Source organism: Dryobates pubescens, chromosome 27 (genome assembly GCF_014839835.1).
Source record: "Dryobates pubescens isolate bDryPub1 chromosome 27, bDryPub1.pri, whole genome shotgun sequence".
NCBI classification, from domain to species: domain Eukaryota; kingdom Metazoa; phylum Chordata; class Aves; order Piciformes; family Picidae; genus Dryobates; species Dryobates pubescens.
In genome coordinates, this window is record NC_071638.1 from 4058132 (window position 1) to 4346489 (window position 288358).

A 288358-nucleotide genomic window follows, 5' to 3' on the forward strand; every position below is an offset into this window, starting at 1 on the left:
CCAGAATAGTCTTTGGGGAATTGCAGAGGGACAGAGTAAATAAAGCTAGACAAGTTTGGTCCAATGGTGAAAGGAAAAAGATTAAAAAAATGCTGGGGGTGCAGCTTTTTGAATTTTCACCATCCCCTTTCAGCATTCAGATCTGAAGCTTCCTGTGACAGCTTTCTCAGCCAGCCTACTTAACCCCAGGGCCATAAGTATCATAATATAGTATCATAGTATCAGTCAGGGTTGGAAGGGACCACAAGGATCATCTAGTTCCAATCCCCCTGCCATGGGCAGGGACACTTCACACTAGATCAGGCTGGCCAGAGCCTCATCCAGCCTGGGCTTAAACACCTGTACTCTGCATTGGTTAGGCCACACCTTGAGTACTGTGTCCAGTTCTGGGCCCCTCAGTTTAAGAAGGACATCGAGACACTTGAACGTGTCCAGAGAAGGGCAACAAGGCTGGGGAGAGGCCTTGAGCACAGCCCTGTGAGGAGAGGCTGAGGGAGCTGGGGTTGTTTAGGCTGAGGGAGCTGGGGTTGTTTAGGCTGAGGGAGCTGGGGTTGTTTAGCCTGGAGAAGAGAAGGATCAGGGGTGACCTCATTGCCCTCTACAACTACCTGAAAGGTGGTTATAGACAGGAAGGGGTTGGTCTCTTCTCCCAGGCAACCAGCAATAGAACAAGGGAACACAGTCTCAAGCTGTGCCAGGGGAGGTTTAGACTCGAAGTGAGGAGAAAGTTCTTCACTGAGCGAGTCGTTCGTCATTGGAATGTGCTGCCCAGGGAGGTAGTGGAGTCACCATCCCTGGAGGTGTTCAAGAGGAGATTGGACGTGGCACTTGGTGCCATGGTCCAGTTGTGGGGTCTGTTGGGACAGGTTGGACTTGATGATCCTTGGGGTCTCTTCCAACCTTGGTTATACTGTGATACTGTGATACCTCCAGGGATGGGGCCTCCACCACCTCCCTGGACAACCCATTTCAGGGCTTCACCACTCTCATGGTGAAGAACTTCTTCCTCACAGCCAGTCTGAATCTCCCCACCTCCTCACAGCTACCAGTGGACATGGCAGATTTTGATCCTCCAACATAAATTCAGTTTTACTGATACTGAAGTTGGATGATTCTTGATGTATAGGAAAGAACACTATCCAGACTCCTGATCTCCCTCCTATCACGTAGGAGGCTGGTCTTAAGAACATGAAATGGAAAAACCTCGTCCCTGCCAGTCAACCCTGCTGCTCAGGTAGCAGATATTATGAGGACAATATATGGACCCACTTCCCAGTGTATCTCAGCTGTCCAGCTTCACATGAGGATTATTTCAAGTTAGCAGCTGTCCAGCTTCATATGAGGATTGTTTCAAGTTAGCACAGTAACAGCCATCACATGGCACACAGAGAATGCCCAGGTCGTCAGGCCCAGTCAACACTGGCTTATGAAAGGCTAACCTTATGATTGACTAACCTCATCTTCTTCTATGACAAGGTGACCTACTTACTGGTTGAAGGAAGGGCTGTGAATGTTGTCTACCTTCATTTCACACAGAATTCTCCTGGAGCCACTGATTGCTTGTGGCACGGGTGAGTACACTTTTCACTGGGTGAAAAATGTCTGAACAGCTGGGCCCAAAGGGTGGTGGTAAAGAGAGTTAAATTGAGTTGGCAATTAGTCACAAGTGGTGTTCGCCAGGGTTCACTACTGGGGCCAGTTCTCTTTAACATCTTTGTCAATGATCTGGATGAGCTGATTGAGGTCACCTTCAGTAAGTCTGCAGATGACACTAAGCTGGGAGGGAGTATTGATTTGCTTGAGGCTAGTAAGTCTCTACAGGTGGATCTGGACAGGCTGGATTGATGGGCCAAGGTCAATGATATGAGGTTCAACAAGGCCCAGTGCCGGGTCCTGCACTTGGGTTATAACAACCCCATGCAATGCTCCAGGCTTGGGGAAGAGTGGATGGAAAGCTGCCTGGCAGAAAACACCTGAGAGTACTGGTCAAGAGCTAGCTAAACATGAGCCAGCAGCATGCCCAGGTGACCAAGAAGGCTAACAGCGTCCTGGCTTTTACTGGAAATACTGTGACCAGCAGGACCAGGGAAATGATCATGCCTCTGTATTTGGCACTGGTGAGACCACATGTCAAATACTGGGTTAAGTTTCAGGCCACTCATTACAAGGACTTTGAAGTGCTGGAGCAGATCCAAAGAGGGGCAACAAGACTGGTGAAGGGTCTCAAAAACAAGACTTAAGAAGAGTGCCTCCAGGAACTGCGTACCTATAGCCTAGAGGTACATGGGAAACCTTATTGCTCTCACTTAACTACCTGGAAGGAGGTTGTAGCAAGGTGTGGGTCAGTCTCTTCTCCCAAGTAATGATAGGACAAGAGGACCCAGGCTTGAGTTGTGCCAGAGGAGGTTTAGATTGGATATTAGGCAAAATTTCTTCACCAAAGAGGTAGTGAAGCAATGGAACAAGCTGCCTGGGGAAGTGAGTCACCATCCCTGGAGGTATTTAAAAGACATGCAGATGTGATGCTTAGGGATATGGTTTAGTGGTAAACTTGGCAGTGCTGGGCTAATGGTTGGATGCAATGATTTTAAAGGTCTTTTCCAGCCTAAATGATTCTATGACTCTATGATTTTAAGACAACTACAACATAAAGGCATCATTTATATTTAAAAACATATGACTACCAGACCTCATGACTTCTCCTAGTTTGTTCTTCAGGGAAGTGGGAAAAGACTTGAATATTTCATTTAGTTATTTGGCAAATTCTTTCAGGGTGAACATGGAGGAAGGTAGGAAAATGAACAATACAGGGAGTTACACTGAATCTTCCCAAATATATACCTATAAATCAAATTACAAATGCTTATGTCGATATGCACTGGCATGAATGAGGCCACAGCTGGGGTACCGTGTCCAGTTCTGGGCTCCCCAGTTTAAGAGGGACAGGGATCTACTTGAGAGACTCCCAACAGAGAGCTACCAGGATGATTAAGGGACTGGAACACTACCCTATGAGGAGAGGCTGAGAGCCCTGAGGTTGCTTAGTCTGGAGAAGACTGAGAGGGGATTTAATAAATGATTATCAATATCTGAAGGCTGGGGGTCAAGAGGGAGGGGACAGGCTCTGCTCAGTTGCACCCTGGGATAGGACAAGGGGCAACAGGTGTAAACTACAGCACAGGAGGTTCCACCTCAACATGAGGAGGAACTTCTTCACTGTGAAGTTCACAGAGTACTGGAACAGGCTCCCCAAAGGGGTTGTAGAGTCTCCCTCTCTGGAGACTTTCAAGCCCCATCTGGATGCATTCCTGTGTGACCTGTGCTTGATTCTATGGCCCTGCTCTGTCAGGGGGGTTGGACTTGATAATTTTTGAAGATCCCTTCCAACCCCTAACATCCTGTGAAAGCAGAGATTGAACTGTGGAGAACAACCACAGTACTTGTATTTTAAGTCTGTATCTAAAATACTTGCATTTTCAGGGGGTAGTTTAGAGCAAATAAATACATTCAGTTAAAGATGTCTTATACATTGGAGGATCATACCTACCACACATCTTCCTAGTTATAATGGCATATCTGGATATTTGTGGAGTTAGAGCAAGAGAGATCAGCACAAGACAAGCCTGCTCCCAGAAGATCTTGCAGAGGTCTCAATACTGAGACTCAGACTGAGGGAGTTGGGGCTGTTCAGTCAGGAGAAGTAAAGGCTCCAAGGAGACCTTCTTGTGGCTTTCTAATATCTGAAGGGGGCCTACAAGAAAGCTGGGGAAGGACTTTTTAGGGTGTCAGGGAGTGATAGGACTAGGGACAATGGAACAAAAATAGAGATGAGTAGATTCAGATTGGATGTTACCAAGAAGTTCTTCCCCATGAGGGTGGTGAGACACTGGAAGAGTTTGCCCAGGGAGGTGGTAGAATCTCCATCCCTGGAAGTTTTTAAGGCCAGGCTGGATGTGGCTCTGGGCAACCTGATGTAGTGTGAACTGTCCCTGGCCATGGCAGTGGGGTTTGGAACTAGATGATCCTCGAGGTCCCTTCCAACCCTAACAATCTATGATTCTAATACGCTTGTCTGAGGATAAGGAGGATGTTCTCTTCTTACTCATACAAGGCATCTCTTTTTGTGCCTTTCTGTGCCCTTGAAGGGCATACAGGTGATCCTGTGTCTTTCAAAGATCTCCAATAGCCAATAGCTGAGATTTGCTGGGCTGAGATTTGCTGAGGAGGAGAAGCAATTATTGAAATATCTAAATGAAGTTTGGTTGTTAGGTGCAAATAAATTCCTTTATCCCACAGCTGCAATTACTTTAAATGAAGAAATCTTGTGGGTTTGTCCCATAGAAGGAATTGCTATTATTTTTTTGTATGCTAAGCAAACTCATTTGAATTGTGTTTGTGACTAGCCTGGGAAATTTTACCCAAATGGCTAATTTTTATATTATTGTTTTATTTTAACAGATCAAGACCTCTTTTCAGTTTATGAAAGCCTTTTTCCCATAATTGATATTATTCCTTCATTTTCCTTTAAGTCCTTGGAGGATTATGAATGGCAATGTTAGAATAAAAGGAAGATTGCTTTAGATAATTTTATGTGCAGGGCTCTGTTCCAAAGGAACCAAACTCAGATGGGGATCTTTGAGAACTCTGGCAAAGGGATATGATATAAATAAGGTGGGGGTGAAGAAGACCAAACAGGGGGAAGAAAATGAAGAAAAATACACAACTCAAGCTCAGAAGCAGTTTCCAATATCTGACATTCTCTTCATTTGGTCACCACAATCTGTCTGGAGAATTTTGATGCTACAGCACAAGGGTGGTTCAAGATCATTTTCACTTAACACTGGTGTTTTGTTTTTGTTCCTGACTTCCGTGAGGTTTCTCAGTAATGGTGTTATCAGTAATGATGCTATATTAACACAGGATAGAACAGAATAAACCAGGTTGGAAGAGACCTTCAAAATCATCTTGTCCAACCTATCATCCAACACCACCTAATCAACTAAACCATGCAACCAAGCACCCTATCAAGTCTCCTCCTAAACACTTCCAATGATGGTGACTCCACCACCTCCCTGGGCAGCACATTCCAATGGGCAATCACTCTCTCTGTGTAGAATTTCTTCCTAACATCCAGCCAAAACCTCCCCTGGTGCAGCCTGAGACTGTGTCCTCTTGTTCTGGTGCTGGCTGCCTGGGAGAAGAGACCAACCCCTGCCTGGCTACAACCTCCCTTCAGGTAGTTGTAGAGAGCAATAAGGTCACCCCTGAACCTCCTCTTCTCCAGGCTAAGCAGCCCCAGCTCCCTCAGTCTCTCCTCATAGGGCATGTGTTACAAGCCCCTCACCAACTTTGTTGCCCTTCTCTGGACACACTCACAGTATCACAGTATCACAGTATAACTAAGGTTGGAAGAGATCCCAAGGATCATCAAGTCCAACCTGTCCCAACAGACCTCACGTCCAATCTCCCCTTGAACACCTCCAGGGACGGTGACTCCACCACCTCCCTGGGCAGCACATTCCAATGACGAACGACTCGCTCAGTGAAGAACTTTCTCCTCACCTCGATCATCATCCAGATCATCAATAAAGATGTTAAAGAGCATGGGGCCCAGTACTGATCCCTGGGGCACACCACTAGTGACTGGCTGCCAGCTGGCTGTGGCACCATTCACCACCACTCTCTGGGCTCAGCCCTCCAGCCAGTTCCTACCCCATCGCAGTGTGCTCCCATCCAAGCCATGGGCTGACAGCTTGGCCAGGAGTTTGCTGTGGGGGACAGTGTCAAAGGCCTTGCTGAGGTCCAGGTAGACTACATCCACAGGCCTCCCCACATCCATCAGGCAGTCACCTGATCATAGAAGGAGATCAGGTTGGTCAGGCAGGACCTGCCCTTCCTAAACCCATGCTGGCTGGGCCTGAGCCCTTGGCCATCCTGTAAGTGCTGTGTGACTGCACTCAAGATGACCTGTTCCATAATCTTGCCTGGCACTGAGGTCAGGCTGACAGGCCTGTAATTCCCTGGCTCATCCAACCGGCCCTTCTTGTGGATGGGCACCACGTTGGCCAGCTTCCAGTCCTCTGGGATGTCTCCAGTGAGCCAGGACTGATGAAAAATGATGGGGGGCGGCTTGGCCAGCTCATCTGCCAGCTCTCTCAGCACCCTGGGATGGATCCCATCTGGACCCATGGACTTGTGGGGATCCAAGTGTCTGAGGAGATCTCTAATTATCCCCTCCTGGAACAGAGGAAAACTATGCTGCTCCCTGGCTCCTTCTGCCAGCTCTGCAGGCCAGCTGTCTGGGAGACATTCTGTCCTGCTAGTAAAAATGGAAGCAAAGAAGGTGTTAAGTACCTCTGCCTTTTCCTCATCCTTTGATACAACGTTCCCCTCTGTGTCCACCAAGGAGTGGAGGTTGTCCTTGCTCCTCCTCTTGCTATTAATATATTTATAGAAGGACTTTTTGTTGTCCTTCACAGCAGAGGCCAGTCTAAGCTCCAAATGTGCTTTTGCCTCCCTAATTTTCTTCCTACATGATCTAGCAACATCCTTAAACATTCCATGGGTTGCCTCCCCTTTCTTCCAAAGAAGATACACCCTCTTTTTTTCCCCTTAGTTCTTTTAGATGTGACTGTAAGCAACCAAAGGCATAGAGATTACATCCCTAAGACTAGAATCATAGAATCATAGACTGGTTTGTGTTGGAAGGGACCTCCAAAGGCCATCTAGTCCAACCCCTGTGCAGTGAGCAGAGACATCCTCCACCCAGACCTGTTGAGCCTGACCTTGGATATTTCCAGGGATAGGGCCTCAGCTACCTCCCTGTGCAACCTGTTCCAGTGTTCCACAACCCTCATGGTAAAGAACTTCCTCCTAACGTCCAACCTAAATCTCCTCTTCTCTAATTTAAAACCATTGCCCCTTGTCCTCTCACTGCTGACCTTTGTAAACAGTCTCTCTCCAGCTTTCTTGTTGCCCCCCTTCAAGAACTGGAAGGCCACTATTAGGTTTCCCCAGAGCCTTCTGTTCTCTAATTCCACATTTGTTTTCAGTCTCACGAGAGGAAGATGAAACTCTGAAGGACAGTTCTTAGCACATGAAGTCATATTACTTCAGTAATAGATGCTGACAAGGGTACTTCAAAGGGTAGATCTTTGGGGATAGTCACTAGATTTCCACTTTTCCTAGGGAACCTTTGTCACGTCCTGATGTCTAGCCCATCCAACCCAGTTCAATTCTGAGTGACAAGAGTAGCATAAAAAGAGCAAGAATCTGCCTCAGAAGTTTGAACATCATTAAACTGAAAGATTGTTTGGTGACAACTGGTCAAGCCATAGCTGAGGTGGGAAAAATGCATGGAGAAGCACACTGATCTATACTGCAAATTCCACAGGAAATTAAAGCTTACACTTCCATAGGCTTAAGAGGCATTAGAAAGGCTACTTCTGAAGTGATCTACTAGAATTCTGTCTTTTATAACACATTATTCAGGGTTCTTATAGGAATCACCCTGGCTGTGGATACCCTGTAAGGCTCCCACCTTTGCCTTGGGTACTGATGACCTGGATGAGCTCTGTCACGTCAGAAGGTTATTCTCATGCTCACCTGCTTTGGTCAACCAAAGTACAAGTGACCTATCTTGGAAACCTATCAGAAGGCAGCGCACAAAATTCAGAGTGTCTCACGCTATTTGCTATGTCCTACTGGCAAAATTGTCTCCCTGTTTTATTGAGTCACTGTATTTCATTAACTTCCAAGTAGTTTTGCAGCACTTCTCTGTGTCTGGAAGAAGGAAGGCTGTTCTAAATAGCATCAGTCACAAGAGCTGCCGTTTTACCCTTAATAATTCATAGTCACTTTATGACTTCAGCTTAACATGCAAGAAGGACTGGATAAATCTCAGGATTCTGGGTGGGAGGTTGTTTTGGTTTATGTGCAGCTGTCAACAATTCACTTAGGAGCTTTCCCTTCTCTTTTTGTCAAATGGTGAGATTCATTTCAGCAACTGGAAAAACTTAGATTCGATGCCACCGTGTAGGTTTTTTTCCTGCTGGACAAAATGATGCCATTGCCTTGTATATTATTACAAAAAGACCACATCAAACTGTGCAAGGGTCTTGTAATGTCATGATTACAGTGTTAGACTCATACCAGTTGAAAAATATGACTAATTGAATATTAGAATATTCCTGCAATTGTATGTTTGGCTGTCCACACAGTCTGTTAGAATACGAAGGCAATTTGTACTACGGCAAGCTTGGAAGGTTTCCAGAGAAGGAAAGTGGAGACTGAAAGAGCAGCCCTTAGCATGCATTGGGCTATCACCTTATGCAGCTGTGGCAGTATTAGGGTGATGCCTAGGACATGTTTCACAAATCTTGATTAGAAAGTGATAGAATGTAAATAAATTGCCACTGGATGTAAAAGAGAAAATAATGGTAAGGTCTGAATAATCGTGTTGGTCTGATAACCAAAAAAAAGCTGTATAAACTACATTTTGCTCCTTTCCAGCTTCTTTACTCTAGCAGATACTAGCTGGTAGCTTTTGCTTGGCTGTTGCCAGCCTTGGCTGCATTCTTTGTTGTGGCTAAGAAGTAACAAGCTCTTCTCTGCTGGAGGGAGTCAAGAGGGGGAAGCTGTTGGTAGCCCCCTGGTTTTGTCCAGGGGAGTTCTTGTGTTGTTCATAAATTGTAAATACATGTAACTATGCTCTTTAACATTTTTATTGATGATCTGGATGAGGGCATTGAGTCCATCATCAGCAAATTTGCAGATGACACCAAACTAGGGGCAGGAGTTGATCTGCTGGAGGGTAGAGGGGTTTTGCAGAGGGACCTCGACAGGCTGGACAGATGGGCAGAATCCAACAGTATGAGATTTAACACATCCAAGTGCCGGGTTCTGCACATTGGCCACAGCAACCCCATGCAGAGCTACAGGCTAGGGTCAGAGTGGCTGGAGAGCGGCCAGGCAGAGAGGGACCTGGGGGGTGCTGGTGGATGGTAGGCTGAACATGAGCCTGCAGTGTGCCCAGGAGGCCAAGAGGGCCAATAGCATCCTGGCCTGTATTAGGAATAGTGTGGCCAGCAGGAGCAGGGAGGTCATTGTGCCCCTGTACTCTGCATTGGTTAGGCCACACCTTGAGTCCTGTGTCCAGTTCTGGGCCCCTCAGTTTAGGAAAGATGTTGAGTTGCTAGAATGAGTCCAGAGAAGGGCAACAAAGTTGGTGAGGGGTTTGGAACACAAGCCCTATGTGGAGAGACTGAGGGAGCTGGGGTTGCTTAGCCAGGCGAAGAGGAGGCTCAGGGCAGACCTTATTGCTGTCTGCAACTACCTGAAGGGAGGCTGTAGCCAGGTGGGGGCTGGTCTCTTCTCCCAGGCAATCAGCACCAGAACAAGAGGACACAGTCTCAAGCTGTGCCAGGGGAGGTTTAGGCTGGAGGTTAGGAAGAAATTCTACACAGAGAGAGTGATTGCCCATTGGAATGGACTGCCTGGAGAGGTGGTGGAGTCACCATCATTGGAAGTGTTTAGGAGGAGACTTGATGGGGTGCTTGGTTGCATGGTTTAGTTGATTAGATAGTGTTGGATGATAGGTTGGACTCGATGATCTCAAAGGTCTCTTCCAACCTGGTTTATTCTATTGCATATTTTGCACATATTCATTGCATTTCATATTTCTAGATTGTGGTTTTGCTTGTAAATACAGATTCATTTGCTTTCCAACTGAGCTTATCTGGCAATTTTATTTTTGGGGGTTAGTTTCAGCTCACCTCAGCAGCCATCTCATCCAGAGCCTGCCTGTGGGGAAAGCAATGGAAAAGAACTCCCTGCAGCAACACCCAAGCAGTGCAGGAAGGTACTGATGATCATCAAGGTGAGGGCTCCTGATGTTGTGTATCCTGTGGCAAGAAGAGGCCTGTTTTAGATGATGGGAGAAACCAAGGTGCCAGGCATGACATGGCTTAAGTGTCTTTTGCAAGAACTCGAAGCACCTTTTGAAAGGACTTGATTTCTATTGCCAGTTTGCAGTCTGTATAGATAGATTCTGGTTGCCTTGAGCACCCCTGCACTTTCAATTGAAAGCACAAATAATCAATCAATAACATCTTTTTAAAATGCTTGCTGGGCATGAATGGCAGAGGGCACAGGGATGCAGCCATAAGGGGTTGAAAAAGCATACCTTATTTTATTTTTTGGTGCTCTTGCCTGAAATAGCCTCATATTTTCAAGTCAGCTATGGCCAAGAAAAACACAAGTCAGACCAAAGCCCACAGGAAACCATAACAGCCCTAAGAAAGGCCAGCAAATGTAGGGTGTAGAAAAATCACTGTGAGTGATCTCATTGACTACTGGCAGTGGGAAACTGAGGACTTGTAGCTGCTCTTGAAGAGGGACTGGGGAAATGAAATGTTAAAATATTCTGGATTTTTATTTATTTGTCTTCTGTTTTCTAAGAATCCTGGGAAAAAAAAAATAACTTTGTTATGCTTGCCACCCATGGTTTTCTGACTTTTAAGGTCCCATTGATGCGAGTTAGACCTTTCAGTTGCTATAGATACAGGGGATGAAATCCACTCCTGGCCTTACTAAAGTTGCTGGGAATGCTGCCATTCAGGAGGGAACAGATTTCACCATAGATTTCCAGTGGCAAAATCCTAACTTCTGACAAAGGCAAAATAAGTCACAGCACTGCCTTTTCAAAGAGAAAGAGTTTGCAAAGGAAATGAACCTATGTTTAACCGTTTGTGGCTTAGAATGACTTCTGTTTCAGCACAGAGTGAAATAAGTGCGTGGAATGGACGTTTGCATGCTTGGTTACAAGAGGCTTCCTCTCAGACGTTGACGTGGGTCTTACACCAGAAAGCAAGAGTGAGGAAGCATAGAGGCAAATTGTGAATGCTTCAAGTGGATATTGAGCTGGACTTATTAGATCACAATCACCTTCTGATGATACAAAAGGGCTTTGTGTTCAAGCATTTTTTAAGACCGGCTATGATCTTTTGTTCATGCATCTGAATGCAGTGGCTTGTGGGCTGGGGTTATGTTGCTGTCCTCCACTGCCTTTCAGAAACTCGATTTCATTTGTGTGGTAGACTCCATTTTAACACAAAGCTTGTACCACAGATCATCTTTCCCGCTGTTTCTGAGCACAGATTGTGCTTCTGTAGTATCTGTTGCAATTATTTTAATTGAAACGTGATCATGAGAAAGCAGAAAAAGATATTGTGTATCGTTAGTCCCTGGTTTCCAGTGCTCAAAAGTCAAGGGAGCAAATGCCATGTGATGAGGCAGTTCTCAGCAGGCCACAATCCGTGGAATGCGAAGTGTAGATGTATTACCTTAGTGCTTTCCTGGTGGGAGTGGTGGGGTGGCTAGCTCCTAAGCTGTTTCTGTGCTTCAGTGTGTAGGCAATGGCTGTTTGGTAATTCATGGCACAGTCTCTATGGGACTTTGACACTTCTGTTTGGATTTAATATGATAGCACACAAGAAACTGCTTGCCTGCAGTTGCAGATGTTTCTGCAATAGCTAAAACTCAAGCAGAGGCAAAGTGAACCAAGATCATGTCAGCAGTAAACTGAGGACAAAGCCATAGCTCTGCATCTCAGTTTAATGCCCTGCCCACCAAACTTGGTGGATCAGCATAGAGCTCCTTTCCCAGATTCAGCATCTGGCTGATGTTGGAATAAGTTGGCTAAATTTCAGTCCAAACAAACTGAATGTGACATAGGTAGGTGCTGGTGTGGTTTATCCCATAGACATGGTGAAGGCAGTGCATTAAAGATCAGCTTTCTCACTATCATCATTCCCCAGAGTCACCAAGTACTTTGCAATGTTAAAATTAAATAGCCTCTCCAGGGCAACTGGAGACCACCCAGAAGTGATCCTAGATACAGCAGCATCCTCTCCAAGGAGACAGGCTGAAATTATTTGGAGTTCATTGCCTATAAGGCATATGCTGGGCTATGCACACAGGCAGTGCTCAGGGGAATTGCCTCAGAGCACTCTGTTTCTGGTGTGCTTTGTTTCCATTTGTGTAACAGAACCATTTAAAAAATAAGCAACAGTTTAAAAATAAGTGAGCAATCTTTGTGTCTAATGTTTGCCTAGGACAACTGGCATCCATGTCCCTCCTAAAAGACCTTGCCTTCATGAATCTGTTTATTCAAGTATCTGTATTTCAAAAGAGCCTTGTAATATATGCATGTCAAGTAGCACACAATTTCTTCTATCAAGGAAGTCTCTTCACTGTATAATTCTGTGCTGAAAGGACAATACCATGCTTTACAACAACGCTAGGTTTACCAGATCTCAACAGTACGAACATCTCCAGCATGGTGTTGCTTTGCCTTAGACTGCAGGCTCGGTGTAAGAATCAGGAAAGAACCTGGCCACTTGTAATTATTTGTTAGGGGAAGAAAACAAACAAACAAAAAAAAAGTATGCTGGCAAAACCAGAGAGCTTTAGAGACAGTTTTCTGTGTGACTTTAAAATGAGAGACAAATGACTTCCCACGCATTGATTCTGTATGTGCAGTCTTCAGGCTGGAGAGCTGCCAAATAGAAAGGGACCTAGGGGTGCTGATTGACAGCTGGCTGAACATGAGCCAGCAGTGTGCCCAGGGGGCCAAGAAGGCCAATGGCATCCTGGCCTGTATCAGGAACAGTGTGGCCAGCAGGATCAGGGAGGTCATTGTACCCCTGTACACTGCACTGGTTAGGCCACACCTTGAGTGCTGTGTCCAGTTCTGGGTCCCTCAGTTTAAGAAGGACACTGAGACTCTTGAACGTGTCCAGAGAAGGGCAACAAGGCTGGGGAGAGGCCTCGAGCACAGCCCTGTGAGGAGAGGCTGAGGGAGCTGGGGTTGTTTAGCCTGGGGAAGAGGAGGCTCAGGGGAGACCTTATTGCTGTCTACAACTACCTGAATGGAGGTTGTAGCCAGGTGGAGGTTAGTCTCCCATGCAACCAGCACCAGAATGAGAGGACACAGTCTCAAGCTGCAGCAGGGGAAGTTTAGGCTGGAGGTGAGGAGAAAGTTCTTCACCGAGAGAGTTGTTAGCCGTTGGAATGTGCTGCCCAGGGAGGTGGTGGAGTCACCGTCCCTGGAGGCGTTCAAGAGGGGATTGGACGTGGCACTTGGTGCCATGGTCTAGTCATGAGGTCTGTGGTGGCAGGTTGGACTCAATGATCTTTGAGGTCTCTTCCAACCTTAGTGATACTGTGATACTGTGTAACATGTACATACATGTAGATGCCTCCTAAATTCACCAACTCTTTGTGTCACCAGGCAAAGAGATCTTTGCTCCCCAAAACTCTGCTTCTGAGTCAACCTTGTATGCATGCGACTATGAAAATTTAGTTGGACTTATTCCATTATCTAAGTTGTTCCATTAGCTAAATTCCAGTGCCTAAATTTCTTTACTGAAAGAGTGGTCTGACATTGGAACAGGCTTCCAGGGAAGTCACCATCCCTGAAGGTGTTAAAAAAAATGGCACTTCAGGGCAGAGTGATGTTGGGTTGGATTTGATGGTTGGACTTGATGTTCTTAGAGGTCTTTTCCATCTTTAATAATTCTATGATTCTATGAACTGGTTCCATCTAAGTCCCTTTTTGAGCTGTGAGCATTAAATATCTTTCTGCTGAAGCAGTCCTGATGCTCATTTCCGCTGTGTAGGGAAGTTACCTGGCGTCCATGGTGCTAATATGAAATACAACACCACAAGTGATGCAACTTAATTATCTCAAGCCATGTTGAAAGGACTGGAATCTTTCTTAACCAGCCTTAGTGTAAGTTACATTGGAGTGAGCTTACTGTGGGGATCAGACACCAAGAGCTCATACCCATATGAAAGGAACAGAAGAATTACAATGCTCTGTGCAGCTTTGATTAACTGTCTCCAGAGCAAATACAAGCTCTGGAAACAAAAGCTTTCTCTCACACCAGGCCTCAGAACTGGCAACTTTAGCACATTCTCTCTGTTCACCTCCAGGATGGCTGGCAGGTTCAGCCAAAGGAGAGAGACTGTAAATTACAACCAAAAAAAGGGAATTAGAAGATGTTGTTTTAATCAGACTACTGAATTACTTCATTGCCAAGCTAGTGCATGGTGTGCACGGTAATCAGACTTCTGTAGACCTGGCGCTGTAGCTCTCACTGTAGGGTTGTGCTGGAGGAGGCTCAGAAAGAAAGCTTTCAGCACACCCTTACGGTTGAATGATCAGGTGAGTCCTGTATCCCTTCCCCTGTACTTCTGCTGTATCTACTTCAAGTCACTCTTTGTATAAACAATAAGGCTGAATTCGTTTAGCTGGGATATCAGGCCCCAGTTTTGCAAAACATGATCTCTTCATGTAGGCCTAAGTGCCAACAGAGAGCTCAGCATTGTTCCAGCAGACAGTCAGGAGGTATCCTCGTTAGCAGCTGCTGTTGAATGATTAACTTTCACCCAGGTCCCCTGCGTTATTTTAAACTCTGCCCTCATTCTTATAGAGAAATGAAAAATGATAGAAAATTCTTTTTGCTGTGCTGTGGTTCATGTTGTAAGAGCTAACATCTCACTATTAATTACTGGATTTAGTTTCCTGCTCTGACATAGCTCTCCTGTAGAGGCAAGCTGAATTTCCTTGCAGGATTTCAAGTGAGATGTTTACTGCCAGCATTAGCCCAAGAAAAGCTTTTGAAATGCTGCCTTATTTTGAACTAGTTTCCCTGCTGATTCTTCACACTCACTTTTCCTAGGTTCTAAACATCTCTCAGCAAAAAAGTAACCTTCCTTACATCAAGGTTCAAGAGTTGTCCTCAGAATCTGTTCCTGAGAGGTGGTATGTATGAATCATAGAATCACCCAGGTTGGAAGGGACCTCCAAACATCATCTAGTCCAACACCCTCTGCAGTAAGCAGGGATATCCTCCACTAGATCAGGTCACCAGAAGCCCTGTCGAGCCTCACTTTGAGTATCTCCAGGAATGGGGCCTCAACCACCCCCCTGCACAATCCGTTCCAATGTTCCACCACCCTCATTGTAAAGAATTTTCACATAATCAATCCAAACCTACTCTTCTTTATCCTTCTCTAATTCTTCTCTAATAAACCATTGCCCCTCATCCTGTCACTGCAGGCTTTCATGAACAGTTCTTCTCCAGCATTCAGGACCTAGCTAAGATGTTCCATTAGCTAAATTCCAATGGCTAAATTGTGCTCTTTTGAAAATGAGGACCACAATTATTCTGGGCTGTTTTACTTCCCCCTTCTTTTATCTCTCCCATGAATTTTTCAGGACAGTAGCCTCTGTTCTGCAAAGTCCCAAGTACTTCCAGATAAAGGAGCACCAGACAGGGAGTTTGAAAATCAGCATGGAATGTGTAACTTCTAAGGAGAGGAAGGAACAGATGCATGCTGAAGGACTTCAAGATATGCTGAAGCTCTTGCAAGCCAGATGGGTCCTACCTAATTGTAAGCAGAATTATGGATGGTTAAATGCAAGCAAGTCCTGAAAGATGCATCCTGCAAAACCACAGAGATCACAGTATCACAGTATTACAGTATAACTAAGGTTGGAAGAGACCCCAAGGATCATCAAGTCCAACCTGTCACCACAGACCTCACGACTAGACCATGGCACCAAGTGCCACGTCCAATCTCCTCTTGAACACCTCCAGGGACAGTGACTCCACCACCTCCCTGGGCAGCACATCCCAATGACGAATGACTCGCTCAGTGAAGAACTTTCTCCTCACCTCGAGTCTAAACCTCCCCTGGCACAGCTTGAAACTGTGTCCCCTTGTTCTGGTGCTCGTTGCCTGGGAGAAGAGCCCAACCCCCTCCTGTCTAGAATCATCTTTCAGGTAGTTGTAGAGGGCTATGAGGTCACCCCTGAGCCTTCTCTTCTCCAGGCTAAACAACCCCAGCTCCCTCAGCCTCTCCTCATAGGGCTGTGCTCAAGGCCTCTCCCCAGCCTTGTTGCCCTTCTCTGGACACATTCAAGTGTCTCAATGTCCTTCTTAAACTGAGGGGCCCAGAACTGGACACAGCACTCAAGGTGTGGCCTAACCAGTGCAGTGTACAGGGGCAGTATTACCTCCCTGATCCTGCTGGCCACACTGTTCCTGATACAGGCCAGGATGCCATTGGCCCTCTTGGCCACCTGGGCACACTGCTGGCTCATGTTTAGGTGGCTGTCAATTACTACCCCCAGGTCCCTCTCTGTTTGGGAGCTCTCCAGCCACTCTGACCCCAGAGAAATAACTCTGGGGAAATAACTACTTTTAACCTATTTATTCTGTTCTGTCTCATTTTGAGGGCTTTTTGGGTGGCAGGGGAGTGGATGAAAAGAACCTAGCATTGGAGCCTTGTAAGTATTTTTAGTCTGCTTGAGATAAGAGACTGGGCAGAGCCAGTTCAGTGTCATGCTTCTCTGGTTAGTGCCTCAGTAACTGACATCATTTTTATAATCTCTTTTATCACTAGAATTTTTGAATTCTGGCATTGTGCTGATACCACTGAAGTCATATTAGGGTAAGGTGTAACAAGCATAAACTTCAGTTTGCAATCATCTAGAGAGTCATCTAGAGAGGAAGTGCTAAAAGCCCCCACAAGTCAAGGACACGTTCATGTAATTTGAAAAGCTGTGTTGTCTACCATTGGACAGAGCACAAGGTAAACCTCTGCTCCTTGGTGTCAAGCTACAGGTCTAGATGAAATGGCTTCAGGCTGTGCCAGGGGAGGTTCAAGATGGAAATATTTCTTCACTGAAAGGGTTATCAAACATTGGAATGATCTGCGCATGGCAGTGGTGGAGTCACTGTCCCTGGAGGTGTTTAAGCAGTGACCTGGTGCTTAGGGACATGGTTTAGTGTTGACCCTTCAGTGCTGGGTCAAGGGTTGGACTGATCTTTGAGGTCTGTTCCAACTGGATGTCTTCTGTGACTCTGTAACTTCCCTTTGTGGAATGCCTGCCTATATAGAGAGTTTCCACTAAGCATGTTTAGCCCAAGCTTCCTCATTTTGAGAGCCTAGAGATATTCATTTCCCTAAGATTTTTTTCCAGGAGACTGCTGCCAAGAGAGGAGATGACCTGACCTGGGCATCTCCTGTGAAGGGAAAAGGGATTGCTGTGGAGTCACACTCAAAGAGCCTTTGTGATAAACTGTGCCCAGAACAAGAATATAGGTACATGGCTTCATTGAAGACATAAATGTTAAAAGGTAAAGCAGTTTTCTGTGATGGCTGTGGGGAGATTTGAATGTCCTTCCCTCATTCAGTGCTGCCCCATAGTGGTGTCTACAGAGCTCTTAATGACCTGTCTTAGTGCACTTCCCTGCAAAGAGCCTTTCCAGTCATACCTGGCAGCACATCAAGCCACTTTGTCTCCTCAACCATGCAAGGTCCCCTTTGTCATGGAGGGACAACACACATCTGCACACTTGCAGATGTGTGGTATGCCTGGGCAGCAAATTGGATCTTGGCAGCAGCACAGGACAGCTTCTCCAAACACAGCATGAATGTTTCCCCTGAATGGTCTTTCAGGGATGTCTAGAGAAAGTCTTGAAAATTAATAGTTTCTTTGGACTGTGCTTTACCCACTGACTGATGAAGGCTACGACTGATTGGCCTCCACGTTGGTTTGTCCTTCAGCACCTTGGAGCCAGGCCACCCCTCTGGCAGGTCAGGGGTCTGAGGCATTAGGAACTCTTGTTTTACCACTTCATTACCTACCTGAAGAGCAATCTATTGCTAGCATCATATTAGAATAAATAATACTAAGAAACAAAATAGAACCCTCACATAAAAAGGAAACCTGAACCAGAATCTGAGCCTGCTCCTTAAACTTGGGACTTTCTGTTGTTTGCATGAGAGAAACGAGGGACTTGGGTTTGCTCCCTCCCCCTTAACTTTTCTGCCATTTCCTGAACCTCTCTGGGTACATCCATTTTTCTTTCCCAGTTGCAGTTCTCTCATCTTAAGCCTGCTCTAAGTCATGAGGCAGGCGTGCATGTTGTTCATCACACCATGGGGACTTCCCTAGCTGTACATCTTGATGCAGTTTGAAATGGATGATTGCAGAGTTTGCAGATCTTCCCCCCCCCCCCCCCCCACCAGCTGTTTGTGAGGTTTTGATCCCTTTTCTTCTGTGAGTCTTGCTGCCATGGTTTTCCTTTCAGTGGTTTGGATGCTGAGGCCAGGATTAGCACCAGTGCCATATTGCTTGTTTTCAGCAGCACTGCTGCAACTTTTTTCCTGCCTCGGATCTAATCTTACAGTTTGGTTATCTGTGCTGTTTGAAGTCTGCCTCCAGCCATCATGGAAGACCTTTGGAGTCCTGTGGGTACTGGACTCCTACTCATATCAACTTCACTGCTGAATTCCTATGTGACCTCAGGGAAGTAATTTTGGATGCGGTTTTCAAAAGCACTGTTGAAAGCAAGTGAGACTTCTGCTCCTAAGGTACTTCAGCCTTTCATAGCTTTGTTCTGTGTCTTTGTCATCTGTTTGTCTTCCATCCTCTCCTCCTAATAGATTCTTCAGTCTGCCAGCCATTTTGCTTCTTGCTGCTATTTCTGAGTACGTGCCTTTGGCCTAAAACAGTGGGATCATGTTCTCAGTTAATAGTGATGGCATCTCGGGGTAGACAAAGACAGGACTGAACTGGAGCTCACTGCGAATGAATCTGAAAACTAGGCTGGAATAACCTGACCAGGGGATATTGACATTAAATGTTCTTTCCTGTTAATCAGTTACATATGGTGGCCTGAATAAATGGATGTATGTAGGGCTAGGTGCAGCCTCATTTAACATCCAGGAGTTGGAATCTGCAAGCTTGGGTCTCAAACGGTGAGCCTGGGGGAGCCAGGATCCTTTAGTGAGCCCAGGAGTCATGGAGGTATCCAACCCGCATAGGCAGAGCAGCAGCTGCTCATCAGGGCTTGCAGATGCCATACATCCAATGCCCTGATCCAGTCAGCAGCATTCCAAGAGCCAAAGCCATGCGCTGCCACGGCTGCTGCAAGAGAGGGAAGGAGAGAGTAAAAACCCATTACGCACCCTTAATAAATCAGTACCTAGCTGTGACATAAAGAAACGTGTGGAAGATACAGGTGGGACTGTGGGCTAGAGAAGATTTATTCCTTTTTTGTAATTTCATTTTAATTGAGGGAATAGAGAAGCACTGCTATGTAATATGACAAAATATGTTTGGGTTTTGGTTCTTTTTACAAAGGTAAGCCTTGGCAGAGAGTTTATTCTTCCAGCATTTCCATGTGCATGTTAGGATATTTGAATCCATGTTTTGAAAAGAGGAATTGAAAGCACAAAACCAAATACATGAGTTTACCTGTGACTACATATTAGGTCTATCAGAGCTCAATTTAAGAAGGATATTGAGACACTTGAAGGTGTCCAGAGAAGAGCAACGAGGCTGGGGAGAGGCCTTGAGCACAAGCCCTATGAGGAGAGGCTGAGGGAGCTGGGATTGTTTAGCCTGGAGAAGAGGAGGCTAAGGAGAGACCTCATTGCTCTCTACAACTACCTGAAGGGAGGTTGTAGCCAGGAGGGGGTTGGTCTCTTCTCCCAGGCAACCTGTGACAGAACAAGAAGACACATTGTCAAACTGCACCTAGGGAAATTTAGGCTTGAGGTGAGGTGAAAGTTCTTCACAGAGAGAGTTGTTATCCCTTGGAATGGGCTGCCCAGGGAGGTGGTGGAGTCACCGTCCCTGGAGGTGTTCAAGAGGGGACTGTACATGGCACTTGGTGCCATGGTCTAGTGGGCATGAAGTCTTGGGTGACAGGTTGGACTTGATGATCTTTGAGGTCTTTTCCAGTCTTTTTGATTCTATGATTCTATGAGCTGAGGTGCCCAGGAGATACCGCTGAGTATTGGGAGTTGTTGCTCTTCGTGCTGTTTCTTTGCAAGTGGGAATTTTGGGGTATTAAGTTTATGGTTCTGTTTGGTAAATGCAGCATAGCATTGTCCACTGGAAAATGCTACAAACTACAAAAAAGCTCCAAGTATTCTGTGCCACAAGCCTCCAATTTCTACCACTCATCTATTACAAAACCTAGACAACTTGATTTTCCATTTGCATTTTAAATAGACAAGAGCAGTCACCACAAATGTCCCTTCTGTGGATATACTGTCTCACACGTTTCTTAGAGGCTTTACTCTTTTAACCAAGGACATAAGTGGTTGAGTGACTATCAAACACGCTGCTATTCATGCTGCTATTTTCAGATTAGAAGCTCTCTGTGATGTATTTTACAGAAACTATTTCAGTGCTAGCCAAAACCTGAAAGATGAAGGTCTGACAAGAGAGAAATCTAACATTGTTTTAAAGGGGCAATGTGTTGTGAGTGCTTGACTTGGCTTTGGGAGCACTTCTGACAGATGGGCAGGTTTAGACTTATTAACATTATAAGCCAAGCAGATGGTTTAGTGCCTGTGTTGCCCATGCTAAGCGAACATAAAACTGTCCCAGAAAGGCTGGGTTGAGGCAAAAGGAAAAAATTGGGACATCTCTGTGCTGTGGCTTCTGGGTACCAGAGGCCTGGCACCTCTGGCTTCCATAGGTGCCATAGAGAGCATGGCACCTGAATCCAATAAGTAGGCATTGCCTGCTTATAATGCTAGCCAAAAGCACCGTTTTGTGATCCTCCCACCACATTCGTTCCCCAGGACTACCTTCGCTGCCATCAGGTTGCACCCAGCACAGCATAACCACATGAAACCTGTCTCACCGACTGCGAGGTTTCTGGTTGCAGAGCCAGCTTCAGAGTGAACTTGGCCCCTGCTGCAGAGTTAATTGGAAATATTTGTCCAGCAAGCTTGCCTGACAGAATTCATGTGCTGTTTGATTTCCTCATTCTTGGTGTTTAATCTGTCATATCATAACCTGTGGTTAGTACAGTTGGTTGGTAATGTCTAGAGGAGTGGAAACCTTGGCAAGTGAAGCCATCAGACGGTGCAGCCCTCAGCGAGGCATGTCCTGGGGATGTCTGCCCACTGGCAAGCCTCATGGGGGATGAGGGGGGCAAGGTTTCAGACAGAGATTTTGGAGAGGGAGGGTTGCTGGATGGCTGCTTGCTGACAGCAGGTACTGGTTGAATCACTGGCATTCAGGACAATGCCCTCCTTTGCCATAGAAGTGACAGAAGTAGGATATCTCTGCACAGGATCGTTGGCTGCTTACCCCAGGGTAATTGCCAAGCAATCCTAATTGCATTTGTTCTTTAAACCAAAGTGTTCTTAACCAAGTCACCTGAACTCTTTAAAGTAAAAATCTTTGGTTTGTTGCTGCTCTAAAAATAGGTAAATCCCTTCTGTCTTGCTCTTTTCAAACCAGTCAAGAAATACCTTGACTTTGTTTCACAACCCTTCTGCCAAGTTTTTGTTTTAAGCACCAATGACTAGAATATGAAAGGAATTAGAAAATTATTATGGGATTAAGACAGAATCTTGCTCCTACACAAAAGACACGTTGATTCCTTTCCTCAAAAGAGAGCAATGTGGGCTCTGCAATTAAATCTGGTGTGGCCAAATAAAAAGGGAGCTCGTGTGCAGTAATGTATGTGGTAAGCAGCAAAGTAATGCACGGGAAGAGCTTTGATTTAAGGAAAAACAAAACAAAACAAGCAAACAAAAAACCCCACCCACTACTCTCCCAAACCAATATTTAAAGAAAAAGCCAGAAATGCCTTTTACACTCTGAGTGAACTGAAAAAAATATATGAAAATTTAAAGTTAGCATTATTCACCTGTGTTTGCAATGAAATGGTTCTTTCTGCCTAAGGTAAACAGTAAAAGTGGGCGTGCTTCTGACTTACTGATTTTATCGTGTGCTATTTCACAGTCTCACAGTATCACCAAGGTTGGAAGAGACCTCGAGGATCATCAAGTCCAACCTGTCACCACAGACCTCATGATTAGACCATGGCACCAAGTGCCACGTCCAATCCCCTCTTGAACACCTCCAGGGATGGTGACTCCACCACCTTCCTGGGCAGCACATTGCAATGGCGAATGACTCCCTCTGTGAAGAACTTTCTCCTCACCTCCAGCCTAAACTTCCCCTGACACAGCTTGACAATGTGTCCTCTTGTTCTGGTGCTGGTTGCTAGAGAGAAGAGACCAACCCCTTCCTGGCTACAACCACCCTTCAGGGAGTTGTAGAGAACAAGAAGGTCTCCCCTGAGCCTCCTCTTCTCCAGGCTAAACAACCCCAGTTCCCTCAGCCTCTCCTCATGGGGCTTGTGCTCAAGGTCTCTCCCCAGCCTCATTGCCCTTCTCTGGGCACATTCAAGTGTCTCGATGTCCTTCTTAAACTGTTTCTGTCTCTCTCATTGGCAATGAGACGCTTTGCTGCAGGGGCAAGCACTTTTCTAATTCCATCATAATTTCCTATCTAGAGTAAAATTAGATGAGATTAAATATATATATATATAAAAATTAATAATTTTTTGATACTTCTTTGAGAGTTGTCCTCATCCAATTGTCAGCAAACAGAATGCCCCCTTCCATATCCTTGTCCTTGTAACCACAGATACGTCCACAGTTCTCATAACAATGCCATCCTTATGAGAAGGAAGAAGGTTTGGGGTTTTTTTTGTGGAAAATTACAACTCTCTGGATTCCTGTTTGTTACAAAATCTGACCAAAAAAAAAAAATTACTTTAAAACTCTGAGTGGATTTTCAGCTATTTGAAGCTCCCAGCTAACCGATGGTCAGTCTTAGACCATGAACCCTAACTTAGCGCTCGCAAGCCATGAGGTTAATGTCAATGGGAGTCTTGCATCAGGGAGGACTTCAGGATGTGGCCATGTGCATTACTGTGTTGCTTATTCCAGTTTCTGTTTTCTTCTCCCTTTGAAAGCTCTTTTTGAAGTTGCTTCTTAATCTCCTAAGTTGTTGACTTGAAAGTTCATACTGACCCTCTTAAGCATGAGTCACCCCAGCCCTCAGTCATCAGTATTGTCCAGAAATGTAATGTTTCCCTTCTCATCTCTTCATACCCCTTTAACCAAGAGCAGCTATGATTCATACTGTAAAAGGGCTTGATTTGCATTTGATATGAGTCAACAGCTTATTCAAGATCAAAACACAGCATCAAACAGACCTTCTAAAAAGGGAAGGAAGCTCTCCTTTTTTTTTTTTACTGTGGTTGAATCTAAAGTAGAGGCATAGACATGATACTTGAAAAATCAAAAGGTAGGTTACACTCTCTTGAAAAGCCCTCCACACAGATACACAAATGCTTGAAGAACTTAGTGCATGTTAAAATATACTGTGTCTCAAGCAAGTGAAAAACGTAGTTTGTTTCTTAAACATCTCTGCCAAGGAAACATTTCTGCTTTTATTTCATTACAGCAATCTTTGTGCTGGACTCATTACAGGTGAGCAAAACACGATGAAAACTCTCCCATAAGAAATCCTTGGAGGAATGCACTTAAAGTGTACAAATCTCATCTTTATTTTAGACATAAGTAATTATGTGCTTAGCTGCTATTGATGTCTGTAGGCTTTAATCACCCCTTTAAAGTTAAGTACATTTAGAAATTATTTTCCTCCATCGAGGTCTAAATGCACAAAATAAGGGCAGAGATTTAGGGAGGAGTAAAGACAGGCCAAATGGCTGTAATAAATCCACAGATCCCTGCTTGAAAATCTAGACATTTACTTCAGAGATATTGAACTACCACCCCTGATCAGTTTGGAATGATTAACAGAGCTGAGCAGGAGCAGACATTGCAGGATGGCTGCACTCTGTAGTCTTGGGGCAATTTTCCTTGAAGAAATTAATAGGCATGCTACTAATCATGTTTGTCTTCTATTCCCTCTTTTTCAAAGCTCACTTTGCTCAGAAGATGACCTGTTGTGAGGAGAAAGTTCTTCACTGAGAGAGTCATTAGCCATTGGAATGGGCTGCCCAGGGAGGTGGTGGAGTCACCGTCTCTGGAGGTGTTCAAGAGGGGATTGGACGTGGCACTTGGTGCCATGGTCTAGTCATGAGGTCTGTGGTGACAGGTTGGACTCGAAGATCTTTGAGGTCTCTTCCAACCTTGGTGATTCTGTGATTCTGTTACTTTAAAGTGTCTCAAAGGAATATGCTGGAAGAGATGGAAAGGGAAGTTTTTAATAACATAGCAAAGGAGTTAGAGTGTTGTCTCTTGTCCCTCTGTTTGTCTTTTAATATTCAGCTTCTCTTGCTTCCCTCTACCCAGCTGCCTCATCACAGTTGTCTGCCTGAACTGTAAGTTCTGTGAGGCTCCTCTAGCATCTTTGGCATTTTCAATGTAAGCCAATGACCACTCAAAGGAAATGTCAGGGAGAAAGGAATATGGATCCCTGGTCACAGAAGTCGCACTGATTACTTTCATGGCTCTAAACCAAGCAGACAAAATGAGGTGTTGAACCTCACCAAGGACTTTCGTTTCTCCATGTGGGATGGAAAAAAAATTTAAGGGATGATGCAGGAAATTCTACACAGGTCTTCACCAGGCTCTGATCTTGCTGGTGCTCTGTTGCTTGTAGTTCCCCATAACATTTTCTTCAGTCCCTTAAATTGATATTGGCTGACCCCCTCTCTCTTTTACAGTTTGCTCTGGTTTGGATCTTGGAGCCTCAGAATGTTTGTCTTTCCTCTTTCTTTTGTGTAGGTTTAAGTTAAGCACTATTTCTGTGGCTTCCCTTAGTAATCTCCTCAGAGAAATTAATAGAGTTGTTTTACAGGAAAGGGGTGACTTTTATAACTACAGCTGCTGTCAAATACCTGTGTGTGCTTTTTAGTGACTACAAAGACCTTAAGTCAAGCAATATCCCATCCCAGTGTGTCTTCTGATCAGATGTTTCAATATATTTATTAAAACTCGCAAAAATGCATTAAGAACATCATTGTTTCTCCCAGGCAGAACTAATGCTTAACTATGCAAACTAACTTTTATGCAAACAGAGATTCTAACATGTGAGATCACATGTTTCATGGTGATGTTCCTGTAAATTAAGAACCAAATTAATATTAAGGGCAGAAATATCAGTAGTTATTATTCCTGTAAATTAAGAACCAAATTAATATTAAGGGCAGAAATATCAGTAGTTATTGTCTCTGTATGTAAACCCTGTATACCCTACATGTGGCACATAGGTTTAACCCTGTTTAAAATTACAAGTAGAGTTTCTTTCTTTGTCTCTCCATCCCCACCACCACCCCCCATCTCCCCCAGTTTCTGAATATTTTGACATTTGATGTTGTGATGTTGGGGATTATTCCCCCCCCCCCCTATATCTGCTTTAATTTTGTAGCAAGAACCTTGCTTTTCCAACCAGTCTTCTGTGCTCCTGGAGTCCACACGCTTTTCTTGTACTTGCTTTTATATTTCCTGTCTTTAAATTTTACATGCTACCAATCTAGAACCTTTGAGTAAAGGTTGCAACATAAATTTTTCTTCCAGAGCTGTTAAAAGGAGTAGGTTTACATTTGGAAAGCCAGCCAGCCTTAATCACTGGTATGACCTTTCGCAAAGTCCCATTGCAATCTCTTGCAGTGACAGACCGCATCCTGTCCGAGACCCAGAACATTTTCTTGAACCTATTTACACCAACAACATCAGACTCTGGTCTTTGTACTACCTCTCTTTTCTTGAGAGTTCAGACAGAGTGTCTGCTGACACAAGGTCTTTTCCATCTATAAATCTTTTCTATCTATAAATCATCCAACTGCAACTGAAAGAGTAACCTTTTCAAGGAAAGTTGTATTTGTGAACCCCTTTTTGCCACCATCATCATAAGTCTGCTTCTGCAAATGAGGAACTGCTGGTTTTGTGCATGCATAAGCACTGGAGATTTTCATTTTCCATATTCACTGGCATTCATCTGAAGCTGGGTTTCCTACAGCATTAACTACAGTCCTGGCTGCACTGCAAAAATGTAGTTGCAAGGCTTCACAAGCAGGCCCAGTAGATGGTTTTGTATAATAATTACAGGACACAGTCTCAGGCTGTGCCAGGGGAGGTTCAGGCTAGATGTTAGGAAAAAGTTCTATACAGAAAGAGTGATTGCCCATTGGAATGGGCTGCCTGGGGAGGTGGTGGAGTCGCCATCATTGGAGGTTTTCAGGAGAAGACTTGATGGGGTGCTTGGTGCCATGGGTTAGTTGTTTAGGTGGTGTTGGATTGGTTGATGGGTTGGACGCGATGATCTTGAAGGTCTCTTCCAACCTGGTTTATTCTATGTATTCTATGAGTTAAACAGTTTGGAAAAGACCTTCAAGATCATCAAGTCCAGCCCATCACCCAACACCACCTAATCAACTAAACCATGGCACCAAGTGCCTCATCCAGTCTCTTTTTAAACACCTCCAGTGATAGTGACTCCACCACCTCCCTGGGCAGCACAGTCCAATGGCCAATCACTCTCTCTGTGAAGAACTTCTTCCTAACATCCAGCCTAAACCTCCCCTAGCACAGCTTGAGACTGTGTCCTCTTGTTCTGGTGCTCGTTGCCTGGGAGAAGAGACCAACCCCCACCTGGCTACAACCTCTCTATTACTCAGGAAATCAAAGGGTGTCTTCCTCATTAGCTGTTCTTAGGCTAAGTGTTATGACTACCATCTTTGTACACTATCCATTTTTTGCAGACACAAGTTTTTAGATCAATAGTTGTGGCAGCCAAATTGGACAGAATTTCTTTTTATAGCCAAATTTATCATCTCTGTGTATTTTCCTTCTCTGTAAGTAGAAAAATATGGATAATCATCTATAACCCCCACCAAGGTCTAACAGGGCCCCTAGATCAGTCCTGGTTATCCTACAGAAGTTAATTATTCACCCCAACAATTACACTGCTGTCTGTTTCGTTCCAAGCTTACACAGCTCCATGTCCATGATGCCATTACATTCTTCATACTGGCAGCAAAATACCATTGGTGAACTTCAGTATCTTCCCATGCTTGGATATCCTTTTGTGAAATGATGCAGGCACAAGTTATGGTAAAGTGCTGTGCTCAGGGGTTTTAAGTTAAAAATTCACAGGCATGGCCTCTCTTTCTAAAGAAATTTTCCACAACCCAGTTGAAGCACTTAGGAAGAGATGAGAGGAAGAGGGTAAAATACACTTTTGAGCAACATCTTTCCATGTGGAGTTCTGAAGGACCTGGAGCACATGGCCTGTGAAGAGCATCTGAGGGATCTGGAGTTCTGTCTGGAGAAGAGGAGGCTGAGGGGAGACCTCACTGCTATTTATAACTACCTGAAGGAAGGTTGGAGCAAGGAGGTGGAAGCCTCTTCTCCTTTGTGACAAGAGACAGGACTAGAGGAAATAGTTACAAGCTGTGCCAGGGCAGGTTCAGGCTGGATATTAGGAAATACTTCATGGGAAGAGTTCTCAAACACTGGAGTGGTCTGCCCAGGGCAGTGGTGGATTCACCATCCCTGGAAGTGTTCAAGCAGTGTGTAGACCTGGTGCTTAGGGACACGGTTTAGTGTTGGCCCTTCAGTGCTGGGTCAAGGGTTGGACTGGATGATCTTTGTGGTCTCTTCCAACCAGATTGATTCTGTGATGCTGTGATTTTGTGGTTCTGTGATTCTGTGTACACAGGCATTGGCTTGTCCCTTTAAGAGATAGGTTTAGGCAAAGAATTTCCACCTTCTCTTTTGGAGCTGGTAAAGGTGCCTCAGTACCCTCTGCTAGAGTCAGAGCAAAAAGTCTAATTTGTTCCTGACGTTTTCATCTAGGTACACTCCTAAGTATATGTTGGCACATGTATAACAGGGGAGTTGAGTTCTGTTAGCTTTATTTTGTATTCCATTGATAGCTTTCCTGTGCCATTAAAAACATCTGAGAATATATTCCTTACCTTTTAATGTCTTCTGTCCTCTTACTGTACTCACTTTCTTAACAACCTAATATCTGGCATTTTCACCCCTTAAGTAAGTACTCCCTTTCCTGAAAATGTTTTATAAGAAAACAATTATAAAGGTTATTTTTTCAAGATTCTTTGTTATGATTTCACATGGAGTTCATATCCCCACACAAGAGCTTGATTTCATTTTGAAGAGGACAGGCAGCAGCCTCTCATTGACACAGAGCAGCAATTTCAGCACCCTTGGACCCAGCCATTTGAGTTCTGTATGTCCAGATGGGTTGAGTGATTCAGAACTTCACCTTCCTCTGCTATGGGTACCGCTTCACACCCATTGGCTCTGCTGGGAGGCTCAGGGACCTGGTAGGTGTGGGTGCAAAGCCTGTGAGTGAAAACTGAGGCAAAAAGGTATTGTATAATATAGACTTTGCCACTAGCTCCCAAAGAGCAATGGTTCCTGTGCTGTTCTTAGCTTTTCTTCTGCTGTTGATGTACTTACAAAACCCTTTCTAATATTTCACATCTTTTGCTAGTGCCAGCTCCAGCTGACTTTTGGCTTTCCCAACTCCATCCCTGCCAGCTCAAGCAGTGCCTCTGTTCCTCCTGGGTGACTTGTCCCTGCTCCCACCTTCTGTGGACTTCCACTTGGTATCTGTATCAGATCAGTCTTCTACTTCAGTTTTGATTCTGTGGTCCACAGAACCAAATCAAAATCTGATTACCAATTTAAGCAGTCACACTGAAGAATGTCATAAATACCTCCTTAATCTTTCCATCTTTTTATTTCTCCTAGGAAATTTCTATCCCCATAGCTTATTTTTTCCTAACACTGATTCATTGTGAATACTGTAATTTAGGATGGCAACTAGTTTCCTCTTCTCAATAAATCCTGGTACTTCTGACCCAGTACTTGGAAAGTAATAGCTGCTTTTGCCTTCCCCCCTCTCATTGTCTTCATGAAAAGGAGGATTTTGTTTGAACCTCTTCCAGTTCTGTGCCAGATGTATTGGAGCATGTGACTGACATGAGCCCTACACTCACCCCTTTATCTTCTCCTCACGGTCTAGAGGCCACTCCCAAGTTGTTAGTAGCCCATAACGCTCAGGAGTGATCATTGCCTCAGTGAGAATTGATTATTGCCTCAGTGAGAATTTTGCATTGCATCTTACAAACTATAGCAAGCCTTTAACAGAATAAACTGTGAAAAGAGGGCATTAATGAGAAACTGAGGCAGAGAGACTTCTCCATGAAGTCAGCTAAATCTAAAGACAGGGTAAAATTTAAATCCTCCATGTCTTTTTGAGGGCTGGTTCTCTTGCACTGTGTGTCTTCTTTCGCTCTAACCTGCAAAAACATTGCCATCATCCCTACAGGAGCAATAATGCAGGCTGCTTTGGAATTATGTTCCAGTTATTCATGTACTTGATCTGGAAAGGAAAATACATGAGGCCAATACTTGTCAAACTCTTTCTGTGTAGCAGTTAAGAATAAACAGATGTACTACTGAGCTAATAACCAGAGTAAATTTGCATGTAAAGCAGATGCTGACACTTTTTGAAAGTGTTTCCAAGTTGTCATACCTTCCTGTTATGGGTTTAAGAAACTGGGATGTCTTCAACCGTAAAGTACAGACCTCCAGAGGCTAGATAGGTCCAGAGGTGGACCAGAACATGTAGTCTTTTGTTATTTCATTCCCAGAGTGCCTGCATCTCCCCTTTATAAGGGAACAGCACAAGCTGTTCTTCCCTCTTCTCCCTCTCTCTTGAGTGGCCTGGCTGGGGCCTGGAGCTGGCAAGCTGAGTTTTAGCTGCTTGGGTTTGGTATGGAAGGGTAGAGAGGCATGGGGGGGAGGGGCATTTGAGGCCTGTGGTTTTGTCCTGCTTTGGAGGGAGGTTGTGGAAAGCTTTGGCCTAAGGAGGTTTTTTGGAGAACAGTGGCCGAGGAGGACTATGGAATTGTGTATTTTATAAGCTTTGTACTGTTTTATGTAGTTATGAATAGTAATTCCATTTCATAGAATCATACAATCAATAAGGTAGGAAAAGACCTCAAAGATCATCAAGTCCAACCTGTCACCCAAGACCTCATGACTACTAAACCATGGCACCAAGTGCCATGTCCAATCCCCTCTTGAGCACCTCCAGGGGTGGTGACTCCACCACCTCCCTGGGCAGCCCATTTAAACTTCTAATCCTTTCCAATTCGGTGTGGAGCTTTTTTCTTTTCTCCTTTGGGAAGGGGTGAGGAACATCTGTCTTGCTCCTTAAACTGAAGACACTTCCACAGTATTTCAATGGAACTAAGCAAATGCAGAATTCTCCAGCTTTCTCTGTAAACCATCTTCCTCTCTGGATAGTCCACAGACATTTACTGAAGGTACTGGTACTTAAGAAGCCATTCCAGTATTCAAGCTTTTAGGAATTTACTGTTTCCCAACACGCTTTGAACTGCTCGAATGCTAGTTGAAGGAAAAAAGTGCATCAAATCCAGAACTGAGTAGCACTTAATTTTGCATTTCAACTGAGTTATTCACTGACCATCTCACGCAGTTTTGTAGTGGAGAAAGGGGGAGGCACTTAGAGATAAAAACTGAGTGCCTGTAAACTCATCCTTTATTTGTGTAGGATAATGCAAATGTCATACAGCTCCAGAGGAATGATGCAGAATAGTTTTTGTATATTTGTCTGTACCATATACCATAGGTTCTAGTGCCAGAGAGGTTTAAAGGAAAATAGATACATAGAGGAATGGGCTGAGGAAAAGAGATCAGCAAAACCTGAAAAGATTTCCAGATCAGAGCATGATTCAGGTTTTACAATATACCTCTCCTCTGGTGGCTACCTGATCTGGCTGGGACTTGTATTTTCACTTTGGAGAAGTTTACAGGAAAGTTTTGATGTATTAAAAGTACAAGGAAGTTAAATGAGAACCTTGGACAATGCCAGGTGAAATGGAACCTTAAGGTGTCCACAGCTGATTTTCCTGTGTTTTGGAGCAATGTAACTCTAAGCCAGTGAAAGCACACAAAGTTCCTGTAGGATTGTTATGGAGCATGCAACCATGAAATATGGATCAGAAAGATAAAAATGGACCCAGAAATCTGCAAGTAGTTAGGGCTATGCAAAAATGTTCAAAATGAAAACAGAAACTCTGTGAGATTGGTTTAGTTTGTGGATTTGTTTAGAAATTCAGAATAAAAACTTGTTTGCCTGAAGGTTTGCCCAAGTTCACTAACCTGACACCTGACTCTAAATTCAAGATAAACCTGAGTTCGTTTATAAACTAATATCAAAATCATGGTAAACTATGGGTTCACACTCTTACAACTGCTCATGCTGCTGGACCAGGTAGCAGTTGGTGGTTTTGGCTGTGTTTTGACAGTAGCAGATGGTGATTTTGGCTGTGTTTGACTGGCTCTGTAGAGCCCCAGGATCAAGGTGGAAAGCTCGGGGGTGCAAACCCTGCCCTGCTCCCCCTTGAGCAGTCTTTGGCAGGGCTGCAGGAGTCACAGAGGGGAGGCAGGTCAGCATCTGCAAGGGCAGGACCATCAGTGAAAGAATCCGTATTTCTGTCAGGAGTAGAAGCGCTTCTGTGCTCGATCACAGAAGTGTGTGTGTCTCTGCAAGGAGCTGATCTGGGGAGCATGCATCCTGGCAGAGGAGTCACTGCTGCGAGTTCAACACTTATTTATCCAGTTGTGAGTTGAGAGTGTTTCTACTTGCTTTAGTGTGTCTACTACTATTAACCTCTTTCTTCATCTCCCACCAGCTTTTATCAGTGATATATGTTTCAAGAGACAAGTAGCTATTTTTGGAATGGGGCTTATGTTACCATGGCCGCGTCTTCTGCATCTGTCTTTGGTGATTCAGGAGCAAATTCATCCGCTTGTCTTCTCTGAAGTGTAACACACCAGGTTTCTCCTATCATTTGCCTTACTGCACACATTTGTTGCATTTATTTCTTGTGCTGCATTTACTTTAAATCTTTATTCAACCACGTGTCTCTGTGCCCATTTAAAAGGAGCCACAAATATTTAGGAGTAAACTTTAGTGCTTACCAATTACTTTCGTGGGGCTTGGCGTTAGAGTGGATACTTTAATAGCTGTGGGTTTATCAACCTTGGCTAATATTTCCTAATTATTCATATCTAGAAGTGTTACCAGCCATCACAGAGCATTACCAGCATCATTTTAAACTCTCTTCACCTTCTTCAGTCTGGGTTTTATTTGAAAAGCAGACATGCAGTCCCCAGTGAGAATTAAAGTAGAAGCATTAGCTTGCAAAATATATGCCAATGACCTAATGATTCTGACATTTCCACAATACAAGCTTTACAAGAAGGCATGCAGACAGCAAAGTCTGTTTTTCTATCTCATATTTTTTTAATGGCTAAATGTTTGGAGGAAACAAAATGGATTTATTCTGCTCAATCCAGGGTATAATATCAGGACTTATCCGGTTCCGGGCCCCAGGGCTTCAGACAACTAACAAAACACATCTTACTTCTGCTCTGCTAGTTCTCTGTTATGCTTTTCACATGCAGGAAGAAAGAGTAAAAGCATAACCCAGTTGAATAAAGCAGCATGGCCTGCTATTCTTTGCTTATGAAGCATCACATGATAGACATCAAATTAAGAAGAACCCCCCACCTGTGGCTAAGTGTGTATGCAACTGTCAAGCGAGTTTAGATAATACAGAGAGAATTTTACCATCCCCTTCTCTGGCAGGCTGCAGGAGTACGTTAAAAATGTTAATGCCTTCCCAGAGCCTGCTTTGCTACTTTTGAATAATCCAAGTGATTTTGAAATGATTTACATAAAATCAAAGACACTGCTTCCTGATCTATTTGGGAATGCTACAGCATTTAGAATCTTTTGCGGTAATATAGGGGAAGGAAAATTAATCTGAGGTTCTCCTTGCAGAGTTTCAGTTGGTTTTATTGACATAAGGCTGCTTGCCATGATGTGGTTAAAACAAACAAACAAGAAAAATATTTTCTAATAAAAAATAATATGCTTTTTAAACAAGAGGTTAAAGGAAACATATCCTCTTCATTGACCTTTCAGACTGTGGTAAGCATAGAATGCATCAAATAGATTGTATGTGATATATTGCAGCTGAGATTTCAAAGAAGGTTTGTGTGTGTTAGAAGGGCAAACTCATCCAGATGTCTTTTGCTCCTTTTGGTACAGGAACTTCATGGTCCAACCATCTAATGCCTACAACATGCCACATGCAAGAACATTCCCTTAACCACAGGGAATCTTCTTCTGGTTCGTTTTCTTGAAGTACTTTCATGTCATTGCCCTGAGAAGTCACAAGTAAATGTGATGGTGATGTTGAAGTCTTAGAGGTGTCTGGCATTTGTTCAGATACTGGGCTGGCAATTTTCTGTTTTGTGTTTTTCCTTCCTCTCCATCTAAAGGCCTTATCTAGTTAGGTGTCGAGCTGGGTGCAGCTATTTCTCATACCTACCTACATTAGAGTCCTTGGGGCAAAAGTACTTACATTTCACAGGTAGCCTGCATGCAAGAAAACCCTGTAAATCTGAGCTGATTTCTTATGACACAGTGTTCAATAAAGAAGAGATGAAGGAATCAATTCAAATTCTTTAGAAGGATCTGTTCCACAGTTGTCACTGCTGACTTCTGTGAGAGAAATATTTCGAATACCTGGCTGTAGACCAAGGAAATGCAAGCTTCAACACTGGCTTGTCACTCTGTGTGAAAACCCAGTGCTTGCTAAGCACAGGAATCATTAGTTGCTTTGAGGGATTTAGCCTGGAATTAATGTGACTCCTTTCCTTCTAAAATTTCTTCCCAGCAGTTGCTGTTTCTCTCTGGACATGGAGAGGAACTGCATTGCCAGCTCCATCACTAGCCTCTGGCCTTTTTCTTGTCATTTTTAAGGTTGCCTTCTATTTGCTACAGAGGTGAAAGCTGTGGAAGCCTTCTGCCTTTGAAGAACTACTTCAGACGAAATGGTTCTGAAGTGCATTTAAGGGTGTTTACTTTAGGCACTTTATTTTTTCCCTTTATTTTTATTCCTGTTGGAATTGGCCAATGTTATTCATTAAACTAACAACTTCTCCCTTGCCTGTTCTTAAGTGTGACTTGTGACCTTGCAATCTGTGTATTTTGTCATCACAATGTGTTACCATGGAACTGATTTTGATGTCATGAATAAGGGCATTGTGAGTTTCCACGTTCCCAAGCATATTTGAGACACAGGTTTGGAAACAAAAATGACTTCACCGGTTAAATATTGTTAGATCCTATAGTGTGTCAAAGGTAAGAACACTTGTGCCCTATATTCCTTTACATGGAAGAATCTAAGGTTAGGAATTTCAAAGCAGGTATATACAAGAATGACACTCCAAATAACATTTCACAAGATTAAATATTTCATGAGAGTGTTGAACTCTAACCCCTTTATGTTACTGTAGACAAAAATCTTTCATATTGTTCATGGAGACTTCTCAGACTCTCCCACAAGGAGCCTATATAAAGAGGAAGAAACGAAGTAGGATAACAGCCCTGGGATGCTGCTGGGACTTAACTCCTTCAAGACAGTAGTGGCCAAAGAGAATTTTCTGCCTGAGATCACTTACAGGCAGACAGAGGGCAATGTAACATTGCTAGTTTGGAATCCGAAAGCAATATTTTTGGCTTTTATTTTTTTTCAGCAGAGAGCCTTACACAATGCACAAAAGGAGAATATGCTTCCGTTGTGCAGCAGAGCGCATGCATTGTCTGCCGTAGATTAAAAAGAAAGCAAGTTCCTTCAGTGATCTAACTACCAACATGAGGTTAAAAGAGTTCAATTGAATCTCTTGTCAGGCTGTTCCCCAGGGTGTTTAATTCACCACTGTTAAAGGGTCGATAAGATTCTGCAGCAATGAAAAATAAGAAGAAAAAGTTTGACAAGCCTCAAGCAAGGTTAAAATCCCAGGCTGCATAAAAAGTGCTAGTATAACAGTGACCTCAGATACATTGCTGTTTATTATTTGGTCTGCTGGGTGGTTTTTTTCCTTTCCAGATGAGATTTACCCATCTTTTGCATTTTACACTCTAGCTCAGTACCCTTTTGCTCCTGGCACCAGGCAAATATGTCCTCATTAAGTAAAATTTATGCTAATACCATTCTGATTAGCCAGCAGTCATTGATATTCGCTCTCATTAGCTAAATTGGTTTGCTGGAAGACATCCCACTGAGGATTTGTGTGTTGTGTTGGTTGGTTGGTTGTTTTTTTTCTGATTTAAGTGGAATATAAAATGTATGGATTTGCAGAGATGACAGATGATGATAATTATACCCTGTGTTTACTCGAGCAGTTGGGGTTTTTTTATCCTAAAGGCTCCCAAAGTACTTTGCAGAATTTACATCTGCAAGGAGAGAGAAGACTCTTTTTAAGCCCTTCTGAGAACGAGCCTCTGCCAGAAAGCTAGAAGGCCCTCTGATTTCACTGCTATTAGGACAGACTGCACAAAGGAATCTCCCATTCTGAATTCAGGTGCAGTTTTTAATGAGACAGAATGCAGGAAATCTAGATGGGAAATAAACTCAACCCATGCAGGACTTTGTATTTGGAGCAACCTTGCGACTGACTTACTATGACTGAGTTTTGCCTGCAGTAATATTGCAAAACTGGGCTCACTATGAACCTTTCATCAAAATTACAAGGGCTTTTTATTAGTTTTTTTTCCAGCTCATCTGTTCACATCTTGGTAGAGAGGACAGATAATTCCAGCTGAGAATTTTACGATGTCTTCTTCTGTTAAAACATGTATGATTAATCCAAGCCACGGTTTATTGCAGTCTGGTATGATGCTGTGATGAATGATCATCCATTTTCTGCTAACTCTTTTAAAGGGCTCTTGTTATGCAGGTCTGACCAAGTAGGAAGCTGTTACTGCCAAGGTGTGATAATCTTGTCATTAACACTATCAGGGCTAAGAATATGTTTGGGGTTTTTTTCATGTTCCAGCCTCCATTTCAAGTGCTAGATGGAGAGCAGTAGTCTTAATGCTTTATGTTTTTACTTAGATATAAAAATCAAAATCCCAGTAGATGTTTGTCTCTGCATACAGGCATACCTGTCCTTCAGAATCTCTGCCCTTGTATTCTTCTGATAAAGCTCTGTCTTTAGATTCTGATAAAGGTCTAGCCACCTTTCGGGACGGAGGTTATTGGAATCAATACGGCTGACCAATATGATCGGGTACTGATCCTTTATTGTTCCAGTGTTGCAGGCCTATGGTGCAGGCCTATGCTGAGAGCATGGCACAGCAAAGTAAGGCATAGAAGGAGAAGAGATAGGACAGGCAGAAGAAGAAATGCGTAGCAAGGAAACTGCTACAACTTATATAACCTTGGTGTGCCTTGTTGGCATGGACTCATGGTTCCCTATGAGTGACCACACATCACACTGTTATAGATTATTGGTCCAACTACTGATGACACGTGAGGTTTGTTAATGCAGGTGTATGTCCTGTTGTCCCACGATAACTTGCTATGTTTATAGCTACCAGTGCATTGCTTTAGTTACAGTGCTGCAAGACAGCACCGTTTTGGTACACTGCTAGCTGGCTCTGCACTTCTCCTGAGCATGGCCTACCACCATGTCAGGCTCTAGGCCTGCACTGCCAGGTTGCTCACACTGCTCGTTGCTGACATTCCCACAGCCACCTCGTAAGTATCACTGCATCACATACTCTGTGCTCTGCTCCATTCAATCCTTGACCTTACTAGAAGTAGCATTTAATAAAAAAAATAATAATAGTCTCTTCATGCTAATTTTTTAGCTTTTGAATCTGTTAGCAATACTACTTCATTTAGGCTGCCAAGCAGAAGCAGATGGCAGCAACCCCTGACCATCAGGCAACAGCAAGATGGGAAACACTGGCCCACGCTGACCTTCGACTGAGCTTGACATTCCTCAGTTTGCCTTTGAATCTCCATTGCTGAATAGTTCCAATCTCTGCTGTGCCATAATGGCAGGGTTTGCACATGTCCTCTTCTGTTTCAAATCATGTCTCTCGTATATTGATCTAATCTTCAGTAATCAAAACTAATTTCACATCCAAAAGATTCTTCGGAGAGGAGATCTGTGACCACAAATAGTAACGCGAAACCACCCAGATGCAGATAAATTGCCATTCTCCCTCGCTGGGCAAAGAAACTGTGTCCTAATGGTATGGCAATTACTTTGTCTCCATGGTGATGTGTATGTGTGAGAGGGCTATAAGTAATGTTTGATGTTTATAAACAGTTCAGCTTATGGTGAATGATGCGGACTGTTTGTATGCTGACATCCAGAATGCATCTCGAGTTATTTCACAGTGACAGAAGAGTGAACAGAAAGCTGCAGTCAGAGCACTGCAATGCCCCATGTGATTTATTATTATTATTATTATTATTATTATTATTATTATTATTATTATTATTATTACTTTCTTGTGGATTTCCATCCAAAGGAAAAACTGCATGAGCTAAATCTATTTCCTTGTCGTATTGTATATATTTAACAGCTAGGGACAAAAGAAAAGGAAAGAAAAGAAAAGGAAAGGAAAGAAAAGGATAGGAAAGAAAAGAAAAGAGAAGAAAAGAAAAGAAAAAAAAGAAAAGAAAAGAAAGGAAAAGAAAAGAAAAAGAAAAAGAAAAAAGAAAAAAGAAAATAAAAGAAAAGAAAAAAGAAAAGAAAAGAAAAGAGAAAAGAAAAGAAAAAAAGATAAAAGGAAAAAAAAAAAAGAGAGAAAAAGACAAAAAGAAGAAAAAAAAATCACAGAATTACCAGATTATATATATAATTATCATTGCTATACTGGGGCTTCATCCCACATGGTATAGAACATATAGAAACAATTGTTTCTTTTCACGCTCATTTTTAAAGCCTGAAAACTGATAAAAATATCCTTGTTTTATGTTGCAAAATTTCTTCTCCCCCTCTGTTACTGTGTATTAGCAAAATGTTTTCTATTTTTGTTGTTGTTGCTGCTCTGGCACTGAATTTTCATGGATACTGCAAAACCAGCAAAGAGCCATCAGTATCTGTTCAGGTAAAGTCATAAATTCACTTCAGTAGAAGTCATAAATTCACTTCAGTAGAAGCTTGTTTGCTAGTCACAAATAATCATCAGGTTTAAAAATGGGGCTATTGCTCCTGTTTAATGTGATTGTAGGAAGAGTTGTGGTGAAGGCAAAGCTGAAGAATACACATGGGGACATCCACTGGCAGGTAGAAAGGCATGGACAAGGGTGCAGCCGTAGATTGAAGGAGCACTGTTGATATCCACACATTAGAGGCACGAAGAGAATTCCTCCTCTTCCTTCCTCCCATGTCTGGGGAAGCACAGTTCACTTCTACAGCTCCTTGGCCACCGTCCAGCGTGAATTAAAACGCTGCACCCTACCTCGTCGTGCTTTAATTGCTGCCTACACACTTTGTGAGCGGTGTTTGTACTTGTATAGCCTGAGACCTTTGATAGGCTTAGCAGCCAGGCTGAAAGAGGGAAGCAAACACAAGCGAGCAAATTTATGTTAACAGAGGCTAAGTGTTCGTACTGCACAACACCTGTAGGCAGACACGTAGACAGTGGTGGAGATGCCATTTAACCAGCCAAGAGAGAGACCATTTACCCATTGTTTAGGAGTAAATGAAATACATTGCATTAAATTTGTTCCTTGGCAGCTGTCCCAGTCAAACTGCCATGCTGGTTATCCCTGGTGGACGCCCCCTGTATTTACATTAAAATAGTTTGGAAAATTTTGCCTTTATTCATGCCCTGAGTGTGCAAACATGAGCTCCCCAGCACGAGCTGTGAGCGACATGGCAAGGTGTGCTGAAAGCTGGGCGTATCTCTCCCCGCCTCCTTGGTCCTCACCAGGGCTGTTTGCTGGTAGCAGGACAGCCTCCCAAGGGCAGTAATCCCAGTCTGGTCCCCTGAGTGGATAGAATCACAGAATCACAGAATGTTAGGGGCTGGAAAGGACCTAGAGAGATCATCCAGTCCAACCGCCCTGCCAGAGCAGGGTCACCTAGACCAGGTCACATAGGAATGCATCCAGGCTAGTTTTGAATATTTCCAGAGAGGGAGACTCTACAACCCCTCTGGGCAGCCTGTTCCATTGTTCTGTCACCCTCACAGTGAAATAAATCTTCCTCCTGTTTCCATGAAACTTCCTACACCTCAACTTCCACCCACTGCCCCTTGTCCTGTCATTGGGCATCCTGGCTCCATCCTCTTGGCACTCACCCTTCACATATTTATCAACATGAATGAGGTCACCCCTTAGTCTCCTGTGAGCGCCAGCTCCCTCAGTCTGTCCTCGTAAGGAAGATGTTCCACTGAATCATTTTCATGGCTCTGCACTGGGCTCTCTCACACAGTTCCCTGTCCTTCTTGAACTGAGGGACTCAGAACAGGACACACTATTTCAGATGTGGCCTCACCAGGGCAGAGTAGAGAGGGTGGAGAACCTCTCTTAACATACTGACCACACCCCTTCTAACACACCCCAGGATCCCATTGGCCTTCTTGGCCACAAGAGCACATTGCTGGCTCATGGTCAACCTTCCATCCACCCACCAGGACCCCTAGGCGCTTTTTCCCTTCAGTGCTCTCCAGCAGGTCAGTCCCCAACCTACACTGGTACTTGGGGTTGCCCTTTCCCAGGTGTAAGACTCTACACTCTGCTTGCCCTTGTTGAACTTCATTAAATTTCTCCCTGCCCAACTCCAGCCTGTCCAACTCCCGCTTGGGTCCCCTGCGCCGCGGATTTCCTGATACGTGCCACCGCCAAAATGATATGAATGGAATTTTTGCTTTATCAGCTGGGAGGGGGTTGGTTGTTTGCCTCATCCACACTTGGAGTGACTCTGCAAGCTGTACTGAAGGTGTGTAACAACGTGTTCTCATGGCAGTACGTTTACTTGGCACTTATTTGTCACTGATCTCGAGAAGAAAGACACTTGACGCCAGCTTTTGGGAAAGGACCAAAACCCAGATACGACCTAAGGCTTTGCAAATAATAGAGGCTAAATTCAGCAGGGAGCTGTTAGGTCAGGGTGTCATTGACACTTGGGAAGAACCTTGTGTTTGGGCACCAACTACATCTTGCTCTCTTCCTCTCTTAAATCATTTCTCCATCTCTGTCCACCAAGTATTCTCCTGAGCTGGTGCCGTGATAAGCAGAAATGACCACACCAATGCTGGAGCATTAGTTTTCCAGCAGTTTGTCTGTAGCTCTCAAAATATTTCTGTTCTCTTCTCTCCAGAGACTACTGTACAGAGGAGGCAGAAGTCACCACCCAACCGTGTGGAGAAGTCAAACACTTTTCACTGCTGAAAATATCTCTAGCCATGAATTGCCTATGGTTTGAGTATATTTGTGTCTCACAAAATGGCTGTGGTGGTGCTAAAGACAGTCATGCTAGTCTGTGCATTGCCACACCTGGGGTATGCTCACTGGCTCCTGTGGTAGTTTTTGGCTGATACCTAGAAAATTTTCCACAGATTGAGTAGAAAGTGATAGAATGTAAATACATTGCCACTGGATGTAAAAGGGAAAATAATCATAGAACCCATAGAATAAATAAGGTTGGAAAAGACCTCAAAGATCATTTTAAGTCCAACCTGTCACCACAGACCTCATGACTACTAGACCATGGCACCAAGTGCCACGTCCAATCCCCTCTTGAACACCTTCAGGGACGGTGACTCCACCACCTCCCTGGGCAGCACATTCCAATGGCTAACAACTCTCTCTGTGAAGAACTTTTTCCTCACCTTTAGCCTAAACCTCCCCTGGTGCAGCTTGAGACTGTGTGCTCTTGTTCTGGTGCTGGTTGCCTGGGAGAAGAGACCAAGCCCCTCCTGGCTACAACCACCCTTCAGGTAATGATAAGGTCTAAATAATCCCATTGATCTGACAAATAACATAAAGATAGTTGTATAAACTAACTTTTCCTCTTTTCAGCTTCTTCACTCTAGCAGATACCAGCTGGTGCCTTTGCTTGGCTGTTGCTGAACTTGGCTGCGTTCTTGTAGTGGCTAAGTACTAACAAGCTCCTCTCTGCTCTTCTTTCTCTCTTTTCCCTTGTATAGGGATTGTGGGGAAGGGAGTCGAGATGGGCAAGCTCTTGGTAAGCCCCTGGTTTTGTCCAGGGGGGTTCTTGTGTTGTTCATAAATTGTAAATACAAGCAAATATTGTATATTTTGTCATTACACTTCATATTTCTAGACTGTAGTTTTGCTTCTAAATATAGTTTCCTTCACTTCCATCTGGGCTGGCCTGGCCATTTTATTTTTGGGGGGTTATTTCAACCGACCACCGCTCCCCAGGTTTGATGTGGTCTCCCTTGAGTGTCCTCTGCTACACCTGACCTCAGAATTGAGTTCTGCCACTGGTTTCTGAATAATGTAGAAGGAAAAACTCTGTAGTCATTTGTATTTTACAAATGAGATTTAAAATCTGGCCATCAAGTTCTTATTTAATCATCTGTGCTTATTTTTAAACTGTGAGAGAACACGACAGCTTGCCTTTGTTTATAATACTGCCTTCTAGTATTTTAATGTTGTTTTCTGTAGTTTGGTGTTTTGGGTTTTTCTTTATATTCTCACTACCTTTAAAAGAAATACTCTTATCACCTGTGGTACATATATATGTAGATATTTTATATATATATATATATATATATATATATATATATATACACACACATGTATATGGGCCCCTCAGTTTAAGAAAGATGTTGATTTGCTGGAACATATCCAGAGAAGGGCAAGATGAGGGGATTTGGAACACAAGCCCTGTGAAGAGAGGCTGAGGGAACTGAGGTTGAGTAGCCTGGAGAAGAGGAGGCTCAGGGGAGACCTTATTATTCTCTACAACTACCTGGATGGAGGTTGTAGACAGGCAGGGGTTGGTCTCTTCTCCCAGGCAACCAGCACCAGAACAAGAGGACACAGTCTCAAGCTGCACCAGGGGAGGTTTAGGCAGGAGGTTAGGAAGAAATTCTACACAGAGAGAGTGATTGCCCATTGGAATGTGCTGCCCAGGGAGGTGGTGGAGTCACCATCATTGGAGTTGTTTAGGAGGAGACTTGATAGGGTGCTTGGTTGCATGGTTTAGTTGATTAGGTGGTGTTGGATGATAGGTTGGACATGACGATCTTGAAGGTCTCTTCCAACCTGGTTTATTCTCTTCTCTTCTCTTCTCTTCTCTTCTCTTCTCTTCTCTTCTCTTCTCTTCTCTTCTCTTCTCTTCTCTTCTCTTCTCTTCTCTTCTCTTCTCTTCTCTTCTCTTCTCTTCTCTTCTCTTCTCTTCTCTTCTCTTCTCTTCTCTTCTCTTCTCTTCTCTTCTCTTCTCTTCTCTTCTCTTCTCTTCTTCTCTTCTCTTCTCTTCTCTTCTCTTCTCTTCTCTTCTCTTCTCTTCTCTTCTCTTCTCTTCTCTTCTCTTCTCTTCTCTTCTCTTCTCTTCTCTTCTCTTCTCTTCTCTATATATATCTAAGATGAAAATAACAATATATTCCCCTTTGGCTTGGTTTGAGAGTCTGAACTTGAAAGAGTAACATCCTGTCATATAGCCATGGTGGTGTTAGGTCAGTGGTTGGGCTCAGTGATCACAGAGGGTTTTTTCCCAGCCAAAACAATTCTGTGATTCTCTATGTAATATGTATCCGAGAAGGCTTAGAAAGAAGTTGTCTTCATTTTTAACAAAAAGCACGGCATTTTGTCAATTGTCTTCTCAGCTAGTAGGCTAAACATGAGCCAGCAGTTTGCCCAGGTGGCCAGGAAGGCATCCTAGGCTGTATCAGGAACAGTGTGGCCAACAGGAGCAGAGAGGTCATTGTGCCCCTGTACTCAGCACTGGTTAGGCCACACCTTGAGTCCTGTGTCCAATTCTGGGCCCCTCAGTTTAGGAAAGATGTTGAGTTGCTGGAATGTATCTAGAGAAGGGCAACAAAGCTGGGGAGGGGTTTGGAGCACAAGCCCTATGAGGAGAGGCTGAGGAAGCTGGGGTCGCTTAGCCTGGAGGAGGGTCAGGGCAGACCTTATTGCTCTCTACAACTTCTTAAAGAGAGGTTGTAGACAGGTGGAGGCTGGTCTCTTCTCCCAGGCAACCAGCACCAGAACAAGAGGACACAGTCTCAAGCTGCACCAGGGGTGGTTTAGTCTGGATGTTAGGAAGAAGTTCTTCACAGAGAGAGTGATTGCCCATTGGAATGGGCTGCCCAGGGCGGTGGTGGAGTCACCATGACTGGAAGTATTTGAAAAAGAGACTGGATGAGGCACTTGGTGCCATGGTTTAGTTGATTAGATAGTGTTGGATGATAGGTTGGATTTGATGATCTTGAAGATCTTTTCCAACCTGGTTAATTCTGTAAGGAAAAGAAGAAACTGTAATCTTTTGGAGCTGAAATTTGAAACCCCAGCACTGTGACATTGTTGGTCTTTTTGCCAGAGTAGAAGAGGAACGAAGATTATGGGCTTTATTTGAACAGAAATGTTCAAACAGATAACATGCTCCTTAAGCTAGGAGTAAAACACTTTTTCCATCGCATACACACACACAAAGAACCCTGCAAAATAGTCTCTGTCCAAGGGAGCATAAAAATTTATTGTTCTGGAACATCCTCGATTTAAGGGTCTAGTTTGGACCTGACAACTTGCTTGTGACAACTTTTTGTTTCCAGTTTCTTTCATCTTTTTGGGCTTTTTGCTTAAGTATATTAAAATATATCATTAAAATGAAATAGAACAGAGAGGAAGCCTCTAAAAAGTTCTCTCACTTGCTAGTGTCCCATTTTTATGATGAATTTTATATATTCATCCCAACTCTGCCTTATTTTGGTTTTGATTAACCTCTCTTCACCAAACACAATTTTTTGGGCAGTGTTCTCTCACAGGTTTGGAGGTTTTCCCTCCCAAAGTAGGTGTGTGAACCTGTAATAGGACAGATCAACTGTAGTGTTGCCAGCAGATCCAGGGAGGTGATTCTGTCACTTTGTTCTGCTATAATGAGATCTCACCTGGAGTACTGTGTGCAGATCTGGAGTCCTCAATATAGGAAGGACATGGACCTGATGGAGCAGGTCTGGAGGAGGGACACAAAAATCATCAGGGGGCTGGAGTGCCTCTGCTACAGGAACAGGTTGTGGGAGCTGAGGTTGTTCAGCCTGAAGAGGAGAAGGCTTTGGGAAGACCAAATAGCAGCCTTCCAGTACCTGAAGGCGGGCTACAAGAACAATGGAGAGAGACTGTTTACAAAGGCCTGCAGTGATAGGACAAGGGGCAATGGCATCAAACTAGAGAAGGGCAGATTTAGATTGGATGTTAGGAACAGGTTCTTTACTATGAGGGTGGTGGAACACTGGAACAGGTTGCCCAGGGAGGTGCTCTGAAGTGCTAGCAGAAAGGCTTTCCGGATGGTGGCCAACACCCTCTACAAGTACTTCTTGGATCTGTCTCAGCTTGAGTAGAGACATTTGCACAGGCATCAGATTGTGAGGGAGTGTAGCTTAACTAAAAAGCTGAAGTGGAGGAGGATCAAGCGAACCCATCTAGGGCAAAGAGGCATCTCTTGAATGCAAAGGATTTTAAATAGAAAGCTGAGGGTACTGTTTTTAATGGAAAGCAAACTGAAGTCCTGAGAAAAGCATCCATTTCTCTGGTTTAAAAGAAAGAAAAAAAAAAGGGTTTCTATTTGTTTGCTGGTGGGTAGTTAGGGATGGGGAGGGAATTTCAAGAATACCTTAAACCCAAAAATTGTTAGTGCTGCTGTTTTCACTCATTGTGTTTCATATATACAGGAGTCATTTGTGCAGAGTGAAAGACTACCAAAATGGTTCAAATACTTGTGGGGAGGGTATTTGACTTATTTCCACTTCAGGAAACCATCACTAAAGGGGTGTATGACCTCTTATAAGCTGCTTATAAACAGGCATTGAATGAGAATGAACACTGGCCCTCATTTCAAAAAGCAATCTGATTTGGAAAATATGTGCCAATCAAAAGTAAACATTTTCTAGACATACCACATCTGGGATCCTCAGTTCAAGAGGGACAGGGATCTACTTGAGACACTCCAACAAAGTGCTGCAGGGATAATTAAGGGACTGGAGCACTGCCTTATGAGGATCACAGGATCACAGGATGTTAGGGGTTGGAAGGGACCTCGGGAGATCATTGAGTCCTACCCCAAGAAAAAGGCTGAGAGACTTGGGGCTTTTTGGTCTGAAAAGGAGAAGACTGAGAGGAGATGTAATAAATGTATACAAATATCTGAGGGCTGGATGTCAAGAAGGAAGGGAGAGCCTCTTCTCATTTGTGCCCTGTGATAGGACAAGGGGCAATGGATGTAAACTATGGCACAGGAAGTGCCATCTCAACTTGAGGAACAACTTCTTTACTGTAAGGATCGTGGAGCACTGGAACAGGCTCCCCAGAGAGATTGTGGAGTCTACTTCTCTGGAGACTTTCAAGACCCATCTGGATGCATTCCTGTGCAACCTGTGCTAGATTCTATCGTCCTGCTCTGGCAGGGTGGTTGGACTCGAAGATCTCCAGAGGTCCCTTCCAACCCCTAACATCCTGTGATACTGTGATCATTTTAATACTAGCTTTGCAAATGCAGTCAGATCATAGAGCAGCACTAGCAGGGAATTCTTATAATAGAATCAATAAGGTTGGAAGAGACCTCAAAGATCAAGTCCAACCTGTCACCACAGACCTCATGACTACTAAACCATGGCACCAAGGGCCACATCCAATCCCCGCTTGAACAACTCCAGTGATGGTGACTCCACCATCTCCCTGGGCAGCACATGCCAATGCCTAACAACTCTCTCTCAGTGAAGAACTTTCTCCTCACCTCAAGCCTAAACTTCCCCTGGCACAGCTGGAGGCTGTGTCCTCTTGTTCTGGTGCTGGTTGCCTAGGAGAAGAGACCAACCCCCTCCTGGCTGCAACCTCCCTCCAGGTAGTTGTAGACAGCAATAAGGTCTCCTCTGAGCCTCCTCTTCTCCAGGCTACACAACCCCAGCTCCCTCAGCCTCTTCTCGTAGGGCCTGTGCTTGAGGCCTCTCCCCAGCCTTGTTGCCCTTCTCTGGACAAGTTGAAGAGTCTCAGTGTCCCTCTTAAACTGAGGGGCCCAGAATGGACACAGGACTCAAGGTGTGGCCTAAGCAGTGCAGAGTACAGGGGCACAATGACTTCCCTGCTCTTGCTGGCCACACTATTCTTGATGCAGGCCAGGATGGTTCATTGCTTCCTACTTCAGATCTTTGGGATTGAAATTTGGTATTTACAAATGCCTCTAGAATGAGGATACCTCTACATGACCCATTGGGAGCATTACTTACACTAATGAGTTTCTGGTTTATGAACGTGAAGTCTAGAGAAGCTGAGTATGAGTAAGGTCTTTGGGAACAAGGTAATCTGGTGCTCTGACCTGATGCCTGTGATGTTTTGCAATTAGCTGTTAAATTTATTTGATCATTTTATTGGATATCACAGGGGATTATTTCTGTTTCATGGAAAATTTTTTTCAGCACAGAGTATGTGGGATGTTGCAAAGAGTTTGGAGAGGAAGAGTGCTAGGGATAAAGGTCAGTGGGGGTGAAAAAAACTCCAGGATATTCCAACTTCTGTAAAAGGACCTTCAGCCAGAATAAAAGAATCTTGTTCAGAGGATTACAGCAAGAATCAAACGTGTTATTAATGCTTAGGAGTGCCTCTGTTTGACTAAGAAAACACCATTAAAACCAAGCATTTATGACTAAACACAGTTGAATAGAAAACATGCAGGGAAAACTCCTGGTAGTTCATTTGTCAAAAGCTGGCTGAACTGCAGCCCTGTAATAATTATGTACTGGATATCACAGGCAGAGAAGCTGGTGACCGCAAACTGACTTCCTCATTCCTTCTCCTTCCTCCAGGAGTGGTTTGGATTAGGTAGTCAGCTGAAACTTCCAAATCATATATTTTCATACCATGCTGCTGAGAACCAGCTCCAGGTATTTCTTGCTTAGATTCCCGCTAAACACTTTCTTTTTCTCTCCTCCCACCCACCCCCCACCTCCCCCCACCCTCTTTTTTTTGTCCATGAAATGAAAATTTCATGAACACATTGACTCAGTGAAATGTTTCTCAGGTCCCCCTGCTAAACACTTTCTTTTTCTCTCCTCACCAACCCCCCCCCCACACACGTTTTTTTGTCCATGACATGAAAATTTCATGACCTCATTGACTCAGTTAAATGCTTCTCAGGCCCCCCTGCATACATGCACGCACACACAAGTGCACAGAGAGGAAAGCAGATTATGTGCTGGAAAAACAACAACAAAACAACAACAAGAAAAAAGATGATTGGGCCTTGCTGAATGTAATCCAACAACTCTCTGGTTCCTTGTCCTGAACAACAGATATTCTGTATCACCTAATATTAACAAACAAAAGACTTTTTCCCACGCCATTATATATTTACATTAGCCTACTGTTCGAGCTTGGCATGTTGGCTTCCTGAGACTATTTGATCCCAAATGCAGCTCTGTGCCAGAATTGTTGGAACAAAATGCAGGGAGCTGGACAAACCTGTCCTGCTACATTGTTTCCAGCCTTTTAAAAACAGAAAGCATTTCTCTGACTCATTACTGTAAATGCACTAACAGAGCATACTGGTGATGATTTTCTGACTGAAAGTGCCTGCATCTGCTCAAAAGGTTAATGTGGGTGCAAAGTAAGTGCATATCATGACAGATTTGTTGATACCAGCCAGGGGCAAATATTAAGTAGCTTATCTTTTAAAGAGAGAGATAAGGAGGAAGGGTTGTGAGGTGCTTGCCAATAAATGTATATTCATCACAGTTGACACTCCACCGCGCTGCAGCAACCACAACGGGTAGGGCTGGTAACCAGAGCCCTGCACCAAAACCCAGGGTGTCCAACTTGTAGCCTTAACTTTTGACTTTTGCTGGGGGTCTTTGGCAAGTGATTTAGAACTACATTAAGTTCCCGAGTAGGTGAAGGAAGGGGTGGGAGCAAGGAGAAGAGGCTGTTCACACATCTCCACGTTCTCCAATTGAAAAACGAAACAAACCAAAACAAAACTTTTTAAGTTTTCTTTGAGATCTACACAGTAAAAGACCAACAAATTAAAGGAAGAAATGGCACCAAGTGTTGGTGATGCTGGGTGCTGATGGTGCTGATGACACAGCTGTAAGGAGATGTTGAAAACTTGTGTCGCTGTATTCCAGTAAGAAGCCACAGAATTCGCTCCCCCTGAAGAGTGAAAAATCGAGGTAGGATAGAACCACAGAAGCATTTCAGTTGGAAAAGACCCTTAAGATCATCAGGTCCAACCATTATCTAACTCTACCAAGTCTGGTGCTAGACCATGTCCCTTAGCACCGCATCTGTGTGTCATGTAGAGCAATTGCTCTGCATAGCTGCAGTGTGCATTTTTCACATATGCCCACACACATATTTCTTACATTTATTTGTATGTGTCTATGGAAATGCATCATGATGTGTGTGTATGTTAGGCTTTTCTTGTTTGTTTGTTTGTTTGTTTGTGGTATATGATGAGCATGATTTGGAGTCTCCTTCTCTGGAGACCATCAAAACCCACATGGACGTGTTCCTGTATGACCTACTCTAGGTGGTCCTGCACTGGCAGGGGGCCTGGAGCAGATGGTGTTTTGAGGTTCCTTCAAACCCCTAACATGCTGTGATTCTGTGAGTCTGTACAATGCAATTTGAGGAGTGCCTTTTTTTCTCTCTCTCTGTATGCTAATTCTTTTCAGTACTCTTCTGTATATACTTATTTCTCTTTAAAGGATATAATACTTAGCTTAGAAAGGTCTTGAGATGTGAACCATATTAGAATAGTAGAATGGTCTGGGTTGGAAAGGTTGGAGTGGTCTGGGTTGGGTCATCTAGTCCAACCTCCCCAGCAGTCAGCAGGGGCCTTCTCAACTAGATCAGGTTGCTCAAAGCCATCACCTTTAATATTTCCAGGGATGGGGCCTCAACTATCTCCCTGGGCAGCCTGTTCCAGTGTTCCACCACCCTCATAGCAAAAAACCTGTTCCTAACATCCAGTCTAAATCTGCTCTTTTCTAGTTTGAAGCCACTGCCCCTTGTCCTATTACCACAGGCATTTGTGAACAGACTCTCTCTACCCTTCTTGTAGGCCCTCGTCAGGTACTGGAAGGCTGCTATTAGGTCTCCCCAGAGCCTCCTCTTCTCCAGGCTGAACAAGGCCAGCTCCCTCAGCCTGTCCTCATTGCAGTGGTGCTTCAGCCCCCTGATGATTTTTGTGTCCCTCCTCTGGATCTGCTCCACCAGGTCCACATCCATCCTATATTGAGGGCTCCAGACCTGCACACAGTACTCCAGGTGAGGTCTCACCAGAGTAGAGCAAAGTGGCAGAATCACCTCTCTGGATTGGATGGCCACACATCTTTTGAGGCAGTCCAGGTTGCCATTGGCCTTCTGGGCTGCAAGCTCACACTGTCTGCTCATGTCCAGCTTCTCATATATCAGCAACCCCAAATCCTTTTCTTCAGGGCTGCTTTCTATCACCTCATCCCCCCAGCCTGTATTGATAGTGAGGAATGTTCTGACTCAGGCGTAGAACCCTGCACTTCCTCTTGTTGAACCACAGGAGGTTAACCTGGGACCACCTCTCCAGCTTGTCCAGATCCCTCTAGGTGACATCCTGTCCCTCTGGCTTATTGACAGGACCACTCAGCTTGGTGTCATCTGCAAACAAACTGATATTCTGTAGTGCTATTTCAGTCGTGCTATTGTGAAAATGTGTGGCTGTTATTTCGCTGCCTTTTTAACAAGCTTATCCTGTAGACTGAAACACAGCCTCAACAGCAGGATGCAATCCATGCAGGTAGTTGGAATGCAGCTACTGCAAGAGCCTTTTGGCATAACCTGGTGTGCTCAAGAGCAGCAGCCTGGATTCACTCCGCTAAAATATCCAGGAGAGCGCTGCCATGCACACCTGCTAGAATCCTTCACAACCAGTATCAGAATTGCTGTTAAATGTTCACCCCGTGGATTAAAGTTCTCTGCACAGTGTTAAGAGGAAGTCAAAATCATCAATAAGCTGCTTTGTAGGAAGCTGCTTCATCAAATCACAGGATAATAGTCTAGCCTTTCCAATTCTCTTTGAAATCATTTCTGTGGGGAAATAATTCATGCATAAAATCAGGAGTCAGAGATTGATTGGAAGGGATGAGAACAGGGTGGCAATAAAACGGAAATGCAAAGCCAGTTTCACACAACATATAAAATAACAAAGCTTACAGTTAGGAAAAAAAAAATAAAGAAAATATAATTAGTGCCCAAGAGCATCTGAGGCAAGCAGCAAATGGGAGTTAACTCCCAGGACACAATTTTTGGTGCTTAATTTCAGTGGATAAATTGCCTAGCATGTCTCCCTGAGTTTTTTCTTCAGTTAAGAAGGAGGAGAGGGTCCATCAGAGCTGAATTAACACCTCCCCCAGAGCAAGTTTGCTCTCCCTATTGTAGAAGAAATCCAGAGAGGTTGTCAGCTCACTTAGCCTCTCTTTTAGTCTTTTAAGTTGAGTGGTGTGAATAGTCTTCAAAATGCCTTTGGGTTTTCCTTTACCCAAAGACTGAGAATGCTCCTTTTCATTCTCGGCCACAGGAATTAAACAATAAGATCAAAATCTTGTAATCTCCTTGGGAATTCCTTTTAGTTGTATAGGATCTAAAATGCTGGGTTTCCCCTAAATAGCTGAGCAAATGAAGGCAGAGGCTAACCATACAGCTGTCTTTTGGTGCAAACTTTTCCAACGTCTGGAGCCTATGCCACTTGTGAAACAAGTACCTTAACCATTTTTAATACCCATGCACAAGTTTAAATGCCACTAAGCAAGTTCCTTATTGATTTTATGGTCTGTTTACAGGAAGCATAAGAGGACCTGCAACCAAGGTAAACTTTATTATTCCCATTTCTTTGGCCTTTCATATTATCAACTTATAAAAAGGACTATCCTATAAACCAGAACTGCAGCAGGGTCTCCATAGAGGTGTATTGCTTTCAGTAAAAGCAGCATGAGCAGAGATTTTGAATTTACAGCAGTGCTGGTCCCTCTGCCTTAGCACTCTGTGGAACACATTGCAAAAACCCACCACGTGTTATGTGAAAGCTGCTGTCTTTATTCTTCACCAAAGAAAACTTTTAAAGCACATATAACTGTACCGTAGAAACACGCAGGGCAAAAAAAAATCCCCTGGATCTTCGTTTGAAATGTGAAATGAGCATTTTAAATTTGCAACTGCATGTTCCCTGTCAAAAAAAGAATGACCTCCTACAGTTTCCTAGGAGCAGCTGAAACACCAAAAAGAAAATACTTAACAGCCTTGGGCCCTGCTTGCTCTCTGGTGAAACTGAATGTGCAGAGACTCATAGATTCATAGAATGGTTTGGGTTGGAAGGACCTTGAAGATCATCTAGTACAAACCCCTCTGCCATGGGCAGGGACACCTACCACTAGACCAAGGCTTCATCTAACCTGGCCTTCAACACCTCCAGGATGGGGCATCCACAACCTCCCTGAGCAATCTGTCTCACCACCTTACTATAAAGAATTTCTTTCTAATATCCAGTCTAAGCTTCAGTCCATTCCCACCCTTTCTAATATCCAGTCTAAGCTTCAATCCATTCCCTCCCTTTCTAATATCCAATCTAAAGTTCAATCCATTCCCTCCCTTTCTAATATCCAGTCTAAGCTTCAGTCCATTCCCACCCTTTCTAATATCCAGTCTAAGCTTCAATCCATTCCCTCCCTTTCTAATATCCAATCTAAAGTTCAATCCATTCCCTCCCTTTCTAATATCCAGTCTAAGCTTCAGTCCATTCCCACCCTTTCTAATATCCAGTCTAAGCTTCAATCCATTCCCTCCCTTTCTAATATCCAGTCTAAGCTTCAGTCCATTCCCACCCTTTCTAATATCCAGTCTAAGCTTCAATCTATTCCCTCCCTTTCACATCCAGTCTAAGCTTCAATCCATTCCCTCTCATCCCATCACTACAAGCCGTTGTAGGAAGTCCCTTCTCGTCTTTCTTTAGCCCCCTTTCAGGTACTGGAAGGCCAGTCTTATTTTCTCCAGGCTGAACAGCTCTTGTAGACTGTCCCCACAGTGGAGGTGTGCCAGCTCTCTGATCATCTTTGTGGCCCTCTGGACCTGCTCCAGCAGTTTGATGTCCTTCTTATGCTGGGGGCCCAGGAATCGACACAGTACTCCATCTGGGGTCTCAAAAGAGGGGGAGGATCTCCTCCCTCCTCCTGTTGGTCACACTTCTTCTGATGCAGCCCAGGATACATTTGGGCATCTGATGCAGACAAGGACTTCAGATTCAAGGGGGAAAACATTTGTGAGTGAAGTTCAGCCAACCACGCAGTTAGTTCTGCATGCAGGAGGTGTTTTTCCCAGTATCAGTATCACAACTTTCTATCACTTACAACTTCCCCTGCCTTTCCAAATTTTTTATATATATATATGTATATATATATTATTTTTCCCCCCTTAGACATAATTTTGATGTGCATGTTCCAAATTTTGTGGCCACCAGCAACAAAGTATGTTGGATCTTTACTGTTGTGTCTGTCGTGCCTTCACTGTGGGAACTGTCTTCTGCAAGAAAAGGGCTGAAGGGTTGGGAAGGAAGCGTGCAGTCATTCTGGCCAGTTATGAAAATTGCTGTGAATGCAAATTATCTCTAGCTTCATAGGAAGCATTTTCTGTTGGACACCAGTTGTGCTTTCAAGAGTGAAAGACACATCAAGTTATTTGCATGGGAAAGCTGGCGTGAGGGAAGGTCTTGGTTTGTTACATTCGCCATCACTTTGGGGGGTTTTTACTTTAAACTAAAAAAAAAAGTAATTAAAAAATTAAATCCATGAAATATGTTTGAACCTTTAAGTGACCTATTCACAGCATGCCTTAGATTTTTTAAAAGCTTGGCAAACCTTCTGATGAGTTTCATCTGCTTTCCCAGCAGATGTAGCATTACCGTTTGCTGTAGAAACTTTCTGCAGCTCTAGTAACAAGTTTCCAATGATGTAATTAGAAAGAAGGTGCAGTGTTTTCTTTGGCATCTGTGAGTAGAATGCTGTGCATATTTATGCTGCTATAAACCCTGGGCAACTCAGTTCATTTCAGTGAAGTTATTTTGGACTTGGTTCATATGAAATTTGGCTATACCATTATCTGCAGCTGGATATCTTCCCCAACAGGCAAATGCAACAAAGGTTGTACATTTTCTTTAGATTCATATAGGAAGAGACTACTCTCAGCATCAGGGAAGATGCTACTGTTCTGACCAAGGTAAATGCTGTAAAATCTTTAAGGTCCAGATTAAGGTAAGGTTTTCAGGTGTGGCCATACTTGCTTGGATAAGCTGGAGGATGAGCAAGTGCTGAAGTCAAGGCCTTCAAGCCTCTCCTCTACATCTCTTACATCTCTGTTCACTGACCTGTTACATGAGGCTTGTGTTCAAGAACCATTTTGGAGTCAAATGCCACATTTCCATTACCATTTATCTCACAGAATCACAAAACTGTCAGGGTTGGAAGAGACCTCGAAGACCATCCTGTTCCAATCCCCCCTGCCATGGGCAGGGACACCTCACACTACATCAGGTTGCCCAGAGACACATCCAGACTGGCCTTAAAAACCTCCAGGGATGGGGCTTCTACCACCTCCCTGGGCAACCTGTTCCAGTGTCTCACCACCCTCATAGTGAAGAATTTCTTCCTAACATCCAATCTGAATCTATCCACTTCTAGTTTTGTTCCATTCCCCCTAGTCCTATCACTACCCAACATCCTAGAACGTCCTCTCCAGCTTTCCTGTAGCCCCCTTCAGATACTGGAAGGCCACAATTAGGTCTCTTTGGAGCCTTTTCCTTTCCAGACTGAATAACCCCAACTCTCAGTCTGTCTCCACCTCCTTCTCATTTGAGCCAGGTGAAGCCTCTGGTGGTAGCGTGGTCGGTGCTTGCGGTGGTTCCTCTGTGCCACTGATGTAGATGGGTGACTTTGGACTGTGATACCAAACAAAAGCATGTTCGTTGCTGTTTCTCACAGAGCACAAAAAAGTGCTTTGGACTTGGAATCTGCCTAACATCTCTCAAGAGGCTCAAAAGGCCTTTGCATAAAGCCTTGTTACTGCTCTTCCTCTTTTGCTAAATGAAGAAGAAAGAAGAAAGGTAACTAGAAGGGGCGGGGAGGGTGGAGCAGGGAAGGGGAATTAAGTTTTAATGGAAACACATTTCACCTTTCATTTTTTCTGCTTGCCATAAGACATTAACGTAGTAAACAAATTGATCTTAGCTCTTAAAATCTTTAATAACATACAGCATTTTGAGTTTTGTCCTGTCCTGGTTAAACCACGCTGTCTTGCTGCTGGCATTCAAGCCTTTATGTCACAGTTCTTGAACACCGAACTACATTTAAACAAAACAAAACAAAACTAATAATAGTAATAATAATAAAGTTGTGTGTAACCCACTTCTGTTCACAGACACCTTCGTTACAAGGTTGCCACTGGAGGGGGAGGGATGGGGGATGTTTCAGTACATTAGTGAGAATGGTGTTTTCTGAGCAAAACTGTTTCATCTTGGGACCTCACAGTTCAAAGTCCATGCGTCCCCATGGTCAGCCCCTGCTTTGTGCCATACAGTGCCTTTCTGCACCCCTACACAAGCAAAGCTTTCAGAGGATGCTCTGAGACATTGTATTCTAGACAGCTAATCCATTCATGGCATCGTTACCATGGTGTTACAGTAGCTGACAGAGTTATTTGACAGAGGGGGATGTAAAAAAACAACACACACACACCACAAAAACCCCCAAAACAAAACAAAACAAAAAAAGAAGAGAGAAAGTGTCACTTTGGTCCACTTTTCAGAGTGGTTGGTGTTATAACATATAACCTTCTTTTTTTCTTTGTTTTTTTTAATGCAGTGTAGTTCACAATAATTTAAAATACTCTATAGACATTTAAACGATATACAATAATATAACTTAGTTGGATTCCTCAATTGTACTTTAACAAATACTATCCTAAGATATTTACACCATCTAGTACCATAAGACCGTGCATTACTGTGCTTGGGAGCTTTATTTGCTTCCTGTCAAGAATGCAGTGGAAGTACAGTATATCACTGTTATTCCACAACAATACCCATGAGTCAGAGGGACTTCAAACTATATGGGGGGGGGGGGTGACTAGCATTTTGGGGGGTGGGGGGAAGGGACCCTGTTGGCTTCTGTGGAGTTGCACTCATTCACACCAAGGCTGCCAATTTAAGAAACCGATGACAACAATGACAGAAAATGAGCTCTTCAATTCTGAATCGCTCCACAGGACACTCATCAAAAGGAGCTGTTTTTCAGAAGGTAAGTGCTTGGGGTCAGAAAGGCACATCCTCATGAGTGTTCAAATGTAAGCCCCCAAGCAATTAGTAACTTTTGTTAATACAGGCCCACAAATTAGGGAGGCAACCCTGGCTCGTTCACATCTCCAGCACAGGAGCTGGCGGAGTGGTAGCTCCACCGGTCCCTTGCCCCAAGAGCACCGTGTGGTGTGTGGCGAGTGCTCCCATGTCAGGTGGGGCAGGCTCACGTCTGTACAGCCCCCCTCAAGAAAAAAAAACCCATGAAACAAAACCAAAGCTAGAAATGCAGATATGCAAATGTTGGGAAATTTTTTAATCCAAGTTTCCAGAAAATCAGGTGGGGACCTTTGCTACAAGCAAACATTTGTCTGGTTAGGTGTGCTGTGTAATAAAGGGGGCTCTTGAGCTTCAAACCACTAGATTTTACAGCAGTAAAAGAGCTGAGGATTTTTGGTTTTGGTGTTGTGTTTTTTGCTTTTTGTTGTTTTTCTTAAATCTCTCATAGGGAAAAAAATGTGTGAATTAGAAAGGAGTGCTGGTTTAAAAAGACAGCTTCTTTCTAGACATTCATGTATTTACCAGGGCGGGTACATCATTGCCAACCTTAGAATAACGATGACACAGACTGACTTGATTTTTAGCTTTCTTACACTCGTGGAGCCACCACAGCTCCCAGGTTGCAGCACCCTAGAGCTCAGCTACTAGGTTTTTGTTAACTTCTCCATTCATACTGAGCATAGGTTATGTAAAACTATTGAGAATATCAACTTTCAACTCTTCGAGGCAAAATGCAACGCTCGGAAGGTCCTTCCAGTGAATTTGACTGCAAAGCAAAACCTTTGCTATTTGTCGAAGCATGTCTTTGTGTCCTAAAACGCCCTTGGAGGACCTGAGAGCACATGCTCCACACCTCAAGCCTGAGTCTAGAAAGAGTCATTCTTATTCAGGAGGCAAGCAGGAGAAGTCTTTTTTTGTTTTTTTTTTTGTCAAGCATTTGTAACCACAGTTTTGTGTGATGTTTTCGCTCAGTTCTGGCGATCGCTTAAGGCCTACAGCAACTGAACTCTAATAGTGGAGTGACAACAGATCAGTAGCATTGAAGAACTTAGGGAGAACCAAATACAAGAACAAAACAAAAAAAAAAATCATGAAAGTCAAAAGAGTTCCAATAAGTTTACATTTAGTACAGAATTAAGACATAGCTACCCGTTAGTGCTTAGAATTTTGTGATACTATTAAAACATAAATAATTCTTTCTTTTCTTTTTTAATGTTCATTCAAAGAGTTCCAGTGTCACTGGGAGCTGATGTGATTTTCTCAAAGTGAGTTGTTGGTTGTTTTGTTTGTTTGTTTTTCCCCAAACTGGTAGTGGAGTATTTCCATCATAGGTTTTTGTCTCCCTGCCAGTTGTTTTCTCTTCCTGCTTTCTTTAAAATTTAGGTTGTTGGTTTGTTGGGTTGGGTTTTTTTTGCAGCAAGGCTGCTGTGTCCCTAGTCAGTGAAGATTTCATTTTTCTTTGAAGAAATAAAATTTTGGAAAAACAAGGAAAAAATGGGGAAAAGGATTAAAAAAAAAAAAGAAAAAATGAGAAAAAAATTAAAATAAAAAAATGAAAAATGAAGGAAAGAAAAAATAAAAAGTAAAAAAATGGCAAAAAATGGGAAAAAAGGGGGGAAATGAAAAAAAATGGCAAAAATGTGTAAAAATTTTAAAAGAAAAAATGAGAAAAGAAAAAAGAAAGAGAAAAAAGAAAAATGAGGGAAAATAAAGAATGAAAAAAAATTTTTAAAAAAGAAAAATAAAAAAAAGGAAAAACTTTTTAAGATAACCAAATGAAAAAAAAAGGATTTGTGCAGGGCTCGGCAGTTTTATTGTTGTAAAATAGGTGAAAGTGTCTTTTCCTTTTAAATGTCACAGGAGCTGCATTGCAGTCAGCTTCTCTGGTATGTATAACTTAAAACATTTCCTAGGAGAACTCTACAACACCCAGGGTTGTATGTTTAAAAAATGAAAGAAAACCAAAAAAAAAAGGGGAAAAAAAAAAAAGAAACCGAGAGAAAGCTTCGTGTGGCGGTCAACATCTCCTTATTCCTGTTGCCCTTGTGTCCAAAGCAGGTGCAACAGCCATCCAGCAAAAAAAAAATGTGAATACATTGAATGCACCATCCTTAGAAGTGTAAGTAGTGGGGAGGGAGTGGTTGTTGTGGGTCTGGTTGTTTCTTTCTTTTCCCAAAGATTAGATGTGCAAAACGATGCTGTCGTCATCTGTGATACCCCATACTGCCTTCCCTGGCGGCGGCGGCGATCTCGGCTCCATTCGCTCGCAGGCGACGCCGTTATTTGCAGGTGAACACCTCTGTCCGCTCGCTGCAGGTGTTGCACTTCACAAAGCAGCACCAGTGGAATTTGCAATTGCACTGCCACACCTTGGTGTACTGGTGCGTGTTGTACCCTCTCCCGCAGCACATCATGTCGCACCCGTCCGCGTTGGGAGAGGTGCGGTTGCAGAGCCGTCCCTGGGTACCGACGCTCCCCGTGGAAGCGTCTTCCTCACAGTAGTTGGGTGACTTTTCGATGTACACTAAATCTGTCTCCATGGGTTTCTGGTAACTTTTGACCTGCTTGATCTTCAGGAAGGTTGGCTGTCTTAACCTGCTGGCTCGTACCACCTCCACCTGCACCGCAGCATTGTATTTCTCCTTCAAAATGTAGCCGATCTCTCGGAATTTAGGAAGCGTGGTCCAGCAGGTCTTAGTTGTACAGGAACCTGAAACTCCATGACACTTGCATTCCAATTTCATTCTCTCTTCAAGAACCTGTGTGCACACAGACATTTGCCCATTGTTAGTGTGGGAAAACAGTATTGAAAGCTTGCCTACATCTCAGCCTGTTTGCTTCGCTGCTGCTGGTTGAAATCTTTCAACTGCATGCTTGCAGACCTCCTCACCTCCCAGCAGAGTGCTTGTAACAGATTTTGTTTTGCTTGGGGCCTGCTTAGAAACTCAGTGTTTTGTCATTTCCTTAGAAAATGTTGCATTCATTTTCAAATATTGGAGAATATTTACTTAAATTTCAGAAGCCAGATTTGAGTGGCCCTGGGGAGAAGGACTTGGGAGTCCTGGTGGATAACAAGTTATCCATGGGTCAGCAATGTTCCCTTGTGGTCATGAAGGCCAATGGTATCCTGGGGTGCATTAGGAGGAGTGTGTCCAGCAGATCAAGGGAGGTTCTCCTCCCCCTCTACTCTGCCCTGGTGAGACCTCACCTGGAATATTGCATCCAGTTCTGGGGTCCCCCGTTCAAGAGGGACAGGGATCTGCTGAAGAGAGTCCAGCAGAGAGCTACCAGGATGATTAAGGCATTGGAGCACTGCCCTGTGAGGAGAGGCTGAGAGCCCTGGGGCTGCTTAGTCTGGAGAAGACTGAGAGGGGATTTAATAAATGTTTATCAATATCTGGGGGCTGGGCATCAAGAGGGAGGGGACAGGCTCTGCTCACTTGCACCCTGGGATAGGACAAGGGGCAATGGATATAAACTACAGCACAGGAGGTTCCACCTCAACATGAGGAGGAACTTCTTCACTGTGAGGGTGACAGAGCACTGGAACAGGCTGCCCAGAGAGGTTGTGGAGTCTCCTTCTGTGGAGACTTTCAAGTCCCAGCTGAATGTGTTCCTGTGTGACCTGTGCTAGATTCTATGGTCCTGCTCTGGCAAGGGAGTTGGACTCGATGGTATTCGGAGGTCCCTTCCAAATCCTGACATCCTGGGATCCTGTGAAGTCTTTAAGAGCCAAATTATTTTAAAATGACTTTAAAATATATATATTTTCAAACCACTTTCATTTTTGTGAACAAAAGGGAAAGTTAAATCAAATGTTTTAAGATTGAGAACGCTTAATCTTTGCTGCTTTAAGCAATGCTCAAAGAAAGTTTCAAAAGTACTGACCAGCCTTAATACCACAGAACGACATATTGCCGTGTGGCTGAACAGACCTGCATGTATTATCAGTGGCAGTACCAGCAAACCTATTAAGTATTCAACCCTCAGAGCAGACCATCCCCTTTAAAGCAGCACTCCTTGCAGTACCCATCCCAGCTATCAAATACCTCCCTAAGAAGCTGGGGAAGGGCCTGGAGAATAAATCTGATGAAGAGTGACTGAAGGAGCTGGGGCTGTTTAGTTTGAAAAATAGGAGGCTGAAGGGAAGACCTCTACAATTACCTGGAAGTACATTGTGGAGAGGCTGGTGCTGGTCTCTTCTCACAGGTAATTAGTGATAGAACAAGAGGGAATGGCCTCAAGCTATGACTGGGTAGGTTTAGACTGGACATTAGAAAATATTTTGTCACAGCAAGAGTGGTCAGGCATTGGAATGGACTGCGCAGAGAGGTGGCTGGGTCACCAACCCTGGATGTATGTAAAGGTCGTTTGGATGTGGTGCTTGGGGATATGGTTTAGGGCTGAACCTTGTAGAGTAGGATTATCAGTTGGACTTAGTGATCCAACCTGAATGTTTCTGTGATTCTGGGAACACGTTCAACCACAAATACAGTGTTTGCACCAGGGCAACATTAGAGGAACTGTGTAACATTAGAGGAAACAAAATGCACTGAAGGGTCCTGTTCAGCTGTGAGCCAAAGATAAATGGGAGTGCTCATTATGGCTGTTGCTAGAGGATGTTAACCTAGAGGAGGTTAGTCCAGTGTCAGATGGTCTCTAGAAAGGAAACACAGTAGGTGCTTGGGCTCACCCTCTGCTCCCGACCTCCGTTGCAGCTGAGCCACATCACAGCTGGCACTTGCCTCCTTCCCTGGTGTATGCCCAGGGGGAAGGCAAGCCCAGCTCCATGTGCATGGTGGAGGGGAAACCAGCCTCACGGAAGCGTCTCTGTTTTTCTGCCCTCGTGCTACCACTTAAGCCTGACCACAATTACACCCACAGTCATCATTAGCTTATGAAAATCAAGGCCTAAGAACAAAGCAAACTGATCTTTCCCTTTCTCAATGGGATGCTAACAAAGAAATATGAGCTACCAAGCTTGTCTTAAAGCATTACTGATGCTGCAGACCATCTCCTGTAGTGGTTTTGTTGCAGATCCCAGAACATGACTGAAATGGGCAAAGGATAAAAGGGCCGAAATCTGAGTACAATGGCATAATGAAGCAGAAGGGAAGTAAAAATGCTTACTGCTTAAGAAAGTGGTCTTAAAATAAAAGCTGCACAGATCTGCTTATCCCTGCAAATAGAGGGCACCCTTCTGAGCTGTTTGAATTTAACTTAAATTGTATGCTTTGGGTTTTATCCAAATTTCTGGGGTTTCAATATTAAAGAGAATATTTGGTTTTGATTCTTCCTTGGCAGTAGTGGCAAGTATGAGAGAGCTGAGCATCCTATTCAAAAACACCTTAGGCCTTCTGGAACTGCAGGGTTTTCCCAGGTTAAGGTCAAGTCAGCCGATCAGAGGCAGAAAATGTGATTTCCAGGAAAGTTCACTGGGTTAGGGAAGAAGATCCTTTAGCTGCAACTACTCTAACAGAGAAAATCAGCAAGGCTGTCATGAGCTGCTTTTCCAGTGGGCACCGTAAAGACCACTGACAAACTGTATCACCTTCCTGTCTTCCCTATGGAAAACAAACAAACAAACAAACAAACAAACCAAAACCAACCAAACAAACCAGGCAAAAACTTGATGCTTTCTGTTGCGTTCTGGCAGTATTTCCATGGCAGTGAGCAGAGAAATGCTTTATGAAATACTCTAGGGTCCTTCAGGGTTCTCCAGGGTCTCTTCTATTTCATGCTTGTGAGGAAGGAGGTGATTTTTTTCTTTTGTAAGACCTCTCAAAAAGATTCTAATCTTGTTCCACAAACCTGCTTTAAAATAATCTCTTGGTGTATGCAGATATGTATAAAAGTGCTTGTAAGTTTTACTGGATATTGCTGAAATATAGTTTGCTGTTTGTGCAGCTTTCTCAGCCACTGCTCAACATACAGTTGCAGCCAAAAGAACTGCAGCACGATCCACAACAAAAGCTGGATGCAGGCAATCTTCTCTACACCTTCACCAAAGAGCACTAAGATCTATGGACTTCCAGGAAAGCATTATCAGTGGGATGGTTCTGCCATACCTGATTCATGACCTTCTCGCTAAGTAGTAAGTCTTGGAGAACAGAATATAGTAGAATTAGCCAGGTTGGGAAAGACCTTTGAGATCATTGAGTCCAACCTCCCAGCACCATCTAATCAACTAAACCATGGCACCAAGCACCCCGTCCAGTCTCTTTCTAAACACCTCCAGTAATGGTGACTCCACCACCTCCCTGGGCAGCCTATTCCAGTGGCCAATCACTCTCTCTGTGTAGAACTTCTTCCTAACCTCCAGCCTGAACCTCCCCTGGTGCAGCTTGAGACTGTGTGCTCTTGTTCTGGTGCTGGTTGCCTGGGAGAAGAGACCCTTCAGGTCCTTCAGGTAGTTGTAGACAGCACACATTTTGTCATGTCCTATGTACTTCTGACATCTGGGTTTGAGTTGAAAAGGCCCAGTAGGTAACTCGCTCAGAGACTGGGAGGAGGTGAAGCTGGGAAACTGCTAATTTTTAATTATGGGCACTCCGGGCACTTCCAAGGAGCTTCTGTCTGTATCATTGATGTATTTCCCTGATACAGCAGAAAGTGTCATCATTCCTGAAGGGAAAAATATCACCCATCCTGGTGTCCTAGGTGTTATCTTTATATATTTATACATAGAAGTGTGTGTGTACTTCTGCCTGTCCGTGTGTATTTGATGGAGATGCTGCCATTTATCTTCGGCACTGCCCGGCACCCTCTGTAGTATGATCTCCAGCAGCTTCATCCTAAGTCTTGATGTCTCCTTTTGTTCTTGCCTTTCTGAAGATCCAGTTTCATGACTCATTTTCCTGTACAGAAATCTGATTTCACTGCTGTAATTTTTTTCTTCAAAGGTTCCCATTGTTTATGACGGTGGAAGAACTTGAGGCTCAGAAAAGCTGAAGGTTGAAAACCTGTGAATTCATGATCCTGAAGCTAATCTCACAGGTTTGGTTGGTGGCTTTTTTTGTTTTGTTTGTCATTTTTTATTAGTTTCAGAGGCTTTGATCATGAATCTGGAATGCTTGGGGTTACAACATTGAGCACAGGCCCAATCATCAGGTAGTTAAATTCCTGAACGCTATAATTTGTTCTTCCCCTGTCAGCTGTGAGTATAAAATTGTGCCCAAAAACTTGGAGCTCAGGGAATGTAAGACCCAAACTAAGCAGTTTCTAAGCAACTTTTGCTTTTGTTCTCCCCTCTTTCCACCCAAATGCTGCTGAGTGTTCCTCTTTGCTGACAAGCCAGCACATTTGGCTTTCCCAGAGTTATATCTGTCTGCATGATATCACAAACAGCTTCCTACTCACCAGCAAGGTGCAACTGGACCTGGCAAAGGTGTCAGGATTTGACCCCGTTCACCTGGTGCTGTGAATGAAGAGCAACTAATGGGTTTTTTCCTGAATGTCCCTCCAGCTCCATTTTCCTCAGCAAAATTCCCATCAAAGCTTTGACCCTGAGCCTCGAAGGTACTTATTTACTCAGATCTAATACTGTGCCAAGCTTAGGTGCCTGATTAAAGATTGAAAATCATTAGCTTGTAGGACCCACTCTCTCAGCAGTTTCATTTGTCATATGTCAGTACCTCGTATCTAATCTTGAATGGTTTACAGCAAGATCTACCTCCCAGAGCAAATTCCCATCCTTGGACTGTGCTGCCTCAGACTAAGTGTAGGAACATTCCTCAGGTCCCTTTTCCATGCACACAGGCCCACTCCCACCTCGCTGCCATCTTGCCAACTAAAATTTCCTAACTGCTGCTACTTTGTTCGATGAATTGTGAAATATGAAGTTAAAGCTTTCTCATCCCACATGTTTTAATACCTACATAAATAACACACTGAAAATGCAGTTTGAGGGTTGTCTACTGCCAGTTAAGTAGTAAAAAGACTTGTGAAGGCTGAAAGGGAACAAAACAGTAAGCATATGAAAAGAAATCCTTTTTGTTTTGTTTTGTTTTGACAAGTTCCATATCTAGACCCAACTGCATAACATCAGATACAGTTTCTGCACATATTAAAAAGGCTATCTGGATGAAATATGTAAAAACAACAGTAACATTTTGTGTGTGTTTGTTTTGGCTTGCCTCTTCTGGTTTGTGTTTTCCTTCGTGGAAATGCACATTTTTGGAGCAGATGTTGAATGTAACAAAATCCATATTACTTTTTGACTGCAGCATCAAGAAGACGCAGAAAACTTTAGGGGCTTTCCCCCATCAAATATGCAAGTGATCAGCTTTTGTTTTGGCTAATAACAGTACCAAAAGATATGAATCTTGGGTGCAGGATATCACCACCTCTTTGACACTCATGCTGCAGCAACCATGAGAGCCAGTGGCTTGCCAGCAGTCTGTGGACACTGGCTAACAGCTGCAGCATGGATTGGGGTCCACCACTGCTGACTGTGCTTACTCCCTCTCCTGTCACATCCCTCTTTTTCTTATTCCTTGGTTTAAAGGGGAAAAGGGATTGCAGCCACAGCATGAGATGTTTTTTTCCCCTGGCACTGCTCAGAACTCAGAAGGGCTGAGGATGCTCTGTGGTGTGAAGATGTATCAACTGACCTTTCGCCCTTCACCTGCCTCTCTAAGTAAGGCACCCTCTCGTGTAGTATCCCCACTGTTGTAAAAAACACTGAAGATCCACTGTGCTGGAAGGTGTCCAGAGAAGGGCCACGAGGATGATCAGAGGGCTGGAGCACCTCTCCTATGGAGACAGACTGAGAGAGTTGGGATTATTCAGTCTGGAGAGGAGATGGCTCCAAAGAGACCTAATTGTGGCCTTCCCATATCTGAAGGGTGCCTACAAGAAAGCTGGGGAGGGACTTCTTAGGGTGTCAGGTAATGATAGGACTAGGGGAAATGGAAAAAACCTAGAAATTGATAGATTCAGATTGGATGTCAGGAATAAGTTCTTCACCATGAGGGTGGTGAGAGACTGGCACAGGTTGCCCGGGAAGGTGGTTGAAGCCTTATCCCTGGAGGTTTTGAAGGCCAGGCTGGATGTGGCTGTGAGCAACCTGATGTAGTGTGAGGTGTCCCTGCCCATGGCAGGGGGTTGGAACTGGATGATCTTTGAACTCCCTTCTATCCCTGACAATTCAGTGATTCTATGCTCTCTTCACTTGAGTTCTCCCCTTGGCTAGGAGGAAAATAAGCCTGGGATTTGGGGACCTGCTGCCCATCACATTGAAGTCCTGCTATTATGAGGGTGGGCTGTATAGATCCTAAACCACCTGCGCCTCTTCCCTAGAAGAAGAGAAAGTAGCTGCTAAGTTTGAGCAACAAACACTTGCCATTGGTTAAAGCTTTCTCAGTTTCATTTCTTACAGTGGAATTTTGCAAGAAGCAAAAATCCTGAGAAGCACTTTTCAAACCATTCCCAAAACTGGTGTGATTTCAGTATTTCGCTCTGTTTGGTATCTCCTATAAAGCCTGAAGGTAAAATTTTAACAATCATGAAGGGTCACAAATATTTAATTTCTAGGGTGTGGTTTGGGTTGGTTTTGGTTATTTTTATCTGTCAGGCAGTATAGAGATATCAGGTTTGAGGGGGTAGAGTAATATTTTACTAGATAGATGGTATTTTTCTTGCATGGTACGCAAGGGCATGTGCATTTCTAGAATAAAACCATCGAGCAAGTCCTAAAATATTTGGCTACTGCTCCCTCCCCTGCGTCCCCCCTCGAATTTTAAAGCAAAATGTTAAAAAAGAAGGATAGTACCAGATGTAGCTTCTGGCAGTCAGTGTTAAGGGTGTGTTTCTGGAAGAAAGGAAAAAAAAGAAAGAGGCTAGTAAATCCAACCCAATTGGAAGCAGGAGACCTATCCTCCAGAGATTTTTGAGCCAAAACTTGCATATTCAGGACATATGGATAAGCATTAGTTATCCATCTAACCCACCCAAGCTGTAACACCAAACTTTTTGAAATTGGATTTATATCTGTCTGCAAACCAATTTAAGCGGGAAAGTGGAAAGTATGCCATAAAGCACAACTATTGAAAGCTTTTCTTTCATGAATGCTCTCACAAGGGCTGCGCAGTGAAATACTTTGTCTCTTCTGGAGAAAGAAACTTTCAGCAAATGATGGACTCACGGCTGTAAAACCTGGAAAGTCACATTCTTGAAATCACTGAGATGACTTAGGAAACAAAGTCACTTTTAAAGGACTATTTTAGGCTTACAAGAGCATAAAATTAGTTGGCTTTTCACTTTTGAAACTAGGATTCAGTGTCCACTGCAACTTCAGAGCATTTCAGCTACAGTCTGAACATTGGTTCTAATCTTTATGTTCTGTTAGGTGGCAGTGAGGGCAGTCTGCAACATATTAGGGCACACTGCACATCTTGCAGAAGTCAGCTTATTTAATTCAAATGTTTCGTGTGAGGTGAAGTGAATTAACACTTCCTTGGGCGTTTTAGGCCCAGAGAACTATCCATCATTATACACACACACAATATGTGTATCTATATGTATGTGTATCTCTACATATGATGAATGGTAAACAGCAAACCACCTCACCAGCTGCCCTACAGCCAAAGCACATCAGCAAAAAAAACCCTTCCTGCAACCACAGCCCTGTGGTGCCAGGAACTTTGAGAACAACCCACGGCTTAGGTGGAAAAGTTGTCCCAAATGATTGGATAACCTCACAGGATCACAGGATGTTAAGGGTTGGAAAGAACCTCTGGAGATCGAGTCCAACCCCAGCAGGATCACAGAACGGGTCACACAGGAACACATCCAGCTGGAACATGAAAGTCTCCAGAGAAGGAGACTCCACAACCTCTCTGGGCAGCCTGTTCCAGTGCTCTGTCACCCTCACAGTGAAGAAGTTCCTCCTCGTGTTGAGGTGGAACTTCCTGTGCTGTAGTTTATATCCATTGCCCCTTGTCCTATCCCAGGGTGCAAGTGAGCAGAGCCTGTCCCCTCCCTCTTGATGCCCAGCCCCCAGATATTGATAAACATTTATTAAATCCCCTCTCAGTCTTCTCCAGACTAAGCAGCCCCAGGGCTCTCAGCCTCTCCTCACAGGGCAGTGCTCCAATGCCTTAATCATCCTGGTAGCTCTCTGCCTCTCCTCACAGGGCAGTGCTCCAATCCCTTAATCATCCTGGTAGCTCTCTGCTGGACTCTCTTCAGCAGATCCCTGTCCCTCTTGAACTGGGGACCCCAGAACTGGATGCAATATTCCAGGTGAGGTCTCACCAGGGCAGAGTAGAGGGGGAGGAGAACCTCCCTTGATCTGCTGGACACACTCCTCTTAAAGCAGCCCATGTTGAGGTGGAACCTCCTGTGCTGTAGTTTGTATCCATTGCCCCTTGTCCCTCTTCTGAAGAGAGTGTGATTTTTTTTTTTCCATCCTCCCACTTTTATTGTTTCAAATGCAAAAGAATATGTTGTTGTCTTCCAGGTCTTCTGAACAGACAAGAAGAAAAGCTCACTGACATTACAAGGTAATGAATATTGGGATGGTAGCAGGCTGAGCTGCTGGCAGGCAGCGTGATGGGTGTGTTTCTGGAAGGGAAAGAATTAGGCCAAATTTCCTGCACATAACCACAGTCATTATCAACCATAAGAGCATAACTGGTTGGTAAACTGTTAGAAACTTTTTTTTCCCCTTCTTTTTTGCTCAAAGCTGTGATCTGCTACCAATTTGTCAGCTTGTTCTTTTAACATGCCCCCCCACCCCCACCCCACTTACCCCTGAAAAACAAACAAACACAACCCCCCACTTTTATAATTGAGATTCCCCATGAGGGGCCAGACATTGTTTTGAAGCTTTCAACAGCAAGCTAAGATTGATGGTGTGTGTTCCCAGATGTTACTCTTTCTAAGTTCATTTATCCCAGGGTAATGATACTTGTTTCTAAAAATACATGGTAGAAGGCTGTCTCATAAAACAGCATCAAAGCTCACTTGGGTTTGTTGGCATTTCATTTTTCATTACTCTATCAAAGTTTTTGCCCACAAGATCTCATTGCAATCATTCAGATTTGCAGCAAGCCATTCTTCCAGTAACATTTGTGTTAGACTAGTTTTCCTTTGGAGGCTTGTTTTCGTTTTACCACACTTGTGCTTTCTGTCCTGAATCATAGTGGCTGTGGTGAAGTTAGCTGCTTCACTCTTCTAGGCAACACAGCACTGTTTTAAATCTTGCATCAGTAGAATCTTGTGTAATCAGGAATCACAGGTTTTAGGGGCTGGAAGGGACCTCAAAAGATCACCTAGTCCAACACCCCTGCCAGAGCAGGAGCACCTAGAGTAGGTCACAGGAATGCATCCAGGTGGGTTTTGAATGTCTCCAGAGATGGAGACTCCTGAGCCTCTCTGAGCAGCCTGTTCCAGTGTTCTGTCATCCTCACAGTGAAAAAGTTTCTCCTTATGTTCATGTGGAACCTTCTGTGCTTCAGCTTGCACCTGCTGCCCCTTGTCCTATCTTTGGACATCACTGAGAAAAGCCTGGCTCCATCCTCCTGACACTCACCCTTCATGTATTTATAAACATTAATGAGGTCACCTCTCAGTCTCCTCTTCTCCAAACTAAAGAGACTCAGCTCCTTCATTCCATGATGTTAGAAACATCACAAGCTTGCCATCAAGAATAGTTTGTCCAGCAGGAGTAGGGAAGTCATTGTGCCCCTGTACTCAGCACTGGTTAGGCCACACCTTGAGTCCTGTGTCCAGTTCTGGGCCCCTCAATTTAAGAAGGACATTGAGACTCTTGAACTTGTCCAGAGAAGAGCAACAAGGCTGGGGAGAGGCCTTGAGCACAAGCCCTATGAGGAGAGACTAAGGGAACTGGGATTGTTTAGCCTGGAGAAGAGGAGGCTCAGGGGAGACCTTCTTGCTGTCTACAACTACCTGAAAGTAGTGACAGAATGAGAGGACGCAGTCTCAAGCGGTGCCTGGGGAGGTTTGGGCTGGATGTTAGGAAGAAATTCTTCACAGAAAGAGTGATTGGCCATTGGAATGTGCTGCCCAGGGAGGTGGCGGAGTCACTGTCCCTGGAAGTGTTTAAAAAGAGACTGGATGAGGCACTTAGTGCCATGGTTTAGTTGATTAGCTGGTGTTGGGTGATAGGTTGGACTTGATGATCTCAAAGGTCTTTTCTAACCTGGTTAATTCTGTGATTCTGTGAGCTGATCTATGCTTTATTTCTGTCTACAACTATCTGAAGGGTGGTTGTAGCCAGGAGGGAGTTGGTCTCTTCTCCCAGGCAATCCGCACCAGAACAAGAGGACACAGTCTCTAAGCTGCACCAGGCGAAGTTTAGGCTTGAGGTGAGGAGAAAGTTCTTCACAGAGAGAGTTGTTAGCCACTGGAATGTGCTGCCCAGGGAGGTGGTGGAGTCACCATCCCTGGAGGGGTTCAAGAGGGGATTGGACGTGGCACTCGGTGCCATTGTTTAGTAGTCATGAGGTGTTGGGTAGCAGGTTGGACTTGATGATATTTGAGGTCTCTTCCAACTTTATTGATTCCATGATTCTATGATTAGCTGAAATGATTCGTAGGGCCATTAGAGTTTGCAATGCAAGACCATCAGGGAATTCATTCTTTTGACAGTCATCAGAAATTCTCCAGAAAGCCCTAAATAACCTCCTTTCTTCCAAGGAGGTACTTGATCAGAGTGTTCTGCTGAGCATGTCACCCCAGACTCAAGATAAAGAGCCCCTAGACTATTTCCACCTTCATCTGTTTTGGCAAAGTTTGTGCAATTATTTATAAAGCATTTTGATTTTTTTTTTCCCCCTCAAAGAGAAATTCCTCAAGACCCTATTTTTAGCAACAGTGCAATAGCAGCAGGCCAGCTTTTGAGAACATCCCTGTGAGAGCAAAACATCATAGTCACTGCTATAGTTACAAATGCCTCTAACTTCCAGGCATGTCTGGGATAAGTGCTGGGAAAAATCGAGGATGGGAAACATTCACGCCCCAGCACACGAACAAGTCCATGTGATGGTGTAAGAGAGTATCCAAGTAATTGCTCTGGGGGGAAAATGGTGGTTAGAATCCTGGATAATGACCCTAGCAATGGATCTGGCCACCTGGTAGTGGTTTAGTGAGGTCATCAAGGACCTTCCAGTGACTTCAGAGCAAGGTGAAAATATCTGTAGGTGAAGTTGGGAGGTCTTTGGTCCTTTTTTCCCTCACATTTCTGTCTTAGGATGCTCAGGGATTTAAAGACAAAAATAACATGAAAATAGCAGATTTATTGGCTAAATATTGCTGTCCTTACCCAACTGTGATCTACTGTGAACTCAAAAAGCCAATTCACAGAATCACAGAGCCATTTCAGTCGCAAAGGAAAAAGACCATTGGCCTAACCCCACTATGACCATTAAACCATGTCCTGAAGCGAACTGTGAGCCTTGCCATTACAGATGTCATTGTGGGGGTTTTGAAACAGTGAAAGTGCTGTGAATTCTCTGTAGGAAGCTACAAGAGCATCTAGTTTCTTTACTGTCTTGGTGTTCCCACTCTAAGGTTGAAAAGATTATGTGCAAACTTCTGAAGCAACAAAGAAGCAAACAATTAATGATCTCAGCTGACTGTGGCCTCCTCCTTATCTTTTATTCCTATTCATAATAAGGGACAGACATCTTTACTTTAATCCTTAATAATAGCAGTCTTGAACCAGAAGTTTGGCTATACATTTTAAGACAAGCTGTATGCAGATTAACATGACAGTCCTGGCAGAGTCTTACTCAAGAGAGGTACAACTTTTCTGCAGTTGAATTTTGAGATCTGTGAAATGGACAAGGAGGAAGATGGAGGTTCAGTGTTGCTTCAGCAAGTGTCCAGACATAAATTCTGTTATTTCTGACCTGAGTATAAAAAGAATCAGAGAATGGTCCAGGCTGGAAGGGGCCTCCAAAGGTCATAGGATCATAGAATCATAGAAATGTTAGGGTTGGAAGGCACCTCAAGGATCATTCAGTTCCAACTCCACTGCCATGGGCAGAGACACCTCACACCACATCAGGTTGCTCACAGTCACATCCAGCCTGGCTTAAAAAACCTCCAGGGATGAGGCTTCTACCACCTCCCTGGGCAACCTCTTCCAGTGTCTCACCACCCTCATCATGAAGAATTTCTTCCTAACATCCAATCTGAATCTACCCATTTCTAGTTGTTTTTTTTCCACTCCCCCTAGTCCTATCATTGCCTGACACCCTAAAAAGTCCCTCCCCATCATCTAGGTCATCTAGTCCAACCTCCCCACCATCAGCAGGGACATCCCCAACTAGATCAGGCTGTCCAGAGCCCTGTCGAGCCTCACCTTGAATATCTCTAGGGATGGGGCCTCAACCACCTCCCTGGGCAACCTGTTCCAGTGTTCCACCACCCTCATAGTGAAGAACTTCTTCCTCTCTTACAATCTAAATCTGCCGTTGTCTGGTTTGATGCCATTGCCCCTTGTCCTGTCACTGCAGGCCTTTGTAAAGAGTCTCTCTTCATCCTTCCTGTGGGCTGCTATTAGGTCTCCTGGAGCCTCCACTTTTCCAGACTGAACACCCCCAGCTCCCTCAGTCTGTCCTTGTAGTAGAGCTGCTCCAACCCCCTGCTCCTTTACATGGCCCTCCTCTGGACCGGCTTTGCATCTTCATTTTGCAGGCACATGTGTCATCACACACAACAGCATTTCTAAACATGACCCCCAAACAATGTTTTATAGGACCACACTCCTTGGGATTTGAGGGGTTGCACTTAAAAGCAAAAGCAAAAAGCTGCACTGAATCCTTTCAGACATCCTTGGCTATTGAAAGTGATCAGCTGCATTAATTATTACAATGAATAAGGGCAATAAATAACTACTGAAAAAAATGCTGACAATGAAGGGGGAAAAAAAGTGACTGATTGTCTTTTTAAGTATATTTGGGGGTGAAAAAAAAAACAACCCCAAACCTTTATTTGTATTCACAAGCCTTTTGATTCCTGTCTTCTAAAAACAAACAAAACCCCAAACAACAACAAAAAAAAACACCCCAAAACCAAAAACCATTAAATGGGTCATACATATTGGCCACAACAACCCCATGCAGTGCTACAGGCTGGGGTCAGAGTGGTTGGAGAGCGGCCAGGCAGAAAGGGACCTGGGATTGCTGGTTGATAGCAGGCTGAACATGAGCCAGCAGTGTGCCCAGGTGGCCAAGAAGGCAAATGGCATCCTGGCCTGCATCAGGAACAGTGCGGCCAGCAGCAGCAGGGAGGTCATTCTGCCCCTGGTAGGCCACTGGTTAGGCCACACCTTGAGACCTGTGTCCAGTTCTGGGCCCCTCAGTTTAGGAAAGATGTTGAGTTGCTGGAATGTGTCCAGAGAAGGGCAACAAAGCTGGGGAGGGGTCTGGAGCACAGCCCTGTGAGGAGAGGCTGAGGGAGCTGGGGTTGCTTAGCCTGAAGAAGAGGAGGCTCAGGAGAAACCTTATTGCTGTCTACAACTACCTGAAGGGAGGCTGTAGTCAGGTGGGAGTTGGTCTCTTCTTCCGGGTGGGCAGCACCAGCACAAAAGGACACAGTCTCAAACTGCACCAGGGGAGGTTTAGGCTGGATGTTAGGAAGAAGTTCTTCATAGAAAGAGAGACTGGCCATTGGAATGTGCTGCCCAGGGAGATGGTGGAGTCACCATCACTGGAGGTGTTTAGGAGGAGACTGGATGGGGTGCTTGGTGCCATGGTTTAGTTGATTAGATGGTGCTGGGTGAGAGGTTGGACTCAATGATCTCAAAGGTCTTTTCCAACCTGGTTAATCCTATTCTATTCTATTCTATTCTATTCTATTCCATTCTATTCTATTCTATTCTATTCTATTCTATTCTATATTTTGGTTTTGCAAGGAGGTTTGAAAAAAAAATAATAAAAATCACAGTTTTTAGCAATGTTGAGCAAAGCCAATCTACATGAGCACTGCCACCAGAACTATCTGTAACATCACACACCTCTTTGGTTTGCTTATGTCCCCCTGCTTATGAAGTTCTGATGAAGATTAAAAATATCATTTGCTGAATAGGAATCAGCAACGTGGTCTAGTGGTTGCTGGGCTGTATTTAGAAGTGGGGGGGAGCTGGGATCTGTGTCTGGCTCAGAGACTGAGCTGCCATCTCTCCTCAGGTAGGGGACTTCACTGTTCTCCATCTGTGGATCTGCTTTTGCTGCTTTGTCTCTACTTCATATCTAGAGTGCCGTGTGTTCAAAACAGGACACACATCAGCACCTCTGTGGAGGTGGCACAGTGCCCACTACAGAGGGTTACCAGTTTAAGCAGGGATAATAATGCATCTAGCGGTAATAAAGGCTCCCTTGCAAATTCAACCTGGTGGTTTCCATCTTCTTTTGCAGCCAAACACAATGCACAACACCAAGGTGAAAAACTCAAGGAAGAAGTGATCAGACCTGCACCTGGTGTTCCAAGCTGTTGGTCTTTGAAGATCTCATACAGCAATAGCAGCAGCTTTTGGGAATAAAAGAGATTGTGCCTCTCCAGGGGATACTCTTCTGTCTGGCTTTTCAGTCAGCTGTCTCCTTCCCATCTGGAGACCTCAGTATCAACCATCATCCAAGTATTGATCCCATCTACACACTGCCCCTAACTGATGTCTTTCACCACACTGACTTTGTATAGTACTTTCATCCCAAAAGATATCTGCCCCCACACACCACCTTCAGTTTCATTGCACAGCCAACCACAACCCTCAGGAGATTTTGTTGCATGGACTGAGGTTAATAAGCAAAATAGAGGCAGTAAGAGAATTGTGCTGGTTCTGCCAGCAGTAATTCAACCATCCCTGCTCACTTCAGCAGCTAGAGCTTGAACTAGTAGAAGGACAGAAGGCACATAGTGATTTAGAGGAGAAAATTTCAATCTGACTTTGGGGGCTAGGTGTAGAGGAGTGATATATTGGAGCCTCCTACAACACTGTAGGGTAGAAGCAGCGTTATTTTTACCTGCAGGAAAACCCTTTGAAGACTAGAGTAAAATCTCTCCTGAGGTAGGTGTATTTTATGCAGATTTGTTATTCTTTTTGAAGGGCCAAGCTTTGAGAGCTCTCAGGATTGTTATTCAATGGACACAAATCAGCATAACTCCATGAAGTTTATTGTTTCCATTGCAAGCTACTCAGTCATGGCTGTAGATACAAAACTATTTCTTCTTCCCAAGTGACACTCCTGCAGCTGTTTGTAGCCCACCAGTGAGAAATGGACAGTTGTGCATTTGCTATGAAGTGTGTGTTTCATTAAAGCTGTGGTCAAAGAAGTGTTTTGGTTTTGGATGGAATAAATAGCTGCAAGTGCTGTGGGAGTTCAGCAATGCAGACACTCAGTCCTGTCCCGTTACAAGTCCCAACATCTCTTGCTAGATTTTTGCAAAGGAGATGAAAACCAAAGATTTGTCATTACACCAAACAGCTCCAGCAAAGTCCTCTCTGTTATCAGTGGGACTGGAAAGAAGGCTTAGGAAGCAGAAATGTAACAGTAGGACTGGAAAGAAGGCTTAGAAAGCAGAAATGTTAAGAGGAGCATCTGTAATACCGGGCCAGATCTGAATAAAAAGGAACAGCAACAAAACATGAACATTAGATGCCATCAGGTAACTCAATGTGGGGTGGCAGAAAAGAGAGGGGTAAGTTCTCAGGGAATGCTTCCTGCCACCAAGCCAGCCTCCCCCCTGTCCTCCAGCACATACATTTCCCCATCCCTCATCCTTTCTGGAATACCTTTCTTCCAGCCTCATTGTTGTGCAAGTTCATCAGCCTCCGTGCATTCTTTTTGATTTCTCGGGCATCAACAAACCTCCGGGAGAACTCAATGCCGTATCTGATATCCGCAGAGCAGCCTCCCCACTTCCAGCCCTCCTCCTGGTTGTAGTAGCCCTGTTTCTCTCGGTCACAGCCACAATTGCTGAGGTTGCCCTGGCTGCAGGCGGCCGTGACAGCGTGTGCAACCCCGGCAGCAGTAATGGCATAGGTGAACGCAGCTTCCCTGCTTCCTGTGGAGAGAAGCCAAAAGCTGATGTGTTGGACAGAAAGGCAGCACTTACTTACTAAAGAAAGTACACACAGTTATCTAGAGCAACAGTGTCAGGCAGCAAGGTGAGGAAGGCATTGCTACTAAGTGTGCATGTCTTGTTCTCGCAGAACTATGTTAGTATTTGGAATGCTTGGCTCAGCTGAGGCACATTTGCCCAGGTAAGCGCCAGCCATGTGAGAGTCCCACCTAATCCCCTTCATCAGAGGGCAGTTTCCTAATGAGTCTGAACAGAGGTAGGGTGAGCAACATGATTTGGCTTTCCACTCTGTAGTCAGGTTTGCAAGCTGAACTTCATCTCTTTCAGATGAGTAACTAACGAGCTGCTGACAGTAACACTCACTGGAAAGCAATAGTTGCCTCTAACCGTTGGCACTGCATGGAAAAAGAAAAACCCTTGTGAAAAATATCAGACCCTTTCAGACATGTGAGGGGGCTAAGACACAAATGAGGAAGATATTTAATCCACCTTTGTAAATGCCCCAGTAGTGTCCATTAGTGATGATGAGTGTTGAACATTGCAGGAAAGGCCTACAGAGACCGGAGCTGGGTAGGATTTGTTTTCTTCAAGGCAAAGTAGAGGCTAACCCCTTTTCTTTGCTGGCTTCTCTTGCATGTTAGTTTTGCTGTAACAAACTTTTTCCACTCCCACTCTGACTCAAACCTCTGCATTACTTTTGCTGTTGAGCATACAAGGGATATGGAAATGCTGTGGCAGCATCATTCCCTCCCCAAAACAAGCAGATACTGTCATGGAAGTGAAAGCTTGTTTCAGAAAAAGTCCTTCTAGAAAACTGTTCTTTTTCAGTTTTCTGTGATTCCAGCTGTTGACAATGTTCCTCATTCCAACTTCCATGTTATAGCTGTTGATACCAAGTGTATGAAGAGAGGCTGATCACAGAATCATGGAATAGTAGGGGCTGGAAAGGACCTCTGGGGATCATCTAGTCCAACACCCTTGCTAAAGCAAGCATGCTTAGATTAGCTTGTACAGGAACATGGGTTTTGCAAGTCTCCAGAGAAGGAGTCTCCACAGCCTCTCTGGATAGCCTGTTCCAGTGTTCTGTCACCCTCACAGTAAGAACTTTCTCCTTAGTTCAAGTGAAACCACCTGTGCTCTGTTTTGCACCCCTTGCCTATTGTTCAGTCCCTGGCCACCACTGGAAAAGAGCCCAGCCCCACCCTCACTAGACACTGTTGGGCTGTTTGGCTGACTTGCTCTTGTGATGCATGTAAGCAAGAAGATGCAGAAGCCACTGGCTTCATGGAGGGCTGGATCGTGGCCTGTGGCGTTTTGCTGCTCTTATTTATGTAACCCTTCCCTACAAGTTCCCTTCTCGGCGTTATCCTCCTTTTCTTCCGTGTGATAAACAGGCAACCTTTGGATACCACAGCCAAAGAATAACTGTAGATAATTTGCAGAAAGCTGCTGAAATGATTTAATGACCACACACAGAGCTTTGAAGTTATCAATGTATCTGAGAAAAAACCCCAAACAGACAAATAAAACCCCCAAAACCCCACAACAAATTTTCCAAAGGAGAGGGGAAAAAAGAAATCGTTAAACAGAACAAAACAAACAAAACCCTCAGATATCAGACACGAGAAAGATCCTACAAGAAACAACCATAACCTGTTTTTTGGCTCCATTTACTTGTTTCTCCAAAGCAATAAAAGAGAAACTTAAGGTAAGAGGGGAAAATAAAGGAGTACTGTGTTCTTCAGGTACCAAGGAGGTTAAACTGACTCGTGTTTAACTTGAGCACATTGTGCAACTGAAGGACTGATTTTGCTCCCAAGCACAAAAGTGTTTTGTTGGGGTGTACTATGTGTGTAGTCTGGTTCAGTGGTTCCCAAACTATGGTCCACAGAACACTGGTGGTCCAGGAGGCCACAGTGAAGGGTTCACAGCTAATCCACAGAGTCATATTAAACACTGTTTTTAATAGTGTTTTCAATTAAAAGTTAGATGATAATGATGCCTGGTGGGCCACAAGAAATTCTGAGGGTTGATTGCAATCCAAAAAAAGTTTGGGAACCTCTGTTCTAGCTCCTAATGCTCTCTAAAAACACCTAGCAACACTCAGTCCTCTTCCTCACTTGCCAGCTGAAGTCAAAGCCCAGCCCCATGTTTTAAAATGTATGCTGTTGACCTCCAGGATTTGTTTCTTTATTTCCTTTCAACAGCAATAGCAACAAAGGCTTTTCTTATTCTGTAACTTGAAATGCTGGAAATACAAGATACAACAGAAGCTACAGCTATAGATGCATTTTCCTTCCTCTTCAGGATGAGAGTAAATGAGATTTCAAATTGAGACTCAGGAGATGTTTTAGTTCAGACAGCTCTGAAACATGTGCAGAAATAGATATGAACAAGAAAAATACATTCCTGTCAGGGAATCACAGAAACATTCAGGTTGGAAAAGACCCTCAGGATCACCAAGTCCAACCAATAACCCTACTCTAAAAGGTTCGCCCCTAAACTGTATCCCCAAGCACCACATCCAAAACACCTTTAAATGCATCCAGGTTTGATGACTCAAGGACCTCCCTGGGCAGCACATTCCAATGCCTGACCACTGTTTCCATGAAAAAGTGTTTCCTAATGTCCAGTCTAAACCTACCCAGTCATAGCTTGAGGCCATTCCCCCTTGTTCTATCACTAATTACCTGTGAGAAGAGACCAGCACCAGCCTCTCCATAACATCCCTTCAGGTAGTTGTAGACAGCAATGAAGTCTCCCCTCAGCCTCCTATTTTTCAAACTGAACAGCCCCAGCTCCTTCAGTCGCTCTTCATAAGATTTATTCTCCAGGCCCTTCCCCACCTTGTTGCCCTCCTCTGCACTGTGAGCCACAGTTTTGTAGACTGAGATTAAGCTGAGAGAGGGTGATTACATTTTTTGTTTCAGCTCAGTGTGTTCCACATGTATGCAGAGCAGAAGGTGAGCCATTTCATCATGGCCAATATCTGTAACCCATCCCTGAGCTTTCGCACAACAATTCCCTTAATCAGTTTTGTAAAACTACCCCTGATTACCTTCGGGAACAGAGGAAAATATCTTTCCTTCACCCACTTGAGAGCTATAGCAGTGATGGAATTGTCTCATGTAATGGGATTATACTAAATGGAAACCATATTGACTCTCTGAAGAAATTACTCTTCTATTTCAAGGCAGCTCTAAAATAAGAAGGGCTCAGAAATGCCTTTAAAATCAGTTGCCCTGCTAAGCATTAAGTGGTTTTGCTATGAGTTGTTTGTTGGTTTGTTGTCTCTTTGGGGGTTTTTTAACTAGAGGATGCTTCAAAACTTCTCTTGAACTTGAGTGTAAGCATTACCTCAGCAGTTCTCTAAAGTCCTGGGATCAGTAGAGTCTATCAGAAAATGCTGATGGGGGAGGGAGGGGAACCTCTGCACTCAAATAATGTGTCTGCTGTACACAAAGCTTTCTATTAGCATGTCATGGCTTGGAATCAGTTCTAAGCAAGCCTTTCTTAGGCAGCTAAAATTAAGTAGTGATTGCTGTGATACCTGCAGAGAGAACAATAACCTCATTTTATAGAATTTTCTGAGATCTCAAAAATATTCTTGCTCTGCCATGGAAAAGAGCCAAGTCTTTCCAGATATGTTCATGAAATGGATAAAGACTATAAATAGCAGAAAGTTTTGGATCTGACCCAATTTTGAAGCTAGATTTTTCCTTTTTTTTATTTTTTCCCAGCAGTCACCTAGTTATTTAGCACTAGGTATGGTCACTATCTGTGTCCAAAAAAGAAAAGCTCTACTTTATAACATTTTTATGTTTTCTGTCATGCAGACCAGAATAATTCTGGCAAGACTCAATCTGGCTGCAAAACACCATTTTTTTTGTGTGTGTGTGTGACCCTTGGATTTGTCCATTTCCCTCTTAGAAATGGCTGCTTTGGTGTTAAAGACGACAGTTTTGATTGAATCACCAAAACAAAGAATGAATGTTTTCATGAGTAACCTGAATGTTAACTGCTCTATCTGATCTTATAAAGAGAGACTGAGGGAGCTGGGGCTCTCTAGCTTGGAGAAGAGGAGACTAAGGGGTGACCTCATCCATGTTTATAAATATGTAAAGGGTGAGTGCCAAGAGGATGGAGTCAGGCTCCTCTCAGTGACGCCCAGTGACAGGACAAGTGGCAGTGGATGGAAGCTGAGACATAGAAAGTTCCATGGAAACATGAGGAAAAGTTTTTTTCACTGTGAAGGTGACAGAACACTGGAACAGGCTGCCCAGGGGGGTTGTGGAGTCTCCCTCTCTGGAGATATTCCAGACCTGCCTGGATGCATTCCTGTGTGATCTGCTTTAAGTGGATAGGATAGGATAGGATAGGATAGGATAGGATAGGATAGGATAGGATAGGATAGGATAGGATAGGATAGAATAACCAGGTTAGAAAAGCCCTTTGAGATCATCAAGTCCAACCTCTCACCCAGCATCATCTATTCAACTAAACCATGGCACCAAGCACCCCATCAAGTCTTTTCCTAAACACCTCCAGTGATGGTGACTCCACAACCTCCCTGGGCAGCACATTCCAATGGCCAATCACTCTTTCTATGAAGAAAGACATCCTAACATCCAGCCTGAACCTCCCCTGGTGCAGCTTAAGACTGTGTCCTCTTGTTCTGGTGCAGGGGAGGTTTAGACTCAAGGTGAGGAGAAAGTTCTTCACTGAGTGAGTCGTTCGTCATTGGAATGTGCTGCCCAGGGAAGTGGTGGAGTCACCGTCCCTGGAGGTGTTCAAGAGGGGATTGGATGTGGCACTTGGTGCCATGGTCTAGTCATGAGGTCTGTGGAGACAGGTTGGACTCGATGATCCTCGAGGTCTCTTCCAGCCTTGGTGATACTGTGATACTGTGGTTGCCTGGGAGAAGAGACCAACCCCCACCTGGCTACAACCTCCCTTCAGGTAGTTGTAGACAGCAATAAGGTCTCCCCTGAGCCTCCTCTTCTCCAGGCTAAGCAACCCCAGCTCCCTCAGCTTCTCCTCACAGGGCTTGTGCTCCAAACCCCTCCCCAGCTTTGTTGCCCTTCTCTGGACATCTTCCAGCAACTCATCATCTTTCCTAAACTGAGAGGTCCAGAACTGGACACAGGGCTCAAGGTGTGGCCTAACCAGTGCTGAGTACAGGGACAGAATGACCTCCCTGCTACTGCTGGCCACACTGTTCCTGATGCAGGCCAGGATGCCATGGGCCTTCTTGGCCACCTGGGCACACTGCTGGCTCATGTTCAGCCTACTATCAACCAGTACCTCCAGGTCCTTTTCTGCCTGGCTGCAGATCGTGCTCTCACAGCGGGGTTGGACTGGATGATCTTCCAAGGTCCCTTCCAGCCCCTGACATTCTGTGATTCTGTGCTGTAATAACTACCTGATCTGATATCTGTCTCATCTAATAACTCCAGAAGGAGATTACTACCAGGACTAACTGGGAAAAAAAGAATAAATCCTTTTCTCTTTGGTACAGGTGCTGAAGGTCACTTCTTGCAATCTGCCAGGCCATGAGAGAAGTCTTGTCTGTGGTCTGCTGGTCTGAGTTACTGCCATTTGCTTGAGTTCATTGTATTTTAGAAGTGCTCAAATACCCAGCAAGGCAGGGAGTTGCTGCACAGGCAGACAGATATTGGCTCATTGCTGAGTGATTTCTGGCAGATAAGGTGAGAGGAGCCTATTTCTGTTGAAGTTGTGGAGCAGCCGAATACTTCACCCCTAATTTAGACATCATCCCTGAGTAAATTTTCAATTGCTATCTGAGCACTAAACTTAGCACAGTCTGATGTGGTAATTATGACAAGTTCCATAACTGCTGTAGTTTAGTACATGCTAGCATGCTCATATTCACCAGCAGATTTACAGCATGTAATCACAATCAGCTGAGAACCATATATGCCAAGTATCTATTTTGATCATTCAGCTGTAAATGCAAGGTTAAACCTTTAACTGTTTCATAGTTGTTAGCAAGGCATCTGTTTTCCGAGTAACTAGATGAAAATGTTTCTATTCCACGCACCATTCTGGAATGTCCTGTGCCAGCAGCTAGGTGAATAAGAGTGCCACTGAATATCAACCATCAGAACTGTGATTTAGATATTCAGCTGTAGAATATACACTGTTACATCATCCTCCTATCCATAGTCATCTATGTCCAGTTCTGGGCCCCTCAGTTTAGGAAGGATGTTGACTTGCTGGAACGAGTCCAGAGAAGAGCAACAAAGTTGGTGAGGGGTTTGGAGCACAGCCCTGTGAGGAGAGGCTGAGGGAGCTGGGGTTGCTTAGCCTGGAGAAGAGGAGACTCAGGGGTGACCTTATTACTCTCTACAACTACCTGAAGGGAGGTTGTAGACAGATGGATGTTGGTCTCTTCTCCCAGGCAGCCAGTACCAGAACAAGAGGACACAGTCTCAAGCTGTGCCAGGGGAGGTTCAGGCTAGATGTTAGGAAAAAGTTCTATACAGAGAGGGTGATTGCCCATTGGAATGGGCTGCCCAGGGAGGTGGTGGAGTCACTATCACTGCAGGTGTTTAGGAGGAGACTTGATAGGGTGCTTGGTGCTGTGGGTTAGTTGTTTAGGTGGTGTTGGATTGGTCGATGGGTTGGACGTGATGATCTTGAAGGTCTCTTCCAACCTGGTTTATTCTATGTATTCTACACCCTAAACACCCTCACCACCACCCAAGAACCTCTTTACGTTATCTTCTCTTCCTGGCCCCTCACCATACTATGATCTATCTCCATGCTGACAGAAACAAACCACACTCCATTTGATCTTACAGAGGGAGAATCAGAACCAGTGTCTGGCTTCAGCGTAGAATACATCTCAGGACCATTCGCCCTCCTTTTCCCAGCTAACATTGTATTAACAAACAGATTAACTGTTGGGGTTCAAGACTGGTTGGGGTTCAAGAGGGGATTGGACGTGGCACTTGGTGCCATGGGCTAGTCATGAGGTCTGTGGTGACAGGTTGGACTTGATGATCTTTGAGGTCTCTTCTAACCTTGGTGATACTGTGATTCTGTGATACTCTGATAACTGCCATCCTAGTCCTTAATCCTAGAATGTTTAGCCACTCAAAAGAACTATTCCCAGTCATCCTAGAGACTAAAATCCTCCTCCTGTCCTCAGGTTTCCTATGAGACCGTGCCTCACACCCATGCTTTTGCTATGACCAACTTACACACCTCCTATGAAAAAATGTCCTACCACTAACACCAGTGCTATGCCTGTGACATAAAATCATGCCCATTTCTTTTTCAGGCCTACCTCCTTATTTAAGGAAACATGCCTGAACCCAAAGGGCCACTATGATAAAGTGAACATAGAGGTGCACCAATCCTCTCATTCCCTACAAATCAAATACAAGGCCTTAGAAAAGTAGGAATCTAACCTACGCAGTAGAGATCAAAGCCTTCCCTACTTCCTTTACATTATTTCCTAGCAGGGTCAGATAACAAAGTCCATACCCCAGAAATGATGGTTCAACCCTTTCCTCTACCAATAAATCCCTATGCAAATCTAATCACATCCATAAGCCTTATCTTAGGAACAAACATCACAATCTCAAGCAACCACTAAGCAATATCCTAGGGCTAGGTAGTGATAGAGGAAAATTCTACACACTGCTGTTATACAAAGCACATGTACTTGCACCCTCTGTAGACACCAGACTGATTATATGACACAATACAATATAGGTCAGTGGTAAGAAGAAATGACCATGGTGGAAGTTTGAGGGGCTTTGCCAAGCCTATCCTTGTCAACAAGTCTTCTCTTGCAAGTGAAAACTGAAGACACATTGAGTCATCTTTTTACAAGCAAAAGACACAGATACCAACCTACATCTACAGCTACATCTGCATCTGCATCTATATCAGTCATCAGCAAGTTTGCAGATGACACCAAGTTGGGAACAGATGTTAGTCAGTTAGAGGGTAGAAAGGCTCTGCAGAGGGACCTTGACCGACTGGACAGATGGGCAGAGTCCAATGGGATGGCATTTAATAAGTCCAAGTGCCGGGTGCTGCACTTTGGCCACGGCAACCCCATGCAGAGCTACAGGCTGGGGTCAGAGTGGCTGGAGAGCTGCCAAACAGAGAGGGACCTGGGGGTGCTGATTGACACCCGCCTAAACATGAGCCAGCAGTGTGCCCAGGTGGCCAAGAAGGCCAATGGCATCCTGGCCTGCATTAGGAATAGTGTGGCCAGCAGGAGCAGGGAGGTCATTGTGCCCCTGTACTCTGCATTGGTTAGGCCACACCTTGAGTACTGTGTCCAGTTCTGGGCCCCTCAGTTTAGGAAGGACATCGAGACACTTGAACGTGTCCAGAGAAGGGCAACAAGGCTGGTGAGAGGCCTTGAGCACAAGCCCTATGAGGAGAGGCTGAGGGAGCTGGGATTGTTTAGCCTGGAGAAGAGAAGGATCAGAGGCGACCTCATTGCCCTCTACAACTACCTGAAAGGTGGTTGTAGACAGGAGGGGGTTGATCTCTTCTCCCAGGCAACCAGCACCAGAACAAGGGGACACAGTCACAAGTTGTGCCAGGGGAGGTTTAGACTCGAGGTGAGGAAAAAGTTCTTCACTGAGCGAGTCGTTCGTCATTGGAATGTGCTGCCCAGGGAGGTGGTGGAGTCACCGTCCCTGGAGGTGTTTAAGGGGAGATTGGACGTGGCACTTGGTGCCATGGTCTAGTTGTGAGGTCTGTTGGAACAGGTTGGACTTGATGATCCTTGGGGTCTCTTCCAACCTTAGTTACTGTGATACTGTGATACTGTGATCTCCATCTGCATCTGCATCAACATCAACATCTGCATCTACATCTGCATCTGCATCAACATCTGCATCTGCATCTACATCATCTACATCTGCACCTACATGTGCATCTGCACCTACATCTACACATCTACACATCTATAACTACACCTAGATTCCTCTAGATACAACTAAAACTCAGACAGCAAACCCTTGAGTAGGGCTGGATGAAGACTTTTAGGGAAAAGTTGAGTTCCTTTGTAATTTTGTCTTTTATTCAAGAGACTCATTAGCAATTGTCAAGGGAAAGAGTCGAGTGCTTCTCTTTGGGTTTGATCCAAGGGCAACAGAAGGAAGGAGAGCTTTCTCACTGTTTGGAGCAGTTCCTTTCTTTATTTGCATTTTCAGTATAATGAATTTTGGGCTTCTTGGTTTATAGCCTGAAGGCAAAATTTGGTTTAATTTCTCTATCCCTCTAATTTACTGTACCTGGTGCTGCATGTCAGAACTATAGATGACTGAAATCACTTTGTAAAAGCAGAAAAGGAAAAAAACCAAACAAGCATCATCAAAAAGCAGGGCTGGCCAGAACCTCAGGAGGGTCTCTAGTTCACCCCTTAGCACTCACATAGGCATCCTTCACAACAGCTTTTTAGTTATCCTATTCTTAAATGTCTTCAGTGGTGGGGATTTCACAGTCTGTTTCAGTGCCTCAGGGTCCATAGTGGTACATATTTTGCTAATATGAAACTGTCTTTCTGAACAAAAGCCACTGCTTCTTTCTCTGCAGATGCAAGAACTGATTTCTCCCCTCTTCTAAAAGCAGCCTTTACATGTTTGAAAACTTCCACCCCTTTCTAGATGTGTTCCATCACCAGCCCTGGCAGAGCAATTTCAGGAGCTCTAATCATTGCCTCTGCCCTCTCCAGGCTCTCCCAGCCAGAGATGGAGGTCCAGCAGAGACTCTGCTTATTTGGGGCTAGAGCAGAAGGAGCACTTCATGTGTCTTGCATGCTACACTCCTGCTTACTCACACCAGCAGGGTGTTTTCACAGCAGCAGGACGTTTTTGACTCAGTTTGCAGTTGTCTTCTGTGTAGCTGCTATCACAGCAGCTGTTTCCCATCTTGCATTTGTGCAGCTGATTACTCCCACATATAGGTCCCTATGTATTTGTCTTTCTTATTTGCCTCATCTTTCTTTTTCTATTTCCTTTCTTCTTCTTTTCCAGACCATTTCTTCATTGTCATTTTCAAACTACAGCCAAACTTCCTCCAATTTCTTTACAGTCCCTCACTGACAGCCTGACATTTACAAATTCAACATACTCAGCTTATTCCCTTGGTCATGTCTGGAGTGCAATATTGACTGGTGCCAGATCCAGCACAGATCACAAAAGAATGACAGTTAGTACCTCCTTCTATTTTGATAACTACCCTCCAAGTACCATTTCCAGACAGTATATGCCTGCTTGGTTAGCTTTTCCTTACTTTTCTATTGAGAATGTCATATAAAGCCATGTTAAATGCTTCACTGAAGTCCAAGACATATGGTATAAACTGCTGCTTCTCTGCCTCTGAGGCCCTGGGTGGCAAAAGAAGGAAATTAGATCGGTTTAACATGATTCCTTCAATAACATCCTTGTTGACTGTTACTCATCTCCTTGTTCTGTGTTATGAGATTACAATTGGATTTCTATTCCCATCTTTTTTCACTTACTGAAGTTAAGATGATTGGTCCTAGAATTCCTTTCTTCCCCCCCATTTTTATTTAGAGAAAGGCAAGGCATTTGTCTTTTCTAGTCATCTTAATAAGAGCTCTCCACAGCTTTTCAGCACTAATGACTTCATTAAAAGGTCTAAGATAAGGAAAAGCTAATTGAAAATCATGCAACATGGACAAATACTTTCCTCTGTCTAATGCTGGTATTATTTCTATGACCATCATCTCACCATTGACCTTTTCAGTGAAGGCTGATACATGAAGTAATTGGCCTTCAAGACATTATTCTTGGTTTTCAGATTCATCGGGGATCCACCTCACTGAGTATAGGCCCAGCTTTTTCTCTTCACTTTCCACTCACTGACAAAGTCCCACCTGAATGCCTACTGTGTAGTCTGTTGTCAAAAAACTCCAGAAATAGTCATATCCAAGAACCCCATTCAGTGCTACAGGCTGGGGTCAGAGTGGCTGGAAAGCAGCCAGGCAGAAAGGGACCCGGAGGTACTGGTTGATAGTAGGCTGAACATGAGCCAGCAGTGTGCCCAGGTGGCCAAGAAGGCCCATGGCATCCTGGCCTGTATCAGGAACAGTGTGGCCAGCAGGAACAGGGAGGCCATTCTGTCCCTGTACTCTGCACTGGTTAGGCCACACCTTGAGACCTGTGTCCAGTTCTGGGCCTCTCAGTTTAGGAAAGATGTTGAGTTGCTGGAAGGTGTCCAGAGAAGGGCAACAAAGCTGGGGAGGGGTTTGGAGCACAAGCCCTGTGAGGAGAGGCTGAGGGAGCTGGGGTTGCTTAGCCTGGAGAAGAGGAGGCTCAGGGAAGACCTTATTGCTGTCTACAACTACCTGAAGGGAGGTTGTAGCCAGGTCTCTTCTCCCAGGCAACCAGCACCAGCACAAAAGGACACAATCTCAAGCTGCACCAGGGGACGTTTAGGCTGGCTGTTAGGAAGAAATTCTTCATAGAGAGATTGATTGGCCATTGGAATGTGCTGCCTGGCCAGGTGGTGGAGTTGCATCAATGGAGGTGTTTAGGAGGAGACTTGATGGGGTGCTTGGTGCCATGGTTTAGTTGATTAGATAGTGTTGGATGATAGGTTGGACTCGGTGATCACGAATGTCTCTTTGGTTCTGTTCTGTTCTATTCTATTCTATTCTATTCTATTCTATTCTATTCTATTCTATTCTATTCTATCTGTGACTTGAGGTTTCTGTTGCAGTGCCTGTGCTCAGAAACACTCCTGAAAGATGAACCTTCTGCAGATTGACAATCTGCTGCTCCTGGTCGCATTTGATGCAGTCTTCCAGTGGTCACATGCAGTAGCCTTCTTTTCACATTATTTGTGCATTTTCCATTTCCTCCCTGTAATCTTTTTACCCCTAAACTCCAATTAAAATAATCTTGCTTAATTTTGCTTTGTCCAAACAGAGCTGGAGCAGAAGTTGCACATGAACTCAGTAGCTTCCTCCTAGACTGCTCATGATGTCTATTTCCAGTTCCACGTGCTTGGGACAGAGAGCATTGCAGATTTCCGAGCTGAAAATGTGCAGTGCTGTGACATAATGGTTTATTTATGGATTCTTCTCTTATTCAGCAGTTTTCATCTCCAGACTCCTGCTAAGTTTTTATCCTTGGTGGTGCCAGAATTTTGGCCTTCAGTCTAGAATCATTCCGTTAACCAGACTCTTTTCTGTTGCTCGTGCGGGCTTGTCAAATTTGCTCTTAGAATGGGCTGCACATGAGCCAGATTTATTTCACACTTGCCTTTTTGCAGCTTCTTGCTGTCACTATTTATATATTTTTTGGAAGCATGTCTGTTAAAAAGAGCCATTTGCTGTGCCTTTCACAATTTTTCGAGCACTTTTCCAATTTCATGGTTATTTTCCAGAGACTTGGTGATACATTCCACAGCGGGTTCTGTAATGAGGTTCCCAACAATTTACAGAGGTTTTTTACTTAATTTACTCCTTAGACACATTCAGTTAACTCCTGGCAACTACAAACAATAGTCAGCATTTCTCTTCCAAAGTGAGCACAGTTCTGTTGTGGTTTTGCCTGCCTTTTGGCAGCATGTTCGTTGGTGGAGTTTTCTGGGACAGCTCCTGTGAGGTTAGTAAATTAGCTGTGATCTTTGGGAGGATGCTTAGAACTACCCAGAGAAATATGACTTTTTTTTGGTCTCTCCTCTGTAAAACTATGTTTGCTGTAGGAAATATTTCTTACTAACTCAGTACTAGCAAATCTGTACCTCATGCTTACAGAAAATGGGGGAATTAAGTTTTGATCCCAAGGCACCACCGCTTGGTTTTGTCAAGGTTTAATCAGCACTTGGTGTTAAGAACCCATTTAGAGAATGCACAAGAGCATGGCTTGAGAAATACACAGTGCACAAAGCATGGGGGGCTAGTTCCCAGATGCACTGTAGCATTGAGAAAAGCCTGTGCAGTGTCACAGCTGGCTGTGTTTTCACAATGCTACCGCTAATACTGTCACAGTAGTATGTGGGAAGCAATAGCTGGAGCAGAGAGATAGTCTCCTGCCTGTGTTCTCTTCTGAACCTACTGACATCCCATTGTGGGACTTAATGATTCCCTGTTGAATGTTTGCTGCTTTTTCTATTCAGTGATGACTAGTGGTTTGACATATTGTAATATGTGAATGCTCAGCTGGAGATATCTTCCAGCCTGCTGGGGTTTAAGAAAGTTCCTTCCATCCCTTGTCAGAAAGCATTGGACTCCTGAGAGCATCTCAGATAAACTAGGTTCCAAAATATGCCAATATCCCTGAGTTAAATGGGGCTGCGAGAAACCAGGTCTTCTTTTCCAATTTATTCTGCTCCATTCCATTCCATTCCATTCCATTCCATTCCATTGAATCTACTGCCTCAATCTATACATAACAGCTCTTATGAGTAGGAACATCTCTTCTATGCAGATAGGCTGGGAGAGCTGGGGTTGTTCAGCCTAGAGAAAAGAAGACTCTGTGGGGACCTTAGAGCTGCCTTCCAATACCTGAAGGAATCCACCAGTAAGGCTGGAGAGGGGCTTTTCATAAGGCTGTCTTATGACAGGCCAAGAGGTAATGGTTTTAAGCTGAGGGAAAGTAGGTTTAGACTGGAGCTTAGGAAGAAGTTTTTCACTAGCAGGGTGGTGAGACTTTGAAATAGGCTTCCCAGGGAGGTTGTGGATGCCTCCTCCCTGAGGGTGTTCAAGGCCAGGCTGGATGAGTAGCCAAGTCTAGTTGTGAGGTACCTGCCCATGGCAGAGAGGTTGGAGTAGATATCTCTAAGGTCCCTTCCAGCATCAGCCATTCTGTGATTCTATGAAGAAGGGAAGGGAATCTGTAACTGTAGAGTCACATATGTTTCTTCTTTTTTTTTTGGTGTTTTTAGATTTACTCTTGATTGAGCTCTTACACTACAATATGGCCTGTTAGAGTTCTCTGAGATACCTGTGGGGTGCTCAGCAAGGGAAACGTCATCCACTCCAATTTAAGAAATAGGATATATGCTTGCCACATATTTAGAAACAAGCAAACAAACAAACAACAACCTGAGCAACAAAACTCCACAGAAAAGAAACCTCCATTCTGAACCTGTCAGGTAAATGGAGGATATTACTACCACATTTTGAAAGTCAATTTGTTTTCAAGTCAACTTCCTGCTCATTGTCATGGGATACGACAGCAGCGTCGGTTGCTACCAAACCATTTTAATCACAGATTTTCATGCACATGGATTTTATAGGCTTGATCCTTTATTGGGTCAATCACTGTACTCAGCACCAGTGAGGCCACACCTCAGGTACTGTATTCAGTTCTGGGCCCCTCACTACAGGAAAGACATTGAGGTGCTGGAGAATGTCCAGAGAAAGGCAACAAGGCTGGTGAACAGCCTGGAGCAGACAGCCTATGAGGAGCATCCGAGAGAGCTGGGGTTGTTCAGTCTGGAGAAGAGAAGGCTGAGGGGAGACCTCATTGCTCTCTACAACTACCTGAAGTGAATTTAGAGCGAGGAGGGGCCAGCTTCTTCTCCTTGGTGGCAAGTGACAGGACTAGAGGAAACAGTGCCAAGCTGTGCCAGGGGAGGTTCAGGCTGGACGTCAGGAAATATTTCTTCACTGAAAGGGTTATCAAACATTGGAATGAGCTGCTGAGGGCAGTGGTGGAGTCACCATAGTATCATAGTATCAGTCAGGGTTGGAAGGGACCACAAGGATCAGCTAGTTCCAACCCCCCTGCCATGGACATGGACCCCACACACTAGATCAGGCTGGCCAGAGCCTCATCCAGCCTGGGCTTAAACACCTTCAGGGATGGGGCCTCAACCACCTCCCTGGACAACCCATGCCAGGGCTTCACCACTCTCATGGGAAAGAACTTCCTCCTCACATCCAGCCTGAATCTCCCCACCTCCAGCTTCATTCTATTCCCCCTAGTCCTATCACTACCTGAGATCCTGAGAAGTCCCTCCCCAGCCTTCTTGTAGGCCCCCTTCAGATACTGGAAGGCCACAATTAGGTCACCTGGGAGCCTTCTCTTCTGCAGACTAAACAGCCCAAACTCTTTCAGTCTGTCCTCATAGGAGAGGTGCTTCAGCCCTATGATCATGCTTGTGGCTCTTCTCTTGTAATAGAGGCTCCAGAACTGGAGGCAGTACTCCAGGTGGGGTCTCACCAGAGCTGAGTAGAGGGGGAGAATCACCTCCCTTGACCTGCTGGCCACACTTCTCTTGATGCAGCCCAGGATCTGATTGGCTTTTGGACTGCAAGTGCACATTGAGAGCATGTTGAGCTTCTCCTCCACCAGCACCCCCAAGTCTCTCTCCTCAGGGCTGCTTTCCAGCCAGTCACTGCCCAAATTAAAAAGGGGAGAGCACGAAGGCAGTCCCCCACTACCACAAATTACGCAGTCGAGTTTCCCGCATTTGGGGGAATTGCAGGGGTCAGCACACCCGGAGTGCAAAGGATGAGCCTCGCCCTGGGAAACCCACCTGCCTGATCGTGGTGTCTCTCCTGCCAGGTAAGTGAGTGTTTAAGTAGTGTGTGGACCTGGCACTTAGGGACATGGTTTAGTGTTGACCTTTTAGTTAGGTCAAGGGTTGGATTGGATGAGTTTGAGGTCTGTTCCAACCAGATACATTCTGTGATTCTGTGAATGGGTGTTCTCCTTGGCTGTTAACAGAGGAACCTTCCAACCTAAACCATTCTGTGATTACATTTGACTTTGCTATGCTATTTAAAAAGTCATCCCTATGCTATGCCCATGAATATTAAGAAGTCATGGCCTGGTAGAATCAGACCTTCTCAGTGAACTTTCTGCTGGGTCAGTATTGTAATTAATTCATTTTAGTCATTTCAGTAGCCTGACATAAATACAATGTGTCTATGAACTGCTCTTTAAAAATAAATGTGCACTGCCATTTGCATGAAGTCATCTTCTCCTCTATTATCTTATGTCATTTCTAACCTAGATCACAAGTCCCTGAGGGCAATGGTCATGTCTGTATTCCTTTGTAAATCACTGTGCACACCTGTGCTTTGCTGCAGCAACACGCTAAATAATAACACCTTTTAAAGAGTGCACTGAATTATGAGCACTTGTGAGCACTGAGCTCCTATCCCTGGGCATGCCAGAGTGCCTGTGGGTGGGTGTCTCTGGGTGAGGATGTCTGTGTATGCTGCAGATGGAATTTCAGCTCTTGCTTCAGAATTTCCTGAGGCAGTTTTAGTAAAATCAGGAAAGTTACCTCACTATATTGTGCAAAGCCTATTAGTGGGACAGTACCACTTTGCCATAATTGTTGAATTATAGACACATAATAAGTGACACCCCGCTGAAATTGGAGTCAGACACATCTGGTTTTGCAAAATGAGAGACTTGGGGGTGCTGGTGGACGAGAAGCTCAACAGGAGCTCTCAATGTACACTTGCAGTCGGGAAAGCCCCCGGAAAGCCAATCAGATCCTGGGCTGCATCAAGAGAAGTGTGGCCAGCAGGTCAAGGGAGGTGATTCTCCCCCTCTGCTCAGCTCTGCTGAGACCCCACCTGCAGTACTGCCTCCAGTTCTGGAGCCCCTATTACAAGAGGGATATGGATGTGCTGGAGCGTGTCCAGAGAAGGGCCACGAGGATGATCAGAGGGCTGGAGCACCTCTCCTGTGAGGACAGACTGAAGGAGTTGGGGCTGTTCAGTCTGGAAAAGAGAAGGCTCCCAGGTGACCTAATTGTGGCCTTCCAGTATCTGAAGGGGGCCTACAAGAAGGCTGGGGAGGGACTTCTCAGGATCTCAGGTCTAGGGAGAATAGGACTAGGGGGAATGGAATGAAGCTGGAGGTGGGGAGATTCAGGCTGGAGGTGAGGAGGAAGTTCTTCACCGTGAGAGTGGTGAAGCCCTGGCATGGGTTGTCCAGGGAGGGGGTTGAGGCCCCACCAGGCTGGATGAGGCTCTGGGCAGCCTGATCTAGTGTGAGGTGTCCCTGCCCATGGCAGGGGGCTTGGGACTAGATGATCCTTGTGGTCCTTTCCAACCCTGACTGATACTATTATACTATGAAGATGTAATCCTTGCCTTAAGAAGCTGCATCTTTCAGCTGAAGAGGACAGCAGAAGATATTATCACCTCTCTTTTACAGGGATACAAGGAGGTTATGGCATATTTATGCATATGGCAGAAGGACTTGCAAGAGAACAAGCCATCCTCTTATCGTATTCCCTGAGTGGGGAGGGCACAGAGGAATTCAGCTGTAGACTTTTCAACAAACAGATGAAACATATTCAACCCTGATTTCAGAGAGGATGTCCATGCACCTCATAGTGGAACAGGAGAGCTTCAAGAAAGAAGTAGCAGCTCCTGGGACTGGGATTTCTCGGCTCTTCCACATGCTGTTCTAGAATAGTTTTGAACTGGTCCTCTACTGCCAGAGCTATAGAGGCATTTGAACACAGCAATGTTCAGCATTCCCATGTCTGCCAGGGAAATATGTGTCCTGCTTTTACTGGGACAGAATCTCAGAGCTGCAGGCCATTGGCAGTTCTGAATCAGCCAGGACAGCTGACTTGAGTTAGCTCACAGGTATATCCCAGACTATGAGCTTCTCACTCAGTGTAAAGGGGGAAGGTTGGTGAGCAGAAAGGAGCTTCTTGCTAGAGTCTCCTCTTTCTCCTCTTTGAAGACTGTCCTCCTGCATGTTGTGACTGCTGCACTTCTGCTGGGCTGAATATAGATTTCTACATCTTGACATTGATATTAGTTTGGCACTTGAAATTAAATCCATTTTCAACCTGTAGGTCTGCTCTCCTTTTCTTAATTCCCTTTCTCTGCTGGGGAAGGGTCACTGGAGTAACTGTTAGAGTTCAGCTCCAGATACAGGCTAAACATAGACAACCTGGTTGTCTATGGTTATCATAGTATCATAGTATCCAGCCTGAATCTCCCCACCTCCAGCTTCATTCCATTCCCCCTAGTCCTATCACTACCTGAGATCCTGAGAAGTCCCTCCCCAGCCTTCTTGTAGGCCCCCTTCAGATACTGGAAGGCCACAATTAGGTCACCTGGGAGCCTTCTCTTTTCCAGACTGAACAGCCCCAACTCCTTCAGTCTGTCCTCATAGGAGAGGTGCTCCAGCCCTCTGCTCATCCTCATGGCCCTTCTCTGGACACCTTCCAGCACCTCCATATCCCTCTTGTAATAGGGGCTCCAGAACTGGATGCAGCACTCCAGGTGGGGTCTCAGCAGAGCTGAGTAGAGGGGGAGAATCACCTCCCTTGCCCTGCTGGCCACACTTCTCTTGATGCAGCCCAGGATCTGATTGGCTTTCCAGGATGCAAGTGCACACTGAGAGCTCCTGTTGAGCTTCTCCACCACCAGCACCCCCAAGTCTCTCTCCTCAGGGCTGCTTTCCAGCCAGTCACTGCCCAGCCTGGATTTGTGGCTGGGATTGCCTCGGCCCAGATGCAGGACTCTGCACTTGGGCTTGTTGAACCTGTTGTCTAATTGGAATCCACTTCTGACAAGCTGTACTCTCACCTCTTACATGCCATATCTGAATAGCACTAGATCCCTATTCTTCCTTTACTTTTAATTGAAAAAATGTGTGTCTTGTAAGAAGTTTTACAGAGGTTACATTTTCAGCTTCAGACATGCCAGATGTTTTCATGTCCCCACCTGGAGTTGATGACATTTATCGAATATTAGTTAAGATGTGCAACTTCAAGCAGGATCTGAAAGCTAATCTTCTTCTATTTGTCAGCACAGACTTTTTCTCATACTGATTTTTTATGTTAGCCAACACAATTGTTTGGGATTTTACACACATGGGCACACACACACACATACATACATACATATATATATATATAAAATCATAGAATCAATAAGGTTGGAAAAGACCTCAAAGATCATCAAGTCCAACCTGTCACCATAGACCTCATGACTGCAAGACCATGGCATCAAATGCCATGTCCAATCCCTTCTTGAACACCTCCAGGGATGGTGACTCCACCACCTCCCTGGGCAGCACATTCTAATGGCTAACAACTCTCTCTGTGAAGAACTTTCTCCTCACCTCCAGCCTAAACTTCCCCTGGTGCAGCTTGAGACTGTGTCCTCTTGTTTGGGTGCTGGTTGCCTGGAAGAAGAGACCAATCCTCTCCTCGCTACAACCTCCCATCAGGTAGTTGTAGAGAGCAATAAGGTCTCCCCTGAGCCTCCTCTTCTCCAGGCTAAACAATCCCAGCTCCTTCAGCCTCTCCTTGTAGGGCTTGTGTTCAAGGCCTCTCCCCAGCCTCATTGCCCTTCTGGACACGTTCAAGTGTCTCAATATCCTTCTTAAATGGAGGGCCCCAGAACTGGACACAGGATTCAAGGTGTGGCCCAACCAGTGCTGAGGGGCACAATGACTTCCCTGCTCCTGCTGGCCACACTATTCTTGACTCAGGCCAGGATGCCTTCTTGGCCACCTGGGCACACTGCTGGCTCATGTTCAGCCAGCTGTCAATCAGCACCCCCAGGTCCCTTTTCTGTTTGGCTGCTCTCCAGCCACTCCGACCCCAGCCCCAGCTGCATGGGGTTGTTGTGACTATATATATATATATATATATATATATGTATATATGTATGCATTAGTCTAGAAATGCATGCAGTAGTCTAGAAACCTTGCTTTGGAAACACATAAAACCCAAGAACAATGGCAAGCAAGCCAAGCCTGAGACATTTTCCAGGTATGAGGTACTCTTTTCAGATTAGATGCCAATGCTTACAGTATGCAAAATTAATTACATCTACAGGGCAAGAGCTAGGCACTTGCAGCTAAATCTGCAAAGAGATCTTGGCTCTAAAGCCTGTCTTTTAGATGTTTTTCCACCTAGTATTTTCCATGTGGCCATGATAGGAATCCAGTATTACCAACCCCTGAGAGTTAGGCATCAGAAAAGCTGTGCTTCCAGAAGCTATCAAGCTGCATGGGAAAGCCCCAAAGCTGAGAGCAGAAAAGTAAAGAGTCTAAACTTCTCCCATCAGAGAGTTAAGTCAGATTTCCCTGCTCAGTGAGCCTTTCCAACTCTGCTGGCAGCAGTCATCTGAGTGTAATTGCTGAGGGTATACGGTGGTTTTAGCAAAGGAGATCCCACCCTTAAAATATTCCACTGTCAGTCCATTATCCTGTTTCACATTCTGACTGGGGAAAAAAATGTTTCACTGTATTAAAAGCAAAAAAAAAAAAAATAATAAACAAAATTATTGGTTTGACTGACTGAGATATTCTACTGAGCAGAATTTGATTTCTTCTGGTGTAGTTTTCTTGTTTTGTTTTGTTTTGTGTTGTTTTCAGAGTATCTTTTAATTTGATTCTATCAAATACAAAATTAGGATGATTTTATGTGAAAGAAAATACTAATTCTGCTCTGTCATGATGCTCTTAAAATAAGATGTATGAAGAGCAGCAGTATCTGGATTGGATGATTGCATACAAAGGGTAGTGTTCAACAGCTCAACATCCAGATGGAGATGGGTGGCAAGTGGTGCCCCTCAGGGGCTGTATTGGGACCAATGCTGTTCAATATCTACATCAATGATATAGAATAGAATAGAATAGAATAGAATAGAATAGAATAGAATAGAATAGAATAGAATAGAATAGAATAGAATAGAATAAACCAGGTTGGAAGAGGCCTTCAAGATCATCATGTCCAACCTATCATCCAACACTACCCAATCAACTAAACCATGGCACCAAGCATCCTGTCAAGCCTCACTCTGAACACCCCCAGCGATGGCAACCCCACCACCTTCCTCAGGCAGCCCATTCCAATGGGCAATCACTCTCTCTGTGTAAAACTTCCTCCTAACCTCCAGCCTAAACCTCCCCTGACACAGCCTGAGACTGTGTCCTCTTGTTCTGATGCTGGTTGCCTGGGAGAAGAGACCAACCTCTGCCTCACTACAACCCCCCTTCAGGTAGTTGTAGAGAGCAATGTCACCCCTGAGTCTCCTCCTGTCCAGGCTAAGCAACACCAGCTCCCTCAGTCTCTCCTCATAGGGTTTGTGCTCCAAACCCCTCACCAACTTTGTTGCCCTTCTCTGGACTCGTTCCAGCAAGTCAACCTCCTTCCTAAACTGAGGGGCCCAGAACTGGACACAGTACTCAAGGTGCAGCCTAACCAGTGCAGGGGCAGAATGACCTCCCTGCTCCTGCTGGCCACACTGTTCCTGATGCAGGCCAGGATGCCATTGGCCCTCCTGGCTGCCTGGGCACACTGCAGGCTCATGTTCAGCCTACCATCAACCAGCACCCCCAGGTCCCTTTCCACCTGACTGCTCTCCAGCCACTCTGACCCCAGCCTGTAGCTCTGCATGTAGAGAGCAAGACTGAGTGAACCCTCAGGAATTTTGCAGATGATACCAGGCTGAGTGGCATGGTTGAGAAGACTGAAGGACAGAATGCCATTCAGAGGGACCTGGACAGGCTGGAGAGGTGAGCTGAGGAGAATCTCATGAGGTTCCATAAGGCAAAGTGCAAGGTCCAGCACCTAGGTCAGGGCAATCCTAGATATGAATCCAGGCTGAGGAATGATGAAATTGAGAGCAGCCCTGAAGAAAAGGACACGGGGGTACTGGTGAATGAGAAGCTGGACATGACCCAACAATGATCACTTGCAGCCCAGAAGGCAAATGGCATCCTGGGCTGTGACAAAAGGAGCACAGCCAGCTGGGCAAGAGAGGTGATTCTGCCACCCTGTTCTGCTCTGGTGAGACCTGACCCAGATCTGGGACCCCCAACACAAGAGAGAGATGGACCTGATGGAGCCAGCCCAGAGGATGGCTGCAGAGATGATCAGAGGGCTGGAGCACCTCTCCTGTGAAGACATGCTGAAAGAATTGGGACTTTTCAGCCTGTAGAAGAGAAGGCTCCAGGGAGAACTTGTGGCTACATTTCAAGATCTAAAGGGGATCTACAGAAAGGCTGGGGGAAACTGTTTCAAAGGGCTTGTAGTGACAGGATGCAGGCAATGGTTTTAAAGTGGAGCAGGGTAGGTTTAGGTTGGACATAAGCAGGAAGTTCTTTACAGTCAGAGTGGTCAAACACTGGAACAGGTTGCTCAGGGGTGTGGTTGAGGCTCAATTGATGGAGACATTCAAGATCAGACTTGATGTGGCCCTGAGCAGCCTGATGTAGTTGGAGATGTCTCTGATCACTGAAGAGGGATTGGACAAGATGACCTTTGAGGATCCCTTCCAACCCCATGCAATCTGTGAATCTTTTATGAAGCCGAATCGCATACACGAGGCGCTGAGTTGTTCTACACAGGATCTGATAAATGCACATAGAAATTGCTGGAGAGATTTCCAATCTAAATCCAGAGAAATATAATAAAATTGCATAAAATCACCTAAAAATAACATCACCTGTCACATTGTAGCTTTCACTGCAACAGCAGTACAAGAGGAGATCAATTTCAACTAACTATGGAACAATAAATACCTTGATCTACACACACTTTTGTGGTAATAGTAATGAATATGGAAGATGTCCTGCACTACCTCAGCCATGGGAACAGCCTGGCTAGGGGCTCTGAAAAACACTTCAGACCACTGGGCTGGATAAACAGCTCCTGTGTGCCGAAGACAGCACTTTTCAGGCACAGAAATTGTTGTGTTTTCTTCTTGCCCAGTGACTGCTCTTCAAGGTGGCTTTAAGCTACTCTTTGAAACTCTATAAACAAAAGATTTATTTCCTTAACCAAAAAAAAAAAACAAACACCAAACCAACCAAAACCAAACAACCAAAAATAGAGAAATTGTAGAATCCTACAACACATTGGGTTGGAAGGGACCTTTAAAGGTCATCTAGTCCATCATTTATATCAAATAATGTTGCCTTTACACATATCAAATAAATATATCAAATAAAGTTGCTTTTTTTCTGCGAGATCCTGTGCAGGAATGTAGCAAAGAAGTTCTTGTTGTATTTTCTGGGATTTACTGTTGGATTGCCTCTTCCTGAAGAATAATTCTGCTTGCTTGTTAGTTAAGGTTGTCCTACAAATCCACTGCTCACAAATTCCTGGCGTGGTTTCTGATGCCAGGCAGGAATCCTTTGAGGACACTCAATGTATCAGATTTCACAAGCAAATCCATAACATAAGCACTGTCACTGGTGACTCACCACTCATCCTTTAGGTATGTGGACTTCAGTGTGTTTCTCTGGTGCATTCTTGGCAAGGCAGGGTTTGACAGTCGAGAAGCAGTGAGAACTGATGTGGTTGTTTAGTGTTACCACTCCTTTGATAGCTCCAATGGTAGCGGGACTGTATCTCATTTGCTTTAGCTTGCAGTCCAGTCCAAACCAGCCCCTTCTTTTGCTGGTTGCAGCAGAGAGGCTGGCTTTGCAAATCATCATTATGAGTCTGCATTCTGCTCTGCTAATTCTCCAACAGAGAGCACATCTTCCAGGCATAAGGCAAAAAGCTGGGCAGTAACCCCATAAGTCACTGGCATCCCCTGTCAGAGCTCAGATTTTGTGGAAAGCAAATGAGAAAGTTCTGGTGAAAGGGCTGGGTTGAAAGCTGCTTTCAAATGTACTTAAATATTTTCCAAATGCTCTTACACTGTTTGGCTGCATTTGCATTTCTGATACATTTACTTGCCTGACAATCCTCCTGCAAACAAAGCTGGGATCAAGCAATGATATCTACACTCCTTGGTGTTTAAAGGATCTTTGCCTGGGAGTCAAGTTTGTACTGCAGTGAGCAGGGCATTGCCCAAATCACACATATGAAAGATTTAAAAGAGTAAAGAGCTCAGAGAGTTTGGGATAAATACACAAAGTTTAGATTCTGGTCCAAACCTCTCTGGTTTGCAAAATGAGCCTGGAAGCATCACAAGAGCAAAGTCTTATTTTTTGTCTCTGGAGTTTCTGGTCCTGACAGGAGTTGGGAAGTGACAAGGCTCACATAAACAAGAAAGAATTATGTGGGTCTTCTTAGAACTCATGAAAGGTACAGAATCAATGTCTAATCTGGACCTCTCAGGATAGCCCTACCAGTCAGGTTACCTTATCTAGCAGAGTAGCAGTTGTTGTTTATTATTTGTGTTGTGTTAAGCTAGTGCTTTGCTAGGTACTGAGCAAGCTCACCCTAAAATGCTGATCCACACCTGCAAGAGATTGGCACATGGGCACATGCAAGCCCTGTGAGTTAGCTGCCCTTTCAGCTGAAAAATCTAAATGCTATGAGGATGAAAAGATCAAATTTCTAGCCCACAAAGAGCTTCCATTGTTTTTAAGTGCAATACCCTAGAACTGAAGGATGAGTTTTAAACAAATATCAGAAGGAAAATCTGTAGGTTTTTTAAGTACCTCAGCTTCAGACAAGGCTCCAGGCTTTGTGACCAGGAAAGGAGAGGGGAGTCCCTTTCTGCAGTATGAGTACAAGAGTATTTAAATAGATAGGCTGCTATTAACACCAGGCTTTGAGGTGCTGCTGCTTACATAAAAAAGTACTCTTAAAAAACACTAGCAACTGTCTCTATTGTAAATGCACCATGAAAACGAGATATGGCTCTCATTCAATCTTTTCAGCCCCCCACTTTGTAGCAGCCTGTTTCCAGAGCTGAACTTTGAAGCTGACCCCTGTCTTTGTGATGGGCCAAACCAAAAGCCAGATCTGAACACCACTGAACTCTGGGAAAGTTCAAATCTATCTTTTGTGGTTCAGGTTGAGCTTTAATTGAAACAGAGCAGTTAGCAATGCAAAACTCTTAAAACCAAAACAAAACAAATGTTTCACGTGAAAAGTCTTGGATTAGGCTGTGTGGTACCAAGTAGTGTTTTTATCCATCACATGATGTCATGTTCCTCTGGCAAACACAAACTGACAGCACGCACATGCTGCTGGAGGAGACGCTCCGTGCAGACACTGTGAATTTCACTTTGAGCAGGACACATTATTCACAGAAATACTTCATGCTGTGAGAAAACCCAAAGGCAATCTTACTGCCTCTTGGAGCTGAAGGTAGTCTGACATCTTTCAAACTTTCCATGCCCACCCCTCGTAGCACAGTAGCCCAGGGTCTCTTAAAACTCACTGTCTTGCTGTCTTTGAGTGAAGCTTATGCCTCATTATGTCAGCAGTATGTGGAATATTGCCACTAATCCCTGAAAACATACAAAAAAGTCGTGCTGCAGGAACTTGGGTTGTGTAAGAGGGCAGGGAATTCCCAGCTAACTCTCCTGCTAAGAGCTTCTGTTTATACTGTAGTTAATACTACAGTGACTGTATTAAAGCAACATGGGTGATCAATGGACAAGGGAAAAGCAAACAAAAGGGAAGGGAACTTAGTTTCAGCATTACTGAACTGCCCAAGTAAAAGAAAATGGGAGACAGGAAGGAGAAAAAGAAATGCAGGGAGGGGAAAATTGTTCAAGCCCCATCACTGGTGTCAGAATGTCACTGTGCACCAGTAACTAGGAAAAGGAGGTCTTGGACAGGAAGATTTACTTGAAGAATCACAGCACACATACAGTAAATAACCAGCAGTTACTCTCCCTGTGGGCTTTATTCTTTCTTTTATGTTATATGTAAGTACTGAACATGTAGGTCATTTTGTGGAATTTGACTTTAGGCTCTGTGTGAACAACTGCCTAAGGTTTCCAAACTTCTTCCTTATGCAAACTAAGCCAATAATCTTACCAGGCCTATTCCACTATATGGTTTTCTTTCAGCCCTGGACTCAATTTCTAGAAGTCCAAATCTCTCCATGACATTTCTGTCCTTTGCTTCCTGTTTGGATGAGAAAACTAAGAGCAACCATGTTTTTGAAGAACCCAGAGTACTTCACAAATGTTTAACTGAGGGTTAGTCCACATTAATTAGGCCTTTCAATTCCCCACTGAGATTAGTCGTCTTTAGACTCCAGCAAGGTACAAAGTGTCACCAGACACTGGAACAGGGTGTGGTGGGGTCACCCTCTGCAGGGGTGTTAAAAGAACAGGTAGATGTGGCACTTCAAGACATGGTTTAGGGGCCATGGTGGTGTTGGGCTGATGGTTGGACTTGATGATCTTAGAGGTCTTTTCCAACTGACGTGATTCTGTGATTCTGTTCTATGAAGTGACTTTGCCCAAGATCACAAGAAAAAAATATATGGCACAGCTGGGAACAGAGTCCAAGTCCATTATCTCCTGCTCCACACTTTAACCTTAAACTGACATTTCTCACTTTTAACTAGGAGCCACAGGGTTTGTGAAAAAATATAGGAAGGGAATGGTAGAGCACTGCCTGTGGTGCCACCTTCCTCTCACCTTGAACAAAGAGAATAAAAGGTTATTTTATCCATTCTGAATGAGTTCTTCTCAGGTGAAAGAATATTCAAATGTTTTTACTTTTTGCCTAGAGGAAATTTTCAGGTCAGACACTTCTTCACTGGTCAAGTTGCAATTATTTAAAAGAACAACCTTTCTAATTAATCATTCTCTAGCAATATACTGAACTCTTAGGACATACCAGAAAAACAGAGAGCAGTAAAAGCTTTATATGCAAAGGAACAAGAGACTCACAAGGTTTACTTCTTCATAGATTTTGTAACATTTGTGAAAGAAGATTGCCAGGAATCTACATATTACTTTAGAACTTTCTTTAAAGCAAGAAATAGAGTAGAATGGGAAGAATGAGCTGCTTGTATCCTACACATGATGATGTGCTTGCAACAGAGTTGAAGGTATCATGCGGTCTTGTGACATTGGGGTGTCTCGCTACAGGAAGAACATTGAGGTGCTGGAGCGTGTCCAGAGGACAATGAGGCTGGTGAAGGGCCTGGAGCACATGGCCTGTGAGGAGCATGTGAGGGAGCTGGAGCTGTTCAGTCTGGAGAAGAGGAGGCTGAGGAGAGACCTCATCATTCTCTACAAGCACCTGAAGAGAGGTTAGAATGAGGAGGTGGCAGCCTCTTCTCTTTGGCCACAAGAGACAGAACTAGAGGAAATGGTTACAAGCTCTGCCAGGGGAGGTTTGGGATGGGCGTTAGGAAATACTTCTTCACTGGAAGGGTTCTTAGACAGTGGAACGGTCTGCCCAGGGCAGTGGTGGAGTCACCATCCCTGAGGGTGTTTAAGCAGCATGTGGACCTGGTGCTTAGGGACATGGTCTAGTGTTAACCATTCAGAACTGGGTCGAGGGCAGGACTGGATAATCTTTGAAATCTCTTCCAACCAGATCTATTCTGTGGTTCTGTGATTGTGAGAAATATGGCAGAAAACACATGGTTATTGACCTGTGCTGATCTTTGTCTGAGTATGGAGTACCACAAGTGTTTAGAAATGTGGAGCAGTTAGAAACTAAAAACTGCCTCAGTGTTAACAAAAGTTCACTGCTTTTGCTATGCAGTTAACCCCATCTCCCATGTTTTCACCTGGGGTACTGCTGTTGGCAGTTTTCTGTAATACTGGCTTGGACATCAAGGCTATCCTTCAGAAATGCCCTGGCCTCAACGTTCTCACAGCCGCCTTCCACTGATAGCCAGAACTTCATGAAACAGCAATGCACAGATTTTCTCTGCTGACCACTTCTGATCACACACACACAGAATCATCAAGGTTGGAAGAGACCTCAAAGATCATCAAGTCCAACCTGTCACCACAGACCTCATGACTAAACCATGGCACCAAATGCCATTTCCAACCCCCTCTTGAACACCTCCAGGGATGGTGACTCCACCACCTCCCTGGGCAGCACATTCCAATGGCTAATGACTCTCTCTGTCAAGAACTTTATCCTTACCTTGAGCCTAAACTTCCCCTGGTACATCTTGCTGGTTGCCTGGGAGAAGAGACCAACCCCCTCCTGGCTACAAACTCCCTTCAGGTAGTTGTAGAGAGCAATAAGGTCTCCCCTGAGCCTCCTATTCTCCAGGCTAAACAACCCCAGCTCCCTCAGCCTCTCCTCATAGGGCTTGTGCTCGAGACCTCTCACCAGCCTCATTTCCCTTCTCTGATATTGCTCATTGCTGTTTGCTGCTACCATTTTTTCCTGCTCCTGGCCCATCTCTTTTTCTTTCCTTCTCCCTTTACATACATTCATAGATCTGCTGTGCTCTTTCCCAATTCCTCATGTCCCTAGCCAAGCAGCTGAAAGGCTTCCATCACAGAGATTGAAAACATACTCCATATTAAATGTAACAGAATAGTATAACTGGCAGCTCCTTATTTCAAACACATTCAATTTATATCACAGCTGAGAATAAACAGCAGGAGAAGCAACTTGATGGGTTGCTGGAGGCTGTGGCTACCCTTTCTTGTGGAACATGTCTCTGTCACTTGCTAAATAGGTGCACCATCTGGTGGTAATTTTGGACTCCCATTTGTTCTTAAATTTCCAAATAGCAGTGGTAGAGTTATGTCTGTGGTTGAAGCATTTTTTTTTTCTTTTTTTTTTTCCCCCCTATATCTGTCTGAAAGTCATCAGCTAAGATAATTTTTGCAGGTACTACTGGTGAATGAGTAGCAAAAATGGCTACAACTTTAAACGAAGATAGTTTCTATGTGTGCTATGTGGGGCAAGCACGATTTTATGAGAGGACCACATTGTCCCCTGTGAAACATATATGGAGAGGTTGGAATATTTCACAGACAAAAACTAGATATTAACAAGCTTGGTACCTAATTAGTGAGTCTAAGCTCCAGGATAGTCAATAAGGACAGTCATGCAGCCAATTTAAGATCCAAATCACCCTCTGGAAGTTCTTCTCTCTCTTCTTTGACCATAGAAGGAATACAGGCTGTAGAAGTTCCTATATTAGACATCTTATGCAAATGCCTGGAGCTATGTGGTATGAAACTGGGCCAAAGAAAAGAAGCGAGGAAGGGGCTCTCCATTTTTCTGCCTTTGTTGTCTGAAGCCCTTCAGTTCAGCAACAGAGAGGCAGAAACCACTGCTACTTCTTGTCCTGTTTCCCTTAGAAACTGCAAAGCCCATGTCAGATGGCACTTTGTGTGGAGGCCTCTTCTGAACACGATGGCTCTCCTGAGTCAAACAGAAAACAAGTTTTCATGTCATCATGAGGTAATGAGTGACTAGGTAAAACATAAATCACGATCTGTGAGTAAATTCTGTTTTGTTGTAGCGATTTCCTGGTTTGACACAGTCTGCTCTAACAAGAAAGTCCCCCCAAACACAGACTGGGAGGGAAAGCAACACAAAAAGCCCTGGGTTGAGAGAAGTTTAATGAGATGGTATAATGTACAATTACCTTAGCCTGTTTCATAGAAAAGCACAGCAAAAGCAGAAGCAAGAGCAGAAGCCAACTACAAAACCACAGCACCCACCCCTCAAGCCTGCAGCCAGCCCAGTGGAAAAGCTCAACTCCTCAAAACCAGAAGCAGCAAGGAGGAAACAGGATGCTTCTCATGATACAATCTGAACTACAAGCCCCATGATGCTTTGCTCCAGCCACCGCTTTCATTTTGAAGCTGCCATGATGTCATCATGGTGTTGAGTACTCATCTGCAGATTCAATTGGCTAATCCCATGATAAGCAACTGAACAGGTCTTTCCAGTCTACAGCACTTCAGTCCATGTCTGTTTAGACTCTGTCCAGAGACAGAAGTGTCTTCTTCCACCGCAGCAGTGAATGCTCTAGAATGACAGAACTCTATCTGAAGACTCCTCAGCCATCTGAGCCCCCTTTTTACATCAAGACTGGTTAAATCATAGAATTGTTTTTGATGGAAGAGACCTTTAAGATCATCAAGTCCAATTGCTAACACAGCACTGTCAGGTCACCACTAAATCATGTTCCTCAGCACCACCTCTCCAAAGCATTTCATTCCTTCTAGGGATAGAGAGTTCCCCCATTTCCCTGGTCAACCTGTTCCAGGCCTTGATAACCCTTCCATGAAAGAAATTCTAGGAATCATCTTTTTTAACACCGTCCCAGAAATCAGAGGTTGAACTTCTGTAGTGGAAAGAGCATTACAGATAGCAACAGACTACACTTGTGGCTAAAAACTGTCTCCTAGACCCATTTCAATCCTAAGAGCAAATGTGAACAAACAGATAGGTGAGCCAGTTTTCACTAGCTGAAGGGCCCGTTGACAGCTCAATCTTGCATGCTGGCTTTTGCTATGACTTCTGAACTCTGCAAAGCTCTGGGACATGCATTCAAAGTTAAACACTTCCATGACATCTTTTACTTTAAGCCAGGACTTAGACCAAAGTTAAGCACACGTTGGGTAAACAGCACGACTAAAGTTGTTGTCCAGTCCGAATGCTGAGAGAACACCTACCTCAGCACTACCACTCCAGATTCATTTTTGCAAGCCTCCACATACTAGATGATATAGTCCTCATTCTTGTTTGCTTTATTTCTTTAATTTTCATTTGGTCCTTATATCAGTAACAATAATACTTCACAGTTAGGGACACGCAAGATGTCAGCACTAAATCAACGACAGTCACAGGTAATTTAATCCACTTCCTAAAAGGTCATGCACAATAGGAAGGAAATTTCGTCAATTAGAAAATAAGATATTTGTCAAACATACTATTTTGGAACACCCCAGCCACTTCATTAGAAAAATAAATTGCTCCTGATGGGAGGCAAGACAGTGAGCTGCATGGATTGTAAAGCTAAGCCTGAATGCTAAAACATTTGTTTGCAAACCAAAATGTACAGATCAACAACTGCTGTGTTTTTCCTAGTGTTTGTAAATGCCTCTCCCTGCATGTCAAGCTTTTCAATTTAGAAACAGATGGTTTACCAAACATAAAGTGTCCCAAAGAACAGAGGAGGAAAGGGAGGGATGCTGCTACGCATGTAACTCTGAAGTCTAATGTTATGTTTAGCCTGTCCTGCTTGATGTAGAGGTTGGACTAAATGACCAAACCTATCATCTGTAATTCTAGGGAAGGGATTTTGACAACATAGTTAACCACAGTAGTAAAGCTCAAGGAATATCCAAAGTCATTAGAACCCCAAGTTATTACAGGATCTCCTACCAGCAGGTTAGCTGCTATCTTGAGCTACCTATCACTTTACATAAAGATCTTTCCTTGCCGTAGCGTGATTTGGCAGCCCCTACCTGCTTGCAATGTTGCTCTGCACTTAAAAACCCAAATGTTGTATGGTTGATTTCCATTTAACTAATCAGGTTTTATTCCAGTCCCTGCTATGAAGTTCAGCCTCAGTTTGAACTCCTGCATGCACTCAAGAGCCAGAAGCCTTTTTACTGTCTGTAAAACCCAGGCTCAAGTGAAAGCAGTGGCAAAATTTCTACTGACTGCAACAGGACCAGAATTTGGTCCCTGTCATTTTGGATTAAGCCCAACACAGCTTCACTTAAGTTTTAATGGTCCTGTTTAAAGCATGCAATATGTTGTAAGTCATTGGCCAACAGAACTGGGGCACTGATAGTAACCAATTCAGTCAGCATGCTATGGATCATTTGTGGCCAGAAATTTCATTACAAAGTGACATGAAAATAAAATTACATTAAAGGCACTTGAATGTCCCAAGCACTTTCATTCCAAGTGAGGAAATGCCAAACTAAATGTTGCTATGCAAAGTTAGCCTTGTTGTGTCCAAATTATGGTACAGAATCCAATTAAATAATAGCCTAGAATTTGCATACTATCTTTTCCACAGGATCTCTGACTCACTCATCCCAAGGCAGACCAGTAAAGCAACATGGAAAATTTTATCCTGAGTAGCTAAATGCAAAGTTGAAAGCAATAGAAAATGAGGATTATTTTTTTGTTGTTCCAGTTAGTGTTGAGAAGGAGATGATCAGAGCTCATTACTGACCCTGCCTATAAGGCCACATTATACATGAGAGTAACCTTTTCCACTACAGCTGATTATATATTGTGGTGGTTTGGCCCTGGCCTGGAGGCCAGATACCCACCAAGCCGCTCTATCACTCCCCCTCTTAAGTGAAGAGGGGAAGAAGGGAAAGAAAATATAACAGAAGCCAGGGATAAGATAAGAGCAATTTAATAACACTAATGAGCAAATAGCAATAGACCGTGCAGAAGCAAAGAAAGCAGAGAGAGAGAGATGTTAGTCTCTACTTCCCATCGGCAGGACGGTGGTCGGTCTCGGGAAGCAGGGCTCTCTAAGCTTGATGGTTCCTCGGGAGGATAAACGCCATAGACGAATCCCCACACTTCCTTCTTTCACTTCCTACTTATACCTGAGCTGACGTCATATGGTATGGAATACCTCTTTGGCCAGTCTGAGTCAGCTGGCTCAGCTGTGTCCCCTCCCAAGATTTTGCCCACCCCTCAATGTACTCCTGGGGCAGGGAAATGTTGAAAGGACACAGCTTGAATACTGGATTTAGCTGTAGCCAAAACACTGCTGTGTTATCAACTACTGCTGAAAAAAGAAACAAAACACCACAGCACTAGAACAATACTGCGAGGAGAATTAACTCCAGCTCAGTTCAACCCAATACATATATTTATTAGGATAGCTGCAGAATGCCAAAACCCACAAGTACCCAGACCTCTAAAAAAAAAATTAGAAGGTTTTTTTCCCATACCAACACTTCAATGGAGTATTTAGTTTAACAAAAAAACAAGTTGTGAAGCACAAATGCTTAAAGTGGATCCCCACACCTGTCTGTAGTTTCTTGAATGATCTGAGGTTCAAGGTCACCAAAACCCAGTGCGTCGTGCTGCATGGTGTCTCTTATCAAGCTGTGTGGTGTATTGTGGAACCATATAGTGTGGAATACATACAGAGGCACATGAGAGCCGAGCTCATGAGACAGAAATACTTGGGACTCCCTTGAGTTACAGTTCCCTGCATCAGCTTGTATCAATGCACTTCACTAATTTGAAATCAAGCGCAGCAAAATGGAGATGTTCAATGTCAGGTACATCAGTGCTGTTGAGTTTGAAAAGGGCTACATTAAAAACACCTGTTCCAAGAAAATCTTCATATTTATGCATGAAAATTGGATGAAATAGAATGTTAACAATTCACACTCCCCTCAGGATGGAAATTCCACATTTCAGTCAGGTCAGCATCTACCATTTCTGATCCAGCTGTGAGCCACACAAAGCTCAGGGGGCAAGACCACCTCTCCTCTGGAGACAGGCTGAGGGAGCTGGGGTTGTTCAGCCTGGAAAAGAGAAGACTCCAGGGAGATCTAATACCAGCCTTCCAGTAGTACAGACCTCCCAGGGGAGGATAATAACAATAAGGATGGTGAGGGACCATTTACAAAGGCCTGTAGTGATAGGATAAGGGGTGATGGCTTGAAACTAGAGAAGAGCAGATTTAGGTTGGACATTAAGAGGAAGTTCTTTATCATGAGGGTGGTGGAACACTGGAACAGGCTGCACAGGGAGGTAGCTGAGGCCCCATCCTTGAAGATATTCAAGGTGAGACTCGACAGTGCTCTGGGCAACCAGGTGTAGTTGAAGATGTCCCTGCTCACTGCAGGGAGGTTGGATTAGATGGCCTTTAAAAGTCACTTGCAACCCAAACCATTCCGTAATTCTGTGGTTCTGTGTTAGTACTACATTTAGAATAAGGATGTCTGCCTTTCAGAGCAAGCTTGTGGCCAAAGCAGTAAATATTTAAATGGCAACACTAATATTTTCATTTAAGAGAAGTTACATTTTTGCTTCAGCCTCATGACCTTAGATGTAAAACACAACATAATTTAGCCAGGCTTAAACTAGACAGTAGCACCTTACAAGAAGAAGTTTAGGCTTGAGGTGAGGAGGAAATTCTTCACAGAGAGAGTTCTTAGCCGTTGGAATGTGCTGCCCAGGGAGATGGTGAAGTCACTGTCCCTGGGGGGTGTTCAAAAAGGGATTGGATGTGGCACTTGAAGCCATGGTTTAATAGTCATGAGGTTTTGGGTGACAGGCTGTACTTGATGATCTTTGAGGTCTTTTCCAACCTTACTGATTCTATGATGCTATGAAGAGAATGTAAATTGGGAAATACAAGGATTTGTATATTCATGGTTGGAAAAAATACTACAAATTATATAGGGTAGGCATTTCTTTTACAGGGAGGCAAAGAAAAAGAGGTAAAGATGATAAAATTAATCTAGTAAAATTGCATTTTTTTCTAGTAAAGTCAAACGAAAGTTATGACCGTAAGATCCTAGTTTACCAACAGTTGTTTAGTCTGAGAAAAGAGAGGCTGAAAGGAGACCTTATTGCTCTCTACAACTACCTGAAAGGTCTCTTCCCACAAGTCACAACTGATAGGACAAGAGAAAATGGCATCAAGTTGCACCAGGGGAAGTTTATATTGAATATTGGGGAAAACTTCTGTACCAAAAGTGTTATAAAAGACTAGGACAGGCTGCCCAGGAAAGTGGCTGAATCACCATCCCTGGATAGAATGGAATGGAATGGAATGGAATGGAATGGAATGGAATGGAATGGAATGGAATGGAATAGAATAGAATAGAATAGAATAGAATAGAATAGAATAGAATAGAATAGAATAGAATAGAATAGACCAGGTTGGAAGAGATCTTCAAGATCATCACATCCAACCTATCATCCAACACCATCTAATCAACTAAAACACGGCACCAAGCACCCCATCAAGTCTCCTCCTAAACACCTCCAATGATGGTGACTCCACCACCTCCCCGGGCAGCCCATTCCAATGGGCAATCACTCTCTCTATGAAGAATTTCTTCCTAACAACCAGTCTAAACCTCCCCTGGCACAGCTTGAGACTGTGTGCTCTTGTTCTGATGCTGGTTGTCTGGGAGAAGAGACCAGCCCCCTCCTGGTATTTAGAAGATATGGTGCTCAAGGGTATGGTGTTGTAGTGACCCTCGCAGAGCTAGGTAATGGTTGCACTTGATGATCTTAAAGGACTTTTTCAATCACAGTGAGTCTGTGATTCACGTTTATCTTTTGATCTGTGATTTACAGTGTGTTTTGAAAACACCACTAAAGCCTCCCCAGATCATTGTGAGGCTCTGACATCTAAGAAATTTTTAAAATGATACAGAAATTGTCTCCCACAACTTTTCAAACTGATTCACTAAGCTGGACATCCTCCCTCCTCTCAAAACAGGATGTTTCCTTAGTGCAGGAGTATTTCCTTAGAATAGAAAGATATTTTTATCTCTCTAAAAACCTTCAAGAGACAGAAACCTACTAAAATGAAGAAGTCTCAACCTACCACTCTCACAACAGGCTTTCTGCTCTGTCAAAATAACATAAATTCTTAGCACAGTAGTTGTTTCATAACTTTTTTACCAGCTCTTCCCAAGCTCAGATACCACCAGCTGAGAGGTTTATTTTCTTGTTCTGCTGTGGGTTACTGTCATGCCTTGCTACTTGTGATAGTAAAAACCTTATCCAGACTCCTCCAGTCGGAAAGTATGAGCTGTTTGAATCAACTCCTTCATTTCCTCCAAAGATGATAATGCAAGCTGAAATAGCCCTCTTGCTTGCACTACCTTTTAACTATTAGATTATCACAGCTTTTTTTTTTCCCCCCACTGTTTAGCTTTCCATCAAGCTGAACTGCACTGGAAAAAAAGCTGTCTTCATAAGGCAGTTGCTTTACTGCCTGTAGGCTAACTAATATAAACATGTGGGTCTTTAGGTGGCATAGCCCAGCTTTGTTCCAGTGTAACATTTCTATCTTTGTGAGGTAACTTGTGGGATACTCACTGATAGAACTGAATTCCTTCTGCAATAATACACATCTCCTTGGCCAAGAAGGCCAATGGTATCCTGGGGTGCATTATTAAAAGTGTGTCCATCAGGTCTAGGGAGGTTCTCCTCCCCCTCTACTCTGCCCTGATGGGACTATCCCTGAAACATTATGTCCAGTTTCGGGCTCCTCAATTCAAGAAAGACAGGGATCTACTGAAGAGGGTTCAACAAAGAGCTATAAGGATGATTGCAGGACTTGAACAGCCCTCCTATGAAGAAAGACTGAGAGAACTGGGACTGTTTAGTCTGGAGAAGAGAAAGCTGAGAGGGAGCCTTACTAAAGTCTACAAATATCAGAGGGGTGAGCGTCAAGAGGAAGGAGCCGGGCTCTTTTCAGTGGAAGCCTGCTTATAGGACAGGGAATAATGGATATAAGCTAGAACACAGGAAGTTGCACTTCAAGGTGAGGAGAAGCTTCTTTACTGTGAATGTGATGGAGCCCTGGAACAGGCTGCCCAGAGAGGTTGTGGAGACTCCTTCTCTGGAAACATTCAAAGCCAACCTGGATGCATTCCTGTGGAGCCTGCCCCAGGTGATCCTGCTCCGGCAGGGGTGTTGGACCCGATGATCTCTGGAGGTCCCTTCCAACCCCTACCATGCTGTGAGTCCATGATTTATAAGACAGAACAAATATACCCTGTGTCCTTAAGATTAAGGATATTTTTGTTTCTCCTTCCAGCAACAACATGTTAGTTGTGAAATGCGCTGGCTGGGGGGAAGGGGGAGGGTGGATGGGGGTGGGGGTGTGTGGCAGCGGGGGCAGTACGAGAAGGCTTTGAAATTAATGTTTGCAGCATAATAGAGCTTTTCTGCAAAATGAGCACACTGAGGACATCCTCAGATTCTGGATTATTTTTTTTCACCTCTATTCCAGCTGCCCCCCAGTTACCCAGCTGGTTTGGATGGCAGTTCCCTAGGCATGTCTTGTTTTGATTTTTTAATTCAGCCTACTAGTGAGAAAACTCTCTCTAAATAACCAAGAATAATGCATCTTTTAACATACCACTGTGCTTCTAATAAAAATTACCCTTGCATGAGCCACAGCTCATTAAATTTGCCATGGTATTTATAGTATCTCCTTCTTTCAGTAAAACACACTTGCAAATGCAATGGCTCCACATTACATCTTGTAAAGCAGACAACAGCTGTCACTCCAAAGTAGCCATATGAGTAATTAAGATCTGGTTTGTATTGGTCCTGTGAGGTCCTAATACAGATATACTCTGATCGAAGGCATCCTGTGCACCTCTCTCCTGGCAACCCAGACAGCCTTCTGCACTAGGAAGCTCGTACCACCTCCTGGGAAACCACCTCTAATGCTGGGCGTTCGTTTTGCCGTATCCTAGCACCAAGGCAGATATCCAGTTCAAATTCCTGAAAACAACTTTCTTTCTGATCAATTGCTCGAACACTCAAAAGGACCTTGTTTTCTGGGACCAGGCTATATGACAGCAGCAACAACAACAACAAAACCAAACCAACCAACCAACCAAAACCCCCACATTTTTCCACGCTGGGTCCAAAAGGCACCGTGCAACTGAGGATCACAATAACTGACAAATGCCTGAATCAATCACCACACCTACTGCTAGGACAGAGATGATTACTGCCTTTCCATTGGTGAAGTGTGCACCCTGCTCTGTAGGGCATTTAAAATAGTTCATATCCAGCCCATTTCCCACCCCCCCAACCCCCCTCCAAATCGTTTCCAGCTGTACGTTCCCCTTCTTTCCCCCCATGTTGTTTTTATTGGCCATAACACAAGTGGGTAAAGATAGATTTTCCCAGATGTTACAATAATAAACACAGAGTTGGTGTGAGATTTAATTGAATGTTACTGAGCATTAATAAATACATAGAGCTAACAGCATACATTGATCAGAAAAAAAGACCAAAAAAAGAAAAGAAAAGAAAAGAAAATTGGAAAAGGAGAGTACCAGAAAAAGAAATGGCAGGAGGGAAGGAAAGGCAAGAAGACAGAAATGCACTTTAGGCACACAATCTGGATCCATTTATGGTTCCCTTTATTGATTTGCTGATAGCATTAGAGCACAAGTAGGGTTGTAAAGCATTCCTAAGAATGCTGCCTGTCTTCATGCGTCGCAATTTTTCTGCTCATACTGCGAGTCAACCTTCCCAAGTTGGCCAACTTGTACCATGTTAGACACTACTGTGCTGAAATCATGGATCTGCTCGTATACAAATGCCCATTTTTGGAGAACAATGAGCCCACCCTGCTCCTCCCATTTTTGGTAGGAGGTTTTTACGAACTTTTGGCACCTCGGTTAAACCACCATCATAGCCCAGAATAAAAATACTGGATTTGTATGTGAGCCTGAATCCAAATTTCATTCACCCTATATATGGCCTGAACCAAGAATGATTCACTGACTGACATCCCCTCAGCATGTATGATGAGATGCCAACCATTTCTCCATGATGCCATCACTTACATCTCTTTCATGCTCAGCAGGTCAAGGCAGGTGATTCTCCCCCTCTACTCAGCTCTGGTGAGACCCCACCTGCAGTACTGCATCCAGTTCTGGAGCCCCTATTACAAGAGGGATCTGGAGGTGCTGGAAGGTGTCCAGAGAAGGGCCACGAGGATGAGCAGAGGGCTGGAGCACCTCTCCTATGAAGACAGACTGAAAGAGTTGGGGCTGTTCAGTCTGGAGAAAAGGCTCTGAGGTGACCTTATTGTGGCCTTCCAGTATCTGAAGGGGGTTTACAAGAAGGCTGGGGAGGGACTTCTCAGGATCTCAGGTAGTGCTAGGACTAGGGGGAATGGAATGAAGCTGGAGGAAAGGAGATTCAGGCTGGACATGAGGAGGAAGTTCTTCACCGTGAGAGTGATGAAGCCCTGGCATGGGTTGTCCAGGGAGGTGGTTGAGGCCCCATCCCTGGAGGTGTTTAAGACCAGGCTGGACAAAGCTCTGGCCAGCCTGATCTAGTGTGGGGTGTCCCTGCCCATGGCCAGAGGGTTGGAACTAGATGATTGTTGCAGTCTGGGCTGGGTGCCCTCTGCTACGTGAGGTGCTTCCTGTGTCCAGAAGTCCAGCCCAGTGGGCAGACACAGGAAACTGGATATTTCCTACCATAATCATCTGCACCACTATAAAATCCACGGCAGGCTCTGGCACTTCCTCTTTCCTTCCTCTCCACCACCCGGTAACTGGGGGAGATGTCTCCCGACCATGAGCCTGGCTAGGGCAAGGCCACGGAGGGATGGGCAGTCTCAGATCTGGCCAGCTGAGACTAGCCTAGCATTCGGGGGGTGGGGGGGGGAAGGAGGAGCCCCGGGGGTCTTGGGTGCACCCTCAGGTGGGGATGGGATGTTTCTGGGTCTGCTTTGGGGTTTCTCTTGTCACTGTGCTTCTGGCTTTCTGTACACACTCACTGTTTTCTGTTTAAACTTTCCACCACTTTTGCAATCCATTTGTCTGAGTCGTTATTTCTGCCCATGGTGGGGAGGGGGTTTGCCCCAACCCACTACAATGGTCCTTGTGGTCCCTTCCAACCCTGACTGATTCTATGATTCTATGCCCAGTTCTCTTGCTCTCTTAGGCCTGCAGCTGAAACACTGGGATCAGTTACCTGTTTACAGTAGAAATACAGAAAGAATATTTTTTTCCCTTTAATCTCTTTCTTCCAGAAGAAATCTTTCTCCCTTTCTTAATCTTAATCTTAATCTTCTATGTGAAATTATGCAGTTGGAGTGCATAAGTCCATGCTTGTATATAATCCTGATGTTCAACTTCATTTTCTGACTATGTTTCTTAAAATGGTGTGTAAAGTCCTCTTCTTCACCTGTGAGTTAATAAAGTCCATGCACAGATTTTGTTACCCTTTAAAACTGTGGTGTCTCTCCCACCCCTCCCCCTTTCTGCAGTGCCTGTAGCACTGCCTGGGGTTGCTGTGGCCAAGGTGTAGTATCCAGCACTTGGATGTGTTAAGCTCTATTTTTTGAAACACTGCATTTCTGTCCTGGATTTAGTACTGATGAGAGCAGTCTGCTTACAAATATTTCAGTGGAAATGGTCAATACACAAATAACCAGCCAAAACCATCCACTTCCAAAGAACAACAGCAGTTTCACTTTGGTTATTGATTCTGACTCCATACTTCAGAGGTTTGCTTTCAACTGCTGTCATGATCCGTAACCCTCAGAGGTACAGGATATAGCTATTCCTCTGGGGAGGGATAACCCCATGCGCAGGTTGGGGTTTGACCTGCTGGAAAGCAGTTCTGAGGAGAGGGACCCAGCCAGCAATATGCCCTTGTGGCCAAGAAGGCAAATGGCATTCTAGGGAGCATTAAGAAGAGTGTGGCCAGCAGCTCAAGGGAGGTTCTCTTCCCCCTCAACTCTGTCCTGGTGAGGCAGCACTTGAGTATTGTGTCCAGTTCCGGGCTCCAAAGTTCAAAAAGGACAGGGAACTACTGGACATAGTCCAATGGAAGGCCAAGAAGATGATTAAGGGATTAGAGCACCTCTCTTACAAGGGGAGGCTGGAAGACCTGCAGTTCTTTAGCCTGGAAAGGAGAAGACTGCGAGGGGATCTTATCAATGCTTATAAGTATTCATGGGGCTAAGGTCTTTTCAGTAGTGCCCAGTGAGAGGACAAGGCAAATTAGAACAACCATAAATCTACACTTGTCAGTGTTAGTGGTAGAGCCTGTCTCCAGTGCTTAAAGAGTAGGTCCTCTGCTTTCCATACAGATAGAAAGCAATTGATATCATGCTATCAGAGCTTATTCGCCCTCTCCATCCTATGACCTGAGTAACTTGCCATGAGCAAGATGAGTTTTCCTTTGGGGTGAAGTGAAAAACTTGCTTCTCTTGATCCTTTCTTCAATCTGTTTGGGCAGAAACAAACTTCTGGTTTTGTGTTTCTCTCTGTCAGATACAGATGTGTTTTGCTACACATGTGGATATTTATGCTTCCAAGTATTTTGTAACTTTAAGTGTGGGGCTTTTTTAAGCTTTGTCCTTTTAAAAGCTTCCCCCCTTTTCCCCTCCCCACTAGTGTAATAACACCACTTCCCAAACCCTATCCTTTTCCTAGATACTGACCACATCATCTCTGGGTGCTACTCTACTAATAAAACAAAGACATGTGGATTCTGGGCTCTTTTATGGACCTGAATGGAACTCATCTGGCTCAGCTGGCAGGGGTCATGTAAACCTTCTCCATCCGCTAGAGTTTGTGTGGTTTCACACCCAACAAATGTCAAAGCAGAACTCAGCTGCAACTGCCAAGTTTTGTCTGTGTTTGGGTTAAGCCATAAAAGAACCCACCAGATTCCACATCAGTCATTTCAGAGCTGCAAGAAACCACCCAGGTTAGGCGAAGAGGTCATGGATCTGGTGAACATTTTGGCAAATATGGCCTGAAAAACCTGGGTTTTTTTCAAGCTTTCTGTAGTCTGACAGAAGGTCCATCCTGATGCCACACAAATTTTGTTCCCTGTAGCTTGTGTCTTGTATAGAAACATTGAGAATGAAAGCATAATCCTCTTTGGACATTTGAACTTCATTTACTTGCAAGGCTTCTGAGGATGAAAGGAGTCTCTGATGAAGAGGATTGTCACGCAGGAGTATAAGGATGGAGCTGATGAGGTGCCCTAAGATTCTCAGCTTGAAGAGGAGAACAGGAATGGTGAAAACCTTTTCACCAGGAAGCTGAAAGATGACACCAGCTCTGGTACCACCCTCTAGAGTGTGCCTCTTCAAGGACATAAGTGACCTCTCAGAAGTTAAGAGGACTTACTGGCTTAAGAGTCAGAGCCTCTTGCATGCCTGAAAACTTCGACAGACCAAGACAACATAGCATGAAGAAGTATCATGGCGGAATGCTTGTCAGCTGTGTATTTTCTGGCAGCAACATAATTTTGAGCATCAACTTAAGCTGGCAAGCAAGCATAGGACCAACCAAGGAGGAGCAAATGAGCAAATTCCCAACCCACACCTTTTCAAACATCAAAGCCAAATCCTACCAACCTTTTTTTTCTGAAGTTCAAAAAGTTCAGACTATTCTTTTGACATTGATTTCATTCACTGGGTCTTAGTTTCAGCCCTCTCCATTTCTGTGATTGGATGTGGAGCAAAGTTCACAGAACATGACAGATTCTCTGCCAGCATTAAGTCAGTTGCCCTGATACTAATGGATTTATTCAACTGCAACACTTTATAACTGGGACACTGTGCCCTTAAAAAGATCAGATCTCAACCAGACTCTCAGACTAACATATTCTTTGACAAAAAAAGTAAAAAATCAGTCCCATCTTTGACTTGAGTGTATCTCAGCTTTTAGCATTCATTAGCAACCAAAAGGATTATGCAAAGAAAAAAGCAGCCTTGATCTCCAGTAAGAACCAAAGCACCATGTAAGTCGTTTCCCTTTTGCACCGATGAGTTCAAGTGCTACACTTTTTCTTCACACATATTTTACAAGATCTGCTGTCTGAATCCATTCAGTCACGTTGAAGGCACAAGGCTCACCCAAATCACTGAATTAAAACCAGGGATGTCACCCAAAGAAGAATTTGGACACAAGACAAGAAGGCCTCAACCCCACTGAGAAGCTGGATGCTATCACTCTAAGCACCCTTGTGAGAGCCGCACACTGCAAAGTGTTATCCCAACACTGAGCAGCAGGTAGTTTGAGGGATGGTAAGTGAGCAGTCCTTGGGGGAGAGAGGAAAGTTCAGGAGTGGGCTAAGGATACTCATCTGGGTAATGAAGAAAATAATCATTTCAGTGCCAGAAAAGATGTGCATAATCTTCCCTATGAAATAATATCAGACAGGGAAAATGGAAAGAGAGCACTTTACTTTCTGCCAATTAACATCTAGTCAGGCCAAGGTCCTGTACCATTTCCTTTGAATGGGTATCCTGCCTTAAATCACTTGAGTATTTCCTTTCCAGTATGATAGTAACACTAAAATGGGTACAAATCACTGCCACATATTGGAAAGCCAGCATCATATGCACTGTACTTCCATTAGGTAATTGGGACCTTCCCACTACTTAGCATTTGCGAAGTCTGCAGAGGGATTTTTTTAGAGCTGATCTTAGTTCCCTGTTGTTAACATGCACCACAGTTATCATGGCAATCTCTAACAGGACAGCAGTCACACATATTTTTTCATGGCATGTTATGACTGTGTCCTCAGATGCCTGTGCAGGCATCTAGGTCACTGCTGGCTATGAAGTTGCACAGTTACAAATGACTTCATCTAGACATTACTAGAGATTTCATGCCTTTTGCCAGTTACTTTTCCATGACTGGAAACACACAGACCCCACTTGTTCTGGGAGCATCGCTGTTGAACTCCAGTAGGCAAATACCAGAGGGTTATAAACCTTTTCAGGACCACGGCAGGAAATCTAAATGACAACCAGCCCAAGTGTATCACTTCAGCAGCATGTTAGAGACACCCTTACCTACTCGAAGCTCTTGTCCAAAGACTGTCTTCTCTCCCAGTGCAGAGCAGTTCCACCTCCCGTACCGAAACTGGTACTGGCACTCATTGATTCCCATTTGTGCCCCTTCCCCGATCACAATGATGGCATCCGGGCGGCTCTGGCAGATCGCTCGCTGCCGAGGGGCCAGGCCTGGGATTTTGTTGCAGATGATATTAGCTCCTAAAGCAACCACGGATGACAAAGCTCTGAAGGGGGGAAAGGAAAAAAAAAAAAGAAAGAAAAAAAAAGGCAGAAAGACATATTATAACCACATTTAAGACATTGATTTCTTTTTGCCATGTGCTGCTGGCAAGGTGCTGGACAAAAGGAGAAGGCTGGAAATTGGGTTCCTATCCTTTTGCCAACTTATCCCAACCTTTCTGGTCTGGCAAAAGAGATTGGAAATCTTGCAGTAATTCCTGATCTGATTTGTGCCAGAACCAACAAAGAAATGGAATCACAGAGCGTTAGGGGTTGGAAAGGACCTCAAAAGATCATCTAGTCCAACCCCCACTGACAGAGCAGGATTACAGTCACACAGAAGCACATCCGGGCAGGTTTTGAGTGTCTCCAGAGAAGGAGACTCCACAACCTCTCTGGGCAGCCTGTTCCAGTGTTCTGTCACCCTCACAGTGAAAAAGTTTTTCCTTGCATTCACACGGAACCCCCTCTGCCCCAGCTTGTGCCTATTGCCCCTTGTCCTATCATTGGACATCACTGAGAAGAGCCTGGCTCCATCCTCCTGACACTCACCCATCACACATTTATAAATATTAATGAGGTCACCTCCCAGTTTGCTCTTCTCCAAGCTAAAGAGACACACATCTCTCAGTCTTTCTCAAAAGGGAGATGTTCCACTCCTTAATCATCTTTGTGGCTCTGCACTGGACTCTCTCAAACCATTTTCTGAGGCCATTCTTGAACTGAGGGGCCCAGAACTGGACACAATATATGAGATGTGGCCTCACCAGAGCAGGCTGGAGGGGTCCCTCAGCATCACATTTCTGCATCTTTTAAACACATCCAGCAATGGTGATTCAACCAGCTCCACGGGAAGCAGGGTTGGCCCTTCTGTAATTTTAAAGTATATGACAGTGGAAAGATGTCTTCTACAAAGTAATCCAGAGGTGTCAGGGGTACAGGAGACCCTGCAATCCCAGCCTAGTCTGTGGTTCTTCTCCCAGAAGAAGGCTGAAAGGACCCAGGTCAGCCTCTCACTTTCTGCCAGGATGCCCTGGCAGTGGGTCAGCATAGAAAAGGAGAAATTTCTACAGCCATTCTTCATAGCAGAGCAAGAGCCAGGGCTCCCTGGCAGCAGCATCTCCCCAGCTCGGCATATGCAGCGGTTCTCATAGTGACGCTCAGGCTGTGCTATCCTTACACCATCACCTGCACCTGCCTTTGCCTAGTTTTCTGGCACATAACAGTTGCTCAAGCACCCTACAATACTGCAATGTCTGGTAACCCATTTCCCTTGCAGCAGGAGCTGCTTCAGGTACTGATCTTACCCAGGTGGCCAAGAAGGCCAATGGCATTCTGGCCAGCACCAAGAATAGTGTGGCCAGGAGGAGCAGGGAAGTCATTGTGCCCCTGTACTCATCACTGGTTAGGCCACACCTTGAGTCCTGTGTCCAGTTCTGGGCCCCTCAATTTAAGAAGGACATTGAGACTCTTGAACGTGTCCAGAGAAGGGCAACAAGGCTGGGGAGAGGCCTTGAGCGCAAGCCCTACGAAGGGAGGCTGAGGGAGCTGGGGTTGTTTAGCCTGGAGAAGAGAAGGATCAGGGGAGACTTTATTGCTGTCTGCAACTACTAGAAGGGTGGTTGTAGCCAGGAGGGGGTTGGTGTCTTCTCCCAGGCAACCAACACCAGAACAAGAGGACACAGTCTCAAGCTGCACCAGGGGAAGTTTAGGCTGGAGGTGAGGAGAAAGTTCTTCACAGAGAGTTGTTAGCCATTGGAATGTGCTGCCCAGGGAGGTGATGGAGTCATCATCCCTGGAGATGTTCAAGAGGGGACATGGACATGGCACTTGGTGCTATGGCCTAGTAGTCATGAGGTGTAGGGTGACAGGTTGGACTTGATGATCTTTGAGGTCTTTTGCAACCTTGTTGATTCTATGATTCTATGATTCTATTCTATCCTTCTAGGAAACCTAATCCTGAGGGAATCCAGAGTTGGGTCATGAAATAGAGACATTCAGAATTTTAGCTGATACTTGACACATGCACAAGGCACACAATTCTGGTGCCCTGGCTGTTATTGGCTTGATTGAGGCCTCACAACCAACTTACTGATAAGTTTACATATATATATATATACAGACACTCACACGCACACATATATGTATATATATAAATGTATATAAATATATATGCATTGTATACATGTATATATATTTTTAAAATGTATATTATACATTTTTTTAAAAAATAAAAACACTGATTAAAGCCATGAGAAAACATTTTTTAAGCATTTTTTTTCCACATGTGCTGAGCCCCCACAGTTTCCACTGACTTTTGCCTCAAGCTGAGCAGCAGAAACTTATGACTTTCAAAACAAAGGAAAGCATGAAAGAGTTGGCTCCAGTGTCTACCCCATGTATAATTTTCAGTTTAGTTGCTTCCTCCATACACTTCACTGCTGTCTCATGATTAGCTTAAGGAGTGTATTCCTTGGTCTCCCATTGTTTTTGGAGCTAGCCTTGGTCAAAGTATTTTCATACAGCGGGGGTGCTCATTCATCCGGGAAAGAAATATTATCATATCTGACTCAGAAGGTATTGTGAGGATGCCATAATTATTTGGTGTTTGTAAAGTGCTTTAAGACATGCCTCATTAAAAGAATTAAACTGCAATTACTAGGGGTGAGGGGGTTGGGAGGGGTGTCTTAGTTTTCTTATCATTCCTTCCAGGGACTTCCCCCTTTTCTGGCCTGAACTTCCCAGTATATTCCCTCAGACTCGTTTAGCCTACTTTTAAAATTGTTACTATAATTTCAGTGCCAAAAGAAATGCTGAATCATGAAACTGAGGGTTTGGAAAGCTTGATTTCTATTAAAGAAATGCACCCAACAGCATTTCAAGCTTCCTCTCCACCACTGCTTGCGGCGTCCCTCAGTTTGTGCGTCCGTCACACATTCAGGAGGGTTGCGCTGTGCTCCTGCCCCTTGGGCTGGTTGAAGGCTGCATACTGGGTTGGGTTTTTTCCACTAGATGGGGAATGTTTCCCTTTATAACTGTCAAAAAAAAAAGCACAGCTCCCCATGCCACATTTTGGCATCTTCTCCCATCTAATCTTTCTCTGCGGTGGAAGCTTTCTTGACTCTTATCAGAAGGAAATCCTAGGAGCGGTGTTTTGTTCGGATTTCTAGTGCAGTTTACAGTAATTGTAACCACCCTGCCCCATCACAGCCCACGCACATTTCAGAGGTTTTATGAGTGGGTTATCCACATGGGTTACCCAACCAAACAGCATTAGCAGGACAATGGCACATTTCCCATGCCACAGCAGTGGCTGGCACATGGAGAGCCTTCACCTTTCTACATCACTCAGTCATTAACCCAAGGGAAACACCAAGCACCGACACTGAGCGATAGTTAGAGAATCACAGAATGACAGCATGGTAGGTGTTGGAAGGGAACTTCAGAGATCATCTAATACAGATCCCACTGCTAACACAGGTTTGCCTAAAGTGGGTTGCACAGGAACACATCCAGGCGGGTATTGAAAGTCTCCAGAGAAGCAGACTCCACAATCTCTCTGGGCAGCTTTGTCACCCTCAAAGAAGTTACTCCTTACGCTCAAGCGAAAACTGCTGTGTTCTAGTTTGTATCCATTGTGCCTAGTCCTCTCACTGGCCACCACTGACAAAAGCCCAGGTCTATCCTTTTGCACCCTGCACTTCAGATACTTTTATGCATTGATAAGATCCCCTCTGTCTTTTTGCCAGCCTAAAGACCCCCAGATGTCTCAGCCTCTCCTTGTAAGAGAGACACAGCAACCCCATGCAGAGCTACAGGCTGGGGTCAGAGTGGCTGGAGAGCTGCCAAACAGAGAGGGACCTGGGGGTGATGATTGACACCTACCTAAACATGAGCCATCAGTGTGCCCAGGTGGCCATGAGGGCCAGTGGCATCCTGGCCTGTATTAGGAACAGTGTGGCCAGGAGGAGCAGGGAGGTCTTTGTGCCCCTGTACTCTGCATTGGTTAGGCCACACCTTGAGTACTGTGTCCAGTTCTGGGCCCCTCAGTTTAAGAAGGACATCAAGACACTTGAACGTGTGCAGAGAAGGGCAACAAGGCTGGGGAGAGGCCTTGAGCACAGCCCTATGAGGAGAGGCTGAGGGAGCTGGGATTGTTTAGCCTGGAGAAGAGAAGGATCAGGGGTGACCTCATTGCCCTCTACAACTACCTGAAAGGTGGTTGTAGCCAGGAGGGGGTTGGTCTCTTCTCCCAGGCAACCAGCACCAGAACAAGGGGACACAGTCTCAAGCTGTGCCATGGTCTAGTTGTGGGGTCTGTTGGGACAGGTTGGACTTGATGATCCTTGGGGTCTCTTCCAACCTTGGTTATACTGTGATACTGTGATAGATGCTCCAGTCCCCTAACCATCTTTGTGGCCCTCCATTGGACTCTATCCTGTAGTTCCATGTCCCTCCTGAACTAGGGCCCAGAACAGGACAAAATACTCATGTGCTGCCTCACCAGGGCAGAGTAGAGGGGGAGGAGAACCTCCCTTGACCCGATCTGCTGGCCACACTCTTCCTAATGCCCCCCAGAATGCCATTGACCTTCTTGGCCACAAGGGCACATTGCTGGCTCATGGTGAACTTGCTCACCAGTACTCATGAATCTTTCTCTGCAGAAGAACAGTGTTCTTCTGTGCTAACAGAGATCTTGTAGCTATAAAGGGTTATATCCAAATGAAAATGTGGCCTTGTGGACTTGGATGGCACCTGGCAGTTCAAACTTCCAACAAACTAAACCTGAGAAGTGATGTTTCGGAAGACCTGGTTTCTACATGAAAACCCTGAAACATCATTCTTCAAAAAAATAGCTGTTACTGCAATCATAGAATGCAAAATTCTATGACTGAGAGAGTGCCCCTGTACTCAGCACTGGTTAGGGCACACCTTGAGTCCTGTGTCCAGTTCTGGGCCCCTTATTTAAGAAGGACATTGAGACTCCTGAACATGTCTAGAGAAGGGCAACAAGGCTGGGGAGAGGCCTCGAGCACAAACCCTATAAGGAGAGGCTGAGGGAGCTGGGGTTGTTTAGCCTGGAGAAGAGGAGGCGCAGGGGAGACCTTATTGCTGTCTACAACTACCTCATGGGAGGTTGTAGCCAGGAAGGGGTTGGTCTCTTCTCCCAGGCAACCAGTGACAGAACAAGAGGACACAGTCTCAAGCTGCACCAGGGGAAGTTTAGGCTGGAGGTGAGGAGAAAGTTCTTCACAGAGAGAGTTGTTAGCCATTGGAGTCACCATCCCTGGAGGTGTTCAAGAGGGGATTGAACGTGGCACTTGGTGCCATGGTTTAGTGGTCATGAGGTCTGTGGCGACAGGTTGGACTTGATGATCCTTGAGGTCTTTTCCAACCATGTTGTTCTATGATTCTAAGTTTCAGCACATTTTCTGAAATGATACTCAATTATGCAAAGACAGTTGACCACTGTCGTAAAAAATGAAAATTGTCCCTCCAAAGGTCCTTGTTTCCCAACTTGATTCTGTCTTCTCCCCATGACCTCAACAGCCAGAGCTTTTCTTTTCATAAAGTTACATGGAAAAATTGCAAGATCACAACCATGAACATTATCACTTATCTCAAGCAATTAGTAAAAGTAAAGGCCTTTGAAAACACTTCAGAAATTAAACACTAGGGCCTAAATTAATGTCGGTTTTAAGGACAGCTGGAGCTGTCCTGTGTGTCCTCAGCTCTTTTGGGGATGGGGTTAGAGGGGCTACCTCCATCTGAAGCAGCTGATGTTGTATGGTAGGGAGGGCAGGGTGCTGCCCCACTGTGACACACCAGTGTACTCTGAGAAATTACTCTTCTGGTTCTTGAGAGTCATAGCTTGAGGGTTTCCCATCAAGAAATAGAAAGTCAGAATAAGAGATGACAAAAGGGAATGAAGAGAAAGAATAAGTGATAATGTAAGAGGGAAGTAAATGTAAGAGGAAAATGAACTTGAACAGAAGAGTGCTTTGTTACAAAAAAAACAACCAAAAAAACCAAAACACCCTGGAGGTACTCAAGGCCAGGTTGAATGAGGCCTTGAGCAACCTGCTCCAGTGGAAGGTATTCCTGCCTGTGATAGGGGGTTGGAACTAGATGATCTTGAAGGTCCCTTCCAACCCAAACCGTGCTATGAATCTATGACATAAAATTTGATGCAGTATTGCTTTTCAGAAGATAAATGTATTCCTCATTCATTATTTGCTTTCTTGAGCCTCTGTTTTACATTTGCAAATGTTGGCTTTTGCTCAACCCAAGCACAGTAGATTAGTAATTAGTAACTTCTTTCAAATGTCATCATGTCCTTGAACCTTCAGCTGAGTTTCACATATAGGAAGGTCACCACTTGAGCTGTAGTTTATGGAGGACCTTGGGGTCTTTCCCCCAAGTGGACAACAAATAAAGTAAATCTTTGTAACATACTGTTGTACAACGACACACACTGCATGGGGGAAAGCTTATTTTTTTTAATTGTTATCAGAAGAATCTGAATTCTAATAAAATTATGGAATAGTACACATAGATGTACTGCCAGAACTGACTAGTCCTCAGAGTTATCCCCTAGCTCCCATACAGGCACAGAGGTACACTGAGATTTCATAGAATCATAAAATTGTCAGGGCTGGAAGGGATCTCAAGGATCATCTAGTTCCAACCCCACTGCCATGGGCAGGGACACCTCACACTACATCAGATTGCCCAGAGCCCCATCCAGCCTGGGCTTAAAAACTTCCAGGGATGAGGTTTCTACCACCTCCCTGGGCAACCTGTTCCAGTGTCTCACCAACCTCACGGGGAAGAACTTCTTCCTAACATCCAATCTGAATCTACCCACTTCTCCAAGGACCTTAAAATGCAATTACAACAAATACACATATATATAAAAGTATTTTTTATATATAATATATAAAATATATGAAATGAAGAGATGAAAGCAACAACACATTTCATACAGACAAAGAGCTTCAGCAAGTTGGTTTTAACCTTTTGATTAAAAGAAAATAATAGTTGCTCCAAAAATTCTTCTCCAGCAATCCCTTCTCCGTGAAAAAATACAACGGCTTCGGGATCTACACTTTCTCTTCCAACACCCTCTCCCATTTGTATTTCTGACTGCACAGCAGCACATTTCCCCCCTCAAACCACTGAGCCACCCTTCCTGCAAACCTTCTGAATAGGTGCCCATAGGTTTAGCCAGATTTGAATAGAATAGAAAAGAATAGAATTAACCAGGTTGGAAGAGACCTTCGAGATCATCGTGTCCAACCTATCATCCAACACTACCCAATCAACTAAACCATACAACCAAGCATCCTGTCAAGCCTCGCCCTGAACACCCCCAGCGACGGCGACCCCACCACCTCCTCAGGCAGCCCATCCCAGTGGGCAATCACTCTCTCTGTGTAAAACTTCCTCCTAACCTCCAGCCTAAACCTCCCCTGATGCAGCCTGAGACTGTGCCCTCTTGTTCTGGTGCTGGCTGCCTGGGAGAAGAGACCAACCTCCGCCTCACTACAACCCCCCTTCAGGTAGTTGTAGAGAGCAATAAGGTCACCCCTGAGTCTCCTCTTCTCCAGACTAAGCAACCCCAGCTCCCTCAATCTCTCCTCATAGGGCTTGTGCTCCAAACCCCTCACCAACTTTGTTGCCCTTTTCTGTACACGCTCCAGCAAGTCAACCTCCTTCCTAAACTGAGGGGCCCAGAACTGGACACAGTACTCGAGGTGCGGCCTAACCAGGGCAGTGTACAGGGGCAGAATGACCTCCCTGCTCCTGCTGGCCACACTGTTCCTGATGCAGGCCAGGATGCCATTGGCCCTCCTGGCTGCCTGGGCGCACTGCAGGCTCATGTTCAGTCTACCGTCGACCAGCACCCCCAGGTCTCTCTCAGCCTGACTGCTCTCCAGCCACTCTGACCCCAGCCTGTAGCTCTGCATGGGGTTGCTGTGGCCAATGTGCAGAACCCGGCACTTGGATGTGTTCAATCTCATGGCCTTGGACTCTGCCCATCTGCCCAGCCTGTCGAGGTCCCTCTGCAGAGCCTCTCTACCCTCCAGCAGATCAACTCCTGCCCCCAGCTTGGTGTCATCAGCAAATTTACTGATGATGGACTCGATGCCCTCATCCAGATCATCAATATAGATGTTAAAGAGCATGGGGCCCACCACTGATCCTTGGGGCACACCACTGGTGCCTGGCTGCCAGCTGGATGTGGCACCATTCACCACCACTCTCTGGGCTCGGCCCTCCAGCCAGTTCCTAACCCATCGCAGTGTGCTCCCATCCAAGCCATGGGCTGACAGCTTGGCCAGGAGTTTGCTGTGGGGAAGGGTGTCAAAGGCCTTGCTGAGGTCCAGGTAGACTACATCCACAGCCTCCCCACATCCACCAGGCAGTCACCTGATCATAGATGGAGATCAGGTTGGTCAGGCAGGACCTGCCCTTCCTAAACCCATGCTGGCTGGACCTGATCCCTTGGCCATCCTGTAAGTTCTGTGTGACTGCACTCAAGATGACCTGTTCCATAATCTTGCCTTTTTGGCGACGACGGAGGTTCTTGGAATCAATACAGCTGACCAATATGATCGGGTATTGATCCTTTATTGTTCCAGTATTGGAGGCCTATGGCTCAGGCCTGTGGTGAAAGCATGGCACAGTAAAGCATGGAAGGAAAGGAGATTGGACAGGCAGGAAAAGAAGAAGTATGTAGCAAGGAAACTGCTACAATTTATATGCATATATATACAATTGATATAACCTTGGTGTGCCTTGTTGGCATGGACTCATTGGTTCCCTATGAGTGACCACACATCACACTATTGTAGATTATTGGTCCAACTATGGATGACACACGAGGTTTGTTGATGCAGGTGCATGTCCTGTTGTCCCAAGATAACTCACTATGTTTCTAGCTACCAGCGTCTTGTTTCAGTTACAGTGCTGCAGGCACAGCACTGCTTTGGCATACTGGTAGCTGGCTCTGCACTCATGCTGAGCATGGCCTACCACCATGTCAGGCTCTAGGCCTGCACTGCCAGATTGCTCACACCGCTCGTCGCTGGCATTCCCACACATAGGGTCACCGTGATCTCACCCTGCTACTCGATATTCACCTGAAGCTGCTGCTGGGCAGGGGGTTCATTTTCAGCAAGGAATGAAGGGATTTAGGTGGCTGAATCCCATTAACAGCGGAGGAGCTGCACAGCTTAAACCTTACCCCCACAGCCTCTGATAAAAAAAAAAAAAAAAGAAAGAAAATTAAAAAAACCCTCCCCATAATGGAGTCTTTGTTAGGAAGAAGCACCGAGATGTTTCGTGGTGACATTGCAACTCATCTGAAACGCGACACCGCTGCCAAATGGTTGACTTAATTAAGAATTCCTCAGTAAATATTTTGAGCGTGCATCAGTTGTATCAATTGGCAGAAGTGTCCCAGGCTCTGAATGCCATCTGCATATGTTTAGGCTTTTGGTTTTGTTTTCCACCCCTGGCTTTAGGAGATCGTTGTTGGGGGGCGTGTGTTATTGAAATGGAAATCGACCGAGGGTGAGCGGTACCGTCCTGCGGTGCACTCCTCTCTTCTGGGGCTCTGAGTTGAAGCTTCAGCCCTGGAGGCTGTGGGCAGCAATGTGTTCACTCACATTAAGTGAAAGGCAGAGATTTCTTTGAGGAGGTCACAGCTGCTGGATCAGGCTTGAGGTGAAAGTGAAAGGCAGAGATTTCTTTGAGGAGGTCACAGCTGCTGGATTAGGCTTGAGGTGAGGAGAAAGTTCTTCACAGAAAGAGTAATTGGCCATTGGAATGGGCTGCCCAGGGAGGTGGTGGAGTCACCATCCCTGGAGGTGTTCAAAAAAGGATTGGATATGGCACTTGAAGCCATGGTTTAGTTGTCATGCGGTGTTAGGTATTAGGTAATAGGTTGGACTTGATGATCTCTGAGGTCTTTTCCAACCTGTTTGATTCTATGGTTATACAGTGCCACTGCCAGCATGGCAGGTGTGAAAGTGGTACAATAGGTAAGCCTGAAGGATGACTCACACAAAAGCAGTGCATGCCTTAGCCTAAACACTTTGAAGAGGGGGAACAAAGACCCCATGCCTGTATGCAGTGGTGATGGGGGCAGGAGGGAATGAGCTAAGTCTTGGATTCACTCCTTTCCCTGCCTTCCAGCTGGGAGGCACAGGATCACAGAATGATAGAATGGTTTGAGTTGGTAGGGAGCTTAAAGATCATCTGGTTCCAACCCCCCTGCAGCAAGAAGAGACATCTTTCACTAGATCACATTGCTCAGAACCCCATTCAGCCTGGCCTTGAACACTTCCATAGTTCATTGACCAACTGTCATTAGTTCATTTTGGAGGAGTTTGTTTTTCTACCAAGGGAAAAAGAAGCCCTCCTTTTGTCATGGGTTGGATCTGTGCTGTGAGGAACCTGCAGCAAAGCTGGCTGCTAAACCTCTCTACAAGTACCTGAAGGGAGGTTGGAGCAAGGAAGGGGCCAGCCTCTTCTTGATTGTAAGTGACAGGACTGGAGGAAGTGGTTTCAAGCTGCACCAGGAGAGATTCAGGCTGGGTGCTAGGAAGTATTTTTTCACTGAAAGGGTTATCAAACAGTGGAATGGTCTGCCCAGGGCAGTGGTGGAGTCACCATCCCTGCAGGTGTTTAAGCAGCGTGTAGACGTGGTGCTTAGGGACATGGTTCAGTGTTGACCCTGCAGCGCTGGGTTGGACTGGATGAGCCTGGAGGTCTCTTCCAGCTAGATGTCTTCTGTGATTGTGTGATCCTGTGTACCTGTTCTAAGAACCTTCCCTCCACTGCAGGGTTTTTCCTGTTTCAAAAGCATCTCCCTGTAATGGTCTGAAGGTGAAACACCAATTTATCTGCACTGCTGTGGGCAGGCAGGGCAGAAGCCAGGCTTACACCAGCAGACACTGTACAACTGCTGTTACCACAGCCAGGGTGCAATTTTTCAGCTGCAGTGAAGCAGTGATGTAAAGATGGTGGCTATAAACCTGGCAGTGAAAGATTAGGTTTTGGGAGGAAGGAAGGGAGACATTGCCTAACAAAGAATTGTCCCCAGGTCACAGCACAGGAGGCCTGCACCTTGCCCCTAGGACCCATGCTTGTAGGCTGCAAGGGATCCTCAGTGTCCACACGTTTTTGGCTGGTTGGAAATGACACTTTTATGCAGTCCATGAGGATGTGGCATTTAACACCATTAATTTTCTAGTGTATACAAAAACATAAAATCTTACACCAAGTACCAGAAGCAGCACTGCTGCTGTGAACTAATGAGATGAAACAGAGATGGTAAAAGCCAGCAGAGGACTTTCCTCTTCAAGGAGGGTTTGTAGCTTGCACTGCATCTTTAGTTGCTCAGCAAAACCATAGGTCCTGGCCCCAAAACAGAGGATAGCTGGGGAGTGGTACTCACTTTGGTTTCTTAATGCAACAAGCTCCAAGTGAAGGCCCAAGAGCCCTATCTAAATAACATTATGGCACTGGAACAGGTTGCCCAGAGAGGTTGTGGAGTCCTTCTCTGGAGACATTCAAAACCTGCCTGGATGCATTCCTGTGCAGTCTGCCTTAGGTGATCCTGCTTTGGCAGGGGGGGTGGACTTGATGATCTCTGTGATTCTGTAGGAGGGCTAGAAGTGGTTAGAGACAAGATTTTACTCTCCAGCTCATCAGCTGGCATAGATCCCATCAGGGGCTGGTACCAACCTTCCGCTGAATTTTTACTGGTCATGTCAGAGTAAGGCACAGCAAAGCATCTGAGGTTCAGGAATGTTTCTGGCATAATGTCTCCTGCAATGTATCCTGAAAATGGCAATCCAATCTCAAATGACAATCCAATCTCCAATCCAGTCTCAGCTTATCTGGTCCATGGCTGGTCTACTCCAAAAGTTTGTATTCATGAGTCAGTGATCACAGACCTGCTTTAGCTGATAAAGACCCTTAAGCTCATTGAGTCCAGCCGTCAGCCCAGCACCACCATGGCCACTGACCAATGTCTCAAAGTACCACGTCTGTACAGTTTTTTACACCTTCAGGGATGGTGACTCCACCACTTTCCTGGGCAGCCTGTTTCAATCCCTGACCACTCTTTCAGCCAAGAGATTTTTCATAATATCCAGTCTAAACCTCCCCCGCTGCAACTTGAGGCCATTTCCTCTCATTCTACCACTGGATAATAGGGAGAAGAGACCAAGCCCCACCTCACTACAGCCTCCTTTCAGGTAGTTGTAGAGAGCAATAAGGTCTCCCCTCAGCCTCCTCTTCTCCAGTGTAAACAATCCCAGTTCCCCAAGCCACCAATCATAAGATTTGCTCTCCAGATCCTTCAGCTTTGTTGACATTCTCTGGACACACTCCAGCACCTCATTGCCCCTCTTGTAGTGAAGGGCCCAAAACTGACCCTAGTATTTGAGGTGTGGCCTCACCAGTGCCCAGCACTGGGGGACAATCACTTCCCTGGACCTGCTGGCCACACCATTGCTGACTAAGGCTGGGATGTTGGTGGCCTTCTTGGCCTCCTGGGCACACACCGGCTCGTGTTCAGACAACTGTCAACCAACACTTCCAAGTCCTTTTCTGCCAGGCAACTTTCCATCACCTCTTCCCCAAGCCTGTAGTGTTGCATGGGGTTGGTGTGACTCAAGTACAGGACCTGGCACTTGCCTTTGTTAAAACTCATACAGCTTACCCTGTTCCATCAATCCAGCCTGTCCAGCTCCCTCTGCAGCATCTTCCTACCTTTGAGCAGATCAACATTCCCACACAATTTGGTGTAATATGCAAACTTACTGAGGGAGCACTCAAGTCCCTCATCCAGATAATTGACAAAGATATTTAACAAGACCAGCCCCAAAACTGAGCCCTGGGGAACACTACTTGTGACCAGCTGCCAGCTAGATTTAACTCTCTTCACCACCACAACAGCTTGTGATGCAACACTTGATACGGAGTAGATATCTTGAAGACCTGTTACATCTCTAGTTTACCTGTATTCAACTTTATTTACAGCAAGGGAAGGCCCATTGAAAACAGAAATGCCTCACATGCCTCATGTGTCCTACCACAGATATCATTCGGTCAAACTCAACATTTCCATCTACACTGGACATCTGCTGCCTCACAGCAGGCAAAGCTTTTTCTTTCTTATCTCAAATCACATTATTCTAGGGGCATCTTATTGTATGGTGGAGAACATTCACATCTTGTATGTATGAAAATCAGCAACAGTGAAATAGGATGTTAAAATATCTGAAGAATGGGAGACATTGATTCCAAAACTCCTTGGGTTTCAAGAAGTATTTGGTTAAACCAGAGTGAACTGGCAGGCCTGTGTTGGTAGCTGAAGGAAGGTGAAAACTCTTCTGGCATACAAAGGGCAACCCATGAAAGGACAGAGTATTTCTGCTTTGGCCTTGGCAGTGATGAGGGCAGTGACACACATGGCATAACTGAAATTTCCTGAGTAAGCCTATTGAAAAAGTGATCTCAGAATCACACAGAATCACAGAATGCTAGGGGTTGGAAAGGACCTCAAAAGATAACCTAGTCCAGACCCCTGCCAGTGCAGGCTCACCCAGAGTAGGTCACACAGGAATGCATACAGGCAGGTTTTGAACGTCTCCAGAGTCTCCACAACCTCTCTGGGCAGTCTGCTCCAGAGCTCTGTCAACCCCACAATGAAAAAGTTTTTTCTTATGTTCATGTGGACCCTCCCCTGCTCCACCTTGTGCCCATTGCCCCTTGGACAGCACTGAGAACAGCCTGGCTCCACCCGTCCTACTGACACTCATCCTTCACACCTTTACAAACATTAATGAGATTACCTCTCGGTCTCCTCTTCTCCAAGCTAGAGATACTCAGCTCCCTCAGCCTTTCCTCAGAAGGGAGATGTTCCACCCACTTCAGCATCTTTGTGGCTCTGCACTGGACTCTTTCAAGCACTTCCTTGAGGTCCTTCTTGAACTGAGGGGCTCAGATCTGACTCCTTTTAAAAACCCAGAACCTTGTCAGATTTAGAAATCAAATTGAAACACTTCTGTTTCATGCAATTGGGTTTTTCTTATGCCTTTACAAACACAGCCACAGGACCTACCTGTGTTATACCTGCAAAGTACAAAACAGCTTCCACCACCAGCAACAAAAGTGTCCATTCTTGAATGCCAAGATGCCTGCTGAGCACTTGTCATTGGTATTGATGTCTAGGGCTATTATTTGCCTTCCACCTCATTTCTGTTTTCCTTTAAAACTAGAAAGAGTCATGCTGATATCTAACAGACCACTTTGCTGAATAGTAATCCACCACAGTGGAGAGCAAAATTACCTTGCAGAATGACTGTGGTAGGATATTGCAGCTTTACAGTTCTGAAATACCAAAAGAGTTGGAAAAGACAAGCTGCAGATTTTCCATGACTGCACACACTAACCAATATCACAGAGAAATGAAAATGGCATACCTCAAGATGCAAAGTGTATGATTTTTTATGCTTTTCATATAGCAAATAAGAATTAATAACCTCTCTCTGCCACACAATCACAGAACACATCCAGCTGGAAGAGACCTCCAAGATCATCCAGCCCAGCCCTCAGCCCAGCACTGAAGGGCCAACACTAAACCATGTCCCTAAGCACCAGGTCCACCTACAGCTTAAATACCTGAAGGGATGATGACTCCACCACTGCCCTGGGCAGACCATTCTAATGTTTAATAACTCTCTATATGAAGAAATATTTCCTAGAATCCAGCCTGAACTTCCCCTGGTGCAGTTGGAAGCCATTTCCTCTAGTCCTGTCTCTTGCCACCAAGAAGAGGCTGCCCCCTCCTCACTCCAACCTCTCTTCACGTAGCTGTGGAGAGCAATCAGGTCTCCCCTCAGCCTCCTTTTCTCCAAACTGAACAACCCCAGCTGGATGCTGTCAGATTTATTTCATGTCCTGTTTCTACACCCTGAGTGGATGCAGATTGTTGGCTCCTTGGCACGCTCCCTATTCGGATGCAGAGCCTTGAGACCCAGACTTTTTCCTCCTCAATGGCCCACTTTCACCTTTCCCTTAAACGACACTAGTTGGTGTACACTCCTTTGTAGTGAGCACACTTGCATTGTTTCCAAGAAACACAAAGTCCCAGAAGTAGAAACCATTGACCTTCACAGATCTGGTATGAAGACAGGTATTCTTTGCCCTTTTTAAGAGCAACTCATTACATCACAGTTTCTCTTGAGTGATCTGCTTTTAGAATCAAGGTATTTTTTTCTCTTCTAATGTTTTCCTGCAATAGCTTCAGAGGCCCTGTGCCCATCCTGTGCTTATTGCTGTCATGGTGCTACCGGCAAGCAAAATCTCACATCAGCATTCCTCAGCGGCAAGTTGGCACAGTCAGAAAGAGAGTCTGCAGAAAAGGACTCAAGCAGCAGAGCAGCATCTGTTGAGTTTTAGATGGCATGGCAGATACAATCTCCCTCCAGTCTTTCATGTTCAAGAAGCAGAGTAGTTGCAGAGCCTCTCAGATCAGGGCACTTCTACACCATCACCATGAAGACCAGATTTAGGTGACTGGTCAGAAGTTGCAGTGTAAGCACCACAGACCTCAGATCATTAAGAGCTGACTGCATAGGTACTTGTCCTGCTCCCAGGACAGGTTTGGCAACCAGCTGGTTGTGCTATGGTTAGATAGGTAGCTTTAAGTGAACTCACTAGCCTGGCAGCAGCATGAGCACACTCCTCAAACAGAGGCACCCTGAATATCTCCTTCAGCCTGTCCAGCTCAGCTAAGATCTTGCAAAGCCTTGATTCAAAGAAGCAAAATGCTGTTAGGACCAACATATTAAATACAAGAGTTCTATCATGGATTTAAATGTGCTAGGTGCATAGTTCATAGAACCACAGAATGCACTGGGTTGGAAGGGACCTCTAGAAGTCATCTAGTCCACCCCCCAGTTTACACCCACCACGCTTTCCTGGTCATGTAGTCTTACTTGTGTCAGGGGGGAATTTGCTATTAAGCTGGAAGTCAGCCTAAGGAAATGTAGAACATGTCTCTACATGAAGACTTCATAGTAAACACCAAGCCCCACATGAATTGAAAAGGTAGAAACTTTGCACTAAGCCAGGTACCTAAGAAACAGAGAGTGCAGAAATGCTGTTTCCAGCTGGAAACATCACGGCTTGGTACTTTTTATGGAGCAGGTCTGCATTCCTTGCAATCAGCAAAACTCCTCCTGGCTCTTGATGACCATGCAAAGAGAAATTCTGATCCATTGGAGAGAGAGTTCATGCTTAACTTCCTCACATTCATTATCCCACTGAAGCTGTGAGACACTTTGTCTACATGGTATAGTACGGTCTCAGTCTCAGTCTCTGCTGTGCTTTGGTCCTCTGCACAAATCTGTACAGCCCTCACTACAAACGGCCATACTAACAAGAACTGAACTTTATTCATGGTGATTCATGACCTTATCCCTTGCTGTGTTATCATTCTTCCTCACAGAAGTGCAAGCAGGTCAGTTAAATTCAGACACACAGCTCAAACATTCAGGCAACACCTTGTCATTGTCACACTCAAACTACTCCCATCTTGATCTCCCCTCTGAGTACATCCCAACAGATCACTCAAAATGTATTTTGCCTGGTCTCCCTTCCTGGATTCCAGTCACACTTTTGGCTTATTTCATTCTGGAATGTGGTCTCTCCAGCCTCACATCCTCTCAGAGCATGAAGTCATTCTGTCAAAAAATGTATTGAAAGGGAAAGGGTACCTGCAGCACAGCCCTGCATCACCACCTCTTCTCAGGTAGATCATTGTGTCATAGCCTCCAGAGACCACAGTTCCCGACAGAGCTCACATGAGCCACAACAGGCACAGCCAGAGCAATGGTGTGATGAAGGGTAGTGGCAATATACAGGTCATGCTGGTCACCAGCTGAAAGGCTTTGAGATTAAAAGTTATCTCCTCATTGACTTCCAAACATATTCCATTAGATTCCATCTAGTGATCAGGAACATGACCAGCTAAGGAGTCAGATTTGAGAACAGGTCTGGTGAGCAGTAGCTCAGGGACCTGGGGTTGTCAAGCCTGGAGAAAAAGGAGGTTGAGGAGAGACGTTCCAGCTCTTCCAGCTCCCTGAAAGAAGGCTGGAGACAGGTGGCAGTTGGTCTCTTCTCCCAAGATGACAAGTACCAAGATGAGAGGAAAAGGCCTCAGGTTGCACCAGGGGAGGTTTAGGTTGGATGTTAGAAGAAACTTCTTCACTTGTCTACAACTACCTGAAGGATGGTTGTAGCCAGGAGGGGGCTGGTGTCTTCTCCCAGGCAACCAGCACCAGAACAAGAGGCCACAGTCTCAAGCTGTGCCAGGGGAAGTTTAGGCTCGAGGTGAGGAGAAAGTTCTTCACAGAGAGAGTTGTTAGCCATTGGAATGTGCTGCCCAGGGAGGTGGTGGAGTCACTGTCCCTGAAGGTGTTCAAGAGGGGATTGGATGTGGCACTTGGTGCCATGGTCTAGTAGTTATGAGGTGTTGGGTGACAGGTTGGACTTGATGATCTTTGAGGTCTTTTCCAACCTTGTTGATTCTATGATTCTATGATCCTATGATTCACTTGAAGGGTTCTCAAACACTGGAACAGGCTCACCAGGGAGCTGGTTGCATCCCCATTCCTGAAAGCATTTAAAAGCCAGGGAGATATGGTGTTGAGGAACATGGCTTAGCACCAGACATGGTACAGTTAGAGAATGGTTTGGTTCAATGATCCTTGAGGGTCTTTTCCAACCAAAATGATTCTGTGGTTCCTCTTCCACAATGTTATTAAGAGAAGGAAGAAGGGTTTGGATTTTAGCACGCTGTGAGACTCACCAAACCTTCAGGTCTGATCTCAGAGGTTGGACAGCACTGTACCATGGCTGCAGTTTGAGAAAGGTGTAAAAACAGAGGGTGGGGAACACCCTCAGAAACTGTAGAATGTGAAAATGGTATTTCCTATCCAGGTTACTGTATTGAGCCTGTGGGCTTCCTGCAAACAGAGACTGTTTTGTAACTGAACTCCCAACACTGGCACAGACCAGTGTAACACCCAGCAGGACTATCCATGAATTCCCAAGGTTTCTTCCAGCTGTCTATTTCAAAATATGAATTTTGTGGGATGTAAGAAGCATGGTAAGAACCACACAGTAACTTTTCTGCTTCCCTGGTTTGTCAAGCTTATTCCAGGTGTTCAGAAGGATTAGCAAAAGCCCATTTTAGGTTTTTTTCGCCCCTAAAGGAAGTTCCTACATTTAATAGGCAGCCATAAAACCCATGCATCTGTGTTATTATTCCAGTGGTCCATGGTGGGTGTGTCCCTGGCTTTTGGCAAATCAGTATAAACTTGGGGAAGCAACAGGATGAAACACTTCTAACACCTTCTCTCAGAAGCTCACACACATTGACAATCACACACATGCAAGCATTTACCTGCGTTTCTGTTATGTCTTGTGTTGACCCTAATTCAGCAGCTTCTTGCCTTCACACTGAAGATGTTGTGGACTATGGGCATCTTGCATCCCTCCCCCCCAAGTTCTCTTTCTAATAATTTGAAGAGTCATACAGTCCCTTGTGGCCATTTAATCCAAAGAGTGGATTTATTTTGGAAGGTATGTGATGATAAATGTCTGGGATTCACAGCTGAGCCAGCAGAGGTGGTACTAAAACAGCTACATCCAAATAGATGGATGACATCTACAGGGTGTTGCATGCATAATGCCAGTCAGGGAGCACTAAGAGCAGGTTAAGCCTAGTTTCTTCCAGTGGTCACCCAGATGATGTGACATAGAATCATAGAATTGTCAGGGTTGGACCTCAAGGATAATCCAGTTCCAATCCCCCTGCCATGGGCCGGAACACCTCACACTAAATCAGATTGCCCAGAGCCACATCCAGCCTGGCCTTAAAAACCTCCAGGGATGAGGCTTCTACGACCTCCTTGTGCAACCTGTTCCAGTGCCTCACCACCCTCATGGGGAAGAACTTCTTCCTAACATCTAATCTGAGTCTCTGCAACCAGCCAGTTGCCTGGACTCCTACTTCTAGTTTTGTTCCATTCTGACATCCTAAACAGTCCCACACCAACTTTCTTGTAGGCACCCTTCAGATGCTTGGAAGGCCACAACAAGGTCTCCTGGGAGCCTTATCTTCTCCAAACTGAATAACCCAAACTCTCTCAGTCTGTCTCCACAGGAGAGGTGATCCCTCTGATCATTCTTGTGGCCCTTCTTTGGACATATTCCAGCACATCCATATCTTTCTTGTAATAGGGGCTGCAGAACTGGACACAGTACTCCAGGTGGGGTCTCACCAGAGTGGAGTAGAGGGGAGTTAAGACAATCACAGTATCACAGTATCACAGTAACTAAGGTTGGAAGAGACCCCAAGGATCATCAAGTCCAACCTGCCAATCCTGGCAAAACAAAGCAGATGCCTGTCTTGAAGCATATCAGCAGAGCACATGCATCAAGGGATCTGTAAGTACATGCCAGAGCATTCAGTTGGGCTGGCATGTGTAGGCACAGCAGTGTGTGGAGCTGGTCACTGTGTGCATACACTGAAAGGTTCCTGCTAGGGTATTATGAGACCCCCATACTGGATATTGGATGAGCTGCATTCCCCAGGGAGTTTTGTGAGAGAGCAATGTGATAATTGCTTTCTGTCTGAATGGTGGTGGCAAGGCACAGTATTAAAAACAGGAGTAAATAGGACAGAAAGTGACTTTGAGGAGACAGTAGTCCTTCCTTGATGATCCTTGAGGTCTCTTCCAACCTAGTATTCTATGAATCATATTCTATGAATTATATCAACTCACATAATCCACCTTCCCTGAGGCAGGATCTTTCTCACTCTTGATAGATAATTTACTACTACTTATAAAAAAGCACCCTAACTTAGTTTCCCCTAAATTTCTACAATCAAAACTCAGTGCTTCTTCCCTGATGTCCAATAGAAATACAATATTTTGTTCCCAGGGGTCTTGCACCATCTTTTATGTGTGTTTTTTAATAGATCTTCTGCAGAGCAAATCAGTTTTCATTCAATTTTTCCCCTCTGGGACATGAGACCTTTTCTATTGCTTTTTTCAACATTCCCTTCCACTAGTCCACGTTTTTCTGCACAAGAAAATAAACTCAAGGAAATACACTCCCCTCTCCTCCTTACAGCAATACAGTAATAAGAAAATTATAGTTTCCTACCCATACATTTAGTGCCATCCTGGATGCTGCCTGCTTACCACTGATCTTGGGCTGCCCTTAGCTCTACTTTGGGCAACACTTTAATGCAACTGAATATTTTATCATACTCTTCCTTGCTCATCAACATTTCATCTCAGACTAAACTCCAAAATTTCTCTCCCTCCTTCATCCCACAGGCTGAAAAGGCACATAACAGAAAAGGCTCCTCTCATGTTTGGTCCAGTGGAGAGCTGTACTGTATGAAAGGGATCACAGAATCATTTCGGTCAGAAGAGACCTTTAATATCATCAAGTCCAATCATTATCTAACTCTACCAAGTCTAGTACTAAACCATAATGACCAATTCCACTGGCTTAATTAAGGATCAGAGACCTCAGATCATTTGCAATAGTGAGGCACCCTGATTATCCATGTTAGATTAACCACCACACCAGGGTAGCTATAGGAGGGGGGAAGGAGCTGCTCTGAGAAATCTTTGGTATCATATTGAAAGTGAAACTTAATGTATTCAGTGTATCAAAAGCAATACTGGCTCGACACTCAGGCATTCTTTTGTATCCTTCATAGCAGTATAGGAAGAAAACAAAGAATAATGCTGCCCAATATGAAAATAGGTACTTGTGGAGGAAGGAGAGAAACGGTTGAGAGGTGAAGTGAATGTTTACTCCTCATTTTACAGTGAGTTTCCACTGCTTCTGACTTCTTCAGTCCCTGTATGGACCTAGCAGAAGGCTATGTTGCAGCTGTGTCCAATGAGCCTTGCAAAAAATATTTTGACACCTTGAACTGACGTCTCACCCCCTCGTTAGTGGAATAGCAGTAGTTGTGCAATTAGCATCCAGTTATCAGCATTCCTTTGATTTGCAAATCAAGGGTAGCTGCAGCAGCTGACTTGGAAAACAAGGGGCAGATGGAGGGGAAGTAGGTAAAAAGTGTGGAAACACAATTTGCATAGACTCTGCTTGATGTTTATACTCCAGGGTTTAGTCTCTGGGACAGGATAAACTCTGGCAAGAAAAGGTATCCTCACTAAATACTTCAAATGCAAAAAGGTCGTGCTTGAAATACTTCTAAGAGTCTTAAAAATATTGCAGATCTTGGCTCCCACCCATACACAGCCTGAATAAAGCCAAAAGAAGTTTTGTTGCAGTATGGAATGAAATTACGCCAGAGGAAATGAGCTTCCCCATGTAAACCATAGGCCAAAGTAGGCTTTGACCTGTTTGGGTTTCGTTGCACATCTGAGAATCAGAACAAGTGGGCAGGAGAGATGCTCTCATTGCAGATGTGTAAACTGGCTAAGAGAAATGAGGTGGAATCACTTCCAGCTTTACTGGCCTAAGAAGTTTGTTGTTGTAAGTAATCACATGTGTTCAAGAGAAAAAAACAGGAGAAGAGAAGAGGAAGAGAAGAGGAAGAGAAGAGGAAGAGAAGAGGAAGAGAAGAGAGAAGAGGAAGAGAAGAGAGAAGAGGAAGAGAAGAGAGAAGAGGAAGAGAAGAGAGAAGAGAAGAGAAGAGAAGAGAAGAGAAGAGAAGAGAAGAGAAGAGAAGAGAAGAGAAGAGAAGAGAAGAGAAGAGAAGAGAAGAGAAGAGAAGAGAAGAGAAGAGAAGAGAAGAGAAGAGAAGAGAAGAGAAGAGAAGAGAAGAGAAGAGAAGAGAAGAGAAGAGAAGAGAAGAGAAAGTGCAACTGGGAATAGGCAGAAAGAAAAGAAAAGGGGAGGGGGGGAGGGAGGAAAAGAAAAGAGAAAAGAGAAGAAAAGAAAAAAGAAGAAAAGAAAAGAAAACAAAAAAGAAGAAAAGGAAAGAGAAGAAAAAAAAAGAAAAAAGAAAAGAAAAGAAAAGAAAAGAAAAGAAAAGAAAAGAAAAGAAAAGAAAAGAAAAAAAAAATAAAAGAGAAAAGAAAAGAAAAGAGAAGAAAAGAGAAGAAAAGAGAAGAAAAGAAAAGAAAAGAAAAGAAAAGAAAAGAAAAGAAAAGAAAAGAAAAGAAAAGAAAAGAAAAGAAAAGAAAAGAAAAGAAAAGAAAAGAAAAGAAAAGAAAAGAAAAGAAAAGAAAAGAAAAGAAGAAAAGAAAAAAGAAAAGAAAAGAAAAGAAAAGAAAGGAAAAGAAAGGAAAAGAAAAGAAAAGAAAAGAAAAGAAAAGAAAAGAAAAGAAAAGAAAAGAAAAGAAAAGAAAAGAAAAGAAAAGAAAAGAAAAGAAAAGAAAAGAAAAGAAAAGAAAAGAAAAGAAAAGAAAAGAAAAGAAAAGGAGTCTTTCAGTTGCAGGCTGAAATATAGCCTCTCTTCGTTTCATTTCTAGGCCAGTTTGTATGCTCAAGGAGCACAAGGAGTTAAGATGAAGAGTCCAAATGATTAGTTGCTTCTTAATTTGGTATGATTTGTGGATTTTCTATAGAATAGGGAACAAAACTCTCTATCCAATAGCACTTTAAACAAACAGCTGTAGTGTTTACATTTTGTTTAATCACCTTCTGAGCATTTCTTCCCCGGTAAAAATCCAAGTGCCTGATTTTACGGGATTACCATTGCGTTATTCCCTCAAAGTGAATCCTTAAACTCCCATTTCTCCAGCTCACACACAAGGGATTTGTGCCATATCCTCAAGCTTTCCTAGCTTAGCCTATAGGATCCAGGATGAAAATTTACTATCACAGCAAAACAAACAAGTAGCACGAGAAATAACACCACTGTTACACAAAACAGGGTAGATGCTGAAAACCCAAACTACCTCTGAGAGCTGGGTTTGGGCTTCTTGGGATGTTTAATCCCCAGAATGGCTCAACTTTTTTTCTTCTTTTTTCTGTCCAAATTGTTCACCCAGGTCTAATGACCATTGAACAGTCTAGCAGGCACTGCACATGAGATAGGATTAAGAGGTCATGGGTTCAGTCTGTAAGTAGGACCACTCACCCCTGTCACAAATCTACTCAGTTGACAGACAATTCTCTGTGATGAGCTGACCACCCATTTGGAGGGTCAACAGAAATCTTGCCTATGTTGAAAATTTGACCATGAGACACAAGCTGCCTTTCTGTGTGAGGAAGCTCACCCCACAGACACCCACAAAGAAAGAGGGGGGGTGGGGGTGGAATTAAAGAAAAAGCACAATTCATGCTGTTGAAAATCCATCCTCCCAAGGCTCTTCCTGTGGTGGCTAACGCTCTCCAAGCTGAGTGCTTTTATTCTGACTTCTAGTGTGTTCTACTTACAGGAAGCTGAAAAAAAAAATGTATTTGAAAAGAAAAACTAGTGGCAGTGAGTGAACACTGTACATATTTGTTCAGTAACTTTAATAAAGAGAATGTTTTGAATGCATTCTCCAAAAGGTATTATAAAATAATACCTTCATGCCATGTCTGAAAGTATACTTTAGACCTCTCTTAAGCATCTTGTTTGTTATGTTTCAAAGCTTCCTGTCACCAGAAAGAAAAGAAAAGGGGGGGGGAAAAAATCCACAGCATTCTTTCTGTCAAATAGAAATAGAAGAGTAAGAAAATCACCCCTTTGGGGGTTACTGTTTAGTGTTTGGGAAACTATAGCTCCACGAAAGATCTGATAACCAACACATATGGTACATGATCCTGATAATACAATCCAAACATCACAAGCCAACTCCCCAAAGCCACCAAGAATCAGCCTCTTTGTTGGAGAACAAAACAATGCCATCTCATGCTAACCCAAAACCTAGTTCCTCTGGAGATACCAAATGCCTAATTCACAGTGAAAATAGATGGTGCTAGATGATGACGCACGTCCTGCAGCTTGATGTTGCCTGCCAGAGATGAAACAGAGGGCTTGATCTCTTGTGGTGTGAAAAATCCCCTGGCTATTTTTTTGGAATCAGAGAACTGATGGAAAAATCAGATAAATAAATTTGCTTGTGTAAAATTCCTGTAAGTATTAGCTATATATTGTATTCTCCTTTCTGTTTACACAGTTTTTCTACATGTGGTCTGCACAACCATCCCAGATTTTTTGCCCCCCCTTCCTTTTTTTTCCTTTTTCTTTTTGGTAAAGCTGGTGTCAAGAAACTTGCTGATTACTTGAGAAAATAGGATAGCATTTCCTGCTGAATGGCTGCTGTTTTCCAGTTCTGAACTAATTATCCTACCTAGGAATTTAGATCTGGTTTCCTACAACTTTATGGCCCAGTAGTCACCTCCGTGAATGTAGAACTGAGCAAGTGTCAGAGGCCATGCAGCTGTTTTGGGACTCCTTCAGATGGAACAGAAGTATTGTCCATGCATGACATATATAACACATGCAAAGTGTAGGTGCATGTGTCTCTGACTCAGAAAGAAAAGGTGCATTATTTGGTGTGTTTGCTAGGGTCATTTCTGACCAGAGGAAGTGAGGTGATGCCAGGATGGATTTCGGCCATAAACTACCACAGTGGACTCATGGAAGGAAAAACAGATGGCTTGTACTATAGTCAAACTTAACAAGTAGGCTTACTACTTTTGAACCTAAGTCATGTACTTTGAGGATCTCATGGCTTTCTAGAAATGGCAATGGATGAATGCACACTGTGCAGAAGAGGATCATCACCATTGTTTAGCTAGTAGAGGAAACTTTGATTCACAGAACTGAAGGCTTCAAACAGGAAACTTGACATCATAATCATTTTTACACCAGAGACCCTCTTTGAACCATATCACAGAATATATGTGGTCGGAAGAGATCATCCAGGCCAACCCTCAACCCAGCACTGAAGGGTCAACACTAAACTATGTCCTTAAGCACCAGATCCACACACCACTTGAACACCCTCAGGGATGGTGACTCCACCACTGCCCTGGGCAGACCATTCCAATGTCTGAGAACCCTCTCTGTGAAGAAATATTTCCCAACATCCAGCCTGAACCTTCCCTGGCACAGCTTGAAACCATTTCCTCTAGTCCTGTCACTTGACACCAAGGAGAAGAGGCTGCCCCCTCCTCACTCCAACCTCCCTTCAGGTAGTTGTAAAGAGCAATGAGGTCTTCCCTCAGCACCCTTCAGACTAAACAACCACAGCTCCCTCAGATGCTCCTCATAGGCCATGCGCTCCAGACCCTTCACCAGGCTCGCTGCTCTTCTCCGGATACACTCCAGCACCTCAATAACCTTCCTGTAGTGAGGGGCCCAGAACTGAACACAGTACTCGAGGTGTGGTCTCTCCTCTTCTGAGTATGGGGGGATGATCACTTCCCTGTTCCTGCTGGCCACAGTGTTTATAATCCAAGCCAGGATGCCATTGGCTTTCTCAGCCACCTGGGCACGCTGCTGACTCATATTCAGTCAATTGCTAACAACCCCCCATGTCTCTTTCTAAGTTGCAGCTTTCCAACCACACATCCCCAAGTCTGTAGCTTACCTTAGGGTTGTTGTGACTCAGGTGGAGGACCTGGCACTTAGTCTTGTTGGTATATCATGATCAGTCCTCTAGCCAGTTTGTTATTTAGCTCAAAGCCACTCTTGCTCTATTTCAGTGAAAGACACAAAAATCAACAGTTTCTTGGTGGAGGGATCACTCTTCCTTCTGCTAAACATTCAGCACACTGTATCCTCCACCTATACACAATATTATTGCATAACACTCTAACATGGGTAAAAGTTCGTCAAGAATAAGGAATATTTCCCATGAGTAAAAAATAAAACACCATAAAATCACTCACTCAGAAGGCAAACATAAACCCAAAAGAGAAATAAACCAGTTTGTGGTGTATGGTCCCAACACATTGCAGCCCACTAAAGTTACTTTTCCTGATTCAAGAGTACACCAAGACTTGGCTGAAATGCTAAATGACTTCCAGGAATGAGACTGGAAAGCCCAAAGAAAACTGGGAATCTTGAGGAAAAGAATCCTTAATAGACCAGTCTTGCTATCCTCCATTGGTAGAGTGTCATAGAATCATAGAATCAATAAGGTTGGAAAAGACCTCAAAGATCATCAAGTCCAACCTGTCACCCAACACCTCGTGACTACTAAACCATGGCACCAAGTGCCACGTCCAGTCCCCTCTTGAATACCTCCAGGGTGACTCCACCACCTCCCTGGGCAGCACATTCCAACAGCTAACAACTCTCTCAGTGAAGAACTTTCTCCTCACCTCCAGCCTAAACTTCCCCTCGTGCAGCTTGAGACTGTGTCCTCTTGTTCTGTCACTGGTTGCCTGGGAGAAGAGACCAACCCCCTCCTGGCTACAATCACCCTTCAGGTAGTTGTAGACAGCAATAAGGTCTCCCCTGAGGCTCCTCTTCTCCAGGCTAAGCAACCCCAGCTCCCTCAGCCTCTCCTCATAGGGTTTATGCTCGAGGCCTCTCCCCAGCCTCGTTGCCCTTCTCTGGACACCTATGTTCATAATGTGGTCACAGCTGTGACAGCAGCATGGGAGGATGTATACAAGAGACCATGCAATGTGAAGAAGGCAGAAAGGAATGTAGTCTGGTCTGAAGAAGCTGTGCTTGGTGGGGCTGTTACTCCACACCATGCACCACACAGTGGTGTCCAAGCTGCGCAGGGTCTGGTGATACCAACAGCTGCAATATCCAAACATAGCAATAGCGATCCCAAAAGAGATGCGCTGTATGGCAGAGATGATTGAGCAGCTCAGCCTTAGATGACTCAGTGTGACATGCTGGGATTGAAAAAGAGAACGAAACTATGCATAGCCAAGATTTGTAAAGTGATAATTCAATAGTGGGTGTTTGCCTGATGGCTTTTTTCCAGTTGTAGAAGAAATTCTTAGCCCACTGAAATTTGCAGGGGGGACTTAAATGCACGTTTGCACGTTTCTTTTGTTACAGTTCTAGAAAGTGATGTTCTCCCTCTCTTATTTCCCTCTCCATACCCAGTGATTGCAGAATTCAGTGCTGAACTGGGAAAATCCCCTCTGGAGGTGAAACTTTCTATAACCATTCAGTCCTTGAATTCTTTGTACAAATTGTCAACGAGGCAATGGCAGAAAATGGCAGCCGTGGTGTCATGAGCTGCTGAGAATTATCCCAAGTCTGGTCAAAGTCAGGTCAATCAAAACTGGTTTCCTCATGATCTAAATCAATGGTGTGAAAATTAAAAGCTGTATTCTATTGCTTTCAGGACTTGTCTCCTTGGTCACTAATGGTTTGCAAAGCCCTTGTCTCCTTGGTCACTAATGGTTTGCAAAGCCCTTTATGTCTTTGTGGGTTGAAAATTCTTCATCAAATAATGGAGATTCCACCACCACCACCCACACTTTATTGTGTGACCTCACACATGAAGTCAGCTAAGAATTTCAAACTGCTGTTCTTCTTCCTTGACAGGCTGGACAGATGGGCAGGGTCCAACATGATGGCATTCAACAAGTGCAAGTGCCGAGTGCTGCACTTTGACCACAACAACCCCATGCAGGGCTACAGGTTGGGGTCAGAGTGGCTGGAGAGCTGCCAAACAGAGAGGGACCTAGGGGTACTGATTGACACCCGCCTAAACATGAGACAGCAGTGTGCCCAGGTGGCCAAGAAGGCCAATGGCATACTGGTCTGAGTCAAGAATAGTGTGGCCAGCAGGAAGTTCATTGTGCCCCTGTACTCTGCATTGGTTAGGCCACACCTTGAGTCCTGTGTCCAGTTCTGGGCCCCTCAGTTTAAGAAGGACATTAAGACTCTTGAACGTATCCAGAGAAGGACAACGAGGCTGGGGAGAGGCCTTGAGCACAAGCCCTACAAGGAGAGGCTGAGGGAACTGGGATTGCTTAGCCTGGAGAAGAGGAGCCTCAGGGGAGACCTCATTGCTGTCTACAAGGACACGAAGGGAGGTTGTAGCGAGGAGGGGATTGATCTCTTCTCCCAGGCAACCAGCAGCAGAACAAGAGGACACAGTCTCAAGCTGCACCAGGGGAAGTTTAGGCTGCAGGTGAGGAGAAAGTTCTTCACAGAGAGAGTTGTTACCTGTTGGAATGTGCTGCCCAAGGAGGTGGTGGAGTCACCATGCCTGGAGGTGTTCAAGAGGGGATTGGACATGGCACTTGGTGCCATGGTCTAGTAGTCATGAGGTGTTGGGTGACAGGTTGGACTTGATGATCTCTGAGCTCTTTTCCGACCTTGTTGATTCTATGATCTTATGAAATTAACCATTCCTTACTCTGAAGCAGAGCACACTGTTGGGTGGGCTTTATTTTTGTCTTGATAAACTCTCTTCCTAGTGGCTGCAGTCCTTGGGTTTGACTGCAAGCTGTTGACTTGCAAGCTTACAGCTGTCCTGGCCTGCGCTGAGCCGTAAGGAAATTTGTGTAGAGAGCAGCCAAACAGTAACCTGACCCTGGTATAAATGACTACAAAGAAAAACCAAGAAAGTAGATCTCTGTGAGGATCTTGTGAGTTATCACAGCCAGGAATCAAAGCCAGACTTCTGCAAATTCTGTACAGCAGCTTTATCAAGGAGTTAAGTTTTGCTGCAGTGATTCTACACCCATTCTTGCTATGATGTGTTAGCTCCCATTATTTTTGCCTAATCAACATCAGCTGTCAGCAGGATTCAAAGTACTCTGAACCTTCCTCTGAGGACGGGGAAATACTTTACAAGCAAACCAAATGATTTTGAAACCTGTCCTGTGTGAAATAAAGAAAAGCCTAGGGGCTCAAAAAAATTCAGGGGATCAAAAATTCCTAGCAACGGCAGTGGATAAGCAGTGGCACTGTCAGAAATGGGAACACTGAGGCACAGAACTAGGGAAAAAACTATTCGGAATTTGAGTGTAGCAACTGATCCAAGGTATCTTCTGCTTCACAAAGCTTCTAATGAACTTTAGTGGAAGAGCTGAAGAAGAGTAACTTAAATGGCTCCCTATCAGCTTAACTTAGTGACACGTTTCACATGCAGTATCTCTGCCATACGTAGCCTTACTCACATCCTCACTGCTTACTGAAGTGTGCAGACCTACTCACTCTTTTTTTGGAGTTGAGTGATTCCAGCTATTACAGAACACTGTAAAAGGAAGGGAAGTTTGTGGGGAAATTGCTACCTGTAGTTTCTGATACATGTACACCTTCAGATAGGATCAAACCCAAGCAGTTGCTGGATGCCAGACTGAATTTTGGGTGATTTCAGTTGTCTGCCTCAATATCCTCCACATTCTAGAGGCTTACAGCTACTAGCATGAGAAGCTTGCTTAACATAAACTTGCTGCAGTATTTTACCACGTTCAGCTTCCTATTGTTGTTGTGAATGAGGTGTCTTAGCACTATAATCAGGGACAAATCAGGGACATGACAGGCCAGATCATCCCATATGTTTAGGCTTTGAAATGGAAATCTGAGAAATTGTCCTCTGGAGTCACAGACTCGGGACTTGTGCTGCTCTGCTCACATCCAGCGTGTCAGCTCACTTCCCATGTTCACAACCCCAGTCACGTTACAAGAAATGAATCAGATGGGTGCAGAGCAGCCTCCACTTGCTCTCTTTGCTTATGTATTCTTCCAGGAGGCCCACAGATCAGAAGTGGAAAATCACTTCTCCAATAGCTTGGATATTGGATCAAAATAACAATATCTGCTCTAAGTCTTGCCTCCAATTAGCCACTTCATTGTCTTGTGCTTCTTTCCTGCTTCCTTGCATTCTTATGTTTTACCTTCCTGGAGAGTATGTGAGCCAGGACAGTGACTTGCCCATTCTTGTAATCTCTTCCATGGTACAGACTCAGTGTTAGGCATTAATTTGGGGGGAGGGGGGGGGATAATTAGAAAGCACATACCAACTGACTCCCACGTAGGTACCATCAGAAACAAACAAGCTGACAGCAAAGAAGGGAGGCACTAAAAGCCCCATCATTTTCAGTGCTTCCCTCTGCCATCCAAATTATCCTTTTCAAACTTTAAGTGATCCTGATTGTTTTGGCTGTAGTTGCTGCTATTCATCTGCATGGAAGAAAGATCTTGGCTTGGGATCTTGTTTTGTTTTTCTAGCTGCCTGTAGGTTTTTTTACCTAGCTGAGCTGACACGGTTGCCAAAGCAGTAATTCTAAAACAAACCAACCTCTTCACGTTTGCCAAATGTATGTCAGTGTTTTCCAGCTCCAGAGAAGGTATATGGCACAGCAAATCTTAAGTGTCTCCTTCAAGTGGCTCAGCAGTACCCTCTTAAGGACCATGTCAAATTCACCTACGTTAAACAGACTAACATTAACTAACATGTTAGTTCCATGCCTAAGATGTTGATGTTTATTTGTGTACCAGTTATCTCCTATGAGATAGGAGGACAGGAAGACAAGAAGGACATACTGAATATATTACATGTCAAATCTCATCACTGATGTAGCCCAAGTATAAATACAGTAGAAGTGTTGTGAAATTATAAATGCTAACTGTGTTGATTACCCACTTGCCAATAACTCACTTCGCTGCTTCAATGTCCTTTCCTTCCTTTGTCTGGAGGAGCTGAGTTCCTACCAACAAACCAAAGGCACCCTGCTATGGCCTTGGCTAGTGCAACCAAGGAGCACCCATACCTGCACTGCCTATCACTCCTCCACCTTTGAGGAATCAAGTGGTTGCGTGCTGCCACCTAAAACTTTGTAGTGTCACCTAACTCTTCCTTTGGCCACTAAACAGATCACAAATTACTCCTCTGAGAAAACCCAGAACTAAAGAACACACTGGAAAGGACCCAAACTTTATGTGAGTGCTTCCCAAAGTGAATAGCCCATGGCTGTCCTTACTGGTTAGCTCTAGTGCCTCCTGCTGCAACATTTGCTGTCATAAAAAACTAGATTATTTTGGTTTCAGATTCCAATCACTGATGTAGACACTAATGTTTGTCACAGAATAACGAACAAGCAGCTGAAAAGAAAACTGAAACCTCTGCAGCACAAAATTTAGTTCTGTCCTGTGACGCTAAGAGCAGCATCCTAACATAAAGCTGCTTTCTCTGCCTTCTCTGGTCAGTCTCACTGCTTTTCCTCAGGGTAGTTAAATGGTGAGATAGGAAATTTAATCCACTGCTTCCCATGGCTTAGGTTCTTCCCAACTGCCCACTCGCTTTGAGCATTCAAAGGCCAGAGGGTACTGCAGTGCTCACTTTATAAGTTTAAACACAACCTAGGAGCCTCACAGAAGGAGAGCTCTCACCTTTCCAGGCCTGCCTCTTGGTCTTGGAGCTAATACTAGGAAAAGCAGTGGTTTGGTGGGACCCATAGGGGAGCCGTTGCCACGTCACAACCTCCATTTTCTCCTCAAAGCCCCAGCAGCCATGGTGTGATGATGTCTCCTAGCTAATGCTGCTCTAGAGCGAATTTGGGCTGATCACCATGAAGCAGGAACATGCAGAGTGAACAAGGAGAAAGCAAGACAGAGCAATTCCTCCCCAAGGGAGTGCATCTACCCTGTGCACTGAGTGAAGGAGAGGGTCCTGTGGAAAAACAAAGGAAGTTTGAATTGCTTTTGAACTTTAATTCATCTGCAGAAGGCAGATGAATTAATGTTCCATTGTCAGTCCTCATTGTGGCATTTCTTAACATAAAAGTGCTTGATCTCAGAACCTTAAAATGTTAGTGCAGAGTTGCTTTCTACCAATTAATACAGTGTCTCCATGTAGTGGTTTACATGGAAAGACTGAGAATGAGCTAGGACTTGAAACCCTCATGTAAATTGTCTTCTTTTTTTTAATTCTATTTTAGGGAATAGCTCCATACTTAATTTTCTGAGGCATCCTGTGTGGTATATCATAATATATGATGATACAATTGGAAAAAAAAGGAGGTTGCAGCAAGGTGGGGGGTCAGTCTCTTCTCTTCAATCTCAAGTGATAGGTTGAAAGGAAATATGAGCCACCAGTGTACACTTGCAGCCCAGAAAGCCAACTATATCCTGGGCTGCATCAAGAGAAGTGTGGCCAGCAGGTTGAGAGGAGTGATTCTCCCCCTCTACACTGCTCTGGTGAGACCCCACCTGGAGTACTGTGTCCAGTTCTGGTGCCCCTATTGCAGGAAGGATCTGGAGGTGCTGGAGCATCCCCAGAGAAGGGTCACAAGGATGATTAGAGGGCTGGAGCTCCTTCCCTATGAGGACAAGCTGAGGGAGTTGGGGCTGCTCAGTCTGGAGAAGAGAAGGCTCTGAGAAGACCTTATTGTGGTCTTTCAGTATCTGATGGGGGCCTATAAGAAAGCTGGTGAGGGATTTTTTAGGGTGTCAGGTACTGATAGGACTAGGGGGAATGGATCCAAGCTAGAGGAGGGGAGATTTAGATTAGGCATTAGGAAGAAGTTTTTCACCATAAGGTGAGACACTGGAACAGTTTGCCCAGGGAGGTGGTGAAAGTCCCATGCCTGGAAGTTTTTAAGGCCAGAGAAGGTGATGATGATGATGATGATGATGATGATTATTATTATTATTAGTCTATCAATATATTATTAATATAATAATAATAATAATAATAATCTTATAATAATAACAGTAACAACAACAACAACAACAACTTCTGCATGTTGTGAGTGCCTAAAATATAGGCCTTATCTTATAACACTCTAAAAGAGTCAAAGAAAACTCTGTGTTTTCCTAAGTGTTGCTGCCTTCCCTTCAAAGACACATTTCTGTGTTTTCTTTTACAATGCCATTTTTATTATTAAAACCAATGCTACATAAGATGTGGCAATGCTTAGCATTTCCTTCACTCTCCAGTGCATTTTCTGAAGAAAGGAGAACTTAATCACAGAATCACAGAAGCAGTCAGAGTGGAAAAGACCCTCAGGATCACCAAGTCCAGCCAATAACCCTGCTCTGCAAGGTTCACCCCTGAACCATATCCCCAAGCACCACATCCAAATGACCTTTAAATACATCCAGGGTTGGTGACTCAGCCACCTCCCTGGGCAGCACATTCCAATGCCTGATCACTCTTGCTGTGAAAAAACTTCTCTTAATGTCCAGTCTAAACCTACCCCATCATGGATTAAGGCCATTCCCTCTTGTTCCCTCACTAATTACCTGTGAGAAGAGACCAGCACCAGCCTCTTCACAAAGACCCCTCAGGTAGTTGTCGAGCAATGATATCTCCCCTGTCTTTCAAACTAAACAGCCCCAACTCCTTCAGTTGCCCTTCATAAGATTTATTCTCCAGGCCCCTCCTCTGCATGGCACCAGCACCTCCACATCTCTCTTGTATTGAGGTGCCCAGAACTGGACACAATCGTTGCACCCCACAGGGCAGGGCCCTTGTGAGAGAGAAATGTCATGAAGTAAAGGTAGTAAACAGGAATCTCTGCAGTGAAAGAGCTCCCCAGAAGAAATTTTCAGAGCTCAGAATATTTCTGCGTAGATTGTACATCTCACATTGCAGAGCCACCTGACAAGCAAAGCAAGCAAGATGCAGAAAACTAGAGCGGAAAAAAAACACAGAGGAGGGGAAAAGTATCTTGCAATCATGCTTGTGCAGAACTTAGGGAGCTATGAAATGAAGAGCCACTGGAATAAGACAGGGTGTTCATTTTGCACTGTTCACACATTCTAGCACCTTTTGAACAGGAGGTGACCAGGGAAAACAAGACGGCATCTTTCCGGTAAAGCTAATCGTCTGATCTCACTGTCCATGCCACAGAGTTGCCGCTCACCCAGATTCCATTACATCATACCCTGCATACCCCTTCCTTTGTCTTCACAGGCCTGTTATCTCTTTCTCCTCCACTCACATCTTCTCTGTTCCTTCTAACCACAGGAAACAGTTTTCATTTACTTCTTTCTGAGAGCCTGTGGTTGCTAAAACCTCTTTGGTATTTATGATAAAATTTAGTATCTATAGGATTCAATTGACTCACACAGCAAGCAACCCTCTGCTCTTTCATGGTATTTGCCTTCCACCCACACTCTCTACCTTCCCAGATTTGAGCTTGCTTCTCTTTCTCTCTGTCCCTCCCTGTGACTCACTCTTGCTGCCTGAAAGCCCCAAGCACTTTGACAGCTCAAGAGATTGTGCTACCTCTCCCCAAACTGCTGCTGAATCCCTTACCTGAAGTAGAATCATAGAATGGGTTGGATTGGAAGGGACCTCCAAAGGCGATCTTAGTTCAACTCCCCCTGCAGTGAGCAGGGACATCCTCCACTAGATCGGGTTGCCCAGAGCCCTGTCTTGCCTCACCTTGAATATCTACAAGGATGGGGACTTATCTATCTACCTCCCTGGGTAACCTGTTCCAGTGTTCCACCGCCCTCATGGTAAAAAAAAAAAAAGCCAAAACCAAACAGGTTTGCTCTGCCTCCTCCTCAGCTGTACATTGACCACGGCACTGATAGCCTATAATAAAGGCTGAGAAGTTGTTTGACTTCATGAACAGTGGTGTGTGTGTTGACCTAAGTGGGTACTCCACCCTCAAAGAAAGTTTGCTGTCTATCAACACCATTATTCTGCTGGGTTCAATAGCCTCAAGAAGGATGCCACTGCTGGAGCATCTCAGGACTAGTTTAATTTTATAGCTTCCTTTCACCAATCCAAAAATCCATGCAGCACAAAGCCTACCACTGTTGCCTTTTTTCTTACATTACTTGGGCAAAACGTTTGGTTCTCTGCCTCTTCAGCATCTGTCATATCTGCTTCTTTCTAACTCTCTTGCATCTCAGCATTTGATCAGCCAGATCTAATTCATAGAATCACAGAATGGCTTAGGTTGGAAGGGACCTTAGAGAACATCTTGGAGACTTGATAGGGTGCTTGTTTGCATGGTTTAGTTGATTAGGTGGTGGTGGATGATGGGTTGGACACGATGATCTTGAAGTTCTCTTCCAACCTGGTTAATTCTATTCTATTCTATTCTATCCTATCCTATCCTATCCTATCCTATCCTATCCTATCCTATCCTATCCTATCCTATCCTATCCTATCCTATCCTATTCTATCTACTCCAACCTCCCTACCACGGGCAGGGACACTTCTCAACTAGATTCGGCTGCTCAAGGCCTCATCCATCCTGGCTTTAAACAGCCCCAGGGAAGAGGCATCCACAACATCCCTGGGCAGCCTATTGCAGAGTGCCACCACCCTGGTACTGAAAAACTTCTTCCAAATATATTAATTTTAATGGGAACTAAACAAAGCTGTTTGGTAACCTTTTTCACTGAGCCCCATTTTCTGTGCTATTCCCAGTGCTGCCAGAGGCACCTGAGTTAGGCAACCTGGTGCCCCAAGTTCCCTCTACCATCAAGGAAAGAGCCAGCCACCTCCCAGGATGATTCAGAAAGGAGGTGGATTGAATTACCCCATGGACTTGCCAGTTTCTTCATTAACAAGAAGAGGCACCTGGGGGAGACCAGACTCCTAACTTGAGAGCCTTTCCTCCTTGCCTAAATTTGGTTGTATGAATCCACCTCTGCATGTTGCTGCAAATAAACATTCAAATGGATTGCAACACATTGCTGCCTTTCACAGCTCCTTTTGTTCTTCTCTTTGTTTCCCTCTTATCATGGAGCAATTGTGGTTTCCACACATTGAATTTTTCAAAGGGAAAAACCCTACACACAAATACTGTCCCAGCTGACTTTGAAAACAGCCCTGGATATTAACGCTGAGGCTAATTTTCTGCCACTGCAGTGAGCCACCTCTGAGGAGCCACTCTGCTGTGCCATGGCTGTAACAAAAGCTACCAAATACAAGCAGAAGCTGTGATATCTGCCATCCTTTGGGGCCACTTGTTAATGCTCAGCGTACATTATCAGCCCCTTCTGGGCTTTATCCAAGCCCCATTGAAAGCAGAAGGATCCTTTTTTCACTAGATTGTTTGGACTAGGAAATCAGTTCTCATATCAAAGAGTACTTTGCACCTTCATGGGTACGTGACAGACAGGTTGGTTTCAGATGTTTCATGAGAGAGAGAGATCTGAGCTACAACTAGATTGGGGTGTCAGTTCTCCAAAGATTAGAGGCCATTTGGGTCCACTGTTACAGTTCCTAGTGTCAATGCTTTTGAACACTGCTAGTGGTGCACAAATCTTCGTTTGTCAGACTGGGGTTGGCTTGTCATAACAGAAGTGGTTCAACAAGTGAAGAAAAGAGTCTGTTTTAACACTAAGCTCTTCCATACCTGCTTCATACAGCATTCTGCATTTGAATAATCAGGGCTGTTGAGCAATTTCAGACTGACACTACCATCCATAGCTTTTGACATTTATGCAATTAACATATATTTGCTTTCAAAGGAGACTATTCCCTCTTTCTCCCTCCCGCTGCAACCTCCACACCCTCTCCTTCTATCAGCTGCATCTCAAACTGGAAGGGAACTGGAGTAATTTGACTCACCCCATTAAAGCAAATGATTTTATCAAACAAAAATGACCTAAGCCAAAGTCCATTTAAGTTTACAAGAGTCTCCAAGGACTCCAAGGATATTACTGTCCTCACTGGTAGTATAGTATATAGGAAACTAGGGTCAAGAGTCTCATGGGACTCCAAAGAAATGACTGTCCTCACTGGCAAAATGTATGTAGGAAACCAAGGTCATTGTGAGCTTACCTTAGTGTTCCTGTCCTGTACAGGAACTTGCCTGCACACACATTTTTCCTTTTCCTTCCCTGCTAGACCAGGGGATGGGTGGTAGATGATAAACTCTACTGGTGTTCGTGAGTGGCCCTGCTAGAATCTGCTATGTATAGGCAGTTGTAGAGCAAAGGTCCAGCTTGAAAATAAATAGCAAAAGATAGAACAGCAATAAATGGCAAAGAACAGTGCTGGGGAGGAAGGGAATGTCCCTAGAGCAGAGCTGGATAAGACTGAAAAGAATGGGTCATGTCACATCCCTGCACATGGGGTGATGAGGCAGCCAGGGGTGCAGCTCTGCAAGAAGAGGCACCAGGAAGAGGGCAGGTGCCATGTACATGACCAGGGAATGTGTGTGTCTTCAGACAGAGGTAGGGACAGCAGCACGTACATGAGAGTGAATGAATGTTCTCCAGACTTTCAGGGAAGGTCATTGCCTTCAGTAAGTTTTTAGAAAAGAATAGCATAGACTAGCATAGACTAGACTAGACTAGACTAGACTAGACTAGACTAGACTAGACTAGAATAGACCAGGTTGGAAAAGACCTTTGAGATCATTGAGTCTAACCTATCACCCAACACTACCTATCAACTAAACCATGGCACCAAGTGCCCCATCCAGTCTCTTCCTAAACACCTCCAGTGATGGTGACTCTGCCACCTCCCTGGGCAGCACATTCCAATGGGCAATCACTCTATCTATGAAGAATTTCTTCCTAACATCCAGCCTGAAATTGCTCAACAGACCTCTTCACAGTATCACAGTATAACTAAGGTTGGAAGAGATCCCAAGGATCATCGAGTCCAACCTGTCCCAACAGACCTCACAACTAGACCATGGCACCAAGTGCCACATCCAATCTCGCCTTGAACACCTCCAGGGATGGTGACTCCACCACCTCCCTGGGCAGCACATTCCAATGACGAACGACTCGCTCAGTGAAGAACTTTCTCCTCACTTCGAGTCTAAACCTCCCCTGGTGCAGCTTGAGACTGTGTCCCCTTGTTCTGGTGCTGGTTCCTTGGGAGAAGAGACCAACCCCCTCCTGTCTACAATTACCTTTCAGGTGGGCAATGAGGTCACCCCTGATCCTTCTCTTCTCCAGGCTAAACAATACCAGCTCCCTCAGCCTCTCCTCACAGGGCTGTGCTCAAGGCCTCTCCCCAGCCTTGTTGCCCTTCTCTGGACACGTTCAAGTGTCTCAATGTCCTTCTTAAACTGAGGGGCCCAGATCTGGACACAGGACTCAAGGTGTGGCCTAACCAGTGCAGAGTACAGGGGCACAATGACCTCCCTGCTCCTGCTGGCCACACTATTCCTAATACAGGCCAGGATGCCATTGGCCTTCTTGGCCACCTGCGCACACTGCTGGCTCATGTTTAGGCAGGTGTCAATCATCACCCCCAGGTCCCTTTCTGTTTGGCAGCTCTCCAGCCACTCTGACCCCAGCCTGTAGCCCTGCATGGGGTTGCCATGGCCAAAGTGCAGCACCCGGCACTTGGACTTGTTAAATGTTCTCTTTTCAGGAAGAACTTCTTCCTAACATCCAGCCTAAATCTCCCCTGGTGCAGCTTGAGACTGTGTCCTCTTGTTCTGGTGCTGGTTGCCTGGGAAAAGAGACCAATCCCCTCCTGGCTACAACCTCCCTTCAGGTCATTGTAGAGAGCAATAAGGTCTCCCCTGAGCCTCCTCTTCTCCAGGTTAAGCAACCCCAGCTCCCTCAGCCTCTCCTCATAGGCCTTGTGCTCCAAACCCTTCCCCAGCTTTGTTGCCCTTCTCTGGACATGTTCATCAGGGATGACAGCAGAGACAGGTATCACAGTATCACAGTATAACTAAGGTTGGAAGAGACCCCCAAGGATCATCAAGTCCAACCTGTCACCACAGACCTCACAACTAGACCATGGCACCAAGTGCCACGTCCAATCCCCTCTTGAACACCTCCAGGGACGGTGACTCCACCACCTCCCTGGGCAGCACATTCCAATGACGAACGACTCGCTCAGTGAAGAACTTTTTCCTCACTTCGAGTCTAAACCTCACCTGGCACAGCTTGAGACTGTGTCCCCTTGTTCTGGTGCTGGTTGCATGGGAGAAGAGACCAACCCCCTCCTGTCTACAACTATTGAAAATTGAAATCTGTCCAGAACCCAGGTTTTCCAAAGAGTTGAAAGCTGGATTTCCAGCACAGGAGCAGTCTGATTTCCTAAAGAGCTTATATCTCCTTCAGGCATTTACATGATGTTACCTATTCAGCACATGCCATGTGCAGATTGGTCTCATGCAATTTGGATGATTGCAGGCATATTGCACAAAGAGGTCTGAGCTCCTGCACTAAAGACAGCTCTTCAACAGCCATGTAAACTGTCCAAGAGCAAAGACACAAACCCTTGGTCTGAGGTAGGAGGTGGGGGGAGGGAAAGTAACAGAGAACAGTCTGGTGAAGCAACTTCCCACCCGAGGGATCATACTGTGACCAAAGCATGCACATCACTGGTGGCTTCTGATGACACTCCGCCTGTTGATGGGGCACACCAGGCATGGACTTTCCACATGCTCTTAAGAGGATATGTAAAATTTTAAACACACAGATGTTCCCACTGAGCTCCAAACAGCACCAGTGGGATACTCCCAAGCTTAAGTACTTTGGTGAAATTAGGCCACAAAACGTCAGCCTCTTGCTGAACCAAGCTAGGCGGGAACCCAACACAACAGATTGCTTTGTTCAGCACATAGGTTAATAGCACTGGCATTGTGGTGATATCAGCTGGTGAGCAGTGGAAATGCCTCCTGCTTTACTTGTCCAGCACCTCTCCTACTCCCAGTCCATTAACCCAGTCTTGCTGGACTCACTTCTGAAGTTCCAAAACTAAGCAGCAGTTATAAAACCACTAGCACATAAAAAAACATATTCCCCCCTAGAATCAGTGTTTCCTACGTCAGAGATGCAACACTCAGCCTTGGATGATTGAGAGGCTTCATGTGTAATATGTTATAAGACAGGCTGAAAGAATTGGGGCTGTTCAGCCTGGAGAAGAGAGGGCTCCAGGGAGAACTCATAGCAACATTTCAGTATCTCAAGGGGACCTACGGGCAAGCTGGGGAAGGACTGTTTAGAAGGGCTTGTAGCAATAGGACAAGGAACAATGGTTTGAAAGTGGAGCAGGGCAAATTTAGGTTGGACGTAAGGAGGAAGTTATTCACAGGGAGAGTGGTGAAATACTGGAACAGGCTGCCCAGAGATGTGGTTGAGGCCCCTTCCCTGGAGACATTCAAGAGCAGACTTGATGTAGCCCTTAGGCAGCCTGATCTGGTTGGAGGTGTTCCTGCTCTCTGCAGGGGTGGTGGACAAGATGACCTTTGAGGGTCCCTTCCAACTCAATGTAGCCTGTGGATCTGTGAAAGGAGTATGCTGTACCACTGAGGAGCCAAGAATTGCCTTCAGTCCATTTCCAGGCCTTTTATGACCATACTTATTGGCTCTGTGGCAATCAGCACTTTTATGTAGATAGTGGCCTCAGGCTGTCTGAAAAGCGCTTGTGACACACCCTCATTGGCCCTGTGGCCTGTAGAGTAGGACACTGCTTACACTTACAGAAACACCACTGCATTTTCTACTGCTTGCAAATAACTACACTAGGCAACAAAATACCCCACTGGGATCAAAGGGAGAGGACATGATGCTGAACTTTCATTTCCAGATCTACACCACCTGGTAAGAAGTTTTGGCAGTGTCAGCTGAAGGGATTTTGCACAATTGAACACTTGCACAACTGGACACTTTCACAACTCAACAATGCTGTAACTCTATTACAGACAAGTCCCAGAAGTATTAGCATTAAAACCACCTGGATTGAATGTAAAATACCTTGGAGGCAGGTATGATCAGTAGTAACAGTAATATGGCTTATAACCTTGCTGTTTCAAGACTATGTATTTCAAGGACACATCTTTTCTTCTGTACAGGGCATTACACAAGAGCACAGAAAGCAGACACTACTGGGCATCACTCTGGGCACTGTCTGGCTGCAACCATAGAATCATTTTGGTTGGAAAAGACTTTTAAGATCACTGAGTCCAACCATCGACCTAACACCACCATGGTAATTACACCATGTCCCGGAGTGCCATGCCTACACACTTTATGAACACCTCCAGGGATGGTGACTACACTACCTCCCTGGGCAGCCTGTTCCAATGCCTGACCACTCTTGCAGTGAAGAAATTTTCCTTGATACTCTATCTAAACCTCCCCTAACACAACCTGAAGCCATTTCCCCTTGTCCTATCACCAGTTACTTGAGAGAAGAGACCAGCAGCTGCCTTACTACCATCTCCTTCCAGGTAGTTGCAGAGAGCAATATGATCTCCCCTCAGCCTCTTCCTTTCCAAAATCACATCCCAGCATATAGAAGCACCCACGGGGTCTGCCTGTGCCACGTGTGGGGATCCAGGAAGGACATCTCTGGATTGAATGATGACAAAGGCAACATGGCTTTGCTGGCAGCAGTTTACAGACAGAGAGAACACTGGCAGGCTACTGCACAGACAGTAACTGAGCCAACTACACTAATATGTTCTTGCTCACTGTTCGGAAGCTGCAGCACCATCTTTACTCTGAGTAGTTTCCTGACTAGTTCGATATAGATGCTGGTGTAACCTTGCTGTTCCCCTCAGTCTGCAAGGAGTCTGAAACAGCAGCTCAGAGAAATGTGGGCTGCGCAGCTGATGCGATAAATCTGCTTTCCCTGAAATCTGGGGGCAATGGCAAATGCATTGCTTCACCACTGCACTGTTAACAGTGTAACCAAAAGGTTTTAGGCAACGTGCTTGTGGACTGCTTTTGGTTGAAGTAGCAGCTAAAAGGGATGCAGTGTGGACAGGATCCCTCAGAGCCATCGTTTGTTGCGGGACTGTAAGAAGAAATCAAAGCTCTGCACATTTGTGTAACAGCCCTGCTCCACCTCTTTTTGAGAAGATATCCCAAGGGTTCAAGCCACCAAAAACCTGTCCTGTGGAAGAGTCTCAAGATCCTGAAGCACCAGCTCCCAGATCCTTTTGTCCAAGTGTCTGCTTCTCCTCCAGCAATCTCTTGCATTACACAGAATCACCAAATCACCGAATCACCAAGGTTGGAAGAGACCTCAAAGATCACCAAGTCCAACCTGTCACCACAGACCTCATGGCACCAAGTGCCACGTTCAATCCCCTCTTGAACATCTCCAGGGATGGTGACTCCACCACCTCCCTGGGCAGCCCATTCCAATGGCTAACAACTCTCTCTGTGAAGAACTTTCTCCTCACCTCCAGCCTAAACTTCCCCTGGTGCAGCTTGAGACTGTGTCCTCTTGTTCTGCTGCTGGTTGCTTGAGAGAAGAGACCAACTCCCTCCTGGCTACAACCACCCTTCAGGTAGTTGTAGACAGCAATAAAGTCTCCCCTGAGCCTCCTCTTCTCCAGGCTAAACAACCCCAGCTCCCTCAGCCTCTCCTCATAGGGTTTGTGCTCGAAGCTTCTCCCCAGCCTTGTTGCCCTTCTCTGGACCTGTTCAAGAATCTCAATGTCTTTCTTAAACTGAGGGGCCCAGAACTGGACACAGGACTCAAGGTGTGGCCTAACCAGTGCAGAGTACAGGTATGAGAAAATTACTGCATAATATAAGTCTGGAGCAACATAAAATGCCATCCATTTCCTATCAGAATGTCTGCATGCACAAAATAAGTGCACAGTAGACCATTAATTAAATTAGACTTTAACTGCAATGTGGCTGGGACACATTTTGCTGGTGCAGGCATAGGCCAGATGAGCACAGTGCCATTTATTTCCTTTTTCATAAAAATTCAGACTTGTTTCCAAAGTTAGAGTTCTAAGTCAGACTAGAGATTTTGAGGAAGAATGGCACTGGAGTTACTCCTTGGAGCTAGGCCAGCTCCAGAGGTGACGCAACACAGAGAGGGAGAGCAGGAAGACATAAAAATACTAACGAGAATGCATGCGAGATCTTAAAAGGAAGAGGTGAAGACAAGCATCGTTCTGATATTAGCTTCCCCCCTGTGCTCTGCAGGGTGGTTAGCATCAAAGTCCATCATTTTTCTCTTTGGTCTGAAGTGTGCCAGCATACTGCCAAACAATTTTTGAGAATTCCCTGCTCCTCAGTAGTTAAATTTTGCTCTTTGCAATTTTCAGATTTCTGACAGAACTGCTGGTGACAGTTGTAATAATATTCTCTAAAATGTTGTGGTGGTGATTCTTTGAATGCCTTTGTGGTTTGCTGTCCAGAGTTATAATAACCTATGTTTGCCCAGATATGTGTTCTCAACTTGGAAGCACTGGAGCTAGCATTTAGTCTTCTGCCTGGGTGACTGCATGTGTGTGCTGAACATGCAAGCAAGCCTCTCTCCAAGTATTTTTCAGGTGCTTCCTGGTCCCTGGGATGCACATTTTGGGGTTCACATCTCTGGGGAAGTAGATGACTTGAGGTTTATCCCTAAGAGCAGAATCCAGTGATGGGGATCATAGGTGGTGTCCCAGCCTCCTTTTAGTTTTGTATGCATATCACTTATCTTCTTCCTTAATCATTTTGTTTCAGAAACAATAATGGAGGGGATAGAGTAGAATCATAGAATCAATAAGGTTGGAAAAGACCTCAGAGACCATGAAGTCCAACCTGTCACCCAACACCACCTCATGACTACTAAACCATGGCTCTAAGTGCCACGTCCAATCCCCTCTTGAACACCTCCAGGGAAGGTGACTCCACCACCTCCCTGGGCAGCACATTCCAATGGCCAATTACTCTTGAGTCCTGTGTCCAGTTCTGGGCCCCTCAGTTTAGGAAGGACATTGAGACACTTGAACGTGTCCAGAGAAGGGCAACAAGGCTGGGGAGAGGCCTTAAGCACAGCCCTATGAGGAGAGGCTGAGGGAGCTGGAGTTGTTTAGCATGGAGAAGAGAAGGATCAGGGGTGACCTCATTGCCCTCTACGACTACCTGAAAGGTGGTTGTAGCCAGGAAGGGGTTGGTCTCTTCTCCCAGGCAACCAGCACCAGAACAAGGGGACACAGTCTCAAGCTGTGCCAGGGGAGGTTTAGACTCGAGGTGAGGAAAAAGTTCTTCACCGAGCGAGTCATTCGTCATTGGAATGGGCTGCCCAGGGAGGTGGTGGATTCGCTGTCCCTGGAGGTGTTCAAGGGGAGATTGGACGTGGCACTTGGTGCCATGGTCTAGTTGTGAGGTCTGTTGGGACAGGTTGGACTTGGTGATCCTTGGGGTCTCTTCCAACCTTAGTTATACTGTGATACTGTGATACTGTGAGGAGAGGAAGAAAACCAGAAATGCAGCTCTGTGATTGTATGACAGGACTGAAACCAGCATCGCTTCAGTGAGATTACTTTTGATAAGACAGTTTACTGCAGATGCCAGTCTTGCTCTGGTCATCTCAAGGAGTTTAATCTGAGCTCCTCAGAAGGATGAGATACAAATAGCCAGTTTGCATTAACTTTTTCTAGTCTTAGGGCTATGTGTATATGTGCTCAGTGAAAAGAGCTGAGTGAAGCTTTGAGAACCAGGCTTGTGAGACATAGATTGAAATCATGTATGTCTGTATGAGGCACCGATTTCAACTAGAACTATGTGAACTTTGGAAAGAGAACTCTAAGCAAAACTGGAAAAAAATCACAAAACCACTCATAGTCAGTCATAAAGGACCTTCTTCAGAGTCATAGAGTAATAGAATCATAGAATGGTCTGGGTTGGAAGGGACCTCCAATGTCATCTAGTCCAACCCCCGCTGCAACAAGCAGGGACATCTTCCACTAGATCAGGTTGCTCAGAGCTCTGTCAAGCCTCACCTTGAGCATCCTCCTAGAGGAGGATGGAGCCTCATCTACCTCCTTGGGCAATCTGTTCCAATATTCCACTACCCTCATAGTAAAGGACCTGTTCCTAATATCCAGTCTGAATCTCCTCTAATTTCAAACCATTGCCCCTCATACTGTCATTACAGACCTTTGCACACTGTCCCTTCCCAGCCTTCTTGAAGCCCCCTTCAGGTACTGGCAGGCTTCTATTAGGTGTCCCCAGAGCCTCCTCTTCTACAGGCTGAACAATCCCAGCTCCCTCAGCCTGTCCTTGCAGCAGAGGTGTTCCAGCCCCCTGATTACTCATGTGGCCCTTTGCTGGACCCACTCCATCAGGTCCATGTCCTTTTCATGTCAAGAATACCAGAGCTGGACGCGGTACCCCAGGTGAGGTCTCACCAGAGCACAGTGAAGTAGCAGAATAACCTCTCTCAATCTGCTGGCTACGCATCTTTTGATGCAGCCTAGGGCACAACTGGCCTTCTGGGTGTGCATAAAACCTTCATATATATTTGAGTATGTGAAGGAAATAACAGAGTACAAGAGAGAGAGAGGAAATTCTGGACTTAGTTCTATAGAAATGGAGATACATCCCTGAAATACTTCACAAGCTGATAAACTAGACTCTGGTAGTGCAAAGATGCTATATAAGACAAGGTCTCTATTCTGTTCCATGAAGTGTCTTCTACATATATTCCTTAGAAATTGGATCCCAGTTAAATGAAATATTGAAAAGAGTTAGCTCTAGAAGAGCTGAATTTAATTTGAGATGAAAATCCTTTGTGGTTTGGCTGCACACAAACAATGCTATACTCTACTGAAAGCTTGGCTTTGGAAATGAATTCGTGCTCGACAGGAAGGAGAAGCTGAGCATCCCCTCAGTACTGCCTGTCCCAGTTCAGCCTTGCACACCAGTACAGCACAGCACTTGCCACGGCTGAAGAATTGTGATAGTATGCATTGCACTCCATATGAGGACTCTCAGGCCAGTGAGTACATGTACCCCAAAACCCCCAGATGAAATCCTGCAAAGAGAGCTCATGTTTATACTAACCATTAGTGTTCCAACATTTCTGAATCTCTAAACTTTAAAGTGCATCTAAACAGAACTTTAGATTTTGTGGATGGTAGCATGCTGGAATGCTAAAGGGTAAAGTTGTCTTTAGGAGTTTAAGATCCTCCTCAGAGACCCAAAAATCCTGCAGCTGAAGATCTAAGCACAATTTATGTGGAGCAGCCATGCAGAAGACCTTTTTCCAAAGACAAATTCTCTTTATTGATGCAAACTGTATTTTGCTTCTTACCTTTTTCACACCTCCTGCCCCTCTCCTCCGTCTTCCTCTTCCAAAGTGGTTATCATCCTATGGTAGCTGAAATTAGCCAGCTATGAATTGTGTTCTGTCCTTTGTTGTCTCTCTTCCTGACCAGTGATGGTCACACTCATTCCTTCTGGGGACAAACAAGCCTCAACAGCACAGCAGGTGTCTCTGGGCTGAGGTTGGTTTCCTGAGCTACTCTGCTAACACTTTCTGATCATATTATCTAACTCCATGCTTGGTGCCTCCTTCCAGGCTATGCTCCTCTCCAAACTGTGGTCCTCATGCAGAGTTGCAAAGGAAGTTATGCTCAGGTGATGAAATTTCTGACCAGCTGATAGGGCCTTGACTTGGACCAACAAGGCATGTTGAAATCCGTCTAAACGCTGAACCTCCCAAGAACCACTTCCCTCTCTGGCAACCATCCTAAAGCTCATTTTCTTCTTCAGCTCCAGTTTTATTGTTTTCCATGGTTCCCTGATATCTCCTTCTAGCTGCTGAGGTCCTTCTGCTACTCCTTTCCTGTGTTCACAGTGTTAAAATTGCTTTTTAACTTCCAAGTCGGTGCACATCTTTTCTTTGGTTGCCTACCCCTTTGTCTTCTCCTGCCTAACTTTTCCACAAGAGGAGAAGAGGGGGCAACCCATATTCTGTTACCATGGCTTTTGGCTCCAGGAAAACTGAAATGGCCACACCACCCTATACTTCTCTCCATTCCCTGCCCTGGCTGTCCCTCCCTTGCTGCCCATTGCTCTCCATCACAGAACCACAGAATATATCTGTTTGGAAGAGACCTCAAAGATCATCTAGTCCAACCCTCAACCCACCACTGAAGGGCCAACACTGAATCATGCCCCTAAGCAGCAGGTCCACATGCTGCTTGAACACCCCCTGTGACTCCACCACTGCCCTGGGCAGACCATTCTAACATCTGAGAACCCTTTAAGTGAAGTGTTTCCTAATATCCAGTCTAAACCTCCCCTGGCACAGTTTGAAACCATTTCCTCCTGTCCTGTCACTTGACACCAAGGAGAAGAGGCTGCCCCCTCCTTGCTCCAACCTCCTTTCAGGTAGTTGTAGATAGCAATGAAGTCTCCCCTCAGCCTCCTCTTCTCCAGACTGAACAACCCCAGCTCCCTCAGATGTTCTTCATAGGCCATGTGCTCCAGGCCCTTCAGCAGCCTCATGACCCTTCTCTGGACGTGTTCTAGCACCTCAATATCCTTTCATTCCAAAACTACAGAGACAGTAAGTTTGGTCTTTGCACACAGCCAACACACTCAAAGGAAAGATCTGACTTGCGTGTATAAACTCACTCGTACCAAGCAGAGATTTCACTGGCACCCCAACTGGACATTAGGAATTTTTTTTTCACAGTAAGAGTGGTCAGGCATTGGAATGGGCTGCCCAAGGAGGGGGTTGAGTCACTAAGCCTGGATGTGTTTAAAGGATGTTTGGATTCAGTGTTTGGGGATGTGGTTTAGGGGTGAACCTTGTAGAATAGGTTTATTGCTTGGACTCGGTGATGCTGAGGGTCTTACCCAAGCTGAATATTTCTGTGATTCTGTAAGGTATATTTTCACCTCCCTTTTCATGGGTTGCATAGTGAAAGAGTAAAATTGGAAGCTATTCCCAGAATTTAGTACCTGGTTCAGGAAGAAGTTAAACATGAGGGTCATGGAATACTGAAACAGGATGCCCAGGGAGGTAGTGGAGGCCCCATCCTGGAGGCATTCAGGGTCAGGCTTGATGAGGCTCTGGACAACCTGATCCAGTTGGGGATGTCCCTCCCTCTAGAGATCCCTTCCATCCCAGTTCATTCTATGATTCTATTCTATGATTTTATTTGTTGGAATCCTCTTATACTCAAGGAGCATACAGGGGTTCTAAGCACTGTGTATGTCCTGTGTGTTCTGTGTCTGGGACATGGTCTGCTTAAACATATTCATGCAACTACAAGCCCTCTTAAACCAGTTTGTTTACATTTCTCTCAGTGTTTCCTTGAATTTAGGCCTCAGCTGCTGTTGAAAAGGAAACTTCTAAAAAGAGAGCTTTGTAGTGAAGCCTTTCCCCCCCCCCTTTTTAAGAGTTATGATTTTATACATACCTATATAACTGCATATAACCTTTCAAACACAAATTTCCCCTTCTTTTTCCCCTCTTCTTCCTATTTCTCTTAACAGAAACTATTTTTCACAGTGGAAGGATGCATTGAATAAAATTAATTTTTATTTATTATTTTAAACAAAATAAAAGGAAACTCAAAACGTTGCTTCACAGTATAATGCTAATAAACTACTGTGAGATACCTATTGGTAAGAAGCTCGTGGCACTATTCTTCTGTGATAGAAAGCAAATTCTACCACAGCCTCACAATTTCACAGAATCATAGAATATTAGGGGCTGGAAGGAACCTTGAAAGATCATCCACTCCAATCCCTCTGCCAGAGCAGGATCACCTATACCAGATCACACAGGAATGCATCCAGACAGGTTTTGAGTATCTCCAGAGAGGGAGACTCCACAACCCCCCTGGGCAGCCTGTTCCAGTGTTCTGTCACCCACACAGTGAAAAAAAAATTTCCATGGAAGTCCCTATGCCTCATCTTGTAGCATTGCCCCTTGTCCTGTCATTGGGCATCACAGAGAGGAGACTGACTCCATCCTGTTGGCACCCAATACCTCAACACAGAATTTTTTCCTCTATCTGTTGCTTCAGAACATCCATAGCTGCTCAGAACCTCCTGTCATCTTAACAGTCACTCCTCGGATATCACAGCACGTTTTACTTCTTTGTGTAATAAAGAAGAGGAAAGTAGGTGAGTCATTGTTCTGAGGAACTAATGCAAACAAACTAGTGCCTTCATGCCAGTATGTAAATGCACATTACCCCCAGGAAAGAAAAACCCAGTCACCTCTTGGGATTTGCGTAAGCTCAAGGGATTGCTGGTGGCAATATTGCACAGCTTTGTGTTAACCAAGAAAGGCCAGAAAGAGATTCCTTCAACACAATGACAGTGTGCTTCTCATCCTTGGCACTACCTGAGACCAGGTTTCTTCTGAGAAAGAGACATGGCTACAGGAAGCAATATTGTTCATTGTCAACTAAACTCGCAGCTGTCCCTAGATCCACACTCAGGTGTGCTGAAGAAAAGGATTGCTAACAGTTTGGCAGCTAAGCTGAGGCCAGGAAAACTCTGCTCCAGTTCATAGCCCTGCTGGGCTGTGTGATTTGAGCCAAACTATTTAGTCTCTGCTTCCTGCAGCTCTAAAGCATCTGTGAAATAGGTCAGTTTCTGACAACCTGGAGTGATAATGTTTGTGGTGGGTTCAGCAGGGACCACTGACAATATAATTAGCTACTGGAAGAGCTACCAGCAAAGCTGGTTGATGCCACAGATTCACAGAATCACAGAAAATGTCCAGCTGGAAGAGACATCATAAATCATCCAGTCCAACCTTCAACCCAGCACTGAAGGGTCAACACTAAACCATGTCCTTAAGCGTCAGGTTCACACACTGCTTAACTACCTCCAGGGACAGTGACTCCACCACTGCCCTGGGCAGACCATTCCAGTGATAACCCTTTCAGTGACGAAATATTTCCTCATACCCAGCCTAAACCTAGACACAGACATCTAGGCATGTCTGAAAGAACAAGAGCAAAGTGTTGCAATGTGATAAGTTGGACTTGATGATCTCAAAGGTCTGATTCTGTGATTCTGTGATCTTCAGTTTAATGGCAGTTTCCCTGCTGAGGGACTGTGTGAAGTCTGAAGTTGTAAGGTTAAGTTCAGGTCCAAATATAACACCAAGTGTGGTGCCAGAGTGTGTAACCACTACCATTTTGGATCACACCCCATGGATCTTCCACCTGCCACTTTCCAAAGCCTTTCCCAGCATCTGAACCCTCTATAACGAAGTAACGAGAATGATGCACCTTAGAGGGCCAACACGGGCTCTAAAAAGGATCAGCACATCAAAGCAGAATCCAGGACAATAAATAACATTTTCCATCTTTAAATATTATTCCGGGAAACTGCATGGCTCAGGGACTTGGTATTGGGATCCGGAGCCTTTCATCGCTGATCCAAACATGACCCAAGTCAGTAGTGACCAAAAAAATGGTTACCGTTTGGCAGACGCTTTGTGGCCTAGAGTATTTGAAATGAGTTGATGGTCTTAATCCAGCTCCCAGTGGACAACGACCCACATCACAGAAACCACCACCACAATTGGCACCCTTGCTGGCAGCCTTAGCAGGTTGGCCAAGGATTAAATAAGTACAGAGACTGAGCCACCCTCTTATGCCTAGCTAGAGGTTGTCCCTTCTAGGTCATGGATGAGACACAAGGATGGGGTGGAGTGGGGAAGCTCACACACCCTCTGCTTGTGCTGTGCTGGTTTTGTGGGTAAGGAAAGGAATTCGTTTTCCAGGGCTGCGATTCAGGCACCCTTCATAAGCAGCATTTTCATGTACACGTGGTTGAGCATGAATTTTATAAGGAGTCAGAAATGAAGAGGATTTCAGAGTTTGTTCTCTCAAAAACACGGGGAAAATGGTTCATTTATGGGGAAATCATCGGACAGCAGGGCTGCATTGAAGAAAATGCATACAAGCAACCTGCAAAGCAGCTCTGCTTTGAGAAACATTCCTTTTGCTGTGCAATGTTGTCAGTCATCACTTTAATTATCTCACAAGATGTCATAAAGTGAACTTAATCCATGCCAGCTAATGTCAAGGAGCTCAAGCTGATTTCTAATTAAATGTACAATGGCAACTACCAGGTAAGCAAAGACCTGATACACCAAAAGAAAAAAAAAAAAAGAAAAGTGCAATATGAAGAAAACCAGGACTTTTGTTAGCCCTCAAAGTGGTTTTCATTTTTGGAGAGGTAAAGTACAGCAGTCCCCTTTTTAAATGAACAGCGCTGTGCTAACAAAACACCGTGAGACAAATCCTGCGCTTATTCAGGTAACAGCTGGATGAGGCCCAAATTTAAACTTCACTTTTAAACAAGGTAGCACCTAGGCCGGCCTCATGAAGGGCAAAGACCACAAGTTTTGCACATGCTTTCCTATGAGAAGGCAGAAAGAGATCTTTCCCCCTTTCACAGACCCAAGCAGGCAACGCTGGAAGAGGAAACCACAGCACACAGGCAGGAGAGGCTACCTAGGAATGGAGTCTACCTAGGTGGTGGAGTCACCATCATTGGAGGTGTTCAGGAGGAGACTTGATAGGGTGCTTGGTTGCATGGTTTAGTTGATTAGGTGGTGTTGGATGACAGGTTGGATGAGATGATCTTGAAGGTCTCTTCCAACCTGGTTTATTCTATTCTATTCTAAAAGTCACACTGAGACCTTGACAGCATTTGAAGCCAATTTTGTCCTGTTTCATTTCATACCTCTTATGCTGTTGCAGCAGTTAGGATGATGGCAGCTCTGCCCAAGACAGAAGGAATACATTTGGCAGGCAGCTGGAGGCCTCCTTTTCCTGTTTACCTATTATTCCTATTAGCAGGTGAGGAAATGGGGGTTATTTAGTCCAGAGAAGAAGAGGCTCAGGGAAGATCTTATTTCACTCTACAACTACCTGAAAAGCGGTTGTAAGGAGGAGAGCATCTGTCTCTTCTCCCACATAACCAGTAACAGGACAAGAGAAAACGGCCTCAAGTTGTGGCAGGGAAGATTTATATTGGATATTAGGAAAATTCTTCTTTCTTTCAGGCATTGGAACAGACTGCCCAGGGGGGTGGTTGCATCACCACCCCTGAAGGTGTTCAAAAAAATATGTAGATGTGGTACTTCGGAACATGATTTAGTGGGCACGATAGCATTGGGTTGACTTGATCTTAGAAGTCTTTTCCAACCTTAATGATTCTATGATTCTTTGTGATATCCAGAGCACCTCACTGTCTGTTGGACTTTATTGCAGCGAGTCCTTTCATAAGAAGGTAGAAACTGATCAGTAGTTTTCACTCCCAGACTGATTCAACACTTAGCTTCCACACTTATAGAAAGACCAAGATGCAAGGCAGACTGTGAGTGCAATGCATTTGCTGCCTACCAGAAAGAATAGTCATTTGGTCTTTGCTGCAGTATGGCCCTCATGTGTTTTGAGTTTTTCAAGCACTCCTTGCAAAATGCAAATCCCATGAAGTGAAAGTGGCAAACTCCTAAAAGGTTCCTCACCTGTGACATGTGAAATGGAGTGCCTTAGAATAGAATAGAACAGAATAGAATAAACCAGGTTGGAAGAGACCTTCGAGATCATCGTGTCCAACCTATCATCCAACACTACCCAATCAACTAAACCATGCAACCAAGCATCCTGTCAAGCCTTGCCCTGAACACCCCCAGCAACGGCGACCCCACCACCTCCTCAGGCAGCCCGTTCCAGTGGGCAATCACTCTCTCTGTGTAAAACTTCCTCCTAACCTCCAGCCTAAACCTCCCCTGATGCAGCCTGAGACTGTGCCCCCTTGTTCTGGTACTGGTTGCCTCGGAGAAGAGACCAACCTCTGCCTCACTACAACCCCCCTTCAGGTAGTTGTAGAGAGCAATAAGGTCCCCCCTGAGTCTCCTCTTCTCCAGACTAAGCAACCCCAGCTCCCTTAGTGTCTCCTCAAAGGGCTTGTGCTCCAAGCCCCTCACCAACCTTGTTGCCCTTTTCTGGACACGCTCCAGCAAGTCAACATCCTTCCTAAACTGAGGAGCCCAGAACTGGACACAGGACTTGAGGTGTGGCCTAACCAGTGCAGTGTACAGGGGCACAATGACCTCCCTGCTCCTGCTGGCCACACTGTTCCTGATGCGGGCCAGGATGCCATTGGCCCTCCTGGCTGCCTGGGCACACTGCAGGCTCACTGCAGGCCTTGTCTCATTTGGTTTTATTTGCACTGGAATTAATGATTAATTCCCTTCGTAAAGGGAAGGTTCAAGTTCAGAAATAAGCAGTGAGCAAAGTGAGGAGATGTAGGATCTCTTCCCTGTTCGCTGCAGGAACAGCGCTGTGCATTGTCTGACCCTGGACGTCCACATGGGCTCCTGCCATGCCAACACATGTTAGATGTGAAGAGCACCCTAATAGAAGCACTTGACCTAAACTGAACAAATTTTCTAATTGCAGTAAGACAACACTTGAGGGTGTGGTTACCACAGAAAATCACACCCATGGACAGATTAGGAGCACCTGGCTGCACCTCATGCCTCCTAACATCCCAGGGGCATGATTATCTCATCAGGTGCCACCTGCCAAGTCTTGTTGCTGAGGAGCTGGCTTTGGCACACTGCACAGCTGGGGTGGGGAGAGGAGCACACAGGGGCAGGCACACATGCTTGTCTCAAGTGCATTCCTTAAAAGTGAGTATTTACACCGAGACAATGCCTTGCTTCTGCACAGAGGCACATCTGTGCTTGGGGGTTGCAAAGGAACAAGCTGTTGTTTCTGACTCCACTGTCCAGCACCCTCACCTCCTCAGCACAGCTTGCATTCTGTGTTACTGATTAATGGATATCCCTCAGCTAGCCACTCTCCAGGCACAACTTTTCCAAAGACTCAGTGCAGCCTATAAGAGACCCAAACAGATGGATGAGCCTGGCAAATCACTTTCCTGGTGATTTTCAAACTGCTTTGCCCTTCTTTTCTCAAAAGGGGACAATGCCAAGGTGAGACACAGGCTTTATGACTGTTTACAAAGTGCTCTGACCATGAAAACAGCGTGCTGACTTCAAAGTAGATAGCATGTGTCCAGGTGAGGTTATGCTGTGCACTCTGCCTCTGCATGCCTTCTCATTTCTCCTCTTTCATCCCCAATTAGAGGTGTAAAGCCTAACCTCCACGCAGCAATTAGTGGATCATGGCCCAGCAAGAGAAACCAGACCAAACCTCTGCCTCTGCCAGGGCTGTTGAGCTGCTGTGGAGCAATGAATATCATAAAACAAAAGACAAAGCTCTGAGCCCAGAGGTAAGTTGCTCTTGGTTGAAAGAATCTGTCTGGGGAACAAACTTTCAGGCATTAGACTAATCCAGAGTCTGATGACCTTTAGGTCACAGTGCAAGAACTTCCTCTTGAATACATCTTTTACAACATAACCAGAGTGATATTAACAACAATAACCTGACCCCAACCATCCCCTCAGAAGCACCTACCCTGGGCAGACCTCCCCAGAAACAGAGAAGGCAGAAGAACAAAAGACTCCAGGAAGTCTACTAAAGATGTGCCAATCTAATTATTATGGGCAGTGCTCAGGTAGTGTGCTGAGAGGCGCCAATAAAAGAAAACAACCAAAAACTGTAAAGCTAGATGATGTACCCTTTAGGCCATGGGAGTGGAGAAGAAGGAATTTACTATGAATCAGATGAAGACATATTTATTTGCACTCCCACTCTTAGCCCTTTTGATAACATCAAAGTCCACTGGATTTGAAGCTACCCTAACAGATTTAGCTGTGGTCCAAAGCAGTAGGGAACAGACTTAAGCCCTGTTCTTTGGTCCTTGCTCACTGTGCTGTACAGCAGCGCTGTTCTCCATCCAGAAAAATCCTCCTCTCCTTTAAGGCTCAGCACGACAGGTCAGATTCAGAAATGTCCCCCTTCCTCTTCATTCCCCTTGAGTTTCTCACCCTGACTCACTGGACTACAATATAATTTTAATGTGGAAAGTTCTGTGGGTACGTTTTGTTTTCTTTTGACTTCAGAAAAGAAAAGGTACAACCAGAGGGGGGAAAAAACCGTGGCTCATGGTTGAGAGGACTCTTTTAACCAAGGGGTCACATGGCTTCCTGGCCAGCAGCCAAAGAAGTCATGAGAGATGCTGCCATTCCCCACAGCACTCCTTTAACCATGTCCTGCCTGCTGCCCAGCCTGCCACCAGTCACCTCACACCCTGAGGCCGGCAGCTCTCCTCAGTCAAGATGTGCTCTGCTGTGCCCATGGTGGCTATCTGGCTGCCATGGGAGGAAGAGGCATCATCTTCAGCAAGGGTGCTTGTCCTCCTGCCCTCTCCCCAGGGCCACACTAGACATGGCGGTGACACAGACAACAGTGATGCCATGTTTCAGACAAGATGCAATTGTGCCCTCTGTGCTGCTTGTGGTTGGAAAAGAGTTACTGAAAGTAATGACATGGCACTTACACCACGCTCCCCATTTTCAAAGTGCTGTGGCAGCTTTCACTTTCCTGCCCCTCCCCTACCTCCAAGCCATGCCAGCGTTGTTGTTGCCTTATTAAAGCTGTGGGAAACTGAGGCAGGCAGAAGTCAGGATACTGCGATTCAGCATTTCAGGCATGTGTTTACCACGGAGCAAATCCCACTATGGAAAAGCATACTCTTTATCCAGATGGACTTGGACTGTTTCAGACGCTTCCCTGACTTGCTGCCAGGGTTGTTAGGACCAGTGCTGGTCCTGCATGTCCATACAGCTCTGCTGGGCAACTCCATAGCAGCGGCTGCATTCCACCCCAGCAGTGAGTGAAATGATCCTTACCCAGTTCACTTGAATCCTGGGAGGAATCATTCACTTATGACCCTTGAATGAAAGAAACTGTTATTAAATAGTAGACACATTTAATAATTATCTCTCACTTCAGCCAGATTAGGAGGGCAGCAAAGATATGGAGGCCAAATACTGCAGCACTTAAACAACTTCAACCTAAATACACCTTGGATTGTTTTCCAGGCCCTTCTTGCAAGTAGACATTGGTTTGTAACTTCATAGCTTATGCTTACTCCCCCCTTGGAAAGCTGGACTGCCCCACAATGCCTTGCACATAAGAAGCAAGCAGTGCACTGCTTTCCAGGTGCTTCTCCCCTAAGGAAAAAATAAATTACATTATGGGTTTGTGTCAGAGGCCAGGATGATTCTTTCAACAGACTGTAGAACTGATTGGAGGTTTTGTCTAAGGTGGCCTCCTGTTAATATTGCTTTTGCTGTGTGTTCTTAGGAAACATGGCCACATTCTCTTTAAATAGTGTAATATGGCAGCCTGTGCCAAGGCTGTGCTCAAATGGATACTGGAAGAAAATGGTTTGTACTGAGTGTTTGCTTGGTTAGCATCTCACTCCCACCACAATCAGTCCATTGACTGCCGCAGAGCTGCTCCTGCTTTACTAACTTGCTAAACTGTGGACACAGCCTCAGGGGCAAGGAACATCAGGCCCTCAGGATTGAAAAGATAAGATACAAGAGCTTCCCAAAATGCTGCACAGATCTATAGGAGTGACCAAGACAAGATACAGGAGCTTCCCAAAATGCTGCACAGATCTATAGCAGTGACCAAGACAAGATACAGGAGCTTCCCAAAATGCTGCACAGATCTATAGCAGTGACCAAGACAAGATACAGGAGCTTCCCAAAATGCTGCACAGATCTATGGCAATGACCAAGACAAGACACCAGAGCTTCCCAAAATGCTGCACAGATCTATAGCAGTGACCAAGACAAGACACAAGAGCTTCCCAAAATGCTGCACAGACCTATAGCAGTGACCAAGACAAGATACAGGAGCTTCCCAAAATGCTGCACAGATCTATGGCAATGACCAAGACAAGACACAAGAGCTTCCCAAAATGCTGCACAGATCTATGGCAATGACCAAGACAGACACCAGAGCTTCCCAAAATGCTGCACAGATCTATGGCAGTGACCAAGACAAGACACAAGAGCTTCCCAAAATGCTGCACAGATCTATAACAGTGACCAAAACAAGACACAAGAGCTTCCCAAAATGCTGCACAGATCTATGGCAATGACCAAGACAAGACACAAGAGCTTCCCAAACTGCTGCACAGATCTATGGCAATGACCAAGACAAGATACAAGAGCTTCCCAAAATGCTGCACAGATCTATGGCAATGACCAAGACAAGATACAAGAGCTTCCCAAAATGCTGCACAGATCTATAGCAATGACCAAGACAAGACAGCAGAGCTTCCCAAAATGCTGCATAGATCCATAGCAATGACCAAGACAAGACACCAGAGCTTCCCAAAATGCTGCACTGATCTATAGCAGTGACCAAGACAAGACACCAGAGCTTCCCAAAATGCTGCACAGATCTATAGCAGTGACCAAGACAAGACACCAGAGCTTCCCAAAATGCTGCACAGATCTATAGCAGTGACCAAGACAAGACACCAGAGCTTCCCAAAATGCTGCACAGATCTATGGCAATGACCAAGGCAAGACACCAGAGCTTCCCAAAATGCTGCACAGATCTATGGCAATGACCAAGGCAAGACACCAGAGCTTCCCAAACTGCTGCACAGATCTATGGCAATGACCATACGGAAGAAAATGGTTTTGAATGTCTTTGTTGCACGTTCCAGGTACATGCTGGTGGAAGGTGCAACTCATCAGTTTTGCACCACAAATATGCCAATTTCCCAGAGCTCAATCGGTTCTGAAAGTGGTTTCACTGGTTATCAACAGCGTGGTTCTACCTCACATCAACAATTTGGGGCACAAAGTACAGTGACCGATGGACTTGGTGCAGCTTCACAGGGGAAAATTCTTCTGCCTCAACTTAACCCTCTGAGGCTAGCTGTTGCCTTCAGTTGTACACTTACAGTGGATATCCTTTTTGTTATTATTTATTACTTAGGAACTCGGGGTGAAATCTGACCTTGGACAAAGAGCTGGAACCAAGACTAGGTTGCCATGATGATTTAAGTAGGATTTTTGCATAAACTTGAATTGTATCCTTCCTCAAGGGAATTCTGATCCACAAGCATCAGCTGAAAAGGAAATAAATGCTCAAAACTGTAACTACCACAGGGGTACAAGCTGTATGCACTATGAAATTTGCTTCCAGAGAAAGCTACAATAGCTCTTTAACTTAGCCTGATTTCCTAACGAAGACATAATGTGATGTAAAATAATTAATGGGTGATAATGATCTTGTTGTCAGTTCCTGGTGGAAGAAAGATTATTTTTTTTTACAGCAACTATTTCACATTAAGTACCTTTAGACAAGCTGCCTGTACCCTATTAGAACAGGACTAGGCAGCTAACTTTCAGCTCCATTGCACCATTTCCTTTGAGGAAAACAGTCCAAGAGGGAGGGAAGCACAGAAAAGACAACTTTTATCTGAAGGTTTGTCCTAAAAACATTTAGGCAGTAACAGAAAAGAGAAGTCATGGAATTATATTGCTATGGACAGAAAAACCTACTGAGAAAATAGCCTAAGGCTCTGTAGGTAGATTTTCTTCACATTTGCTTTAGGTGAAGTACTTGCAATGCTCTTTTTGCATGTATTGTAGCAAAAGCAATTACATAGGAATTGTCTTGACAAGAAGTAGCCAGCAAGTCCAATGCAGGTCTCCACAATGGAGGGAAAATGCTTCCTTTTACCTTTGTGAAAAGATTAAAGGGGCAGTAAAAGAGAAGAAGATAATGCTAATAAGCCTTAAAGGACTAGAAGACATTCTCCAGGAACCTGCCTTCCTTGGATTGTCTTCCAGAGCACTCCTGAGCCTGAGCTCCTGGTCTTTCTCAGCCTCCCAACTAATTCTGGGCTTGTGAACCTGCAGTTTTCATTGATAGGTTTGTTCAGTCCATTGCCAGGGCATCGACATGTGCTCAGCACAATCTCCTGACCCAAAAGTCATGGAGATTTTTCTTTTGTGCACAGATATTTTGATCATGGTCCTCATGACTAGAGGCTTGGATAGTTCCCATAGAATCCTTCCATGCAGAGTGTAAGCTACATACGTTATATACCTGTGGTAATGCTGTACAGGCAGGCACTGAAGCATCAAAGAGGAAAGGCAAAAACTAATTAGAAGAATCAAGCAGTCTGACCTGGAGTTGCAAAAGCCAGGCAGAGATGGTTTGCTAGCATGCATGAAAATCATTGGTGAGAGTCCACTGTGAGTAGAGCAATATGCCAAGGTTACAGGCTGAAGAAATCTGGTTTGCAACATTAACCAGTTCTGTAAGGCAGTGTCAGCACGCCTGCAGAGCTCCTTTGATCTGCAGCTGGTCCCAGCTTTCTGTTGCTTGTGGTGACTCAGGAGGACTAGAAGGTTAAACTCTTTAATATCTTCATTAGTGATACAGACAGTGGGATCAAGTGCACCCTCAGCAAGTTTGCAGGTGACACCAAGCTAGGCTGAGTGCCAGAGGGACAGGATGTCATCCAGAGAGACTTGGCAAGCTGAGGAAGTGGGCCAAGTACAAGGCCCTGCACCTGGGTCAATCCTCATTATCATAGAGAAGGAGCCCTGCAGAAAAGAACTTGGGAGTACTGGTGGACTGCTCCACACTGGAGCCAGCAGTGTGCACTTGCAGCCCAGAAGGCCAATGGCATCCTGGGCTGCATCAAAAGCAGTGTGGCCAGCAGGGCAAGAAAGGTGATTCTGCCACTCTGCTCTTCTCTGGTGAGACCTCACCTGGAGTACTGTGTCCAAGTCTGTGGCCTTCACCACAACAAGGACATGGACCCGATAGAGCAGGTCCAGAGGAGAGTCACAAACATGATCAGACAGCTGGAGTGCCTCTTCTATGAATATTGTGAGAGAATTAAGCTTGTTCAGCCTGGAGAGGTCAAGTCTCCAGGGAGACCTAATAGCAGCCTCCCAGTACCTGAAGGAGCCTACAGAAAATCTGTGGAGGGACTATTTACAAGGGCACGTAGCAATAGAATGAGGGGTGATGGCTTTAAACTACAGAAGGGTAGATTTAGATTGGACATTATGAAGAAGTTCTTCACTATGAGGGTGATGGAACACTGTAACAGGTTGCCCAGGGAGGCAGTGGAGGCCCCATCACTGAAGACCTTCAAGGTCAGGCTTGATGGGGCTCTGAGTAGCCTGATCTAGTTGAGGATGTCCCTGCCATCTGGAGGGGGGGTTGAACTTCTAGAGGTCCCTTCCAACCCAGTGCATTCTCTGATTCTATGACTCTAACATTTGGAGGGTTAGGAATTTCTCTGACAGCATTTTAGTCCAAATGACATGGCCCCATGCACTGAGGAAAGGCTTGTCCCCATTCTCCCTTCAGCACACCACATTCTTGGGTACAGGTGGTGTGTTTTCTCCACCATACAAAGTGTGCTTGTCAATCTAACAGTGTAATTGCTGCCCACTTTGTTCAGCTCTTTACCACCTCCTTCAAAAGACTGTCTTCTGATGGATTAGCTCGGTGTTCTGTTTAATATGCAAGCACATCTGCAATTCATCTGACCTACTCATCTGAATATTGCATGACACTTTACACCCACTCATTGTATTGTCTTAGTAATGCAACTTACCACAGAATCACAGAAATATTCAGGTTGGAAAAGACCCTCATGATCACCAAGTCCATCTGATAACCCTAGGCTGCAAGGTTCACCCCTGAACCCTATCCAAGCACCACATCCAAATGACCTTTAAACACATCCAGGGTTGGTGACTCAACCACCTCCCTGGGCAGCACATTTCAATGCCTGACCACTCTTACCATGAAAAAAAATTTGCTAATGTCCAGTCTAAACCTACACAATCACATACTGAGGCTGCTCCCTCTTGTTCTATCACTAATTACCACTAATTACCTGTGAGAAGAGACCAGCACCAGCCTCTTCCCAACGTCCTTTCAGGTAGTTGTAGGCACCAGTGAGGTCTCCCCTCAGCCTCCTCTTTTCCAAACTAAACAGCCCCAGCTCCTTCAGTCACTCTTCATCAGATTTATTCTCCAGGCCCTTCCCCAGCTTCCTTGCCCTCCTCTGCACTCACTCCAGCACCTCCACATCTCTCTTGCATTTAGGTGCTGAAAACTGGACGCAATACTCAAGGTGTGGCCTCACCAGAGCCGAGTACAAGAAGTGCAAGAGTTCCACACTGCGATCCTACTAGTTCCGGATGCTGACACCTTTCCTTCTAATTACTTAAATCTTTTTTTTTTCTCTTTTTCAATTTTAAGGCATGCCAGACATCTAATTCCCAGAGCCTGCTTGCCACAAAGGATTGAGAGAGTTGCTTACATCCAAACACATTTGGATTCAAATATGTTCAGAACTTGAGTGCTTGGCCTAGACTGTGTCAGGGAGATGGGTGGTCAGTCACAGATTTACTAGATCTTTTGAGTTTTAGACAGGGAATTTTAGTCTGGGTCTGTCATAGGAATGGTGGACTTCATGTTCTAGAGCTTCCAAGAAGTCATATCACAATCAGACTCCTTGGTGTGGCTGTTTTAGTACATGGAAATAACCCATACCAGACAGGTAAGTCAAGTTCATGGTTATTACAGCAGCCCAGCATGAAAATATTCTTTATATTTCTTGTTTCTGCTCAGCTAAAGCCCTAGCTTTAGGTGATCCTAAAAACAGTTGATACCTTTTGGCGGTTCGCCTGTTCTGCCTCTAAGCCAACATATCTCAGGGGGACAGTAAAGTTGATGACCTATTTCAAATCATCTTATAGATGACTATGATTAAAAATGCCATGTAAAAGGAGCTCAACAGAGCTCTCCTTGGGCATGGGACATGGCACAAACTGAGGTCAAGAGAATGAGCTTGCCTTAAAGAGGACACAGTTTCGGTTATAAGATGAACGAGGTGCAAAATTAGGGAAATGATGGATTTACAGCACAGTCCTGTGACTGAGCCAGGGACTGTTCTGTTCCCATACCAGTCAGTTGTATTGCTGATCTAATCAGGGTGGGAAGAGTGAGTCAGCCTGTGTCCCTCTGACTGGTACCATCTAATACGAAAGCATCAGTCATGCTGGTTAATACCAATGGTGATGCCATGCCCACCATTCCCTTGAAGGCCCCACACCACAGAGTAGGTTGGTCATTCCCTGCTGCAGCTCACTCCCACACCACACAGATTAAGAGACAAGCTTCAGGGACTGTCTCCAGAAGTCCTAATCTTCAAGGATTAGGCATGAATACTTTGCTGTAGGCATATGAAAAATATGTGCTCCTTCTGACCCACTTCCCACAAGCATGGAGAAGCCCTGGTGTAAAGGATGTGGAATTGTAAGGACAGGAAAGCATCAGCAGAACGGAGGCAAAACATGCAGAGAATATTTCTCCCTCTACATTTTCCAACCAGCCCGTGATATCTACTCACCAACAAATTATTTGCTGTATTACAGTGTTAGAACATGTATCTGCCTTGAAGATTTATGCTGCTATTGCTACATGCACTCCCTCTTACATGCTATTCCAAATCTCTTTGTAGCAAATAACTAAATTAACTCTGTCTATGTACCAGCAGATAATCCCCAAAATAAGCTCCTTAAGAACTGACTCTCATGTTGCTGGTGAATGCAGCCAGCCCTAAAGAGGATGGACAGTGAAAGGAGTACACAAATGGAAAGTTAGTCTAGCACCATCTTCTTTAGAAGAAGCTAAATATGTATCTGTGCCCAGATACACAGGCAGACAGTACTCTATACAATCCTGGGGCTTAGACACTTACACTAATTACATTGATATTATTAAATGTCAGGTTTATACTTTAAACATATAATTGGATTACCAAAATATGTCCAGAACGTTTAAATGCATCAATCATTCCACTACCAGCTTGTCTAGCTGAAGTCAATTTTCCTCCTCCAAAAGTCAGACACTAATCACTTCTGGTTGTGAAAATGCTGACAGTGTCTCAGAAGGCTGAAGGTTAGTAGGAAAGCATGCCAAGGAAGATTACTTTATCTAATAGCATACTTACAATACAGAAACTGATTTTAAAATGATCTTTAAAATGATTTTGGATGTAGTCTACAACAACTTCATTTTCTTCACAGCAGCTGCACACAAAACACTGAGGTCTCGGTGCCTCTTTCAATCTGAAAATGGAATTTCATTCCATCATTGCCCTTTTGACTCTGAAAAACCCATTTCCTTACGATGGGGCTTTTGCTTTTCGGCTTCTCTAGCAGAATAACCAAGCTGCATCATGCATGTCACCCCAGTTCACACGTAAGAGAGGCAGAGTGCAGGCACCCTCTGGTCGTCGACTACATTTTGCTCCCGGTAGTTTCGTCTTTATTCCTGAAGGACCAGCAACTCCGAAACCTAAGAGTTGTTCCCATAGCCAAAAGATGATAGAGATCTCGGGCAAAATTAACATAACCATTGACAGTCCATGAGAACTCACTAAACAGCAGCTTGGGAAGCATTCTCCCCTCCAGAGCGCGAGGGTAGCAGGAACAGACATCAGAAGATAATGACTCGAACAGGCTCTACTATGCTTTAATCTTCAAAAGCTACCATTAGTAAGCCAGAGAAGTATATTTAACCACAAGATAAACACCGCAAGTTCGCTAGTCTACTATCCATTAAGCACTGAAATAACTCCTCTTTTTTTGACTTTCAAACGGGAGCGAGGGCGAAGCATCGCAGCGTACCCGGCTCTCCCCGCTTACTAGGGGCGAAGGAGGGGGACCCAGCTGACATACAGCAAGACTGGTATGGGGTAGGCGGCGGGAAGCGGGGGTGGGATAGGGGGAAGGGCCGGTCAACCTCTTCCCCGACTCTGGAGTGATGGATGGAGGGAGGTGCGCGTTGGTTTGGGGCTCCCCTTTGTTGGGTTTCACCTCCTGATCCCTTTCCCTTCTGCTCTGCTGGACTGCAATAGTCAGATCGGCTCTGGCTCCGCGGGTCCAGCTCCCAGTGACCTGCCGCTGAGGGGATGAACTGGGGATGGCATAGGGAAAGGCGAGGGAGCATTATTTATCCGCAACGACTTCTCATTGTGGCGGGGCAGAGCTGAAAAGATCCCCAAGCAGTTCGCTCTAAATAAAGCAGGCATTGCTTCCCTTGTATTTCCCCTCAGCAGTCGCCTTAGTATTATTATTATACTTCTATAGCTTTTGCTTTCAGACCTTATAATTATGTCACACAGCAAGGGAAACCACCAGCATCCCAGCATCTGGTGTGCGGTTTAAAACTTTTGTTTCAAGATTTGAACTATTTATAGAAGGAAAACTTTGTAGGATAGTAATTTCCTACGGTTTTCAGAAAAATATGGCTACGCTTATATTAAAAGCGTGTATTCATTTATTTATTATGACTCTTTTCTCCTGTTGTTTTGGGGTGGGTTGGTTGGTTGGTTTGTTTTGGGGTTTGTTTTGGGCTGTTTTGTTTGGGGGTTGGTTTGTTAAAGGGAAAAAAAAATAAAAAGGATAAGCATTACAATTTTTATTTGTATTGTTTTACAAGCTATTGGTCAGCTACCAGCAGATGCATTCCGCCTGTGAGTAGAAACAGGCAGCTCTGGCGATTTGGTTTAGTCAATACGGCCCAACAGAACTAAAACTAATGTGTTTCCCTAGAACAAGCGCCTTAAAAAAAAATGGTAGCCAACCCATGTACATTTCATAAAGAATTAAGACTGTAGAAATAGGTGGTCGGTTTCTTTTTACGGGTGCGTTTGTTCCCACTTTTCTTCCATAGGGATGGGTTATACTTTTCTGTAGCCCGCAGCAGATGCACACAAACACAAGACCAGATACACACGTGCGTGTTTATGAGGGTGTGTTCCCCTGCATGCATGCAGAGAAAAGATAAAATAAATGTACAGATATAAAAATCCACACACGGTTCGCTGGTAGGAGCTCAAATTTAGCACCCGCCGGGGTGCAAAAGGGTCCGATCTCGGCACAGGGGTGGAAGAGAAGGGAAATCCCTTCGGCCCCTGCAGCCGAAATACGAGACTGGAGATACCGAGGCAGTTTTTCCCCACCGCAAACCGAGCCAAGCTCCGGGGCCGAATCACAACTGTCCGCAACTTCCCAGAGCTCTCCCGGGCCCAATCCTCGAATCCCGGCACGGAAGGACACGCCGCACCCTGGGACTGAGGTGGGGTGGGGGAGGCTGAGGCGGGGGTCTGAAGGAAGGAAGCAAGAAGGGTCTCGATTTTAAACTGCATCCACCTCCTGGGGGGAACCTGCAGCCCCCAGCGCCCTTCTCTCCCCACGGCCGCCCGAAAGTACGGCCAAGTAGAAACCCTTGGCAGAAGCCCCGGCAACCCGGTCGGGCTCAGCACCACTCGGCACGGTGGCTGGCCGGTTCGGAGACCCCGGCCCACCACCCCCGACCCCCTAACGCTGAGCCCGACGGGGACGGAGACCTGCCGGGGGACCTGTAGGAGCACGGCGGCGGATAGTCCCTCCACAGCCCGCATGGACTAGCTCAGCCGCTACTTATCCACTGCAACGTTAGACACAGATATAGATATTAAAAAAAAAAAAAAGAAAGAAAGAAAGAAAAGAGGGACCGAAACTTCCTCCAGTCCCACCCACCGACTCTCATTTCCCCCACCCCTACCTCCACCCCCTTCCTCACAAGGAAAAGGTCCTGGAGCCAGCTCTAACTGCGGGACTGGAGATCCCTCCGGAGCAAAAGCAGCCGGGCTAGCAAGCACCTCCGCGGCCCGGGGGCTTTTCCCGGGGCTGCGAGGCAGGGCGCTCGCCGCCGGCTGAAGTAACACCCAGCCACCCGTCCGGCTCTCCGGAATCTCCTCGCAGAAATACACTTGCCCCGGCGAGAGCGAAGCGATGCCCATCTCCGGTTTGGCAGGAGGAGGAGGAGTCGGGGTCGGAGTCCCCAGGGAAGACGCCGACCGCTCCATGCCCAACCGCCCTGCTAGGTGCGCCGCCCCTGCTGCGGGCACGTCGGGCCCCGGCCTCGTCGGCGGAGCAGCCCCGGGAGTTACCTGGCGGTGTGTACCTTCCCCCGGCCAGGCTCCTAGCAGCAGCGCCAGCACCACCACCACCAGTACAGCACCTCCGACGCCACCACCATCATCGTCACCACTACGCGCAGCACAGAGCTGCCGCCCGTGCTGGTTTCTCCCGGCTCGCTCTCCTTGCTTTGCGCATTGCCCCTGCGTAGCTGTTGGCGGGGTCATTTCAAGCAGTATTTTTTTTAAGAATAAATAAATAAATAAATAAATAAATAAATAAATAAATCTGGATCACTTACAGGTAACTCCCACTGGTAAGGATGAGGAAAATCTGAGGGTAATACACTGAGAGTAACACACTGCGAGATGAAAAAAGGATCATGGCTGAATTCCGTTTACACTCTTGGAGTTCTCTTCCTTGGTTATTCCTTTCTGGGCCCCCCCGGTCGTAATTCCCCACCCTTTTTGGTGTCAGATGTGGCTTGAATCTGAGTTGGAATCCAGTCCCTTGGGTTTGGGGGGGCTTTGTCTGTTTGTTTGTTTGTTTGTATTGTTGTGCCTAGTATTCCCCTGGTGCTAATGCTGCTCCCTGTGCAGAGTATGTGCTGCTGCTGCTGCTCTCGCTGCTGCTGCCTCTGAGCTCCTGCCTGTCATGTCTCAGTGGTTGGAAGTTGTTACAGTGGGTTCTCGTGTTGGAATGAGGATGGTTTAAGGGATTTGGATGGCAGAAAGTGCCTCTCTCTCTCTCTCCCTCTCTCTGTAACTCTCCTGAGACTCGGGGCTGCCATTGGGCAGTCACTCACTTGCAATCCGCCTACTTTTTTTCTCTCCTCTCTCTCTCTCTCTCTCTTTTTTTTTTTTTTTTTTTTTTTTTTTAAGGGGAGAATGACAATGGAGAGACACTGATCTAGCCCGGGTTGCAATCAATCCGCGCTCCATGGCTGAGCCCTCTCGATACGCCAGCGCTCCTCACCCGCTTCACGGGACGTTCTCAAAGCTCTTCCCCGCCGCTCAGTGGGCTGCGGGCGGCTGGCTCCCCGCGGCTGGCGTGGGCACCCTTTCAGCTCGCCCTGGGAGAGATCCCAAAGGAGCTGGCAGCTCCCAGCTCCGCTCTCGGTTAATTGCTTTATTATGGGCGGCAGTCCCAGTTCCCCCGAAGGGCTCCGCCGTCCCTTCAGCCTCGGCAGGGGTTTGGCTCTTGTTTGTCCTCGGTGTTGAAAATGAAGCTCTGGTTTCAGGCAGATCTTTAAAAAAAAAAAAAAAAAAAGGGGGGGGGGGGAAAAAAGACGTATGTGTTGTGGTAGCCCGCCTGAGTGAGAAATAAAGACATGAACACTCGTAGCTTCCTGGCGAGATTGGATTTGGCGTGAGAGAAGGGGAGGGAAAGGACTGAACAGCCGGTGTAGGGGGATGAGGGGGGACGTCTGCCGGCGGCTCCCGGGTCCCCACACCTCTCCCGCAGGAACAGAGCCGGCATCTCCTCTTTTCTCTCTCCCTCTTCATGAGAAGATGCCAGTCCGGAGAGACGTTTCCCGGCAGGTTAGTTGCCTTTCCTTCAAGCAGAATGGCTGCTGCCCCTCGGCACCGGAGATCTGCGGGGAAAGCGAATGCTCGACCCTTCCCCGCTCCGGCTAGTGGGAGCCCTTCGCCCTGTGTACCTCCAACTGTGCAAGCAACAGGTCGCTATTCCTTTTTGCCTCGTTGGGCGTTCGTCCTTCTTTTCCGGAGGGGGAAAAAAAAAAAGGAAAAGAAAAAAAAAAAAGGAAGAAAAAAAAATAAAATAAAAAAGCTGTAGTGGTGGGAGAGATGGATGGTGGAAAGTGGAAAAGGCGTGCGCTGTTGATGCCTGCATTAGGGTTTGAAAACGAATCCTCAAAAACAAGAAAAAAGAAAGAAAGAAAGAAAGGTGCACTGCAGGTAGTTTACCACCAATGCAGCCGAAAAGAGCAAGAACCGGGTTCAGATGTCTCCTCAGTCAGCAGGGTTTGTAAATGTTAGTGTCAGGTTATTTGCCTGATGACTGAAACAGCTTTCCTAGCCAAGAGCTCTTCCAAACAACCTGGGAACACCTCCTCCAGTTAACCGGTCCCGGCACATGGGCGCAGCTGATTCCGTGACACAACGAAATACTCCTTCGGATGGAACAGAAACTGCAGAACCGGTGTGAAAACGTTTTCTGCCGCTCAACATGAGATGATAAAAGAAATCTTCTCGGGCTTTCACTTCATGTAACCGCTTTCATCTACACAGAAACGCTAATCTTGTTTAGTAAGAGAGAGACCTTATACCTTCAACGATTGTTTACATCCCAGAATCGTCGTGTCCATAATTCTGTGAGATTCTAAAACTGTCGTATTTATACTTCTGCAAGTGTGTGCCTGTGCATATGTGTATAGACATATAGTTATACACATGTAATGACCGTTTTCACGCTTAGGCGTGGAGGCTGTGGCTGGAGGAGCTGTGCTTAATGTGAACTAGGAGAGCGGATAGACCCTTTTGACGTTTTATTTCTAGCATTTGTTGGGCTTCTGATACATTTTTCAGTGTGCATCTGCTTTCAAAGATGTGCCGGGAAGGGGGTGGTGGTGGTGGGGTGTTGAAATGTGAATTGTAGATATGCAAAGTAAATACTGGCGCTGGAAAACTTCGAAATGGTGCCGGCAGAGTTTGACCCAGTCCAGTCGAAACAAAGCCAGTTTACCAATCTCCACAGTTTTCTGATTGAATCTGGTTTTATCCACAGCTCGGCTGTATTGTGGCAGGAGACACGTTTAAAACAAACCAAATCGAGCCGGTTTTTTGCAGAAATTTCAAATTTTACTCTACAGCACGGCTCGGAAGCACACGTCGGAAAAAAAAAATAATGATTATGATGATGATGAGAACTTGCTAAATTACATTCAAATGCTTTCTATACGTGTGTCAGCCACGGGCAGGAAGACGTGCACTCGTTTTGTTGTCTGAAGACGAATGTATTCCCTTCAATAAAATAGTGTGGCATTGAACAAGAGGGTACTATCAGTAACACCTAATATGAGCATGTCAGCTTCTGTCGTTCTTCCACAGAGACGTGCATTTTGGACAAAACAGGGGCAGAACTGCACTGAAATGGTTGCTGACATCGTAGTCGTGCAGATGAAGCAGAACAGGCATGAATAGAGTTTTCTTGAGTTTTCCTTTTTATTTTCTTCTTTTCTTTTCTTTTCTTTTCTTTTCTTTTCTTTTCTTTTCTTTTCTTTTCTTTTCTTTTCTTTTCTTTTCTTTTCTTTTCTTTTCTTTTCTTTTCTTTTCTTTTCTTTTCTTTTCTTTTCTTTTCTTTTCTTTTCTTTTCTTTTCTTTTCTTTTCTTTTCTTTTCTTTTCTTTCCCCCCCCCCCCCCCCTTTTCTTTTCTTTCCGCCTATTCCCAGTTGCACTTTCCTTCTTACCCCAAATATGTGGAATGTCCAGCACAAGAACGTGTCACAAGCCGGCAAGAGCTTTGCAGGTACGCCGGGTGAGCAACACACCGGGCCCCTTTCTGGTCGGAACCAGGTATTTCTTGTATACTGAGCTGCAAGTCTTGTGTCAGGGGAAAGAGGCATGAGGGAAATGACGAGCCCCTTCAAATGAGCGTGTGTCTGGTTTGCAGCATAACGGAGGCTCCCAGTGGAGGGGCCGAGGAACGTTTTGTCCTCACTTTGGGGACTGTGCCAGGTAGCCCCGGTGTCGCAGCCGCACCGTTTGGAGCTTCGAGCATAAACCCGGCGGGTGTCTTCCCGGGGGTCCGCAGCCTCGCCGGGGCTCCCGGCGCTGCCACGTGGTGCTCGTCGTCGAGGTTGCGTCCCAGCAGCTGCCTGCCGGAAGACCGGAGGGAAGGCTGCTCGCCGGGGACGGGCGAGGTGAGCGGGATGTCGTTGGTGTTTGCCGTGAAGGGCGCAAAGCTCTTCGGCACAGGGGCAGGGAGCCGCGACTGCTGGTCCGTTTCCCGCCGCTCAGTCCCCTGGAGCCTCGAGAAGGAGCGACGTACCCCGGCCTCCCCGGGAAGGGTCGGAGTTGGGGAGCAGGGCCCCAGTCCCTCAGGCCGCAGCTCCGTTCGGCTTTGCCGCAGGGGCACCGAGGAAGTTTCCCCGCCCTTTTCTGGAGGAGTGCGGCCGCCTTTCGTTGATCCTTTGGGAAGCGCCAGCTTCCGCTGCCTGTATCCCTCGAACCGCACCTTGACCTCCTTCCCGCTGGAGCGGGGATGTCCTCTCCGCTGCCCCAGCCGCTCCCCTTTTTTACCTCCAGAGAAGACACAGGGGTAAAAGGTGACGTTTGCTTCCAGAGCCCCGAGCCAGGCACTACCCGCGGTTCCGTCTTTCCGAAGGTCACACCACGCATCCCCAGAACACACACGCAGTGATCTGCATCTGTGGTACAGCTGTGATTTTTAACTTCCGATGCATTTCTTAATTAAACGGGAGCCGAGTGCTCTGCGACCTTTGTGGGAAATATTTCTGTTTCGGTCCTGCTGCTAACCGAGGTCAATATTTGATGGTATCTATTTTCGCGGGGGGATACGTGGGGTCAGCAGGGTTGCAGACGCCTTATGCTTTGGTGCCTGGACAGAAACGTCATCGACAGAAATATCATGGGATGCTTCACCTTATGCCTCTCTTTCGAGGAAACTCGGGGATAGGAAACAGAAATAGGAACAAGGGGAATTCACTGAGAGAAAGGACTACCTGAGCGGGATCTTCCTCTCTCCTCCTAACTGGGCGTAGCGGCTACTTTATGATACTCTGTCATATCACCCCAATTGGACACTCTTCTCACCCCGTCCAACAGCTGGCTGAATACCTGTGTGCTACGTTCTTTTCTCTCCCTTCGGTCTCACGTTTGCCACCGCAAGTGGAGCTTTTGGCACGTTTTATTAAGACATGAACACGTGCAAAGAGAACACAGCAAAGAGAAAGAAAAAAGAGAAAGAAAGAAAAAAAACCCCTGCCAAATCAAACCTCTTTTGACACAACGGCTCTCTCCTTCACTCTGTGAAAGAAACCTAATGCACTGGGAGACGAACTATGTTTGATCTGACTTCATCTTCCCCCTTTCTCTACGCAAAGAGCTCACTAGAAAAGGTATCATTACACTCAAAGGATACGGTTTCAACAAAATGGTAGTTCCAGTGGCTGATGAAAGAAGACATAATTGCATCCCACATGCCTATCCTAGAAGTAGCCCTGGATCTCAGAGCAAATTTCTCTCCTATTGTTCAGAGAAAGTGAAGTATCCTCATCGCCTTACAGGCACGGTGATGGATCTGATAGGATGTCTGTAAGGGCTTTTACTGTTCCTACTGTCTACTCGGTTGTGCTTCCAGGCTCAGTCCAACGGCATTCTTGTGATTTTTGTCCTGAATTCCTTTATAGAACAGCCTCAATCAATTTCGAAAAGAGATCTGCCTTCCGGGCTGTAGCATGTGCCCGGTCTTCTCTTCCCTTTAAAATAAAACCGCAGTGAAAGCGAATAGCAATACCATTACCCTCACTCTGCAGAGCCTTTTCTCTGAGCTCGCCTGCCTGTCTGCGAGCGATGTGTTGTATCAAGCCCTCCAGCTATTGAAGTAGATGGCGTGCCCCCATCGTCACTTCATTTAGGGATGCACAGCCTCACCAAATTTCCTTCCCATCTAAAACTCCTATCAGTCTGAGCTTGGAGGACGACAGAGCTCACTGCTGCAGACCACATCTACGACAAAAGACGGCGCAGGTATTTAGCCCTCCTGAGGTTAGAGAACCGAAAATACTCTCCTGACTCTAGCAGGCGGGATGTGGGACTCTCCCGGGCATGTGCACCGGCCAGGGCAGAAGGCAGCGCGGGGGACACCATTCCCCACCTTCTCCTAGCGTGTGCATCCTCCGCGGGTCGCCTGCAGGGCAGCGCCGCGCTCCGCCGTCCCCCGCGGCGGCACCTGTGGCTGTGGGGGCGGGCCGAGAGCCGTGCCAAAAATAACTAAACAAACACACACGGAGGGATGCAATCCGGCGGGTGCCCGCCGAGCAACCTGCCGGGGACACTGCGGAAAAAGTAGCCCGTGGCGTTCGCCGGCGCCCTGCGAACGGGGAAGCCCTGTCCTTGCTGCCCGCGGCTGGGGCAGCTCCCGGCTGGGGGCACCGACGCTGCTTGGGCAGCTCCGCTTCCCTTCTCATCTCAGAGGAGCCTGATTTAATTCCCTCCGCCCCCGGTGTAACCTTAATCCTTGGCTCTGGCGTGCTCCCTCTTGCTGATTCCCTCCCTTTCCCCTCCAGCCCCCTCCTCCTCGCCTCTCCACGGGGCTGCTGACAGCGGGGACGGGGCTGTCCCCAGCTGCGCATCGTGCCCCTAGCAGCAGGCAGCGTCAAGGAGGGAGGACTGTGTGGCCCCAGAAGGTTCCGGTGACCCGGCCAGGTACCTCCCTTCTTGTCGCTGCCCTCTCGTTTCGGGGTGCTGCATCGTGCTGCAGGCATGTCGCTCCAGGGACTGCCGTTGCTCTCCTGCCTTTGAGGGGTGCCTCTTGGCTCCCCCTCACCACCTCTTCGTATTGATTTCAAGGTGGGAAGCAAGCGGGATTTTTTTGGATTGCAACTCACCTTATGCATTCTTGATCATTTAGAAAAAAAAAATCCCGCAGCTATGCAAAGACAGGATCTTTAAAGAGTTTGTAGCTCGACAGGTAAGGACTCGGCTGGGGCTCAGGAATGTGGAAATTCAACTCAAGTCAGCCTACTGCGACGAGCTATATTAATAAGGGCATACAGGTACGGGGGGGTGTGGGGGGAACGGAGCGGGGGGGCGGTGAGAGGCAGAGGGAGAGAGAGAGAAACTTGGCAACTAAAGTAACAGTGTGATCTCGATCGCGGTGATCGAACATCGATGAGCAAACAGAAAGCTTTCCGGGAGCCCCCGCTACCCGTCGGCCTGCTGGCCCCTGAGCCAGCCTCGGCGGCGGAGCCTGCTCGGCTTTCCCGGGCGCTGCAGCGCAGAGGTAGCCGGACCAGTTGTCAAGTTAATTTCAACACGTCCCTGTGACGGATAGAAACGCAAATTGTGTCTAGGCCTGCATAAAACAAATCCCTGAGTGCAAGTTCAGAGCAGGGATTCCCCTCCTCCCGCCCCTTTTGCCTTTTTAATACTTAAGCTCTGCTCTATTGTCCCAACAGCAGTGGCTGAGTTAACTCTGTCAGGCTGCCTTTAAAAAAATTTTTTTAGGGTACTATACGCCAGAGATAATATTTAAGTTCGCTTAAGCAGTACAAAATAAAAGGATCTGTCATCACCCGCGACCGGCTCCCTCCAGGCTTGGCACTGCTGGAGCAGTTGGGCATCGCCCTGCCACACTGCCCCAGCGCCGGGGACAAACGTAGGCGTCCTCGGGGGGCTGCCAGCGCTGGGACACCCGGGAAGCAGGGAGGAGAGAGAAAGAGAAATAGAGAAATAATCACCTATTTATTTTCTTTCTTTCTCTTTCTTTCTTTCTCTTTCTTTCTTTCTTTCTTTCTTTCTTTCTTTCTTTCTTTCTTTCTTTCTTTTCTTTCTTTTCTTTCTTTCTTTCTTTCTTTCTTTCTTTCTTTCTTTCTTTCTTTCTTTTTCTTTCTTTCTTTCTTTCTTTCTTTCTTTCTTTCTTTCTTCTTTCTTTCTTTCTTTCTTTCTTTCTTTCTTTCTTTCTTTCTTTCTTTCTTTTCTTTCTTTCTTCTTTCTTTTCTTTCTCTTCTTCTTTCTTTCTTTCTTTCTTCCTTCCTTCCTTCCTTCCTTTCTCTCTCTCTCTTCCTCTTTCTTTCTTTCTTTCTTTCTTTCTTTCTTTCTTTCTTTCTTTATTTTCTTTCTTTCTTTCTTTTCTTTCTTTCTTTCTTTCTTTCTTTCTTTCTTTCTTTCTTTCTTTCTTTCTTTCTTTCTTTCTTTCTTTCTTTCTTTCTTTCTTTCTTTCTTTCTTTCTTTCTTTCTTTCTTTCTTTCTCTTTCTCTCTTTAATTTTCCTTTGCAAAATTTTCCCCTCAATTCTGTAAATAATGTGACCCAAAAGCCAAAAGAAGATTTGTCGTGCACGAGGACTTACCCTAATTTGACATAGATGACTCCAAAGCATAGAAACACGTAGAAAATCCACTTCTGAAAGTTTCTGTGCATGATCTAGAGAATGGACTGAGCCATAAAAATTGCACAAAAAGTCGAACTGATCTTGTCAATTAAATCCCAGTCAAGAGCATTGCTGAAGCTACCCAAGAGCGAAGCTGCCCGAACTGTAAAAAAACGACGCTGTGCAGATAAGCAGCTCTTCCCAGAGCCATGGTGACTGAAACTGGCTCCAATATAAAAGCTAAAGAGGAAGAGGAAAAAAAAAAAAAAGAACAACAACAACAACAACAAAAAACCCCAAACCCCAACCCAACACCAGAAGGAGCTGCTCAAAACGGTGAAACAAAACCCCAAGACAGATAGTCTGAGGGAGAAAATGAACGAACACTGATCTTCATCAACTGCCTCATAGAGCTGTGCAGTTCAATGTGTTTTTACTTGTTCTGACTTCCCCAGGTAACACTACGTATCTTGCAATCTGTGGCTCCAGGTAGGAGGAGATCTCTCTCTCTCCCTCTCTCTCTCTCTCCTGCTCTTCCCCCCACCCCGTGTCAGGTTTTAACACACATCTTTATCTGTCTATGTGCATGTGCGTGTACGAGTTATGCCTGTGTTTGTGTTTCAGAAGGCATGTCCTGAAGCTGGAGTGTTGGGAAAACACATGAAATTTATCCAGAAAGGGAAATAAAGGACTCGTCCTCTCAAACCAAAGCATTTTTTCATTTCCTCTAGTTATGGGAACTCGGCTGGATTTGCAGTGTACGGACTTCACAAAAGACACTTTCCCCCCTCCTTTCTTTCTTTTTTCCTTCCCCCCCCCCCCTTCCCCCCCCCCCCTCCCAGTTATATAAAAGAGGCAGGCGTTAACCTCTGTTTGCTTATAGCTCCCTATCCTAAAAGGCGACGCGTGTGCAGACTATTTCCCTTTGGCCATCCGACCCTGCTGTACAAAAACGCTGGTCCTTAAATCTGATTTCATTTTCCGCAGTAAGAAAACACTCCTTCTGCTTTAAGAAACAGATATTCTTGGCTTTTAACACCAGTTTAGGATATTCAGTTTGCTGCTCCTAGGGAGATTAATCGCTGAGACAAAAACTCACTTTGTGTTCAGACACTAACAGTCGAGCAATGTTTCCTTTTTTCTTTTCTCTTATCTTTTCTCTTTTCTTTTCTTTTTTCTTTTCTTTTCTTTTCTTTTCTTTTCTTTTCTTTTCTTTTCTTTTCTTTTCTTTTTTCTTTTCTTTTCTTTTCTTTTCTTTTCTTTTCTTTTCTTTTCTTTTCTTTTCTTTTCTTTTCTTTTCTTTTCTTTTCTTTTCTTTTCTTTTCTCCTCCTTTCTTTTCTTTTCTCCTCTTTTCTTTTCTCCTCTTTTCTTTTCTCCTCTTTTCTTTTCTCCTCTTTTCTTTTCTCCTCTTTTCTTTTCTCCTCTTTTATTTTCTTTTCTCCTCTTTTTTTTATTTTCTTCTTTTATTTTCTTTTTCTTCCTTTCTCACTTCATTTCTTTTTCTTCCTTTCTTTTTCCATTTTTCCTTTCCTTTCCTTTCCTTTCCTTTCCTTTCCTTTCCTTTCCTTTCCTTTCCTTTCCTTTCCTTTCCTTTCCTTTCCTTTCCTTTCCTTTCCTTTCCTTTCCTTTCCTTTCCTTTCCTTTCCTTTCCTTTCCTTTCCTTTCCTTTCCTTTCCTTTCCTTTCCTTTCCTTTCCTTTCCTTTCCTTTCCTTTCCTTTCCTTTTTCTCACTGATTCCTGCTCAGTTTATTTCTGCATTCTGTGAAATTATCTGTTCCAGTCTACTATACAATATGTGCCTGTCTGGAGGCATCTATCTGCATGCATATGCATGCTCAAAGAGCACTCAAATACAGGTTTGTGGGCTGTGGTAAGTGGTATAGATATGGATAAAGCCGTGCACCTATGCCCACTTACACACACGCATTTATATACATGTAGTAACACTAAGCATAGATAGCTCCAGGCACCTCTCAAAGAGAATCGGCTAAACACACACTAGTAAAGGCTGAAAGGAAAGCAGGCAGTGACAAGCAAGCAAAAGAGGCTGAATACAGAACTTCATCGTAAAGTATCTATCCTGACAGAGAAAACAAAGGATTATTTTTTTTAAAGCCCAGCCAGGCTGCCGTGGTTGAAGGGATGCAGTCTGAAACGGGGACCATTTTTAGATGACTCCCACCTCCCAACGCTGCTCGCATCTTGCTATCACCCACCCAAACACAGGGTCTCTCGGGACACCGCGCCGAAATCCCGACAAGGTTCCTGGGAAGGGGAAGCTGAAATGAAGCAGGACTGAGAAGGGCCCTGCTACCGGGAGAGAACAGATGGAAGCGGCCGAAGCGGCCGAACCGCCCGCCTCACCGCCGGCCTCCGTTAGCTCTGCCCGGTGATGGGTTTCGTTCTGCCTTCCCCCAGCAGTCCTCACATTTCACTCTAATAATCAGCGCTCCGGCTCTTGCAGGCAGCCGCCCCCCCCACTCCGGACCCCTTCTCCTACATTTTTCCTCATACTTAGCTATGAACAATTGTTCTCCTTCATACTCTTCCCCTTCATACTCTTTCCCTTGTATTTAAAAGTCCTTTATTTTTCCTCCCTACGGACAAATACCACTTTTCACTATTTAAAAGGATTTTTAGATAAGACGAGGCCATATGTCAGTTTTGCAGAACCATTTCTCCCAAAGCCTCCTAACCGTACCCAGAGCTGCCATCCAAACTCTTTAACCAACACCCAGACAGCATTGAAGATGCAGCCGTCTGGCTCCCAAACCACCTTCTCTCCGTTTTTTTAAGCCCTTCGAAGAGGGAAGGATCCCCTCAGACACTGGGCGGAGGGGCCGGGCGCTGACGGAGCTCGGAGCGGGCGCTGCCCGCGGCCGGAGAGGCGATGGGAAGCTCGGGGTTCTACCCTTCGGCCCAGGCCGGGAGGACAAGCGGTGGTGCCCGCGGCCGGCGGCCGGACCGAGGCAGCAAGCAGCGGCGAGCAGACTCTCAGCCCCAGGCCCGGAGAGCGTCTGCCCAGTACTGCGGACGCGGCAGCCTCGGTGCCGGGCGCAGCCGCGTCCCGCGAGCTAACAGCGCCACCCAGCGGCCGCCGAAGGAGGTGGCCGGGACGCGGAGAGGAGGGCTCGGGTGGCTGGGCGGACACAGGCTCAACAAGGGCAAGTGCCGGGCCCTGCACTAGGGTCACAACAACCCGAATCCATGCTCCAGACTTAGCATCATAGAATCAGAGCCACATCCAGCCTGGCCTTAAAAATCTCCAGGGATGGGGCTTATACCACCTCCCTGGGCAACCTGTGCCAGTGTCTCACCACCCTCATGGGGAAGAACTTCTTCCTAACATCCAATCTGAATCTACCCATTTCTAGTTTTGTTCCATTCTCCCTAGTCCTATCACTGCCTGACAGCCTAAAAAGTCCCTCACCAGCTTTCTCATAGGCCCCCTTCAGATACTGGAAAGCCACAATGAGGTCTCCTTGGAGCTTTCTCTTCTCCAGACTGAACAGCCCCAGCTCCCTCAGTCTGTCTTCATAGGAGAGGTGCTCCAGCCCTCTGATCATCCTTGTGGCCCTTCTCTGGACATGTTCCAGCACCTCCAGATCCTCCCTGTAATAGGGGCTCCAGAACTGGATGCAGTAGTCCAGGTGGGGTCTCACCAGAGCTGAGTAGAGGGGCAGAATCACCTCCCATGACCTGCTGGCCACACTTCTCTTGATGCAGCCCAGCCTTAGGGCAGAGTGGCTGGAAATCTGCCTGGCAGAGAAAGACCTGGGAGTGTTGATGGACAGCTGACTGAACTTGAGCCAGCAGTGTGCCCATGTGGCTGAGAAGGCTCAACAGCATCCTGGCTTGGATCAAGAATAGTGTGACCAACGGGACTAGGAAAGTGATTGTGTCCCTGCACTTGGCACCAGTGAGGCTGCACATAGAATTCTGGGTTCAGTTTTGGGCTCCTCACTACAATGATGACATTGAGCTCCAGAGAAGGGCAATGAAGCTGGTGATGGGTCTGGAGAACAGGTCTTGTGAGGAGCAGCTGAGGGAACTGGGGTTGTTTAGGGTAGAGGGGAGGCTAAGGGGAGGCCACATAGCTTTCTAAAACTCCCTGAAAGGAGGCTGTAGTGAGATGGACGCCAGTCTTATCCCAAGGAAGTACTGATAGGACAAAAGGAAATGGGTTTAAGGTGAGGTGGGGGAGGTTTAGGCTGAATATTAGGAAACATTTCTTCACCAAAAGGGGTGTAAAGCACTAAAACAGGCTGCCCAAGGAAGGGGGGGAGACCTTATTGCTCTCTACAACTACCTGAAGGGTGGTTGTAGCCAGGAGGGGGGTGGTCTCTTCTCCCAGGAAATCAGCACCAGAACAAGAGGACACAGTCTCAAGCTGTGCCAGGGGAAGTTTAGGCTTGAGGCGAGGAGAAAGTTCTTCACTCAGAAAGTCGTTAGCCATTGGAAAGTGCTGTCCACGGAAGTGGTGGAGTCACCATTCCTGGAGGTGTTCAAGAGGGGATTGGATGTGGCACTTGGTGCCATGGTTTAGTCATGAGGTATTGAGTGATAGGTTGGACTTGATGATCTTTGACATCTCTTCCAACCTTGGTGATTCTGCAATTCTGTGGTGCTGGGGACATCATTCGGTCGTGACTTGGCAGTGCGGGTCAGCGGTCAGATGTGATGATCTTGCAAGCCTCTTTGGAGCCTTCTCCAGGCTGAACATCCTCAACTCTCTCAGCCTTTCCTCACTGCAGAGGTGTTCCAGCCCTCTGATCATTTTTGTGCCTCTCCTCTAGACCCACTCCAACAGGTTCATGTCTGTGTTGTGCTGAGGACTCCAGAGCTGGATGTGGTACTCCAGTTTTGATAGCATCAGAGTGGAGAACTAATAAGCTTTTTTTTTTGCTGTTTCCATGCTAATCCACCAAGTTTCAGCAAAAGAAATTAAACTGGATTGTGTTGAGACTAGCCCGGAGATAGCATCGTTCTCAGGGCCAAACCTTTCTGTGCTTTTCACAGTATCACGGTATCACCAAGGTTGGAAGAGACCTTGAGGATCATCGAGTCCAACCTGCTACCACAAACCTCATGTCTAGACCATGGCACCAAGTGCCACATCCAATCTCCTCTTGAAGACCTCGAGGGATGGTGACTCCACCACCTCCCCAGGCAGCACATTCCAATGACGAACAACTTGCTCAGTGAAGAACTTTCTCCTCACCTCAAGCCTAAACTTCTCCTGGCGCAGCTTGAGACTGTGTCCTTTTGTTCTGGTGCTGGTTGCCTGAGAGATGAGACCAACCCCTTCCTGGCTACAACCACCATTCAGCTAGTTGTAGAGGGCACTGAGGTCTCCCCTGAGCCTCCTCTTCTCCAGGCTAAACAACCCCAGCTCCCTCAGCCTCTCCTCATAGGGCTGTGCTCAAGGCCTCTCCCCAGCCTTGTTGCCCTTCTCTGGACACCTTCAAGTGTCTCAATGTCCTTCTTAAACTGAGGAGCCCAGAACTGGACACAGGACTCAAGGTGTGGCCTAACCAGTGCAGAGTACAGGGGCACAATGACTTCCCTGCTCCTGCTGGCCACACTATTCCTAATGCAGGCCAGGACCCATTGGCCCTCTTGGCCACCTGGGCACACTGCTGGCTCATGTTTAGGCGGGTGTCAATCAGCACCCCCAGGTCCCTTTCTGTTTGGCAGCTCTCCAGCCACTCTGACCCCAGCCTGTAGCTCTGCCTGGGGTTGTTGTGCAGCACCCGGCACTTGGACTTGTTAAATGCCATCCCATTGGACTCTGCCCATCTGTCTAGTTGCTCGAGGTCCCTCTGCAGATCCCTTCTACCCTCTAACTGACCAACATCTGCTCCTAACTTGGTGTCATCTGCAAATTTACTGATGACTGACTCAATCCCCTCAACCAGATCATCAATGAAGATGTTAAAGAGGATGGGGCCCAGCACTGATCCCTGGGGCACACCACTGGTGCCAGGCTGCCAGCTGGATGTGGCACCATTCACCACCACTCTCTGGGCTCCGCCTCCAGCCAGTTCCTAACCCAGCACAGAGTGTTGCTGTCCAATCCACGAGCTGACAGCTTAGCCAGCAGTTTACTGTGGGGGACGGTGTCAAAGGCCTTGCTGAAGTCCAGGTAGACCACATCCACAGGCCTCCCCACGTCCACCAGACGGGTCACCTGATCATAGAAGGAGATCAGGTTGGAGAGGCAGGACCTGCCCTTCCTAAATACATGTTGGCTGGACCTGAGCCCTTGGCCATCCTTCAGGTGCGCAGTTATTGCCTCCAGGATAATCTGCTCCATCACTTTCCCTGGCACTGAGGTCAGGCTGCCAGGCCTGGAGTTTCCGGGTTCCTCCATCCGTCCCTTCTTGTGGATGGGGACCACATTGGCCAGTTTCAGTCATCTGGGACCTCTCCAGTGAGCCAGGACTGGAGGAAAATGATGGAGAGTGGCTTGGCAGCTCATCTGCCAGCTCTCTCAGCACCCTAGGATGGATCCCATCCGGTCCCATGGACTTGTGAGTGTCCAAGTGGCTCAGCAGGTCCCAAACTAATTCCTCATGGATTTCCAGGGCATCACACTGCTCCCCTATTCCATTGCCCAGCTCAGGAGGCCACTCGTCCTGCACTCCTGCCTTGCTGTTAAAAATTGAGGCAGAGAAGGTGTTCAGGACCTCAGCCTTTTCTTCATCTTCAGTCAGCGTGTTCCCCTCCAGGTCCAGTAAGGAGTGGAGGTTCTTCTTGCCCTTCTTTTTAGTGTTGATATATTTGTAACAATGCTTTTTATTGTCTTTGACAGAGGTGGCTGGCTTGAGTTCCAACTGGGCCTTTGCCTCTCTAATTTTTTGCCCACATATCTAACAACTTCCTTGAACATACCTGGAGAAGCCTTCCCCTCCTTCCAAAGGTGATACAGCCTCTTTTTTCCCCTTAATTCCTCCAGGAGCTGCTTGCTCACCCAGGCCGGTCGCCTTCCCTGCCGGCTCATCTTTCGGCACATGGGGACCACCAGTTCCTGTGCCTTCAAGAGCTCCTGTTTGAAGTAGGTCCAACCCTCCTGGACCCCTCAGTTCATGAGGGCTGCTACCCAGGGAACTTTGCAAATAAGTTTCTTAAACAGGCTGAAGTTTGCCCTCCTGCAGTCCAAGGTGAAGGTTCTGTTGGTGCTCCTCCCTATCTCCCTGAATGTTGAAAACTTCACTATCTCGTGGTCACTGCACCCTAGGCAGCCTCCCACAGTCACATCTCCCACCAGCCCTTCCCTATTGGAGAGCAGAAGGTCAAGCAGAGCCTGGCCCCTGGCAGGCTCACTTAACAGCTGCATCAGGAAGCAGTCCTCCATTTGCTCCAGGAATCTTCTGGACTGCCTCCTCTCTGCTGAATTAAGTTCCCAGCAGATATCTGGCAGGTTAAAGTCACCGACAAGGACAAGATCTGATGATCTTGAGACAGCCTCCAATTGCTTGTAGATTAATTTGTCAGCCTCCTCATCCTGGTTGGGTGGTCTATAACAGACTCCAACCAGGATGTCAGATTTGTTAGGCTGCCCTCTGATTTTAACCCACAGGCTCTCAATCCCTTCATCCCCCACCTCAAGTTCTGTGGCAGAGAGTGACTCCCTAATATACAAAGCTACCCCTCGTCCTCTTCTCCCTCGCCTGTCCCTCCTACAGAGCCTGTAACCCCCAGTGCAGCACTCTAATCGTGTGTGTTATCCCACCATGTTTCTGAGATGGTGACTATATTATAGTTGCCCTGGTGGACCAGGACCTCCAGCTCCTCTTGCTTATTGCCCATGCTGTGTGCATTGGTGTACATGCACTGCAGCTGGGCTCCTGACTTCTCAATCGACCGTAATTTGTGCCCTACTCTTTCCTCTGCGGAGGGACCGATTTCCTCACCCACCCCCTTCAGACCTAGTTTAAAGCCCTCCTAATGAGCCCTGCCAACTCTAGTGCTAGGACTCTCTTACCCTTTCTAGATAAATGCACCCCATCAGGACCCAGCAGGTTGGGTGCAGTAACAGTTGCCCCATGATCGAAGAAACTGAAGTTCCTCTGCTGGCACCGTCCCCTGAGCCAATTGTTGATGGCATGGGTTCTCCCGTTCCTCTCAGTGTACTCCCCTGCCACTGAGGGAACTGAGCAGAACATCACTTGAGCTCCTGCCCCATCAATCGTCCCAGGGCCTTTAATTCTCTTTTAATTGCCCTGGTGCCCTTCTTGTCAATTTCATTACTTCCAGCTTGTATTACCAGCAGGGGGTAATAGTCAGAGGGCTGGATCAGCTTAGGGAGTCTCCTTGTGATGTCTCCAACCCATGCCCCAGATAGGGAGAAGACCTCCCTGTGGGATGGGTCGGGACGACTTATGGGTCCCTCAGTACCCCCCAGGAGAGTCCCCAACAACTATAACCCTTCTCCTTTTCTTTGTGGAGCTGGTCATTATAGTTGGTGGGGACCGCTTGGCCTTAAGCTCCTTTCTGGATCTGGTTGTTATAGCTGGTGGGGACTGCTTGGCCTTAGGCTCCTCTCTGGAGCTGGTCGTTATAGTTGGTGGGGACTGCTTGGCCTTAAGCTCCTTTCTGGATCTGGTTGTTATAGCTGGTGGGGACTGCTTGGCCTTAGGCTCCTCTCTGGAGCTGGTCGTTATAGTTGGTGGGGACTGCTTGGCCTTAGGCTCCTTTCTGGATCTGGTTGTTATAGCTGGTGGGGACTGCTTGGCCTTAGGCTCCTCTCTGGAGCTGGTTGTTATAGCTGGTGGGGACCGCTTGGCCTTAAGCTCCTTTCTGGATCTGGTTGTTATAGCTGGTGGGGACTGCTTGGCCTTAGGCTCCTCTCTGGAGCTGGTTCTTATAGTTGGTGGGGACTGCTTGGCCTTAGGCTCCTCTCTGGAGCTGGTTGTTATAGCTGGTGGGGACTGCTTGGCCTTAGGCTCCTCTCTGGAGCTGGTCGTTATAGCTGGTGGGGACTGCTTGGCCTTAGGCTCCTCTCTGGAGCTGGTTGTTATAGCTGGTGGGGACTGCTTGGCCTTAGGCTCCTCTCTGGAGCTGGTCGTTATAGCTGGTGGGGACCGCTTGGCCTTAGGCTCCATTATCCCACTATTATCTTCAGCAAACTGATCTGAGGATGCTGGCCTGAGGGAGAATGATTGTGCCTTTTCCTTCAAATACCAGTTTCATTATTGCCAAAAGCTTAGGCAAAGATTTCATGAAGCAGAGTAATTCAGTGATGCAAGGAAAAAAAAACATTCTGTAGATTAGAATAGAGAATTCTCACTTTATTTACAGGTAAAATACCTAAAAGTCATTGAATGCCTTGAAATAAATAGCACCTCAGTAATTTTACAAGGCTTCCTGAAAAATCATAGAACCATAGAATGCATGGGGTTGGAAGGGACCTCCAAAGGTCATCTAGTCTAACCCCTGTGCAGTCAGCCAGGACATCCTGCACTAAATCAGGTTGCTTAGAGCCCTGTTGAGCCTGACCTCAAATATATCCAGGGATGGGGCCCCAAACACCTCCCTGGACAACCTGTTCCAGTGTTGCATCATTCTCATTTTAAAGAACTTCTTCCACCATGTCCCTGGGCAACCTGTGCCAGTGTCTCACCACCCTCATGGGGAAGAACTTCTTCCTAACATCCAATCTGAATCTACCCATTTCTAGTTTTGTTCCATTTCCCCTAGTCCTCATTACCTGATGGCCTAAAAAGTCCCTCACCACCTTTCTTGTAGGCACCCTTAAGATACTGGAAGGCCACAATAAGGTCTCCTTGGAGCTTTCTCTTCTCCAGACTGAACAACCCCAACTCCCTCAGTCTGTCTCCATAGTCTGTCTCCAGCCCTGTGATCATCCTCGTGGCCCTTCTCTGGTTATGTTCTAGCACCTCCAGATCCTTCCTGTAAAAGGGGCTCCAGAACTGGACACAGTGCTCCAGGTGGGGTCTCACCAGAGTGGAGTAGAGGGAGAGAATCACCTCCCTCAACCTGCTGGCCACACTTCTCTTGATGCAGCCCAGAATGTGATTGGCTTTCTGGGCTACAAGTGCACACTGGTGGCTCCTGTTGAACTTCTCATCCACCAGCCCCCCCAAGTCCTTTTCTCCAGGGCTGCTCTCAAGCCAGTCACTGCCCAGCCTATATTGGTACCTGGGATTGCCCCAACCCAGATGCAGGACCTTGCACTTGGTCTTGTTGAACCTCATGAGGTCCTCATGTCATGGGCCCACCTCTCTAGCCTGTCAAGGTCCCTCTGGATGGCATCCCTTCCCTCCAGCATGTCTGTGGTCCTCCTCTGGACCTGCTCTAGCAGGTCCTTGTCGTTCTTGTGTTGTGTTCATCTCTGATAAGCTGCTTTACGTGCTTTTGTCTTCTTTCTGTACCACTTAGATCGACCACAGGTAAGCAGCGTGCATCTTACAGGTCCCAAAGGCTGAACTACAGAGAGAATCCAGGTGCATTTACCCCAGCCAGCCACTGTCAGGCACTGTTGCTCCACACACTTGTAAATTAAGGCCCTCCCCCTCCCTTCACCAACCTAACCAAGCCAATAAACTCTTCCTTAGGGGAAAACACACAGACTACATGGGGTTGAAAAAGCAAGAGAAAAAGAAGAACTACAAGAAGAATTCAAATCAGAAGCATACAAAGAGGTTATCTTAGAGCTGACCAGCCCCTTACACACACTTTACACATGCTTAAAGGTACATGTTAAATATATATATACACTTGCTACTGGTCTTTAACATTTGGTGTTACCAGGCCTTTGCACATGAAATCTTCTCTTAAATTACTGCCTCTCATTTGCCCATCTGCCTTCTAGGTCTAAGATGTCCAAAACTACCAAATCCACTGTCTCCTTGGTATCCTTCAGTGAGCTTCTGATGCTGAGCCCTTTTCCTGGAGTTGGCTATGAGAGGCTTAAACTTTGTTGTTGTTGTTGTTGACTTGTTTGGCTTTTTGGTTTTGGTTTGTGTGTGCCTGTGTGTTTTGTTTTGTTGTTTTCTTTGCCTTGTTTTGTTTTTCCTGGGATTCTCCACCTTTTATAGGCCTGAACTACAATGGTGTTTTTTCACAGAATCACAGAATGCTAGGGGTTGGAAGGGACTTTGAAAGATCACCTAGTCCAACTCCCCTGCTACAGCAGGATCACCGAGAGTAGGTCACACAGGAACACGTCCAGGTCAGTCTCCAGAGAAGGAGGCTCCACAACCTCTCTGGGCAGCCTGCTCCTGGGCTCTGTCGTGCTCAGGGATTTTTTCCTTATGTCCACATGGAACCTCCTCTGCTCCCATTGCCCCTTGTCCTATCATTGGACATCACTGAGAAGAGCCTGACTCCATCCTCCTGATGCTCGCCCTTCACACATTTATTTCCTGTCTGTTGTGTGCTGGGTTTGGCATCATATTAAAAAGGAAGCTACACATTGTTAAGCTGTCTACAGAAGTCTTTCTTCTTAACTGGTCTTCTATTTAACCTTACTCCATCTGATGTAAAATTCTATTTGATTTCTATGGGTTGCACACCAGCAAGCACTGATAAGCAGCCTGTGAAGACTAAAGCTGTTACCTGTTCTGGGTGTTTGGCCTGGTATCTTGTCTCAGTGAAGTCTCTGGGCTGTAGACTTTAAATATGACTGCCATGGGCTGAGTTGAATCTGCAGATGAGTATTCAACACCATACCAGCCTCAAAATAAAAGTGCCGGCTGGACAAAGTACCATGGAGCTTGTCAGACCCTTCCCATCAACTCATTCTCTCCAGTATTTGAAGGGGCCAAGAAGATAGCTTGGGGAGACAGACCTCTGAGCAGGGCCTATTGTAACAGAACAAAGGGTGGTCGTTGGAACTAAAAGAGGGAGACTCAGACCTGAGAGAAGGAAGAAACATTTGATACTGAGGGTGGTGAGACTGTGGTCCAGGTTGCCTAGACAAGGTGGGAGATGTCCCATGTCTGGAACCATTCCAGGCCAGGCTGGTTGAAGCTCTGAGCCAAGAGGAGCTCCACAATTCTGTGGCTACTAGGAAGAAGAATAATTCCAGCCATAAAGTAGGGCTGAGGTCCAATCAGCCCAGACAGCAGGAGCAAAGTTCATCCTCTTGTTGCCTTTGACACACAGGGAGCGAGGATCTCATGATGCACACAAGTCACTGTTCATGTGACGGAAACCCCATGGCAACCCCATTCAAGTTGGTTTGCAATGACACTTTCCACACGTTCCATCTTCTCCATGACCTTTGGTGTTTCCTGCAGAAAGCCTGTGGGTGTCATGTAGGAAGTGGTGCTAGTTTCCAGCTCTGGTTGGTGCCTTTTTAAAGCTCAGAAGAAGCTGAGAAGGAGCTAAGTGATCTGGTTTCAGGACACACCTCCTGAAAATAAGTTCTTCATTGAGCTGTCCTTAACCTTCCTGAAGCAGGCATAACCAAAGTAATGAGCTGACTCCCTCTGCAAGAGAGACCAACAACACTGTCACAGAGAAGCCCATTACCCCAAATCCATCATCCCTCCAAACCCATCCATCCACTGGGCAAGCATCAAAGCTCACTCCTGCTAGGAGATAACCAGGGCACTACCTCACAGAATGCATCAGGTTGGAAGGGATCCTCCAAGGTCATCTTGTAGAACTCCCTGCAGTCAGCAGTGACATCTCCAACTGGATCAGGTTCCTCAGGGCCCCATCAAACCTGATGCTGAATGTCTTCCTGGTCCTGCTGGCTACTCTTGCTGATCCAGCCCAGGATGCTGGTGGCTTTCAACAACCCCAGGTCCCTCAGCCAATTTACATTTACCAGTAAATCTAAAACCAAAAAATGGAGAGGAACAGAAGAAAGCAAGTCCAAAAAGCCAAGAGCAAGACAGGAAGATACATAGATGTGGTGCTGAGGGACATGGTTTAGTGGTGCCCTGGCAGTGCTGGGTTAAGGCTTGGACCTGATGGTATTTTAGTTTTTTTCCACCCACAAGGATTCTGTGATTCTCTGGCTCTAGGGCACAAATTCTCTACTCTAGGAGAATTCAAAGGAGAAGAGGGCTCTTTGTTCAGACCTAAGGGCTCCTTGATGTTCACAGCAGCAGAAGACTCAGTCCATCAGACCCCGCTGCTGTGGAGATGAAGACTCATCCTTTCCATCAGGACAAGGCAGCTGCTTGTAGGCTGCAGGCATGACCAGCAGGTGCCACCTACATGAGCAGGAGTCTGGGAAGGACAAGTAGCAGACACTGATCTGTTGCAGGAAACAAAGGGGCAGAGAGAGGAAACCTCCATCACTGCTGCTGGAAATCTTTCCAGTCAGGACTATTAGCACTTCTTACCTCTCCCTCTGTTAGCCTCAAGTCAGTAGGGTAGACCACCTGCAAGAAAGATAGGAGGCAGGACGTCAACCATTCTGTTCCACCGCAATATCCATCTAGAACCACTGCTTCCACATGAAGTGCTTTATTTCTCCCCAAGTCCCATGTCCTACAAGAAGACACCGTCAAAGATTCCCTCACCAGTAGCCCCTGCACTGAACCTGCCACAGACTCTGTATTACAGATTCCAGCAGAGACAGACCAAGTGGCTCATGGTTTACTGAGATCTTACCAGCAGAGGTGGGGCCTTGGTGAAGAAACAGCCCCACCATCCTGCTGCTGACTTCTCCTAACAGACTCTGGAGGTGCAAGCAATTCTTTTCTCTGAAGCTGGCAAAGGGCCCTGCACAAGTACTGGCAAAAGGTGACCTGATGGGAAGCAGATCCACAGAGAAGGAGCTGGGAGTGCTGGTGGACAACAACTTGCCAATGAGCCAACAATGTGCCTGCGTGGCCAAGAAGGCCAACGGCCTCCTGGGGGAGCATGAAGAAGAGTGTGGCCAGCAAGTTAAGGGGGGCTCTTCTCCCCCTCTACTCTGCCTTAGGGAGGCCACATCTGGAGAACTGGGTCGATTTCTGGGCTCCCCAGTTCCAGAGACTGGGAGCTACTGGAGAGAGTCCAGTGGAGGCTGGGAAGATGCTGAAGGGCCTGGAGCATCAGGGATTCCATGAAATCCAGAGAAGGTGCTATCAGCATTTACAGTGTTCATCTGCAGACCCAGAGCCTAACTGGAGGCTTTAAATAAAGCCCATCTCGTATCTCAAACCTGGCTGATCACTGGACTGTGGCACAGCTCAGCTGTCACTGCCACACTGACTGAGCATGAATGGTGCAGCCTGTTCCAGACATTCCCTACAACATAAACCTTGGCCAGTCTTTTAACAACAGATCCTAGAATCCCAGAATGGTGGGGTGGGAAGGGACCCCTGGAGCTCATCCAGTCTAACCTCCCTGCTCCAGCACCCTCACGGCCAACAGGTTTCTCCTGACAGAACCTCCTGGTTCCAGCTGATGACCATTTGCCCTTGTTCTGTCACTGGGCACCACTGACAAGAGTCTGGCCACATCCTCTTGCCCCCACTCTTCAACTCTTGCTGAGCATTGATCAGATCCTGTCTCAGGCTGTTCTTCTCCAGGCTTAACAGCCCCAGGGCTCTCAGCCTTTCCTCCTCACAGAGATGCTCCAGGCTCCTCACAGCTTCCCAGCCTCCACTGCACTCTCTCCAGTAGCTCCCAGTCTTTCTGGAACTGGGGAGCCCAGAACTGGACCCAGTTCTCCAGATGTGGCCTCCCTAGGACAGAGTAGAGGGGCAGAAGAATCTCCCTTGACCTGCTGGCCACATGCTTCTTCATGCTCCCCAGGAGACCATTGGCCTTCCTCATCACCATACCCCAATCAAAGTCAACATCAGACTCCTCAGGTCAGGGCTGAGGATAGAATTCAAAGCAAGATCCACCACAGAAACATGACAGAGAGCAGTGAGAGATGGCACAGCTACACCAATTTGAGGTAGCACTGGGCAGAGGACAGAGACCAAAGCACTCACAGATCTGTGGCAGTGACAACCTTAACCTTTAAATCACCTACTGGGGAGACACTGGAACAGGTTGCCCAGGGAGGTTGTGGATGTTCCCTCCCTGGAGGTGTTCAAGGCCAGGTTAGATGGGACCTTGAGCAACATGATCCAGTGGAAGGTGTCCCTGCCACAAGGGTTGGAACTGGATGATCTTTAAGGTCCCTTCCAGCCCAATACATTCTATGATTCTCTGATTCTACACTGCAGGGGACATGCAGGAGAAAGCAAGCAGCTCTAGATGAGCTGGAAAATGGAGATGTGCTCCCCAGAGCTCTGCAGCCCCAGGCAATGACTGGGCTGCAGGTCAGCCTGGGAGTCATCTGCTTCTCAAATCAGGAGCTCTCCAAGGAGTTTGCCTCCTCTCCCAGCTCTAAAAATAGCTGGGATGGCAGCAGGCCAAGAGCTGGAAGTTCAGACAGGCAGCTCTGACAATTCCCCATGGATTCCTTGGCAAGGTCATCTCAGCAGCTTCAGAGAGGCAGCCAAGTCACCAGTGAGGAATAAACACTGCTTGGCTTTGGCTTAAAGCTTTCCTGGAAGCACAAAGCCACAAGGTAAAGGAGCAGAATGATTACTGTGAGCTACATGTGGCAAAATGGCAGGAGAAGGAAGGTGCCCAGATGCATCTTCAAGGGGAAGGGGAAGGATTAAAAAGGGGAATGGGAAGGACAAAAAAGGGGAAGGGGAAGGAAAGAAGAAAAAAAAATGAAGAAAGGAAAGGAAGAAGAAAGGAAAAGAGAAAGGAAGAGAAAAGGAAAGGAAAGCAGCAGAGAAGACCCTGGTCAGAACCCAGAGCAAAAAGTCCACAAACAAGAAGGCCCTTTGGAGCTGTCAGGACCCCTGGATGTCTCAGAGAAGCTCAGAAGCACTCAGATGATGTCATACACCAGGAGGCAGCCCTCTGCCATCAGTGCTGGGTTACCAGGCCTGAGGTGTCACATGCTGCTGAATGAAGATCCTTGCAGGAGAGCTTTGCTTGTGGGCATCTGTGAGGGTGCCAAGATCTCCACCACTGCCACAGCAATGCAGAGAGGGCCCAGAACATGACTCCTGGTTTCTCTGAGGTCACCCAGCTCCCAAATGATTGCTGGTGACTCTGAGGTCGCCTGGGCAGGAAAGCTGCAGAAGGAGGAGCCAGTGGCCTTCAGAAGCAGGGGCATGAATTTTCATCATTGCTGTCACAGCAGCACCAGAGAAGGCAGAGTCCTGGTGGAGCTGGATGGAAAAGAGCTGGAGAGAGTTGCTCCTGCAGGACACAGGCTGCCAGCTGGAGAGGGTCGCAGGATCAAGGAATTTCAGCATAGGTAGGGTTGGAAGAGGCCTTAAAGATCATGAAGTCCAAACATCAATCGAGTGCTGCCAGGACACCACCAAACCATGGCTCTCAGCACCACATTTCCATGGCTCTGAAACCGCTCCAGGAATGGGGACTCCACCACTGTCCTAGGCATCCTGGGCCAGGCCTGGACAACCCTCCAGGGGCAGAAAATGTTCTTCATGTCCAACCTCAACCTCCCCTGGGGCATGTCCAGGTGATTTCTTCTAGGTCTGTCACTTGTTCCTTGGGAGAAGAGACCAACTCCCACATGGCTCCAACCTCCTTTCAGGGAGTTGTAGAAAGCCAGAAGGTTTTCCCCTCAGCCTCCTTTTCTCCAGCCTGAGCCCTGCCCCTAGGTTCCTCAGCTGTTTTCCAGACCCTTCCCCAGCTTTGTTGCCCTCCTCTAGACTTGCTCCAGCCTCTCAACATCCTCCTTGGAGAGAGGGGCCCAAAACTGACCCCAGGATTTCAGGTGTAGCCTCAGCAGTGCCTGGTCCAGTGGGACACTCACTGCCAGGCTCCTGTTGGCCATACTCTTGCTGATCCAGGCCAGGATGCTGGTGGCCTTCTTGGACACCTGATCATACCATGGCTCATCATTGGCCAGTGTTACAACCCCCACATGGTCCTTTCCCACCAGGCAGTTTCCACCCACTTTGCCCACAGCCTGGAGCCGTCATGCAGTTGCTGTGACCCAAGTGCAGGACCCAGCTCTTGGCCTTGGTGACCCTCATCCTGTTTGCTTTATGGAAAGACCCAGGTTTCATGGGAAGAAATGGAATATTGAAGGAAATTGTTATGATCTCTGCTGCTTCCCTTTGCCTTTTAAAGCACGACTTGAAAAAATCTGAAGTCTCAGCCCTCTGACAAACAGCCTTAACATCCTTCCAGAAAGACAAAGTGAGGAGTAATTCCCACAACCCCACCAAAAGTCCCCAGGAATTGGAGATGATGCCTTGGGTTCAGTATAATCTTGACTTCTCTGCTCCCCTTAGGTTGAATTTTATTGGGACACCAATCGGCTCCTGCCCTCAGTCATGTTATAAGCACTATCAAACTCGCTTCAAATCCTCTTCTACAGCTCAAGCTTCCAGGGAAGAGAGAAAAACTGTTCCAGGTTTGTGTTTTGTTGTTTGGCGGTGAGTCCCCTCACCCTGTGCCGCTCCCGCCTCCCGCCGCGGGATGCCGCTCCCCAGTGCTTCACCGAGTTCCCTTGCTTGCGCCAGGTAGCAGCCCCGGGGCCTTGCCTGGCTTGGGCTTCCCAGTCCTGGGCCTCTAGGTTCTGGGTCTCAAGGTTTTGGGCCTCTCAGTCGAGGGCAGTGGTGGAGTCCTCATCCCTGGAGGGGTTTCAAAGCCATGGAGCTGATGGCTGTGGTTTGGTGGTACCCTGGCAGTGCTGGGTACCAGCAGTACCCTGGGTTGATGGTTGGACTCCATGACCTTCAGTTATTTACGACTGCCAGTATTCTGTGGTTCTGTGAGCCTGGGGGAGTTTTTCCCCTGCTTGTTTTCTTGGATAACTTATCCTACATGTTTAGCAAGGATGAAAAATTGAGGTCATCTCCAAGTGTGTGTGGGGGGAAAAGAAGATGATCAGGGGCAGTCAGCATGGGTTGACCAAGGGGAAATCATGGTTGAGCAATCTGAGAGCCTTCTGTGGTGGTGTGTCTGACTAGGAGGGAAGAGAGACCAGTGAATGATGTACGCCTTGACTTGAATAGAATAGAATAAACCAGGTTGGAAGAGACCTTCGAGATCATCACGTCCAACCTATCATCCAACACCACCTAATCAACTAAACCATAGCACCAAGCACCCCATCGAGTCTCCTCCTAAACACCTCCAGTGATGGTGACTTCACCACCTCCCCGGGCAGCACATTCCAATGGCAAATCACTCTCTCTAGGAAGAACTTCTTCCTAAAATCCAGCCTAAACCTCCCCTGGTGCAGCTTGAGACTGTGTCCTCTTGTTTGGTGCTGGTTGCCTGGGAGAAGAGACCAACCTCCACCTGGCTACAACCTCCAGGTAGTTGTAGAGAGCAATTAGGTCTGCCCTGAGCCTCCTCTTCTCCAGGCTAAGCAACCCAAATTCCCTCAGCCTCTCCTCACAGGGCTGTGCTCCAAACCCCTCCCCATCTTTGTTGCCCTTCTCTGGGCACGTTCCAGGAACTCAACATCTTTCCTAAACTGAGGGGCCCAGAACTGGACACAGGGTTCAAGGTGTGGCCTAACCAGTGCTGAGTACAGGGGCAGAATGACCTCCCTGCTCCTGCTGGCCACACTGTTCCTGATACAGGCCAGGATTCCATTGGCCTTCTTGGCCACCTGGGCACACTGCAGTCTCATGTTCAGCCTACCATCAACCAGTACCCCCAGGTCCCTCTCTGCCTGGCTGCTCTCCAGCCACTCTGACCCCAGCCTGTAGCACTGCATGGGATTGTTGTGGCCAATGTGTAGAACCTGGCACTTGGATGTGTTAAATCTTATGCTGTTCAGACAGGCTTTGGGCACTTGGACAGGGCTTTTTTTGCTGCCTCATTGCCTTTCTGCCTGTGCCACTTGTCGAAGTAGCAAAGAGACTGGTAGTTGTCCTCTCAAAAACGTGTTGCTGCTTTTGTGTGCATTTTTTGCCATCTAGTGGCAGCAACATATTGGTGTAGTGTTAGCTTCTGGAAACGGGGTGTTATTCTAATTGCCCTGTGCTGTAGGACTCCTCTATCAAGCAGCAAGGTGCAACCACCTACTGATTATACTGCTGTGATGAAGGACCAGGAGACTGTCTTTTTCCTGTCATATTCAGCCTGAGGAAAGTAGCCAGTGTGAAGTACAAACCATAGGAATGCTTAAAATTGGTGCTTTTCTGAAGCTTAAAGGAGTTTTGAGTTATTTAAGCTAATACTCAATATATGATCATATGGACACCTTGTTGCTGATTGGGGATGTATCCTGAAAGGTAACAATGTGGTGCCTCTAAAATAAAAAGTTATGTGTTGATGGGAATGTGCCTTTCATCAGTGACCCCCAACACAATTGGCCATTCTGTATCTCTGAAATGCTGCAGGTGTGTTAGGAATGCAGACAGTTAAATCAGCTCCAGGACACTGGTACCAAGTTGCTTTAGGGGAATTTCCCTCACTGAACTACAGTCCTGCAGATCTGTAGGGATTATCATAGAATCATAGAATTGTTAGGATTGGAAGGGACCTCAAGAATCACCTAGTTCCAACCCCCTTGCCTTGGGCAGGGACACCTCACACTACATCAGGTTGCTCACAGTAACATCCAGTCTGGCCTTAAAAACCTCCAGGGGTGGGGCTTCTACCACCTCCCTGGGCAACCTGTTCCAATGTCTCACCACCCTCATGGTGAAGAACTTCTTCCTTACATCCAATCTGAATCTACCCACTTCTAGTTGTTTTCCCCTTTCCTCTAGTCCTATCACTACCTGACACCCTAAAAAGCCTCTCACCAGCTTTCTTGTAGCCCCCTTCAGATACTGGAAGGCCACAAGAAGGTCTCCTTGGAGCCTTCTCTTCTCCAGACTGAACAGCCCCAACTCAGTCTGTCTCCATTAGCAGAGCAGCTCCATCCCTCTGCTCATCCTCATGGCCCTTCTATGGATACGTTCCAGCACATCCAGATCCTTCCTGTACTAGGGGCTCCAGAACTGGATGCAGTGCTCCAGGTGGGGTCTCACCAGAGTGGAGTAGAGGGGGAGAATCAGCTCCCTTGACCTGCTGGCTATGCTTGTTTTGATGCAGCCCAGAATGTGATTTGCTTTCTGGGCTGCAAGTGCACACTGGTGGCTCATGTTGAGCTTCTCATCCACCAGCACTCCCAAGTCCTTTTCTTCAGGGCTGCTGTATGATTCTATGAATTTTCTAGGTCACACATGACCTTTCTGAAGAAACAATTCATAAACTTGCAGTTTTCATCAGAGTCCAATTTCCAGAAACAATTGTTGAGGGAGGAGGAAATAACAATAAAGAGTGGCATCCCATTCAAGAGATGTTAAATGACACAAGAGTGTTAGCATGGGGAAAAACACATCATCTCAATCATCTATTGTATGTGGCCACCTTACTGAGCTTCCACCCACTTTTGAAGCAGGCTTGGGAAATCAGTTTGTCTTTATCAATGGTTTATGCTAGCTCCTAATGTGAGGCTATGAAAAGTGTCTTTTCACATCCAGAAACTAGAGACCTGCTGATGGTCACCCCACATCTGAAATATGCTATGATCTCATCTGTCTGCAAGTGTGATAGGAGGTACTGAATCCTAAAGCAACCATTAGCAAGCCTTGGCTTTTTGTGGCTGATGCTCGGCTAGTTGTGTTTGGTATTCTCAGAGCTAGACAGCTGTTCAGGCTTATTGGTGTTTGGGTTGCTTGTTTTTTAATTGAATAGTGTGTTGAATGCATTTAGCTCTTTGTTACCACTTTCTCCCATCTTTTCAGTTCTTGTAGCCATCTCTTGTTTCTTCTCTCGTATTTAAATAGCACTCCGGCTTGCCGTGTCTGCACAGAGCTTGCTGCAAAAGGCACTGAGCGTCCCACTTCTGCTGTGAAATGACAATAGAATAGAATAGAATAGACCAGACCAGGTTGGAAGAGACTTTCGACATCATCGTGTCCAACCTATCATCCAACACCACCTAATCAACTAAACCATGGAACCAAGCATCCTGTCAAGCCTCGCCCTGAACACCCCCAGTGATGGCGACCCCACTACCTCCTCAGGCAGCCCATTCCAATAATCCTGTTGGACTAACACTGGTCTCCATAGAGGCAACTGCAGTATCTCTTCACCTCTGGCAAAGCCCAAACACTTTCTGGGTGCCGCAGACAATGTCAGTGCTCAATAAATACAACAGAGGATAAGAATCTCAGATTCAGCGTGTTAAGAAGCCTACAGCATCCCAAAACAAATCTGTCTGACTAGTCAAGGCCCTTTTAGGGAAGTAGCCACAATATTATCTGTATTGAATGACTAGGAAAAGGAACAAAAAAAGCCAAGCAAAAGGGCTTTGTGAACCCCTAAAAGTGGCTCAGGCCTCTGCCTCTGCATGATATGACAGTAGCAAAGACAACTGTTCTGTGCTCATTATTTATAATATTTGACCAAATCTAAACACAACTTTTTGGGCAGTCACCACTTACAGAACACAGAATTAACCAGGTTGGAAAAGAGCTTTGAGATCATCGAGTCCAACCTAACACCCAGCACCATCTAATCAACTAAACCACGGCACTAAGTGCCTCATCCAGGCTCTTCCTAAACACCTCCAGGGATGGTGACTCCACCACCTCCCTGGGCAGCACATTCCAATGGCCAATCTCTCTTGCTGGGAAGAATTTCTTCCTAACATCCAGCCTAAACCTCCCCTGGCACAGCTTGAGACTGTGTCCTCTTGTTCTGGTGCTGGTTGCCTGGGAGAAGGGACCAGCCCATACCTGGCTACAACCTCCCTTCAGGTAATTGTAAATGGCAATGAGGTCTCCCCAGCTCCCTCAGGCTCTCCTCACAGGGCTGTGCTCCAAACCCCTCCCCAGCCTCATTGCCCTTCTCTGGACACCTTCCAGCATCTCAACATCTTTCCTAAACCTAGGGGCCCAGAACTGGACACAGGACTCAAGGTGTGGCCTAACCAGTGCTGAGCATGGGGGCAGAATGTCTACCCTGCTCCTGCTGGCCACACTATTCCTGATACTGGCCAGGAAGTCACTTTGTGCTAAGTGACAAAGAAGAAAACCCAGTCACTAAGAAGCATGATTCAGGTTTTTTTTCCTGACACAAGTCTAACCCAAAACTAGAGAAAAAAAAAGGACATTTGTAATTTCTTTGGCCTACCAGTAATTATTGAAAGGACAACTATCTTTTCATTAACTAGAGTAAGAGGTGAATAACCAACAAATACTAAAGCGTGTAAGGAAACCTTTCCCCAAATGACAGGATTGCAATTTGCTATTACATTTTATCAATGTAATCAAATGGCAGGTAAGAAAAGAATCTCTCATGTAGTATACAAGCTGGAAAGTCTAAGTTAAATTTATTTTTCAGCATCACAGAAGGTTTTTTTAAAGCATTGATTTCTGTTTTTGCAGATAACCCTTAATATTGTAATGTTAATGGAAGACAGAAAATACAAGTTATGAATTTTATGTGAGATAGGGAAGGGATTAATTTTGATAATGAAAATATTAATTGTCTAAGAAAATAACCATGTGAAATCACAGAATCATAGAATGGGCTGGGCTGGAAGGGACCTCTGAAGGTCAGCTAGTCCAACCTTCCCACAGGCAGCAGGGACATCCTCAACTAGATCAGGTTGCCCAGGGCCTCATCAAGCCTTACCTCGAATATCTCCAGGGAAGGGGCATCAACCACCTCCCTGGCAACCTGTTCCAGCATTCCACCACCCTCATAGTAAAGAATTTGTTCCTGATATTCAGTCTATATCTGCCCTTGTCTAGTTTGAAGCCATTGCCTCTTGTCCTGTCAGTGCAGGCCTTTGTAAACAGTCCCTCTCCATCCTTTCTACAGGACTCAGGGGTGACCTTATTGCTCTCTACAACTACCTGAAGGGGGGTTGTAGACAGGCAGAGGTTGGTCTCTTCTCCCAGGCAACCAGTACCAGAACAAGAGGACACAGTCTCAGGCTGCGTCAGGGGAGGTTTAGGCTGGAGGTTAGGAGGAAGTTTTACACAGAGAGAGTGATTGCCCACTGGAATGGGCTGCCTGAGGAGGTGGTGGGGTCGCCGACGCTGGGGGTGTTCAGGGCGAGGCTTGACAGGATGCTTGGTTGTATGGTTTAGTTGATTAGGTGGTGTCAGATGATAGGTTGGACATGATGATCTTGAAGGTCTCTTCCAACCTGGTTAATTCTATTCTATTCTATTCTACTGGAAGGCTACTACTAGGTCTCCCCAGAGCCTCCTCTTCTCCAGGCTGAACAGCTCCAACTTCCTCAGCCTGTCCTCATAGCAGAGCTGCTCCATCCCCCTGATCATGGCCTCATGGCCCTCCTCTTGACCCACTCCATCAGGTCTGTGTCCTTCCTGTACTGAGGGCTCCAGACCTGTACACAGTACTCCAGGTGAGGTCTCACCAGAGCGCATTGGCAATAACTGGGTGCATTTCTTCATTCCATCTCTGGGTACCATCGTTATGCCACATATATACTTTTTGTCTGGTTAGTGTCTACTAACAAGATTTTAAAGTGAGTAATCACAAATCAATAATTTTCTTATTTTTTACAGAACCTGGAGCTTTCCTTGCCTCTTGCTGTGCCTTTCAAAGTATGGTAGTCTATTGTATACACCTTGCACTACTTGTAATTTCTTTTTACATGTAATCCATATGCTTGAGTAAATATGTAAATAAACTACAGTTGATGGGGTATTTAAAATGTGTAACTAGTTTCAGAATACAAACTTTGTTTTCAGAGGTTGTATACTACTTTGGAAAAATGCCCTTTTAAAAAGATATATAAACAGGAAACAGCCAAACAATGACACCCACAAAAGCAAGCAAACAAGCAAGCGACCAACTCCCAGAAAAAAAACAAAACCAAAGCCAAAAAGCACCAAAAAAAACCCCACAACACCCACCCCCAAAATAAGAAAAACCCAACCAACCCCAAATTAAACAAACAAAAAATCCCAACCCAAACCCCACATTTTTAAATCTATTTACCAAAAGCACTGGTTAGGCCACACCTTGAGTCCTGTGTCCAGTTCTGGGCCCCTCAGTTTAAGAAGGACATTGAGACTCTTGAATGTGTCCAGAGAAGGGCAACAAGGCTGGGGAGAGGCCTTGAGCACAAGCCCTGTGAGGAGAGGCTGAGGGAGCTGGGGTTGTTTAGCCTGGAGAAGAGGAGGCTCACAGAAGACCTTATTGCTCTCTACAACTACCTGAAGGGAGGTTGTAGCCAGGTGGGGGCTGGTCTCTTCTCCTAGGCAATGAGCACCCATAGAATCATAGAATCAGAACAAGAGGACAGAGTCTCAAGCTGTGCCAGGGGAAGTTTAGGCTCGAGGTGAGGAGGAAGTTCTTCACAGAGAGAGTTGTTAGCCATTGGAATGTGCTGCCTAGGGAGGTGGTGGAGTCACCATCCCTGGAGGTGTTCAAGAGGGGACTGGATGTGGCACTTGGTGCCATGGTTTAGGAGTCATGAGGTGTAGGGTGACAGGTTGGACTTGATGATCTTTGAGGTCTTTTCCAGCCTTGTTGATTCTATGATTCTATGAAATGTAGAGAAGAATAAGTTTTGTCCTTGTTCTGACTGTGTGGGGAAGGAAGAGGGAAAGAAGTGGGTTTTCTTATGTGCAAGCCAAAGAGAAATAGCTGACGTCCCTTGTTCATCTCACGGATAGCATAACCATTTTAAAACACTGTGCCTAGCAGCTATGTGTGATGGACTGGTATAGTTTCCAGGGCTCTGTTGGCTATTGTCAGCCTCTTTACTGGGCTGCTTGTGTTTGTTTCCAAGGAAAGATGTTATGGGTATGTTATTTCTTTTCATTTTAAGAGAAACAATACTCTTGTCAAAGAAATGTGATTCATTTTTACTTTCCTGCCTTCAGGTTTGATCCTACTTGATCTCAGTAATGTGTCCCTAGGCTTGGCCACAATAAAAACAAGAATGTCATCATTATTGTCACTATTCTCTAGGAAGAGTTTGTCTGCCTTGTTCATCACCTGTGTCTTCAAGAGGCTTTGGCCTAGTCACATCCCACCCTAGCAATAGGAACGCTAGCTAAGTCTCTGAATTCCTCCAGTTCCCACTGGAGTTTTTTGTTTGTATATTGTTATTCATTTGTTTTCTGAAGTTCTGGTGAGCTCCAGCTGTGTGAGAACCCACATATCTACTGGAAAACCACTAGACTTCCATATTATTTGGCATCATTTTAGTGCATCATAGTATTTCCTGAGTGTTAACTTGGTTGGCCTCTTCTGATAATGAAGAAAGAGTTCAGGGACTTGGTTTGACTGGTTAAGGGATCAGAAGCACAAGTAGTGTTCTACTCTATCCCTCCAGTTTTGGGAAGTGATGAGGGAATAAACAAAAAGAGTCAGCAGATCAGTGCCTGGCTCTGAGCCTGGTGTCACCAGCAGGACTTTGGGTTCTTTAATCATGGGTTGGTTTCTTCTCCCAGGCAATCAGCACCAGAACAAGAGGACACAGTCTCAAACTGCACCAGGGGAAGTTTAGACTCAAGGTGAGGAGGAAGTTCTTCACAGAGAGAGTTGTTTGCCATTGGAATGTGCTGCCCAGGGAGGTGGTGGAGTTACCATCCCTGGAGGTGTTCAAGAGGGGATTGGACATGGCACTTGTGTTCCATGAGCAAGTGATAGGAGCTCTCCTCAGCAGACCCATCTCATAGGGAACTCTGTTGTCTCCCTGGAGCCCAAATTAATGATGTTACCAGAAGGCTACCCAGGCTGGTACAGCCTTCTGACTATTATCCTTTGCTACTTATGCAGATAGGGAATGATGATGTTGTAGTCAGAACTTCCAGGGCTATCAAAAATGATTTCAGGGCCCTGGGAGATCTGGTTGAGGGGTCAGGTGCTCAAATAATTTTTTCCTCAATACCCTTAGTTGCAGGAGGGAATACCACAAGGAACAGGACAGCAGCCATAATCAACAAGTGGCTTAGAGGCTGGTGCAGACAAAAGAATTTTGGGTTTTTTGATCTTGGTAAAATGTGTTCCATGAGCAAGTGATAGGAGCTCTCCTCAGCAGCTTAGACCCCCACAAGTCCATGGGACCAGATGGGATCCATCCTAGGGTGCTGAGAGAGCTGGCAGATGAGCTGGCCAAGCCACTCTCCATTATTTTTCATCAGTCCTGGCTCACTGGAGAGATCCCAGATGACTGGAAGCTGGCAACGTGGTACCCATCCACAAGAAGGGCCGGTTGGATGAGCCAGGGAATTACAGGCCTGTCAGCCTGACCTCAGTGCCAGGAAAGATTATGGAGCAGGTCATCCTGAGTGCAATCACACAACACTTAGAGGATGGCCAAGGGATCAGGCCCAGCCAGCATGGATTTAGGAAGGGCAGGTCCTGCCTGACCAACCTGATCTCCTTCTATGATCAGGTGACCCGACTGGTAGATGTGGGGAGGCCTGTGGATGTAGTCTACCTGGACCTCAGCAAGGCCTTTGACACCGTTCCCCATAGCAAACTCCTGGCCAAGCTGTCAGCCCATGGCTTGGATGGGAGCACACTGCGATGGGTTAGGAACTGGCTGGAGGGCCGAGCCCAGAGAGTGGTGGTGAATGGTGCCACATCCAGCTGGCAGCCAGGCACTAGTGGTGTGCCCCAGGGATCAGTACTGGGCCCCTTGCTCTTTAACATCTTTATTGATGATCTGGACGAGGGCATCGAGTCCATCATCAGTAAATTTGCTGACGATACCAAGCTGGGGGCAGGAGTTGATCTGCTGGAGGGTAGAGAGGCTCTGCAGAGGGACCTGGACAGGCTGGACAGATGGGCAGAGTCCAAGGGCATGAGATTTAACACATCCAAGTGCCGGGTTCTGCACATTGGCCACAGCAACCCCATGCAGAGCTACAGGCTGGGGTCAGAGTGGTTGGAGAGCAGTCAGGCTGAGAGGGACCTGGGGGTGCTGGTCGACGGTAGACTGAACATGAGCCTGCAGTGTGCCCAGGCAGCTAAGAGGGCCAATGGCATCCTGGCCTGCATCAGGAACAGTGTGGCCAGCAGGAGCAGGGAGGTCATTCTGCCCCTGTACACTGCACTGGTTAGGCCGCACCTCGAGTCCTGTGTCCAGTTCTGGGCCCCTCAGTTTAGGAAGGAGGTTGACTTGCTGGAACGAGTCCAGAGAAGAGCAACAAAGTTGGTGAGGGGTTTGGAACATAAGCCCTACGAGGAGAGGCTGAGGGAGCTGGGGTTGCTTAGCCTGGAGAAAAGGAGACTCAGGGGTGACCTTATTACTCTCTACAACTACCTGAAGGGAGGTTGTAGACAGACGGATGTTGGTCTCTTCTCCCAGGCAAGCAGTACCAGAACAAGAGGACACAGTCTCAGGCTGCGCCAGGGGAGGTTCAGGCTGGATGTTAGAAAAAAGTTCTATACAGAAAGAGTGATTGCACATTGGAATGGGCTGCCTGGGGAGGTGGTGGAGTCGCCATCACTGGAGGTTTTTAGGAGAAGACTTGATGGGGTGCTTGGTGCCGTGGGTTAGTTGTTTGGGTGGTGTTGGATTGGTTGATGGGTTGGACGCGATGATCTTGAAGGTCTCTTCCAACCTGGTTTATTCTATGTATTCTATGTATTCTATGTATTCTATGTAACTTGTTGCCATGGTTTATTAGTCATGAGGTGTTGGGTGACAGGTTGGACTTGATGATCTTTGAGGTCTTTTCCAACTTTATTGATTCTATGATTCTATGATTTACAGGACACTGGGCCTGCTGGCAACAGATGGGATACACCACTCTCAAAGGGGGAAAAGGATCCTAGCACAGGAGCTAAAAGGGTTTATTGAAAGAGCTTTAAAACAGATTTAAAGGAGGAAGAGCACAAAACTAGGCATGCTAGAAATAAGTCTGAAGGGAGCACACCAATGCCTGAAGGATGGTGTGATAGCAATGGGAATGGAGAAACAAAGATGCAAGAGTTATTGATGGGTTAGTAACCACAGAAGCATCTGGTAACAGTCAGGTAGGAATTGGGACTTTTCCCTGCAAAAAGGTGGTGGGAGCTTTAAACCCTCTGTAATGCATTTACACTAACTGATGTGGCAAGGGCAAAAACCAGAAGGAACTGGAAACCATTGTGCATCAGGAGTGCTATGAAATAGTGGCAATTTCAGAAACGTGGTAGGATGTCTCACATGACTGGAGTGCTGCTGTCAATGGCTACAAACACTTCAGAAGGGATGGACAAGGAAGGAGAGGCAGTGGGGTGGCTCTGTATCTTAGGGAGTGTTATGAATGTGTTGAACATTCCCAGGGAGATGGTGGAGACCCCATCCCTGGAGACACTCAAGGTCAGGTTTGATGGGGCTCTGAGCAACCTCATCTGGTTGGGGATGTCCCTTCTTACTGTGGGGGAGGATTGTGGGTGGGGAGTGGTGTGTGACTAGATGACTTTTAAAGGTCCCTTCCAACCCAGTGCACTGTATGATTCTGTGAACTTAATGAGACAGGTGAAATATTATTTAGGCATCTGGGAGAAGTTTCACAATTGCTCTAGCATCCCTGTCATCACAACAGTCTCTGTGACCTCTGAGCTCTTCTACCTTTTCTCTGGGTAAAAATTCAATGTGGAAGAGTTACAATAACTCCTATGTCAGCACTGGTAGAATGGAGCTATTTTCTTGTTGGTTTTGTACTGACGAGGGAAAGTAGAGATCCAGCAGATCAGCAGAGGGCATAGCATGGCACTGCCAATGGAAGAGCATCAACTTGCATACAAAACTCAGTTACTGTAAACCACTTCCCAACTATTTGCATAATTCATTGGTGAAAATCTAATGGAAGTTTTGTTCAGAGCAAAGATGCCCATATCTTTTGTTGTTGCTTTGTTTTGTTTTGCATACACAGAGAGAATGGTGTTATCTTGGGAGGATTGTTTGTACACCAGTTTGGAAGCAGTCCCACACCTGCTTTAATAAATAATGTTAAAAAGTGCTTAGAGGCAGACAGCTGTTCTGGGAGCTGCATCACACATCACCTGTGAATATCTATAAAGCTCTGGGGCTGAATGACTAGAAGGGCAAACCTGCATTTGTAAAAATGATTTAATTGGATCACTGAAACAGAACAGAACAGAAGGTGAGGCTCAGATGCACTAATTCTTCTCTGCTGGAGCACCATGAAGTCCTGCCATACATAGGAGCTCTTTTCTTGGGCTGGGGAGCACCACAGGGTGGGCTGGGAGCCTGGGCAAAGTGCTGCAACTTTTGCTAATGCAGTGCTGTCAACCAGCACAGAAGTCCCTGGCTAAAGGTGCAAGCCAAATTAGGCTGGAGCCCCACTGCTGCCTAGAGCAGCACAGCCATGTTTGCATCCTCTGCCCACGGGTCTGTGTTTTACAGGTAGAGCCGTTTGGTTCCTGGGATGAAGCCAGTCAAGGCTCAGTGCTCGAGCATGGAAGAAAGAAGCTGTGGATAGTCCCTGTCCATCTGTGCAGATGCCTCCCAGCTTGTTCCTGTGAATTTTCCATGGGCACAACCTTTGGGAGTATATTTTTTCTCCATAAATATTTTTGTTTGCATTCAGACATTACTACAGGATGTCTGAATTTGAACAGATTGATGAACATGATGATGATAGAATTCTAATTGGCACTAGTCCAGAGAAGGGCAACGAGGCTGGTGAGAGGTCTGGAGCACAGCCCTGTTATACTGGTTATACTGTGATACTGTGAGTTTGTAGGCACACATTGAGACAATTGGATCTAGCCCCTTCACTGACAGGGAAGTCATTCTGCTCCTGTACTCAGCACTGGTTAGGCCACACCTTGAGTACTGTGTCCAGTTCTGGGCTCCTCAATTAAAGAAGGACTTTGAGACACTTGAATGTGTCCAGAGAAGGGCAACAAGGCTGGGGAGAGGTCTTGAGCACAAGCCCTATGAGGAGAGGCTGAGGGAGCTGGGGTTGCTTATCCTGGAGAAAAGGAGGCTCAGAGGAGACCTTATTGCTGTCTACAACTACCTGAAGGGAGGTTGTAGCCAGGTGGGGGTTGGTCTCTTCTCCCAGGCAACCAGGACCAGAACAAGAGGACACAGTCTCAAGCTGCGCCAGGGGAAGTTTAGACTCGAGGTGAGGAGAAAGTTCTTCCCAGAAAGAGTAAACGGCCCTTGGAATGTGCTGCCCAGGGAGGTGGTGGAGTCACTGTCCCTGGAGGTATTCAATAAAGGATTGGATGTGGCACTTGGAGCCACGGTTTAGTTAGTCAGGAGATGTTAGGTAATAGGTAATAGGTTGGACTTGATGATCTCTGAGGTCTCTTCCAACCTTACTGATTCTGTGATTCTAATCATCAATCACTGCATAAGAAATGAAATAATTCTCTACAAATAAATTAGCAAAAAACTTTTGGCAATACATTACCTTGTTCATATATTTGTTCTGTTATTCACTAGTTTGATTCCCTTGCTCATTATTGTTAATTAAGGAAGCTTGGCAGTTACAGAATGTCGCTGGGAGATTTAAATATTTATAGTTGCCTAATTACTGCACAATATTTTCAACAATACTGAAAATCTAGTTTCATAAAATAATACCAGAAGAATACCACAGAATGCAGCATTCATAGCAAAGACAGGACATACTTTCTTCTTTATGTGCCACAACAAAATGACACAAGTTATACAGGCTCTTTCACCACAGATGATGTGTGTGGGAGTGAATATTTTTCTGGCTGTTAAGTCATTAAGAAGAGCAGTTTTATAACTTGATCATAGGTGATAGATGGGACACAGATGGAAAATATAAAAGAAGCATGGCATCTTTCTTCATAGAATTCACAGAATCATAGAATTGTTAGGGTTGGAAGGGACTTCAAGGATCATCTAGTTCCAACCCCCCCTGCCATGGGCAGAGACACCTCACACCACATCAGGTTGCTCACAGCCACATCCAGCCTGGCTTTAAAAACCTCCAGGGATGAGGTTTCTACCACCTCCCTGGGCAACCTGTGCCAGTGTCTCACCACCCTCATGGTGAAGAACTTCTTTCTGACATCCAATTGGAATCTACCCATTTCAGGTTTTGTTCCATTCCCCTTAGTCCTATTACAGCCTAAAAAGTCCCTCCCCAGCTTTCTTGTAGATACTGGAAGGCCACAATAAGGTCTCCTTTGAGCTTTCTCTTCTCCAGACTGAGCAGCCCCAACTCCCTCAGTCTGTATTCATAGGAGAGGAGCTCCAGCTCCTCATGGCCCTTCTCTGGACATGTTCCAGCACCTCCAGATCCTCCCTGTACTAGGGGCTCCAGAACTGGATGCAGTAGTCCAGGTGGGGTCTCACCAGAGTGGAGTAGAGGGGGAGAATCACCTCCCCCGACCTGCTGGCTATGCTCCTCTTGATGCAGCCCAGAATGTGATTTGCTTTCTGGGCTGCAAGTGCACACTGGTGGCTCCTGTTGAGCTTCTCATCCACCAGCACCCCCAGGTCCTTTTCTTCAGGGCTGCTCTTAAGCCAGTCTCTTCCCAGCCTATATTGGTGCCTGGGATTGCCCCAACCCAGACACAAGACCTTGCACTTGGTCTTGCTGAACCTCATGAGGTTGTCATGGACCCACCTCTCCAGCCTGTCAATGTCCCTCTGGATGGCATCCCTTCCCTCCAGCGTGTCTGCTGCACCACACAGCTTGGTGTCATCAGCAAACCTGCTGAGGGTGCACTCAATGCCGCTACCCATGTTGCCAACAAAGATGTTAAACAAGACTGGTCCCAGGACTGATCCCTGAGGAACTCCACTTGTCCCTGGCCTCCACTTGGACATGGACCCACTGACAGCCACCCTTTGGGTGTGGCCCTCAAGCCAGTTCTGTATCCACTGAGTGGTCCATCCATTGAACCCATACTGCAACAGCTTGGAGACTGGGATGTGCTGCAGGACAGAGTCAAAGGCTTTGCTCAGGTCCAGGTAGCTGACATCAGTTGCTCAGCCTTCATCTGTTAATTTCTCTCTCTCTTTTGTGGCTCCATGGATATTTGCTACTCATCTATAATAAGCAAAATTTTACACTTCTTTTCCCTGCTTCCAAGTGTGTTCCATTATAGTTTTCAGTTGCATTTTCATTACCTTGGTAATGAAAACCAGGTAAGATGAAGACTCCTGTATTAGTACTTCAGATGCTGTAAGCAATCTGGATGCACAAGGAAAACAATACCAAATTATTTGCTAATGTAGGAGTACCCTAATGAGATTTTTTTTTCTTCAAACTTAAGTCCCTTTTCCATCAGGTGTGTGAGTGGAGGGCACTGTAGTATCTTACACAAGTATTTAAGCAACCTGTACTTTCTTACCATGCTGCTTTTGTTTTCTTTTTTGTTTATTTGCGTGCTCTCTACGTTACTGCACACCTACCTATTCATAGGTTTTCTTTAAGAGCTATGACATCAAAGTTCTCTTGGTACAAAGTCTTCTGTTATTATCTCCTTTCCCCCCCACCTAGCTTTATTGACCTCCACTGCAGAATCTTGGATAATACTCCTTCAGAAAAAAGTCATGGGTTAGTTGTTCAGGTGGTGTTGGATTGGTTGATGGGTTGGACACGATGATCTTGAAGGTCTCTTCCAACCTGGTTGATTCTACGTATTCTATTCTATGTATTCTAAATATCAACTGAGGATCTATCCTGGAGTTGCATGTTTAGAATCAGAATAATTTTGGTTGGAAAAGGCCTTTAAGATCATCAGGTCAGAGAGTGGTGGTGAATGGTGCCACATCCAGCTGGCGGTCAGTCACCAGTGGTGTCCCCCAGGGATCGGTGCTGGGCCCCATGCTCTTTAACATCTTCATTGATGATCTGGTTGAGGGGGTTGAGTCAGTCATCAGCAAATTTGCAGATGACACCAAGTTAGGAACAGATGTTGGTCAGTTAGAGGGTAGAAAGGCTCTGCAGAGGGACCTCGACCGACTGGACAGATGGGCAGAGTCCAATGGGATGGCATTTAACAAGTCCAAGTGCCGGGTGCTGCACTTTGGCCACGGCAACCCCATGCAGAGCTACAGGCTGGGGTCAGAGTGGCTGAGAGCCGCCAAACAGAGAGTGACCTGGGGGTGCTGATTGACAGCTGCCTAAACATGAGCCAGCAGTGTGCCCAGGTGGCCAAGAGGGCCAATGGCATCCTGGCCTGCGTTAGGAACAGTGTGGCCAGCAGGAGCAGGGATGTCATTGTGCCCTGTACTCTGCACTGGTTAGGCCACACCTTGAGTCCTGTGTCCAGTTCTGGGCCCCTCAGTTTAAGAAGGACATTGAGACACTTGAATGTGTCCAGAGAAGGGCAACAAGGCTGGTGAGAGGCCTTGAGCACAAGCCCTATGAGGAGAGGCTGAGGGAGCTGGGGTGGTTTAGCCTGGAGAAGAGGAGGCTCAGGGGTGACCTCATTGCCCTCTACAACTACCTGAAAGGAGGTTGTAGCCAGGAAGGGGTTGGTCTCTTCTCCCAGGCAACCAGCACCAGAACAAGAGGACACAGTCTCAAGCTGCGCGAGGGGAGGTTTAGGCTGGAGGTGAGGAGAAAGTTCTTCACCGAGAGAGTCATTAGTCATTGGAATGGGCTGCCCAGGGAGGTGGTGGAGTCACCATTCCTCGAGGTGTTCAAGAGGAGATTGGACGTGGCACTTGGTGCCATGGTCTAGTCATGAGGTTTGTGGTGACAGGTTGGACTCGATGATCCTCGAGGTCTCTTCCAACCTTGGCGATACTGTGATACTACTGTGATACTAAACATTATCTAACTCCTTATGTCTGGTCATGAACCATGTCTCTTAGTACCACATCTGTGTATCTTTAAAAAACCTCCAGGGATGGTGATTCCACCACTTCCCTGGGCAATGTGTTCCAGTGCTTAACAACCCTTTCAGTGAGCAAGTTTCTTCTAATATCCAACCTGAACTTCCACTGGCACAATCTGAGGCAATTTCCTCTCATCCTATCACTTATTACTAGGGAGAAGGGACCAAAACCTACTTTACTACAACCTCCTTTAAGGTAGTTGCAGAGAATACTAAGGTCTCCTCCAGACTTAAACAACCCCAGTTCCCTCAGTTGCTCCTCATAAAACTTCTTCTCTAGACCCTTCACCAACTTTGTTCTTCTCTGGACCCACTCTAGCACCTCAACATCTTTCTTGTATTGGTGGGCCCAAAACCAAACACAGTATTCTAGGTGCAGCCTCACCAGTGCTGATCACACAGGGACATCACTTCCCTGGTCCTGCTGGCTGCACTGTTCCTAGTACAGACCAGGATGCTGTTGGCCTTCTTGGCCACCTGAGCACACTGCTGGTTGTCGATCAACACCTGCAGGTCTTTCTCTGCTAGGCACCTTTCCAGTCACTCTTCCCCAAGCCTGTAGTGCTCCTGGGGTTCTTGTGACCCAAATGCAGGAGCTGGCACTTGGCACTGTTGAAAATTAGAAAGTGGGTGGCGTTGTAGGACATGCTACACCTGGGTAAGAGCATTGTCTTTAACCTCACAGTCCTGCTAATTTTCAGAGTTTTCATTTGTGCATGAAGGGTGTAGTCATCAATTACTTGCAGATTTGAATGAGATCAGGCCATTGCAAGGAAAACTCAGCTAACCACTTCAACATGTCCATATTTCCCCACAGGTTGTCTACCCTTTTTCTCTTTCCTATATTGAGTTCTATATTTTTCCCTAAGACCCTATTCCCTTATTGCTGTCTACAACTACCTGAAGGGAGGTTGTAGCCAGGTGGGGCCTGGTCTCTTCTCCCAGGCAACCAGCACCAGAACAAGAGGACACAAGAGGTCTCAAGCTGCACCAGGGGAGGTTTAGGCTGGATGCTAGGAAGAAGTTCTTCCTAGAGAGAGTGATTGGCCATTGGAATGGGCTGCCCAGGGAGGTGGTGGAGTCACCATCACTGGAGGTGTTTAGGAAGAGACTGGATGGGGCACTTGGTGCCATGGTTTAGTTGATTAGATAGTGTTGGATGATAGGTTGGACTCAATGATCTCAAAGGTCTCCTCCAACCTATTCTATCCTATCCTATCCTATCCTATCCTATCCTATCCTATCCTATCCTATCCTATCCTATCCTATCCTATCCTATCCTCTTCCCATTCTTTTGCCCTTACTTGAATTTTCACATGGAAAGTTACGATTGTTTCCTTAGCACCATTTTATAGTGCAAGTCATAGCTCTGGTCACCTATTGGTGCTATTTTGAAACCAAACTGTCCCTGTGGAGGATAGTTGCCTTACAATAAAAATGCCTTCACTGAAGAGGCTATGACCTTGAAGGTCATGAACACTGAACATGGCATTAGTCACTGTAGAACAGAATTCACTCTGCTTTCCAGATACAGTATAAACTGGTGGCACCTGCCACTGTAATTGATGGATGCAGGACAGAAAGCAGTCTTTAGCAGAGGACAGGAAAGGGCACAAGGGAAAACAGTAGGGGCTAGGAGATAGCAGTGTCTGAGATTTCAGAAAGTTTCATTTCAGAAGGTGCTTTTGTTTTTTTTTTTTTTTTAAGGTGACAGAGTAACTTAGTCAAGAACAGAGAGACTTTAAGCCTTGCTAACACCGGCAGTGATTCATCTTATTCAGGATAAATTCTTCTGTTCAGACTGCTTCCTACACAGATGCAGTTAAATGTTTTGAGTCTTGTCAAACAGCTGTACCCAGTCTTCGCTGTCCGTTTTACTTGGACCTGTTGAAGTACAACGTGGAACATATGACCTCTAGTGGCAGTAAGTGAAACAACACAATCCCTAGCAGAGCAAGCTGGATTATGTGTCTTTCACAGTATCACAGTATAACTAAGGTTGGAAGAGATCCCAAGGATCATCGAGTCCAACCTGTCTCGACAGACCTCACGACTAGACCATGGCACCAAGTGCCACGTCCAATCTCCCCTTGAACACCTCCAGGGACGGCGACTCCACCACCTCCCTGGGCAGCACATTCCAATGACGAACGACTCGCTCAGTGAAGAACTTTTTCCTCACCTCGAGTCTAAACCTCCCCTGGCACAGCTTGAGACTGTGTCCCCTTGTTCTGGTGCTGGTTGCCTGGGAAAAGAGACCAACCCCTTCCTGTCTACAACCACCTTTCAGGTAGTTGTAAAGGGCAATGAGGTCACCCCTGATCCTTCTCTTCTCCAGGCTAAACAATCCCAGCTCCCTCAGCCCCTCCTCATAGGGCTTGTGCTCAAGGCCTCTCCCCAGCCTTGTTGCCCTTCTCTGGACACATTCAAGTGTCTCAATGTCCTTCTTAAACTGAGGGGCCCAGAACTGGACACAGGACTCAAGGTGTGGCCTAACCAATGCAGAGTACAGGGGCACAATGACCTCCCTGCTCCTCCTGGCCACACTATTCCTAATACAGGCCAGGATGCCATTGGCCCTCTTGGCCACCTGGGCACACTGCTGGCTCATGTTTAGGCAGCTGTCAATCAGCACCCCCAGGTCCCTCTCTGTTTGGCAGCTCTCCAGCCACTCTGACCCCAGCCTGTAGCTCTGCATGGGGTTGCCGTGGCCAAAGTGCAGAACCCGGCACTTGGACTTATTAAATGCCATCCCATTGGACTCTGCCCATCTGTCCAGTTGGTCAAGGTCCCTCTGCAGAGCCTTGCTACCCTCTAACTGACCAACAGCTGTTCCCACCTACGGTTATGGTGACATGATCTATGATACAGATTAGATTATTTCTAGTATTGTAATGATGTGAGTACTAATTTTAGCCTCTAGTGAGCCACGTGTTTCTTTCCTTACATATAAAATACTTTGCGTGGATCAATTTTGTCTGACTTGGCAGACAAATATAGAATGGAATGGAATGGAATGGAATGGAATGGAATGGAATAGAATAGAATAGAATAGAATAGAATAGAATAGAATAGAATAGAATAGAATAGAATAGAATAGAATAGAATTAACCAGGTGGGAGGAGACCTTTGAGATCATCGAGTCCAACCTACCATCCAACACCATCTAATCAACTAAATCATGGCACCAAGTGCCCTGTCAAGTCTCTTCCTAAACACCTCCTGTGATGTTATTTTGTCACTTCATTCCTACTGCGCAAATAATATTAACCCTAGCATTACACAAAGGCAATTTTGGTTTTGCATGTAGTTGTTACTTTTTTGCAGCCTGCAGACAGTATTAAGACAATTAATTAAGTCATCTTTCCCAATTTATGCATTTTCTTTGCTAAGTTGCTGAGATTAGGATCCTACTAGAATAGTGCTTCTCTATTAAATTATCATTTTATGTCATCGTCTATATTTCAGAAGGTACTCAGGCCAGGCAATCTTAAGAGGACATGATCCAGACATGATTCACTGTGGGGCAGTAAGAATTTTAGCTCTCTTATTAATCCTCTTTTTTTGGGGGGGTTTCCTTTGCAGTGCTGACATCTGACTTAACCCTTGCTGCCCCTCAGGGAGCACTTTAGCTTCTCTGATGTGAAGTTGTGCAGCTGGAGGGCATGGCCCTTTTGTACTGGGGCTGCTTCTATCCCTTCATCCTTGTGAAAATGGCAGCTGGGGAAGGGACCATGTGCAGTGAAAGGCATGGATACTTTGATCAGGTTGCAGGATACACTGCTGTATGAAACAAGATGCAAAAAGGGTATTCTTTAGCACTGCCTTGTTAGATGTGAGTGTATTTGGGGTGTCTTTTATAGATTAGGGCTGGCACAGATGTGGTACAGTTGTGCAGCTTTGAAGCACTCTTGGGTGACCCCATTTGCCATCTCTCAACCTGCTCTGCTCTTCTTGTTCAAACCCTGTGAGGCTGAGTCCTGGCCCATGAGGCCACTGATACCATTAGCCTTGCTTCAACTCACAGCTCCTATACAGTCAGCCATGAGGCTCCTGGCACTTGCTATGTTGGCTTCAGCAGGGGAAGGACATGTATTTCCCCTATAGCATGATGGCAGAACTGCCTCTGCAGGGAAAGGGTATTTTTTTAGAATAGAATAGAATGAACCAGGTTGGAAGAGACCTTTGAGATCATTGAGTCCAACCTATCATCTAACACCATCTAATCAACAAAACCACGGCACCAAGTACCCCATCAAGTCTCTTCTTAAACACCTCCAGTGGTGGTGACTCCACAAGCAGAAAGGGACCTGGGGGTACTGGTCGATAGTAAGCTGAACATGAGCCAGCAGTGTGCCCAGGTGGCCAAGAAGGCCAATGGATCCTGGCCTGTATCAGGAACAGTGTGGCCAGCAGGAGCAGGGAAGTCATTCTCTCCTCAGCACTGGTTAGGCCACACCTTGAGTCCTGTGTCCAGTTCTGGGCCCCTCAGTTTAGGAAAGATATTGACTTGCTAGAACGTGTCCAGAGAAGGGCAACAAAGCTGGGGAAGGGTTTGGAGCACAGCCCTATGAGGAGAGGCTGAGGGAGCTGGGGTTGCTTAGCCTGGAGAAGAGGAGGCTCAGGGGAGACCTTATTGCTCTCTACAACTACCTGAAGGGAGGTTGTAGCCAGGTGGGGGCTGGTCTCTTCTCCCAGGCAACCAGCACCAGAACAAGAGGACACAGTCTCAAACTACGGCAGGAGAGGTTTGGATCCCTGCAGGCTATCAGAGGAGCTGACCCCACCAGCATAGAGAATGAAGGCAGACACTGCCTTGTGGATCCTGAGCAGGCATAACTCCTGCTGTCTGGTGGTCACTGCTTCTTGCTTCTGGCTAATGTGGGTCTCTAAGCAATGTACAGCATGGTTTTCATCCTTCTTTGGAGGTACCTGACTTGACATGACTTCCATGGTAGATTCTGAAGTGCCTCCTGCAGCAGGAAGTTTCATTGCTTTTGAGTATACCAACCACAAAGGGTATCAAAGAGACCTTCACTCAAATTCCAGGATGCCACAGGAGCAAAACAAATAGGAGAAGACACCCTACAGTCACGTAGACTCCAAGTTACAGACATCGATGAGCTGGGAAGGCATGAACAACTTTCCAAGATTAGGTGTTTGTGGTATGTGTAGATCAGGAAACTTGAAAACAGATTTTGCTAAGAATGCAGAAAACAATGATCCATTTAATAAGTTGTAGTATATACTGCAGCCTAAACTGGAGCCTAAACAGGAACATTATGTATTTATTTCAAAATTGTAAAATTGCTTATGTCTCTGACATGCACCTGAGAGCCCTGAGAGCTGCTCTGCTGGAAGCAATATTCTTTCTAAGCACTCTTAATCCTAAATTTATAAAAATCCAAAGCAAAGGCTTTAATTCACAGTGCTTAGATATGAACTCCAGTTCAGGTGTAAGCTTTGCCTTTTCTTCTCCAGAACTGATAATGTGCTAAGGCTTGACTCCAGGTGGGATTTCTGTCTTGAGAGGAAATGCAAAATAGAAACGTAAAGGTGCATTTTCCCCTCTTTTGAGTGCAGCATTTTCTCTTCAGTTTGTAAGTTTCAACCAAACTAGGATTTCAATATGATAGGCTTAGTAAAGGAATAAGAAAGGAATAAGAAAGGAATTAGAAAGAGTGATTGCACATTGGAATGGGCTGCCTGGGGAGGTGGTGGAGTCACCATCACTGGAGGTTTTTAGGAGAAGACTTGACGGGGTGCTTGGTGCCGTGGGTTAGTTGCTTGGGCGGTGTTGGATTGGTTGATGGGTTGGACGCGATGATCTTGAAGGTCTCTTCCAACCTGGTTTATTCTATGTATTCTATGTATTCTAAGAAGTTAAATTTGGCTTCTAGATTTCTATGTGCACATGAGTAATGTGTGTCAAGGTGAAATTTCCCTCTTATTTTGTGGAGTGAGTTCAGGTGATAGTAGTATCTTGTGCTAGGGTCCATTTCACCTTACTGTATATACAGCTTCATTTCGCCTATACCTTTCAGATACTCCTTTCTAGTCAAGGAGAAGCACTGGCACTTCCATAGCATGAATCATCAGACCTGTTTAAAATACCTTCTTTAAGAAGTGATGAATCTCCACTGAATACCAAAGAAATCTTGAGTGACTTACTCAAATGTAGCATAAGATGTTTTCCATCTATAGTTCCTTCTTTGGCAGATGGAAATGTCAGTGTGGGTATTTCTTGGAGTCAATTACAACAGTTATGGTAACTGAAGTTAAGAAAGAATGGGTGAGTGCCTAGATTTTGTTTGTATTTATAAAACAAGAGGCTTCCATTCTTGCCACTTTTCTCAAATCTGCATTTCAGTGACTAAACTTTTCCATATTCTCCTTTAACAAAACTCACCTGGCACTCATGACAGCCATATGTGACATGTCTCTCAAGGAGACATTGTCTGAAGGAAAACACTCATTACTTTGGAAACCATGACATTCTTTAGAAGTGGAGTTATAAAACTCATAGTACCCAACAACAGCTTACCCCTCCTTGTTTAGAGAGATGTTAGCTGATTCTTCCTGCAAAGATTGTAAGGGACCAGACACTGGCACACAATGAATCCATTCATCTAATATATTTTAATGAGAACAGAAGGGGCTCAGATTTCCATCTGCCTGTTAAAAAACCATCATGAGAACAAACCCCAGCATACTGCGTGAACAGAAATTATACAAAGCATTTACAGTTGACTAAGGTTAGAATGAGAGCACCAGGACAAGTAAGTGGTGTAAACTTGATCAGTTCTTTTGACAGCATCAATATGGCAATTTGGTTGTTCTCTGTAGATGCTGTGCTAGAGCCTGACAGGCATGATACACTGTAGGCTAGGCTAGGCTAAGTCAGGAAGAAACAGACACAGACTAAGAACAAGATGTGTAGCAGCTTACATGAGGAAAAGATACTTAGGAAAGAAAGTAGTCAGAGAATTGAGTTGTGTGACCTGTTTTCTTCACTGCCAAAAGAGTTGTGAGATGCATTCAGAAGAGGTACAGAGGAGAAAGGTTACTTTCTACCCAGTGAGCAAATGAGTAGCTAGTGGGGGTGAGCACCTAGCATCGACTACTCTTCCTAGATACAATAAAGTATAACTGAGCCTTTCTGCATAACAGAAGAAACATATTCAGATGAGTCATTCATTTAACAGAAGTTCTGAGTTCACAGCCAAGATTTGTCTAGCAAAGCAGGACATGGTACTGAGAATAGCAGCTGTTGCAGCTGATGGTACTGAATAGCAGCTGTTGCAGAACAGCGGAGAAGTGTCTGCCTTACACAGGACACTTACATACCATAGTGTCAAACTCAAAAATGCCAGTGATTCACACAGATTGAATAAATGGTAATAACAAGTTTGTGGTTGCATCTGCTGTAGCTGCAGTGAGTTTCTAGTTTTTAGCTGAAAACCTAGCCAGTTTAAGATAAGACATAGAAAAAAAAGCCTCAGATATGCCCCACCTGAGTTCTATTAGTAGACCATATGGAGGGATAATACAAATTGCAGGGAGGTCATTCTGCCCCTGTACTCAGCATTGGTTAGGCCACACCTTGAGTTCTGTGTCCAGTTCTGGGCCACTCAGTTTAGGGAGGATGTTGACTTGCTGGAACATGTCCAGAGAAGGGCAACAAAGCTGGGGAGGGGTTTGGAGCACAAGCCCTGTGAGGAGAGGCTGAGGGAGCTGGGGTTGCTTAGCCTGGAGAGAGGAGGCTCAGAGGAGACCTTACTGCTGTCTACAATGACCTGAAGAGTGGTTGTATCCAGGTGGGGGTTGGTCTCTTCTCCCAGGCAAGCAGCACCAGAACAAGAGGACACAGTCTCAAGCTGCACTGGGGGAGGTTTAGGCTGGATGTTAGGAAGAAGTTATTCATAGAAAGAGTGATTGCCCATTGGACTGTGCTGCCCAGGGAGGTGGTGAAGGCACCATCACTGGAGGTGTTTAGGAAAAGACTGGATGGGGTGCTTGGTACCATAGTTTAGTTGATTAGGTAATGTTGGATGATAGGTTGGACTCAATGATCTCAAAGGTCTCCTCCAACCTGGTTAATTCTATTCTATTCTATTCTATTCTAGTCTAGTCTAGTCTATCCTAAATGGAGGAACCCATATAGGGTGATTGCCATCTCTCACACATGAGCTGTATTCTGAACGTTATGCATCATCTGTGCCATTGCTGAGGTGACCAGTCTATCTATTTGCTCTGATGGATACATATTAAGTTACAAATTTTCACAGACACCCCCTACCACCTCACCAGATGTTACTGCTGGGGTAAACTAGTCTGGTATTGTAGGTTATAAAAAGCCACCTTTATCTTCCTTTTCTCCAGCCTGAGGAGTTTAGCACAATGCTTAGGATTCTGTAGCTCCTGGTAGAGAAGAAAAAAAGGACAGTCCTACCAAGACATAAAGTCTTTGGGGAGGTAGGACCCAATTCAAGGAGCGATCCCCATACTTAATATTATCTAATTCTCTTCTGAAAACACTAGATTTGGACCAAGAGCTCATCCCTCCAGGGACACTACCAGTAAAATGTTTTCAGCTGCCCATTAACAACTCCTGTTAAAGATCAGTTTTGTTGAAAGTGTGGCATTGCCTAATGCAGTGAGGGATTTGTGTTCGAAGTCTCATACTAATAAGTGATGCTTGTTAAAACCTGGAAAAATATCACCAGCACAGTAGTGTTTGTCAGTTAGCCCTGTAATTTCCTCAAAGGAAAAAGAAACAGTTTTGTGTGACAAGATCTATCTTCTTTAAATACCCATTTTGATTCACTATAATCACATTTAGAGCACTGTAATTATGTGTTGTAATATTATTTGGTAGCTTTCTTTATTAACTGTGTTATGTTTTACTTGCAAGTGATGTCAGGCTAACCAGTTTTAAGTTGTGCTACCTCCTCCTTTTTAGTCTTTTCAAATAGAGAAACAATATCTTCAGTTCTTCTGACCTTTAAGTATATTTCTTTGTTAGTCCCACCAGACTACTCTTAGTAACATTGGTTCACCCACTGAGGATTCACCCACAGGGTGGGAATCATCTCAGTTGGCTTGAACCATCTAAATATTGCTCATTTAGCCTAAATTAAATTAGGCTTGTATAGTCAATTCTGTTGTATGGTCAGTAGAAGGAGAAAGGCTAAGACTAATTCACACTACTTAACTTAGAATATAAGCTGAATTTTAAAAGATGTCCTCTCCTGAGACGGAAAAGAGCTGCTATATGACTAGCTCAAACTTAACGACTATGTTTTAGAGTGCTAAAATTAGATAAGATGAATCTCATCCAAACTGAGCAAAAGTATCATGATAATTGCTACAACTGACCCCACTTTCCTGTTCTTTTTCTCAAAATATTTGGCACTTCCATTCTAACACTTGGGATGCATAACAACAGGCATCCTTACTCTGGATTGCCTCTTCCTAAGGCATCCTGGTGCTGCAGAAAAGCATGCTCCTTAAAAGTATGGTTGTGGCAACGCAGGCACGGTCTCCGCACACAGTTCCAAACCAAGATGTTTCAAGTGAAGATGTTACAAGCGAAGATCTTTATTGCATTACATGGTACTATGAGGTGCTCTAAACCCCACTTCCCCCATCTCCATCAGTGGAGGTTTGAACAGGGAAGACAAAGGCACGAAATTGCCTTTTCCTGGGGACAGGTAAGCGGTGCCCATTCTTCCCGCCGGGGTGGAGGTCCCTCACAGGATATTTGTCAGTGAGGGAAGTCTGCTGGGCTTGGAAACTATGATTAAGCAGGGTGCTTCATGACCATTATACATTGGCCTTGGACACTTTGTCTAGAAATGCCTTAAATACAGTCACCAGAAAGTGTCGGGGCTCTCACTCTCATATTCCGCTCTCATCTTCATCTTGCTTGCTCCATTTTCCGCTCTCATCTTGGACTTGCTCTGTGTTTGTGGTGAAATTGGAGAAACCAGCACTGGCTTCTCCCCAGATCTGCCTGCCCTAGGGTCTTACTCCCTGCCTACTGCTGGAGCGACCCTGCCTGTGGTGAAACTGCAGCTTCTCTTGCACTGCTCAGACAGTGCTGCTGTACGAGTTTCACCTCCTGGCAGCCGTGTCTACGGACACTTTGATTCCGGTGGGTCCCTTTTCCTCGGATTTGTGCCACGTTATCCACAAACTGGATTATAAACCCTGCAGTTCTGGAGCCTGTCACCAAAGAGAGACCTAGGGACCATCGCCAAATTCCTGCTCCGTCCTCCTGAGTACAACCTGGCATTCTTGTTGGCTTTCCCTAAGGTCCTGGCTTGCCTCTGATCTTTTTAAGAGGGGTGAAGCTATTTTGTAGCTTAGCCTTTCCATTTTCTGAATGCTCTAAATTGTACTTGTGAGAAACGAGCTCACTGCTAAATTTTATATACAAGCATTTTGTCATAAAATAAAGGCAAACCAGCTCTGGGCACACAGCAGGTTTGCTAGAGGCGCACCATAACAACATGAGTTGAATGTATATAGATGTCAAACATACATATTCATACCTTTCCCCAGTGCGTTCCCACCCTTCTCCATCAGGGCTGGGACAGAACCTGCACTTTTGACCTGGCCAGTCTTCAGACATGTCAGCGCCTCATCTTTCTCTCCCAATACACAAGGATCGAACCCCACACCACAGAGATCATGACCAACCAATCAGCCCAAAGATCGAACCTCACGGTCCCCAGCAATTCCCCTTGAGAAACCTAAATATTGCAATTTCTCACATACTAAAGTTGCCTATAAGCATCCTGGTAGAATTCGCGACCAAATAGAACCTGTAAGTAAGTTTGGGGTTGGGGAGCAGTGTAATGCCCTGGAAATCCATGAGGAATTAGTTTGGGACCTGCTGAGCCACTTGGACACTCACAAGTCCATGGGACCGGATGGGATCCATCCTAGGGTGCTGAGAGAGCTGGCAGATGAGCTGCCAGGCCGCTCTCCATCATTTTCCTCCAGTCCTAGCTCACTGGAGATGTCCCAGATGGCAGGGTGACTGGCCTGTAGTTTCTGGGTTCCTCCATCCGACCTTTCTTGTGGATGGGGACCACATTGGCCAGTTTCCAGTCATCAGTCTCTTACTGATGCCTGAGTCAGGAGACCTATAACCAGCTTCCTACTAGTTGATGCACTCTAATAGGAAAGTTGTCAGAAGAGAAATTCATGGTGGCTAAGCCTAAAACTTGTCTTTTCACTATCATATAGCAAAAGACTAATGCAGACATCTTCACTATATTTATAGACTTGTGCTAATCTGTCTCACTAGTGTTTCAATATTTCTAAGAGTATAATACTTCCTTGATAACCAGAGAAGTTATTGCCTGTCACAGTTTGTAGTTAAATACACTCCATTATTGCCTGTCATAGTTTGTACCTCACATACATTCAGTTTACTACCACAAACCAGTGAATTATAACAAATAGATCCTGAGCTCAACTCTTCAGGTAATGAAATACAGTGTCACCCAGTGTTATGATTAAAGGTGAATATTTGTTAAAGCCATGACTTCACCAAAAAAGTGTCCTGTAAATTGTTAGTATATTTTGTGACCAGATTGCAGCTCAGCAGGCTTTCATCGTGGATGCCTGTGAGTTGACTTTAGACATGTTCAGTGTATTGGGGTACATGTTGCCAATTTAATTAGTTCAGTGGGCTTGTGTGGTGTTTTAGGCTGGGTGCTGGCCCAGATGCCACTGCGCAGGCCACACCTGGGAGGTCCCAAGGGGTGGGCCCAGCCCAGGGGGTGGTCACAGGGACCAGGTATTCCATTCCCGTAATGCCCTGCTCCCCTATAAAAAGTCCATGCGGGGTCTTCACTTCCTCTTTCGTCCCCTGCTGCTGCCTAGGTAACATGGCGTGAGCTGCCTCCCTTGGGCCTGCCCAGGGCCAAGGCTGGGTTGGGGGGGGGAGGAAAGAGCCCTGGGGGGGGGGGGTTTGGGTGTACCCCCAGGTGGGGATGGGATGTTCTTGGGTATGTTCTGGGATCTCTCTCTTTGTCATGGTGCTTGTGGGTCTCTATAAATAGCTTTCATTGTTGTTTGTTATTGTTTTCCTAGTTAAACTTTCCATCACTTTTGCAATCCGTTTGCCTGAGTCGTTATTTCTGCCTGTGGTGGGGAGGGGATCTGCCCCAACCCATTACAGCTTGTCTTAGTTTCTTATTTAAAATATTATTACTAATTCACAGTCTTTTTCAACCTGTGCTGCCCAAGGAGGTGGTGGAGTCACCATCCCTGGAGGTGTTCAAGAGGGGATTGGACGTGGCACTTGGTGCCATGGTTTAGTAGTCATGAAGTCTTGGGTGACAGGTTGGACTTGACAATCTTTGAGGTCTTTTCCAACCTTATTGATTCTGTGATTTGATGAATAGTGTAGCATCATTCTTCTGTCACAGTCCTCTATACCAGACTATTGTTGTCCTACAACACCCTCTTAGCTAGATCTACATAGAGTAGTGGTCAACAGCAGAGCCCATGTTTTTCAAAACTAGTTCTTCTGAAATCTGAGAGAGATAACAAAAGCTACAGAGAATGAGATATACACATCCACTTACAGTGTACCCTGCAAACATGCAGTTTGAGAACTCAAGCTTAAATGTGTAGGACTACTATACACACCCAGGTCAGCATTACTCAAATCAATACAGCTGATTTGGTAATCATGGCTTATTCAGAAAGCATTCATAGAATCATAGAATCAAGTCCAAGCCGGGTGCTGCACTTTGGCCACGGCAACCCCATGCAGTGCTACAGGCTGGGGTCAGAGTGGCTGGAGAGCTGCCAAACAGAGAGGGACCTGGGGGTGCTGATTGACAGCCGCCTAAACATGAGCCAGCAGTGTGCCCAGGTGGCCAAGAGGGCCAATGGCATCCTGGCCTGTATTAGGAATAGTGTGGCCAGCAGGAGCAGGGAGGTCATTGTGCCCCTGTACTCTGCATTGGTTAGGCCACACCTTGAGTACTGTGTCCAGTTCTGGGCCCCTCAATTTAGGAAGGACATTGAGACACTTGAATGTGTCCAGAGAAGGGCAACGAGGCTGGGGAGAGGCCTTGAGCACAAGCCCTATGAGGAGAGGCTGAGGGAGCTGGGATTGTTTAGCCTGGAGAAGAGAAGGATCAGGGGTGACCTCATTGCCCTCTACAACTACCTGAAAGGTGGTTGTAGCCAGGAGGGGGGTGGTCTCTTCTCCGGGGCAACCAGCACCAGAACAAGGGGACACAGTCTCAAGCTGCGCCAGGGGAGGTTTAGACTCGAGGTGAGGAGAAAGTTCTTCACTGAACGAGTCATTTGTCTTTGGAATGTGCTGCCCAGGGAGGTGGTGGAGTCACTGTCCCTGGAGGTGTTCAAGGGGAGATTGGATGTGGCACTTGGTGCCACGATCTAGTCGTGAGGTCTGTTGGGACAGGTTGGACTTGATGATCCTTGGGGTTTCTTCCAACCTTGGTTATACTGTGATACTGTGATACTGTAATAAGGTTTCCCTCTCTCTTTCCCCATTGGCTGAGGTGCTCAGGGTTTGCAGTCTTTCTCAAAATGCCTATTGCATGTTCCCCTTCACAAGTAACCCCCTTGCTACATACACCGTGTGTTCATTTAAATTCGGTTCTTCACTTCTCTGGGCAGAGAAGTTAATATTTAGCAGTCTATTAAGCCTGTGCTCTGGCCTGAAAGTTACAGTATCACAGTATAACTAAGGTTGGAAGAGACCCCAAGGATCATCAAGTCCAACCTGTCCCAACAGACCTCATGACTAGACCATGGCACCAAGTGCCATGTCCAATCTCCCCTTGAACACCTCCAGGGACGGCGACTCCACCACCTCCCTGGGCAGCACATTCCAATGACGAACGACTCACTCAGTGAAGAACTTTTTCCTCACTTCGAGTCTAAACCTCCCCTGGCACAGCTTGAGACTGTGTCCCCTTGTTCTGGTGCTGGTTGCCTGGGAGAAGAGACCAACCCCTTCCTGTCTACAACCACCCTTCAGGTAGTTGTAGAGGGCAATGAGGTCACCCCTGATCCTTCTCTTCTCCAGGCTAAACAATCCCAGCTCCCTCAGCCTCTCCTCATAGGGCTTGTGCTCAAGGCCTCAAAAGTTCAAGTTCAAAAGTTTAGGCTGTGTTCAGCATCTTGTCATCCTCAGACAGACCCCCACTGATGTACAGTGATTTTTTTTTAAGATAAGATACTTCGCAGATGCCCCTTTGTTGTTTATGCACACAGATAAAGGGAACTGTCTGGCTCTCCCCCTTCCTCTTCTAACCCCCCTGAGACAATTCTTCCTTTGTAAAGACACTGGTTACTTTTAATCCCATCACTGGTAATATATTTAGGTATTTACTTTCCCTCATTTCTATCATTTTTGACAGATAATAGTTCTGACAGACAATAGTTTTGACAGACATTTTGACAGACAATAGTTTTTAAATTGCCTCATCTCCTCCACTACAGCTCCTTCATTAAAGGCAGCCTACCTGCTTAGGTGTACTGTGTAACACAGCTTTGGATATTCTCTGACTGTGTTAAATTTACAGTTTCTCCTTTCCTTCCCCTTCTCACAGGAAAATATCTTATTTTGACCCATGTCAACCCTTTTTGTCTCCTAAACTGCCATAGCTCTTGCCTTTTCACTGCTATTTAAAATATCGTCCAAGCTATCCATCATTTTAGGTCAGACTGGTACAGTGAGGGATATGCAGCAGGACTCTGAGACAGCACTGAATCCACTACAGTGCTTGGCCAGTCAATAGAGGCGGCAAAAAAGCTGCATCATAACCACAAACCACACACCAGATTGATTACCTCAATGGAGAATACTAATGTCTTAAATTAAATACATCTGACAGTATCCTCAGCTATTTCTCACAATTGGTGGCAGGCTGTACTTGCCTTCAGCACAGACCATAGCAGCCTGCAGCATAATATGTGGGACAGAGAGAACACTGGTCGATACAGGAGGAAAGGAGGGGAAGAGGGAGGAAGGGCTACGCAGACATTCAACTATACAGTACAGACATTGGTGCAGAAGTACATTTTGTGTCAGCTGATGCTAAGGGAAAGAATAAAGCCTCCTTATCCCTGAGGGTAAATCTGTGTCTGGTTGTCACTTGGATTTTCTCAAAAAATCAACACAGCTAATTCACCTGTCCTGCAGTTTGCATGTATTAAATGCACTTAGCCTGTCATGACTGAGAGGTATGGACTCCTGAGATCTTCCATAAGTTGCTACAGTATGGTGTATTTGAAGTCAAGAAATGAGACAATTGTTGTTCCTCAAATGTATTTCTAAACAAGGATGATTAGGGAACTGGAGCATGTGCCTTATGAGGAGAGGCTGAGGGTCCTGAGGCTTTTTAGTCTGGAAAAGAGAAGACTGAGAGGGGATTTAATAAATGTTTATAAATATCTGAGGGCTGGGTGTCAGGAGGGATGGGACAGGCTCTTCTCACTTGTCCCTGTGATAGGACAAAGAACAATGGATGTATGCTGCAGCACAGAAGGTTCCACCTCAACACAAGGGGGAACTTCTTTACAGTAAGGGTCACAGACCACTAGAACAGACTCCCCAGAGAGGCTGTGGAGTCTCCTTCTATGGAGACTTTCAAGGCCCATCTGGATGTGTTCCTCTGTGACCTGAGCTAGACTGTATGGGTCTGCTCTGACAGGAGGGTTGGACTTGATGATCTCTTCCAACCCCTGACATCCTGTGATCCTGCAAAACCCCTTTCCACAATGATTATTTGCATTTACTTAACCTTCAAGCTAGTTTTGTTTTAATATCACCTGTCCATAACACTTGTATGTATACAAGGGGTTTTTTTTCTGTATATAGGCAACATTGTTATATTTTGGTCTTAGGAAACAGAAAATTTGGCTCTTCCAAATTTGCTTTGTTGTTTTTTTTTCCCATGGAGTAAGAAAGGAATTTGATTGTAATTCTACCAAAAAAAAATGACAGAAAAACTGTTAATATCATCAAAAAGCTTTCCATTTATGATTTGGTGTGGTAATAGGCAGAGTTTTTCTTTAAGATAGGGGACAGACTCTAAAGTTGATATACAGTTGATACACTGACTCCCTTATTCACATAGGAAGTTGTCTGTATAAGGCTTTGAAATTTGCCACAGCTCTAAGAAGACAAAATTCATACTCCTCCTACACAGAATGAGGAAAACAGGCATATTTGAACAGTAATATCACTCCTCCATATATATAGATAATCTCCTGTTTATCTCTCATACCAGATCCAGTTTGAGTGGGATGCTGTTTTCCTAGTAGTTTCATCAAATTAAATGAATATACCAGAAAACAAAGTGCTAAAGAGCAAGAGTAAATAAATCACATCCTCAATCATTCTTCACATTTTGTGAAGGCAGAGGCAAAAACCCATCAGGAATCACTGAGGATGAAAGAACAAAACACCTATACAAATGAGTACAGAGCTGGCATTGTCTGTGCATTATTGTTTCTGCATAGGTTTGGTTATTTTAGTTGTGTTTGAGACAGAGAACGAGACTCAGACAAGTGCATTGTACAAAAAGAACCAAAGATCCTCTTTGTTTGTAAAATCAATTTATTCCATGTTGATGGGTAATTTCACCTGAAAACTGGGTTTAAGTTTTATGCTTTGGCTTTAAATAGGATAGGATAGGATAGGATAGGATAGGATAGGATAGGATAGGATAGGATAGGATAGGATAGGATAGGGTAGGATAGGATAGGGTAGGATAGGGTAGGATAGAGTAGACCCTAGACCAGGTTGGAAGAGACCTTCAAGATCATTGCATCCAACTCATCATCCAACAAACTACTACCGCACCTTAAGAAAGATTGTGTACTTGTGCAAGATCTGCTGGCAAAATCCTGTGAGCTACCCTATGCAGGAGAAGGGTTGCTTTTGGGTTGTGTTTTGTCTTGAGTTTAGGAATGTACACCTTATCAGGAACTGAGAGGGACCAGAAAGGATTTGTCTGGTTACGTTAAGAAGCTTGTTTGCTAGCATTATCCTATTTTATGCTTTGCTTAAAGCACACATCAGTAGTAAGGTAGACAACTAGAGTGTGACAACACTGCATTAGAAAAATATGTAAGTTAACCATGTGATCTCCTCTTGAACACCTCCAGGGATGGTGACTTCACCACCTCCCCGGGCAGCGCATTCCAAGCTGTGCCAGGGGAAGTTTAGGCTCGAGGTGAGGAGAAAGTTCTTCACGGAGAGAGTCATTCGTCATTGGAATGGGCTGCCCAGGAAGGTGGTGGAGTCGCCATCCCTGGAGGTGTTCAAGAGGGGATTGGACATGGCACTTGGTGCCATGGTCTAGTCATGAGGTCTGTGGTGACAGGTTGGACTCGATGATCTTTGAGGTCTCTTCCAACCTTGGTGATACTATGATACTGTGAGGTGGATCTGTTGTAAGGTAGATGAAGGGACAGAGATGAACAAAAATTATATGGGATTTATAACATGAAGCAATGTGTCCTCATCACTGCATTGCCCCTGGGGTGAACACTGTAAGACCTAATAATAATGGTAATATTTTAGATTTCAGTTACAGGATCAATTTACCTGCCTCAGATGTTGTGTACTTCTGCCACTGTAGTGTCAGAGTGCCTCCCAGGTGTTTCAAAACAGGAATGCTAATGATCAACTTTCTTTCCCAGCCCGGGTAAAAAACAGCTGGGTTAAGTGATATATTTGTTTTACTATAAATATGGTGGTACTTACGTAGATGCATTCTGTGACATGAAGATGATCTAGGGAAATAGTTTAAGTAGAGTTGTTGCTCATATGTGAGCATGGTGAGCAGCTGCTGTGCTGCATCATCTATCAGAAATACTTCACTGGTTTGTGGTTGTTTGGGACTGTTTAGTTTTTCTGCACCAGAGCTGGTAAGAGATGATTTGTTGCCTCAGCTATTTCATTACACACACCTGGCCTTTCTGTTATTTCTGTGCCTTGCAGCTATTGTAATGAAAGTGTTGCTCTTCAACTATAGCAAAACTAAAATAATCTTCTGTAATTATTTAAAAAAAAAATGTTTTCTGTTGCTTCATTTGAAAAAAGCAGCTACCATCCTCCTGAAAGTCTCTGCACCACACACATCAGGAGGGGGTGACTCTGGGAGGGCAGGGTGCACATCTGTGATTGCCCACTGGAATGGGCTGCCTGAGGAGGTGGTGGGGTCGCTGTTGCTGGGGGTGTTCAGGGTGAGGCTTGACAGGGTGCTTGGTTGCATGGTTTAGTTGATTAGGTGGTGTCGGATGATAGGTTGGACACGATGATCTCAAAGGTCTCTTCCAACCTGGTCTATTCTATTCTATTCTATTCTATTCTATTCTATTCTATTCTATTCTATTCTGTTCTGTTTTCTGCACTTCCAGTTTTAGTAGGAGGAAGAATTGCCTGAAACACCATCACTAACACCTGCAATATGATGCACTTGAAATTCTTTGGTATTTAAATTATCTTGAAGGAGCACTTCTATTGAATAATAGAATAATCTGGGTTAGAAAGGACATTTAAAGATAATTAGTTCAAATCTCCTGCAATGTGTAGGGACGTTAGGCTGGGGTCAGAGTGGCTGGAGAGTTGCCAAACAGATAAGGACTGGGGGGTACTGATTGACAGCTGGCTGAACATGAGCCAGCAGTGTGCCCAGATGGCCAAGAAGGCCAATGGCATCCTGGCCTGCATCAAGAATAGTGTGGCCAGAAGGAGCAGGGAAGTCATTGTGCCCCTGTACTCAGCACTGGTTAGGCCACACCTTGAGTCCTGTGTCCAGTTCTGGGCCCCTCAGTTTAAGAAGGACATTGAGACTCTTGAATGTGTCCAGAGAAGGGCAGTGAGGCTGGGGAGAGGCCTTGAGCACAAGCCCTATGAGGAGAGGCTGAGGGAGCTGGGATTGTTTAGCCTGGAGAAGAGGAGGCTCAGGGGAGACCTCATTGCTCTCTACAACTACCTGAAGGGAGGTTGTAGCCAGGTAGGGGTTGGTCTCTTCTCCAAGGCAATCAGCACTAGAATGAGAGGACACAGTCTCAAGCTGCGCCAGGGGAAGTTTAGACTCGAGGTGAGGAGGAAGTTCTTCACAGAGAGAGTTGTTAGCCATTGGAATGGGCTGCTCAGGGAGGTGGTGGAGTTGCTGTCCCTGGAGGTGTTCAAAAAGGGATTGGACGTGGCACTTGGTGCCATGGTTTAGTAGTCACGAGGTCTTGGGTGACAGGTTGGACTTGATGATCTTTGAGGTTTTTTCCAACCTTGTTGATTCTGTGATTCTATGACATATTCAACTAGGTCAGGCTGCTCAGAGCTCCATACAACCTGTCCTTGAATGTCTCCAGAGAAAGGAGATGTAGCACCTCTCTGGGCAAACCGTTCCAGCATTTCACCTCTCTTACGATAAAAAAAAATCTTTCTTACATGTATATGAACTCAGAATGACTTTAGATATTTTGGAGCAACATTTCACACATTGTTATTTCAATATCATTAGGTCTATGTGCAAATTTTCTAGAGAGTCTGATTTTAAGCTTAATCTGGCCTCAAATACAAATCTGAATGCTTATCCCTAACTGTAAAACAGATTTCTATTTGATTTAAATCATAGAATCATAGAATCAGTCAGGGTTGGAAGGGACCACAAGGACCATCTAGTTCCACCGGGGGGGGGGGGGCCATGGGCAGGGATGCCTCACACTAGATCAGGCTGGCCAGAGCCTCATCCATCCTGGTCTTAAACACTCCAGGGATGGGGCCTCAACCACCTCCCTGGACAACCCATTCCAGGGTTTCACCACTCTCATGGTGAAGAACTTCTTTTCATTGTCTTGTGTGAGTCAGTAAACCAAAAGGGAACCACAGGCACAGTTACAAAGCTGACAGGTATTTCTCTGTATCTATACTGATTGCTTAAATCTCTGGCAGCTAATGACCAAGCAAGCATTCCCTAGTACAGGCCTCTACCACGTGAGGTTTAGCATGGTATATTACAGCTGTGAATACAGCCTGTGTTCTGGAAGCAAAAGGAGAAGTTGAGGTAATTATGTGAGGCTAATACCAGGTGTATCTCTGAGGAACTGAATGTATCATAAAAACACATTTGCAGTGAACACGTTTTCCCCATCTAAGGTAAGTGCCAGTGCAATGAGCATCAAAGCTTATTCTCTTTTTAATGACACAATGCAATGATGAAGGTGTACGCGCCACTGGTTCCAAAGAAAGGGCTTAAAACTCCACTGTGTACTGCAGTACAGCAGCTATCTGTGGCCCACTTGATGGCAACCAATAGGACCCCAGAAGAAATGGAGAGAAGTTTTCTTCACAGTTCTTCAGTGAAGGTTGTCTTCCTTGTTGGAAGATAAACCTTTTCAATTATGTTGGGAGCAGTAGGAGTCTAACATGGGCCCCAGTGGTGAGATAATTGTTCCAGAACTTGGTGCAATACAGGAGTTTCTATTTTAAGAAATGCTTTGCCTTTCTCCCCCTCTCATTTTTTTTTTCAACTGAAACATTAGCAATTTACAGAGCAATAAATGTGAAAAACTTTGAGGTTTAAGTCTTGATTAGTGCCAATTCTATAATAGGAGCATAGAAACATCTCTAAAAGGCATTTTTCTCACTTATTTGATTTTCTGTTCAGTAACTGCTTTGCAGTGATGATCTTTACAGGTTGTTGTAATCATTGTCACCTTTGTCCTCATATTCACTGAAAAAGCCCTTTCTTCTAGAGTATTTTTCATGTAATTGTTTTTACATCATCATCATTAACATGTAATAGTGAAGCATGTCCTCTGGCAAATGACACAGATAATTGTGATGTTGTGTTTTTCCCCATGCTAGTCATTTAACACCTCTTGAATGGGATACCACTCTTTACTGTTATTTTCTCCTCCCTCAACAATTGTTTCTAGAAATTGGACTCTGATAGGAACTGCAAGTTTATGAATTGTTTCTTCAGAAAGGTTGTGTGTGACCTAGAACATTCTCTGTTATTTGGGGATTTATAACATCTCTGTTGAGAACCAAATCAGTAACTTTAACATCAGACCAATAATAAGCACTCGGGTTTGGTAAAGTAGAGCACAGTTTTAGTGGACTCCAGAAGAATTCCATTGTGCAGGCAATTTGCTGTTGACTTGCTGATCTCTGAGGTCTTTTCCAACTTTGTTGATTCTATGATTCTCTATATAAATCACTCCAAACCTTTCCTAGAAATAGTTTTCAAGTACAAGGAATTATAAGGCTATACTGCAAACTTGCAATATAAGTAAAAAGGCATCTTCTGAAACTCAGGAGGCTAGCTAATGTAAAACTTGAACAGGCACTAAGAGTAATATATATATATATATATATAAAGATGTTTTGGATATTCTTAACAAAAAAAGAATGTGCATAGTATTTTGACAAATGTTCATGTTACAGTAGTAAATTAATCACTAAGTTAATTAAGCTCCATGCAACTTTTGGGTTTTTTCCATGTGTAATACCATCTGTGTGTATACTGAAAATCTGAAAGAAAATCAGGATTCTTGCTTCACAAAGAGAGTGACAGAAATACTCCTGGAGGCTGATGTTAAGCTATTTCCAGTAATGAATGGCAAATGAACACAAAAATCCCACGAGGTATCTGTCATCTCAGATGGCAAAAGGAAGATTTTCTTGGCTTCCAGCATGTAATCTTCAGAATAGTGATGAGTTCTGTTCTTCAAAGGCAATACTGAAATTAGCAGAAATTCTTATTTCTGCTTATATATATATACTGAGAAGCCAAATATCCCAATTAGCCTTTCTCTGCTAAGGTAAAAAGCTTGCACTTTTTTCCCTAACAAATGTTGGTAGCCTGTGATTAAATATCACGGTGCTTTGGGTGATAACAGCAAGAGAATAAACATTTAGTAGAGACCTGCATTGCTGATAGCCTTGGTAGGTTTGAAAGTGCCAACTTCCTCAGTTTATAAACTTGAAGGTTGCAAAACCCTGGCCTTAATATAAGTAGAAATTAACTACAAAATATTTGTAAGTAACAGCATACACTATGTGAACAGCTGAGTTATGCCAATCAAAGTCATATAACAAACAATGTTCAATAAATAAGCAAGCAGAATTCTCTGCTCTGTTCTTAGCAGTTCCCTGATTACATCATATCAGATTCATTTTCAGCGATATAACGAGAACAAAACAAGTCTGTGACACCTCTAATTTAGTTGTTTATCCCAGTTTCAGATCTGTTCTTTCCCTGGTGCTTAATTACCATTACAGTAAGAAGGCATGCTACATAACGAGGTATTGGAAAATATCTCCTCTGAGCTTTGCTAAAGATACCAATATTTATTGAAATATGCTTTGTGTTTTCTAAGATGCCTCTGCCTCTGTGCCATTGCAGACTGAGTAAGTTTTACTGAGCAAAAGTCCCCATGGAGTCTGATAATGAATGCATTATTGCTCTAAGCACAATTGGAAAGGAAGATCCAAAAATAGCTTCCATCTTTACCTGGAGTGACAGCATTACTATTCAACCCCTTTTTCTTCAACCTCACTCCGTTCTGTTCGTGTCAATGTTAATGTATGGGCTCTGCACCGTCTGAAAAACTAACAGCAATGTTCTAAACTGTTCTAAAGGAGGAGCATTTAGCATATGCCATAAGAAAAGACGTTGGGCTTGTTACTTGAAATGAGCTACTGTACATTAGTTGCACAGTATTGTTACTGGAGCCCTGAAAACCCTTCAGACAGATATATTTTCCCTTAATTTTATGGCCTACACTTCAAATACAAAATAGCACTGGAAATGTGCTTTATCATAAAATAATAGAAATAGGACAGCATTTGAGGAAGATTTATAGTATCGTGGATCCACATGAACATACCTGTAATTTCAGTTGCTGCCTTGGGGAAATGTGTTTCCAGAAAGATGGTTTAACTGGTTGACAGGCAATTAGTCTCTGGAAAATGTAGACTAATTAGACAGTTCCTCTTCATCATAGGTATTCAGCTATTGTTCTCTGCAAAGTGGCATGCCAACAGACGTATTGCCCCATTTATAGTATGGTGACAAGGAAAAGCTTTTAGAACAAATTACAAATGCTGATATTATTTAGTAGACACTTTAATTTATCAAGAATTAATGTTACTTTAATTGCTTAGGGAAAATATAAACTTTCAAAGCCAGGAAAAGTTGCCTGTGTTCTCAGGCAGTGGTTCTACTGGCACCAATGGCTTTATTCACATGAATCAAATGACTATGTCCTACAATGACTTTTTTTTTCTGCATCTGTGGGTGGCACTCATTTATTCTGTAATAGAAACTATAGTGTTGTATTTTTCTTCTCAGTCTTCCTCCTCTGTGAGGAGCATAGTAGAAATCCAACAGCTGGACTGAATTTTTCTTATTTAACATTTGTTTGTCTCAGCTCAGGCTCAAAGGACCCCTCCAAGCATGTGGCACATTTTGCTTGAGGGGATATTACCTTGCTGAGCAATAGACACCAGGCTTAGCTGAACAACTAGAACACTTGCCTATCAATCCAGAGACACATGCAGTTCAGATGAACTATGATTTTGTGACTAATGGAGTAGTCTCCTAGGCTAAATGAGTATTATGGAGTTGGGTGCTGTGGATACTCTTCTGTAATATTTTCATTCCTGCATTCATAGTTCTCATGAGAACTGGGACTCTCCTTGTGTCAGAAGGCAAAAGGGAGACTATATGCTGCGTAACATAGAATCATAGAATCAATAAGGTTGGAAAAGACCTCAAAGATCATCAAATCCAACCTGTCACCCAAGACCTCATGAATACTAAACCATGGCACCAAGTGCCATGTCCAATCCCTTTTTCAACACCTCCAGGGATGCTGACTCCACCACCTCCCTGGGCAGCCTGAACAACTCACTTATTCCAGGTGAAGCTTCTCTTCTTTTCTTCCCAGCCAGCACCATGCCTCAAATCTCTATTTCCACTGTCTTCCTTTCTCGGTCCGGAGAGGGAAAGAGACTCAGTTCTTTTGAATATTCCCGTGTTATGAAATTAGAGGCACAAACGAGGCCGAAATATCAACAGCAAGGCTATTTATTACACAAATAAAGTGGATGGATCAGAAGGGGAGAGAGAGAAAATAGAGAGTGGGAGAGAGAAGAGAGAGAGAAGAGGAAAGGAGTCATATTACACACCCCTCAGCCCCCCAAGAGAGTTTGAGTCTGTGGAGGAAAGGTGCTGCAGGAGATGTTGGGTCTGTAGAGGAAGGATGCTGCACTTCTGGCTGTAGAAGAGATGTGCTCTGGGGAGACTCTTCAGCTCCATGAGTTGCAGCAGGCAGAACTTAGGACAAGAAGAGGGTTCCTCTTGGTCTGCTTCTTCCATGCTCCATGGTGATGCCTCTGTCATGTTTTCCTCTCAGTTTTTCTTCACAGCAGCATTGTCCCGGGCTTTTCCTTCTCTCGTATTTTCCTTCTCTGCGGCATTGTCCTTCTCCTGTGTTTTTCTTCAGCTGTGTTTTCCTTCTCATGAGCCAGTAATTGCTCAAGTCTTTTATACAGTTTTTAGTCCTTAGGTATGTGTCCAAGTATTGTCCCCCAGGAAATCAGGGGCCAGGTGGTGAATCCATTGTGTCACCATCCTCCCTTTCTGGGGTACCTGATGGGTGGAGATGATCTTGTCTTATGCATATTCCTGAAGGTGGCCTCAGTCCATTGTTGTCAGGCCAGCTGTGGTCCGGTGAGTAGTCCTTATCTTTGCACCTTCCCAAGTCATTCCAGTGGCTCTGCCCAATACACATCAGCTATTGTCTGGGCAAGCAGCAAAGGTGATTTTATCTTTGTTGAGTCACATCAGAAGAGACTAGACTTTGGTCTCTCACACTTCCTTTCTCTTTCCTTCTGATGGGGAAATTACTCTCTGTAACCCTTTGTTTTCTCACTCTCAGCAACTGTCAAGGAAGATGGATTTAGACAAAATGAAAGTATGTGCTTCAAAGGCTGATCTTCTGTCTTCCAGCCTACCAGCTCTAGAATGCTCTTTCTGAAGTTCAGTTATAGGAATAAAATGCCATACCATCTTTCTGTAATGCCTGTGATAAGAATGGCTGAAATTAGGCTGAGACTTGGCAGTGAGCTGCACATACAAAGAATCTTATTTTCTTCAGTAAGAATCCTCAGGAAAGAAAAGCAAAACATAAGCAAAAACCTTTCAGGAATGGGAATGGAGGAATAATGCTCCATAGAAGAAAATAGGATGATAGACATGGGAGAAATATGAGAAAGGGAGAAATATGAGAAAAGGATGATTTTGGAAGACATATATCTATGATTACTGTGTAATTTTTATACTTTTGTAATATTTGGAGTATTTGAGACCTCTCAAAGCAGTCTTTAAAAAACACATAATAGCTTATATAAGCAACATCCCAGAAGAAAACCAGTATGATATTAAAGTCAAATCACCAACATTCCTGTAAATCTCCTGTCATACAAACATGGAAATTGATATTACAGCAGAAAAGTATATTCTGGAATACCCAGCACAGTATCTGCAGGAGCAGCTGACAATGATTTTTATCATAAATTGGAAATTCAGCCATTCCTAACAGAAGCCTACTATCTCCTCATGCACGAATAAGGAAGCCACTGACCCGGCATGTTTGTATCTTGTGTCTGAGGTACTTTGGCCTCCACTGACAAAATAAATACTTGTGTTCAAATATCCAGTCATAGAGCAAGCATTCTCCACAACAAAAATGCCCATTAAAATGGACTGTTTTCCTTCCTTTTGTCCTTCCATCACTTGGAATTTTGTCCTTCCCCTCTGCTTTCTCTTTTTTTTCCTTTAATTTTGTACTTTTCTATCTTTTTGAAACAAATATTTCCCTCTTCATATTTTCTTGAGAGCTGAATAAAAAAATTAAGAAATATGAGCTAAACACTACAGGCAGTGGCCTTAAAAGGTATTATAGAATCATAGAATCAGTAAGGTTGGAAGAGACCTCAAAGATCATCAAGTCCAACTTGTCACCCCAGATCTTATGACTATTAAACCATGGCACCAAGTGCCACGTCCAATCCCTCCACCACCTCCCTGAGCAGCCCATTCCAATGGTCTCTCTGCGAAGACCTTCCTCCTCACCTGAAGCCTAAACTTCCCCTTTCACAGTTTGGGACTGTGTCCTCTTGTCCAGAGAAGGGCAACGAGTCTGGTGAGAAGCCTCGAGCACAAGCCCTATGAGGAGAGGCTGAGGGAGCTGGGGTTGTTTAGCCTGGAGAAGAGGAGGCTCAGGGGAGACTTTATTGCTCTCTACAACTACCTGTAGGGAGAGGGAGATTGTAACCAGGAGGGGGTTGGTGTCTTCTCCCAGGCAATCAGCACCAGAACAAGGGGACACAGTCTCAAGCTGTGCCAGGGGAAGTTTAGGCTGGAGGTGAGGAGAAAGTTCTTCCCAGAGAGAGTTGTTAGGTATTGGAATGTGCTGCCCAGGGAGGTGATGGAGTCATCATCCCTGGAGGTGTTCAAGAGGGGATTGGATGTGGCACTTGGTGCCATGGTTTAGTCATGAGATCTGTGGTGACAGGTTGGACTTGGTGATCTTTGAGGTCTCTTCCAACCTTGGTGATTCTGTGATTCTGTGGTTGCCTGGGAGAAGTATTTGACATGCAACACTATCTTACTTCTTTTTTGACACTGTAGAAACGTTCTTGAGTGTATAGTATAGGAAGCCAGATATTTGGTAGCTTGTAACATGCAGTCATGATGCAGGGACTCAGGAAGGTCCAAACCTTTTATGTAACTGCCTTAGTTTTAGCTTTTAATTTAGAAAATAAGAACAGTAATAACTTAAAAATATAGTAATAATGTATCATCTGAACCTCCACAGGCTGATTCAATACACCCAGAGATGATTGTCTGACGTTGCATACTAACAGCTGTGCTGAACTTCAAGGCTTGTGGGACGTGTATTTTTGAAGTTTAATCTGACTTCTGTACTGAATCTCTGCCAGTACCTTACTAGTGGAGTATGCAGCTGACACTTTTAAGCAGCACTGCAGTTTTCTTCTTGTTTACTGTTACCTTAGAGATCCCTTGCTTTCCTGTTTTCTACTCTTCAGCATCTTTTCTCCATTCTTTATGACCTGACAAATCTTCCTCTCCTTTTCTACTCTGTTTTCCCCAATTTTTAAAATTGCCTTTATGTGCTTTGCTTTCAGACCAGTCCTTTCTCCCTAATTGCTACGTGTCGCTAGATATAGCAGGGATAATTCAATCAGATACCTACAGGGATCTGTTTCCCTTTGACACGTCCTTGAAAATCTTGAACTGCAAGTCCATGAAAGCTCACTTGTGTCCCATATTTTAGCCACCAGTTCCATGAAGATGTCTGAAGTACCACAGAGTATCTCACATAGCACTAATTCCCTATGTTTCAGGAGCTGAATTGTACTTACCTCCTCCCCTCACAGCAAGTTTTGACATAATTTCTCATTTTCTCTTAATATTGTTTTTTTTTTCTCCTCACAGTTCTTAAACTCTCACCTTAAATTGTCTCATCCTCTTCCCCAAAGCACTCCTCCCAGCAGAATTGTGTCCCTCAGGACCTCATCTTAGGCTTCTGTCAACAGCAGCCTCTTTGAGGTAGGAACATCATCCCCAATCTTTTCCTTCCTCAGACTGTTCCTCATTAATCATCACAGCCAGGTATTCCCATTAAATTTCTGCCTCCGTGCAAATGGATACAGATATAGGTCAGAGTGAAAAATATGAAGATTTTGTTCAAAATACAGAGGAAGCTTAGGTTTGGAAAAAAAATCAGTGTAAGGAAAAACATAAGGAGGATGCTAAGTGAAAAGCAATCTTTACTTACACAGAGTGACAACTATTGTCCCCTTGATACTTCTCTTTTGAAGACAGACTGTTTGGAAGAAAGAGGATTCATTCCTCAAGGAGACTCAGACAAGCAGCCTGAAATTTCAGAGCCACTGGGGAATAGGAAATAGACAACCATTTGTTTGCTTTGGGAAAGAATGGAGGAGAGAGTTAAAGGAAATCATGTTTTGGACTGAGAGCAGCAAACTGAAAACACATTGTACCTCCTCTTCTCCAGGGATTAACTGCCCTTGGCTGATAAAAGAAAAAAAACCCCACCCTATCAACATTTGTAGGCCTAAATGTGCACAGCACTTTCCTACACTTCAGGAGTAGTGAGGAAGCAATGAAATTTGCTAAATGCAGCTGCTGTCAATATTTAGCGCACATAAGGGGGTGATTCATACAAGTAGAGTTATGGTTTCCACAGTGTTAAATGAATGAACAAATTACTAGTAATGAGCTGTTTCAGTCTAAAAGAACCCAAAACATAACATGCAGTATGCAACTTTACTGTTAACAAGAACCACAGCATGACCATGAGGGAAAAACTATGCATTTGCTGCGTTTTCCAACATTTCTTTCCTACTATGACAATTTTACCATTCTCCATTTGGTTCAATGTGACACTTCTGCATAATCAAGGGAAGCATTTAAGGGGCAATTTTAGCACAGGGATTTGAGAGAAACATTCACATTTATGGCACACACAGCTTTGCAATTTAAAAAGTATAAAAAAGAAGTGCCACCTTGGCTGTCTTTATGTGTCCATGAAAAATATGCAAAAGGAGCCTTCATGTTATGTCTGGTCCTATGCAGCTGTCCCACACATTTTGTGGGCAGTTTTTAGTAATTAATTCTATGAGACTCAATACTGTTTTGAGTTATGGCATTTATCACTACACCCTCCCTGTAAAAGAACTGTTTGTTTTGGGGTTGTTTGGTTGGTTTGTTTGCTGTCTGCAACTACCTGAAGGGTGGTTGTAGCCAGGAGGGGGTTGGTCTCTTCTCCCAGGCAATGAGCACCAGAACAAGAGGACACAGTCTCAAGCTGTGCCAGGGGACATTTAGGCTCAAGGTGAGGAGAAAGTTCTTCACAGAGGGAGTTATTAGCCATTGGAATGTGCTGCCCAGGGAGGTGGTGGAGTCACCATCCCTGGAGGTGTTCAAGAGGGGATTGGATGTAGCACTTGGTGCCATGGTCTAGTAGTCATGAGGTGTTGGGTGACAGTTTGGACTTGATGATCTTTGAGTTCTTTTCCAACCTTGTTGATTCTGTGATTCTATTCTATGATTCTATGATTTGTTTGTTTGTTGTTATTTGCAATGACTGAGCCAGCAGCCTGTGTGTTAATTTTTACATCATTATTCCCAGGATAAATTTTATCACCCTTATGTGTTTTTATAGTATGAAATACGCGAGTCACATAACTGGGTGATTCTTTGGTTGTACCAGTCTGGTGTTCTGAATCTTGCATTATATAATTTACCTTGCAATTGTTAATTAAAAATGTAATTACTGCTTGTGATACATGACCATCGTACTATAAAGACTAATTTTTACATGGCTATAAAAAAAAGAAGTGAAGATACTAGGGATAACCATGCCTATTTTAATACAATACCTAACTTCCTATTCTGCTTGGCAACAGGCTTCCAGAAGATAATTTGACATATTGCATAGTGTAGTGGTTTGAGCATTAGCTGGGAGTTAAAAGCCCAGATAGGGGAAAGGCTGAGAATCTCTCCCCCACTCCCCCCTCCTCCCCCAAACAGAGAGGAAAAAAAAGGGTAAGGAGCAAATCCACTAAACAGTAATCTGGAGTCGGCTCGGAAGTAGAGAGGTGAAGAATTTTCTTTGAACTATATATATATATATATATATATATATATATATATCTCAACAACAGGAAAGGTTCACAAGGGGCAAGGAACAAGGATGGATGGGAAGGGGACAAGAAAGAATAATACAAAACCAGTCTTTCTCTGAGGAGGTGCAGAGGCAGCAGGGAGAAGGATCAGGTCCAGCCACATGGCTGAGGAGCAGGAGGGCAGCTGCAGCAGCTCTCATCCAGCAGAGGCAGGAACCAAAAGGAGGGCCAACAGCTACGATGTCCTGCTTTTTATACCCTAGCTGGGTAGGGAGGTGGGAGTGGAACAGACTCAGCTTCCTAGGGGAAAACGCCCTGCAGGGAGGGTAAAGTATCCGCAAGACCTCCATCCTGCTTTGTTTTTTTTGTTTTCAGAAAAGGATGTTAACCCACCACACATAGATACAAATAACAGTTTTCTAACTCCCTTTCATGGTCTGTTAGCTCATGCTCATAACCATAGTAAAAGGAAGAAGTAAGGCTTTCAAAACTGTTTCAGTAGCTTAACATCGTAACTCACATAAAAAACACACCCCCAAAAAAACAACCAAAAAAGAGATCCCACTAGCTTCAAAACCATGTACCTGCATTCCAGTGGCCTTATACTTTAGCTAATTACTTTGCTTAGCAGACCATATTAGGGGGAATCAAGCTGTGTGTCTTCTTCAGTTTTCTAACTCCCTTTCATGGTCTGTTAGCTCATGCTCATACCCACAGTAAAAGAAACAAGTAAGGCTTTCAAAACTGTTTCAGTAGCTTAACATCATAACTCACATCAAAATACCCTCAAAAACAAGCAAAAAAAGAGATCCCACTAGCTTCAAAACCATGTACCTGCATTCCAGTGGCCTTACACTTTAGCTAATTACTTTTCTTAGCAGAACATATTAGGGGGAATGAAGCTGTGTATCTTCTGAGCTGGGCTGCATCCTGTGGAAGCGTGTGTGACAATGATACTCTGGTTGATGCTCTGTAGTAGCACAGCTGTCAGGACTGGTGCACAGATGCCCAAACCCAGAGCTGCCGTTGGCTTCACACTAGACATCAGCTAATTATACACTGAACCTTTTAAACAGAAATGTGATAAGAAAGTAGTTTGGTAATCATGAAAAGTTTCCACTTGCAAGTTGGGAGAAAAAAAGCAAAATCCATGAAAAACTGACAAGCATTTCATCAACTAAATTATGTCTCTAAAGAATTCACATGCTGGCCTCCCTCCTGATTCTTCTGGCAGGTAACATGTTTAAAAGTATTGAAGAGTTTGGGATTCTTAGTTTATGGCAGCACTTCACACAACAACTGTTAAGTAATTATGGTCATGTGTGTATAAAGGCCATTGTCAAGCCTGTTAATGTCAGATAGTGATGCACAATCAAAAGTAAATGGCTTTAGTTAGTCCCCATTTATTCTGCTGGTAAATGGAGAAGTTAATGGTCCTGGAATGTTTTTTGAGATCTACTACTTGAGAGATCTTGATAATATAATCATTATGGCTATAATCATTATTACTGTTATCATTATCACTATTATCGTTGTTGTTATTATTATTACCATTCTTATTGTTACCATTGTTAGACTTATCAATCATAGCATTGATAAGTTTGGAAAAGACCTCAAAGATCATCAAGTCCAACCTGTCAACCAAGACCTCATGACTACTAAACCATGGCTTCAAGTGCCATATCCAATCCCTTTTTGAACACCTCCAGGGACAGTGACTCCACCACCTCCCTGGGCAGCACATTCCAATGGGTAACAACTCTCTCTGTGAAAAACTTTCTCCTCACCTCAAGCCTAAACTTCCTCTGGAGCAATTTGTTATAAGAGTGAAAAACATAGCATCATCCAGTCAATAAGAAAGCTAGTATGCAACTAAATGGGGAGTCACTGTTGGATCCCCACAGCACACCTGTGCTCGTGCCTAATAAAACCCAGCATGATTTACTGTGAAGGTCTTGTGTTTGGAATGTTGCTAACTCTGTAGTCAAATTGCAATTATAAAAATGATCCCAAATTCTCTATTTCAACCCCCCTTAAATTCTCCCATGCATCAGAGGTCTTTCAAAGATTAATCTGAAAGATGCAGTTGCTGTGAGAAATGTACTGAGGGTTAATTGATATTTTCTCAAAACAAGGCTGAGCCTGCAGAGCTGAAGGAGGGAGAACTGATGCTCAGGTTCTTCACAACACATAGAAAGGAAAGAAAACAAAGCGCTTAGAAAATGTTTTGTTGCTCAAGAAGTGGTTCATTTTCTCTCCATCACAGCAGGGAAGGTAAACTCAAAGCAAAGAAGGAACTTGGGGTGCTTGGTGCCATGGATTAATTGATTAGGTGGGTTGGATTGGTTGATGGGTTGGATGTGATGATCTTGAAGGTCTCTTCCAACCTGGTCTATTCTATTCTATTCTATTCTATTCTATTCTATTCTATTCTATTCTATTCTAAACTCTCAGGTTTGGATTACTGAAGCACCTGTAGGGGACCCTTGATCAAACAGCCCTGCATCTCTTATTTTCTTTTTAGCTCTATGCCTTCAAGCTTCTATCTGTACCTATACCAAGGAATTCTTGGCTGAGGGAAGGCAGAAGACAATACGTTGTGAGATTATGAGAAATCTTTGCTGGGTGGGTATTTGCTAGTGGTGTGGATGTGTGTTTGTATCTTTGTCTGCATGTAGCACTTAGGGATATGGTTTAGCAGTGGGCTTTGCAGGGTTAGGTTTATGATTGGACTCAATGATCTTGAAGGTCTTTTCCAACCTAAATGACTCTATGATTCTACCATTTTTTTACCTTTGCTTCATTCCTGGTTTCTGGATGTGCAGTATGAGCACTTCCATGTCCTTTTTATGACTGACAATACTGAAGTGTTCCTTCTGAAGAAAACAGCTCATCTGATCTGGGAGCCAGAGTTCTGTTTGTACACAGTGCCTGTAAACATTTTCTAGATCAATTTCCATTAGGCAGAAGTACAAACAGCAGGAGAGATGTGAAACAAGTACCAGTCCACTGAGACTGAGAGCTGCCGAGTGATGGCTAGTATTTTCCTGCCATGCTGCCTGGAAAGCAGTGGAACAGCTCAGACCACGAATGGTGCACTGGGATTACCTTGAAAACTTAGCATCTTTCTCAGTGACTCTTGTAAGTTATTATTGATTTTGGCCTAAGAGTTATTTGAATTGAATACCACTGAAGTGGTTCATACCTCTGTTGGCTGAGCTGCCTGGACTTAGTGAATGCAGCTTCAACAAGCATTATTCTCATGCCTTTCTAGTTGGTGTCTCCCTGTATCTTCCTCCTTTAGAGGCTCTTTCTTCATACCATACTTATTCTCAATTCTGAGGAATCCCTGTGGCCCCTCACAGCATCTTCAAAGCCTAGGTATATGGTATTTGATTCTATGTAGCCCCATTTCTGTTTTGATTGTGTTATACCCAAAGTCCATTCCTTCTTCTCCTCTGCTTATTTCCCTTTCTGTTGTCTTTCTCATCTTCCCACTGTGCATCTGCTGTCATCTTTGCATGTGCCACTGTGCAATTCCACTATTTCTACTGGCAGAGGCAGAGGATGTTCCTGAGATTTTGGCTCTGGTGAGGGACTTCATCTGACTCACTGCCAGCCGTGAAAGTGGAAGGCTGTATCATGATTTGGAAGGATATTCAGCAAAACTGTGGCAGCTGCAACCTTTTCAATGGACTGTGCAGTGGTGAGCATGTGAAGCATGCAGCTGGCAGAGGTTGTGGAGTGAAATGCAAAATGTTAAAGTCTACTCTGTGGCATGTCTGATGAAAGGCTGTGTGGAAATAGCTACTGGACTGCAAATGTTCAAGGCCTCTTCTGTGTGCATGTCAGTAAGGCATGCAACTGTTCCAAGGATGAGTGTACCTGTTTTAATGCCAGAGAGACAAGCTTTTGTGTCTACCCTCAAATATTTTTCGACCACCATGAGGATGGAATAGATTTATGCAGCCATTCCCTGCATTTCTGGCACTGATCAGATACACCATTCAAATATTATTGTGTAACCATCCCAGTTGGAAGGCAGATCCTCCCTTGCCTCCCACCAGGGCAGAAAAAAAATGAGGCTCAGACAAACAGATTGCAGAAGTGATGGAAAGTGTAAATGGAAAAGCAGTAAGTGTTTTACAGAAGCTACAAGCACAGTGACAAAAGAAATCCTGAAGCATACCCAGAAAGCCTCCCAAGATTTCCCTTCTCCCTACCTGAGGGTACACCCAAAACCTCCAGGGCTCTTTCTACCCTCCTCCACTGTTAGGCTAATCTCAGCTGGCCAGATCTGAGATTGCCCTTCCCCCTTCTCCTCCTGGCATTAGGCCTAGCCAGGCCTAAAAGGCCTTGAGATAACTTCCCTTCCATTACCAGATAGGGAGCATCACCCATGGGAGTGGCAAGGGAAGAAAGAGGAAGTGTGAGACCTTGCAGATGGATTTATAGGGAGCAGGACATTATGGGTATGAAATACTCAGCTTCCTGTGTCCACCCACTGGTCTGGACACCCGGGGCACCAGAGGTGCACCCCGTATGGCAGCAGCAGGAGGCACCCAGCCCAAACTGCCACAGTAACGAATCAAAACCTAATAAAAAGCGAGACACCTTGCCTCACCCAATTGATGATAAATCATTGTGCACTGCAGATAACATTGCTGACTGGCATGGTGTTTGACGTCTCAGAACTCTGCTTCTTTATTCTGGCCATGTACAGTACCATGCCAATGCACATTTTTTATTTCAAACATTTTTGAGCATTGTGTTTTGGAAATACCAAGCAGTCACATTTTGCTCAGAAGTGATAGTGCATATAAGCTGCAAAATGTTTTTATCATTTCTGCTGGAGGAAATGTGATCCCCTTTGACACTTGAGCAGTTTTGCCAGCACTAATGATAGAGATTTTAATTAGATTTTCAGGAATTACTTCAAGCTATAAGAAAACATAATTTCTTGATTAAAGTTTGCATAATTAAATGATATTTTGCAAATCCCTGTGACCTGCAGCTCTTCACTTGGAAGCTGAAAAGACAGACAAATTGTACAAATCAGAAGCTGATTTGGCCATAGGAATACTCTTATAAGTAGTTTAAGATATCTAGGAGCCTGGAAGTACTATTTCAAATGTAAACTTTAATCCTATATTTATTTTGTTGTGTGACCAAAGTCATTATAATGCTTAGGGGAATAATTTCCTCACTTCTGAAAAGCTAATAAAAAGCAGTTCAACTGCAAAAGAACTATTAATGCAACTTGTAGGGGACAGAATTCAGGACACGAATTGTTAACAGCACAAAGCAGAAGTAACTTTGGTCTTCTTGCATAGATAAAATACTTCCATCAAGAGTATGTTTAACGACATCTTGGAAGATACACAAGTATCAGACCTTAAGCTATCATTGGCATCAAATGGAAGATAATCAACTCAAGATCCCTTTATGTCTTTGAAAATTTCCCACCAGCGTGCAGGTGCATCAGGTATCAGGAACACATATAAGATGGGAGAGGATGGAGGGGCCTTAACATTAGGCGTCAGAGCACTTTTTCCTTCATCACTCCTGTGTATTTCACTGTGCTGCTCCTGCTAATGGGCTAAGATAAGGTAATCATGTATTACTAGATTAATTAGAATATTAGCTTACATTGTGCTTATGATATATTAAACTCTTATGTCTTTATCTCAACCCTGATTTGTGTGTGTTATTCATCCCCTCACTTCTGTGCTGGGGGAGCGGACAGGGTTAGCCCTTGCACTAAACCATTACAGTGAAGTTCCAAATGAAAGTTCTAAACATCCTTACAGTTAGTGAGGTTGTGCAGTGAAATATATTCTTTGATGAAGCAATATATGCATCTAGTGTCCTGAAATACAGTTATAATGATGTAATTATTTCTTTATTTGGAGTGTGTCAGTAAAGCAAATAGAGTTTGTAGGCACACATTGAGACAATTGGATCTAGCCCCTTCACCGACAGGGAAGTCATTCTGCTCCTGTACTCAGCACTCGTTAGGCCACACCTTGAGTACTGTGTCCAGTTCTGGGCTCCTCAATTAAAGAAGGACATTGAGACACTTGAATGTGTCCAGAGAAGGGCAACAAGGCTGGGGAGAGGTCTTGAGCACAAGCCCTATGAGGAGAGGCTGAGGGAGCTGGGGTTGCTTATCCTGGAGAAGAGGAGGCTCAGAGAAGACCTTACTGCTCTCTACGACTCCCTGAAGGGAGGTTGTAGCCAAGAGGGGATTGGTCTCTTCTCCCAGGCAACCAGCACCAGAACAAGAGGACACAGCCTCAAGCTGTGTCAGGGGAAGTTTAGGCTTGGGGTGAGGAGAAAGTACTTCACAGAAAGAGTAATTGGCCATTGGAATGTGCTGCCCAGGGAGGTGGTGGAGTCACCATCACTGGAGGTGTTCAAGAAAGGATTGGATGTGGAACTTGAAGCCACTGTTTAGTTGGCCATGAGGTGTTAGGTGATAGGTTGGACTTGATAATCTCTGAGGTCTTCTCCAACCTTATTGATTCTATGGTTCTTTGATTCTATTGTTTCTGCATACATTCATTTCCCTAAACTGTGTGTATTGAAGCATGTTATTTTCTCAGATGTGCAACAGATGTTTTGAAGCATCAGCACCAGTTTTATAAACTGTATAGTTCAATTCTAAAGCATGTCAGAACTCCTGTTACTGCAGTGCTATGAAGGATTTATATGTCCAAGAGTAAATAATTAATAGAACAAATGATACACAGGAAAGATCACCCTGGTTAAGAGTACATGATAGGTGATACTGAACCAAACTTTTTCAGTAGACGTCATGTTTGGAGCCTTTGAAGGTTGTCAGGGGAGAACTGATTCTGGTTTTAGCTCTTGATTTTCCAATCTATCTACCTGTCTTCTAACAATTCACCTCTGTCAGATAGTTGTGAAAGGTACATCATTAAATTGAAAATACTGAGAACCAGCTGATCCAGTGCCTGTTACAGGATTTATTCCCCTTGCAGAAGCACGACTTTATTTTACTGTGATTTCACCTTGCACGGCGGGGTTTGTATAGTCTTTGTAACAGATAGATACACAAAAATGCCTCAGCTGAAAAAGGAAGCACTGATGTAAATCCACTTCTAGCCCGTTTCTTCCACCCTTATCTCAGACTCATTCATGTTACTGCCAATCGACGTGGAAAGAAATTAACTTTATAGAAGAGAAAAACTAATTCCCACGTAGTTTCCTTCTCCTTTATTTGTCATGTGAATACATGTAAAAGATTCTCGTTGGAAGGCTTTATGTTAGGTAAAATGTTAGACAGTGGACAGACATAGTACCTCTGTGAGGCTGTCTTATTGATAGGGTTTGGAGCAAAATGTTCCATCTGGGTTAAAAAGAAGGTTGTACAGCTCATTGAAATGTAGGTTCTTGGGCTGTTCTTCCCCTGAGGAAGCAGTTGTAACAGATCTTCTTTGCCCAACCAAGTCTTTAACTTGTGCAGAAATTATTATTCAGCCAGTGTGGTTTTCATGTAGTACTTCTTGTTAGAGTCTCTGCTGATTTAAAAAACATGAATAATTTGAAGAAGTTTAGATATTGAACAGAGCTGTCTGCTGGGCAGGTACATGGTGCTCAATCAGAAGTCATTCTTGCTGTGGAAAGAAATAATTCTTAGGACACATCCAAGTGTTTTCTAAAGCTTGAGATGAGTTTTACTCTTGAGAGATGACATGTTCACTTCAGACAATCACATGTGGCTTCCCTAATACAGCAATCAAGAATAATTTTTGAGAAAGTGGTTTTGAACATATTTTGGCCAGTGAGAAAGAAGGGAGTGATTTCCAGCAAAATACCTGCTCTGTGAACTGCGGTGTTAATCTGGCCTGCTATTTTATTCACCTTTATTTAACATATTATTAGAAGTTACAAACGGTTCTTAAACCCAGTTTACATAGCAAAGATGTGGGATGGATGGGGCTTTATTCCCTCCCTTTCTTTGTCATTCACAACTCAGCTCAAGATGGGCAAATCTCTGAAGTAAAAAGCTTTCCCTTGAAGTGTTTGGTGATATTATAGAAGGGGGCTATCATATAAAAATATAACATGTCAAACATATCAAGTGAATAACCTGTCAGCAAAATTATTTTTAGCTATAGAGCAGAACAAGATATGTAATAATTAACTTCCTACACATTTTTTTTTCACCATGTTTGCCATAAAACCATAAATCTTTTCTATTTTTGTAAATTTAAATGGAGCCTGTAAATATTTATATTCAAATGTCTGCAGAAGAGGTGCTGGTGCTGACTCAGATCTTTTTCACAGGATTCATAGAATCATAGAATTGTTAGGGTTGGAAGGGACCTCAAGGATCATCCAGTTCCAACCCCACCTGCCATGGGCAGGGACACCTCACACTACATCAGGCTGCTCACAGCCACATCCAGCCTGGCCATAAAAACCTCCAGGGATGGGTCTTCTACTACCTCCCTGGCCAACCTGTTCCAGCATCTCACCACCCTCATGGGGAAGAACTTCTTCCTAACATCCAATCTGAATCTACCCATTTCTAGTTTTGTTCCATTCCCCCCAGTCCTATCACTACCTGACACCTTAAAAATTCCCTCCTCAACTTTCTTACAGGCACCCTAAAGATACTGGAAGGCCACAATAAGGTCTCCTTGGAGCCTTCTCTTCTCGAGACCGAATAGCTCCAGCTCCCTCAGTCTGTCTTCACAGGAGAGGTGCTCCATCCCTCTGCTCATCCTCATGGCCCTTCTCTGGACATGTTCCAGCACCTCCGAATCCTTCCTGTACTAGGGGCTCCAGAACTGGATGCAGTACTCCACGTGGGGTCTCACCAGAGAAGGGTAGAGGTTGATTCCCCATGCATCTGCTCTTTCTCAGGGCTTATCTCAGCAGCAATGGCTTCTTCTCCTATGTGCAGGACAAATAATTTTCTAGGACTTCACTTCTTTCCTCCCTCATTAAGGAGACTACATAGTGTTGTGAACTGCTACTCATGTCAAGAAGCTGTTAGGCTCTCTGGTCTTTGCTGATGACCTCATGCCATGGTGTAACCTTGTGATATTTTGATTCCATTCTATACAAAACATAGGTAAAACCAAACTGAATTGTGTAGCTTGAATCTAGTACATTTGTCCTCCTTTAAAAGTGCTTGGTTAAATTACCAGCTATTTTCTAGTTAAGGACAGATAAGAAAAGAGGTAAAGGTGATTTTTTTGCATGTCATTCATAGACAGCAGATTAGTACATCCTCAATACAGAAGAATTATATTCTCTTTCCCATGATCTTTTTCTTGGAAGTCTTACTGACTGTGCAGTGGGAGAGCCAAAGATCCTAGAGCAATGTGATTAGATGCAGTTAAAAAAGAGGTGTCATAGTATGCAGACATAAGAGGGCAGAAGGTGTTGTTGCCCAAATAATTTTAGTTCTGGCTAGCCTTTAGCTTTTTCATGGCTGATTTTGCCCTCCTTACTCCAGTCTTTTTGGAAGTAATTTTTTACCCATACATTAAAAATCTAGTCTTCTAAGTCTGACATTTCTATATTTATCTGTGTTTGTAATGGGGAATTGTCTCGGTCCGGAGAGGGAAGGAGACTCAGTTCTTTTGAATATTACCGTGTTGTGAAATTAGAGGCACAAACGAGGCCGAAATATCAACAGCTAGACTATTTATTACATGAATAAAATGGAAATAAGAAGGGGAGAGGGAGAAGATAGAGAGGGAGAGAGAGAAGAGGAAAGGAATTATATTACCACACCCCTCACCCCCCCTCCCCCAAGACAGTTTGAGTCTTTGGAGGAAAGGTGCTGCAGGAGATGCTGGGTTTGTAAAGCAATGGTGCTGAAGCTTTGGCTGGAGAAGGGATGTGATCCCTCTGGGCAGCCTGGATCTGTTGAGAAAGGGTGCTGAGGCTTTGGCTGGAGAATAGATGAGGTCCCTCTGGGCAGCTTCTTCAGCTCCATGAGTGGCAGCAAGCAGGACTTAGGACACAGAGAGAGGGTTCAGTCTGCTTCTCCCAGGCTCCACGGCCTCTTTTCTCTGACGCAGCCTTGGCCCGGGCTTTTCCTTCCTCCTCAGTGGCATGCTCCTTCTTCTGCGTTTTTTTCTTCTCTTAAGCCAGTAGTGGTCAAGTCTTTTATACAGTTTTTAGTCCTTAGGTATGTGTCCAAGCATTGTCCCTCAGGAATTCAGGAGCCAGGAAATCCTCCTTAGGTAAATATCCAGGTATCATTCCCCAGGAAATCTTTCTATGTACTCCTGTGTGTTTAGGCAGGGGTCTAGATGGAGGGGGGAGGGCCTCCACCTTCCCCTTCTCCATCTAACCTGTCTACACACCCATTACACCCATTGTCTCGCCATCCTCCCTTCCTGGAAATGATCTTGTCCTGAAGGTGTGATGTCTGGGTCCTTGGGCCATTGTTGTAGGCCAGCTTCAGTCAGTGTTCTCACGATGCAATTGCAAGGTGATTTGCATCCAGGATTGGTCTTTGCACCTTCTTTCCAGTGGCTCTGCCCAACAACATATTGTCTGGGCAAGCAGCAAGTGATTTTATCTTTGTTGAATCACACAAGGAGTTTAGACTCTTACAGGAATTCTTGGCCAAACCAGCAACACATCCCCAGTCTTTACTACTTCTTTAGTCTCATAAGTTACTTCCTGGAATTGGCGGAATAAAGCAGTCTCCTGATTATAAAGTTAACTCTCACTAGATCGCTGGAATTTAATTTAAAAACAAGTAATACAAAATTCTGGTGTTTGCCAGTCTTGTAATGAAACATAGAATCATAGAATCAATAAGGCTGGGAAAAACCTCAAAGATCATCAAGACCAACCTGTCACTCAAGACCTCATGGCTACTAAACCATGGCACCAAGTGTCATATCCAATCCCCTCTTGAACATTTCCAGGGATGGTGACTCCACCACCTCCTTGGGCAGCCCATTCCAACGGCTAACAACTCTCTCTGTGAAGAACTTTCTCCTCACCTCAAGCCTAAACTTCCCCTGGAACAGCTTGAGACTGTGTCCTCTTGTTCTAGTGCTGGTTGCCTGGGTATAAAATACAGCAAGTTGGAATCTGTGTCAAAATGAGCTTGACTTTTGAGTACAGAGGCAGTTATAAAACATTAAAGTATATATCTTTGAGCTTAAGTGATATGCTGTGCTGTATCTGTGTGCATATTCTCATGGCAAATATGCTGACATCTGCTTTTATAGAATTCTTTGCAATTTCAGAATATTCTTTAAAGAGGTTTGGTTAAATCATTTCACCAGAAGTTTTTACCTCTGGGTGTAATTGTTCTTCGTGCTGCAGATGTGATACTAGCTATGTTACCATCACAGACAGATGATTTTGCATTGTGTATTTTCACTCTGCTACTTAAGTCTCATCATAATTTGATGTCATAGTTCAACCATGTCTCTTTTGTTAACAAAACGGGAACAACAATTCATCTTCAACCCTCACCATATGGCAGAGATATTGATATGCATGAAAACATTAGTCAAATTAGCATTTTCTGCAAACCATGCTCATCTGTGTAACTGATTCAATAATGAGATGTGTTCTTTCCTGTCTACAGTGACACTTGCCATCTTTGCTAATTGAAAATTCCCAGGCTCCTTTTGGCAAATCCATGAAGTGTGAGCGAGCTAGCTGTGGGAAGAAGTTGTTTGGTTTCTCTTTGTGTTCTTTTCTTTTGCTGACAGTTGCTTTTTGCCTCTTTTTTGTTTTTTTTTTTTTTTTTGAGGGAGGAGGGAGTCAGATCTGTTACTATAGAATAATTGAGAGGTTTTGTGTACTTTCAATGCAGCAAAGGCTTTTTAGTATTTTAACACATCTGTTCGAGGATGGATCTATTGTAGAAACCCAGGATTTGCTTTCATAGAATCATAGAATCACTAAGGTTGGAAAGGACCTCAAAGATCATCAAGTCCAACCTGTCACCCAAGACCTCATGACTACTAAACCACAGCTTCAAGTGCCACATACAATCCCTTTTTGAGTCCCCCCAGGGACGGTGACCCCACCACCTCCCTGGGCAGCCCATTCCAATGGCTAGAAACTCTCTCCGTGAAGAACTTTCTCCTCACCTCGAGCCTAAACCTCCCCTGGTGCATCATCTTAAAATGTTTTTGCATTTCTTTATGCATTGTAACCTTAAATAAAATCACTTTATTTGCTTCCATTCTGGTGTTTCTTAAACAGCAGCATCTTTTGAGCAGTGTACCGTATGATGTGTGTTGTAACATGATGGGTGCACGGCTTTGACTGGGTTACTTTGCTGCTCCACCATCAAAACAATTTTGTTACTTCTCATAACAAATACTGCTTCTCTTCTTCTTCTGAGGATTTCTGCTTTTTCTCCTGCAATCCCAAAGCCATCATCAGGAGAATGGTTGGAAGCACACAGCCAGTCACTGAGACCTCATTGAGATTGTTCTATTGTACATTGAAATGTCATCAACTGTTGTTGCTACTAATGAATCTTTGGATTTCTGCTTTTACAATATTTTTTTTTCCTGTGAAAAAAATAACATGGAAAAGTATATTTCACCTTGGGGGGAGGTCTTTACATTTAGTAGTGCTCAGCATTCATTGAATGTAAATGCCTGCAGACACTAGGTCTGACCTGCAATGGCCCAGGTCCCACAGGGGTGTGGGCAGGCACGGGTGTGAGCAGACACTGGTGTGTCAGTGCTCATGTGGCTAATGTCTCTCAGAGATACCTTGCTTTCTCCAGCCTATGGACTGGGGATGATCCTCAGCTGATGCTGGCATTTTGCTAGGACGAGCCTAGGTCTAAGTTTATGTGGGTTTTAATGCAATAGGTACATTATCTTTGCTAGTTTCCTATCCTGTTATTTAAGCTTCTGATTACAACTCAAGGTACTTAACAAGACCTGCGTAATTTAATGTATGTCTTGTGTTTAACTCATAACCTCAGGCACCAATGAGCAAAGGCTCATGAGCACCACCTGCAGAGAACCTGTGGGCAGTGATGCAAGAATGGAGCCACCATTCCTTTCTTGCTTCCCCTCTGCTTTTGGAGGCCATAGTTGGAGGCTTGTGTAGCAACAAGCTTCAGGGCCTAATGCTGGCTCCTCTTTGGGTTGTCCAGAGCAGGACAGCTTTGGAAAGACATTAGTTTTTTACTGTAGTCTCTTGTTCTCAAAATGTAGTGGGCACAAGTTTCCATGTGTCCAGATAGTCAATATATATTTTTTTCTCTCCTGAGTTAGCTGTGAGTTAGGAAACAGGCAAAGTGGAAGGTGAGTAGATCAGAATTCATGAACACAGGAGCACAGAGTGCTTTAAAAAGAAAATCTGAACTCCTAAGAATGAGTTTCCCACTCTTGTTTTGCCATTTGAGGAACTTTAACCATTTGCCTCTCCTTGCTTTCAAGCATTTGTGTTTTGCATTGTCTTGCAGTCTCCTGCCCAATAGTCTCAGGTGCTTACAAACTCATTAAATGTAAATTTGAAGCTGCAGTTTGTTTCAGAGAACTAGATTTTCTCCTCTGGGATTGTGGTGACTGTCTTTTTCATTTTGCAAATGCTTGCTCTGCAGCCTTATCTGTCATTATCTGGAGTTTGCAGATGGCTGGCTGTGTAGAAATCAAGTCCACTTGGATACCTTATTCCTCTTGGTAACAAATTCTCTGTTTTCCCTCTCATTTATAGGATAGAATAGAATAGAATAGAACAGAACAGAACAGAACAGAACAGAACAGAATTAATATGTTACAGTCCTTTCTTAAATAAATAGTCCCATTTAAAGGCAGAACACAATCTAAAATATAACAGGCCATTATGATCCTATACCTTTGCTATGGATTTATTGAAGCTTTTTAGTTCTTATTATTAACTCCACGCAGGAGCTTCACATACCCTGTTTCTTCTCCCTTATCTCATTTGTTGTTTTGATAACAAGGTACAAAGTGATACTTCACTCTCCTGCTGTCTACCTCCTTCTAGGCTGTACCACTAATTGTACCCTCTACAGCTCAAAGCAGTTCAGTAGTCAATTGTGTTTATTAATTTATACACAGCAATCACATTTGTTTCCTGCAAACCTCTGGATATTGACTTCATTGCAGCAGTTACACAAATACATGCACAAGGGAGGTTATGATTTCAGCTATGCTTCAGTGTCTGCCCAACTTAGGGCCCAAGTTAGAGCAGTGCTGGGGGCAGTTTTGCTGAGTCAGCTATTGTAAATCTAGAGAAGATCTATTTGTTACCTGCTGCTACTCATGTGGGTAATGGGTTACCCACCCCCTTCCTTCTCTTGCTTCTCTTGACCACAGGGCATGCTGCTCTCTGCCTGTTGTTTTGGGAGGGAGGATGGGGGTGGCCTGCCTTACCACTACTGCTGCCCCCTCCTGTACCCAGCTCTCTTCTGTTCCTGCCTCCTGTCCTTTAGACAGTTATTTGGCAGCCTAATGGTGCCCTATACACAGCATCCTTTGCCAAAGAGGTCCACCACCCATCTGTCCCTTGTGAAGATCATCCTCTTCTTGAACCTGAATCTGTTGCCTTTACAACCCTTTCCTAGGACACAGAATTTTAGACCACATGAGAGCAGCAGTACACAGCCACCCAATTACCTTACTGGAGTTTACTTAAATTGTATGCTCTGTTTGGTGTAACTGGAAGATCTGATTTTCAGGTAGTGTTGAACAGTCAGAGCTCATGGGAGAGTCAACATGAACTCTGGCCTTAAGCCTTGGGAAAAATTTGATCTGTAACAATGCAGGGCAATCTTTAGTTCTCAGGCTGGAGGTAGTTTTTATGAGCTGAGGTAAACTGTTGCATACAAGCAGAGCTAGAGCTGAAGGCATATTTATCTTAATGGAAAAATGAAAAATACACCTTTCCTTCCAAGGATTAAATCTCTTCCTGTGTGTTGCAAGCCTTTCCATGGCAGCTATCCACTATTACTTTCATTACAGTTCAAACACTGCGGGAGAACTGAAGTAAAATCAGGAGGTGGCTGCAAATTAAGCTGTTATATAAACAGCTGCTTCTGATACTCAGACAAACAACTGACTGCTGCATTGTGTAGCAAGGTTAGTCCCCATTTCAAATAAAAGAAGCTTCTGGCATGAATAGCTGTAACCCATGGCTCTGAGATTGGGATAACAGTACTGTCAGCTCCAGTTGCAGATGACAGAAATATTAACTGAAATAGCCATAAATTGCCCCAAATTTAATCCTCTGTGCACTATTGGGCAAGCAAATCTAGTCCGTCCTTCTTGCTTGTGTATATCTGTACCAACTTAGGTGCAGAATTTTCTTCTCCATCAAGAACACTAGTAAGAATTTTGCAGGAAGCTAAAAAGGTGGCTGCTGGGCATTTATATGTTAAACAGAAAAAGAGATGAATAGTTGGGACCTACCAAACTTCAAGAACCCCTAAGGGCTGTGCTGGCAGAACCAGCGTCCCTGGAGCTGTGTTTCTGGATCAGGGCTGTGTCAGCCATAGGACACAGAAGGCATGCATCATCAGGGGACAGTGATCTGGTATCTTGTGGTGCAAAATACCGGTGGCATTGGCTTCTCTGTATCCTTTATGGTCAGGTTGCTGCTACTGAGTCTCGAGATGGAGTCTGGGATTTATTTCTCTGCCTCAAACATACAACCAGTTTACAGATAGACTATACTCAAGGGTTACAGCCTTGTTGCTGGAGATTACATTGCTGACTAAGCAGGTACAGGCTTGGCTATGGACAACTGTGGGGGAATAACTGTGAGCTAATAACTGTGAGGAAGTCAGAGGTAGCACTGTCACTCTCTAAGACCCCAGGAGACTCCTCTGCTCCACAGATAAATCACTTCTCAACTCACCACAGATTAATGGATCCCTAGACTGAGAGATCTATGGCCATACGCTGTGGCCTATCCATAATGAATGAAAGGTGTAGATTAAAGCAATGACAGGTGGTGTTATTTGTAAATAAAAAGCATTGTCCTGCTCTGAGAATAGCTTAAAAGATGTATTATTCAGCCACCAGTGCATTAAATATTGGAGAAAACTGTAGAAGAAATCACCAAGCTCTTGTAGAAAAATCACCTATGTTGATCTCACTCATGCAGCACTTGCTGAGCTGATGATGGACAATATCGTCGGTGCTAAATTTAGGGAATATGGGTGCTACATGAGAAGCTGTGCTCTAAAATATGGCTGCACCTCCATGCTCAGCAAATCTGTTTTCCCTCTGTGTTCATAAACATGTCTGCTAGTGTTACAAATAATTTTTACTATTTGTTTTTTTTTTTTTCATTCTTGCTGGAACTTCAGAAGCAAGATAACCAAGTGGCATCAGCTGGATTTTATTTACCTGAGTGCATTTACTGCTTGATAGTAGGCTGGATAGAGGGCCAATGGCATCCTGGCCTGCATCAGGAACAGTGTGGCCAGCAGGAGCAGGGAGGTCATTCTGCCCCTGTACACTGTACTGGTTAGGCTGCACCTCGAGTACTGTGTCCAGTTCTGGGCCCCTCAGTTTAGGAAGGAGGTTGACTTGCTGGAACGAGTCCAGAGAAGAGCAACAAAGTTGGTGAGGGGTTTGGAACATAAGCCCTATGAGGAGAGGCTGAGGGAGCTGGGGTTGCTTAGCCTGGAGAAGAGGAGACTCAGGGGTGACCTTATTACTCTCTACAACTACCTGAAGGGAGGTTGTAGACAGGTGGTGGTTGGTCTCTTCTCCCAGGCGGCCAGTACCAGAACAAGAGGACACAGTCTCAGGCTGCGCCAGGGGAGGTTCAGGCTGGATGTTAGGAAAAAGTTCTATACAGAGAGAGTGATTGCCCATTGGAATGGGCTGCCTGGGGAGGTGGTGGGGTCGCCATCACTGGAGGTGTTCAGGAGAAGACTTGATGGGGTGCTTGGTGCCATGGGTTAGTTGTTTAGGTGGTGTTGGATTGGTTGATGGGTTGGACACGATGATCTTGAAGGTCTCTTCCAACCTGGTTTATTCTATGTATTCTATGTATATTCTATGGACGTGAGCCAGCAGTGTGCCCAGGTGGCCAAGAAGGCCAATGGCATCCTGGCCTGGATCAGGAGCAGTGTGGCCAGCAGGAGCAGGGAAGTCATTCTGCCCCTGTACTGTACTGTACTGCCCACAGCCACCATTTGTCCTGGTTGCTGCTGCTCTGAGGAATCAGATTCAGGACTTTACAGGAGATCTGTTTGGTGAGATTAGGTGAGATTAGGATCACCTAGGACTTTATTCTCTCACATGAACAATGCCAGTGGTGATCATTAAACAAACAGCTTCAGACTTTGTACAAAACTATTACTGGAAAAATGCAGAGCAAGCTGCTGCATACCCATGTAGCTTGGCAGGGCTTCTATAGATTTCCTTAAATGTGCCTTTCCTAAAACCAGTTAGACTCCCCGTTAAAGCAACTACCTGTCAGGCAGGTAGCTTTCCTTACCAAATGTATGAACCTCAATCAGATAGGAAAATACTGCTCTCTTATCAAAATGAGGCCAAAGATGCAGAATGCTTGCATGGCTGCACAGCTGCTAAACCAGTATCCTGGTCAGAAAAACATAGTTTTGGTAGAGCTGTTAGTGAGCTGTGGGGGATCTTTGCCCTTCTAAACTCAGCTTGAAACATCATTTTCCTGTTGGAAAAGGTCATGGCATCGTGGGGTAATCAATCTGGTGCATGACAATAAAGCTTCTGCTTTTCTGTGCAAACATATTCCTGGCCAATTTCTAGACAGCTGATTTTGTCTCTGTACTATTTATTATCCTTTAATTCAGATAATTCTCCTCCCTCTCAAATACTCCTAGTAATGTATTTATAAAAGCTTACCATATCCCTTTCCACTAGTTGCTTTACTAGGCTAAGCAGATGAAAGTAATTTAATCTGTTTCATAAGATATATAAACTGTTCTCAACTATTGTCCATTCTCATAATCATAGTGATGGGGCTTCTTTGAACCTGTTCCCATTTGAATTCCCTTTCATAACATAAGTCAAAGGATATCTTGCCTTTATAGGGGATTTTCTATTCTCCTTACATCGCCGTGTAATAAAATGCTGCTTTTCTCTCAGCTACTGCTGTGCTCTTTCTTCTTCTTCCCTCTTTTTAATGCTATTTTGACTTCTGCTTCTGTGTCCCTAATGATATATACTCTTTCCCTTCCATCTCTTTTTAATGTGAGGCACAAACAAAGCATCTTATTTTGGGAAAATACTGCTGCAAAAAAAGTTGACTGAGAAAAAATGGAAAGAAAAAAAATAATCAAAGCTCTGCCTACTTTCTGTCATGCTTGCAGTGACAGAATTAGGACAAAACTGAACCATTTGATGCTTTCTTCACATTTTCAAAGCAACCTGAAGCATTTTGTTTTGGCACAGAACATCTAATGAGTATTGTCATGGTAACTATTTAAAGGCAGTACCCTGCATGCCATTTGATTTGCTGGTATAATTTTAATACAGTAATATTAAAGCCAGTGTAAAGATTACCCTATTTGGATCACTTCTACTGATTAATGATGGCATCAGGAAATAGATTATTTGCTTGCTGGTCTCTGAATACTTCATTTGGGAGGAGCAATGGGCTAGGTGTGAGTTCTGTCCTCAGCTACTCAGGGATCTGGCTGGTCTCTCATTTTTGACTCCCTGAGTGTTCATTAATGAACAATCACTTAACTCTGGGGAATGTCTAGTGTAACGACATGATTAAAATCTTACATTATACCACAGAAGAAAGTATCCTGATGGCATTTGTACCTCGCATCTACTGGCAGAAACACAGACACAAGTAGAACAGGAAAGCAGCCAAGACTTGCTCTTAATTTCTGAGGTGAGCTCAGTTATGAGCATTTTTAATTTTACAGGCAAATAGACCCAAAGGGGAGGCAGTGTGGCAGAAAGGGTGGTCAGAAATAACAAATGCAGCAGATGGAGAGTGAAGAGAGGCAGCGGTGTGACTCCATGTATTTGGGTAGGTATGAACTTTGTCTATGAACTTTCAGAAGAACCTGGAGACATGAAGTACTGTGTGGAAGGGAATAAAGGTAGATTAGCTTTTGTCAGATGCAAGCCATCCTTAAACATCATCCCCAACTTTCTGCAAAATGCAGAGATGAATTTAAAGCCCCACTGATTGCTCAGATACATGATTTTTTTTAAATGCCAGGCAATTATAAGGTGATCTGAAAGATGCTGAATACCTCCTTCAAAATTCAGATGCCCTCCACTGTCATAACTCCCAGAAATCTATCAGAAATTGATTACTTACACAGATATTCAGTGTCATGCCTTTGTGCAAGTTAATGTTTTATGTAAGATTTTCACAAATATGAAGAATGTTGTTATCAAACATTGCATCTTCATTACACACCTCTTTAGCTAGGATATCTTGTGTTTAATGATGTCAGAGATTTCTTTGATAGCTCCAGAGGTAAGTCTAAAGCAGTCTTCATTTGCCTTTTTTTTCCCCTCTTTGTACTTGCTATATTCTAAAAAGTCTTAAAATGTTTCAAACCCAAAATCATTGTTGTAACCATCTTGTTTTATCCCTGGCAGCACTCAACAAGTCCAAGTGCTGGGTGCTGCACTTTGGCCACAACAAGCCCAGGCAGAGCTACAGGCTGGGGTCGGAGTGGCTGGAGAGCTGCCAAACAGAAAGGGACCTGGGGGTGCTGATTGACAGCTGCCTAAACATGAGCCAGCAGTGTGCCCAGGTGGCCAAGAAGGCAAATGGCATCCTGGCATGCATCAACAATAGTGTAACCAGCAGGAACAGGAAAGTCATTGTGCTCCTGTACTCAGCACTGGTTAGGCCACACCTTGAGTCCTGTGTGCAGTTCTGGGCCCCTCAGTTTAAGAAGGACACTGAGGCTCTTGAACATGTCCAGAGAAGGGCAATGAAGCTGGTGAGAGGCCTCAAGCACAAGCCCTACGAGGAGAGGCTGAGGGAGCTGGGGTTGCTTAGCCTGGAGAAGATGAGGCTCAGGGGTGACCTCATTGCCCTCTACAACTACCTGGAGGGAGGTTGTAGCTGGGAGGAGGTTGGTGTCTTCTCCCAGGCAACCAGCACCAGAACAAGGGGACACAGTCTCAAGCTGCACCAGGGGAAGTTTAGGCTTGAGGTGAGGAGAGAGTTCTTCACAGAGAGAGTTGTTAGGTGTTGGAATGGGCTGCTCAGGGAGGTGGTGGAGTCATCGTCCCTGGAGGTGTTCAAGAGGGGATTGGATGTGGCACTTGGCGCCATGGTTTAGTAGTGACAAGGTGTTGGGTGACAGGTTGGACTTGATGATCTTTGAGGCCTTTTCCAACCTTATTGATTCTATGATTCTATGATTTATTATCTACTTCAGGCATAGGTGGTGCCAGCTGAGAGTTATTGTATGTATGAATGTTGATAACAGATTGGGGTTTATGGGTATGTTTGTGTGACAGGATGGATAAAATGAAAAGAAAAAAATCAGGCTTTACTAATTGTGAGTAATAAAGAAGAGTTAGAGTCTAGTTCGGCATGGTACTAAAGGATGCTTAATTTCAAGTGTCTGAGCAACTCCATTAAATTTGATTGCACAATTAAGAGTTTGAAAGATCACTCTGAAAGGCTTTTAATGTTTGGGGCATAACGTAAAAGTGCACAAGCTTCTGATAACCTGTCCATTTGGACTGAAAATGAATCAAGTAATATTTCACCATTCATGCCCACAGTTTGTGAAAAGGATGCCAGAAATGCCCTTAGGAAGTAAAAAGAGTGTCTGAAATGAAGGGGAGAAGGGAATTTCAGTCTTGCCCAGAAGTGCTTAATGTTACCCTAATACCTCACTGAAAGCAAGGAACAGCTCTAATAGGTCTCTGTTTTCACAAAGAATTTGATTGTCTCCTAATGGAATTTAAATGTATTCTTGTTAGGAACACAATGAAGCAAGTATTCCAAACTTAAATATGTGCAAAGCCTATGAAATTAAGAATTGGGACATTGAATTTTAGCTCATTCAGTGATGCTTTATCACCTTATGACACAGTCTTAGCTGGAAAGGTAAAGTAAGAACATACTGCAATTTAGATTGACTTAACAACTAGTCAAGGGACAAATATTCTGAGAACCTGTCAGAAGATCTCTGAGGGAGCAACTGTAAATATTCCAGATGTACAACTGGAACAGAAAGCCATTCAGATCCCAGAACTAGTAAAATTTAACCTCTACCAAAGTTAAGTTGGAAAGCAGAGAAAATAAGAAAATGGAAACTGACATGTGAAAAGGAACTACCTGTCTGAAGAGCTCTTCAGAATACAGAGTTAACCAGGTTGGAAAAATCCTTCAAGATCATCAAGTCCAACCCATCACCCAACACCATCTAATCAACTAAACCATGGCCTAAGTGCCTCATCCAGTCACTTTTTAAACACTTCCAGTGATGGTGACTCTACCATCTCCCTGGGCAGCCCATTCTAATGGCAAATCACTCATTCTGGGAAGAACTAACATCCAGCCTAAACCTCCCCTGGTACAGGCTGAGGCTGTGTCCTCTTGATCTGTCACAGGTTACCTGGGAGAAGAGACCAACTCCCTCCTGGCTACAACCTCCCTTCAGGTAGTTGTAGACAGCAAGAAGGTCTCCCCTGAGCCTCCTCTTCTCCAGGCTAAGCAACCCCAGCTCCCTCAGCCTCTCCTCATAGGGCTTGTGCTCGAGGCCTCTCCCCAGCCTTGTTGCCCTTCTCTGGACATGTTCAAGTGTCTCAATGTCCTTCTTAAACTGAGGAGCCCAGAACTGGACACAGGACTCAAGGTGTGGCCTAACCAGTGCTGAGTACAGGGGCAGAATGCCTTCCCTGCTCCTGCTGGCCACACTATTCCTGATGCAGGCCAGGATGCCATTGGCCTTCTTGTCCACCTGGGCACACTGCTGGCTCATGTTCAGCTGGCTGTCAACCAGCACCCCCAGTTCCCTCTCTGCTTTGCTGCTCTCCAAACACTCCGACCCCAGCCTGTAGCTCTGCCTGGGGTTGCTGTGGCCAAAGTGTAGAACCCGGCACTTAGATGTGTTAAATCTCATGGCCTTGGACTCTGCCCATCTGTCCAGCCTGTCAAGGTCCCTCTGCATAGCCCTTCTACCCTCTAACAGATCAAACCTGCCCCCAGCTTGGTGTCATCTGCAAATTTACTGATGATGGACTCAATGCCCTCATCTAGATCATCAATGGAACAGTGTGGCCAGCAGGAGCAGGGAGGTCATTGTGCTCAGCACTGGTTAGGCACACCTCAAGTCCTGTGTCCAGTTCTGGGCCCCTCAGTTTAGGAAAGATGTTGAGTTGCTGGAACATGTCCAGAGAAGGGTAACAAAGATGGTGAGGGGTTTGGAGCACAAGCCTTACGAGGAGAGGCTGAGGGAGCTGGGGTTGTTTAGCCTGGAGAAGAGAAGGCTCAGGGGAGACCTTGTTGCTCCCTACAACTACCTGAAGGGAGGTTATAGCCAGGTGGGGGTTGGTCTCTTCTCCCAGGGAACCAGCACCGAACAAGAGTCTCAACCTGTGCCAGGGAAGGTTTAGGCTGGAGGTTAGGAAGAAATTCTTCATAGAGAGAGTGATTTGCCTTTGGAATGGGCTGCCCAGGGAGGTGGTGGAGTTGCCGTCACTGGAGGTGTTTAGGAGGAGACTGGATGGGGTGATTGGTGCCACGGTTTAGTTCATTAGATGGTGTTGGTTGATGGGTTGGATGCAATGATCTTGAAGGTCTCTTCCAGCCTGGTTTATTCTACTCTAATTCTACAGTTTCTTTCTTTCTTTCTTCCTTTTTTTTTTTAATACAAACAGGCAAAGGACAGCCTGCTCATCTAAGCAGTGATCAAATCCCATTATAACAATGGGGAAATCTCTTGCTAGCCAGTGAAAGCTGAAATTTTCCCTGCTGTTTTGAACAGAGAGCAGTATCTTTGAAAATAACAAGTGTCTCATTAAAATACTGTCAGCTGTAGCAATATAAGTAGACTTGAGATTTCAAATGAGAAACATATAATGTCAAGCAGACAATGATTACACTGAATACAGATGGAAGGTGCCATAATTAAGTTACCTGCCCAGAATATATTTATGTGGTACAGTTAATCTAGGCTTGAAGCCTGGGTTTGGCCTGACGAGCATAGAATCATAGAATCAATAAGGCTGGACAAGACCTCAAAGATCATCAAGTCCAACCTGTCACCCAACATCTCATGACTACTAAACCATGGCACCAAGTGCCACATCCAATCCCTTTTTGAACACCCCCAGGGACAGTGACTCCACCACCTCCCTGGGCAGCACATTCCAATGGCCAATTACTCTCTCTGTGAAGACCTTCCTCCTCACCTCAAGCCTAAACCTCTCCTGGTACAGCTTGAGACTGTGTCCTCTTGTTCTGGTACTGGTTGCCTGGGAGAAGAGACCAACCCCCACCTGTCTACAACCTCCTTTCAGGTAGTTATAGAGAGCAATGAGGTCTTCCCTGAGCCTCCTCTTCTCCAGGCTAAACAATCTCAGCTCCCTCAGCCTCTCAATGATGAGTCTTAATTCTGCTGCTGTGATGAGGCATGTGTCTTGCCATCCTTTTCATATATTCCTGATCTGCAAAGTCATCCACTCTGAGTTCCAGTTTCAAGCTCAGATATCAGCCAGGTGCTGACCCTCAGCACTTTCAGGAACCCTGGCTAAGGATCCTGTAGCTGAGCCTTAGGGATTTACAATACAGTGTTGGGAGAGCTAAGAGTTATGCAATATAGATGGGATATAAATATAACCATAGTGAATAACAGTGTCTAGTCATACATAGGCTGGAGAGAAGCAAAGCCTGTAATATGTGCTGTATAATTAATCAGTATTCCAGTTGGAGTCTGCAAACAGATTTTGTAAAATGGGAGCACTACATAATTAATAGGTACCCATATCACACTGAAGAGTTGATTCATTGCTAGAAATAGGAGCATTACATCAATCCCTTGTGCATCCTAGCATGTGCTAATCAGAATATTCCAAATTTAAATATGGGAAGAAAGATACTACAGTCTGCACATATTTATTTCTTTATTCTTACCTGTGGAAATGAAAGAGGAACCAGGGCAAGCCCTTATGTTTTCTCAAATGAAGCATACACACAGTGCAGGATGTCTGGTTTGGTAGGAGTGTAAGTACACATATACACAGTGTTTCTGTGGATTTGCAGAGCAAAGCATGAAGCTGTTGGCTTCCCACTCAGAGCCTGCTGGTTTCATGACATAGATGCAGTGTGATGCTGTTGCATGTTGAATAGTCACTGTCCCTTTTAGAATGGGGCTACTTTCATGCCTATGCACACAAACAAGCAAAACAATACTCTTTCAATGGTTTGTTTTAATTTATGGACAGGGTTTGACTGACCTCCTGTTCAGCTCCTTATTCATATACTGGAGGATGGGAACACCTAGTGATTAATGGGTGACATACAGCAGTACAAATACTTTATAATTTATCATTTAATTATAATATACTTGCTAGAGCATTAAAAAGTAGCAAGATGCTTGTCATACTAAGAAAAAAAGCAGCCAAAGAGTCAGTTTTGATCTCATTTGCATGATGGACCTCATAATCACAGATATGGCTGCATTTATTAATTAATGTTAGCACCTACAAGCCCTAGAAAAAACTACCCTTGATATAATTAGGTTACAGTCTAAGCTGAAGAGAAAGCACTGCCTGATTTTTGGTTTAGACTGTTGAAGAGCATTTGGAATACACAATGCACAACATCTAGCACAGAATATAGCAGGATTAAGAGAAATAAGTATCCTGAATGTAATTATAAGAGGAATTAAAACCACAATATGTTCCATTTTCTTACAGGTGAGGATATAAACTTTTACTGCTAAGTTCATAGTCATTCATAGTCTGCACTTGGCTATTGATATCTCTCTTGTTGGCACAGGGTTCTGCTGTCCTTGAACCCAGTGTCCAAACTGCTGCTCACTTCAGTGGGATAAAATCATGTTCTGAGCACTGCTTTTTCCCTATTAGAGTGCAGTCAAAGATGCCAAAAGTATTTCTTCAGCCTTACTAAAACTGCCCTTCTTAGTTTTAACATGAGGGTTAATTGTGCTAATTCACGCACTGGATTTAAATTCTGATTGCTGAGCACTGGGTAAATATTCATGAACTATCTGTAAGGAATCTTTACAGTTAAAAACAAGTCACAAATAATTCCCTGAGCGATTCTGAGTAACTGAGAGTGATTCTTTCATGAATAGCCTGCTATTCAGCCATGTTATTGGCTGAATGATTCATTCATGGAATCAAGTCAAGTGGTATGACACCTAAAATAAGACTTTAGTTAACATAGTATTGCTTGAATACTTTTATTAATTAATATATACTATGAATTAATATATATTATTGCTGTATAGCATACTGTTAATTGAAATGGAATATAATCTGATATTGCTTTCAAACTTTGTGTTTTCCCTCAGTTGTTTCCCCTTGAAGAGGAGCTAGTGGCTCATGGCAATTTTGTAGAATAGTCAGGTAGGTCTTACAAAGTAAGAACAGGTTAGTTTGGGGGAAGTTTGTATGAATCCTCTTATCCTTTTAAAAGGAACCTAGAAAGTCACCAGAAATTCCTAGGGGAAGATAGTTTGCAGAGCAGACATGGTGGTGTATTTAAAAGCTAGAGCAGATTCCGAGATGTATTAAAGCTGACATCCCAGCTCAAAGTCATGAAAACTTGTTATTAATGCTCACTCATATGCTTACCACAGAAATAATGAAGGCCAAAGAACTGTGGAAACTAGAGACAAAATAGTGTAGCATGTCTTCTGAAGTCAGCTTTACTGCCAGTTCAGGATTCCCACAGTGCACTTTCACAGAATCACAGAATTGTCAGGGTTGGCTTTGCAATGAGATCTCCCTGCACAGGTGAATGAGGAAGTCCTGCTTTCTTGCAGGATGTTGTATTTACAAGACAGGAAATAAAATCTTTTTTATATCAGCAGAGACTAATGAGGCTTAAGTCTGAAGATTTGCTCAGGAAGTTTTCTCACTCAATTGAAGCTGAGGTCATAGTTTGAATACATAGAATACATAGAATAAACCAGGTTGGAAGAGACCTTCAAGATCATCGCGTCCAACCCATCAACCAATCCAACACCACCTAAACAACTAACCCACGGCACCAAGCACCCCATCAAGTCTTCTCCTGAAAACCTCCAGTGATGGCGACTCCACCACCTCCCCAGGCAGCCCATTCCAATGGGCTCTGATTACACATTACTGTCTGTGAGGACTGGTCTGATGTTTAAAATTCATGTACTGACTGAAGTAGATTTTAAAATTGTTGCACCACCTGGACCCTTCGTCCCCATCAATCAACCTATAAAGGATCAATTTACATTATCAAAGGATAAAAGAATATTGTTAGTATGACAGTATTGTGCAAATGCAAATGGTAGTAGTTAAGAAAGTGTGGGCAGTATTTTGTAACAGAAAATATCCCAAGGCTAACGCTGCCTAACGCGTGTTATTTGAATTCATGAACTAATGGCCTGAGATAGAGCTGGGGCACGTGTCCACTCTTGCTTCTACAGCTGTGAAACTGAACACAGTGAAGACTAAAATGCAGTCTGGGAGATAACAGTTCCTGGTAGCTAATCTTTTTGTGTTATTCTTATAGAGTAACCAATAAATAAAGTGGCTACTCGCATGTATCAATTAAGTAATTTTTTCTAGGGCCACCCCCTCTGTTCCATACAATTTTCATCCACAGTTTAAGTCTTTATCTAAGATCACTTACGAAAAAACCCAGACTGTGCTATTGCTTTGTGTGTGCAAACTGCTGGCCAAGCTGTTGGCTTGTGCCTTGGACAGCAACACTCTGTGCTGGGTTAGGAGCTGGCTGAAGGGCTGAGCCCAGAGAGTGGTGGTGAATGGTGCCACATCCAGCTGGTGGCCAGTCACTAGTGGTGTGCCCCAGGGTTCGGTTCTGGGCCCCATGCTCTTTAATATCTTCATTGATGATCTGGATGAGGGGATTGAGTCAGTCATCAGCAAATTTGCAGATGACACCAAGCTGAGAGAAGATGTTGATCTATTAGAGGGTAGAAGGGATCTGCAGAGGGACCTTGACTGACTAGACAGATGGGCAGTCCAACAGGATGGCATTCAACAAATCCAAGTGCCAGGGGCTGCACTTTGGCCACAACAACCCCAGGCAGAGCTACAGGCTGGGGTCAGAGTGTCTGGAGAGCTGCCAAACAGAAAGGGACCTGGGGGTGCTGATTGACAGCTGCCTAAACATGAGCCAGCAGTGTGCCCAGGTGGCCAGGATGGCAAATGGCATCCTGGTCTGCATCAAGAATAGTGTGGCCAGCAGGAGCAGGGAAGTCATTGTGCCCCTGTACTCTGCACTGGTTAGGCCACACCTTGAGTCCTGTGTCCAGTTCTGGGCCCCTCAGTTTAAGAAGGACATTGAGACTCTTGAATGTGTCTAGAGAACAACAACGAGGTTGGTGAGAGGCCTTGAGCACAAGCCCTGTGAGGAGAGGCTGAGGGAGATGGGATTGCTTAGCCTGGAGAAGAGGAGGCTCAGGGGAGACCTTCTTGCTGTCTACCACTACCTGAAGGGTGGTTGTAGCCAGGAGGGGGTTGGTCTCTTTTCCCAGGCAACCAGCACCAGAACAAGGGGACACAGTCCCAAGCTGCACCAGGGGAAGTTTAGGCTCGAGGTGAGGAGAAAGTTCTTCACAGAGAGAGTTGTTAGCCGTTGGAATGTGCTGCCCAGGGAGGTGGTGGAGTCACTGTCCCTGGAGGTGCTCAAGAGGGGATTGGATGTGGCACTTGGTGCCATGGTTTAGTTGTCATGAGGTGTTGGGTGACAGGTTGGACTTGATGATCTTTGAGGTCTCTTCCAACCTTGGTGATTCTGTGATTCTGTGATATATACACGGGAAGTAATTTTTACAATGGGGAGGTTTATCATATAAAATTTTTCTCTTTCAGAGCATTTTCTTAGTCTTGTTTCAATGTTTGCATGCAAATGTGGGCTTGCCAATTACTTTGTAGGCACAATTTTTCAGGTAATCTGCATGGCGGAGAAAAAGAGGTGCCTGGGAACTCAGATGGTGCTCAAAGGCCCTCCTCCTGCAGGCAGTGCTTACTGTCAGATGTGTGTTAAAAGACCTTTGGAGTGACCCATCCTGATGTGTTAGATCAGTGATTGCCAGAAACAATGTCTGCACTCCCATGGCTTCATTCCAGTATAAGCTGTAAAACAAAACAGGATCAGAATTTCATGACAATGAATTATAGGCAAGAGTTCTCTACCTGGTGGGTCTAATCTGGCTTGCCTCTAAATAGCTCAAGAAGCATTCTGAAGTTATGTTTTGAAAGGAAAGAAGCATTATAGTAATGCAATTCAAAATCACAGAATCACCACGGTTGGAAGAGACCTCAAAGATCATCAAGTGCAACCTGTCACCACAGACCTCATGACTAAACCATGGCACCAATCATATCTGAAAGTTCTTTTGCCCCTTCCTAATAAGATACTAATTAGATATAGACAGCTATCCCTTCTGCCATTGTACTGTTTCCATAGTTCAGTAAAGCCTGACCAACATTTTCCTGAACTTTTCTATCAAATATAGTTTCTCTTTTTTGATTTATTTGGAAAGCAGATGGGTAACTCAGATACAAACCTCTTCATGGTCTTCAACATGATTGGCTTTCCATGGTGATGAGGAGCTGAGATGGAGAGCAGTATGAATTTCCTGATTAAGTCAGAGTATACTGTGCCAAAACCTTGTCTCCAGCTGTCTCTGGACTTGAGGCTGTGGATGTGTAACAGCTGTTAAATCATGCTGCTCTCCAGAATGGTTTCAAACTTGGATGCTGGAACTACAGGTTCTGTGCAGTCTTCTGTGCTCTTCCTTGAAGTTCTGTTCTTAATGTATACAGCTTTGTTTTGTAGAAATATTAGTGAGGCAATGGTGTATTGATACATTAAGAATTGTATCTGTATCCAATTCTTTTAGTTTTCTCTTTAAATTTACTTTAGATTTTTTTTAATGTGGTTTTGAGTGAAGTTCTCTTGATGTTTGGGTTTTGGTTTCTGGTACACTACAGTTTGTTGAAGACTTCCTGGCTTTATATGAATATACAAAATGAGGAAGATGTTCCCTGATGAATACAAATCTTTAGTTTTCCTACTGTGATTTAGGCTCTCCCCAATGATGAAAGCTTTGCTGGTGTAGCAGCTAGAACACAGATTAAAACACATTCATTTTTCAAGTACATTATATCCTTGAATTTAACATGAGTTATAATAACTTGAATTGATTCCCTGGCTTGCAAAGGTACAGCCAGTGAACTGTCTTAATTAACAAGTAAATAAGTCATCTGAATGCACCAACAGAACAAGAGGACGAAGTCTCAAGCTGCACCAGGGGAGGTTTAGGCTGGATATTAGGAAGAAGTTCTTCACAGAAGGAGTGATTGGCCATTGGTATGTGCTGCCCAGGGAGGTGGTGGAGTCACCATCACTGGAGGTGTTTAAGAAGAGACTGGATGAGGCGCTTGGTGCCATGGTTTAGTTGATTAGATGGTGTTGGGTGATAGGGTGGACCTCATGATCTCGAAGGTCTTTTCCAACCTGGTCTGGTCTATTCTATTCTATTCTATTCTATTCTACTCTACCAGGAAGATTTTGTTATTAGTCCTTAAAAATATAATCACATCATCCACAGGGATTTTTCGCCTGTGTTTGGTTTGGTTTTTAAATCACCTTAAAAAAAGTTTTATATTGATAATCACATAACTCTATTTTAAGTATCTATTGGGTAACATAGTGCAAACTGCAGGATTTTAAAAGCTTATGGACTAGCAAGGAGCAAAGATGAACTAAATTTGAAAGTTTACTGCAGGTTATGGAAACATGAAATGGGCCATCAGAAAATCCACAAACCTTGCTTTCAGTGTGATGGAGTAACTGGGATATTTTGTTGGTTTAGGTCATTAGCTAAATGTGTTTGTTTCAGTGGATGGTTGACATACAACACTCTATCCATAGTTTTTAACTGAAGAACTCTAACTAGTTATTTGGCTGGAGGGCAGTCATAATATGTAGTCATAGTCTGCAAATTCATCAGCATCTTACCTAGAAAGTTTCTCTTTCTCTTCCATGCCCATTAAGAAACTAGTTGTTTACAGCTAAATTATATTTTCCTTTTCTGGAGCATGTCCAGAGAAGGGCCATGAGGATGATCAGAGGGCTGGAGCACCAGTCGTATGGGGAAAGACTGAGAGAGTTGGGGTTGCTCAGTCTGGAGAAGAGAAGGCTCCTAGGAGACCTTATTGTGGCCTTCCAGTCTCTCAAGGGGGCCTACAAGAAAGCTGGGGAGGGACTTTTTTGGATGGGTAGTGATAGGACTAGGGGGAATGGAACTAAACTGGCCTCACAAACCTAACCGTGCATCTCCTCCCAGTGAGTCACACCTTCCAGTCCCTTCCTATCAAATCCTTTCAGCCAATAAGCTCTACAGTTGCTCCATTCTGGGAATGATCCCTAATTTCTGAAAATATTTCCCATTTCTCTTGCCCTTTACTAAGTCACAGAGCTAAACAGAAGAGACCTTTTGTACATTGATGGTCCTTAATTTTTTTTTGACACTTCTGCCCTTTCTCATTGTATTGTCTGCCTGGATTGCAAAGGTCTTCTGGAAATTGTGCTATTTTATGCCTGCCTTTAAAATACTTAACTTATTGCTGAAAACAATAATAATATGTTGACTGGAGCTGGATGAAACAATTTAATCAGAAGCATTTTGTATCAAAAAAGCTATTTTTATCAAAAATGAAATGTTTCCCAGGAGGGTACTGAGTTTTAGGATGTTTTTCAAAAGGGGAAGTCTAAACATTCTAGCAGTGTTCTAATACTGTGTTTCACTTATGCAATTTATGTCTACCCTGTGGCTTTTTGATGCAAACAGGTCTTATAAAGTTAAAATCCTAATCTGTAGATTTGAAGTACCTGTATTCACTTCTAAATGCTACAAATTGTACTTAGGATTTTACTGTGCTGACGTTCTGCTTGTCTGCTCACTGTGGCACCGTGTCACTCATGAACAAAGGGAGATGCATCCTTGCTCTGTTGCTTCAATGGATGTATCTGTCCTGCCACCACCAAAAAGTGTGCTTTGTCATGGAATGGTTTCATACTTTATGTGCAGGGAGGTTGTAGACAGGTGGGGGTTGGTCTCTTCTCCCAGGCAAACAGCACCAGAACAAGAGGACACAGTCTCAAGCTGCACCAGGGGAAGTTTAAGCTGGAGGTGAGGAGAAAGTTCTTCACAGAGAGAGTTGTTAGCCATTGGAATGTGCTGCCCAGGGAGGTGGTGGAGTCACCATCACTGGAGGTGTTTAGGAAGAGAGTGGATGGGGTTCTTGGTGCCATGGTTTAGCTGATTAAATAGTGTTAGAGGATAGATTGGATTTGATGATCTCAAAGGTCTCTTCCAACCTGGTCTATTCTATTCTATTCTATTCTATTCTATTCTATTCTATTCTATTCTATTCTATTCTATTCTATTCTATTCTATTCTATTCTATAGCAGCCATGAGATGGAAGTGTTTGTTGGCATTGAGTTCTGCAGTCGGAATTTACTTTCATTTTGTCCATCTGAAAGGGGACCACAGGATGACAGGCTTCAGGAAACAAGTTCTGGGCTCTGAGAATAATTTATTCAGACTCTTGGTCTGCTTTTTGCCTGCATTTGAAGGATCTTGGGGAAAGAGCCTGGTAGCTGGTAGGATGCATGATGAATGAATTGCTCAGGAAATGTTGTATAGGTAGCCCATAAACCATAGGTTTGCTATCTTACCCTTAGTGTTACAACATTGCAGCAGAGAAAATTACATGAACCCAAATGCCACTAAATAAATGCAAAGTTTTAACACTGTAAGATGTCCCTCAGAATGTCCTTTCTGTGGGTAGATTAAGAATATAATTTATCTCATTGATTAATACTGTTTCTGGTGGAGCCCAGTCCCCTGTGATGGAGACCCCGGTTCTTGATAATCTCTTCTGATGAAAATCCTGGGAACTGTCAGGAAAACCATTGCTGCTGAGATTTTGTCCTCCTGAGCTAAAATGTAATTCTTGAAGACAGCTAATAGCAGAGGCTCATTTCACAGAATCACACAGAATCACCAAGGTTGGAAGAGACCTCAAAGATCATCGAGTCCAACCTGTTACCACAGACCTCATGACTAAACCATGGCACCAAGTGCCACATCCAATCCCCTCTTGAACACCTCCGGGGATGGTGACTCCACTACCTCCCTGGGTAGCACATTCCAATTTGGTTTCCTTTGTTCATTCTGTGCATGGAAGAGTGGGCCAGATCACTTCTCTCCCCCTCTTCAAGAAAAGACAGTCAGAGCCATAGAAACACAGTAATCTTCTTCACAACAGTGAGTGCAGAAGTACACAATCCTGTTTGATTCAGAAAGGAGAAAGCAGTATTTTCCTTCTTTTTTTTTTAGCAGCAGTAGTGGCAGTCATGTCTCCCAAGACTATTGCTGTACTCGATTCAGAGGTTCTTTTTCTCCTATTACATAATCCTTCCCATAGATGATCCTGACAGATTTTCCTCTCAAAATTTATTTTGTTTTAACAGCAAGCAGACATTTCCTTCTCTTCAGAATTTTGCTGACCTGCATGGCCACAGGAACATTCTGCTTCTTTTCTTAAAAAAAGTTCCTGTATAAGAGTCTGTGTTTTAATGTGTTGGCCTTCAATCTGTTGACTGTTCTTCCTTGCCCTATAATTATATTATAGCCTACTATGAGCAGGCTATACTCCTGCTACCATCATTTTCATGGCTTGCGTAGCACATTCTGTGAGGGGGTCCTGGTCCATAGTTAGATTCTGCAATACATAGCTGGATTCCGCAATAGCAATACTACAAGGCACTTTTACTCCCACTGGCTGCAGTTCTGCTTAATGCTATGTGTCACTGTGAAGTCTCCTGATAATTCCCAGAGCAACTGCAGAGTTGCTGTGGCAGCTCCGGCACCCTTAATTGCTGTTTATGAAAGCGTGTGGCTTGCTGATGCCTGCAGCCAGGGCCAGCAGCAAACGCGACTTAACGTGACAGCTAATTAAAAGGCACCACTTCAGCGTGCTGCTGGTGGACTCGTTACCTCTTAACTCAAATTTTGCACAATACTTGCTAAACCTAGGAAGATGCAAACATAAATACAATGTCATTTTGACGTTGCTACAGTTTTCGCGTGGATTGTCAGCTGAAATTGGCGGGAGTAGTTTCAGTAGGTTTGCAAGGCCACCAGATGTCAGTGTGACCTTCTGCAATTTGGTGTGGTATAATTAACTCACTTTTTATCAGACAGCATGAGA

The 288358-nt window shown here is 45.0% G+C and overlaps 1 protein-coding gene and 1 non-coding gene across 3 annotated transcripts; both read right to left on the bottom strand.

The window, feature by feature from the left end:
- Positions 1 to 57638: 57638 nt before the first annotated feature.
- Positions 57639 to 191558, bottom strand: WNT7B (Wnt family member 7B). Of its 2 annotated transcripts, none has more exons than XM_054173816.1 (4): positions 191382 to 191558; positions 117575 to 117801; positions 74123 to 74394; positions 57639 to 58118 (listed from the first exon to the last, which is right to left on the bottom strand). In XM_054173816.1, the coding sequence occupies exons 1-4, from the start codon at positions 191450 to 191452 to the stop codon at positions 57639 to 57641; spliced, it is 1050 nt and encodes a 349-aa protein (XP_054029791.1). In that variant the 5' UTR covers positions 191453 to 191558. The 2 variants fall into 2 exon arrangements, with proteins under 2 accessions (XP_054029791.1, XP_054029788.1); XM_054173813.1 differs by lacking the exon at positions 191382 to 191558 and adding an exon at positions 183629 to 183839.
- On the bottom strand, positions 89796 to 89959 carry LOC128898608 (U1 spliceosomal RNA). The gene has a single exon (XR_008462917.1). It is a non-coding gene; the product is annotated as a U1 spliceosomal RNA (small nuclear RNA).
- Positions 191559 to 288358: the final 96800 nt, after the last annotated feature.

Coding starts and splice junctions, on each gene's coding strand:
- WNT7B (XM_054173813.1), bottom strand. CDS start 183,711: ATGATCCTTTTTTCATCTCGCAGTGTGTTACTCTCAGTGTATTACCCT. Junction 74,395..117,574: donor TGGACAAGAGCTTCGAGTAG/GTAAGGGTGTCT, acceptor TTCTCTCCACAG/GAAGCAGGGAAGCTGCGTTC. Junction 58,119..74,122: donor ACAATGAGGCTGGAAGAAAG/GTATTCCAGAAA, acceptor GTGTGCACACAG/GTTCTTGAAGAGAGAATGAA.